Below are 225781 nucleotides of genomic sequence, written 5' to 3'. Positions count from 1 at the left end.
CCAAGTTCTGCCCAACAGGTAGGAGGCCATTCTGTGAATAATTCTTACAAAATTCCAGGTGTAGTACTTCACTAGTAGGGTTTGTTCCAAGATTTATGATTTCAGTTGCGTAGTGGGCCACACTTTGCTGCCATTGAACATTTTTCAGGTACATTTGAATTGGTGGGTATGTTTATAATGTCCTAACAGCTCTGCATGTGTTATCTGTTGGAGACTTCAGGCCATGTCAATGCCCAGATGAAATTAGACCAAGGTAAGTGGTCTATGACCATTGGAAGTATACAGGGTTCTTTCTCCTTGTGTGAATCTGTGCATATACTTCCCCTTTATTTCCATAATTTATCATGTCTGTACAATGTCGTAGGCGAGACTGGTAATGTTGTATGCAGTGTTGGCGACTAAGTCATTAGCATATAAGAAACGTCCTCTTGGGGGAGCACTGAAGATCGTCACAATTTGGTAAGCAGTTCATTTGTACTTTTTCTTTTTACAGTTGGAGTAAGATTTCTGCATTCTTTTCTCTATCCTAATTGAATGTTTTTGTTTCATACTTCAAACCCCTCTATACAGTGGCTTTAAAGTATTCGTACATTGTTCACTAAAGTTCGGGGGTCACAGAAATGTCCTTGTTTTCTATGAAAACATCCATGAAATTAGTTGTATTAGGAAATATAGCAAAATGAATCAGAAATAGTCATTGACAAGGTTAGAATTTTTTTTTTTTCTAAAATGTCCTTCAAAAGGATTCTTTGACAAAAGCAAAGAATCCTCCATTTTTGGCAATTACAACCTTGCAGACCTTTGGCATACTGATTGGCAAAAAACTAAATATTTTATTTTCATTGGCCAGTCTGAGATATACAGCTTTTTCTTTGCAAATCTGCCTAGAAGGCCTGCATCCCGGAGTCACCCCTTCACTGTTGAAGTTAAAACTGGTGTTTTGCGGGACCTGTTCAATGAAGCTGCCAGTTGAGGACCTGTGAGTGTCTGTTTCAAACTAAACACTGTGTCTGTCTCCTTGCTCAGGTGTAAACCAGGCCTCTGTACATCGATGTGAATGTTCCACTAAGAATCTGCCTTGTCCAGCTAACATTAACAATGTGTACACTGCATTTCCAATCAGTCTGATGTCATTTTAAAGGACATTTGCTTTTCTTTCAAAAACAAGGACATTTCTAAGTGACCCTTAACTTTTGAACAGTAGTGTTCAATAAATTGGCACAAATGTCAAAAATGTTTTTTTTATTTGCGTTTCCCTGTATGCCCTAATGGGGCCAGTCAGTTTTCATTGGGGGACCTATTTTTTTCTCATCTGAGTTTAGTTGAATTGAGCCATTTGTTTATGTACATTGACATTTTCGATCATTTGTATTTTAATGAACCACATCTAAAAAGTAACTAGCTCAAGCTAACAGCCAACCTATCCATTATAATGAGCAGTGGCAGGAATGGACCACAAGTGAAGTTAAATATAAAAAAAAAAGCTTGAAATAAACAGAAATTATGACAAATCAGATAAGCTACAAGCTGCCTTTTTCTTAATGCAAGTAAAATTTCACTAACGTTGAAATCGTCTACAACAAGAATTTTGCGTTTTAACCCCCCCCCCCAAAAAAAGCTGACCTGTTTTGAAAGATTTTTTTATTGAAGTTTTTTTCCTTTTTTTACATCACAGCATGTATAGGTATTCATGCTAAAATGACCTGCATTGAGTAAAGAGTATGTATGGCAAAGACATGTTATGTAAATGAATATCTCCCATCAGGTTAAATTTATTGTATTTTACACCTTGAGGGGACAAGCATGTCAGAACAAAATAAACATTGGAATATGGGAAAGGCAGGGTAACACTTTAATATTTTGAGGTTTAAGAGCAATTGCATGTAAAATGTTACCAGGCATTGTGAAGAACGTGTAATGCATGAAACAACACACCAGATATTATGGCAGTGTGAGAGTAACAACAATTGTATCCTGGTGACAGTTTCTGTTCTAAAGCCTGACATGATTGGCCTCAGTCATCTTAGTTTACATGAAAAACAGTTAAAGGCGTCTGAAGCCAGGGATATAAAAATATCAGTATTAAACATTTAACTTAACAATATATACATTAACATTTTGTACTATTAAATAATTATTTTGGTTAGTGTCTAGATGTCTATATGCTACTTTATTAACTGTTCCTTTCTGTCCTCGAAGGACATAACAATAGTGCATTAATTGCCACTTAATGCAGACAACGTTATTGCTGGAATACTTTGAATAGTTCATGTAATGTTGAGGAAAAAGAAAAGACATGCATTTTATTGGCAAATCTGGAACAATCTGGAAAAAAAAGTCAATCATGTTTTTTTGAGATTTTCTGGCACGGTTTGAGTGTCCCAACATGACCCGTGCTAACTTGTCTTGGTGTCCAACACCACGGGCAATGTTTTGTCTGCGTCCAGTATTTTTCTCACTTTTAAAATAAACATAGGCAGCGTCCCAATAAGTCAACAAATTATTAGTGCTGAAGTAAAACGCAGAACTTTGATCCAGATTATGAAATGATACAGTTCTTTCCTCTGTGGCCCTTCTTTCTGGATCTAGTCCGTGACTCATTGGGCGACATGGCTGTAACGCGTGTTGGGAAATCATCAGTGTAGTATTGATATCTGCTAGGAGCCCTGGGCTGGGGGATAGGCTGCCCTAAAAAGTAACCCTCCTCTTCCGAGTCCGAGGAGGAAGATGAGCAGGTAGAGCAGCAGTCGTCTTCATCTGTGTACAGCCCTCCTAGAAAGCGATCGCGGTCCCGAGCGGCGCTCTGGAGGGAGTAGTCCGAGGTGGCATGTGGGTAGGGAGGCGTCCTGCGAGCCCCAGACTGGTTGACGAGGGCCCGGTGGTGCTCCTGGAGGGAGCTGGAACCATTGCCCTGGCTCTCATAGGTCCTTGGCACCCGCTCTTTAGGCAGGAGGTTGAGGGCGTTGTCCGAGCGGGCTTTGCGGTTACGCCCGTGGTGGTGGTGACGACGAGGCCGGTCAGGGTCATCGTGCTGACGGTACGCCCGTCGGCGGGTCCTCTCGCTCTGGGGCGGCTGGCGCGCGTCCCCGTAACACCCGTTGTCTATCGTATCCTCTGAGAACTTGACCGTCTGCTGGCCCGGTGGCCGTGTGGACTGAGACCTGCTCCTCCTTAACACTGGCAGCTGGAGGTGAGGAGGTTGCCCCCCCTGTACAGGCGGGAGAGGGAGAGAAGCTGGCCCCTGTACCCTTTGCACCTCCCCCTCTTCGTCGTCCTCCAGTTCTGCTGACTCCTCCTGTCGGTCTAGAGAGTTGGTGCTGCGATGGAGCATGGAGGAGTTCAGGGTGCCCATGTTGGACATGGTGTCACAGTCCTCTGGGTCAGGGTCCTGCAGGCCGCGGAGGAGCTGACGTTCCTTACCGTCTCCATCCACAGAAGCACCTGACAGGAGGGTAAAACGGACATGACATTTCAGAATGTTAAAGAGAACACTCACTGTAGTTACATCATGACTAATACCAGTGTATACTGTCATTTCCTGTGTATCAAAACCGCTTAAGAATTGATCGCCAGAAACATTGACAGCTTGCAATAATGTTTGCCAAACACTGTTTTATTGTAATTGAAAGGCTTACCAGTGATGTTGGAGAGAGCTAAAGAGTCCATGGAATCTCTAACACTCTGCTCTGATGTCCTCAACTCGTCTGTGATACACTCCAGGGAGTCTTCGTACCACTGTCTGGGGTTTGTCATCCAGAACCCAGCTCCCCTGGCACCAACGCCTTGTTCCACCAGCCCCTGGTCCAGCTCAAGGTCCTGCATCTTCCTGGCACTAGCAGGTCCCGGGTGGCTCCCGTAGGCTGAATCTCCCAGTCCATCCTGGGACTGGGCCCAGTACATCTCAGGGAGTTGCTTCTTACTGACTAGACTGTGGTTCTGGTTGGTGGGACTGGTGGCGGTGGAGGCTGGTTTAGTGTCCAGCTTCAGCCAAGGTTCAACTGGCTTGCTGGGGCAGGGTTCCTCCAGCAGCTGAGTCTGGAAGATGCCGCCTCGCCCACCGAACTTCAGCAGCAGCTGGGTCATGTAGTCCTCGTGTTCGGCCCACTCCTCTGGGTCTTCTGGAGCTTCCTGCTCCTCGCGGTCCCTCCAGAAACGCTCCTCTGCAAAGCCCATGTGACTCAGCTTACGCCCCACGATATCCATATCCCTGTCTTCGTTATCCACATCGGCGCACAAACTAGGCGCTCTGTTGTAGTCAGCCATGGCTGTCGGACTGAAGAGTTGGGACTGCCTCCACTGTTCGGCCAATGGCCGGCTGTTCTTGCCCATGCGAACGCTTCGTCTGGATTCCCGGGAGCGGGCTGACTGGAAGGCAGAGTCGGAAGAGTCTGAGGCTTGGATGTCCTCTCCTGTGCTACAGGCCTTGGAGCAGTAGATGCGTCCCTGTTTGGGTAGGAAGGGACAGCCCAGCAGGGAGCTCTTACACTGGGCACAGCAGAAACACTTCTCGGTGGCGTGCCAGTGGACACCCTCGTAGGTCATCTGGGCATGGTCGACTCCTGACAGAGGAAAGGGAATGTGGTGAATAAGACTGAGCTGGTTTGTGTAGGTTCTCTGTCACAGCAGAAAAAAAACAACCGCGATCAGCAAAGCAAACTGAATGAGAACATGTCTTAAAGGTGGAAAGGTTTGCTGAAAAGACTTGGGACTGCCCATCACTGATTGCGATACCTATGGCTCCACAGGGCTGTGACACTTCTCTTGTTAACATCCAGTATGTGAGTCTGGTTTGTGGTATACTGTATACCACTCCAACACATTGTGGTTAGGAAAAGCTCTTAGCCATGGAATATTGGCCATAAACCACACTACTCGTGCCTTATGTTCTTGGTAGAACCCTTTTGGAATCTCTTTCAAAATTAAATTAAATTGGCTTTATTGGCATGGAATGTGTTATTACATACATTGCCAACAAAACATAAATATATATTCAAATTAACAGAATGGTGAACAACAATTACAGCTACAAGTGAACAGTTTGAAGAATCCAGGTACAGGCATTACTGTCATTATTCAGATGATTGTCTCTGGGTGTGGCAGGAAGCTTTGTATTTTGCTGCTAATATGGCAAACTAGTTTTTTTCTGTTTTTATTCCTAGAAATACTTTTGTTTTTGTGGTGTCTATTAGGTGAAGAGAATTTTATGGTAATTTGGTTGGGTCAGATGGTCTGTTTGGATGGCTGGATGATATTGGATTAACCCAGTACTAAAGAAAAGTGAGTAGACCTGGTCCTGACAGGGGTAATGGTTTGACCTCTGGATGACCTGATGTCTCGGAAGGTGGGTAGCGCAGAAGGCCCTCTGATGAGATACTGTGCGGTTTATTAGGGAGACTGATAAAATGATGCCCATTTTCTCCCCTAGAGCTGACGTTTAGATTGATTGCAAACAAACCAATATATTGCAATATTTGGAAGTATGTTTGACAAAATATTGATGTCAAAACATGTTCCCACACTCAAATTGCTGGTACATCACAGTAGAAAAAAATCTCTCCAGAACCAACATCAGACCAGCCGAGATCTCCCAGTGGACCAATCACAGAGTGATGGAGGTTTTTCGGATTTAGCCGAGCACGCTCCTCGTCTGAGGGGTAGTGGTGTTCACAGGGGGTCTTATAGTAAGCCGTAGTTTCAATTGGCTTGTCCAATTCGGTTTATGCTGAATACTGGGTCAACCGCTTGCCTGTCTGTTTCTGACTCATAGTTTCCATCTGTCTCCAGGTGCTGGAGCATCCCTTCCCCGTGGAGAAGCTGGCCACCCACACTGCTCTGAGGCCCAGCGCAGCAAACCAGTACCGGGAGAATTTTTACTACTCTTTTCTTACCTGCGTGGCAGAGGTAAGGTCCACTAGCGTATCCAGGGTTGGTCTCTTATTTCATTTCGTGACTGTTGATTAAGTGCCTATCCTGTTCACTAGCTCCACTCCAACACACAAAAAAAATAAAAAGTCTGGCACTAGGAGTGGGTAGGCACAACCCAGTACATTTTATTCAGAGCTGTCATGGTATTGTACAGGGAACGCCATGCTTTTTGTATCCCCTTCGTCTATGAGGCTAAATATAATTCAGGAGTTGGCGCTCGCCAGTGAGATGATTGGAAGGTGAAGTTCCCTTGAACACTGTCTATATTCCAAGATGGGGATATCTTCTGAGGTAATCAACAACTGTCTTCCAGTGAATTGTTCAACTCAATCATCTTGTGTCCATTGTCTTTCAGAGTGTGCTGAAGGAGTTGTTCAGAAAGGACTTCTGAGCCCCTGAACATGTACCAGCATTTTTGGAACATAGAAGACCAAAAACAACATTTCACCACAACACAAATGACATTAAAGAACAAAATATGCATTGGAACAGTACAGTCATGTGATATGGTTAAGGCTTGCATAATAAAGAATTATCAATAAATGTCAATTATGGGCCTCTACTTACTTGTGCTCTTTGTCAATTTATTGTTGGAACAGGTAACTAGGCTGAATCTGTGTGTATATATCCTGATCAATTACAATGAACAGGTGATCTTGGGAGGTTGGGGCTGCCATACATCCCTGTTGGGGATGGGAGACAGGTGATCTGTGCCTGTCCCCAATCCCCAACAGGGTGGGGGGGTGGGGGTTGGGGATGGCATACATCCCCTACCCCCCCCTCCCCCGTTGGGGATGGGAGACGGGTGTTCTGTGACCGTGCCCATCCCCAATGGGGCGGGGGGGGGGGTTGGGGATGGCATACATCCCCTACCCCCCCCTCCCCCGTTGGGGATGGGAGACGGGTGTTCTGAGACCGTGCCCATCCCCAATGGGGCGGGGGGGGGGGGTGGGGATGGCATACATCCCCTACCCCCCCCTCCCCCGTTGGGGATGGGAGACGGGTGTTCTGAGACCGTGCCCATCCCCAATGGGGCGGGGGGGGGTTGGGGATGGCATACATCCACTACCCCCCCCTCGCCCGTTGGGGATGGGAGACGGGTGACCTGCACCCATCTCTAATCCCCAACGGGGGTGGGGTGGGGTTGGGGATGGGCGGCGGGAGACACCCCCCCGTGCCTGTCCCCCATCCCCAACAAGGGAGGGGGGCGGGGGGAGGGGGGAGGGTAGGGGGGGGTTGGGGACAGGGGATGGGCAACATGTGCCCATCCCCCGTCCCCAACGGGAAGAGGGAGGAGGGGGTTGGAGATGGTAGACATCCCCAACCCCCCCCTCCCTTGTTGGGGATGGGGGATGGGCTATATGGGCCTGTCCCCCATCCTCAACGGGGGGGGGGGGGGGGGGGGGGGGGGGGGGGGGGGGGGGGGGGGGGGGGGGGGTTGCCCGTCCCCAACAAAGGGGTTGAGGACGGGCTACCCCCCCGCCTGCGGTGGGGGTGGGGGGGAGTTCTTTTAAATATCCACCACCTCTTACAGACTTCACACAAACACCTCAATGCATTTGTATATTTTATTGGTCTCAATACCACCATAGCCCTCACCTACCCTCACCTACCCCCCCCCCCCCCCCCCTCACCTACCCTTAACTACCCCCCCCCCCACCTACCCTTAACTACCCCCCCCCACCTACCCTTAACTACCCCCCCCCACCCCCACCTACCCTTAACTACCCCCCCCCACCCCCACCTACCCTTAATTACCACCCCACCTCCACCTACCCTAACTACCCCCCTCACTACCACCCCATACCATTTAATATGCAAATAAATCAGAAGGACCCACCAATATTCTCGCCACACGCTTCGCAGTACTCCGCATACAGTGACTCAAAGCACCCGCAGCAGAAGGGGCGTCCATCTTTCATGATGTAGCGCTGCCCGCCCAGCACCGTCTCACACTCGAAACAGGCAAAGTGCTTCATGTGCCAGTGCCGGCCCTCCGCCTCAGTACATTCATCAGCCAGTATAATCTGAGGAAACACACACATGGGGGAGACATCCACATTACTCTCCCTTCTGTCGCTGAGTTTGCACATCCCAGGATTCACGGCTGCACACGTCACATTCCCTGGCAAGGGACTGACGCGCTCGCTGCACCCTTACTTCCCACAGCCGAAACGGGCCCACCAGTGTTGAGACGGCAGCCGGAAACATTCAGGCCAAATGTTTCTTTCTGTTTCAAAATGGGCTCACCTCATCGCAGGCGGAGCAGCGGGGTTTCAGGAGCTCGGCGTGATGACGTCCGCAGAGGATCTTTCCTTCCTGGTAGAAGTAGATCAGGTCCACCAGCAGCTCATTACACGTGGCGCAAGCAAAGCATGCTGGGTGCCAGCACGGCCCAGGACCGGCCCGTGATGCAAATATGGCCATCTCTCCACCGTTGATGCCCTGACCACACTGAGGATAAAGAAGAAACTGTCAAAATAGGGAAAACTGGAAGATGGCTGAAACATCAGAGGTACAAAGTCAGGTCTTACATTTGGCCAATGGTGCCAAATGCCATGCACATAGCAACTGGCAAGAGAGCTTAGGCAAATCTGGCAACACATCTCAGGGAAAAAAGTTTTGTCTATAAACAATATTTGATACAACGAAAGACGTTTTTTTTCAATAAAGTGGTCGTCAAAAAAAAATAGTTTTGCAACGAGGTGTGAAGCAGAGGCATTTGAGTTTCCGCAGATCACAATAAAATACGAGGTGGTCATTACGCTTTCCTTGTGTGCTTGGGTGTGTTGTTTCATATGTCACAACAGAACACTATAGACTCATCTGTCCAGATCGGATGACTCCCGAAAGCCAAAGCCCACCAGAGCATATCTGAGCACTTAGTCATCAGTCTTTATATAACTACTACCAGACTTGTGTCCAAATACTATTAAACAGCATTGCATTGTTAGCCTTCGCCTTCCTAGAGTGCTACACGGCAAAGTAGGCAGTTCATAGCTATGGCAGCTCTTGTATTGATTTACACACACTAGGCAAGCGCAATCATACCCAGACTGAGAGCTGAAAGCATTTTTTTTCAAATACGACTTGACCCCAGGTCCAACTGACTGGGGCCGCAGGACAGTGCTCACAGCTGTTATCCATTATCACCGAGCAGGCCGCTGTCGGCCTTGGAAACCGGGGTGTCGTGTGTCTTCGCCCGCCCACCCCCCACCGAAGTTACGGCACTCGGAAACCAGAGCCGTGGGCAAAGCCGCGCCGCTCCGCTCGGCGGTGCGTGTGTTCGGGCGGTGACAGCCCACATCTGCTGTCCGGAGGAATCACCGACACCCTCGGCGGTATTAACCTGGTCACTGCGTGCCGGTACTCAAACAAGCCAGCTTGTCGTTGGTCCGTGGCCTCACGTAGGATGCGGTCACTGTTCCGCACTGCTCAGGGAGACTAAAGGGGCCCTCACGACGGCACGTCCTTCTAACAGGCCACACGTGTGACGAACACAATTCACGAGCTGCGACCCGGTCTATTGTACGACTGCAAGGCTTTTCGGCGGCCCAAACTATGGCCGTTGCAAGCTGGAATACTGGCGCACAGTCCCGTCTGTAAAGGAGGAAATGACATCACTGGTTTCAGTAGGCGATCACTGTAGCGGTGGACTTCATCCAAACGCAACGCGTTTTTTGACGGCAGGAAATCGGGGCGCCTTCTCTTTACTAGGGCAACTTCCACAGTTGGGTTGAGCAAGATCTCCTAATTTCCACACTTCCTCCTGAGCGGGTCAGTTGGTAATGGCACAGGCTCTGCCCTTGATTAAATCCTCACAGTGGGGCTTTAAACGGAATCCCAAAGGACATCCTATCCCAGACACTAGGGCACTACCTGCCTGAAGGCCCTGGCCAAAACTAGTGTACCATGTAGAGAATAGGGTGCTGTCAGGGACAGAGATTTAGTCTACAACAGAGGAAAAAGCCGAAGGGAGTCAGTAATTCCTTAAATAAACAACTAACGTTCTTGGGTCGTTTTCCTTTTCTCTGCCTAGCAGCAGTTGACATGATGGAAAAATGGAAGCCGCGGCACTGTGTAGGACTGAAATGCAAGGAAGAGATGAATCCTCATTGCCATCTACATAAAACCAAGACGTTGCCTCGCAGGCTTATTGCACATAGACAGGTCTACTAAGAGGGTTATGCCTCTGGTATCTGATGTGTGCGCGTGTGGGCAGTGGGGGGGGTGTTTGTGTACATACATGATCACATCGGGTATGTTGTAGTGCTCGGGGAAGCATTCTGGGAGTCCCTCTCCCTAGAGCCTCCCTCTTTCTCTGGACACTGAACATTTGGAGCTCCTTCTTTTCCTCCTCACTGAGAGATTGACAATACCGAACCTGGTGCACGGGGAGAAAGTAGAAAAAGAGTACGGAATAAGGAAAAAATAAGTTTCTTAACAAGCACCAGGAACAGATGAAATAGACGCACATCGAAAGCTGCTCTCAGCACGGTGGGGTTTTATGGAACAGACCCCTACGTACTCCTTCAGGGGTCCAGAGAGTGGCACGAACCTACACAAATCAGCTCTGCTGTTTAGAGCAGGCAATCATGACAGATAAATAAAAACACGAAAACTAACAAACATGCCTGTGGTTTCCCAAACAGCAGTAAACAATGATCTTTACATAATGTGTGTGTTGTTTGCTTGCTCGTGTGCGTCTGTGAGTGTGTGTCTCTGTCTCAGTGGGTGTGTGTGTGTGTGTGTGTGTGTGTGCACTTTAAGGAGCCCTCGTAAACCACATCTATGCCTGGAATCTCCAACTCGTTCCCCGGTGCAGTGGCCAGCTCTGTGCTGGGTCTGGCAGCAAACACCATAAAAATCACCCGGTCAGACGTTTCATTGTCTAGGCGAACAAACGTGTGCCCACCTCTGGGCCGGTGGAGGTCAACGACGCGCCCACTGATAGCCCCCCCCCCCATAGACACAACCACATACCTGCGTGTAAACTGTGCTGACAAAAGGGGACACGTCACAAGGTTGGCTGAGGGAGGGGCGCTTTACCGGCTATAAAACACATTACAAGCACCCAGTTGTGTTTAAATGCCCCATGTGTTTTTATGGTCAGCATAGTGGAGGAATGTGTTTTTACTGGAATACCTACTGGTCTTGTAATGGTTGAGTCTGGTAATGGTCTGCAGTCAGTGTTATACTTAAGCGGGGACTGTTGTGCTCCACTGGTGTCGGGAGTGTGAGGTTAAAGCCGAATCACGGAGTGACATGATGGAGGGCTATCATCACGTCCGACAACGCCGTCCGTTGGGGGCGTTGTCGGCGCCTGTTCATGACGACCATTACAACTTCTCTGTGACCAATCATGTGGTCTTGGGCAGTGCTGTCCTAAGATGGCCAGTTGCCTATAAAACCAAGCTACCTGGTAGGAAGCTATTGCCCAGGTCGTTGATTTCTGGGTTAGGGCCAATTCCTCTTAAATCCCGGTCATATCGCGATAAATCATGGAAAAGCATCGGAGATACCCTTTTTTCTTTGAACTGGGTTTACTTAATGAGTTACTTGTGCTCTTACCTCATTGTCGTGTGGAGGCAGCTGGTAGAGGAGCTGTCTGATCCGGTGTTTCTCTCCAGGGCTGTTGACGTACGGAACCTTGTTCTCCGGAAGGCAAGAGAAATACAGCTGCACCTTGAGGGGGGACGAAGGGCAGGGGGGGTGAGGCTTGTGACCTTTAAAGTAAATCAAAGACCCATACTGTAGGCCCCCAGGTTGACTTTAACTGCCCCGGTTTAGTAGCTCAGTTGGAGGGTGATGCTCACAGTAAAAGGCCCAGGTGGAGCTCTAGTATCCATGTTGACCTGAATCATAAATACCCCGCTGGGCTCAATGACAAAAGCACAATCACAGCAATTTAAACAGCTTTGTCCTGTACGGATCTACCATGATACGCCAACAATGGCCAGCAGTCAGCCAGCCAGTTAGGACTCAGAGGTCAGAGTTCATTCAAATACCGCCGCTTCCTTTGAGTCAATGACACCCAACTACATGTCCAGGATTAAACTGGGGATCTGGCCATGACCACGTTTGCATGTTAAGATCTGGTTTCCTCGCTCCACTCATTAAGGATGAGGTGAATACAAAGCTACGATGCAGAGGGTTTGTGAGGGGAGTTAAGTTACAAAACAAGGTATTTGGCGGAGATGGGGGGGGGGGGTGAGAAATAAACTGGAAAGCACCACATAGCCTCGAGACAGAGTTCATCCCTGTTTGCAGACGGAGCAGAAATGAAAAGAAAGAGGCCAGTCAGTCTCACTAGGAGGAGGGAGGAGTTTTTTTTTAAAAGCACTCCAGCCTTACGGGCTAATAGGTGATGAGCTGGCATGTCAGGGGACTACAACGGCTGTACATGGGAAACAGACACAGATAGAGAGATGTATAATAGCTGGTACAATTTAGGCCACTAAAAGTACTTATTTAACAGTACGAGGGCCTGGGCAACTTCGCCAACAAGATGTACCAACGTTAACATAATTTCCCTTTTTGAATAATATGGATCGGGGTAAGCTTCACTCCACTCCCCCCCGAGTCCAACAGAGGACATTTCCAGGAGATCACATGCCCTCTGCAGGAGGGCGAAACCACATGTCACGACGACCATTTATATGGACTCAGACATTAAAGCCTTTCGTTTCGCTGCAGTTCACTTAATGATCTGCCTGGCAGCGTGAACTACGCCTTTGGGAAGTTGGCGGAATATCCACCGGGGGAAAAGAGAACAGAGGGATTACAGGCACATTGAATCTGACAGGAATCATCAATAAGGACGATGGATCACCCTGTTCTAGTCAACTTGCGGTGAGTCCCCATTTAATGACACTGGCGGACAAATAATGTCTCTGTATTCCAGAACTAAGGGGAGCTTTACCACACAGAACTGCACTCTCAGCAGTGATGGCTGGGAGGGGTTGACATTTGGCGTGGACTGATTAGTCTTGGCAGAGAGGAGTCTGGCAGCGTGGTGTCTCCATGCCGATGGACTGCTGTGTTCTGTAACGTGTTAAGGTCAAAACCGACGATGGCCATGGTGTGAGCCCCGCCTCGAGCCAGGAGACGTCGTGTACGACACGACCTCCAGAGGGACGCCGGCTAATCCGTCCCCCGCCTGAAACATTCACGTGTCCGCGCCTCCGGACGGAACAAGACCGACACTTGTGTGATGACCCTGCGACCAAACACCTCCTGACGGGGCCTCGGCCAGGGGGTGCGGATGAGCGGCGACACCCTCCGCCTCGCTGACCCCGAACACGAGGACCTCCTCCTGTGCGCCCCATTTACCCATGACTGAGTGCGACACCGTCACTGAGTTAACTGACGACACACACACACACACACACACACACACACACACACACACACAGGAGGCTGAAAATATTTGGAATGGGGAGACGTTTCACTGCTCACCTGTTCAGGTCTAAGTCCGGGCGGGACCCAGGCATACTCTTCCAGGGCACAGCCTGAGTCGTCGTCAGACGTGGAGCTCCTCTGGAACCCGAGGGCCAGTTTCCCCAGCCTCCCTGCCGTACGGTGCTCCGTGTCCAGGCCCCGGACCCGCACCATCCCTGCCGGACGCTCCAGGTTCATCACACAGGGGCGCTGCCAGGGGAAGACAAAGTACGCGTGGTTAGAAACGTACCAATTCAGCCTTTCACGTACAGTAGTGATTGGCCGCCGGCGGCTTCTTAGGGGTAAATGTCAACATAGCCAGACCAAAACATTTCTGGTTGGTTTCCGGTCAAGAAAACCCCCCATTTCAAACATGGTCATAAAAACATTAAAGACATTGGAACTGTATAGTGTAGCCTCAGTAGGCCACTGGCTTGTGTCATTCATTGGGTGCTAATATGATCCTGCAGTAAAATCTCTGGATTCTGTACCGGTAACATATCACTACCTTTCAGCATCACATCTGGAAAACCTGGATTTGGGATCAGAATGGGTCGGTGGGATTTAGCAGTGGGATGGATAGTCAGAACTCTTATTTCCGAGTATTAAATACTATACAATATAAAATGGGGCAGCGGCGTACATAATATAAAAATGGCTTGGGCCTCGACCAAACACTCTTACATCATTGGCCAGATGGGGACTAACACCAATTGGTTGTCAGAGACGTTTTGTACAGGGCATGTCGTGAGGGGACCAACTCAGAGCAGATCTTCTGGATGCGTGACATAGAACCAGGTGAAAACGCTCTTCCATAGCTCTATGACCGTTTCATCAAGGTTGATTTGGGACAAGGGGATGTAGAGAACCACAGACAAAAACAGTGTGTTATCTGCTCATCTACCTTGCCTTTGTGTCTGGGATTGTCTACAGGGTATATGTATCACACACACACACACACACACTCTTTGGGGAAAAAACAGCAATTCTAGGTCCTTTTAAACTGGGCCATTTCAAATTATCTGATAAGGAGGCAGCGGTTAACATCAATAGACTTTCTTCACTTGAGTCTTTCTTATCACTGTGTTCATGTACTTCAGAGCCTCTCTCTGGGTTAGTCACAAATGGGTCCCTATTCCCATTAAAGTACCCTTTTCTTGTGTCCTAAATAGGGAATAGGATGCCATTTTGGGATGCATGAAGCCTATGTCAGATGAAGTGGCTTTAGTCTAGAGGTGTTGAAAACTCACTTCTGTTCCGTTTGAGCTCCTTTGACATGCAAATACAGAAAGCAATAAAAGAGAGCCCTTGTTTGGGGGGAAAAGTTTAAATTTCACAGACCCATTGAAACCCAATGCAAGTTCACTCGAGTCACAAGGTGGGACCTCTTCAGAAGGATTAGGAACTTCACAATTGACAATTTACCATGTCTATGATCAGTAATAAATAGGACATCACTGTTACATTAACAAAAGGTTTTAACCAACCTTAAAATTTTTACATACACTTCGTTATTTATACCTATTTAAAAATGTTTACAGAATCAGATAGTCGTGTATTCTGATGGAGATATCATTTGAATGCCACAACTCAATCTCAAGACATGTCTGACTTGAAAATCAATATTACCAAAAACAAATACATGTTACAAATACAAAGTTCTGCTTCAGTTAAAATACAGTTATATCCTGAGGCTTCTCATCAACACATGCATAAAGGGTTTAAAAGCTCAAGCTGTAAAAATAGACCTCTGCTTGTTTAGTAAACAAACACACACACGCACACACACACACACACTTTACAAGTGAGAACTTTTCTCTACACAAAATAACTATATCCATTGTAATATCTAACCTTAAACCACACTAAAACCCCATTCTAACCTTAACCCTTATTTTGACCCCAAGCATATAAAAGCAATTTATGAAAGTGAGGATGGGCAAAATGTCCTCTGTAGTCATTATTTTTCATGGTTTACTAAACTAGTTAAGACATTGGGACCTCACGAGTAGAACACATGCACACTTCAACCAATACACACATGCACAAAAACACAACTCAATATGTAATGGCTATATGATTTTGTAGTGACTGACAGCCATTATCAAGTAAGACAGAATTAAAATGTTCATAAACAGTTCTGGTCTAACAGAACCAGAAGAGCGTGGTACATCAACAGAGCTCAGTGTTACCACTAACACTGTAATTGAATAGCCATATAATTACATGGTTGCCAAATTCTGTTTAAACTTTTCAGGCTAATCAGACACAAAATCTGTTCCAATCCACTAAAAGTACCTTCAGTGCTACAGTATGTGCTCAGTGCTTTTACTTGTGTGATGAAGACGAAACTTTTCCAGTTACCCCCGAGACATAATCCAACAGCAAACCAACGTAGTCAGACGAAGGTTAGCAGTTTGCTAACGACGTCATTACGGTGATCTTTCAGAACATGTCTTCAAGAGAAATCAGGGATGGATTTCTGGGAATAGCCTGGTCGTCTGCCACTCAGACAAGTACAGCGTCTGGACATTAAATATATTGCCGTGAAAATACGTAATCATAAGGGGAAAACTAATCTGGCTTAGCTCCACAGATCTCACCGCCCAAAAATTACCCTTTGAAAAATTCTCTGAATGTACCTCTGAAAAATTCTCTGAATGTACCCCCGAGCCGACCCAACCAAACCCAGCCCAACCCAACAGCGCGTTCTCCCCACCGTCTAGTGAAACCTCTGCCTTGCAGTTTAATAAGGAAAAAGACCCGGTAGATTCCTGAGCCAACACACACAGACACTCACGTTACACCTTGTCACTATTTGGCATCAACACAGTGTGTCATTGTCAAAAAAAAACACGTACTCCTGCCCGCGGTCGCCCTGATCTGCACCTTTAAAAACCCTTCTGAGAGCGCAAACCCGAGGGTAAAAAAAAAAAGTTTGCAAAGGCCATTTAAAAATTCACAACATGGGTTCAATGTAAACACTCCCTGTGCAGGGGATGGCTCTTTGGCTCCTATACAGACACAACCAAATGGCACCTCATTTCCTACGTAGTGCGCTACTTTTGACCAGAGCCCTATAAGGCACTTGAAAGGAAATAGGGTAAGATTTGGGAGACATGTGAAGGTCTGCCCCTTTGCTTCGCAAGCAGGGAAAGGAATTACCTGTTCAAATATATAGCAGTTTCAGATGAATGTAGACTAGGGGCTAAGATAACCTCCACTTAGAAATGCTCAGTGGGGAAAAAACAACATAGTAAAATGAATGGCTTCAGCAGATCTCATACGATTTCAATTTTCCCAGAATATTGTAAATACTGTATGTCTGTGGATATTTTGGCTGTCATTACTTAAAAAAAAAAAACTGCAATCCCAGAAATCACTATCAATCCCTAGATATCTAGGGATATTGTAAAATCCTGATAACCTAAAACCTTAAAACAACAGCAAAGCAGTAAAGCCGATAGCAGTCATTAACTCTAAACTACGGATATCCTAAATGGTGTTTAGTGGGTTCCCTTGGCAGATCATTAGGCTTGGAGGGGAGTCAAAGGGCAGAAGGCGTCAGTCAGGGCCTGTACTGATGCAGTGTGTTACTCCAGGCCCAAACGGGCGTCACCAGGACTGACACAGTTGGACTGATACCACCTGCACACACACTCCTGACCCGCTGGCGAATTCACACACAAGCGACATCAAGCGGAACCTGTCAGAACGGTGATGCTGTCACGGCACCGCCCATACCTGTCCAACCCCTCTTGCTCAATGCATCATCCATTTCACCAGAACAGCGAGCTCAACCCACAACAATACAGGAGTATCCCAGCAGCACGGGCTCTGCGTCCACAGGCTTCGCCTCCACGACATTTCCCAGTCGCAAGACCACCTCGAAAAGATCGTGGTCACTGCTCAGTATTGACATAGTGAGGACCTTAAGATGGCGCCTGGCAGAAGACTCACCTCTACGAAAAGCATCGCTCGGCTCCTCTCTTCCAAAGTCGCACTGTAAGTCAAAAGCCACCTCTTCCAGGTACCAGCTGAAGTGCTAAAGGTTGGGACGCATGTCCACACCACCGCTCCCAAAGACACAGGCCTGTCCACAGATTCCTCCGCTTCACAGAGGTGGTCTCTCCAAGCCCTCAGTGTCGCACAAAGGACAATGAACTGATCCGGCTCCAAAACACAGAGCCTCCTCAGCTAGTCCCAGAGTGCCTGCCTGTATCGCTAAGCTCTGCGAGGTGATGTGTCTCTATCTCCACTGTCTGACTGAGGGACCTCTGCGAGGGGGAGGGTACGTTTGACTTTGCCCCTCCCAACTACCTCCCTCCCTTCAGGCCGCCCACTGCACTTCAAACACACTTGAAGAATCCACAGCTGGAGGAGCCTGCTCTAACCACCCCACCCCATCATCCACCACTCATCCACTTCCCTCACCCCTCCTCCGTTTCACTCATCCCTACTCACGCGCTTTGGAATTCCTCTGGCCAGATGATTCTCCTGTACTCTATTCTACACTTGTGTTTGTTTCCACACACACACACACACACACCTCCCAATGATTGCATGGTCACTCTCTCAGTATCGAACTATACATTCCACTTGTAACATACACTATACCTAATAGTTGTCCATTTACCGCCCTCTTCTATTTCACTTCTGGTTAGATGCTCTCTCCGGGTGAATCTGTTCCATCTGACTCAGTGGTGTCTGACTCAGTGGGGTTCCAGATTTCAACCTCAAGTACAACAGGAAACCATTTCTAACCATTAGATAAAAGTGGAATAAGCCATTTTGCCCTCAAGTGTTTTGGTGTCCACCGCTGAATAAATGGATGACCACAGTGGTTTTGCAGCAACCGAAATCTTTTTAAGTTGTTTTATTGCAACACTTGTACTTGCAGAAGTGGGCATATAAAAGTCTACCTAATGTATGTTGCCACATATCTTTTGTTAGAAAAAAATATATACTCAGGATTTAAAATATGGCAGCATAGACAGAGTTCTCACGGTTGGAGAATGATGTGCCTGGTTCTGTGGATGTCAACACCTATACAGGCCCAAAGTTACCCTCCCCTGGCCTGAATGAATGTCACTGAAGAGTCATCTCTCTCACTTCAGATGATCACAATGATGTCATTGTGGAAGAACACTTCATGTCAACCTTTTTCATTATCCTTAGGAGTTCAGTTTATCTGTAGTCCTTACCCTCAATAACATTTGACCAAGGAACAATTTGAACAATTTATTTCTCCCTCTCATTCTAGGCAATCAACATTTTGACCACGGAATTCATAAAAATACGAAAAGTGCTGTCATGATTTATTTGCACGAGGTCTGCACAATTATTCATTGTGATGGGCTGAAAGACACCCAGGCTTCATTTAGGAGCCCCAATGACAAATGTGTTTTTATCTTTGTGTGAGGGACAAAGGAACCCCCCACCCCAGCCAACATCTATGGTGAACAGAGCAACAACAGTTTGTCACATGCCACGTTATCAACAAGTATGTACACCTCCTGGAAAGTAGCTTTGTTATTATCATTTTTACATATTTGGACATGTGGATATGTAATCTTCTCTTCAACACTACTGACAGATTAAGGTAACCTAATTAGCTTTAAGATCTGGTGTTGCCTCTTTGATCTGAAATAACTTATATATTTGTAAGTGTTTCTTGTAACTTTCTATCAATCTCTTACACAGACTTGGAGGGACTTTTGTCTACTCTTCTTTACAAGACTGCTTCAACTGAGACATGTTCAAGGGCTTTCTTGCATACATGGCGCGCTCCAAGTCCCCCCACAGCACTTTAATAGGAATGAGATCTGGGCTTTGACTGATATTCCATTACCCTCAATTTTTTTGGAGCCATTCTGTTATAGCTTTGCTTGTGTGTTTTGGATCATTGTCCTGTGACAAGATCCATGTTTGGCTCAGCTACAGCTTTTTGACAGAAGGCCTCACATTCTCCCTTAAACATTCTCTGGTACAATGCATGACTCAATGCAAGTTGGCCAGGCCCTGAAGCAGCAAAGCAGTCCCAAACCATAATGTCAAGGGTTCTGCTGTCCTTGTCCAAAATCCTCCTGGTTGTGTTGCAGATCAAGACGATACCAATTTCAGCTGCCACTGTGCTGACCCCCCCACTGTTAATATGTTCACCCGGCACAGCCAGAAGAGGACTGGTCACCCCTCTGAGCCTGGGTCCTCTCTAGGTTTTAAACTTCAGCCTCCTTAGGGAGTTTTTTCTAGCCACTGAAATTCAACACTACTGTTGTTTGCTCCTTGGGGTTTAAGGCCAGGTGTTTTGTAAAAGCACTTGGTGAATAAGGGCTTTATAAATACATTTGATTGATTGATTGATTAATGCTTTTCGGTTGGTATGAGGTCCGTCGGTTCAAAGGCATTATTCTGTTTTTGCCAAACATGAGTCAACACCCACACAACTCCACCTTGGACTCAACTGTACACAGCACATTGCAAACCTTCTGAGAGCAGAGCCTCCTTCTTTCTCGACCTCTGATGTAGGCCAAGTATGTCAGGCTTTCGAAAACTTGACTCATGCACTTTGACACTGATTCTTGCGAGGGAGGCCTGTGGATCCCTTGATTATACCCTGGGGTTCTTGGAGACATTTAAGAGCGTATTTGGAAAATAGACCTTACGTAAATGGTTTCACAGTTATTTGTTATACTGGGTTACCCTTATCGATGAATGTGGTTGCAATGTAGGTACAATATCCATGTATGTAAATATCTACAAAAAAAAAGTTCAACTGTGCATAAGAATAGACATGATTTAGGCTTATACCTCTGAAATAGAGATTGAGACCGCACATAGCAGTTTGGCAGCCCTTTCAGAGGGAGGCAAACAGACCTTCAGAAAATCTCAAATATTCAGGGTCTTCTAAATTAAATGTCACTTTCATTAGCTTAGAGCAGAGGTCTCAAACCGGTTCCATGGATGGCCGTGTGTCTGCAGGTTTTCGCTCTCACCTTGTACTTAATTGACTAATTAGGTCACTAATTGGTTCGTTTCTACCCCCACCTGGTTGTTTAGGTCTGAACTGGGAACCAATTTAAAGGAAAACCCAAAAACCTGCAGACACATGGCCCTCCGTGGAACCGGTTTGAGACCTCTGGCTTAGAGAATACCAAGCATTAAGTTTCCCTCCAAAAGATGTTTATCTAAATCCAAATGTAAAACCCACACGGAAATGTAATTTCAGGTAAAGGTGAGATACGAGAGAGCGTCTCCAAATCTGCCGTAAAATGAAGTGGCTTGACCAGAAAACCACAAAAAGTCAAGACTCAATTTCTGACCTACACAAAGCCACTTTTACTCTCACAACATAGACAATGAGAGGGTGACAAAATAGCCAAAGATGAATGACAAAAAGACACTTCCCTGGAAGAGGCCATTTCTCTCAGATATTAGCCATTGAAATATCAACTGGGCATGTGTCCAGAAGCCACTCTGGGGTCATTCAGAGAAAGCCGTCCAAACACAGAAGGAGCAGTTGACCTTGTCGACTCCTCTGCTTCCTGGGAAAGGGTGTGTGTATGTGTGTCTGTGTGTCTGTTTGTGTCCATCCAACCCAGCCTTTCCTGCTTCCTCGAGTCCAGAACACCAGAACACACTGAGTCATACCTCACTGCCCACTCTCTCTGTCAGACTAGGAATTTATGTAGCAAAATACCTAGGGTGCATTTCCTTCCAGTTTCCTTCCTTCCCATTGTAAACTTCCCCCTGGGCTGCCATTGTGGGGATAATGGAGATATTTCAGAACTGTCCCAGCCACTCGGACAGGCCTTGAATGGATGATGACTTGGCTGGTATTCAGATGTCTGCAGCCTGATGAGTCAAAGTAACTAATGAAGGGTTTATGCAGCAACCTTTGGTACTACCACACACACACACAACCTATCCATCCAACATGTTGCCTCCACATCCATAAGCCAAGTCAATTAACCCAGTAACGAGCAAATCTAAACCACAGAAAATAACTGCAGATACATTACGCTGTGTACATTTACTGTAGTTTGGTCCCAGACCACACTAGATGTGACCAGTGCCATATTTCCTCAGCGTACCTCTCAGGACTTATTAACGAACACTGTAGGAAACTAAACTGAGAAGTCTTAGATGTTGTATTTTAAGGAGGTCTGACCTGTCGGGTTTACCTAGCCACGCATGTGTTCAGATGTTTGGCACGAAAGAGTTAGTACATTAATGGGACATTCAGGTACTGGGAGCACGTGGCGTGACATTTTAATTCAGTTCAACAATCATATTCCATGTGAATATCAAACTACAGCTTGAAGTACTAAACCACCCCCCACCCCCCAGAAAAACCCACATCTGGTTCGTCTATTCCAAAACCCAGGGGCTCCAACTTAACATGTCCCGACAACCACAGCACAACCAAAGTCAACCTGACAAACACCCAGACCAGGTACAGAGATCCCCTAACTCCTCCTACACCAGCAGGCCTAACCCCGACCCGGTCAGGACCACACGGTACCCCTCAACATTGTCTAGATCCTTCACTGCAATCGACTCATTTTCCCTGCACTGTCACGTCCCATCTAGGTTCAGACGGGTTGTGCACATACATAGGCTTGTAACACACACCCACACACACACACACACACACACAAACAGGATTCTCATCCCAATTCACGTCCATTATCATCCTCTATTCAAGCCCCATTCACATCTCCCAGGCACATCACTCCTGGGTGTAACCTTCCACCACACCATTAACACCTGGGAACAGATCTGTGCTCGACATATCCAATTTGAAAAGGTGTGTGTGTGTGTGTGCGCTTGTTCTCTAAGGACCCAATCACATCCCCCTCCTATAGAGGTGTTTCTCTGCGCCCTTCCAGGTCAGTGTTGACACTTAGTACCCCCTGGAGCTGTCACAAGCAGGAGGTTGTGAAACAGCACTGAGCTGTTATCAACACCCCTAGGACAATGGAAACAGCAGAGAGACTCAATAAAACGTCATAAAATCCAACGCTGACTGTGAGCTGCAGGGCCAGAGACTCTTGACACCGAAAATAACCCAAATGCCCCAAATGGTCCCCTAGTCCCATGGTGCACTACAGGTTCTTTCAGGGTCCCTGTCAAAGTGCACTATCAGTGTTCTACCGAGGGAATAGGGTGTAATTGTAGACAAAAACCAAGGACGACTCCTGCAGTCCATCCGCCATCAACCGACCGCCTCTGGCCGATTAGCCAACACAGAGACAGAGTCAGATCGACCACTGGCCCTCGTATCACAGTCCGTTTAGTGAGGGGTTACCGCCTCACGTTGTATGACCAGGACACGTCAAGGTGGGCCGTTCCATCAACGAAGACTGAACTGCGCGTTGACCACATTGCCTAACCGCACTTCCCTTTGCTGGAAGCCTTGGTGTGACCTCAGAGACATTTCCTAACCACAGTATTTCGTATGCAGTTGGTCTCTGCTTAACATCCAACTGTTTAAGAGCTGCGGGTCTTTCTACCGGGGAGTTCACTTCAAGCAAGGCTGTGTGCGCAGGTCGCTTGTAATGGATAACCATGGAAACCTCAGCATCATAAGTACGTTTACACTAAGCTGGAGGCTGAACCTTGACCAAAATCATCACAAGGTCGGTCGCCGAAAAACACACATGAGCTTAATGGCCGAAATATTTTATAAGGGGCTATTACTTTGCCCCTCTGAGAGCCTGTGAAGTACTCATTTGTAGCTTATAGAAAATTAGGAGAGTGTGAAGTCAGCATGTTCACATAGAGCTACTAGTTCACTAAGGAACTCGTGAAAAAAACGAGACTTCTGTCAAGAAATTGGCCTTGGCTGAGCTCTTGTGTGTGAAGGTGCCCTCTCAACAGAAAAAGGAAACCCTTATCTTCTCAAGAGATCAATTCCAAAATGTGCCTGCACCATTTACTAACTAGGTGACTGGTTACCTATGACAGCCTGTAAACGTCAGCGTGTTACAGCTACAGAGGACAGCATGGACTGAAGACGCCAGGTTCACTCTGCCTGGGAGTGAGAAAGGGGTTTCGGCTGTATATCAGAGAGCTACCTTCACGTGTTCAGCAGAGGCAGCTCACCTTGCATTCAGGGAGGTCACCGTGACCCCTGGACTCCGTTGAAGTGGAATGTATCAGTTAACAATATCAAATTAGATTGGGAAATGGAGGGAGCTGGCACAGGTCTAAGACACAACTAATAAAACCTGGTCTGGAAGAGGGAGAGAGAGAGAGAGAGACACAGAGATGAACAGATTAGAGAGGACGCAACCACCAACCTGTCTACAGCTTCCGATGAAAAGCTAGAGGCCTTGTCATGTCCACTCTGGGAGACTTCAGTTCAGATCCAAATATTCCCGGTGAATATTACGGCAGTTTGTTGAGTGACATTTTGGGTCACCGGTTATACATCTACCCATGTGTACACCAGCAGGTCTTGTCAAAATCCAGCGAGTTAGTTAGCGATTAGCCAGAACGGAACCGTGAACGGCCCCCCCACTCAGCTCCCTCCTCTTGGCATAATTTAAGACATTATTTTGAGATGAGCTTTGTTCATATGGAGTTCACAGCAGACCACCCAGCCGAGCAGGACCCAACCCAGAGTTTAGCTCAGTACAGTGAAGCTCCATAGGGAACTCCACTCAGAGGAAGGAAAGAAACATCTACCTAATTATTATCATTTAATCTACTTCCAAACAAGCAACAAAACATCTGCTTCTTATAACGAGATGGGCGACTGTGATTATATTAAGTGCACACACACACACATACATACTCACCCCCCACAAACACTCACCCCCCACACACACACACCCACCCACCCCCCACAAACACTCACCACACCACACACAAAACACACTCACCACACACAGACTCAGTGTTGTTGCCGGGTCTGCACTTGACTAATAGGTGAACTGTGAGAAATGTTCATTTACTGAGTTCACATTGCGTGGTGTGGCTTTCATGACCCGCTTACTAGAAAGAAATGACACCGGATTTCTTTCTCGTGTTTCAGCTAAGAAAACAGAAACGCAACAGCACATTAAAATGTTTTGTCATTCACAGTCCATTTAGAAAACAAATGACAACAGAACAAAATCGAAACTGGAATGTGTGGGAACTCCTGTACAAGCCAAAACAACAGATGACATATCGTGCCCAGAGATGTGTGCGTGCGTTTGTGCGTGTGCGCGTGGTGTGTTGCATCACTCTAGTTGTGCACCATAATTGCGCCCTCCATAATTGGCTCTCATGAATCCCCTGTCTAGATGAATGCAGGCCAGGAAACAAGCCTTGTGCACACCGCCTCATAATGACATGCCTCCAAGGGGGAGAGAGCAGAGCTGAGTCACTCTGAAACAGACCCACGCGGACCTTTCACACAACACCTTCACTTTCCCATAATTCAGTAGGAATGGGAGTCTGTTGATCAACGTACACGTGAAGCTCTACTGGCTCCTTGGCATGGTGTTCTGAGTTTACAGTTTGCCCTGCAGTCACTTACTGTTGTAAACACAGTTAGGGAGTTTGGTTGGTATGGCGTCTAAATGGACACAATACAAACCATCACAACTGAAAGATGTACTGAGGGAATAAGGCGCCACAGCTCTTGTACCACAGCTAAGGGCTGTGCTTAGGATACGGTACAAAACCTGTGCCATAACTGTGGCATAATGGGCGTAATACCACAAGCCCTGAGGTATTTTATTGCGTAACTGGTTGCCAATGTTATTATTATAGTAAATAGTGCTGTTTTGTCCTACCTGTGGTATATGGTCAGAAATACCACAGGTTTCAGCCAATCGGGACCCAAATAAAATTCAGTACAACGATTTGCGTATTATGGAGTCTGATTTATCTTATCCTGTAAATTACACAAATTAGAGAGAGAAATAGTGCTGAGTAATTAAGTGTCTGAGTGAGAAGCACAAGCTTTTTCTTCTCTGTACACATCCTGACCAGTCTGGTTTTAGCGCGTCGCTGTCACAGCTGCATTCCACGCCAACTCACTAGAATCTGGCCACGGTTCATGAGCGAACAGGGAGACTTTGGTGAACGGGCTCCAGCCATACCACAACTGCCATTTTAGGCCTGGAAAGAGAACTTTCCCTCTCTCTCTCTTTTTCAATTTACATTGTTAAATTTAAAGGGGTTTTAATGCCATGGGAAACATTGGTTTATACCGCCAAATCAAGTGGAAAATAAGTATAACAAATATGAAGGTAAAAGAAATGTAAACATTACCAGCAACTTTCAAATGGCATCCACAACGTTACACAGTGTCATAGAAATGTGCTAATAGAGTATGAATGACTATCTTTCTCTCAGCTATTCCAACACCTGTGACAGTAGCCTTCATTTACTCTAACCTGTAAGTTCTCATTCCCTGAAACATTGAGTTCATCATTCAGAAGCCTCCACTTTTACAAACATTCAGCAAACACATTCAGAAATTCACCAGAGGATAACGACCACTTTTAACGGGGAGGAGAAGAGTAGGACAGAAAGAAGCCTTCACCAGGTAGAGAAGAGACAGCAGTTTCCAATCTGAAGCGAACAATATGACTTCATCCAAAACCCCAGCATAATGGGGGGGGGGTTGGGGGGGGCTTTCCCTGGAGGAAATACACAAATATATTCACAAGTATACACAAGTATGGGGCGACAAACACACTCATATGTGCGCACAACAATGCACACACACAAGGCCTCACATGGAGAATTTCATGGATGACTGGCTTTAGATAACGATGTTTGGCCTGGTGTAGTTTCGATCCAAGTGTAGTGTCTGGTTTCTGTGGTTTATTAGTAGAAACCCACAAGACGTTTGTTTACTACCTTATTAATGCAATTAAAGAGGTCGTTAGAGTGCCAACTAACAGGCTCATATCACTGTATCGTTTTCAGAAAAGACTCGGAAAGGCCCACACTTTCATCCACTACCTTATCCAATGTGGCACCAGTATACACATTCTAATACATATATACTTTCATCTCTCTCTAAAATAAAATACTAGTAGGTAAGGAGGATATGCTGGACCAGGGGGGTTAAAAAAACAGAGTGAACCAATGTTGACAGATATTTCAGTAAATAGATAGCTTAACTTCTTCGCTTTTTGGTCAACTCAGCTCCACAGAACCAAAACACGTTCACCAAAATAAGTGGGCCTGATTTCTGAATTGCTTTTCCATCCACAGTGCAAATATTGAATGCTGTGTTAGAAAAAACGGCTCGTAATTCCATGATTCCTGATTGGTTAATGAGCATAATTGGCATCATCATCTGATGAAATCAGACCGTTTCACTTCTGGGCAATCGGAGGGAGTTGCTGGTCCCGTGGGAAATGCTTCAAGACAGACCGGAGATCCGCGGATGATACAGCATCCAAATTCTCTCTGCGGACCGCTCATGAGACTAATGGTGTTGGTGAGAGTGATTAATGGAGGAAGAGGGGGAGAGGGAGGAGGAGGAGATGAATAAGAGCTCCTTGTGCTGGAGTCAGCTGAGGACTTTAAAAGGGGAGGAGAGACATGGAGAAGAGGAGAGACAGAAACACAGACAGAGAGCAGGGGTTCTGATTAGACTTCAACAAGGACCTTCAGCCCGTGAGCTTTTCTAAGGTTTTAGATGACAGCCACGAGAGATACATCAGGAAAGGCTAAAACAGTCCTTTTTAAATCAACCCCGCGTCCACAAAGACCCTCTTTCTCCTTCTGAACACATTATCCAATTCATAAATACTACCTATCAACAAGCCATAGGAAGAATCTATCAGTACAAAAGAAACCTCACTCCAAAAGCCATATCTTATGAGCTGCCTCGTTTTACTCCCAGTAATCAATGTGGTGGACATAAATGCTGCCATGGTTCTGCATTCAGTCTGCAGATCTGCCTACACGGTTTATATCAGGCGTCATCTTTAAAGTCTGCTTTAATTACCGTCTAATAACAATCCTCTTTAATGTCCTTAATAACTAGTGTGCGTGCGTGGGTGTTTACGTACATTTGTGTGCGCATCTGTGATGCCTTTGTGTGTTAAAATCACGTATGTCCTTTAATCATCTTCAAATGTTGCATATAGGTAGTTAACATGGTGCCAAATTGACTCCCGAGGCAGGAATTATGCATTAACACGTCATATTTCATTTCACAAGTGTTGGCACCTAAAAGACAGGCAGGAAACCCAACAACACTTTTACAGGTTTTGACAAAGACCATTAGTGGCATTGAAGTGGATTATTTAAGAGGGGGTAGATATCCTGGTGTTTTAAGCACCTGACCAGTAACCTAAAAGTTTTTAGATAAAATGGCTGAGCCGGCAAGGTGAATAAAACTTTTTCATGAGGAGATTACTTAAATGTAAATCATATAAAATGTTTAAGACATTTTCTTACTTTTGTAACCTTTGTTTAAACTTCCACTTTTGGATATATGCATGAATGTGTATTTGATACCTCCTTAAACTACAAAACGTCTAAATAATAAACTACTGTTTTCTGGAAACTCTGTGGCACCATTTTGAGAATGGCAAGCTTGGCTGATGTGGGCAAGCCCACTAGCAACTCAAATTCCAGCCAATGAGCTTCAGCCCTGGGTGTTTGAGTGACATTTAGAATGTTTAAGATTAAATTGAAATAAGAAGCCCTGTCCAGCATTATCCAATAAGGTAGAAGGATGTGTCCAAAGTCTCAACGGCATACGGTCTGCAAATATGTGGCACAATCATTTCTCGTGGATCCACTTTGTCTCTGGAGTGCTACTTTCAAACTACTGGCAAAAGAAAAAAAATTCCGTAAAGCCTCTTTAAATGGAATAACGCTCTTTGTCAAGCTCTCCAGTCCTTTTTGTTGCCGTGACGCAGCCAGACCATAATATGAGGCTTGGAGAGCCAATGCGGCCATTTTGGGTTAGGTTACTGACCACGGACAAGCAGAGCCCTGGTTCGCAGTGATTAGAAACAAGCCACAGCTCAAAGACTCTGGTTCCCCTTCATCACCCATGGTTTATAACCCTGCTACCGATCTGCCGCACTTTACTGTACCACACACACACACACACACACACACACACACACACACACCTGATCAAGTGACACTTTTCACTCCTGCTTTCCCCAAGCACTGTTTGGCGAACCATTACACCAGCAATACAGAGTCAATCTGCTGCCGGCACTAACCCCATTTGGCTCTGTTGCTAGTGGTTCATACTAACTGCACCTCTGCTCGAATACCTACAGACAACATCGTTCCAAAAGCTCAACAACCCAGAGCTTGTCTGCCCTACAAACTCTGGCCTTGCCTCAGCCTGACCACCTGAAGGGGAGAAATGTTTTTGAGGGCAGGAGTGATTTACATAGCTCTACATGCATACATATGAATTCCTCCAGTACAAACACTGTTCTGTGTACCTCGAATGGTTTGAGGCCTTACTGTAAAGAGATGACACACAAGGGCGTACACAGAGAAACAAGGACACACACATGCACACGCACGCATTCCCACGCACGCGCATACAGAAGCAAGGACACGCACAAGGATACGTGCACACAGGGCACACACACACACTCACAGGACATACACACACACAGGACACACACACACACACACTCACAGGACACACACACACAGGACACACACACACACTCATACTGAATGCATGAAAGTTGACCTGCTCAGTAAAAATCCATTGTTTAAAGCTCATATTTTGTTTAATTATCCAAATAATGTTGTTGACTTATAATCGTATTTGCAGCAAAAGCTTAGACTGGAAAAAAGGCATGATAGCAACGAGCATTTGAAAGATGCTCTGGTTTCTGTTTTTGGGGAACACCCAAAACACTCCTACTTTGAAAGAGAAAAGCATGTTTTTAATATAATTAAAACTATTTGGAAAGATAACAATCGCATTCATAATATACTGAATTATATCTCATACGTAGTAGAAATCTGGAAAGTATGGGCAGTTTCTTTGATCTAAAACCAATTCCTTCACCAAGCCAAACATTGAAATGCAAGATCTCAAAGCCCACTGTGATAACATACAGTAAGGAACTCGAAATTCCCAAAACAAAACACCTCATAGGAACACAAAGGGAACAAAAATATCCCCTAAGGGAATACCAACATTTTCCAAAAAGAATTAACTACATGTTCCTGAAAGGAATACTGGTTATACATATATGCTTCTTAACGATTAGATGCACTGTATTGACTAACAACTAACAAAGAACTCAAAAACGAACACAGCACCCCTAACAAACCCGTCAGACATCCAACTGTAAAAGCAGACGATATGTTTTAACTGGAAGCAGCGGTCCAACTATATGGAGCGCGCGGCTAAGAGCCGGGAGTCACTCAGTAAAAGGTTTTCCGGGAGGAAGGCCAAGAACATCAAAACAATCTCCAGGTTGGATTCAGTCTCTGGCTTTTAGCAGCGCATTTTGGAGAATGTGGTTCTTCCAGGTTAAAGACTTCAGGATAAAGTTCAGTCGTTGTAGGCGGTGGGCTATTAATCTCACAACACAATCTAGACATTACACTGGTGTTGCTTCATAAACAGTTGATGTAAAAAAACATGTCTCGAGTTTCCAGGAAGTTGGAGCTGGCCCGACAAACTTTTATTCAATAAAGAGGACTTTCAGAAATATATCATATGCACTTACTCAAAAATAAGCCAAATAAGCCTGTTATATTGCAATTACACAGTGATCGTGGAAATCACCAAAGCTGTATGGTGCTATCCTGCAGTAGTACCTTGCACAATTTCTGCTAGGCCAGGTCTAACAATCTGCTACACAACGAAAGAAAACACAAACCTTCACCTGCAAATCTGGCTAGTTGGACACATTTCCTACTGGCCTACTTTGACAAGCACTAGCCCTGGGTACAACAAACTCCATCTCTGTCATTCAACACCTCCAAGGAACCCCTCGACATTACACAACATCGCTGGAGGTCGAACACTTCAGTACATCGCCTGATTCATCCACTGAAGGGCTTGATAATTTGTTGACAGGTCGAATCCGGTGTGCTAGCTGGAACAGACCCAATAGATGGACATGCAGGGGGTCCCAAAGGAGAGGCTTGAGAATGACTGGTCTAGCTCAAACATTCCAATCACCTGAGGTACATTATGACCTTCCATGTGGTCTTTATGGCTGATCTATTAACAGAAGGAAGGAGGCTTGGCATGACACTCAGGTCTATACCTACCCCCTCAGCTCCGTGTCCCCCTCGGCTCCTTCTGCATCCCAAATGGCACCCTAGTCCCCCTGTGGTTGACTACCTCAGATCCCCTGGTCAGATGCGGACCACTACAGAGGAAGCCATTTTGGACATGCTCCTCTCTGGTTGGCTGGATGCCATTTGGCTTCGTGATGAAGACACTCCGTTGATCACAAGCCTACCCCCCTGGGTCCGCTTCCCTTGTTTTTCAATCCCAGCAGAGGGGGGAGGGACAGAACTATAAAAAAAATGGGACTGTGACATACTTAGGTTTGTAAGTTGAGAGCACTTCATTGTGTGAAACTATGAAGAACAACTAAACTGTAGATATTTTAATTACTGTAGATAAATAATTACAATGCAATATAAGACGATACATTCAAACCGTTTGATGATCATTTACAATTTCATTAAAGTTATTTTATTGCAGCTTGGCTTCTCTTAGAGCAGTAATGGCCACTAGGGGACACCACTGCCTTCAACACAGGAGAACCAAATGGTCATCTACTCCGCAGTAGACGAGACACTAGTTATCAAGATGGTTTTCAAAAATGTTTCCTTGAATTATTGTTATTCTGGTGTACACGAAAACTGTCATTTAACAATGTCGTACCGCTTCCCTTGCTCATCACTGGTTTATGTTGGTCCGGAAAAAAAAAGTGTATTTCAAGAGGTTTAGTGGACAGGTTTGCTATTTTAAGGGATTTAGTGGAAACATTATTTGGGGAAAACGGTTAACAGCATTCCTTCAGGTGCAGCTTTAAAAAAAAAGGCTGCTTGGAATCCTAATCGTGATGTTCACTGGAAGCGCATGGCCATACCGGGTTGAACGGAAGAGCATGAGAAGAGAGAGAGAGAAAAGAGAGAAAGGTCTTGTCGCCACCTGAGTGACAAGCAACAGCTGAGTCCACACATCTGGGAATCATAGGCGTCGCGCGGCGTGTCAAAAAGCAATATGCCACCCCGCTTTAGTACGCCTTTACGCAAACGCTTTAACAAGACTTTCTGGCTTCAGAGTTCAGTTTATGTATCACAGGAATGAGCAACGCGGAAGGATGCATACGAAAGACTTATAAATGCTTTTTTATTATTGTTCATTATTAAAAGTGTCACCCATTCATGGGGAAAGCATGGATGACAGATAGCCCAGTAAATGCTCCTGCTTCTTGGGCAAATTACTAGATACGGCATCCGATCTAGCCGACAACTTTATACTAAACAGACCTAAAATACATTTGTTAATGACATTTAAAGATTGATCTGGAAGACAACAAATTATAATAGAAAGCCCAAAACATAAATGCTCAGCATGCTCAGAGTATTAGACTCGATTCTTAACTCGTATTTAAAACAATTAAATACTGGCACAGTGTCAAACATCTCCAACTCGCGGGAGTTAAAATAATAAAAATCGAATTCTCTATTAAAGGGGTAAAACGAAATCCATTCGAACATCATTCAAAGCATAGTATAGATACAAAGCAAGTTCGCTTCTTCAGTTGCAGAAAGAAAAATAAATTCGAAACTCACCAGTAAAACCAATTGCGCGGAGAAAAAAAAAAAGAGTCCAGAGGATATTCCGTTAATTGAGTAGAGTAATCACGATTGGTGTCATCCGCGCAACTTCAAATAACTGTTTAGCAAATGACGTTCCTCGTGGAATATTTTGAAGTCCGAATGAACAGAATGGAAAGTCTTTTCAGAACATCATTGTCAGAGTCGAGATGAGACGGGCAGCAGCTGCGTTGAGTAAACAGCTCGGTTTGGGCTTCAGACTTCGTACACAGCCCCGCAAGTTAAAGCGCAGAGACTCACAGGCTACGAGATGACATTAACGCTATACTCGCTGCCTATTGGCTTAAACAAGCGGCCCCACCAATCCCTCGACAGACTGGCATTCTTGGCAGTCTAGAAACACAGCTCGTCTCTCTCCGTCACCTTGTAGCAAGACCAGGTAGCCTATTACACCGCACACAAAAGCATGTAAACTCCGCATTTTGGTACTTTAAAACGACGAATATATATTTTTTGATTCTGTAAATGTTTACGTGTTCGGACATTTATTATATACGGGGTGAAATGCGTGACGTAATTTAATAGACATATTTTGTCGTTAACTTTGTTTTACCAGGTTAGTTAACTAAGTACACATCTTATTACAGCACAGACCTGGGAGCAGTTAGAGGTAACTGGAAGACAGAAGAAAGACTTTTACCTTGAAGCCTAGGAATTCAATGTTGCAAACGTTTGGTTTAAAGTTCAGATGTTCTTTGGCGCCACTTGCAGCCTCAATTAAACAAATGTAACACCTTCTTTTGCCGTCGAGATGAAGGACCTTACTAAGAAATAATCTGTATTGATTTATCTTCCATGTAAACCGTATAGTGGGTGTGTTAAAAATCGACCCAATACTGTGAAAGTCTGCCGGAGCAGGTTTCACAGCATTGTGCGCACACACACACACACACACACAACCGAGGAGGTGAGGGGCCCCTGACCTAATTCACAGGGGTTGCCTGCCCTGCTGTCTGTTTCTCTATGGGCCACGGCTGGCTCCCATATAAATGTATCCACACCGGTGTCTTTTGTTATTGTGTAAGCAGAGAGAAGTGAAACCTCCATCCCTCCTCTTTAATCTGAGAGGCTAATCTTTCTATTCACCCCCCCTGCTGTGGACCCCCGCCTTCATCCATTGCCCCCTGCCTCATCCACCGCCCCCCGCCTTCATCCACTGTCCCCCGCCTAGCCCTTGGAAACCCGGAGACGGCGACGGAACCCGATCGGCTTCAGTGTCCGGATTGCTCTCTTTATTTCCACCTGTTCTGTTGCCTCGTTCACTGTTCTGTGCCCGCACTGGGCCTTCGTCCTAATTACCGCCCTATTCCCTATGGGGCGCACAGCTTTTTGACCAGAGCCCAATGGGAAACTGTGTGACTGGGCGCCGTTTGGGACGCAGACACAAAATAGGGCCCGGTTCTGTGCTGTGTTAAAGGGTCTGTGTGGTGCGGAGTACTAGAGACAGTGGAAACGTTAATCCCATTTACAGACCACTGGAAACATATAAAAGTTAAGTCTATAGAAGGGAGCCAAGCGTTGGCACACACTCAGAAAGGAAGCGAGGATTAGCAGCATGGGGACAGCACAATAGGACTCGGTGTCAAATAATTCTACTTTTGTCACACACACCATGTCACTTGATGTCCTAGATAATGGTTTGACAGTGTTAGAAGCCAAACTGGTGATGCTGTCAGTCACACAAACCAGTGTCAAGGTTGATTTCGTGTTAACTCCTCTCTTTTCACCGCAAACTTGACTTTGAGGGAGCTCCTTTGAAAGTGATCCATTGGCTTTTCTCTCCGTCTATTCCCCTGGTCAGCTAGATTGATGTGGAATTGTTTGCTTTGTGTTTGTAAGAGCATCATATAGAAAAGGCAGGAAGCCAGGAGAAGTCACACTGGGGATATCTGATCAGACAGCCTCTGTAGCGAAAGAGAGCGGGGAGAGGGAGAAAGAGAGATGTGAAAGAAAATAAAAGAAAGGGTGTCTAGCGAGAGACAGAGGGAGGTAAAGAGGAAAATAGAAGAGTGTAGAGTAACGGAGTTTGTGTGTGTGAGAAGGAGCGTAATGTGGCATCTTATTTCATATGCACTTCTCACTGCTGTGCAATGGGATCCATTCTGTTCATTAAATCAACACAGATCATAAACATGACTAATGCATTACGGGGGTTCGGGTGATACTTAACCCCTTGAACCTTAACCCCAAACCGACGTTGGTTGTCTGAACCCACACTGACCCGGGTCGTGACACACTAACCAACATTTCTCCTCCGTTTCGTTAACTCGCCCACTTCGCTGGTCCCTGTGAAAGCCATGATAAGTGGCTCCAGGTTTGGTCAAAAGGAAAGCTGTCAATCAAATTCCGAGATTCTGAGACTGTGTGCTGGAATGCTCCCAGTTCCTCTGTGAAAACACACGATGAGCATATTGGGGACTGCAATCAACACTAGATTAGATGACAGGCATCCATCTGTCATCTTTTTTCTTTCGAAGGACTTCATGGGTTTCTCACACGCCTTCTCTTGATCTGTGATTTTATCAAAGACACCCAGATTGGATGAGCTGATTGGTTTCCACCACGCTGACATCAGAATCATTTTTTGGACCAATTTAACTCGAGTTACACCGACTTCGGTCTCAACAGAATCAGTCAAATGTCAAAGAGTGATCGTTCTTCAAGTCCCACCCAACCACCGACATCTACAACAAACTCTCTATGTTCATTAGAGGAAGTTGATGCATTTTGAACGACTCCACTCAAAGTTTTGTTTCCAGATTATTATAAGTAAATAATTATGCCTAGTTATGTACAATATATGACGTTCCTCGGAAAGTAACTAAGCCAGCATTTTGGTGTGGCCAAATTCTGACTTTATCTTACCTCCAACTCCCAGGTGACTGTTGCCATGATGCCGCAGAACAAGTTAGGCTAGTTCCGTTACGCGGATGATGGCAAAACAGTAATATTGGCCTCAGTCGATATTCTTAGTCATAATGCCTTATCTGCTACATACATACACAGCTAAAGCCAGCTATAGTAACAGGGAACATTAGCTTGTTATTCCTGTGTTGGTTGCTATGCCAGCTGACTACTTTTTTGTCCCTCTTGACTTGCTAGATAGCTAGTCAAACAGAGACTTGAGAGCTGGAATGGGAACTCTCCATTTCCATTTGCCCAGCTGGCAATTTGATTACTGCTATACCTATGTTTCTGGCTGGGCCATGGTATTAGAGCAACATTCGTCTGCAATTTGGGTAGTGCTTTTTGGGCTTATCGTGCATTCATATTGAGCTGGCTCACTTAATGAGAGCTGGCAAGCATGCTATCTCAATAGCCAGGTATAATGGCAGCCTACTTGCTACAAAATTACACACAACTAAACCAATAACCTATTGCAACTAAAAACCCTTCAGTTATCAGCCTGTACTGATTTCATTTAATTTCAACCAGAATTCTATAAATTAAAATTAGGGTCAAATTTAAACCAGACTTAAAGTTTGTTACATTAATCTATTTTCAACATAATCACACTGGGAACTACTTCAAGTATTTTGCGATGACAGTTTTAGGGGGGGGACTTACATAATTTTTATGTGAGGTAAAACACAATGGTTTGTACTTAATTAAATGTTCCTCATTTCTGGAATGCCAGACAGCTTCCAGTAACGGCTGAACATGGTGAATCAACAGTGGATATGTACCCCCTACGGATTCACAAACCCATACCCACCCACCCACACACACACAGACACAGACACACACACACACACACACACACACGGTTTTACTGACAGGCTCGGGACAAGAGCAAATGCTGTGGTTAAATGTTAATCCTTTTAGGGAGATTGGTTCCTCAAACCCCACCCCACCCCCCCCCGCTGAGTCAGCTCTCAAATAAACCTAGCCTAATTAGAGCAAGACACACTACATCCGGAACACACACACACACACACACACACACTTCCTTACCTCCTACCTTTAACCGGACCTGACCCATTACATTTCAGACATACCTGAGCACTTTGTTTGCCACTTGAACCCCAGCTTGACGCACTGTGCTTGACTTCAGAGTTCTCTGGCCCCATTAGTGGAACTCTGGAGCTTCCTTAGTGGAACTCATGGAGCTTTGTGAGTTCTAACCGACTTGACGGAAGTCTCATGCTGCTGGCAAAGAACTGGAATTACAATTAATCTATTTCTATAGCTGTTGACCCTGTGGCTGGGGTTTGGGCTGTCACTCCCCTGCTGGAAGACATTAGCTGGCCATGTCACTCAGGAACCTGGGAGAAACACCACAAACTCTGTTACGAAGATGTCCCTTCACATGCCAGACAACCCAATAAGCAAGATGGACTGCAAGTGCACTGTTTTTGCCACATTAATTAAGGTGGTATCACTGTAAACGGATCGTCTTAACCATTACGTTGCTTCCAGTCCATGGTTTATCCCGTATTAAGACCACAGAGTATGGGTACTATTGGAGCGCTATCAAACTGTCATGTGTAGATACAGGCCCAGCTGTTGGTTATCTGCGGTCACAAGTTGAGCACGGCGAAACTGGAAAAGCACACCATGTCTAATGAGCCCAAGTGTTTACTTTTGAAAGGAATAACACGCATCCCGTGTCCACGCACACGCACAAGCATGAACACGCACAAGCAAACCACATCATCCGCAGACGGTGTTTGTCATGGTGTTTTAAAGCTCTACAGGCCGCGTTTGTGCATATTTTCCTGTCTTTAATTTCAGCCGACCCGTTTGCCATGTTTGTCTTTCTTTCAGTATTCGGGGGGGGTGGGGGGGGGGGGTGCTTTGAGCTGTCACTCGGCAATGAGTACCTGTAAACTATTGGTTTGTCTCCAGAATCAGCTTACCCTACTGCCAAGCTTTACCTTACCTCAACCAATGGGATCGAGACGGGGGAGCCGATCTCGGCCTGGTGTCGAAGTGGACCGTCGTCGCCCTCATCGCTCTGTTACACCCACTTCCTGTGCCTGCAGCGTTGACCTCAACCCTTTCTTTACCTCTCTCAACGCAATGTGTAATCTTTAAGCCCCACACTAACCTGAAGAGCTCTGTGTTGGCTTTTTGCCGTTTCCTTCAAGCAGTATAATAAAGGTAATGACAGTTGGTTTTGGCATACCTAAGCCCCACAGTCAGCACACTTGACTTGCCAACCACAGGTATGTGAGGTATTTTGAGTGAGGTAGTAAAAGTTAAAAACTAAATGAATGCCATTAAGTCATAGTGCGTGAAGGTTTTAGTAATTCCTTGGAGTAATTCCTTGTCTTTCCTTGGAGGAATCAGCCGTTCAAGAATGAGTTAAGTGGAGTATGGAAGGAAAAGGAAATAGACAGGTCCATATGACTCCTTGCCTTTAGGCCCTGGTCTTAATAGGAGAGATTGTCCAGAGATTTTTGGACCTCCAGCGGTCTCGGGCAGAGTGTAGACTCCCTGGGGAGTCAGCCCCCTTCAAGCCATTGGATGCCAAAGGTTTGTACATTACAACTGTTAATTATTAATAACATTAATATGTTTGAAGTGACTCACAGGTATAGGTATTTTCGTATATAAAGAGACTGACTGTACATTCTCTTGTTTTCATCAAGCTAACTGCACCTCCCTGACATGACGCATTTTTCCACAGAAGTTATACATTTCCCAGATAAAAAAGATGCTTGCATTGTTTGTTCACTGGGTAGAGGTTACTGTGATATTTACGTACATTTTAGTTAATGGTACTATAGGTGCCATTAAGGTGCCAAGCCCCCGAACTCCCAGTCGTCACATTAGAACCGTTATCAATGTAAACAAAACAAGTCACGTCCATTATGTAAATTTTCATTTCGTTTCTTTAGTCTGAACACAAATTACGTTGGAGGAAAATCTGAAGGACAAACATTTAAAGAAAATAAAAAAACACAGAACAGCTGTCAGTTCGTTTGTCCTTCTTGGTAAGCCTGGATTTTCTCCATAGGCACCACAGGACTAATTTACTAGGTCCAAAGACTCCATATGTACCAGCATTATTAAAAGGAAAGAGATTTGCTCTTCATCACTTCTCAGTTGTTGACCAATGGCCATCCCTCTTGATTTGCCTTGCTTAATGTTTTATATAACCTGAAACTCATCGTTTCTTCTAACTGGTCACTGTGATAAAAGTGATACAACTTTTAGATTTGACCCGACGAGTGAACTGAAGAACAACAGTAATTGTTCAGGGTTAGAACAAACTGTTCTACGTCCTGCTCAGGCAGTTTAAGGGTCTATCCAGGCTTCAAGAGAGAATGAGTATGCATCATTTCCACACACGTTAACATCCGAATGAGTGCCTGTTACATTCCCGACTAACCACAAAGGAAATCATGCCCGCTGCTCCAACAGAATACCTTAGCTAGATGTAAAAAAAGTCCCGTATGACATCATCAGAACTGGCTTGCTGTGATTTTGGGGAGAGCGGGAAGACAAATTCTGATATCCATTTAAAGGTCATATTTTGGAAATGCTCAGAAGAAGAGCGGATCTAGAAATGATATGAATGTTATTTATATTAAACGGTGTGCTATTGTATTGATGTGAACCGCCCCCATCTGGCAAGACATGGAATTGGAAGAAGCCCCTGTCTGTGTAGGACCATCTCACTTCACTTGGTGGGTGACTGGCTGGGGGGGGGAGGGAGAGAGGGGCAACTGGGTGGAATGGAGGGGTGCTTCGCCTCTCGGTGGGGAGCTAGCAGCAGTGGCTGATGGGAGGAAGTTTCTGACAGCACGTAGCTCCTGGGTCACACTGAGGAATGCCACAGACACCCAAGGGCTAAGTAAGCCAAGGGCAAGGCACGAGGAGGGAGGGAGGGAGGGAGGGACAGAGGGAAAGTACGGGAAGGAGGGATCTAGGCGGAGAACGAGACAGTGAAGGAGGAGAGGGAAGAAAAATAGGTGAGCAAGAGAGAGCGTGAGAGAAAGAAAGAGTAATGATGTGGGGGGGAAAGGAGAGGCACAAAGCAGGAAAAAAGAAACAGCAAGGCCAGGGGTTTGCTTTCTCTCCCCACCCCAGACTCTCACTCCCACCCGTCTCCCCCGTCTCTCTTGCTCTTCCTTCTCCCGCTCTCCCTCCCTTTCTCACAGACGGAGAGCGAATCGTTTTGACAGTGAACAGAAATTCATTTCCCAGATAAAAGCTGGGATCTGAGGTTTGCAAGTTTTTTTGCAAACCACTTTTTCATACTGTTTAAATATTTTTCGGGGGGGACACACAAATAATGCATACAGTAATTCTTACATTGTTTTCATTAAAACTTTCACCCCCCCGCCATATGTCCTTCTATATTCCACTGTCCATTCATTCCCACTTCTCACTGCACAGGCGAAAGGGCAGGAACATAAGTCCTCAGATTGCACACAAATAGATAAGAGCATCAGAGGTTCAATCCAGGATGACATACTACTTCCGAATGGTCCAAACAGTAGAGGAAAGTCTATAAGATCCCATCAAACTAAGCTGTCTAGCGTATACTGAAATTTACACTGAATGCATGGCATTTGACAGTTCGCCAACCCATGATTTTGTTGAGGTAACCTAATTATTTTTCCAAAACTGGCCTAATTACGATTGTAACAAATGACTTGTTTTTGTGGCTTGGCTACTCTGTTCAAAGCCTCCGAAACCCCAAGGATAATCAACAGCGTGGCGGGGTCAAACGGTCTCCAAGATGTCTGAGAGGATTCCAAAGATTCCACACCAGTAGCCATGCAGGTTAAAACACAAGGCAAAGCAGTGGAGTAAAGTGCCCCTTGCTGTTTGTCATTTTTCACAAAGCAGAGAGGTACCGTGGAAGACAGTATGTTTGGTTGTTGACTGTTGTAATCTGTCTTGAATTGTCAATCTCATGCAACAAAAGCAAGAAACAGCCTTTATACAAGAGGTGGGACTAAGAAAACCATCTAGCAATAAAATCGCTAAATTATCTAATATCCCATTCATACAAAGACTGAATGCCAGCAAATCGACCATGCAGTGAATTATATTTAGACTTTTAGAGATGAAAGTTACGCTAAAGAAATGGGGGGCACTCAAGACAATGCATTTGTGTTCTTCATTTGAGCTAGTGATAACTATGGTAAAGTTGTGGCTCCGGATTAGTACAAATAGGGCAGTAATCCTCCATCTGAATTTCTCAGGCCATACGTTCTTATGCACTGTGACTGTGCAGTACTGATGTAGTACGCTTAATTAGTTGAACCAATCACTACGTTTTGGTGAGATGATGCACTTTCGCCTAGCTTGTTGACATCTTAAAGAAGGAGAATCAACTTTGTTGATTATGTAAATTATTGTTACAAATATTTTAAGCAGAACTTCAAACTTTTACGCACTTTGTTTTACTTCAGATGAATGGCAGTTGAATATACTACATCCACAACAAGATAACTGGTCAGATGCTGGTATTTAATGGCCAGGTGAACATGGGCTAGCCACATCAACACCACAATGGGGACTAGCCCACACTTAGCGCAACAGGGACTAGTCCACACTTAGCCCAAACAGGGACAGGCATTCTCCAGTCAAAATCACAGGTTAGTGTGCTCTAATTTGTGATGAAGCAAAGATGCATTGACCCAATTTGACTGGTGAGGAACCATCCATCATCAAGTTGTAAAGAAAAGTGAAATAGTCCTTTTAAGCCATCATCACGCTCACATTCAGCCAGAGTGGACATGTTCTATCTAGTGCCTGTTGACAGACATTAGTATTTGATATGAACATATTACATTAATGTATGACATTAGGAGAGCTAATGGCTTGTGGGGGATAACCCGAGCTTAACACTTAAAATGGGCCGAACCTCTCACATGGCAGATAAGCCTGGCCCGAGGGATACCTTGTTGACCCCTTCTGACTGAGCTTGGACTTATTCATCCCCTTCAACCTCACTGAGCTCAGTTTCTCCCTCCCAGACTGAGCTCCCAGGGGTTGGTCCTAACCACTGATCTAGGGTCAGATATTCCACATCCTCCCAACAGCTAAGGTTTTGGGTGTGGCTACATCTGCGCCTGATCGTGGACCTGTTTTTAACAGCAACTTCAACTTGTAACTTGCGGAGGCTGTTGGTTTCGAGACAGTCCAGCCAGACAGTGCAGCCAGACGGTCCAGCCAGACGGTCCAGCCATACTGCCCTCTGACCTCTCTGTGACCCCGCCCACACAGGACGCGGCAGTCCGGGGGGAGGTTTTGAGAGGTGTTGTGTTTCCGAGTCACAGTGTGTAGTCAGGAAATGGCTCTTCCTCTGACGACCCCTCCAGTGTTAACCCGGTATGTCCCCCCGCCCCCCCCCCCGTTCTCCACTGGCCACCCAGGTTTAGGTTTAAAAAAGCTTATTAGAGGATCCCCTAACCAAAACTAACCTATTCACTTAATAAATAGTGAATGCTCCCCTCCCACCCCTCTCTGTGGCTTTCTGTCCCTACTTCTCTTGTGTCTCTGTCTCTCTCTCTGAGTACCACTCTCACATACTCGCATTCACTCAATACCTCACGTTCTCTCTCTATTTATCCTTTATTACCTTATGTACTCTCCATTTTTCTCACTCTCTCTCTCTGATTAATTTGGAAAACCCAACAAGAAAACAGATAGATAGTGTGGTCTCCTGTTTTAGTAACTATAATGTATTTACCATCTTAAACACGTAAGGCACACTTTCCTGAGAACTTTTTAGACAACTTTTTGGTTTGGGGAGGTGAGAAATCTAATTCAGTGGACAAGCTAAACCCAATTAAAAGCAAATGAGAACCACATGTCAGACACCATGTGCACAACTGAACTGATTTGAACACCTCTGGCTTCAGCCCAAAGACTCTGGTCAAGGGGAGGGCACTGCACAAGGCATGGGGGCTAAAACCTCCATAGATCACCAGGGATTAATCAGTGGTTCTGCTATAACACATCACAATCATTACCATCCATTTAACAACAATGCAAGACTATGTTTCGTTTAGTAAAGTATGCCCAAGTCAAAATATATCTTCAGCGCTAATCTCCCATGGGCAGATTCTCAGTATAGCTGAATAATTACATAAGATTTTGCTTCTTTTTTTCAGAGATGACATTAAGGTAAAATCCCAAAATTAATTTACATGTTTGAAAACTATCATTTCCAGGGTTGCAGAAGCAGGGTAACTTTCACCAAACGTCCAGTGAATCCTCTAAATACAATTTCTAAAGACCCTGGACATTTTGTGACTTTTGCAACTGTAGAAACAGACTGCTCACTCCTTTTTAATTTTCATTTAACGAGCGTAACATGCTGCAGTATTCTTCTAGATCGCACGGCTCAGGCAACAGCCTTTTCCTCTGACACAGGAAAATGAAAAGCTCCACTCTGGGCAGGCCATCTCTTCATGAAGTCTCCATGAGCCAAAGGACCATGGACTCCCTTCATATAGGGACTAGGGTGCGGTTTGGAGCGACTCGCCAGACTTACAGCCGACCAATGGCTACAGAAACACATGAATGCATTTAAGTTTTTCAACTGTGGACGGCTTACACACTGAGGTTGGTGTTTTTCCATCACCTTGGCTTTGGCAGCAGTCCCTGTGTAATGCAGATGATAGAAAGAGAGAGAGTGAGAGTCTATTTCCTTATAAGCCTGGACCATTGGTCCATCTGCAGAACACGTGCCACAGAGGCTCTGTCGGCACCTCCCGGGGAGGCGAAGGAGGAAAGCAGAAGGGGGTGGGGGGGGGCTGAAAAGTCATGGCAAGAAGAAACTGAGCACCTCTCCCTGAAATCTGCTGCCCACCACTCCCGGCATTCCTGGCCCTGATCCAGCCCCTCATGTGTTCCATAATAAAACATGTTCCCACTCTCTTTATCATCTCCTCTTCTTCCATACCGTCTTCACACTCCCCCTCCACCTTTCTCTCGCTCTCGTATTCCTCCCCTCATCCATCTCTCTCAGGCACTGAAAGCTCAGAGACACTCTCCTTCTCCCTCCAGATCTCCAAGCTCTCTCGGATTCCTCTAAAGCCCACACAACTTAAGTGGATCTTTATCAGCAATACCCCAGTTCTGCTCTGTTCAGACCTGTGCTGCCTCCCTATCTCTCCTCCATCTTCTCCTCTCGCCTCCTCGTCTGTTCTGCAGTACTGGCCAGCTAATCCGACTCCTATCTCAGTTTTCATTCCTCCCCAACGTGAGACTAATAAGAGTCTTTTGACTCTTTTGTGTGGCCCCATGAAGCCAGGTAGATATCGCTGTGTACATCAGTGACCAATTAGCACCACAGAGTAGAAAGGGAAATCTACCATTTGATTTGTACTAACTTAATCTGACAGAGAAAAAATAGAGAGAGAGAGAGACACACACACACGCACACACACACACACACACACACGAGTGTGCACTCTTTAGTGAATATAGTGCCATTCAGGATTCAGCCAGGGTGCAGACTTACTGGTAACTCTGTGTAAGGTCATGTGGGCGGGGCTGTACGCGGAGATGGGTGGTTGACAGACACTGAGCTAGCACCCAAAAGGCAGCCTCTTGCCTTTGGTCCCTGGTCAAATGTTGTGCACTATATGGGGGACAGGTTGCGATTCGGGACACATACGACATACGGAGGAATTCTCCCATGCTGTACTGTAACTCAGAGAGAACCGTACTTCCCACAGGGAGCCAAGGCAATGTTAAATCTGGCCCCTGCTAACCGGAAGCAGATCGCAACAACGCCTCTTTATGTTTGGCTAACGCGGCGCCACCTTCCTCTGGTCGTTCATTTATTTCTTTCATAGATAGGCCCATGAGTTCCTGAGCAGGACTACAGCTCTGGGATGTTGGCGAACACCAGTTGAACACAGCTACGTGCACCTGCTCTCTCTGGCTGTAGTTGAACACGGCACGTTCGTTTTAAATGAAGCATGCCGCCGACACAGCCGGCTGAGCCTTGTAACCACCCACCAGCTGTGCTCAGTTCCAGCAGGCTGGGCTGTGATGAACAGTGAGACTGAATGTGGCGGCTGGTAAACTGGGCCCAGGGAAATAGAACATCCAGCCCATATAGTTCTTCAACCAGCTGTACATGTATGATGTGTGTGTGTGTCTGTGCGCACCTGTATCGACTCTATTGAATATCCGTTCTTGCCCATCACAGCTGGAGCCGACCGCACGAAAAACCCGTGAGTGATGACATGAGGGGGATGTGTCTCCAGACCCGAAGTCCATCTTTATGGCCCATCATGATCTGACTCAACGGGCATGAAAGATCACGAGTGACGATGGTACATGAAAGCGAGGACATGCCTGTTCATTCACGTCTTCTTTAGATGACTGCTTGGCCTTGGACGTGCTCTCGGAGCAGCTGTGGTGGGAGTCTGTTGGTCCTTCCGGGTTGGACCACATAGTTGCCCACACTGCACCTGTCCAGCTGTCCTCAGTCTCGGGGACCTTTGTGATTAATCACCAAGGAACCGGTCTTTCATTCTCTCGCTCTTCCTTTCCCCACCTCCCTCCAAGCCAAAAGTCTGTTTTACATCAACTTGTTTTCTGTCCCTAATTTCACAGCGGATGAGTTTTATGTAGACTCCAAGCAAGCTACGCTACCCGGCTAGTTAGCGAGTGTGCATCCTATTTTTGTCGTTTCTACATTTACTACAGTACATTCGTTTCTTAAGGCGTTTTCCAAAGTTTATCAAGGGGCTTTCATCACTGGCCACTTTTATGCTGACAATATAATTATCTATACTGTCCCGCCACTGTCCCGTCACTGAACACGATCTACAACACAGCTTTGGTAACCAACAACATGTGCCTTCTTCGACCACCATCAATGCCTCAATGCGACAGAAATGCCCTCTTCCTCTGTGTCCTCATCGTGCTTGCTTCCCCTGACTAAGAGTATACAAATGTCATGGTATATTGTGGGACTCTTATAGGCCACCTCCTGTCTGAGGTTTTTATCCAGAATGGGTTTCTTGTTTGGCAAAAAGGTGACCCCAACCCACGCTGCCGTGTTCACCAGTAAAAAAGGATAATTCTGCCAATGCCTGACTATGGCTACCTGGTTCCATAATTATATGAAATTATAATTTGTCGTTTACCACACTGCCAATCGATTTTTTTTTACTCGCACCCCCTTCAACACTCATCCCTGTGACCTTTGCACTCTGGTCAACTGATTCAATGTACCTGGTTAAAGAATATCAGTGAACTAAAGTACACATTTTCCACAGTCATGGGAGAGCTGCGAAACAGGCTTAATCTTTATCTCAAAAACGAGTCAACAGCTACAGGACAGCCGTGTGCAGACGGCGGGCAGGGCAAGATGCCGGTGAGACACCTGAATAGTAAACTGTGCAGCCTGCCTGCCTCTGGAGGACTCATCTCCATTGGTTTACCTCATCCATTCTCCCTCTGGAGGACTCATCTCCCTGGTTTACCTCATCCATTCTCCCCCTGGAGGACCTGTTAATCTCTCAGGTTAAGCTCATCCATTCTCCCTCTAGAGGACCTGTTCATCTCCCTGGTTTACCTCATCCATTCTCCCTCTGGAGGACTCATCTCCCTGGTTAACCTCATCCATTCTCCCCCTGGAGGACCTGTTAATCTCTCTGGTTAAGCTCATCCATTCTCCCTCTAGAGCACCTGTTCATCTCCCTGGTTAACCTCATCCATTCTCCCTCTGGAGGACTCATCTCCCTGGTTAACCTCATACATTCTCCCCCTGGAGGGCCTGTTAATCTCTCTGGTTAAGCTCATCCATTCTCCCCCTGGAGGACCTGTTCTTCTCCCCGGTTCCCCATGCTCAAACCACCCTCTGCTCAAACCATGTAGGTCCCTCGTGACTATTGATCAATTGGATGCTTTGAAAACATTTAATTCTGGCTGAAGAATGCAGTCCCTAACTACTTTATACTGAATGCTTTATTTTATTTGTTTTTAAGTTATTTTATTTTATTAAAAGTGCTGTAGAAGTTGAATACATTTTAGTTATTATAATTATGATTCTTGATCATTATACATATTGCTAATAGTAGAAGTAGAAGTAGTAGTTGTATTAACTTTCATTTTATTATTATAATTTCATAATTGTCATATTGATATAGTTGGTGAAAAGCAGACTAAGCATCTCTGTAGATAACATCATGTTATTTAATATTTACTTTTCCCACTTGTAACATATACAATAAGGGTGGTTTGAGCACGGGGAACTGGGGAGATGAACAGGTCCTCCAGAGGGAGAATGGATGAGGGGAACCGGGGAGATGAACAGGTCCTCCAGAGGGAGAATGGATGAGGGGAACCGGGGAGATGAACAGGTCCTCCAGAGGGAGAATGGATGAGGGGAACCGGGGAGATGAACAGGTCCTCCAGAAGGAGAATGGATGAGGGGAACCGGGGAGATGAACAGGTCCTCCAGAGGGAGAATGGATGAGGGGAACCGGGGAGATGAACAGGTTCTCCAGAGGGAGAATGGATGAGGTGAACCGGGGAGATGAACAGGTCCTCCTGGTTTGAAATAAGCCTGAAGGAAGTCAAATCAATGATTACAGAAGAATGAAAAAAAACAAAATACAATAAGCAATTCATGATAGGCTGCTATATTTGGCTGTCTTTTAGGACCTCTAAAGAACCATTTGGGAGAGACAGAATAACGCAGCAGGTTCTTTCCCAGTGATAGTTTGGACCTCTCCATCATTACATATTTTGGCAAAGATGGAAAACCATTATGGGCTAGTGGACTAGTTGTCACCCCTAGCCCTGGGGCCATTGGAATGACTGAGTTTTCCACTTGGCTTCAGATTTCCACATCGGAGCACAGCATCTCTCACCATCTCCACAAGTATGTAAACAGTAAGGATTGCCAGTGGAAACAGCCAAATGTGTACCGTATGCCTCATCTATCTTCACCAGCACTCTCCCTCTGTTCCAAAAATCATAGGAGCACAACAAGGAACAACCAGTACTCACAAAGTCTTTCTAAACAAAATAATAAAGCATTGTAGACAGACTGCACAATTATTGTGTAAAATGTTTGAGGGCCTGAAACGATTGGATATATATATTTACACAATATCCCATAATGACAAAAACAAAATGATCTAATGTACATAAGTATAGACCCTTTATTCAGAACTTTGCCACTGGCTGCCATCAATGCTAAAATGGAACTTTAAATGCTTCAGCAAAAACCCAATCTATACCTCAACAGGTGTACAGAGAGATACTGGGACTTCATGAATTTGTGCTCTGACATGCACCATGAAATGTGGGACCCTCTATAGACACTATGCAATTCTAAATCATTAATTGAATATGCCAAAAGGGGGACACCAATCAAGTTCTGGAGACATCTCAAGGACGATGAAAGGATGCACCTAAGCTCCATTTGGAGTATCATGGCAAAGGGTCTAAAAACTTTTGTTTGAGATTTCAGGTTTTTCGTTTTCACTAACTGGCTCAGATTTTGAAAAAACATGTTTTCATGTTATTATGGGGTATTGCATGTATAGGCGAGGCATTTTTTTTATGTGTATTAAAATATCATCATCATTGAAGTCTAGAACACAAAGGAAATGTGAAAGGGTCTAAATACGTTTCCGAAGGCACAACGATGAATTGTGCCGTAGCACAACTGTTGAAGTCAAATGTGTTGTAGAGTCTTACAGTGCCAGCGTGCACACAGCCAAATACAAGGGCCTGTAAAGTAATCAAACGACAGAAGTCATCAACCCATCCTACTGCTGTCGACACCTCAGCGTCCTCGGATGCATCCCAAATGTCAGCCCACTCCCTAAGTACTCCCCTTAGGGCCGTGTACTGAAGGGGCGCTATTGGTTCTGATCCCTTGGTCCAGTGGTCTGTCAATCTAACCGATGTAACCAAAGGTAGTGGCCTACATAGGGGATAGGGTTACATTTGGGATGACCCTCCCACAGCCATTTACAGTGTTCTGATAGATTCTGCGTCGGGTAGAGTCGGTTTGTGAACCTTGAAGCCCCTACTTTTTTCCATTTTCCCAAGCGAGTCTTGTCTTGTAAGCCACTGCCACTGGTGGGGTGCTTAGCTGTATTAAAAGTTGTGGCCTGTTTAAAACTGAAAAAAAAATCTTCACAGGGGCGCAAAGAGGGAATAGTAGAGAGACAGAACTGTGATCAAGAGGCAAAACCCTAGGATCTGACATAATAGACAGACTTTGATATGGACTGACTTCAGACGCTGGAACTAAAGTGTTGAGCCTGCATCAGCAACCAGCGCTGACTCTTTGTCTGGGGCCACAGAACTTTGAAAAAGGCAGTTGAGGGTAAGTCTCCAAACTTGGTGCCATGGTAACTTGCTGTGTTCCTGCTAACCATGATTCATCACCTATCAGCAGGGCCGCTGGGTTGGCGCACGCACGTCGACTGTGTTGGCATCCAGCATTGGCATCACACACAGACATTGAGATTGAGCGCCAGCCAGGATTTCTATTGGTGAGCTGCAGGCTTACCCTGTTTTTTTTATTGAATTTTTACCTTTAACGTCTAGCGACACAGAAGGAAAAAACTAATCTAGCCGTGTCATGTTAAATCAGGGACGAAATTCTCCTACCAGGACATAAAAAAACAACTAAAAACAAAGGACACCTTCATAGTGCACAGCACTGATTCAACATGGCGTTGTTCTCTTGTCCGTGCAGCTGGCGGTGTTAATCATGAACTTGAACAGGTGTCTCTGAAAGGTGTCTCACCGGCGCCTTGCCGTTCCCCGTCTACTGAACCTCATCGATTGGACTGTATTTGGTCTGGTGGGTTTATAGTATAGTACTGCGTGTGTGCACAAGGAGCAGCATGACTCATATTCCAGTCCTGTAGATTAGCCCTGATCGATCGCTTCCAACCATATTATTTGACAAGAGACGATTGGAAAGGAGATTTTGCTCAAAGAACAGTGGGATGAATTCAAACACGTGCTGCGGCGTGTGCAGAGACATGGAGCGCCGTACGCCCCTTAAAACCTCACCAAGGAACAGCGATGACTCAGAATCAGGGCTGCACGATTTTCATAGGATACCGAATTGTGACTTTTTCGCCAAATATTGCAATTACAATCATGATTTCCAATTTTGAAACATGGGTGTACACAGTGTAGTGAATGTCACTTCAAAATATTGATCAGAGAGATCATAGGGTGGTATTCAACTTTTTTAATAAGGTGTTATTAAAAAAGTTAAAGTTTAGTGCTTTTGAAACATTTAACACTACCAATTTGAAGGTGCAGCCAGTGTCAAAACTTTTAAGTATATACTTATTTAAGGCAATGGCCTTTGTTATGTTTGCACTGTTATAGCTAATTACGCAAAGTTTCTCAACTCATTAGGGATAATATGGGAGAAATTAAGTAGGCACTGAGATTGAACCCAAAACTCGTAATAACCATGCTGTTGTGTATGTGGGACAATATCTTGGTGCCTCTCGTTAGCTTAAAGCAGACATCTTTGCTAGCATTTGCAGTGTGAACTCATTGGAAAACAAAATCAAAAGTATTTGAACAAAAATAGTTCAGGTTCTGTTTAAAAGTAATCTACAAAAACACAACACCGGAAAGAACAACTATTAACGACGGACAACGTGTGCCTGTCGGCTCGCATGATGCTCATCTCATTCACATTTTTTTTTCCAGCCCGTTGGTTTGATATTGCACATGTCAATAACGCAATTTCAATTTTAATTCGATCTATTAAGTCTGCATTCAATTTTGACTTAATAGAAGATATGAACCCAATACAATGACTCATACAGAGGACGGATGCCCCTATGAACCCCTATCTATCATGAACCATGTCAGATTACGAATCACTCCGCCAGTCCTGCATGTTGCTGGTAAAGAGGACACTGGCGCCTCACTGGCTCACTGCACAATCACTCACCTGAAACTGACCGTTGACAGGATGCGTCCCAAATGGAACCATATACAGCACAAAGCACTAGGCTGCAGGATTTGGCATGATTATCTGGATACCCATTAGATCTGACATCATTGTGACAGGTAGTCTTCCTGGAGACGGACGGTCGTGAGTCTTCCTGGAGACGGACGGTCGTGAGTCTTCCTGGAGACTGACAGTCATGAGTCTTCCAAGAGACTGACAGTAGTTAGCCCTCCTGGGTACTGACAGTAGTTAGACCCCATGGGTACTGACAGTAGTTAGCCCTCCAGGGTACTGACAGTAGTTAGCCCTCCTGGGTACTGACAGTAGTTAGCCCTCCTGGGTACTGACAGTAGTTAGACCCCATGGGTACTGACAGTAGTTAGACCCCATGGGTACTGACAGTAGTTAGCCCTCCTGGGTACTGACAGTAGTTAGCCCTCCTGGGTACTGACAGTAGTTAGCCCTCCTGGGTACTGACAGTAGTTAGCCCTCCTGGGTACTGACAGTAGTTAGCCCTCCTGGGTACTGACAGTAGTTAGCCCTCCTGGGTACTGACAGTAGTTAGTCCCCATGGGTACTGACAGTAGTTAGTCCCCATGGGTACTGACAGTAGTTAGTCTTCCTGGGTACTGACAGTAGTTAGCCCTCCTGGGTACTGACAGTAGTTAGCCCTCCTGGGTACTGACAGTAGTTAGTCCCCATGGGTACTGACAGTAGTTAGTCCCCATGGGTACTGACAGTAGTTAGTCTTCCTGGGTACTGACAGTAGTTAGTCTTCCTGGGTACTGACAGTTGGATAGGTTTGCATAGATGCCCAAGGTTATGATATCCTTTTCTGGACTGTTATTTCCACCATTTCGCATATGAAGAACGCAGGACGAGGACTCAGCTGCAAGCCAAGGCATAGAAGCTGTGTGTGTGTCTGTGTGTGTCTGTGTGTGTGTGTGTGTGTGGTGTGTAGGAAAGATCAGAAAGGTCAAGGTTTTTTCCATAAGACCAAATCTGATAAAATAATTAGACTGTATAGATTTATGTATTGCCCTGCTGCTTCACTCAATGTACATAAGCAACAACAATCAGACCTGCTTGGACAACCAAACCTTTCAAGATGGGATTTCATATTTGATCACCAGAAGGAAGAGTTTTTAGTACAACACAGCACCACCAGCAGTTACTGTTCATCATTGGCTACAGTAGGTACTGCCAAACAATGTCTTCTCTTACAGGAAATCACTTATTTTCTTCACATTTACAGAATTTGTTCATACTGACATGACCACGGTTTAGTCAAACACACGGTTCCAATAACCCCCCCCCCCCCACCCCCACCCCCCCGCCAAAATACAATACTTTAAAAGGTTCCGGGCCAATCTGTTTATATGTTGTAATCATCATTGCGTCATCTAGTCCTACATACTTCATTGTCTGAAGTAAACACACAAGCTGTTGATTAAGGTGGCTCAATCAGAAAATGAACAGACTGTATCGCGAACGGAACCATATTCACTCCAAAACAGGTTAATCAGCACCGTCCATTTCAATGGCACTGCATCCGGTCAAGAAAAGCTTGCCGTTTTGGAGTCAGACGTACACTGGGTGACCTTCCTGCCAAGTCGTAGAGACAGAAAGACCACACTGTGAGGACACACACTCACTATTAGAACAGGCTGTTGTTCGTACTTGGCACTGATGTGACTACAGACAACGAGAGCTGGAGAGAGGTGGATGAGGGAGAAAGCTTGAGGAGAGAGACAGGTTGCGGAGAGAGAGGGAGAGAGAGAGACAGGCTGAGGAGAGTGAGAGAGGGGTTGAGGAGAAAGGTGGAGGAGAGAGACAGGTTGCGGAGAGAGAGGGAGAGAGAGAGACAGGCTGAGGAGAGTGAGAGAGGGGTTGAGGAGAAAGGTGGAGGAGAGAGAGAGTGAGATAGAGGCTGAGGAGGGTGAGAGAGGGGTTGAGGAGAAAGGTGGAGGTGAAAGAGGGGTTGAGGAGAAAGGTGGAGGAGAGAGACAGGTTGCGGAGAGAGAGGGAGAGAGAGAGACAGGCTGAGGAGAGTGAGAGAGAGAGAGAGAGAGAGAGGCTGAGGAGAGTGAGAGAGGGGTGGAGGAGAAAGGTGGAGGAGAGAGAGAGTGAGATAGAGGCTGAGGAGGGTGAGAGAGGGGTTGAGGAGAAAGGTGGAGAAGAGAGATAGGTGGAGGTGAAAGAGAGGTGGAGGAGAGAGGTGGAGGAGTGACGGGAAAGGTTGAGAAGATAGAGAGAGGTCAAGGCGTATGAGAAATGGGAAATGGTTGAGGAAACAGGGAGAGAGTGAAAGAGAAAGGGGGAGATTAGATAGGGAAGAGGAAGGATCGGCACAACGACAGACATTGCAAAGGGACAGAAAGGTGGGGAAAGTCAGAAGAGGGGGATGGTTTGAAGAGGGAAGCCAGACAGGGAGTTGATAGTCCGTGTTGTTTAGTGCCAAGAAAAGCAGCATGGCTCAAGAGTGAATGAGATTCTATGAGGTTGAAGAATAAACAGGTCTGGAAAAGAACAAAATGGAATGTGTGTGTGTGGTTGTGTGTGTGGTGTTTGCGTGCATGCATATCCATGTCTGCGCGGGTGTGCGCGTGTAGCCTACCACCAATCTACATCTTCCATCCCGAGTCTTAATGAAAGAGCTCATTAAGTTTATACGACCAAGACTTAAGAGCAGACTCAGACTAATGATACCTATTTTCACTGCTCTAAACCCGACACCAAAGACTCACACCATGAATCACATGTTAGTCATTGGTTTAATTAATAATGTTTTGCCAGACTTCTTGACTCTAGGTACGGCTTAATAGTGACCTCACAAAACTTTAAAGTCAAACGTCATTATCAGAACAATAAGGTTGAATTTTTCTGCTGACTCATTATGGAAGCTCAGTTTTCTGTCAAAGTGAAAGGCTAAGCTACCTCATTTTTCAGAGACTGAATGTACATTGACAGTAAAAACAATTGGGCAATGTTTATGTGATCCCCTTCCAAACAGACCTATTTTTTTCCCTTTTTCTTCTCTGCATTCACTTTTTATACAGCCATTGCTTTATCTGGGAAACAGCAAGAGACATTCAACTTTGACCCTGTTGTTGCAACTGTTGTCCTGGTAACCTGACATGACTGTAGCACGATCCAAAGTCATGAATAAATTAAGGGAGTTTGGCCAGGCGTTGTAGTGGCTATCATTTTACCACATTTTATCTCAAAATGTGACAACGTTTTGACACCTACGATTACAGACAAAAAAGGAAACGGCAAACAAGGAAGGCAGAGCAGTGAAATGAACAGATATTGTTATTGTTCAGCATGGAGGATAATGACTAGCGTAGTCATATAGATGATTATGTTGTGGAAATCTTAAGAACAATGAGTGTGTGTGTGTGTGTGTGTGTGTGAGTGTGACTGTGGCCTTGAGGGTCTACCCCTGCTACTACTCAGTGAGGCCAAAACCCTGCATCCACAGGGTTCATCATAGAGACGACCTGTTGGCCTACAGGGGTTAGAGGTCAGGGGTCATCAATCCCAAGAGGTGCAGTGGCGACACCCAAAGCGGTAGGCAGTGGGCTTGAACAGGGCTTGTGTGTGTGTCTGTTGAGAGCTAGTCAGACGGGGCTTGAACAGATGGACAACAAATCCACAACTGAGAGAAGGAACATAAAAAGTTTAAATAAAAAAGACAATGAGAAGAAAGTCAACGTGTCCCTGACAGTTCATATGGCTCATCACATAAAAATCATACCGCTATACAAAAATAAAATTCTGGCAACAACTTTCCATTGGGTCCTAATGCCAGTGAAGTGGGCAATTTAGTCCTGAAGCTTAATCGGACTACAAACATCTAAGAAAAAGAGGATTAGGTTTGGTGGAAAAGCAACTGAGGGCAATACAAAAGACGACCAATGTGGAGGCATGTGAAGCCTCTCAGAGCCCTTTTCATAATGCCAGAGGAAGGCAAATAGAGTGGCTGTGCCTCAATATTGAACAACAACAACGCACAAACCGATGAGATGAATGCTCTCACATTTCACATTTGTTGGTGTGTTTCCTGTCAAAACAACTGGATAATGTTTGTATTGAAAACCCCTCACAAACAGGCCCCTATTTACCACCTATTTGCAGGTAGTGTACCCCTCACATACACAACGGTGGAAACTGACAAATGGCACTGGGGTGTTTACAGGGAACACCCCACCCGCCACCCCACTTTCAGATGAATGAAAAGCTGAGATAAAAACGAAGGCGTGATTAATTCAGTGTGACACAAAACGTGCATTACTTTCCTTGACAATTTAACGAAACAATGGCCATTCAAGGAGACATTGCCAAGGCGTTGTTTTGAAAGACTTTCTAAACACATCTAAACACATTATTTGGAAAGCTTTCACAAGCAGAATCGGCCCATGAGAGATCATCCAAACCCAATAGAAACATAAACATTAGGTGATTCAGTGGGTATCGGTACTCTTACCCTCCGACGCAGATCCAAAAGGCCACAGACAGAAAATAAATTAGAAACAGCACTTTACCCTTTAAAAGAGACGCCCCATTTTAACTTGTCCTTTGGTGTCGACCAATTGTATTAAGCGCTCCTTTAAGTGTCAGATCAGGAGCAAAACGAAAGGTTGTTTCTTTGATGGATGGGCATTTCCGGCCAATCAACTCTCAGCTTGACAGTAAGCCATACATCATGTCTTATAATGTCCCAGTAGGACGGTGACCCGGAACAATGACAATGCATTATAAAACCTAAACCAATTGCTCCGAAGATTTCTTAGTACAGGCTAATCTCATATAATTTGGTAAAAGACAAGGTTTTAGCACTGATCTAATTTATTTAGTGGTAACCAGTTTGGTTTTTCACGCAGTGAGTTTGCCGGACGCTGTAGACGACTGCTATGAGTAAAGCTTTGAATAAAGGCGCTATTCACACAGAGACACGCTCCCCGGGCGTCCTGTTGACCCAAGATTTTTAAAAGGAAATCATGAAATCATGAAAACATATGCTGATTTAAAGTGCCGTTAGCCTTGGCTCAGCCTGAATATGCACAGTGAGTACAGTATTTTGTGTGGTATCCAAACTGAGCCAGATGAACGTGGTTACCATTTTAATGTGACGTTTCTACCTAGCGTTACCGCAATTGCTAACTAGTGTTAGCACAATGACTCTATTCTATGGTATCTGCCAGTCTATGATATGACACTAGTTCAAACTGGTGCACAAATCCACAGTGCATATAACTGCCTTCTTACTGGATACAGAGACATGAAAATGGTATCCATGAGTCCATCTGACTGTAAGGGAGGTAGAATTACCTCAGAGACAAAATTCTCATATAGAAAAACTAGACAGGCGGTTGTGGTATAAACTTTGAAAAAAGTAACAATTAATACTATTATAGTTAATATTTAAATAATTGACAATGGCTATACAGTAAGATTAAAGAAAACATGCATTAATGCAAAATGTTTTTTTTATTAAGTCTTGAAATAGATCAAGACAAACTGTAGAACATTCTGTCGCTGGTGTCTCCTGCTTTCTCTTGGCGAGGGCCTTCAAAGCCGCCGACCTCTCGACCGCGCTGCCAGTGTTCGGTTGTGTACTTTCCCCCGTGGCAGAATCACCGTTTGTCCCCACAGATCACCAACCCAGCCCTGCCGGTGACCCGGAGAAGACCCCGGCACCCTCCAGGTCCTGTTACCCACGGCCCGTTGACTTTGAATGCAGCCCGATGCGGGCCAAGTGCCCCCGCATGACACAAAAAGCCCTCCCACACACCCTGCGTCTCCCCGATGACGCAACGCTGTTCCCGCCTGCCCAGACCCCCGTCTTCCTAGGTGGCACGACCCAAACCCTTGGGTTCGGGCAGGGGAATGCGTCATTATCTGGGGGAAAAAGGGTTGTGTGTCGGCGGTGACACAACAATGATTAAAGACTAAAGACTCCTGAAACAGTACTGTGATTTGGGACTGTGAGGCTCGATTAACCTCGTTTGCTTGATTGACCCTGATGAGTATAGCTGCGTAGCGGCTGGCTTCACTGTTGTCAGCAACGTAGAAATAGGGTAATTGGAACGAACGTCCACGACTTAAATCAATGGTTTGAGTAGGGTTGAACGAATTTGGGTAGCTTTCTCCAAAGTGCCCTATTTCTATGCTGAATCCACTGTTGGGGCTGTGTCATTAAGCATACACTAGTAGCAGCTTGGCCCCCTGTAGAGAAACCCCAGGGGTTCAATGTAAATATGAGGCCACGCAGGGACTTACACTGTACCTCTTCATTAACACTCTGCCTGCCTCTCAAATGGGACCATATTCCCTGTACTGTTCACTTCTTCTGACCGCTTAAACGTATGGAGCGGTATTCAGGTTCTGTCAGGAAACACAATTGAACCTTGATGGTTCTCTCTGGCCCGCGGGGATTACACCAGCTGACACCATTACGTCCATTATCCCGCCCAAAGGATTTTTTAATTAGAGCTACACAATGGTGATTAAGTACAAGAAGACAACAACAATTTGCTTTGTCATAATATTGTCCCATAATCTTGTCATGCTTAAGCTTGCGCTAAACCTTCCTGCTCCGAATCGCAGTGTTTTACCGTGGAAGACAATAGGCTTGAATCAACACGCATCCAGCATTGTTTGGTCTAGTTGGTGGTATTACACAGACACCTCTACATGGTGCCCCCTGACAGAGCAGTTAAATATAACGTATCCTCATACAGCATCACTTTGTTCACAGATCAATAGATTATGGAAAAATCGATCAAATAATTACTGTAATTGCCAGTAAGACCAAAGGAAACCCAACAAGCTAATACACAAAAACACATGCACACTCATAAACCCCCTATCTGCGTCTGGTTCTAAAACTCAGCCTTTGATGACAGCTGTTAGACAGCAGGTGTTGGAACAGTTAGATGCCATAAAACTCTTGCTCCCCTCATTGAAAACGTGTTCTATCACCTTGTCAAGCCCTATGGCAGACCAGGTGATGAATGACGGACAAACAGGTAAACAGCATTTGAATCGGAAGAGGAAGACGTCACCGCACCCATTCAAAGTTGGGATTCAACTATACATAGCACTGACACAAATGAACTGCCGCACGTCTTGGTCTTGGCTACTGAACAAAACAGTCGTACAGATATAAGGATGTCTACTTGAGATGACAGTTTTTGGAAACACTTTATTCTACATGACTGGTTTTCTCCACTGAAGCATAAAGGTGTTCTCGTCTTTTCCTGAATGGCTTGACAGATGGACGGACAGGTAGGCAGCACCTGTCGATGAATTAGCATTGACTCCTTTCTGCCTTTTTGCTGCAGGCAACAGTCATCCCAACCCTGCAGCGACTGTAATTGTTTTCTTTTTTTAAAGAAACTAACAAAAAAACTTTTATTTTGTCACTATATTTTTACTTGCCACCATATGTGAAAGTATTTCCAGTCAGGGAGGAGCACTCCAGTTTATCTGCATACATCTTTATCTGTATATCATTTTATGACAGGGATATGATTTGTATACATTCCTCTTTCACTTTGTATTTCCACATGATGGACGACCCAGTCATATATCTTCCTGTATACTTTATGTTCACAGGAAAGGACATGATAGGACATGGGCAGAAAAAGTAATCGTACCTACAATCCACGCTCAGAAGACTGATGACCTCCGTTAGCTTTTTTAGGTGCCCAAGTAGCCTGAGAGAGTCACTTGAGAGAAACAAGACAAGGGAAGCCCTTCTGATTATGCTAACCCCCGACCCTGGGCGACAGTCGGCCAATAAGCATCAACCCGTGGGGCTCCCGGCCACATATCAGCCAGCAGCACAAGCAAGGCTTGAATCTAGACAGTGGTGGACAGCTCGATACCACAAAAAAAGCACATTAAACATCTGGGGGCCAGTCTTCCATTCACCATAAATCACATAAACAAATTGTTTTCTATTATTGACTGACTTGAAACATTTTAAATGTTCCTATGCTTTATTAATAAGGTCACATTTGAAGCAATGCTCAATGGATAAAACCTTAAACAAAGTAGGCTACCCTCTGCTTACTGACTTACAGAATTTAATCAAGCTTGTCTTTCAAATACATCACTACCTCTGAGTTTAAACAACGTTAAGTACATATAAGATGTAAATGTATGAATCAAAGGCAATAATACTATGTAAAAATGATAAATTGTAGCAATATATAGTTGGACTAAACAGAAAGACATTCTTGTCAGAATACTTTGATGTAGTTCAAGGATATAATTCACCGACAAATTGGGTGGTAGTGAAATAAATAGGTATCAGGTTTGTAAATGAAATTCATTGTTTGTTGCCTCCAGCTATAGGAAATATGGAATATTTCTGTTGAAATTGGTTAATTAGCTGTCTAGAAAGTGGAATCACTTTACCATCTGCCTTCTTTACAGGCCTACTAAACATAATGTCACCAATAAGCAAACGTTTTGTGCCAATTCAATATATTGGCTATCTGCCAAGTTTTGATTGTTTAATCTGGATTGTGACCAGGTTTGTTGCTCGTGAATTTTGATGGCTGGTTTAAAAAGCTGAGTGTTTATCTGCTTTCCCCGGTACATTTTTAGCTCATAGCTCTGGATAATTGATGTTTTAACGTAGCCTAATGTGCAGTACTGAGGGAGAGACAGCCTACTTGAATAGTTGTTCGATTCAGAACTGTTGTGTTCCCCAAATGTAGTACATATTTCCCATAAACCATTCGTATGTTGCGCTTAAACATACCCTTATGCCTTGTTTACATTTGCGCTTTTGCTACTGCTGTAGCTCTGACTAGTTATGGCACGCAGGTCTGTGTAAGGTTCAAGATACATTTAGACTGACAAACTGGCAACAAAAAAAAGACTTGTAGCTTCAGAAAGTATTTATCCCCTTTGCTCTTTACCCCATTTAGTTTTACAAATGAAATCAAATCTAAAAGGCTGAAATGTCTTGATTCAGTAGATTTAACACTATTTTGAAATTACTACTTCATCTCTGTACTCAACTGTAAGGTTTCTTATTTCCAAGCAGGTAAAAGTTATTCAAGCTAAAAGAGGTTTTCCAATGTCTCTCAAAGGAAGGCACAAATGGAAAAAAAAGTATACACTGAATATCCCTTTGTGCATGGTAGTGTTAGTAATTCGGATTTTTGATAGAGTATCGGTAGCCCCAGTCACTACAAAGATAGAGGCCTTCATTCTAAATCAGTCGAAGCGAAGGAACAGGCCTTCCAGCCAAATCTAACCGAGGGCCTCCAAAAGGCTAGGAAGAGCCCATAGGAGGTTAAAGAGAAGTGGTCTGTGACGGTGATGATCATAGTGACTCAGATCGTCTGGGTCATTAAGCATCCAGTGTCTCTCTCTCTCTGTCATGTCTTCATTTAGCTGTCTTCATTAGGACGATTATCAGGACTCAGACTGAGGCTAGGTAACAGGCAGGAGAAGGGGCCCATGGGTGAACAGAAAGGGAACAGCGGAGCTGATCCTGTTCCTGCCGTAGTGGAGAAATCCCATCTGGAATCTATGTCAAAGCCATTACTAACGTCTGGAAGACCCGAGCCGACTCTAGCCCAAATGAAAGTGGATCATTGTATGCTATATGTTAAGCGAGAGTTTTTCCCGTTTTCTGGTGGAGAAAAAAGTCTCACAAGAGTCAAAAATCTGCTTAAACACGAGTTGTACCAGGACGACAACAGTGCTGTAGCACAGCAAACATCTTCCGAGACATTTTGGAACTGGCCCCTATATCCTAATTACGTTATGTTCTGTAAACATATACCAAAATTATAACACAGGGCGGGTATATCCCACAACCTCCCAGTTACAACATTACAGTTTCCTCAAACCGGCTCCCTTCAGATCGGCATCAACACCCTCCAGCAATGTCCTGTCCATAGCGTTCAAGTGTAACCAGGTTAGGACTGTGTACCTCAAACCAGCGCTGGTTGAATCATGTGTACAAAATACAATGTCATATGAAGTAAACTGCATTGTTTCAGACAGTAGCTCATCTCTGTTCATGTTATTAATTCATGGTGCTGCGATAGAGTGGTGTTTGCCCTAAGATTGATCTGTTTATCATTCTGTCACATTGATAACCCTGATATTGTATATGTTTGTATGGATATCGATTTCTTTGCTTAGGGTTATTGTTCAGTTACCATTGATTGGATACATTATATGTTGTTCCTTTATTATAATGTTATTTCTCTGTTAGTCTGTAAATCAGTTATCTGTCAACTGCTCAGCTATAGAGTCTGACAACATGTTTGATCTCTCTACTTATTCTATTTCTAAAATGCTAATAACTGCTAAGAAATAAGAATGAATAGCAAGGGTGTTAGAGAGCAATTCTTTCGCCTGAACTACTCCACGGCCAAAAGCACTCTAGAAATCGGCAAAATGCCCCTTGTTGCGACACTGAGAAATACCATGGAATCCATAATAAATACTTTTATAAGAAGGCCAAGGTTATTCCAGTAAATGAAAAGAGACCTTAACCAACTCTTGGCTCCGATAAAACCACACCGGATGTGATTGTCGCCTTGTTACTGCAGATTCTAGCTTTAAAATTGCAGACTTTCAAAGCTCCATGGCAAAATGTGTAGAATTGGAAAGCTGTAACATTGTAATAGTGCCTTATTCTTCAAGGTTTCAGAATTAGTCATGGCAGGAGACTGACCCCTCTGGGTGAGACGCTAGATCCAGGAGACTGTGTTCTGGCCCCCTGAGCCTCGCATATGCTGTAGGGGATCCCCTATTCAGGCCTCAGCCTATGCATATACACACACACACACACACAGACACAGACAGACACACACACACAAACTCTGTGCCTCCTCTGTGTAGCATATAAATATTTAATTGCAGGAGATAATCTCCCTCGCAGTTCTGCCAGACATGCAGACATATTTACAGACAGCTGGACAATGAATCACTTCAAGTCAAACATAGAGGAATGAAAGAAAATAAAAAGGCCAGCTTGTTTTCCAATTTTTCTTCCCTTCAGACGATGATTGTGATGAGTTGGAGTTGCTGCCAGAACTGCACCTGAAGATGGATCTGTCCCTTTGGCCATTTTTTTTGTTCGGCCCCATTGCAGAGGAAAGTGATACCGCGTTTCTCTCAAAGCATAACGAGAAGCTGGGTGTACTTGAGGGGACGCTGCGTGTGTGCACGTGTCTTAGCGCTCATGATATCTTGACAGAAAACAGTATTGTGTTGGCAATTTGTAGCGTAATCCCCGAATGATCTGCGTTGCAAATTCTGGGATGGTATAGAATTTCACTCTGAACCATGGTACAAACCCTTTCATTATGACCAACACTGGTTTATAACAGGGTGAGGTTATCTCTGTGTGGTCAGACACAGAATGGTCTTAGCAAATTGTTCCAAAGACTGTCACGATTCAGCATACAAATGAAACGATTACTGGACTCCCAGTGATTCCTCAACTTTACAGAATGAACAACGCTCTCAAGAGCATGTCTCTTAGCTTAGCACACACCACACACATGTCCCACACCAATTTTGGTATACCATTATGGTAGTTTCTGAGTATGCTTCTGAGTATTACCAACAACAATATCAGCTTTCAGGAGGGTTGTGCCTTTCTATATGGTTTTCTTAATGCAGAGGAAACACTAGAAGAGCTCTGATGTATGTGCTGTGTGGAGTGGATCGTTTTCTCAGGGGCTGTCCCTTCCTCTCCCCGACCCCCCCCCCCCACCCCCCCCCCCCCCCCCCACTACTCTTGGCATGTCCACATGTGTTTTATTATGAGTGCTGTTGAACTGTAAATTCCAAGGCCAGGCTTTCCTTAAGGAAAAGCTTGGATATACCGGAGGGAGCTGGGGCTTTGAGGGAAGAGACAGGGAGATGGAATAGAGAGAGAGGGGAAGTGTGAGAGGTGGGAGTAATACCTTCTTTTCCATTCCTCTCCCTCCTTCTCTCCCACTCTCTCCCTGTGCCACCCTCCCTTCTCTCCCTTTTTTTTACCCTGTCTTCAGTACTATATAGGGGTGTAGAAGGGAGAGGGCAGGAACACTGCGTCGAGCGTGGATTCTTTGTATGGAAGAAATGTTCTCTCGCACCTTGGAAGAGGTTTCACTCAGATAATTCCCTCACGAAACCACGGACACCGTTGTAACGTCGCCATGACGGCATCATGGCACTACAGCAGGTAACACTGTCACTTCTCAAAAGGCAGTTTATCATCCCTTATAGCATCGCCGTGTAATGATAGGGAACAGCCTAGTGTCACTGTACATAAACTTGACATTTCCTTGCATCTGTCCTCCTATTCACCAGATCCATAAGTGGTCAGGGTTGAAAACACAGCTCTTCATTAACACTGATGTTAGTTTGCCAATTTCCTCCTCCTCTTTCCCTCCATCAATGTGACAATCAGAATTAGAGCGTGACACAAGGGGTCACGACCTGGTCCCCTTCTCAGCTACACCCTTAACTCTGGGTCGCCCCTAGGGTAGGGTTACTGACTACAACCTAAGGGCACTTCTAGTCCGACCTGGGTTTAACTAGGGTTCGTTTTATTTCAAATGCCAGTTTTTTTATTATTTGTTTCTTTACCATTATAACAAATGTTTTTTGGCTTGTTTTTACTTCTCCCTTATTACTGTAGCTACTAACTGTCCTGTCGACAATCTTGAGTTTCATAATCATTATTTCAGTTATATATACAGCTCAGTGGTCTCTTAATTTGTTTCCGGAGCTTTACTTCCAATTAAATGTATGTTATCTCCAGGGTAGACTTGGGCAAAACGTTTTCTCCATTTTTATGTCACGCTAAGGAAGTACTTTGAATTGAATCGAAAATGCTTTGACGGAAGGATGGGCATGGGGCACGTTTTGCACCTTCAGAACTGTTCCATTGGTTCCCGTTCACCAGACAAGAAGTATTCACATACACGTCTGAGGGTGTGTTCAGGGATTAAGTTAAGGGGGAAAGAGATCGCGTGATGTCAATTACACACTCTGTATCAGTTTCAGCAGTTTATGCATCAACACAATTTCAATTATACCCCTAAAGTTTCCCTCCCCAAACCATGAAAGAAGTCTAGTGTCTTTTACCATAGGTCACATAGCAATTTAATCCTCCACTACAGAAGAGTTAAACCAAACAATGAAACTGTTACTAAGACGTTTTATGGCTGGTGACTTCATCCATCCCAATCTCTTATAATGTTGAGCAGAGCTTTTTAATTGCCCTCTCTACAGTCTGTTTCCCATTTGATCTGCTAACAGTAACACTGAAATCAGCCTGTTCCTGAGGGCACTATGCACTTCACCATGCCAGATAGTGTCCACTGCTCTGGTAGCGAGTAGGCGCCCATTAGGAAGACGGCCTCTCTGCTCAGCCCAGAGTGGTGCCATCACGTCCTCATCTGACATGTCTCTAGGAGGATAAAACCTGTGTTTAGAGACAGGAAGAGGCCATTACAAAAGTATGTGTTTACTTATTGAACTCTCAGTGTTAGAAGACAGAAGAGCCTGGATCGTTTCCTGATCGTGGGATCCGACTTGGAAGGAAACACAAAAACAGAAGGGCTCAAGTTGGAACTGGAAGTCTAGCACTAGCTTCAAATCCACATCCCGGTTCAACCCTAACCCAGGTCATAGACAATCCTCCAACAAAAAGCACGGTCTGTTATACAGCCCTTCCCTGATCCCCCTGTATAAGCGAGCTGATTCACTGGCCATCAAGTAAACATCAAATAATTAGATCTCCTCTGCTTTTCCCTCTCAGGATGTTGTCAGTCAGTGTAGAGTTGACGGATAGTGACAGTTTGGCGGTAAATAACACTGTGTGTGTCTGACAGCCGCGATAAACAGCCTGTAGCGCTGTCTCTGTGGGGTTGTGAGGCAGTTACATCTTCACTGCATCAGACGACAAAAATATTCACATGATTCACGTGAAATTGTATCAATGAACTAGCGGGACGTTTGAGATCAGTGATGCGTGGAGGACGCAGAAATTACGTCACACAAATGAATTGCTGTCTGCTGCTGTATTTCGGAATAATTCAACAGATCTTAAAGTTGCCAGAGGGGATCTTAAGCACTCCAAACCCATATGATATTTAACAAATTCAAACAATACCTATCTTGGTGGGGGACATTGTATGCAACAGAATGATTTAGTTTGTGAAAAGAAAAGGGGGCTCGTTTTTACTGGTGAGCACCAATGTTGCAAATACAGGCTGAAATCACACAAAATCCCTGCTGTGCACCTTTTCTGGGTCACAGCTACTGAGAAGAATTACGTTTTCAAAGGTGAGGAAAGCAAAGCCTTAGAGCTCCATCCCAAGTTCCTCTAGGACCAGATCTATGCCATATCCTCCCCCCCGCAACTTGTCTCAACGCCGGGCTCTACTGAGGAGAGAATGAGTGGACACGTTTTCTGCCCCAACAGCAGAGGAGAAGAGGGACGGAGATGAACGGAAGAGCGAGAGGACAAGGGGGAGGAGAGAGAGAGAAAGAGGGGAATGAAGGAGCGGCAGGGACAGAGAGAGATGGTACGTGCAGCCCTTTACTGACCTACATTCTCCTAAGAGATAGTCATTCTGTACAGTCGTACAATTTTCCTAACTAGTCAAAATTACTACTTGGTCTAAATGGATAATAGGTCAGGAAAAAAGTGCATTGTTTGGTACCACAATTATGATAAACTACTGTGTGAATTGCGTAAATTATCATAATTAAAATCAGGCTGTCCTACACTTAAAATCACCCGACTGAGATACTGTATGGTTTTTAAAAGACAACAGCCTTCTTTCAACCAGTCGCAGTACAACACTAACCATACAGATTTTGTCCCCCCATTTGGATTAACAAGACAATGTTCTGTTGGTTAATACAACCAGTTTCATTCATATCTAATACAAAGCTTGCAGTGCTCTGGGTAGAGCTGGTTTTATGCTCTACCTCACTTAGTTGATAGTCCATAATTGTAGGCTTAAATTATAAACTTCTCAACTGAAGACAACTACTGTACACAGCCTTTTTACACGCCATATCATTTCCGAACAGTATTGAAGAATATATGAACGGCTAGATCATTTTATAATGTGAATTTGCAGAGATCGCGACCTTGAGCCGACTCATTCTGAAGCCACATATGTAAGATTTTCATAGGAGCCCCCCAGGGAATGAACACAGCGCAAGATCAGAGAATTAAAAGACCAACTGTTTCAAACACACAGAGAACATTTGTAAATATTTATAAATAAATTATTATAAATTATATACCGGGTAAACCCTGGACCCGGTAAACACAGGACCCAATAAACCCTGGACCCGGTAAACACAGGACCCGATAAACCCTGGACCCGGTAAACACAGGACATGGCAAACCCTGGACCCGGTAATCACAGGACCTGATAAATCCTGGACCCGGTGAACACAGGACCCGGTAAACACAGGAGCCGGCAAACACAGGACCCGGTAAACCCTGGACCCGGCAAACACAGAACCTGGCAAACAGATGAACCCTGGACCCAGTAAACACAAGACCCGATAAACCCTGGACCCGGTAAACACAGGACCCAGCAAACACAAGACCTGGTAAACCCTGGACCCGGTAAACACAGGACCTGGTTGCTAAAAACAAATGCTGTTTCAATGACACAGGTGGATAATTCAAAATCACGCAATTCTTCACACCTGAGGCAATTACGCTTTCTGTTACCCCAGTAAGGATGGAAGCCGGTACCTGAGGGTTGCTAACATCATGTTAATACCGACTAGGCTACACAAGGCCACTGTTTTATACACGGTATCTGTAGACATACGGTGGGTGACTTTTGATTTGTGTATGTACAGTGTGAACATTGTGAGGTCTGGTCAGGTCAGCCAGTGTGTGTGGGCTAGCTGTGGGCAGGCCTGGTGGGGGGCCTTAAAACCAAGCCTGTAACTTACGTACCCACATAAATAGACAGTTTACTGTTAACAACAGTTTTACTATGAACAGGGACTTTTTTTTCTCAACACTTGGCAGAGGGAGAGAGAGAGAGACCAGAGACAGAAATATGATTTGCGATTTTTGGAGTTGGTTTCCTTTGTAACATGTCCAGGCCTCTGCATGCTGCCTTATCTGGAGCCTCTGCCACATTCCTGATCTAGACACCATTAGCCAGCTTTACCGTCGTTGAGCTGTATCTAGACATTATCTGCTCCTAATGGAGCTAATCATTATCTGTGTGATGTGTTGATGGGTTTTTCTCAGCAACCCCCAGCCAGGCTAATGACTCCCAGGTCCTGGGTGTTGGACCGTGACCAAGTTCTTTAAGGAAGAAACACATGCTGTTTGATTTTGACAAATCCAAAATGGCAACCGTATTACATGCTCTGTAAGTACAGGGAGGTATATACACCAAGAACTGACCTATACTTCTTCCTACATTCAAACAGCATTGGAGCCCCTCATTACTCGTTCTCCTGGAGCTGAAATGTGGCCAACCATTGGTAAATAGAACCAGTTTGAACCTCCGGCTGAGGCCGTCTGAATAATTGCCCGAGTGAAAAATGTTGGCCAGTGGAGAGGCCTGAGGTAGATTGGTCGAACTGGAGAATAACTGTGGACCTTTGTGGAGCTAACCTGCAACTAATGGAGAAAGATGATACCTAATAATGATGCCTTATCAGCATGCTAGAAGCATGAGAAATGGTTGGACTGATTTTAACTCCTGGGCCAGTCCTCCACGGCAGACGACTACATCACCCGGACTGTCACAAAACTTGTCACATTCACCCTCATATGTCGTTGCGAAATTGAGAGAGATCGAGAGAAAGAAAGGTATGTTTGTGCAGGGATCTATGTGTTTGTTTGTATATGTGCGTTTGTGCATGTGTGTTTCAAATGTCAGTTTGGAGCACTGGTCCTAGAACAGCTGTTTCCAATATGACTATGGCAGTGGATATGACTTTCCAGGACCCTTTGTGCCCCAGACTACAGATCCCAAGGTTTCTGCACAAGTATCATGTTTTACAAATAATCCTTTACCTTGATGTTAGGCACACATTTTTGTGGTCTCCTTCTCTTCACATTTCTTACTCATAAATGTAAATACATTTCTCAATCATAAATTTAAATTATTAAGTTGAATGTGTCGATAATGAAGAGTAATGATGAATGTGTCGATAATGATAATGACGAGAAATGAGGAATGTGCCGATAATGATAATGACAAGTAGCGAGGAATGTGTCGACAATGATAATGATGAGTAATGATAAATGTGTCGATAATGATAATGACATGTATTGAGGAATGTGCCGATAATGATAATGACAAGTAACAAGGACTGTGCCGATAATGACAATGACGAGTAATGATAGATGTGTCGATAATGATAATGATGAGTAATGATGAATGTGTCGATAATGTGGTTGCTGAGAGTCAGTGAAGTATACAGAGATAGCTAACTCAGTGTCAGTAGGTAGCCTAGCTGCTATAGCATCTGCCAGGTCAACGGATGGTTAAACAGTGAAAGATTCATCGTTCTGTCCAAGAACAAGGCAGTTGACAAGAATTGCTCATCATGTTGTTGCCGTAAATGAGAATGTGTTCGCAGTCAAATGACCTGGTAAAAGAAGTATATGACATGGCGCTACCTGCTATTATCAAATGCTAGCCGTTAAGTTACCGCAAGTGAGGTAGCACATTCATTATCAAGAGATTTGCAAGCCAAAGCAAAACACTTATCATTTATTACCAACATGAACTCTGTTATATAGAACTATCTTTCATGAAATGGCCCAGTAAAGATGGGAAAAGACGTGTGAAATTGTTCAATCCTTTAGAATGAATCTTTAGAATGAATTTTAAGTGCAATTATTGAAGTAAAAGGGTACTGAAAGTAGAAATGTTCTCAGGACCAGCTAACACTCCAGGACTCCTGCTGGTTTTCTTAGTAAGTGTTGAAAATCCTATTGCAAAACACTCCTGAGAAGCATTTCTTGCCTTTAACTGTCCGTGAACGTTTCACATCCTTCCAAAAAGTTTATCTTTCTGCGTTTGCACAGCCTTGCGAAATAGAATCATGTGAAGGATCGAAAGAAGGAGCACTTTATAGGTTTGATTTAGGAGGCGACTTCCCTTCCTAAAGGCAAGAAATGTGGTTTTATAGGGCAGCGGCAGTAAAGTGAATAGGAGACCTGAGGGCACTTTAAATCAATTAACAGATATTTGGTAGAAGGAGCACAGAGGATAGACCTATTTCAGCAAGAGACAAAGATGGACACATTCTGAAGAATTTTCACCTGGATCAACACAGACCAATGCAACACCGTCATGAGGTTCATGGACGTGTCTAAGAAGTAATTTTTGTAGTTTGACTTGGGGAAATTCCACCGGTGGAATTTGGAACACAAGTAATGACTACTTTAGAGTCTTGGCACACCTGCAGGTTATGCTAAACATTGGGACTGTAGCATGCTGGCATGTTCAACTTGTTCTGACACTGTTGCTTAAATAAGCTGAGAATCTCTGCAGGAGGATGTTTCCAGTGATGCACGCAGGCTTCTCGCTTCACATTTTGTTCAGCAAAGACTTACAGGCATTTCTGTTTCGTAGCTGAGCTGATGATCTGGTCAAAAATACAGATTCACGGAAAAGAACGTCTGAATGTCGAACCTGCTCGATAGTCACAAGTAGACCAAATTTGACATTTGTTTTTAAAATTTTTAGGGTCATTTACAAATGCAGCCTGATTATATTTTTAACAATCCTGAAAAAAGTGAGAGACCACTGCCCCTTTTTCTTTCCTTTCCAAAAAAGACGAAAAGGAAAGGTTTGAGTGAGGAACAGAAGCGTTACATTTACAGTAGGCTCTTAATTTTAACCCTTCTGTTCCTCACTCAAAACCTTCATTTTCGACTTTTTTGGAAAGGAAAGCGGAATCTGTCAAAGTTTACTTAAAATCAGGATGAGGCTTCCTTAGTAAACGCTACTATCAGTCTTTTTAAGATTTTTACTTTCACATGCATTTCCTGTAGCGTTTCTTTCACATGCACTTCCTGTGGAGTTTCTTTCACATGCACTTCCTTTGGTGTTTCTTTTACATGCACTTCCTGTGGAGTTTCTTTGGTTTGATTACATCAATCCTCTCACACAACTATGTACCACTGTTTGACACAATTTCAATGGAAAGTCACATGTCATACTTATGAATTACTATGATCTAGTATTTTATTCTTGGCTATACAGTCCAGAATGATTGCTGTTGCCAAATGGCATAATATGCCCATAATGCATCTCAAACAATGTAATACATTTTACCTGGGCCCCATAGGACTGAACTGGTTTAGCATAAGATGCCCACAGTGACAGAGTACAGGGAGAGAGAGAGAGGTGCTTAACACCAAGACCCTCCAAGGATCATAAAGCACTGCTTACCATTCCCACTTGGCTCAACACTTAAAGGACGTTCGGCCATTTTTACACGTGGTCTCATTTTCACTCTCTCTTTGCCAGTTGATCCCCCAAACCACACCCTGAAAGACTGTTTTATTTAGAAAGAAATGATGGTCACATTTCACCGGGAGCTCACCACTGACCATAGTGCGGCACGAAATGTGTCCAATGCATGTTAGGAAAACAGCTCAACCTAACACAAGAATTTGTAATTTTGTGGTGTATCTGGGTGTTTCGGAAAACTTTTATTTTTGTCAGAGGTTTTCTTGTGTAGTGGAACTAGGTGATGCTATGGACCTTCGATGTTTGGAAAAAGAAGCGTCAGACAAACGGCAAACTACCGGTAACCACAACTGAGTAACCACAACCCAAGGCTATCCAAAACCATACCAGTAACAACACCGACAGCCAGTATTCACCACTACAGGACAGTGATTCCACTCATGGTGCTGACAAGACCCGCGCATCACATGGTCGGTGGGAAAACACCAGCTGTAATCAAATCTTGGTTGAACCAAAGTGAATGTGCTGCATAATCGATCAGACGCTTGGTTAAGTTCTGGGCCCATAGCTGTAAACAGATGATAGGCATAGCAAGAGGATGGGAACCAGATCAAAGCTCCACACATCTCTGTTTGTTTACAGGCAAGGCAAGTTTAAGGGCCATGCCCCGCCCCCGACATTCAGAATATCAAACACTTGCGGAGTGTTTATTTGTCCAAGACAGCGGACCTGAAGGTGCTCATTATCTCGTTTCCCATTGTGACGTGGCCCATTGATGGTACCCGTCATGTTCCCCCTGACCCTGGTCATGAAGGATTAGGCAAGGTCTTACAGTACACACCTGCAGAGAGGCGGAGGATTTGATTTACAGTATCTCACAAAAGTGAGTACATTCCTCACATTTTTGCAAATATTTGATTAAAGGTGAGTACAACCATAAGTGAAATTGTCCAAATTGGGCCCAAATAGTCCTTTTCCCTACCGGGTGTCATGTGACTCGGTCTCAGGTGTGAACGGGGAGCAGGTGTGTTAAATTTGCTGTTATCACTCCCATTCACTCATACTGGTCACTGGATGTTCAACATGGCACCTCATGGCAAAGAACTCTCTGAGGATCTGAAAATAAGAATTGTTGCTCTACATAAAGATGGCATAGGCTATAAGAAGATTGCCAAGACCCTGAAACTGAGCTGCAGCATGGTGGTTCAGATGGTTTCAAGCGTATGTGGCGGCAACCAGGTGAGGAGTACAAAGACAAGTGTGTCTGGCCTACAGTCAAGCATGGTGGTGGGAGTGTCATGGTCTGGGGCTGCATGACTGCTGCCGGCACTGGGGAGCTACAGTTCATTGAGGGAACCATGAATGCCAACATGTACTGTGACATACTTAAGCAGAGCATGATCCCCTCCCTTTGGAGACTGGGCCGCAGGGCGGTATTCCAACATGATAATGACCCCAAACACACCTCCAAGATGACCACTGCCTTGCTAAAGAAGCTGAGGGTAAAGGTCATAGACTGGCCAATCATGTCTCCAGACCTAAACGCTATTGAGCATCTGTGGGGCAACCTCAAACGGAAGGTGGAGGAGCGCAAGGTCTCTAACATCCACCAGCTCCATGATGTCGTCATGGAGGAGTGGATAGGACTCCAGTGGTAACCTGTGAAGCTCTGGTGAACTCCATGCCCAAGAGGGTTAAGGCAGTGCTGGAAAATAATGGTGGCAACACAAAATATTGACACTTTGGACCCAATTTGGACGTTTTAACTTAGGGGTGTACTCACTTTTGTGGCCGTTTTAATGGCAGTGTGTTGTGTTATTTTGAGCAGACAGCAAATTTACAGCGGTACACGTCATTTCTTCAATGTCGTCACATGAAAAGATAGAATCAAATATTTACAAGAATGTGAGGGGTGTACTCACTTTTATGAGATACTGTATCAGCACATCAAACTGACATTGGGCATTAACTGGTGCCTTGAACAATGACGGCAGCTTATCCAGGGGTCACTACTGTAGGTATCAAAAAGAGCCATACAGAAATGATTGATTAACTTAAAGGGGCACTGTGGGGAATCCTGCCTCCAAACAATAACACAACTCGTCTCCTCCTCATCTTTCCTTGTGAATCACTCAGCGGCCTCTAGGCGTCTACTGCACATCTCAGTCGAGACAGACATGTAAATGGAGAAGTGTTTGAATCCCGGCCTCTCAATGGAGGGCATTAATACAATGCAGGCCGTGACCTCTAATGAGGGACGCACTTCTGAGCTAATATCATTCCAAGAGCTCTGTCAAGACGGTGAGGAGAAGACGGGGAGACTCATGTCCTGTCAGTTAATTTTTATGACACTCATTCTAACAGAGGGGGAGAGAGAGAGAGAGATAGAGGAGCAGCAGTCAGGGAAATGAGGGAGGTGAACGAGAGGAAATGCTGGGAAGAAGGGAAGAGTTCAGAAGAAGGACAGTGCCGTGAGTTAATATGACATGCCAAGATGATACACACACACAACCACACACACACACACAGTAATACATGCACACACACTGATAGGGAGGAACCAAGCGGTAATACACAAGGCCAAGATGAAACAGACATGGTGACATTTAAATTACAACGCGGTTTGAAAGGTTTCAGCCTGTTCAACAGTCGGCTTTCTAGAGCCTGTATTTTTAGACCTTTTCGCGTTCGCTCCTTTCCCTCGAAGAACAATCATGTGTGCGTGGACGTGTCTTAAATTCAGATGACTGACATCGAGTTGTCTGAGACACAGTGGTCCTGCTTTAGTATATGGCATGGCATAATGTGGCGTGTTATTGTGCCACTCTCGGTCACCCATAGGAAAGCTCAACACCTGTTTTGGTAGTGCGACAAATTGATTTTGGTGGTGTGTTTCATGTGTACAACCCCCCGGGCACCCTTACTTACCATGGCCGTGCCGTTGACCTGCCATTTTGAGTCTCAGTGTTCTCCCTTGCTTCTGAACGGGCCACCGGTCAATCTCAGCAGCACCTAAAAAACAACCGATCTGAATTAGGCCACAAGCAGCATTGTGTGGGCTGCGTATATTCATTTGGCTAAAGTCCTTTAACCATCACTTCTTTGTTAACAGACTTAACAATGGGTTTTCAGAGGGACTGTCTAGTCAGGATTGAAAACGTTTTCTCTGATTTGTACAGGGTGTACAGTCAGACTTCTGTTTGAAGGAAACAAAGCCAATATTGTCATAATTTGTTTGCTAAAAACGATTCGCGTTTCAGTTCCCGAACCAATATTGCAGACATAATTGCGGTAATTGATTGAAGTATAAAACATGTCCTATATATTTCATTGGTCTGTGATTTTGCGTGCCAGTGTAATATCCTTTACACTCTAACCATAAACAGAGTTAAACTAGGACACAACTGCCAGGTATTCTGTTTGTAGCGAAAATACACCTTTTTTTAGCTACTAAATTTATGACCGTAGAAAAAAAAAAATCATTCTGCGACTACCGGATTTAAGAAAATGGAAAAAACGGGGATCCTTATTTAATGCACACTCATGTTTCTACAGACACCAGCCTCCACCGTGTTGACATGTTCCCTGACTGTCACAGTGGTATGGGAGCAGATTTATGGTCAAGGCAAGGAAACGTGTATTATTAAACTAATCACTAGCAGACAAAGAGAGGAGAGATGGCCTTGGGCATTCCTGAAACTGTGTGTCACAGCCCACATGGAACATTCTGATGGACAGACAGAGCATTTGGGTTAACTCCTTTACAGACAGACAGACAGACAGACAGACCGACAGACGGAGCATTAGGGTTAACTCCTTTAGAGACAGACATTATGGTTAACTCCTTTAGAGACAGACAGGCATAAGGGTTAACTCCTTTAGAGACAGACAGGCATAAGGGTTAACTCCTTTAGAGACAGACATTATGGTTAACTCCTTTAGAGACAGACAGGCATAAGGGTTAACTCCTTTAGAGACAGACAGGCATAAGGATTAACTCCTTTAGAGACAGACAGGCATAAGGGTTGACTCCTTTAGAGACAGACAGGCATAAGGGTTGACTCCTTTAGAGACAGACAGGCATAAGGGTTGACTCCTTTAGAGACAGACAGGCATAAGGGTTAACTCCTTTAGAGTCAGACAGACATTAGGGTTAACTCCTTTAGAGAAAAACAGACAGACAGACATACTGAGGGTTAACTCCACTAATGCCAAACATTTGTCCCAAAATGTGTAAATAGTGCAAAATACATGAAGACTATTTACAGTATGCAGTTTCTTCTGCTTTGTCTCATTGGCCGACTGCTAAACGAGTAAACTGCCAGCCTTTCAGTGTACTCTGAAGTGACACTGAATAGCTTTGTCCAGGTTTTCCCTTCATTCTCACAAACCAAGACTCTCGCCCCCAATCTTCTTGTTTAGAGTAGTCAACATGTTTGGTAGAACAGTAAACAACCAATGCTAGCTGGCCTGTCCACAAGAATCTGAATAGTGGCAATAACTCTCTCAACCAAACATTTTACCCTGTATGAGAACGAAGAACAACAAAACCAGGCCAACTTTCTTTCTCTCTCAGCATCTCTATTGCACTCTCTCTCATTCCCCTTCTGTATCTCTCTCTCTCACTGCTGACATGGATTTCCAGTTATAGAAAGGAAGAGCGTGTCAAAAGAGCTCTGTAATTTGTTAAAGGGGGAGATTTCAGCCAGACCAGTAATGGCAACAATGTGTTCCTCCCTCTGCGCTCCATCTCATCCCTCACAGGCTCTGCCTCTGCTCGGGGCTGTGTGTGATATTTCCCTGAATGCAATTTGACTTGGATTTCTTTTATTGTCGTCAGTGTCATTTCCATATGAAGTTCAGACTCAAACGCTGGGGCATCATTTGAATGGAGTGGTGGAGGTGGTTCATTCAGAGTTCAGAAGAGGCAGAGGCGTCATTTTCCTTGATCAGATGTTCTGTTTCTATCAAGGACCCGTGGACCACCTGGTACTGAGGTTTTGTACCTTTCATCAGCCCTGGACTGATTCGTGCGGTCTTGTCAACTCTTGTTCATTGTCACACCGTTCTCCAGTTTAGGTGATCCATAACCTTTGACCCTGCAGTGACCTCTCCTAGCCAGTAAGCGAGGAGACTCAATCCCCATTGGCTGTTTTAATTTTTCAGTCCAAAAGAAAGGGAACTAATTAAAAGCATGTACAGCTGTGAGAATTCAGAGTGCTTGAAGGAAAATAGGGTTAGGTTCGGATCGTTGCTGCATATTATCCCAACGAGAGGAGAGCAGGAGTATAGATACACATATGTTTATACACGCCTATGTTTATACACACACACACACATACACACACACACAGTACGATAGGTCTGGAAATATTTTTACACAATTTTACCTCTGTATGCCACCACAATGGATCTGAAATGAAACAACTGAGATGTAATTGAAGTGCAAACTTCCAGCTTTAATTCACGGGGTTGAACAAAAATATCCAATGAAACGGTTAGGAATTGTAACCATTTTCACACACAGTCCCCTTATTTCAGGGGCTCAAATGTAATTGGATAAATTAACACGATCATACATAAAATGCTCATATTTAAGGCTTTGTCAATAATCCTTTGCAGGCAATGACTGTTTGAAGTCTGGAACGTATGAACACCACCAAACGCTGGGTTTCCTCCTTTGTGATGCTTTGCCAGGCTTGCTGCAGCTGTCTTCAGTTGTTGTTTGTTCGTGGGTCTTTCTGCCTTAAGTGAAATGGATGCTCGATCAGGTTGAGATCTGGCGATTGACTCAGCCATTGCAGAATATCCCACTTCTTAAAAACTCCTGGGTTGCTTTCACAGGACGTTTTGGGTCATTGTCCATCTGTCCAATCAACTTGGCTGAATTTGGCTCAATCTAAGCAGACAACATACAGTGGGGAGAGCAAGTATTTGATACACTGCCGATTTTGCAGGTTTTCCTACTTACAAAGCATGTAGAGGTCTGTAATTTCTATCCTAGGTACACTTCAACTGAGACGGAATCTAAAAAAATCACATTGTATGATTTTTAAATAATGAATTTGCCCAGAACTGGGCTGGCGTGGATGTCCTTTTGTGTTGCAGAGCCCATCGGTGTGTCCAGAATGTTCCGAACGGTTGATTTGGCCACTCCTAAATGCTGTTGCTATCACTCTGATGGAATTTTTTTTTGCAGCCTAAGGATATCCTGTTTCACTTGCATTGAGAGCTCCTTCGACCACATGTTGTAGGTTCACAGCAACAGCTTCCGAATGTGAATGCCACACCTGGAATCAACTCCAGACCTTTTACCTGCTTAATTAATGAAGAAACAACGGAGCAATAGCCCGCACCTGTCCACGACAAAGCGTTTGAGTCAATTGTTCAATTCCTTTGAAAAAGACAAAGTTTCATATTGAAGAGCTGCAATTCCTAAGTCCTCCAGTTTGGATGTGAATACCCTGAAATTGAAGCTAAGAGACTGCAATTTAAGAACATATTCATTATTTAACTGTAACTTGAATATATTTTAGTAAACGGACAAAATAAAAATAAAATGTCAATTATTTCTGGATTTCTTAACTGTCCTTGTCCCTGTCCTTGTCCACCTGGTCATACTTCTGACCTAGTCTAAAATCAAATAGACTCTGGATTTTGCCCAGAGAAATGTTTAAATTATTCCAATTGGACTCTTAATATCTCACCCGACTGGTCACCCCTCTGAGCCTGGGTCCTCTCTAGGTTTCTTCCTAAAATTTGGCCTTCTTAGGGAGTTTTTCCTAGCCACTGAATTCCAACACTACGGTTGTTTGCTCCTTAGGGTTTAAGGCCGGGTGTCTCTGTAAAGCACTGCTGTTGTAAAAAGGGCTTTATAAATACATTTGATTGATTGATTAACTGTGTATGTACATATATATTTGATTATATCTTTTCATGTGACAAAATTGAAGAAATGACACTTTGCTACAATGTAAAGTAGTGAGTGTACAACTTGTATAACAGTGTAAATTTGCTGTCCCCTCAAAATAACTCAACACACAGCCATTAATATCTAAATTGCTGGCAACAAACGTGAGTACACCCCTAAGCAAAATTGTCCAAATTGGGCCCAATTAGCCATTTTCCCTCCCCGGAATCATGTGACTCGTTAGTGTTACAAGGGAGCAGGTGTGTTAAATTGGGTTTTATCGCTCTCACACTCCCTCATACTGGTCACTGGAAGTTCAACATGGCACCTCATGGCAAAGAACTCTCTGAGGATCTGAAAAAAAGAATTGTTGCTCTACATAAAGATAGACCTAACAAGCCAATGAACACAGAAATATCCTGTGATCCAAACAACACCCTTTTCCCCACACAGTCCACTACCTCTGACCAGGACCCACAGTGCTAGTAGACCCCAGCACAAGGTCATTTGGTATACGGACATATAGAGAGGTGAATTCCCTAGGACTTTTCACACAAGTCTAACTGAACAGCAACGCCGTGATCGAGGGTTTGAGGGCATGCGGCCTGTAATCTCCAGGCTGTAAAAAGAGTAGCGGAAGAGGACCTTCAATTCATACCTGTGCCTTGACCACAGTGACCTTTAACACTTCCTGCTCATGGATGATGATGTCACAGAGCACACAATCAAATTCATACAATACAGCTCTTAGGACGTTGTATAGCCTTGCCCCCCTCCCTCCCTTTCGGTCCCCCCCCAGCCCCCCCCCCCCCCCCCCCCATTACAAAAGACATTCCTTCACTTCATTTAGCAGCATTTCTCTGTCTGTCTGTACAGTATTTATTGACATTCCACGCTCAACTGATGGATGTGACTAATACAGGCTGTCATTGTGGCGTCCTCCATCTGCAGTTATGTTAATCTATTCAGTGTGTAAGTAAGCGCGCGTGCAGGCGTGTGCGTGTGGTTTAATATATCCAGTCAGGAAATGTAGTGGTGTAGGCTGCAGATGCCAATCACATTTCAATAATTAGACTATTGAAAGAAGCACCTGCCCGTCGGAGAGGAGTGGAACAGCATACCATATCAGGGTCGCAGCCCAAACGGCACACTACTCAGCAGTAGTATCGACCCAAGCACTGTGGCCCCTGGCTCAATGCAGTGGCCTAAATTAGGCAATAGGGTGTCATTTGGGACATGGCCTAAGGGTATGCGTCCCATGACGCCCACTTTCAAGCGGAGTGTTTTGCATAATGAGCTGTGATTGGGTCTTATCTCTAACCTTGTCAAAGTGTGACACACCCGTAGGTACGCTCTGAGACGGATGACACGGCATTAGTTCAGCTGGCTCACATCGGCAGTTGCATTAGTTTAATCTGCTGTGCAGTGAAAGGCATGTCAAAATCCATCCACATATCAAATCATAGAATGGCGTGTTTGTTTAAATAACAAAGGCTGATGAAATGCCTGCTGGACCACACACACACTGGTGTAATGTACATTCATACACACACTGGTGTTATGTACACACATACACACACACACACAGGTGTAATGTACATTTATACACACACACTGGTGTAATGTACATTTAATGTACATCCCCAGAACCCCAGAACCATGCAACCTCATGTCCCCAGAACCCCTGAACCATGCAACCTCATGTCCCCAGAACCCCTGAACCATGCAACCTCATGTCCCCAGAACCCCTGAACCATGCAACCTCATGTCCCCAGAACCCCTGAATCATGCAACCTCATGTCCCCAGAACCCCTGAACCATGCAACCTCATGTATCCAGAACCCCTGAACCATGCAACCTCATGTACCCAGAACCCCAGAACCATGCAACCTCATGTACCCAGAACCCCTGAACCATGCAACCTCATGTACCCAGAACCATGCAACCTCATGTCCCCAGAACCATGCAACCTCATGTACCCAGAACCCTAGAACCATGCAACCTCATGAACCCAGAACCCCTGAACCATGTAACCTCATGTACCCAGAACCATGCAACCTCATGTCTCCAAAACCATGCAACCTCATGTCCCCAAAACCATGCAACCTCATGTCCCCAAAACCATGCAACCTCATGTCCCCAGAACCATGTAACCTCATGTCCCCAGAACCCCAAAACCATGCAACCTCATGTCCCCAGAACCCCTGAACCATGCAACCTCATGTACCCAGAACCATGCACCGTGGCCAATACAAAGACAAACCCTATCCAGGGGGCTCAGGGAAACCACAGCCATATGCCAGAGGGACCCCAGGTTTAAACCACCACTCAGAAACCCACCATTATCTGCAATTGACTGTGGACATTTGCTTTTCAAATTGGAGAGCACTTACAGTACATAGAGGATGGGGGGGAAGGGGAGGGGGTTCACAAAGTGAAAGAGAGAGACAAACAGAAAGAGAAAGTGAATCCCAAGAGAAAGAGATTAACAAAAAGAAAGCATGGGAGAAAGAAAGAGCATGTTAATTCAGACCAAATAGCTCAGCATTAAAATGCACAAAATGTGGCCCACCACAACCCTGGCTGCCGCAACCCTGTCAGTCTCTAACCACCAGTTGCCCTTGACCTACACCAGGGGAACAGTTTGATCGGGCGACTGTGTGCTCATGCCCCCTGCAGGCTCCATAATGGCTGGCAGGGGGGGGTGGGGGGGGTGATTGATTGCTCTCCCAGGATAATATGTCCCAGGCACTTCGAAGCACTCGGCCCCTCACTCTCCCTGACTCCTACCTTCTTCCAGCCATTCTCCGTCTCCCACAGCCGGGACAGCTGATATCACTGAAAGCCCACTCTACCCAGATAAAAAAAATAATCAATATAATTGGGGGGCCGCTGACCTTTTGAGTGTCACTCGCGCCATGATTGGCCTTCATGGATATTGATACGGGAAGAGACGGATGAGGAATGAAACTGATTAGCGGTTCCTGTTTGTGTGCATTCATGTGGAAAAGAGGTTGTGTTGGAAGGTTGTGTCATAGTAGATAATGTGGTGTGAATGTTGTAGGACATGTTATTACGAATTTGTTGTGGGACTGACGCGGTCAATTTGGTAGATTTGTACTAAGACTTCCCCTAGATTCCAAGTAGCATGCATAGCTGCTAAAAAGCCAAGGTCTGCTGGAGGTATAAAGAAACCTCTCCATTCCCCAAAGGAAGAAGACATTCCCAAATCGTCCCCATCTCATGGGCCACGACGGCAGAATGAAAGCGGGCCTTCCTTTTCAATATGCGCTGCAGCCTTTCGAATGAAATGAAACATCCCTGGCTTCACTCAAGGCTCGGAGCGTGTGTTTTGTCTTTTGTTTTCTCACCACCGCTCCCCTGCTGCAGAGTGAAATCCTGCCCTGTGCAATCAGTCTTTCGGTCTGCACGGCTGCCAAGTGGCCTGGATCTACAGATCTCTATCGCGTTTAGCAGCAAGGCCCCGCTGAGAGCAATCTCCCAGTTCAACTTTGTGTGCGTGGGTGCGCGCGCGCACGCGCATGGGAACGCAAATCCATTTGTGTTTGCCTGCGCAATTTTGTGTGTGCGCACGTTCATTCCACGAATGACACACTGAGCCACAGCTTGTTTGCATTTCTCTGTTCTCGTCCTCAAGACGAATGGCTGGCTATATATTCTGAACCCATCAGAAACATGCAACGTAGTCTGCCAGGCTTGATTGATAAGATGTCTGTGGGGAGCTCTATCTCTGGGTCTATCTGTTAATCTCACAATGGGCCTTCAAAGTAAGTCTTCACTCCTCAGTTACCAGGTGTTGAGATCTGGTCCACATGATACTTCAGAGTAGATTTGACTGAAGCTCAATATCACTCTAAAAGTGCAGTTCTAAAAGCCTGAGATTTTAAACTCCCCCACATTGTACAAATTAACTTCACATTGGAAAACATTTTGGTTCAAAGCTGTAAAATCAACTTCACCAGAACAATCACAGCTGGCCAACCAAAAAGAATTAAGATCTGATTGGTCGGTTTGTCATTTCACACGGCCAAACTATTGAAATAAGTCAGAAGCATTAATCCTCTATCACATGCATTTATACAGCTGATCCTGCTGTGGTGTCTGATCCGGATCATTATTTAACAGCCTTTAAAGTTGCTGGAGGATGATGCTAGTTGACACTAATACACCACTCTCTGTTCACCCACCCTGGGTAGAGCCCTCAGACATCAAGTGACACCCACCCTGGGTAGAGCCCTCAGACATCAAGTGACACCCACCCTGGGTAGAGCCCTCAGACATCAAGTGACACCCACCCTGGGTAGAGCCCTCAGACATCAAGTGACACCCACCCTGGGTAGAGCCCTCAGACATCAAGTGACACCCACCCTGGGTAGAGCCCTCAGACATCTATTGACACCCACCCTGGGTAGAGCCCTCAGACATCTATTGACACCCGCCCAGGATAGAGCCCTCAGACATCTATTGACACCCGCCCAGGATAGAGCCCTCAGACATCTATTGACACCCGCCCAGGATAGAGCCCTCAGACATCTATTGACACTCACCCTGGGTAGAGCCATCAGACATCTATTGACACCCACCCTGGGTAGAGCCCTTAGTCATCAATGTATGCCCAACCTGGGTAGAGCTCGGTATCATCTATGGACACCCATGAGATAGAGCTCTCAGTTATCTATAGACACCCACCCTGGGTAGAGCTCTCAGTCATCTATGGACACCTTGGAGAACGTGGTAGGTGCCATATATACTCAAGGTAGATAAGACACTAGGTTTGGGTTGGAGGGAGCTGGGTCTAGGTTGGACAACCACAGGCCGAAAACTGACCAGAGCAGAGCCCTACTGCCAGGATCCTGAGGTCGGACTATAATTTATAGAAAGGCTGGTGTAGAGAACCAGGCAGGTCCACCGTTTGGTCCCAGCATACTAGACAATACTGCATATATCCAAACAACAACCACCCACAGTGATGTGCAGAATAAAATAATTGACTTACTCATGTGCACTAAAGCACATGGCTGAGTGTCATTACCAGAATCAATACACTGATCAACTGTTTTCTGATGTTTAAAAAAAACAAAACATCTGCCATTAATTAGTGCAATCTTGCCATGAGAGTGTTTGCCTTCCAATGCATGAATTCCACTGTGCTCTTTGTACGTGTGATGTAATTGCCTACACAGAGGAGGAAAAACGAAGCCAGAAACAATAAACACACGAAAATGGGCTTGTTTATTCACTAGCCTTGTTAAAACCAAACATGTGGAAGAGGTTGTGTTGTAAACTAATGGAAATCAAGGAACGACACATTGTGCATCTATGTGATGTGGAATTAGTGCCAGATCTCATTGGCTACAAACTATAGCCTCCATTCAAGAAGAAAAAACTAAACAGGTCTCACCCACTCACCCCCCACAAACACACTCAGAAAGTCTTCTTCAAAGGACTGTATCAAACCCCTTCGTTCCAATGGCTAAACGCTGGGTGTCTCTACATTCATGTGACTGAATTGACCTCTAAACTTTGACCCTGGCCCCTTACCCTTTTATTATATAGTCTGTCTGGTAATGTCTGGCCCGGGGCCATAGTAAAAGGAAGAAAAGCGTTTTACAATGGAGACAACCGCAATGGGAAAATGCACATCACAGACAGAAAATACCCTATTAAACACAGGGACCTCATGACTGAACAACGACTTCAGGGGTTAACGCTACAAATTCTGAAACATGTACCACTGTAGTCACAAATAATTTAACAAAAGTCAATAATGTAACAACGTACCAAAAAAGATATGACATTGATCTGCCGGTAACCTAAAGGAGCATCGTCATTTCCTTTCCTCCCACCTCTCTCCTCCATTTCTTCCTCCTCGCAGAGATCTGATAAATGTCTCAACCTGGTTGGAGGTCTGAGGTCTCACCTTGTCTCCTTGCCGGTCATCCTTTCCCAGATGCCAGACTGATAGAGTGGGCCAGAAATGTCGAGGGTGGAGCAGAGAAACGCAACCAGAGTCATGCAGTCTTCCTAACACACCCGACTGAAACTGTGGGAATGCGTCATATGATATGATCCACAGACCACAACAACTACACGGCCCGTGCGTGTGCATGTTTGTTTGTATGTTCCAGGACAGGAGTAAAGGGCTGAGCTGCTGATAAGATCTCTTCTTGCAACATAAACTGTGAGAGGCATTGAATGCCCAGTGAGTCACGGTTAGTTATTTTCTTCTGTAACAGTTGTTTTACCCGAGTTTAATAAACTAAACTATTGCCAATCTCTGTTTATTTGTTGTCGTCCAACTCCAACGGTAGCGTATGGCGAGGGAGCAGTCGTCATAAGCTTATTGCCTCTGTATGACTCTGGGTGTTTTAATCCCTTCTAGCCCAGTACAGACGGGCTGATCCAAGACCCCACACTGCCAGCCAGCACCTCTGGAACGGGCCTGGGATGAGGGCCCCAGCCTTAGCATGACCACCACTATCCCCCACGGGTCCCACAACTGCCCTAATAGCACCACCTGACAGTCACATGGCGCCTGATCCAGGAGGGAAAACAGTTCCTCTCAACCACACATTCATGTCAATGAAGTCAGAAAGGCAGAAAGGGAAGAGAGAGAGAGAGAGAGAGAGAGAGGGAGGGTTGAGAAGAGAGAGTCTGGTGTTCATTTAGATAGGTACCGGAGTTCATCAACATGAGACAGCATGTACAGTACTGGTATAATCCCAAATGGGGAAGTTCTCAAAATGCCATTACATAATACTCTACATAATAAATAAATATCCTTTTCTGACCTTATCTGGGTTCATGTGGATAATGTTAACTTTATAATCCATCACAGTGAGCAAAATATAACCACGTATGGCAATATTCCATTTCAATTTATCTTTCACCTTTGTTTTTGAAGTAATATCTGCTAGAAAAAATGTCAAGCTAAATGTGAGACTCTCACAGCCTCGGTCTGAGACCAGAACAGATCCAATTATTTTTGACACCATTGGTGTAAAAAATATTTCACAGATGCAATACATAAATCATATTCAGATCCCGGGGCAACATTACTGCTCACTGCCCACCATCCATGTCATCTGCTCACCACTTAAAATATTATACATAAATGTTATATTTTTGTGTAGGCTGCCCCTATGTTCTCTACAGATTGCAGCACCTTTACACCAAGTTATATTATGGGTATGTATAAATACACTTGGCAAATAAAGACAAGTCCATAAATGCGCTATGACAGGTCTTTGCAGAACACCAAATGTCCCTCTGTTGAGGAAATAAACCATAGCCTTCAGGGCACTCCCCCAAAAGAAAAAAAATGCTTGACTGAACAGAAAAAATGACATGGAACCATAGACCTCCCTAAAACTCCACACAGTCGGTTACAAAACTAATTTCGTCAGCAATGACAGCTTTTGTTAAAGAGGTGCCGGCTGGCTCATACCGAGTTTCACGTAAAACATTTCTGGAGTCCATTCAACACTATATATATCACAAAGTACAAGTCAGCTCATAAATGTCAGGATTCTAACACAGATTAGTTCTGAATGGACTTTCAAGACTAGAGATATAGATGCTGGGTTCAACACTACTGGACAAACCCTAACCACTCGGCCCTTCAGACAAAAAAAATGCATAAAAAGAAACCTTTTGAGGTCAACAATTCAGGATTTGTCATTTTGCCAGAAATATTAGGCACTTCAATTGAAAGTGTCGGAGAACATGAAATCCGTCAAGCCCCTCTCCATCAGCATTAGACAAGATATACATCACAGCAATAAATTCCAGTCACAGAGAAAATTAGAATACTTATTTTTTGTATCCTAAGGCATACATTGCACATGAAACCTCACTTCACTACTCTGTGATTTTGCACTTCATGCTACATGCTTGACAACGCACAGTGAAACAGTAAAGCTTAGCTAAAAAACAAAACTATGGGAATCATTTTCCCTAGACATTGACAATGTTGTAGTAAAAAAATAAACGAAGACATGTTTGGAATAAATTACCTCCTAGATAGATACTGGTTAGGTCTCAACCCAGGGGAACACCCAGCCAGACCAACTTAGTTCAAATAATGTTTTTGATATCTTTTGAATGCCTTATCTATGGTTCATTGAGATTGACAGTGACAATAGAACCAAAGAAACAGTCCCAAATGTTGTAAAGCCCACTCATCTGGCACTTCAAACAGGCTTAAGAAACTATTTGAACCCGGGTCTGCTTTCAGCAGAACCAGTGGATGTTGGACGCTTAGTGAATCTCCAAAGAGTCATCTCTCTGGAAAAAGACAAAGAAGAAAGCTTGGTTCAATGACTCCAATGATTCAAAGGAATCATAGCATAGTGCTGATAAGACGAGTTTAACAATGATTGTTAAATGAGCAAGGTGTTTGGGTATAAACTCTCAAAGGGCTATCAGGCATTATATTGCTATGGCTTTAACACTTATCTGACCTGTCATCTATTTGATAGTAGGACATACTTTTCCCTTTCTCCTTCTACATCTGTTCATCCCTCTTTTTCACCCCCCATCTCTCGCTCCCTTTATATCCCCCCCCCCCCCCCCCCACACCCTGTGTGGCCGATAGGGGTTCTACCTGTGTGTCCTCTGAACTAAAAACAAACCAAAAAAGTTGCTTCACCTTTAAGCAGGGCTTTTTCTACACAAACATTTCTTGCTTTATGTTTCTAAACAAACAGCGGACCTCGTGCCCACCTCTGTTCCTCTCTGTCACTAGGATGGCCAGCGTTAACAGCAAGGTTGAACGAGTGAGAATTTGTTGGCAACTAGGCCAACATTTTAGGATGGACTTACAAACATAAGAGCAAAATCTTGTAAAGGGATTAAAATCTCAACGTGATCTTGAAGTACAGAAAGGCTTAGTAAAATAAAAATATATATTCAGTGTAGCCACCCATCAAAAGTACAAGCACGGTAGCTTAGCTCCGCTTTCATATTTCAAAACCTCAGATGAAGTGATGTGGATGATTGTGGGATTAGACTACTAGAGAACCCCTCCCCCCACCCACCCCCCAACACACAAACGACATCCACCACTCTACTGTGGGGCGAAATAATAACTTAATTCTAGACTAAACATACAGTGCATTAACTCTCCAAATCTTTTAGAATATAATATATTCAGACAAATCATTTCTTTTGGGATTTTCCAGGCTGTTGAAAATAATGGAACCCTGTTCTTAACTATTGTCTCACCACAGAATAATCAAATCTGATGTTTGGCTTGACGTTGACTCATCACTTCCTGGGTTCCGGACCTGTGTGTGTGTGTGTGTGTGTGAATAATTAATTAGTCAGGCTGTGGCTTCTCTAGGGTTTAGTTTTAATCGCACGACTATATGAATACAGGCAGAGGAATTATGTTGTTGAATGAACAGAACGATGTGTTGGAGTTAAATGCAATGTTTTTACAGCAAGTCAACTACTGAAGGTGAATGGAGAAGTTCTCTCATATGTCAGCCTAAGCATGGTCAGAAATAAGATGTCGCTCTGGAGCATAAATGTCCTCCAGCTACATGAACTGGCGCAAGAGATTTATTTTTCTTCACTTTTTTAGTAATTTTACCATTGTTTAACAAGGTTGTTTAAGAACCAATGTTGATTAAGAACCAATGCTGATTAAGAACCACTGCTGATTTATGAACCAATGCTGATTAAGAACCAGTGTTGCATTAAGAACCTGTGTTGCATTAAGAACCCGTGTTGCATTAAGAACCCGTGTTGATTTAAGAACCCGTGTTGCATTAAGAACCCGTGTTGATTTAAGAACCCGTGTTGATTTAAGAACCAATGTTGATTTAAGAACCAGTGTCGCATTAAGAACCAGTGTCGCATTAAGAACCAGTGTCGCATTAAGAACCAGTGTCGCATTAAGAACCAGTGTTGATTTAAGAACCAGTGTTGCATTAAGAACCAGTGTTGCATTAAGAACCAGTGTCGCATTAAGAACCAGTGTCGCATTAAGAACCATTGTCGCATTAAGAACCAGTGTTGCATTAAGAACCCGTGTTGATTTAAGAACCAGTGTTGCATTAAGAACCAGTGTCGCATTAAGAACCAGTGTTGATTTAAGAACCAGTGTTGATTAATAACCAATGTTTACATATACAGCATTAACCCGGGGGGAACGTTACAGGAAAGAAGTGGAGCATTTACGGTTAACTGGTTGCTCAGAGACAGAATGACATGGATGGATAAAGGTTGACAGACCGAGTCGGTAGAGAGTGAGAGTTGGAGAGTCTGTAGAGAAGAAGAGACTTGATAAAGAGGGAGGGCGTTGGTAGAGAGAGGAAAGGGGTAAAGCAAGATAGAGATTTGTATGGAAGGTGAGAAGATGGGGAAAGAGAAGATGGGGAAAAAAGGTTAGAAGAGAGGTTGAGAGTAAGGATGAGTGATGAATCATTAAAGCGTGCAGAAAACGCAGAGACAGGCTTACAGAGAGACAGGCTTACAGAGAGACAGGCTTACAGAGAGACAGGCTTACAGAGAGACAGGCTTACAGAGAGACAGGCTTACAGAGAGACAGGCAGAAAGACGGGGGACCAGTAGCGGGTCGAGAGGGCTTGGCGTTTGTCTCCAAAGTGATTGATGGGGCTGCTTCCTGTCCGAGTCAGTGTCATGGAGTGCTAGGGGACTTTCCGTTATTTCCTGATTATTTTAAAGCACTCCTCTCAGGGAGCTCACAGAGTGGGGCATCCAATTTCCAACACAGCGCACTTTGTCCAACGGTGAGGGCCCGACGGCGCCGTTTGGGAATCAAAGTGACTTCTCGGCACAGCTGCTGCCTTACTCTGGCCGCCTCCCATTGTCATTCCTATCTGTCTATTAGTCTCCTGGCCAGACAGATGCAGGGCCACAGCACGGACGGAACAAACAAGCCAATTACAGGGCTCACATTTAAAACCATGGCAACGCCCCCCCCCCCCCCCCCCAACCAATCCATGATGATATCGGTGCGTGCGCCTGCTAGCCCCAAACACTCACGCGAGGGTCTGCATTACACACGTGCGTTGCGAAGGGCGAAGGGTGTTTGAAGGCCCCTTCCCGTGCTGTGCGGTTTCAATGTTTTAACGACAGGAGTCAGCCCGCTAGCATCCTGGCAGCGTGTGGCGGCCTGGGATAGTGCCAAGGCTGCTCACACACATGGCTAACATTGGTAGCGTTGAGGAGGGGGATTCGGTCCCAAGCGGCTTCCTGTTCACTCGAAAGTCCACTGGCTTTGAACAGGCCCTATGAGGGAATACGGTATCATTTTGGATGTTGGCCTGGACCATTAAATATAATGAGCTTCACTTCACCTATTTCCCCTCATCTCTCTCTTACTAACAAGCAATGTCTCTCTCTCTCTCTCTCTCTCTCTGTCTTTCACTCTCTCTGTCTTTCTCTCTCTTTTGGTCTCCCTCTTTCTGACAGGCAATTTCTCTCTTTCTGTCTGCATGCAGAACTTGCCAAAAGATTCACTGTTCCTCTTAATTTGTTACAGTAGCTCACTGTGAAAAATGTGCAAAGGCTCTCTCTCTCTCTGTGATGATAGGCCCAGTTTAGAATCCCAATACAAGTTCACACATACAGAAACCTTAACGCCAGGATTTCAGCCTGCTTTTAACTCCGACAATGTGGTTGACCTTCAGGACACAAACACATACTGAAGTACACACAGATGTGATCCTCAATGTCTCCTCACTGTATGCTGGATTCATAGTCACAACCAGAGCCAAGTATTCAGATAGGGACTTTTCACATTACAGCGGCTTTGATCAGCATATTTCAATGATGATTAGGCCTGTGCTTGAAATCAACTCATCCATCAACTTATCAACAAGTCGCTCTGAATAAGAGAATCCGCTAAATCACTTAAATCACAGAAGGACAATTGCCAGAAATTTTTGTTGCAACAATAATTTAATTGGAAAGCTGCAGTGCCATTAATCTCAGCTCCACAGAAAGATTTTTTGAATTGGAGGAAATTTGCTTTAAAATTACAAACATTTCTATTAGCTTTTTGGAGAAATTTGTACAATTTCAAAAAATCATCTTAAACATTATCTAGATTGAGATGGGCCCGTTGAACATTCTGTGCGGTCGCCTATCGCCACTCCCCTGGCCACGCCCACAACCTAATCCCCTTTTTAATCCATAAATACCCCAAAGAAATCTCTCTATGAATGGTGATTTAACACGAGATCCCCCCCTGAGCACTCCCTAAGAAATGGGAGGTATCCTATGTAAACCATGTCCTTACTGTGTTGCGCTGTCAACAAATCACTTTAACAGGACATCTTCACAGGTGAAAAAGCCCAACCAGGAAGGCATGAATGGCCACTTAGCAACAGTTATAGAGGAGCAAGTGTCACTCTCAAAAAAATTACGTCACACAGACAACAGAAACAGAACTCACAGGCTCAAACCTTCTCCATACTGTATGCCACTGGGCACGGCGAGTCACCCGCCCATGACCACAAGCTATTTTTGGATCTGTATATAGATCTGTTAGACCAGGCAACTCAGAAACAAATTATAGTGTCAGAGCATTGCATTGTTGCGCTGACATGCTAATCAATTAGTTAATTCCACAAAGGTCTTATTTTCCACAGCTCAATATCCAGCCGGATCTCAAGCGGAGCGTGGGGTCAACCAAGGCTGTGGGCTCCGCAGGCTTTGAACCGAGGTTCAACCAGTGACTATGAAGTGTTGTTTTTCTGTCACTTCGCTCTGCACACTAAAGATAGATCAACAACTTAGAATAAGCAAACTGTACGTGACAAAGTCTGCCCTGCAGGAAGTCAAATGTGGCATATATTTTTGAAATGGGAAAACATGAGTGAATTATTTCTATAAATTCTCGGCTGCTTTCAGTTTTTTCAGGCGGTAGTCATAGTTATGAAAACATTTATATCCCCAGGCTGGGAATTAACGGTGATCATTCATACTGAAAAAACACACAATTGCAACACTGATAAAAATAACACCTACACTAAATATAACAAGATTGCTTTTTTTCCTACAGTAACCAAAACAGTGCCTGTGCTTATCCATCCTCTCTTGACCACAGTTGACAACATTGTGTACACAGCCTGTCACATCTTGAGAATATTCAGCGTTGACCACTGCAACAACACATTTGACAGGGCATTTAAAATATACTCTGGTCTGTACCGACGAAAAACACCCTAACCAGCCATGACAGTCCCACGATACTGCCTGTAAAATCACTGCCTCCATCCAGGAGGGCATGGGTCGCTTTGGAGCAAGGAACCCTATTGGCTTACACTTAGACACATTTATTACCCATATACAGTGGGGAGAACAAGTATTTGATACACTGCCGACTTTGCGGGTTTTCCCACTTACAAAGCACGTAGAGGTCTGTAATTTTTATCATTGGTACACTTCAACTGTGAGAGACGGAATCTAAAAGAAAAATCCAGACAATCACATTTTATCATTTTTAAATAATTAATTTGCATTTTATTGCATGACATAAGTATTTGATCACCTACCAACCAGTAAGAATTCCGGCTCTCACAGACCTGTTTGTTTTTCTTTAAGAAGCCCTCCTGTTCTCCACTCATTACCTGTATTTACTGAAACTGTTTGAAATTGTTACCTGTACTCGTTACCACACACTCAATCAAACAGACTCCAACCTCTCCACAATGGCCAAGACCAGAGAGCTATGTAAGGACATCAGGGATCAAATTGTAGACCTGCACAAGGCTGGGATGGGCTACAGGACAATAGGCAAGCAGCTTGGTGAGAAGGCAACAACTGTTGGCGCAATTATTAGAAAATGGAAGAAGTTCAAGATGACGGTCAATCTCCCTCGATCTGGGGCTCCATGCAAGATCTCACCTCGTGGGGCATCAATGATCATGAGGAAGGTGAGGGATCAGCCCAAAACTACACGGCAGGACCTGGTCAATGACCTGAAGAGAGCTGGGACCATAGTCTCAAAGAAAACCATTAGTAACACACTACGCCGTCATGGATTAAAATCCTGCAGCTCACGCAAGGTCCCCCTGCTCAAGCCAGCACATGTCCAGGCCCATCTGAAGTTTGCCAATGACCATCTGGATGATCCAGAGGAGGAATGGGAGAAGGTCATGTGGTCTGATGAGACAATAATAGAGCTTTGTGGTCTAAACTCCACTCGCAGTGTTTGGAGGAAGAAGAAGGATGAGTACAACCCCAAGAACACCATCCCAACCGTGAAGCATGGAGCTGAAAACATCATTCTTTGGGGATGCTTTTGTGCAAAGGGGACAGGACAACTGCACCTTATTGAGGGGAGGATGGATGGGGCCATGTATCGCGAGATCTTGGCCAACAACCTCCTTCCCTCAGTAAGAGCATTGAAGATGGGTCGTGGCTGTGTCTTCCAGCATGACAACGACCTGAAACACACAGCCAGGGCAACTAAGAAGTGGCTCCGTAAGAAGCATCTCAAGGTCCTGGAGTGGCCTAGCCAGACCTGAAGCCAATAGAAAATCTTTGGAGGGAGCTGAAAGTCTGTATTGCCCAGCGACACCTGAAGGATCTGGAGAAGGTCTGTATGGAGGAGTGGGCCAAAATCCCTGCTGCAGTGTGTGCAAACCTGGTCAAGAACTACAGGAAACGTATGATCTCTGTAATTGCAAACAAAGGTTTCTGTACCAAATATTAAGTTCTGCTTTTCTGATGTACCAAATACTTATGTCATGCAATAAAATGCTAATATTTTTTTTTCAGTTGAAGAGTAAATGTGATAAACATTACAGACTTCTACATGCTTTGTAAGTGGGAAAACCTGCAAAATCGGCAGTGTATCAAATACTTGTTCTCCCCACTGTACATATACAGTGTACAAACTAACATTGGGCATCCCTAATCTGCTTGGTCTACATCACATGACTGAAACACAAATCAGATTAAATTCCACAGTCTACCGTCGTCACATGACGACACTGTTATTGCACTTGTTTGTATTAATTGCGAAATTAACAGTAATATTCAGTCTATAAACTCAAAATCGGCATTACAGAATGATTCGTACTGAATGAAAATGTTAATCAGCTGACTGCATCCACTATAAACGCTGCACATCTCGTCAGCTCATTTGGAAATTACCTGACATTTTTAATCGCACAGCAATCAGTAACACTTCAGCAGTGATGATTTAGAAATGCCCAAAGTCTGTCTTGTTTCGCCAATCAACACTCAACGCTTTACTGACAGAGGTGAAAAGGCAGACAATTTAGACAGGGTCGTAGTGGGTCAGTATAGTGTTTACATCTCCGATGAATGAGAGCCTCTGGTTTCATAAACTTCCCGTAGAGTAGGATGGGGGACGAAACACACAGTGGCCCAGAGGCCTGGCCACTTGTTTTTGTTGTGAATTGTCTTCAAATGAATTGCTCTTATCAAGAACAACTTACATTTTTATAGAGTACATTTACTTATAATATGAGCCTGTGGGCGTGCACGCCCAGCTAAACGTCACAAGCGTGATTAACCAAAATGGCCCATTTGGGTGGTGGGTTTGCCTCGGGGTGTTTGGCATCATGGGTTTAACATGAGTTTAATATGACAACTTGCATCTTGACCAGACTCACGTTGAAGTCTACTAAAAGTCACCATCGCCATCCTTCTATTTCTAGAGCTGGGTTGGCTTTATCACTTCTTACCAGTTAGGCGCGTTGTCAGCCAAGCTTCTCAACCCAGTAGGCCAGGCCTCTTACATGGAAGCGACATGGCTCCAGCGACATGGCTCCAGTGACATGGCTCCAACACCAGCTTAGTGTGTGTGTGTGTGTGGGGGGGGGGGTTGTAATATTTCAAGAGGAAATAGGTCACTGCATATAATATATGGACGGCTGAGATCTGTGGGTGTGAGTGGCTTCCTAAACAGTAATTCCTGCCTACATGTCTGCATAGAGATCCTGACAGGACCCACCCTGGACAGCAGAACTAGGCTGAGATTCAGACTGAGACTCTGGGTCAAAATCACTACCCGCTGGTTTGTTCTATTTACTTTCTGGAAATGTGTTCAAGATTTTCCCAAACCCTGAAAAGAATCCGAAAACCTCATCCTAACCTAAACCCTCATCCTTAATCAGAACTTAACCTTGACAAATAACCCTAAAAATAATCCTAAACCTCACCCGGCACAGCCAGAAGAGGACTGGTCACCCCACTGAGCCTGTGTCCTCTCTAAGTTTCTTCCTAAAATTCAGCCTTCTTAGGGAGTTTTTCCTAGCCACTGAAATCCAACACTGCTGTTGTTTGCTCCTTGGGGTTTAAGGCCGGGTGTCTCTGTAAAGTACTTTGTGACAACTGCTGTTGTTAAAAGGGCTTTATAAATACATTTGATTGATTGATTGACCCTAACCTAAACCCTCATCCTTAATCAGAACCTAACCTTGAAGAAATTCCCTAAAAATAATCTTAAAACTCACCCTAACCTAAATCCTCATCCTTAATCAGAACCTAACCTTGAAAAAGAACCTTAAAAATAATCCTAAACCTCACCCCAACCTAAACACTAATCTGAATCTAACCTTAAAATGTTACCCCCAAACAAAATCCTAAACCTCAACTCTAACCTTAGCTTGACTAAACTGCTTTTTTATGTGGACAGGGCAAGTATCCCCATTCATCAAATGTTCCTGGTTTAACCACAGTTTGGGGACGTTTTTGTCTGTATTTATATTCTCTCTCTCACACACACACACACACACACACACACACACACACGGCTCTGACAGCATCAAAGTAGTTCACAGACACTCAGAGCAGTTCAGGCACATATTTGAGGTTAAGGAGACGCTATGAAGTTAGCTGAGAACAGGACCAGCGCTGACATAACATCCAGTTGTTAAAACACATTAAAGTTGAGGAATTAGAAGTGGCAGAGGCCCAGAGACGTAGACTAGATGCTTGCTGTGTTTAGTTCTGGACATAAAGACACATTAACATTTCACTGTGACACAGGATATAGACTGAAACAGAACCATCCAAGGTCAAACTCTGGACCCAAATAAAAACTAAACCACTTCCATGTATGCTAGTTCCTTTTGGAAAACCTCCGGTCAGGAAGGAGGAGGCTACTCCAGTCTACTTGCCTGTAGGCGGATAATGTGGTAGATACAACACTCCCAACATGTGATTCCTATTAAGACGTCATTACCCATCATGCAGCCTTACGTCACCCAGTCATATGGTCAACATTTGAAGATCATCCAATACAAGACTTTTCACATCTGTCTATTCCGTGGCCTCGACTAGAAACATGCCAGAGGTATAAGCTATTGGAAAGGGAAATAGATCTCATTGTTTGGGGGGAGGGAGTCAAGCTGAAATTAAATGCCTTGAGTTTTGCAGCACTCGTTTGAGGGGAAAAGTACGAGTTTATCATGCAGAAATATATTCCAAAGACACATGAGTTTCAGGTGGGAAGACCAGACTTAATACATTCTGATGTGCCCTGCTTCTGTTCCGGCACTCGACACCCTGTCCCCTGACTTCAGATACAGGTACTTCACCACACAGCGCGTGGAAACCACGTTAAAAGAAATGCAGCTGGTTCGCACTCAAGAAAAAAGTACATAGTATGATCGGAGAGATCGTATTTCTTAATTAATTTTTTTCCCAGGATGCATTAGAAATGGAGAGACATACAAGTTTCAGATGTATGACTTTTTCAGAGTGTATAAAGCAGAAACTTTTGTATCCCTTTGTTTCCAATGCAAACTTGGAAAAAGAAAATGAATGAATTAAGCAATAAGCTCTTTCTGATCTAACAGTAATATGTACTATCTTTGTGAGGAATAAGCTATTTACCACTTCTTTTTGAGTGTAAAACAACTGAATTATGATTTCATCCCTTGCGATTTACGCACCAACAGAACCTCTTTGGATTGCTCATGTTTCTCTTCTTATGATATTGTTATTATTATAAATCAAAAGCCACATCTCCAAACTTTAAGTATACCATATATCTCATTAAGAGACTACAAATAACGAGAAATCCAGTACCATTATAAATTACAGGACTTTGTTTTACAAAGGACTGACAATATCAAAGTCAAAAATCCACACTTACCCACAGAAAAAACCCTGATCGTGTACAAAATGGCACCTCATTCCCTATCTAGTGTGCTTCATTTTAATGTGCCTTTTGAGATGCAGCCAAGCCGTCTGAACTTTATTCAAATTAAACAGGGCCACCCAGAAGGAATGAGAGTTGGGGGGGTAATTATATTGTTTTCATGAGTTCACTTGGTGTTGCAATATGTCTTCATGTTTTTTTTTTTGGCTGAATGAGATATATTAATGACAAGTTAATCAGCAGTTAGACTCGATTCTAATTTCCCGCCTGCTTGCTTGGAGTTAATCCAATGGTTACAGTTAACAGTGATGACAAATGTTCCTTGGTTGGAGTGTATGACAAACTTATGCTTTACTGCCATCTAGTGGTCAACATTGCAGTTTCTTCACATTTATTCAAATCACTTGCAGTGATTGTGGTGCATCTCGATTAACCTAACGTTAGAAACCTTAAAACAGAGAACAGTCTTTATAAGCAGACATTTTTAATGACACACTTTAGAACATTAAAGCACCTATAACTATAATCTCTAGGCTACGGGTCACATTTCATGACCTCTTTAAGGCAAACAGTGGCGTAGCAGGAAGTATCCAGGTCAAAGTTCAACAACATGTTGGGTGTGTCTGCATCCAGATTTCCAAGTGGTGACTTACTGTTGGTCTCTTGGTGACTCCCCCCACCCCCCTGCCTCTCTAGTCTGTAGCTCAGGTTCCGGGGGAGTGCCAGGAGGGGGCGGTAGCAGCCAGGGAGGTTCAGTTTGAGAGAAGAGACTCTGAAACGACAGCTCTGCAGCCCGTCCCGGGTCAGTCTCTCCTGGTACCATGTTCCCACAGCGTTCTCTGGGTACTTCACGCTGTTCCCGGGTATGGGAAGAACCACCTGATGGAAAAACAACACAGAGGTTGACAATGGATTCCTTGGCATAAGCAGGAGTCACATAGATGCAATGATACGAACACGTGATGCGTGTAGTGAGTTGTTTCACAGATAGACGTTTTGTGTGGCCTTCGTATATTTAAAGCCAGTGACTCACTCAGGGCTAATACACCGCTGTTTAGTTTAGTCAGTCAGGGAGCCAGTCAGTCAGTCAGTCAGGGAGCCAGTCAGTCAGTCAGTCAGGGAGTCAGTCAGTCAGTCAGTCAGGGAGTCAGTCAGTCAGTCAGTCAGGGAGCCAGTCAGTCAGTCAGGGAGCCAGTCAGTCAGTCAGTCAGGGAGTCAGTCAGTCAGGGAGTCAGTCAGTCAGGGAGTCAGTCAGTCAGGGAGCCAGTCAGTCAGGGAGCCAGTCAGTTAGTCAGTCAGGGAGTGTCCACTCAGCATACCTCCGCTAATGAGAAGGCTCCCTCCTCCTCTTCTGCGGCTGTAACAGCGTGAATCTAGGACGGCAGAGAGGGCAAAGGTACATTTCTGCCAGGTCTTTATCAATGTTTACATATCACCTAAAAGGCACACAGAGCTGCAATGATTTTAAAAGGGAGAATCAACTGGCATCGAACTCCGAATAAAAAAAAAAAAGAGATTCTCACAAGCAAATTTCTTTCTATCCGATTCACTTGTTGCAAGTTTCACTGTTAACATGGGCATACCTGAGGTGGGCTGGGTTCCCCTGCCTCTGCTCGTCCTCCGTTCTTCCCCCGGACCAGGTCTCCCTGCCGGACCTTGTGGCCCAGCGTGGTCAGTCGGTGTGTAACTGCCTCATTCCAGACCCGACTGCAAGTCACAGGACAACCTCTCTGTAAACGCCCAGATCATTTTCCAAAACAGAGTCCAAGGACTCGAGGATTTTCTGCGAGACGACTCTGAAGATTTTCCAACCAGGATAACTCAGGCCGGGATTTCTTGGACCACAGCGTTTGCATGCAATCAAACAAATAAGGATTCTCATTCATTTAAAACCATGAAAACACAAGACGATACCTGCAGTATGCATGCAGGTAGAAAACCCTCATGCCGTGGGGAAGGCTGAGCCAGGCTCGGGTGCAGCCGTCTGGGCCTGTGCCGTATCGGTGGAGGGCTCTCAGCATCAGTCTCTCCCTGGCCTTGGACGCGGGCATCAATGCCAGGGCCTCCTTGGCGTTACCTGACAGGAAAACAAGAGCGGGTGTACAGGCGTCCAAATAGAGCGGAAACAGTAGACGTGTATTATTCATCGGACAAAGGTTGGGCCCAGACAGACAGGAAATAGCAACTGGCGTGACGAGAAACTACCAACCTGTCTGGATGAAGTGCCTCTTGGCAACACTCTGAGGGCCATCGCCCTCCTCCGGCGTGAGGAACAGTCGAATCGCTGTCACCTAAAACCCATTTAACACCATGGAACAAACATGCAACAACAGACACGGGCTGTTCCAGGTTCTTGTGTGATTGGATTCAGAACAAAAAATGTGTACCATGTCCTCTCGGAGCAGGGCGAGTCCAACACAGTCCGACTGAACACTCTGTCCAGTCCCGAACCTTTGCGGTCCATAGTAATTCACAAACCCCCTGACCTGAAGGGGTTGAGATTTAACATCAAATCAAATACAGATCAGAGGACAATCTGAGGTCAATTTACCCACAATTCAGCACAAATGACCATCACATGCATAAGTGCACCAAGAGACTCAATCCACCTCAGTAAGAAAAACCTTGGTTTGACTAATCACAATCTTGGCGTTTTGTTCACTAGCTCAATTATACATTTTAGTGTTAGTTTGGACAAACCCATGCACAAGCATGTAAACACACATACACACACACACACACACACACACACACACACACATAAAGGGTAAAGGCAGTGAACTGTCCTGTAGTCACTAACCTTAACATTCTCCACTGCTTCCTCCACCAGTGAGTCCAAGCCGGTCCGATCCTGGCCGTGCGGTCTCAGGTCCCGAACCAGCAGGTCAAAGTGGTTCCCCTGGAGTCTGCCCAGATGGAGGGGTTCGGAGACGGAGCGAAACGAGGAGAGGACCATGCCTCTCTTCTCAAACTCACCGGCCTTCTCCTTCAGCCTGACAGCACACAACGTCCTCATAATGACTGGTTTTTACATGAACTCACTGCTTTAACATCTTACAAATGCGTGAACGTGCCGGTGGGATATTCATTCAGTGGAACCTAAACAGAATGTGGACCAATGAAAACAACTACATTAAATAGCCAACATCACCATCATCATCATCGTTGTCGGAGCATAGCCGAGGTTAGCCCAGGTGTTTAGTCTTTGCAGTCATCGGGTAACTGAGCAAACGACTTACAGTAAAAAAAACTAATAAAAACAAAATAATAATATGTACTGTTGTGGTGTTATCTTCTTGACCACCATGGACTGGTAGGTGATGGCTCTCTTGTCCTTGATGCCAGCGTAGGTAAAGTCAGAGGGCAGGACCCCCAGGATGGCAGCCAAGTAGCTGATAGCCTCCAGAGTCTCCAGATTCTCCTTCTTCAGGATGAACGCTGCAAGGAAAGAAATGCAACATTATCCACTCCAGCTTACAATTTAAAACACAGCGCCAGTACGCGGTATCAGGTAGCACGCAAGTATGAAACAGTGTTATGAGTGAGACGAGGTTGGCACTAGATGCTGATTTAAGGTCAACTTCATGGTGGATGGGCACTAGATCAGGTTCTGAGGCCAACTTCTACCCAGAGCTATAGTTTACGATAAATACATGTATCATAAGAGTAAAACATATAAAATAATAGAAAACAGGATGGAGAGAGAGAAAAAGAAATGGCGTTGGTAGACATCTCTCTGCCACTCTCACCTGTATAAACCTCTTTGCTACACTCATCAGCGGTCCTCTTCTTTGGTTTTTCTCTCAACCTCACCGTTATTGCGGTCTTGTTTTCTTGGTCACTGAAGCTCTTGGTCTCCACCAGTTTCCCAAACCTCTTACTGAGGAAGTGATGAACGGCTGTCCTGTGCACCTTTTGGTCATCACTCTTGAAGGTGTACACAGAGTTGGGAATCTTGGCGTCTATGAACCTGAAAAAGTCTTCAGCCTCTTCCTCTGAGACCAAACCTGAAAGGTGCTTAAAGTCAGGGTCCTCCCTCACCCTGATCTCTGACTGGTTGGTAACCGTCAACAGGAAGGGAAAGTTGTGTCGGACAGCACGGTGGACATTGGCTCTTTGGTGTTTGTCTGGGAAAGAACCCAGAGACAACTCTTCATAGGCCAACTTCTCCCCACAGCTGTCACTGGGATTCCATGATGTTTCTCTCAGCTTGACAGTGAATCGCTCAATTTCTTCATTGACATCCTGACCCAGTATCAAGCTTAAGTCAAAAGAGTCCCCATTCTGACAAGGTTCTGTATCCCTACGATCCGGAGTATATTCCTCTGGTTTAAGGCTACATTTTGGGTTTACAATCTTCCCGCTATCAGACTTGTTGACACTGGGGCATGCCTCAGTAACGTTAGATGACTGACCATCAGACGTACTGGGATTAGTGACCATCTGTCCATGGATGTCGATCTCTGTAACTATAAAGTCTTTGGTGTAGTTCTTGATGGTTCCATAGAAGCCTTCATGTTCTGAGATGTAGCGCCAAAGGCCATTTGCATCCTCTTCCATTTTCATTTCATCTGATAAGGTCCTGTTGCAACAGAAGGCAAAAACACAATATAACGTCAGCTCGCAGGTATTTCTTAATAAATCTTTTATACAAATAACACGAAAATCACAGGAGAGGTCACCAGTTATGCAATGTGTAACACACGTTTTAGTCGTTCAATTAACCCATTTAACAACAGCATTCAGGCTTACACCATAGCTGGCATATTACGCTGTTTAACAAGCTCAACCAACAGCGGGAAACATCTTTCAACTATTTTTTCAATGACAATTACGGCATAAAGTGGTTTACTGCTAAAGAAATGTCTAATAAACATACACATATAAAGAACGGTTTGCATAGCATTGTAATTCTTCCGCATTACGTCATGTGACTACAAATATTTAAAGGGCAAGTGACCTCTATCTCAAGCTTACCAAACTGTTGTGTTCTGCTAAAGACAAAATATCAGTCGAACGTTATATTTATTACACAGTATAAAGATCATAGTTCAGCAAATCAGTAGCAGATTTTAACAAACAATTCGCATTTAAAATGTATTTTCCTGTATGTCAAAACTCTATATAAATAATTTATTAAAATGGGTCACAATAAAAATAATTCACATTATTATGATTTTATTACAGAGTAGGAATGTAGAAAACGATGTTTCCAGTTTGGATTGACTATCATCAATTGATGGCTGACCAGCCAGCCAACATTAATTTTAATCTTTTATGTGCCAAGGCCAAGGGTTTATCTTAATGCTTGTGCCAAAGAGATTACAACGCAATGCAGATTTGGGATACAATTTCCGCTTACACTGCTAGCCTCATTCAGAGAGCAATGCTCCATTCAACGAGCTCACACCTGTCAGTGGTTAGAAGGCTTGTATATCAACAACCACTACTACTACTACTACTACTACTACTACTACTACTACTACTACTACTACTACTACTACTACTACAAGAGTACTAGTAAAACATCTGAAATTAACACAAGGGAAGTGTGATTTTTTATATTTTTATTTACTTCACTTCTTTAGACAATTTGATTCATTGAAAGACAAAAACATTTGAGACATTACATAACATGGTAATTTCAACTATCTACTTCTATGGTTCCTTCTGAATTTATTCCTTCTGAAAAGTAGCTTCACAAACTGCTACAGGAAAAACACGTAATAGTGGTCTGCCTTTATATTCAATCAGTAGATGGATCTTCAATAACAATTTACCTGGGAGTCTCAGCCCCCTCCCTTCATCGTGTATTAAACAAACATGCGCGCGCGCACACAAACACACACACACACCATTGTCTCATGGGGGAAAACTTGCCGCAGTGGTTTGCATTGCATATTATGTGGGGTTACATCAATAGCGTGAAATGCACAAGAAACCAACCCTGATTGACAAACAGATCTGAGTATGAAATGGCACAAATAGTGCATTATATTGGGGATAGGGTGTGTTCTGGGATTGGCCCTGGTGAAAATTGGTGCACTATACTGAGAATGGGTTTCCATTCCGGACGCACCCAGGCACTTTCTCTCTCAGACAGATCGACAAACAGATTGCTTTAGAAACGGTCGACGCTCAGGTCGATTCAGGTATTAAGACCTCTCAGTTTCAGGACATCGCACAAAAATACAGTACGTCAGAGACATAGAAAAATAGTTTCTCTACGATTTCCTTCTTCAGTAGAAGTCACTAAACGCTTGCTACAGTAGCGCCCATACAACTACATCGCGGTCTGATTCTTAAATGTACGCTTGAGACTGTACAAATTAATTTTGTAATATTCATTATTCCTCTTAAATCTCACTGGTCCAACACACTTGGTGCGTACAGTACATTGTTAAATGAATAAAAAAAAATCCTCAGGCTTTCTTAAGACATCCACAGATCCTCACTTTGCCTCTCTTCACTCCCAATTCTTCATAAGCATGGTCATATGCCCACCACTGCAAATTAATAATAAAAAAACATATTGATCTAAATCAATTTTTTTAAAAGACGATCTTCTTGGAACACTAGGTGGTCCATTGTGTTTTCTGCTTACATTTAGGGCGACAAGAAAATGATGAAGTCCTCAACTCTGATCCTGAAGGGTTAACGGTCCAGTAACCGATTGATGTGAAGCAATTCATTAATGAACTGCTAAAACATAGTCGGCATTGAATTACCACAAGATGAAGTTGTCAGATCAATATCACACATTGAAAAAAACGAAATGTGTTCATAAATCAAAGCTCTCCAGAACCACGATCAGGAACCATATGCGTTTCTTAGTGTTTTGCAAATAATCTGAAAAAGAAAACATTGGCTAGAGCTCTAAAGGAAAACGTTCTCTCTCCTGCCCTCGCGATTCTCCCGTGTGTTTTGTCAATACATGCCACCTAACTATCTAACAAGCTACATTTGTAAGTACTAGGTTCACAGGTTTGTGTGTCATGGCTTATATTAGTGTTGTCATCTGCGTGTGCATAGTTCGTACAGTCTACAGGCTGGTTTTCTATGAGGTTAAAGGTTATTAGGAGGGAGTCATTTCAATACGGCTGTGTCCCAATCGGCATCCACACCTTATAGAGTGCACCGCCTTTGACACAGGTGGCTCTGATCAAACGCAGTGCACGACAGAGTGGTGGATTGGGTGCCAATGAAGGGACCTTATATTCTACGTGGAATGTTCCATTGAAGACTAAAACCGAGGGGTGTTTCGTTAGTCTTCCTCCCCATCCCCTGGAGGTCGTGTGATCCTGCGGCCCCCTTTCTTCCCCGCGGGGCCCTTGGGTTTGGCAAAGGCCTGCCTGTGGGCATGCTGCTTAGGGTGGACCTCCTCATACAGGAATTCCGCGGTGAGCTCGTCGCCGTTGTCGATCTCCAGCTGCGGAGGGAGTTCATAATCAATCGGCTAGCAGGGATACTTTGATGCTCTTTCGTAGATTGCATGACAGGGGTGCTAAAAATATTTCCTATTTTCATGCTTAAGTCAGCATATTCGCCGCACCACAGGACAAATGTGTCCCAACAGTTGAATGTCGACTTGATCGTTTTTTTTCCCTTCACTTTTTTACTTTGTGATGCAAAACACGTTGGTTCAGTGTGGTGTCATGAACGTGACCCGGTTCTTACCTTTTTGGCTATTTGGATGCCCAGGTTGCCTTCCACTGTATCAATGAGAGGGTTCTTACAGCTAGAATATAGCATTCTCTCCCTGATGCTGCATTTATACCCCGGCATGGAATAAATGAACACTGGAAGTGGAATAGGAAAATGCTTTGAATATCAGGTTACAACGTGGAATAGATTAATACTGGAAGTGGAATAGGAAAATGGTTTGAATATCAGGCTATAACGTGGAATAGATGAATACTGGAAGTGGAATAGGAAAATGCTTTGAATATCAGGCTACAACGTGGAATAGATTAATACTGGAAGTGGAAAAGGAAAATGCTTTGAATATCAGGCTACAACGTGGAATAGATGAATACTGGAAGTGGAATAGGAAAATGGTTTGAATATCAGGCTACAACGTGGAATAGATGAATACTGGAAGAGGAATAGGAAAATGCTTTGAATATCAGGCTACAACATGGATTAGATGAAAACTGGAAGTGGAACAGGAAAATGCTTTGAATATCAGGCTACAACGTGGAATAGATGAATACTGCAACACACGTAACAAAACACTTTTGTTGTAATAACATATTACAATTAAGCTATGGATAGTATGAGTACGAAGCAAATTTTTTTCATCTAATCTTTTCCCCTCACAGTGTGTATAAGACATTGTTGTATCTACCTGTGGACTCAAGGTAGTCTCCTTCATGTGAATGCTTGTACAGGAAGAAGTGGTATCGGGGTGCATCCCTGGGGATCCGTTTGGGAAGATCCTTCAGTTCTGTAGGACTGGTGCCAGAGAGCTTTATGGACTCATTCCGAAAATCGATTTCCTGGTGATGCCGGTAGACACAAAAACATGGACACTGAGGAAGAGTCGGGTTGTGACAAGGACAGTGGCGCATTCTATCATAATGGATCCACAATAAGCTTAGTATTATACCCTAGCCATGAATCCCATAAAACCCATAAATAAAGAGTGTGTGTCTAGTGTTCTAGTTACATCTCCTCTGGCAAATGCTGAATGCAGACGCGTGCCAGTGGACATACCTACAGGCAAGGGAGGAGCACACAAAAACTGCCGATCGTTGTGCTCAAATAAGGATATGTGAGGGTTCCAGGCAGAGCGGAGACTCACCAGCTGCACATAGCTGGTCCTCTTCTCTCGAAACTGCTCCAGAGCCTGAATGGCATCCCTCTGCATGGGGAAGGCCACGCCCGCCAGGGTCTGCTGCTTAGTGTCCACGCTGATGTCCGTCTGGACCTGGGCACGGAGACACAACATCAATGGTCAAGGGGGGCGACGGTCTAAATCACTGAGGTTTAGGTTGAGGGAAAACTGGCCCGGTGGCCCAAAAACTAAATGTGCAGCCCCTGGCCTTTTGGGTGTCCCGCTCTCTTGCCATAACAGTTAGTGACTAGGAGTCACATAAATCCCTTCCAGATTGGAATTTCAGTGGTTTTCAGGAACGAAATGCGGGAATGTTTATATGATCCCCTTTTATACACATAAAGCCATTGATGTAGATGGAATTCTGAGAGGTGGAAAGCGTTAACCAGTCTATGTTCCTGAACACAAACAGGAATATAATGTGAGTGTCAGAGGCAAGTGTTGCCTGTGTGATTGGTCAGTCAGTTAATAGGGACAGTCTCCTAGTGTTGGCTTAACTGTACTTACTACTTGCTAATAGCATGTGTTATTACAATATTATATTATCTTAAGCAGATATACAAGCATGGGGAACATAAAGCTGTGTTACAGACTGACTGCCTTGTAGGTTATTTAATGCTTTTAGCTAATTACTGCTGACTAATAACATTGGTTGGCTCGCTAAGAACTAGATGTATTACATCTGGGCTTGAATTGAGCATGCATAATTACACGGTTTGTACTATGCTTTTTTGGCAGTATGCATGATGAAGTTGGAGTTCTGCTGGTACATACGGTATTACAGTTCATTTTCGAGTCCAAAAACATAAACAGTCTAGTCAGATGTGCATCTTTAGTGAAACTTTATAACTGGTTCACCCAAGTATCTCAAAGTCACAGCGCAGAAGACCAAAATGCCTGCAAATCCTGCCTCAGCAATACAGCTTGGTTTATACAAATCCAACAAAATTGGACTGGTCGGTTGGCCCCGCCAAAAATGATTTCTATCAGCTTTGTTGCCTCCATGCCTTTCAAATAGAAAAAAACATTTCATGGCATGGTTAAATGTATGGTATTTAGCTCTGCACTCGGATATATCATCAGTAATTGGATGTGAAAAACACTCAAAATCACCAGGCTGTATTTTGAGGTCTAGACTTGCCTAAACTCTCAAAAAAACAAACAAAGGCTAAGTCTGTGCTAGCCCCAATTGGGTATTTGTGTATCCTTTAAATCAGCAAAAAGATGCCTAATGAATACTGTAATTGCATCTTCAGTTACGGATATCAACAACATCCATAAAAATGAACATAAAATGAATAGATGATAATTGAACAATTTAATGCACATACTACGTTCGCTATGCTCTTTTGAGAGATTCCCTCACATGTTGAGCTTAACGGGATGACACTGCCAACGACATACGCTCTCTTGTACGTTAAAGATTGGGCGGCATTCTTTTTCCATCCATCAACTTATTACAAACAGCGGGGTTCTCAGCAAATGGATAGTAAATATCTGAAAGCCTCTTTACTCACAGGCCCCACATGTAGATTAGTGGGGAATTATCTTGCCCAATACGGCTGGTGCCTGAGAATGGGAATCCTACTCAACACTCTAGTGAATGCCATTGTGTGTGTGTGTGTGTGTGTGCTAGGGCCGGCTCTTTGAACTGGGCCTTTAGGCAGCTTAGGAAGGAGCCCCTCATGTTTTGGAGAGTTAGACACTCATGGGTCTATATCTTTACGAACAGCCAACCACCAGTACACTCCACAGATGGGTATGAAACCCCCACGGAGGCCCACGATGGTGCTTTGTTTGCGTTAACGGCGAGATGGTTAACCTTGAAACTTCGGTGTGTCCTGACATCAGATGGGTTTAAAAGAGGTGAAACAGACCGGTAGAGGCCAGAGGCATTTGGAGGTGTTTAAAACCTGGGAGCCTGGGCCTGGTGTGACTTCGCACTTGGCTGATACAGTTTGCTTTCCCAACGGGGAGAAGGTGTGGCTGTATCCATGATCACACCGTGTTGCTACAAAAATACATTTTGTTATCACAGATGCATGAAGCAAAGGAATCTGGGTCAACGGATGGTCTAGTGAGCAATACAAAGAATTGACTATATTGATCCGGAACGGACTTCCAGCTGTATTGTATATCGGTCCCTTTCCACCACATGCATCGCAGTCACCTAAACTTGTTGTGAAAATGTATTTGTGTTTCTACCTCATTCAGTTTGATTTGCCTCAGTTCCTCCTCAGCAGCTGTCAATGGTTGTGGGGCAGCCTGGGCGATCAGGTACTTTCTGTACCCACTCAGAGACATATCATCCTGGGGAGAGAGGGGACAGTGAGATGGGTGGACTGGAGCTTAGCGTCTGTATTTGGAGGGCTGACCTTGGATCAGTTTAGCATATGAGCCCTGGTTTGGCATGCCCACCCAGGCCATTAAGTCAACATTATCCTGACGCTCTTTATTTTCTGCAATTTACCTCGACTGTGCCAAATATCTCATCTTTAATATGTCCACCACCAAACTCTTTTTTTAGTGTAGCTCTTGTAGCAGCATATAACATCTTCTGGCGAACCTATAGATGTAGGAGAGATACATATTTAGTAATTTGCACCCAACGCTAAAAATGACAGTACATTGCAATCTGAACTAAAACAATTTGTTGATATTGGCATGGTAGGCAGCACTTCCATAACTTTTTGACTTATGGTGCATTCAGGTTTAGGATGAAAGCCATGTTATTCTTAATTCTATTGCAAACTGATAATCAGTGGTTCCCAACTCTGGTCCTCGAGTACCCCCAACAGTACACATTTTTGTTGTAGCCCTGGACAAGCACACCCAATTCAACTCAATGAGAGCCTGATAATTAGTTGACAAGTTGAATCAGCTGTGCTTGGCTGGGGCTACAATGAAAATGTGTACTGTTGGGGGTACTTGAGGACCGTAGTTGGGAACCACTGTGATAGATAGTATTGGTTGCTTTTAGAAATTATAACAGGAAATATTAGAATTGCAAATATACTTGTTTAATACCACAACAGGACCTTCTGCTTGACAGCCACTTTAGACTTGGCTTAAAAGCTAAACATGAATTTACACTTTTCAATGCGATGTAGGTAGAGATACATTGACCATAAAGGGATTTACTTTCATGTGAAAATGTGTTTGAAGTAAAGGGTTCTCTCACTCTATGAATAGGAAACCACAGACCAGATGTGTGTTAGAGCCAGCACTGTGGGAGGCCTGGTTACATTCTCCAGTTAACCAACCCCTACTTTGTAGAAGGCTGTTGGGCACTAGCCTCTTAGCCACAGTGCTACCTGGACACTGTGTTGGGAATTCTGTAAACAGGGCACTAGGATAGATATTCTGTATCTTCCATTCCTTGAAACTCAGGGCAGTATCGCTCATTACAGTGCTATCACACAAAAAATACTTTTATAAATGTCCCATAACAAAAAAAGGGCCCGCACTCTCAACTAAAACCAGTGGATATCCAGCATAACCACGCAAAAAGGCCAGCAACATCACACACTCCGAGATCACCATGGCATTTGGACAGCGTAGGAAGACGCGCTGTTACCGGTACTTAAACACACACAGCCGCACAAGCAAACGGTCAAAGGCAAGCGAACATACGGGCGAGCGGTCCGGCGACCAGGCCAGGAAGAGCCACTCGTATCCCTGGTTGTTGGTGGAGTCCAGCCGGTACAGCAGGTAGGAGGGCATATCCTCCTGCAGGAGAGGCAGCACGAAGGCATCGTACTCCTGGTCCCACTTCCTAGATGCCATCTTGGCACCGCCGAGCACCAGGGTCTCTGAAATACAGAGGAAAGGACATCGACGGGTTTAACAGCAGCTGGAAAAAGTCTGGCCCGTCATTTTAGGCCAGGGATTTTTCCAGATTAACACTAATAGCAGTCAGCTAACAGATATCCAAAGTTACATGGGAGTGCAAAGGGAAACAACGTTATAACTGCTGTCATGTAGGTGCCGACACCATATGTTTTGGGATTCTCACGATTCTTGGGATTCTGTGTTTATTGCAATTTGAAACTGTTGATATTCTTTTTAATTAGACAGACTAAACCGTCCACTTGAATTCTAAAGGCACATTTAAACTAAATATATACTCTGTCACGACCACGTAGAAGGATGGATATTCACTGGACACATACAGCCATAATATCTAATGTCTGATTTGACAAATATCCCCTTTTACCGTTTTAAATTCACTCACAACAAATACAACCCTAATTGTAACAAATCAAGTTTCACAAGCTTTGTAGTGGCCCGGCATAAACCACCACACTATTCACATTTTGACTGCATTGTACAGTGGTTTGGGCCCCTCTCTGATCAACTGCTGTGACTGGTTAGGCTACATACTCACCCTTCTCAATGACAAGCTTTAGCAAGCGATAGGCTCCGTTCCTCGCCTTAGCAAAGATTTCTTTCACTTCCGCCGCAGCTGCGAATTTAAAACCAATTAGTCACTTGTCCATACACAGTTTGACTCAAAGAGAGACATTGTTCATACAACAGAGACTACTCAACTAGAGTATAAAGCCTGTTAGCCTACTTGACAGTCAAGTGTAGAATATACTGGTCATATATGGTAACGATTGTTAATCAACGTCAACAAGAATGTTTTTAGGACAGATAAACAAAGGCAACTAATCCGACTCTGTTATTGCCTGCAAAAACTGAGAATAACCATAAAGAATTTAAAGATGTTTGTTGTGGGGGGTGGCCTGAATAATAAGGATCAAAATTCTGATTATTAGGTGTGGTTTTAATGTTAAGGACAGTCCTACAAAAATCTCAAAAAACAATCTAGTGCTTATGGAATATAGAATAACACTGTAGTAAATAATGTTAACAAAGAGGCTGAAAAAAAAGCAATACAGATTCCAAAAACATACGGGAATGATTCTTTCCTGAAAGGAACATAAGTAAAATGTTATTCAAAACTCCCCGATGTGTTTAAAGAAACTGACCACTGACAAAAGAAATTTCTCTTTGTTAATGTTTCTTTCCCTTTTTTATATTTTCCTTTGTGTTGTGGCACATCTTGTTTGTAAAAACAAGATTTCTGAATAAAACCCAAGTCTTCTTCCGGCACTTAACGTAATTGTAAAGCCTTTCACATGCTATGATAAACATAGCTCTGATAACCTACTGGCCAAAGTAGGTGACCCACATGTTTTCCAGCCAGTCAGTAGTTACATAAACATCGACACAGTTGTATCTCATCCTAGCAACACAAACAAACAAAAGAGCAACATACAGTATTCATCTTGATCTTGTCACCCAGATTTATTTACTGTAAGGCATTTGATGAGGGCGATCAATGTTACCTAGAAAAAAACGTTGAAACTGCAGATCAGAGACATTGCAGCTGCAGCATAATTTTTTTTTTTATGACAAACTGCAGTGTCGGTATGCGGCGCAACAATCTCAGTTTAATCACAGCAGGATGGCCATAGTTCAACGCATTGGTGAAATCACTTGTCATTGACTATTTTCAATCGCACTGTGCGCGGCGATGCCAGTAGCTAATTCAACATTGCAGATATGCACTGCTTTTTCTCGCTGCTTATGCAGAACACACAACAGGTTTTCTAAGGCTTTATTCATTCTAATGTCATGGACGACAATCACACCATATATTCCGTTGTAGTTAGGACTCCTCGTAACAAAAAGCAAAATGTGTGTCATTACCTTGTATGCCTGTTTGATGCGACATTATGCCTGTCTCCTTTCCTTTAGGTCGCCCGGGCCGTTGGATTAGATGGAAAAGAACAAGGAAGAAACCAAACTACAGTAATTTGATTGACCTGCCTCTGCTGTGATGTCATCACGCATGTGATGATGGAGCGGTAACGCGCGCGTATTACAACGTTCTAGAGTCGTTTGTCGTGTTGTTCATTGTTACTACAGTATTAGCATGTACATGATGAAATGTTTTTCAATAAAGCAATGAATTTGTAGTTATGATGAGAATAATTTGTAACATGAAACTTAAACTGACTGTTATTGTACACAATTCCAGTCCCTGATTACTACGGAATGGATTAATAATTGACTTTCAACAAATAGGTCACAACAATGTATGTTATCTCATTCAAACGACTGAATTATTTCCTATCTATCATGTGCAATTGCAAAGCTGTCTAATAACAACTCATCACACATACTAATAGGTCAAATAACACAACTCGGACAGGCTACATCTCCCAAAAGAGCTTCTACTACATATTCCGCCCAGAGCTTTGGGCGTTGCCACGTTTTTCTCAACAGCTACTAATCAAGTAAGTCTGCTCAGATTCTACCATGTCATTTCCTCCTTACATCCAGTGCCGACTGTATGGTTTGAGTTGTACCTCCACCCACTCTCTCCTACAGTCCTGGATCAACACAGTCAGAACCGGGTAATTTCATGCCAAGTAAGGGGGAATTTGGGTGGGGCAGCTCCACCACACGCCCTGCCCGAGACATTGACCAGCTATTACTACTCCTCCACAGGGCTTCCTCTGAAAGTGTCCTGTACACTGGTGGTCATGTTTATAGGCCACACAAACAGGTACAAATATATTCAAACTAAACGGCACAGGAGTGTTTGCATCTGTTTGACTCTGTAGACTCATATGCTACAGTTGTTGTTTGTGTGTTCATTTGGATTGTTGTGTCATACCTTCTCATATAGTAACAAAATCCTTCCAAATAGTTATTATGCTGTTATCCCCCATGGCCTTCCACTAAAACTGTGCAATACAGTAATGTAAGACTCCAGTCCCACCTGAATCAGGGTAAAAGTGTCCAGCCTTATGGGGCACTACGCATCAATCACTTTATATATATCCTGTGAACCTGTTCTGCGACTCTACAGACCTGTTTAAATACAGAAACCTGCCCTTTGTTCTGTTTGTCAGTAATTAGCCACTTCTATAATAGAAAGTGAAACCGGTCTGTGCCTCTGTAAGTGAGGGCAAGCCAGAGTTCTACGGTGGTCATGTAAATGGGGTAGACACACAGGTAAATATATTCAAAACAGATACGATAGAAGGGTTTGTATTTGTTTGACTGTCTGGATTAATATTACAGGCACCTCATAGGTTGTTCACTGATTTACAACCCCCAGTGTGCAGATCATCTGAACACTATATTCAATAGAAAATAGTACAAAGACAACGTATCAAATGTTCAAACGGAGACATTTCATTGTTTCTTGCTTGAAAAATAAATGCCCACTTTGAATTTGATGCCAGCAATGGGTTTCAAAAAAGTTAGGCTGAGGCAACAAAAGACTGGAAAAGTTGTGTAATGCTAAAAAAAATATACCTGGTGGAATATCACACACATTTTTTTATTTTTTTATTTACTTTTTATGCAGCGTCCTAACTTTTTGGAAAATGGGGCTGTAAATATAGGAACACATTATTTGCTCATCGTTGAATTCTGTTTTTATTTGCATTTTATGCAGCATCCCAACTTTTTTGGAAATGGGGTTGTAGTTGTTAGAAGTGATGCCCTAAAAACAAAACACTTTCAGTACAAATATATGGCCTGTATCAAATAAAAAGGTTACAAGAGACAGTTTCAACATGCCTTATGCTTCACTACTACAACACCCGTTTGTTCTGTTCACGTCATATGTTTAGAGGTTTGAACTACTGCGGCACGGAAATCCAACATCGCCTTCGCCGACCGTGTATAGTTCTGAACCAAATCCAAACCTACATGGTTTGACTGGGACCAAATCCATCCCACAGACATGTCGATTTGACCAGTGTCCACTGGCCACAGTGGGTGTAGTAGACAATGCCTCTCACACTGGATGTACAGAATCTGCCTGTCCACAGTGCATGTGCCATATGAACCGTTCCCTTCAGAGTGCACTATTTCCCACTGTGGCGAGTATAGAGTGTAAGAAACAGGGTGCCATTTGGGACGCATCCTACGGGTACTATTGTACTAGTATGTTTCCATTTACTGCGCAGGAATAAATACGTTTTGAGTCAGTCTGAGTGTTCTTCCTCTAAATCTATTACCGCTGATACCCTGTTTATCCCTCCATGTACTGTCCTCCGCCTGGCAAAAAGCTTTTAAGCTTCAGTATACAATTGTAATGGGTTAAGGGGTTGCAGCCAAGGCACGACAGCAATGACATTCCTCAGCCACTCAGAGGGGAATGAATGGTTTCAGCCTGTTCAGGTTGCCTGGATACTCGAACGTCTTGCTCAGGCCAAACACTTCAACATGCCCACAGACTGTAGTTTATCCTCCACAAAGACAGTGGAACTGAACAAGCAGGCCAGTTGCATTCATGACCGAATCGTAAAAAAAAAACAGGGTCATTACGGTTTTTCGTCCTCCCTTTTTATAATAAGGGACTGATTCAGATCCGGGACACCAGGTGAGTGTGATTCACTAATGTAAAAGGAAAAATCTGAATTGTTTTGGACCTCCACGACTGGTGTTGCAAAGCCCTGATCTAAATAGTACCAGAAACGGATGGATTCCATCCCATTGGTCCGTTGGTTGAGCCTGAGCCAGAATCCACGTGGGCAAAGCATCGTTTCTAAAACGTTTCTGTGCCTCTGGCACTTTGATTGGCATACAGATGATCCAATAGGGGATGACAGTGTATGGTACAACAACCTCCACCCTGAAATCATCTAAACAGGTCCATCTGGAACAGGGTTTGCGACTGAAGTAGTGAACTGTAGTGCAGTAGAACATTTCAGTTTGACTCATAATTTACATATTCCACAAAGCGGTGTAACAAAATTAGTGGAATCTATTTTGGCTGTGTGGTTTTGCACCAGGTATTCATTTCTTTGTTAGATATAAAGGGGCCCTACTTGTGAATAGTATAAATATTACATTTAAGCATCATCCAATAAAAAATATTGTAAGTAGTGTCAGGTGATTTCAAGAACGAGCCTGGTCTCATCAGATATTCTAGCACACGTTAGACCTGTGTTAACAGCACCAAAAGTGCAGATACTTTTCCATCAGCTCTTAGGAAACCAAAAACATTTTCACCACCAAGCAACGTTTACTGAAACAGGTGAACTCGGTCAGCAGAGGGTTAAAGTGTCTAGCCTTATGGGGCACTACGCATCAAGCACTCGGTCAGCAGAGGGTTAAAGTGTCTAGCCTTATGGGGCACTACGCATCAAGCACTCGGTCAGCAGAGGGTTAAAGTGTCTAGCCTTATGGGGCACTACGCATCAAGCACTCGGTCAGCAGAGGGTTAAAGTGTCTAGCCTTATGGGGCACTACGCATCAAGCACTCGGTCAGCAGAGGGTTAAAGTGTCTAGCCTTATGGGGCACTACGCATCAAGCACTCGGTCAGCAGAGGACTTCAGCAGTGAACTCGGTCAGCAGAGGACTACATGTTAACCTCAAAATTCAAGGTTTAATGGATCTGCTGGCTGAGTCAACCTATTTAAAAACAAGAAAAGGAACCAGGCAAGCCGAGTTCTGCTGACACGCAATTAGAAGGAATGAATGTTGTTACGGCGGCTGGACTTGATCTGCGGTTTCCTATGTGGCACATTGTCTTTAACCACTAGACTATTTTAACACCAAGTGTTGTTGAACATGATTCCTGTGTAGAGATGTAGTGTCAACGCTACACTACATTCAATCCATTAAATTTGAAAAAGATTACAGTAGATTAATAGGTAATACCTACACAGTACCTACAATGAAAACAATGACTCCAATCACTCCATGGCTGGTTTGTTTCTTTAGAAAACAATGACAGTTGAATAGCTAAACACTATGCTATGTGAACTACGCTATGTAAATTGAAATCATTCAAAATCGAGAGCGATATGTTTGTTGTTGGTGCAGTTCGTCCATCACAATATAACCATAAACAGTTTTACTTTAGGCTTACTATAATGTAGCTACTCAAGCTTGTAGCCAGCAACATTTTAGTCTAGCTATACAGTACCAATAATAAAAACAATGACTCCAGTAATTCCAGTTTGTTTCTTTAGAAAACAATGAGAGTTGAACAACCAACCACTACGCTATGTGAATAGAAATCGAGAGCAGTTTGTCCATCGCAACATAACCGTAAACAGTTTTACTTTAGGCTTACTATAATGTAGCAACTAAATAATGTAGCCATGGAAGTTTTACTCTATTCTGAACAAATCCTAATGCCTGATTTGTTTTGTCCGTGGCGAGGATCAAACACTGGTCACCCACATGGCAGTCTGTGTCTCTAACCAGTACGCTATTTAACAATGGTCAGTCACTCACTCACTAAGAGACATTCGCTCTTCTTGGCTGGCTCCGCTTACGCGATCCGTCCAAAAAAAATGTTTGCACATTGATCTGATGAGTCAGATGTTACTTCACTTTGCCGTGACGCAGAATCAGAAATATTTTTTTTTATTTCACAACAAACAAGGAATTAGTTCTGGCCCATTGATGCAACAATTTATACAAAAGGAATTAGGGAAATAAAAACAAATAAAAACAGTGGACTGAGCATTAACAAATTACTAAAAATATGTTAGGTGCAAGATTCGTCCAGTTGAGGGTTGTGTGTACATGTGGGGAGGGGTAATAGATTTGTCCCGTTGAGGGTTGTGTGTACATGTGGGGAGGGGTAATAGATTTGTCCAGTTGAGGGTTGTGTGTACATGTGGGGAGGGGTTATAGATTTGTCCAGGTGAGGGTTGTATCTGTGTGTATGTGGGGAGCGGGCTATGGTCAGTTTTGTTTCGGGAGCATGTTAATGAGGCCTACTGCTGTAGGAAAGAAACTGTTCTTGTGGCGAGAGGTTTTGGTGCTGATAGACTCAACCTCCTGCCAGAAGGGAGAGCACTGAATATTCAATTTCCATGCATTAAGTCCATTTGTGTGTTCAACCTCAAAGAAAAGTCGCAGTCTAGCCCATAATCTTAATTCGATATTCATTCGTTTTTTCTTAAGAGTGCCTGAAGTAGCTTGTCTGCTTGTCTTCAGGCTTCCTCTCTAACACAAGAATACCCTGGTCTGTTTGTCAGTGGCCCCATCAGCCCTAGTAAGTCCATTAATCAATCAATCAAATTTATTTATAAAGCCCTTTTTACATCAGCAGTTGTCACAAAGTGCTTTTACAAAACACTTGGCCTTAAACAGTAGTGTTGAATTTCAGTGGCTAGGAAAAACTCCCTAAGAAGGCTGAAATTTAGGAAGAAACCTAGAGAGGACCCAGGCTCAGAGGGGTGACCAGTCCTCTTCTGGCCGTGCCGGGTGAACATATTAAAAGTTACATTTGAATAATTAATAAATGCATGTGGGCTGAGTCCAGAGTCTATTGAAACTTAGTCCAGGTCGGAGGGGGAGGTGTCAGCACAGTGGCGGCTGAAATCGTCAGATATCCTATTGATCTGCAACACAACCAGGTGGACTTTGGACAGGGACAGCAACTGGTCTTTCAAACCAGGTACTCCGCAGGTGTGGGCCAGAACCTCATGTCCTCCTAAGTTCAAAACGGGAGGAGACTGGGAAAATTCAGAAAATGCAAGGATTTATAGTGGAGAAGGAGAACTTAGTGGTGAAGGAGAACTGACCCTACTCCCCCAGCACAATAATACAGCAGTGTAAGATCTTGGGACTGAGACAGGGGGGGGGGGTCCGGCAACACCGTGGCCCTATCTGGGGGAGGCCCCGGACAAGGCCCAACAGGCAGGAAGTCAATCCACCCTCATTGCCAAGCATCAACCAAAGGGACACCCGCCAACTGCAACCACCCTGAATGAGGGCCGAGTATTGCCAGCAGAGTACAGCCCAATGGCACAAGGGCACAACAGAGAGACAACAACTAGCCAGTGACTCCGCCCTCGAAAGGCTTTGGAGGGAGGGCATCCCAGTGGCGACGAGAGCCCACCTGGCAAGACAACAAGGGTGGACAGTAATCAAAGGAAGTGCATAATAAAGGAAACGTAGGGTACCATTTGGGTCACAACCCTTGAATTTAAAAACAACCCAGAGTGTTATTATTTTAACTGAGGGGCAGTAAAACATTATTTTTTATTAGAATTACTTTTTGTGTTGCAATGACTGTTTTCCAATGTTCCTGTTGTGTGGATTCCTCAGCCACTAGGTGGCGACAACGTCATATATTTCTATTGTTGCCGGACACTTTTTTTTTTTTATAATCCTAAACAATGGCACTGCTGAGATTGAGAATCGATTTACGTCTCAGTGTCCATATTCTAACCACAAAAAATAAAAAGATGTGTTTTATCAGTCACGTTGTAAAACACCACTCAGGACTTCAGGTAAGGTCGAAAACCTGAATAAACGTGTGTTTTTCTATGTGGGTGGGGGCTATGTATGAGGTGTAGAATACACGGTGCCAACTCCCAACACCACCTACAGCCATTCCGGTCTACTGTCATCCTTCCCTTAATAGGAAAATAAATGCACCAATTCCATGGTGCCAAAGGGTGTTTGTAGCTGCAAATTCACAGAGGCCATAACCCATAACTCAACCTGGACAGTTAGTTCTCTGAGGACAAGGGAAGGGGGGCGTCCGGGAGAGAAGGTTGACTGGACTGCACTGTGATTTACTCCACACAGGCAGAAAAGGAATATGGAGAGAAACACAGAGACAGAGGAGACAGGTGAGGAGATACAGAGAGGGAGATAGAGACAGGTAGGGAGATACAGAGAAGGAGATAGAGACAGGTAGGGAGATACAGAGAAGGAGAGAGAGACAGGTGGGGAGATACAGAGAGGGAGAGAGAGACAGGTGGGGAGATACAGAGAGGGAGAGAGAGACAGGTAGGGAGATACAGAGAGGGAGAGAGAGACAGGTGGGGAGATACAGAGAGGGAGAGAGAGACAGGTAGGGAGATACAGAGAGGGAGAGAGAGACAGGTAGGGAGATACAGAGAGGGAGAGAGAGACAGGTAGGGAGATACAGAAAGGGAGAGAGAGACAGATAGGGAGATACAGAGTGGGAGAGAGGGAAAGGTGCAGCAAAAACGTAAGTGATGAGAGAGAGAGAGAGAGAGAGAGACAGAGACAGAGATAAGAAGTGGAGTAAAGCAAGGGAGACATTGTGACACAATTATTCGGGAACATCTGGCACATCAATTGATGGCGATGATAATAATTACACTAACTGCCTCTGAAGATGGATAACGTTAAACTGCACTCAGTGTTGTTTAAGGTCATTCAGTTTTCACCAGCCCAGAGTGTTCGTAATACAGCCTCCAGTACTGTTTACCCGACTGTTGTAAATGTACGACGGTATTTGGGTATGAACCAACAATGTGCTGTCTAGCAGTCACCTACGAAGACTAGAAAAATATAAATGTGGGATTGATGCGCACTCAGATGCTAGACACATGCACGCAAAACTGGACTGGCGTTTCTCTCTTTTATCACTGTGGGGAGATTGAAGGAAGAAAAAAAAACGCCTGTGATTGTGTGTCCATCTGTTGCAACACTTTCCCTGGAACGGGTTTAGAGAGAAAGCAGTCTGTCCGCGTCGTGTCGATCCGCTTATTTCCACATTAACAGATGGAGGGACGGACTAGCTGACTGTCCGCTAAACACATTTTATGACCTTTCAAGCAATTGAGGGGACAGAGTCGACAATCGGACAATCTGTGAAGCAAATTGTTACTTTTGTAATTAGTTCTGGTCAACTAAACAAGACACCAAATCATGCAGAATTGGGTAATTATTGTACTGTATTTAGCATCAATTATCATATCGTCAGACAGACATCATACACACAGTGGACACAGAACTTGATTGTTTCTCTGAGAAAGCAAACTGGGGTAAAACGCATGCATGCTTGAACCAAAACATAAAGACACACACACACACACACACTCCAAAATGCTCAAACATTTTCTCAAAAAATTATTTCACACGCCTAGGGAGCCTGTTATGTATTCAGATGGGTTCACATTGTGGCCGAATACATCTCCTGCTCCATCAGAGAAGATATTTCCTTTCCTAATTTGATTCTCCAACTCAAAACCACAGGTCGCGAATGTCTCCCGGATACAGCTGACAGATCAAACTTCCCTGGGAGAATAGAGCAGAGCTTGCCCTGAATAGCAATTACGGTGGCTCTGCCCAACAGTGATTCTGGAGACACTAATCCCCTGTACAAATGAGTGTGAAAAGGACAAAGGGGAGGTAGTTGGGTGCTGTGCTCGCCATGCTTTTGTTAAAGACGTGTTTGATCCCACTCAACAGACAGAGGAAGGGGAAAAGTATTTACCTCGATTAATAGTTGGAGAAAATGATTTTCCTTCACACCTCCTTCCGTCAATTGATGATCTTTTTCCGTCACACCTCATTCTATTGATTCATATTTCCCGAGGACCTAGCGGTGCAATATTTAAACTGTGCGTCTCAATTCAAAGAGAACCAATGGATCCATTACAGTGGTGGATTGGGTTTCTCATCATCCTCCTTCATCCTCCATCATCCTCCGTCATCCTCCTCCCACTATCCTTCATTTCATCCCATTTCATTTTTCCAAATCCCTTCCCTTTTTGTCATTCAACACTATGTTCCGAATCCATACTTTCCCCATTCCTCGGGAAAGTGTTCCTTCGCCAGCTTAGATTGATTGAGGCCTTCCAGGTTGAGTGGAGCAACGGTCTCATTCAGATCAATTGCCAGTTGTCAGGGAGAACTCGCTACCACTATGACACCAATCAGTCTTTCCTGTGACCTTTCGGTGACTGAAGATGTCAATACAGAGACCGCAATTCTGTTTCATATGTGGCTTTAATATGAGCGACCTTATCATGACCCCGGATTCATTATGTTTTCAGATGCACCGCTGTGCTGTAGGTCCCTCTCGACGGTTTCGTCTGTTTTACTCTCTCTCGCAGTTTCGTGTACTCTCGCAGGACGGGCGTAACGTCCTTCAGATATGTATATGAGACTGAGAACCTGACAGACTGTAGTTGTGCTCCACTGACCCTGTTGTAAATCAAAATATAAGGTGTGTAATGTCAGGAAGTGGGCCTTGCCTGCATACCCTCCGTCACACAACCGGAGTGTAATTAAATTCACAATTCACGTGAATGAGATCCGCTGCTCCTCAGGCAGATCTTCTCCTGTAGGCTATGTGTGATGATAGTATGTATGGGCATACAGAAGGCTGCCATGAGGAAAAGAAATTATGATGTTTTTCCTTTGTTCTGGAGAGGGGGCTATGATACTGTAATCACCTCATTCGTCACTGTGGTCAGTGGACAGGCAGCAGCATCCATCACGAGAGAGAGAGAGAGAGAGGGAGAGAGAGAGGGGGAGAGAGAGGGGGAGAGAGAGAGAGAGAGGGAGAGAGGAGGAGAGGGCGATTCTCTCTAGTGTCTGCAGAGTAATGGCAAAACAGCCAGGCACCAAGCACTGGTATCACAAACCATCCTTCTTTTCTAAGGAGGGAAAATAGATAGATTTATAAATGACAGAGGGAGGCAGGAGGGCAGAAGGGAGAAGACTGGGGGTTGAAAGAGGCTGGTGTCTCTCTCTAGGGTCTACAAGCCAGATACTGTACCACAAATCATCAGTCTCAACTACAGAGAGAGAGAAAGAGAAAAAGAGAGAGCAGAAAGGAGGGAGGAGGAGTGGAAAGATAGAAGGAGAAGGAGGCCTTTCGGTGTCTGAGAAGACAAACTACAGCAGCGAGCGTCTGTAGGGTCCGGAGTCTTTAAGGCCTGGAGTCTTTACAGCCTGGAGTCTTTACAGCCTGGAGTCTTTACAGCCTGGGGTCTTTACAGCCTGGAGTCTTTACAGCCTGGGGTCTTTACAGCCTGGTTACATTGTCGGGGAAAAACCAATTGCTCCGGTTGTGCAACACGGTGTAGATGTAAAAACCCCTGAATACAACCTAAATGACTATTTATTAGTATTATTTCACACGGTTACACTGCCTACTGGCTCTTAGCGAAGCCCATGTCGCCCTGCAAACACCCGATAATCCTCAATGTTAATGACCCTGAGAGCTGAGCAGGATCTGGACTCAATCAGTATTCAATCTGCCTAATGCCTGTTTGCTTATTCAGGGACCATGGGAGTGTGACATGTCTGGGGAACGACTGTGACATATCTATGTGTGTGTGTGTGTGTGTGTGTATGCAAATCCTTGCATGTGTGTGCGTGTGTGTGTGTGTCTGGGATCTTTCTCCAGCTGACTGTGATGGTGTGTAATATCCCCATTGAAGAGGCTCGTGGTGCTGTCATCAGCATAAACCCCATGCTAATCCAGCTCTTATTTAATTAAGACCGCCTAGTTTCTTCTCATCTCATCAATCAGCCTATCAGGGGAGTATCCGATGGGGGTGGGGCTTTGGGACCGGGGGAGGGTGAGAGGAACCGGGGGGAGGTCCCAGCTGAGATGCAATTTGGTGGAAATGTGAGATGGAGGCAGGTGTGTGTCTGTGTGAGGGTGGGTTTGTTGGGGGTGGGTTGCGTACCAGTGTGTGTGTGTTTGTGTGTGTGTGTTGTTGAGAAAAGGACTGTAATCACATAAACAGGATGGTTGGGCGCGTATATTTCCAGGGAAAGGACTGAGGACATTATAGCACCTTAGTGGTATTACAGCCCTCTAACAGTGTCACACCCATTCAATATGAGCTCTCTATTCTTCTGCTTAGACCAGTTCCTTCCCTGGTGGTATTCCCTGAACAATCACTGAGATGGAGCTAGTCAATTGGAAGCAAATAAAAATACCCAGCTTTACAGTGCAATACTTCTGGCCATTCCCTAAGATTTAGTGGATTTCCTTGCAAATATTCTGCATTTTAATAATACGTATTAGATCACTTAGGGAAGCTATTTAACAATAATAAGGGACTGATCATTATTCATGACATAGGGTATCCAGAGGGTAAAGCCCCCCGAAAACATAAAAATGGTTGACGCCCTCCCCCCCCCAAGAAACATGTTTACATCACCCTCCCTAGCCTTCGGGGGAAAAAACATGACCCTCCCCATTCAAAACGAAGATTAAAATGTAAATTGAGCGCATTTGGTCTCAAAGACAAACTTTGTTCATGACTGCGACCCTTCTGGAGTTCTGCGATGCCATGAAGGTTGTTTTAATTCATCATTTTTGTAGCTTTTTCAAGGCTTTTTTCCACTATGTATTGCGCTATATCAACGATCTGGATATGCCCAGCACAAAGACTAATCGAATAGCCAATAGAAAGGTGATATAGAAATAAGGCATGTTCCGCCAGTCAGTGCGTAAATTCCAAAAGACTGACAGATTATAAAATAAAACGACCCTCCCTCGGACTGTAAACTGTAAACCCTACCCAAGACTGAAATTATAAAGCATGACCATCCCCCATTTCCCTCTGTCTCATCATGTAAAACACGATTTCTCCCTAAAAACTACGGATCTGATGCCCCAAAATGTGATCCTGTTACCAAATGTTTTGTTACGATGATACATTTTCGCTCTCAAATCAAAGAAACTTGAAATACTGCTGCCTCCTATCGGGGCGTGCCCCCTATGTTGAGAACCACTGCTATGGTGAGTAGGGGGTCTGTTGTGGAGGAAGATGCCATGCTGTGCTCCCAGTAAGGATGGATGGAAAACTGATGAAATATTGTGAATTTATTGTGGTCTCCTCAACGGCTCGATCCTGCAATGTCCATCTGCTGTTGCTTCAACAGACGGAGACCATCACAGTTTTGTGCAAGTGTTGTTTTTCTCACGTTTTTTCATCTGTCCATTTCACTCAGTCTGCCTTTCTCTCTCTCTTTCCCTCTATATTTTCTCTTTCTATGTATTTTCTCCTCTCCATTTCTCTTTCCTCTCCCCCTCTGTCCCATGTGTTGCTTGCTGATGCCTTTGGAGAGCCAGGCTAAGCCAATCCCAGCCAATCTGTCAGGAAGTGGCTATTCAGATGAGCAAGTATAGGGGTGACACCGGAATGATGCATGACATCATTTTAGATTCAGTATTCTTTTCCCCATGGGCTGGTGAAAAGGACCCAAAATCGCCTGTGGGGGAACGATTAGGACTCAAAAACCACAATAGTGCATCATTTTGATAATGAGCAGGCAGGCTGACAGTGAGTCCATGGCTGGGGATTCTCCTTACTGGACGAGATGATGGTCCCCTATTACAGTTGCATGCACTCCAATGAGATATATGGTGATTTTCTATTCTACATTCTAGTGAAAGCTGTGTGTGTGTGTGTGTGTGTGTACATGGCTTCATTTCCATATGGACAAGATGGGAGACAATAAGCGTATATGTTCCAGGGCTCACTCAGCCAACGTTCCTGTCTCTGCTATTTAAACTACCAGGCAGATTATTGTCGGAAGGCTATGGACTGCATGTTGACTGAACATGCTCCATGCATTTCGAACAGTCACAGTATAATACCGTTGTTCTGAATGAAGCCATTGAAACACGGGAGGAATGGTGAAACCCACAGAGACAATACACATCCTATCTTCAGTGCCTGTTCACTGAACACAGCTTATCTTCCTAAACAGTCAACGATTTACATTTACAGTGTGTTGTTTTGAGGTAGGAGGGTTAAAGAAGAGCAGAGTCAATGTTCAGCATATGGAACATGTATATTTATAAACCGGGTGCTTCAAATTCTGAATGTTGATTGGTTGATCGCTGTGGTATTGGAGACTACATACAACAGGTTTGACATCATAACACTTTTTACTGCTCTAATTGCCTTGGTAACCAGTTCATAAAAGCAACAATGCATCTTGGGGGTTTGTTTTATATTGCCAATATATCATGGCCAAGTGCTGCGTCCAGGAACTCTGCTGTGTGTGCTGTGTGCATAAGAACGGATCGTAGCCATAACAACACCCCCTTGTGCCTTATTGAATATATTATAGTGTATAATATATAATATATTATACTGTATAATATATTATACTACATTCTAATTCTAACATTCATATTCAACTGTGATTAAACATTTAGAACACACACATGGATCACCAATATGGAACGTTTCAGGAACATTTGATATCTGAATGTGGTTTAGGTGATCATTTGAGGTAAAAGCCAAACCTACAGATAGTTATCTCTACAGAAGCCGGGTTGGAGAGCACTGCATGCAGTAACTGGGCCACAAATCGGAGAATAATAATTTCACGAGAAAAACAACATTCACAAAAACCTGTCCACTTGCACTCTCTCTGTATTTGTCTCAGCAGCCAAGGCCCGAAATCCTGTGACTTCCGCCTGCCGTGTAAATGACCTCACTCTCCAGGTGTGTGTGATTTGTCCACCAAACAAGCTACCATCTGTCCCGGTGCTGGGAGTTATGAATCCATGTGGAATTGTAATGTGTGTTACTTGAGGGATGGATGTTTCTTGAATGATTGTGCGTGTGTGTGTGTGTGTGAGAGAGAGGTGGGAGTGATGAATGTGCACTAGCGAGCATAGAGTTTATGTAATCAATCAGACTATTTTCATTGACAGACCCTGATAACTGGCCTGGCCCTCTGTCCCCACCCGCCACCCCTCTTCTCTCCCTCTCTCGTTACTCCCTGTTCACTTTTTTCAACAACCCTTTACCTTTTCTTAATTGTACATTTTTCTCATTCTCTTTTTTCTAGTTTTTCTTTGTTTCCTTTCTCAGCATGCTGTACTCCCGCCCACTTTCTGGTTGTCTGAATGCGTTGTGAGGCCCCCTTCACTACACTACCTGACTATATGTTAATGAATCTCTGCTTGCGTTCTGCTAGCCTAGCGTGCCTTTCTGCCGCTGCACTTAGTTGATCAGGCAGCTCCACCTGAGTCCATTTAAAAGACTGGAGATGAAAGGAACAGAGTGGCGAGGGAAGAATAATTGGGAAGAAATGAATATCTCCACGGATTATGTCTGTGGAGACTGAAGATGTGACAGGACCATGAAAGGGCCATGTTAAGTCAGGAAAAAGCAGAGTGAAAAGGAAAAGACACAATCTAAACTTGTCCAAAAAAAACACTGATTTATTTTCTATTTTCTTGTCAAAGTTGTTTTGTTAGTGCGCCTTGCTGAACACTTTTCTAGTTTTGTCTGGTTTTAGCGTGATTGACAGCAGTTATCAAAAGGCAAAAGGGCACAGGAAGCTCTCACATCTGCCAGCTGTACAATGATCTGAGAACGACGTTCACTGCACAGTGTATCAAACAGTGAATGAACTAAACCTCCACCAGATCGCTCGCAGACACACACACACACGCACAAACACGCACTGGTGGTGTGTTGCAGCAGGAACCCTGCTGGGTGAAGTGTGAGAGATAGAGACACAGATTTTGTGTGGGAGAGGTGAGGAGGGAAGAGGGAATAAAGAGAGGCAGGGAGAGACAGAGGGGGGAGGGGCAGAGGGGGGAGGGGCAGAGGGGGAGGGGCAGAGGGGGGGTGGATAAATGGAGGGAGGAAAGGATAGGGGTTATCAAGATGTGTGTCATACCACAGATGCTCACCGCAGGTGGCCTATGGCTGAGGGCCTGAGCAGAGACAGAGGCGACCGGAGGAGGAAGACATGGCGTTCCTTCCGCAGTGGCCCTGTAGGTAGTTTGTCATGCCAGACGTAAACACTTCATTAACAACGCACTGGCTAATTAGTCACAGGTAGGGCCCATCTGCAGTACGAGGAACGGAGACAGAAAGACACCTGAATCAACAGAGATTAAATAGAGGGTTTGAGGAACGGAGACAGAAAGACACCTGAATCAAAAGAGATTGAAAAGAGGGTTTGAGGAACAGAGACAGAAAGACATCTGAATCAACAGAGATTGAACAGAGGGTTTGAGGAACGGAGACAGAAAGACATCTGAATCAACCGAGATTGAACAGAGGGTATGAGGAACGAAGACAGAAAGACACCTGAATCAACAGAGATTGAACAGAGGGTTTGAGGAACGGAGACAGAAAGACACCTGAATCTCAACGGCCTTGGTAATTATGGTGCCTCAGTTAAACGTTGGGAAGGAGGCAGATGAGCAAGGCAGGACTCGATTCAATGGAAATGGAGAGACCATAATCACCACCTCAGCATTCTGTTAGACTCCCACCAACAGATTGTGGCTAATCAATATCTGACAACGTAAAGCAAATCATTTGGCTTCAGTTCTGACTGTTTGAATACACAGACCGTCAACCAGCAAGGCAGCCAATAACTTGACTTGAACGGATGCACTCAGAAAAGCTGAGAAGGTCCGTTTGATATCAACACCCTTCAATATCTAAACTCCACTGGGAAATGTTTACAGAGCAGACTTTGAGAAACAAGCCCCGGTCTGTGGAGAAATACATTCTGGTCCACAACATAATGTACCGCACATACATAAAAGACACCTACTGATTTCATGCACCTTACGTAGTTCATAGAGCCATGGTCACATTGGCTGGAACTGACGACGGAATCCATCCGGATGGACCTCTATTATCTGTCGGCTGTCACCCCCCTGGCCAGTCCCGGGGCCCGGTAACGTTTGAAAAGACCGGTCCACATAGTGCAGGGGTGTCAAACCGGGTTCCACAGAGGGCCGAGTGTCTGCAGGTTTTTTGGTTTTTCCAATTAATTGGTTCCCAGATCAGACCTAAACAACCAGGTGAGGGTAGAAACTAACCAATTAGCGACCTACTTAATCAATCAAGTACCAGGTGAGAGTGAAAACCAGCAGACACTCGGCCCTCCACGGAACCGGTTTGACACCTGTGACGTGGTGGGTCAGCAGGGGTTACACCGTAGCATCTGGCCAGTAACAGAAAGGTCAAAAACCAGAACCAGGAAGCCGGAAAATGTGCACTTCTGTCCCTAATCAAGGCAGTTAAACCTAACCACTCTAGGGGAGCTCGCCACGGCATCTCCTCTCTGATTCTGAGGGGTAGGATCAAATGTGGCGGCCAGACGCTTGGGGCCTGCACGCCGCGAACAAGGCTGGTCGGGCCACGTTGATAAACTCTGAGGTGAAATATACCACACAGCTCAAAAGTGAAGCAACCGCTGACCTTCATTTTATTTCACACTCCTCTTAGTTTGTCTCTAATGTTCTCATTTACCACCCCCCCCCACCCCACCGTCCTGTCCTACATTTCCCCCCCTCAGTTAATATTCCATTTCAGCTGATCGTGTGAAAAGACAACACTGAATGTTTCATGAGTGACTGCTGGACAGCTCAGTATGTGGTGTAAATGTGTGTGTGTGCAGAAACATAAGAATCCTTCTTCTCTCTCTCTTCTGTGTGAGGGAGAAAATGGGAAAATGGCCCATCTCAATTGTTTTGCTACACTGGCTGCATAGCACATCTTGCTACCACTGAAAATGAAGGGAATGTATTTTATTCAGAGCACTACCTGGGAATGTATGTTTACCAGAGACTATGCAGCATATCTACTGTATACTCACATATACACACATTGTTGTTTATGCATTTGTTGCAATCAGGCCTAACAGGGAATCTTTAAAAGATGAAAGGAACACTGAGCAGTAAATTGCTACATAATAGAGGACCATTAAATACCCTATGAAACACTGACATTAAGGAAGAGAAAAGAGATGGAGACAGATCAATATTATGAGAGGACACGTTCCTCAAGTACTGACAGGGGTTAATGGCAGAGGTGTCTGGTTTTGGTATAACAGAAGCCCATGAATGCTGCTCCACTCTCCTTTCAACACAGGCTGTAAGACCCCGGAAAATGCCTGTTCCTTCAAACCCTGCTGCTCTCCACTTCTCCTGCTGTACGAGACAGTATGTTAATTCAAATGCCACTTATCTCCACTTCTCCTGCTGTATGAGACAGTGAATATGAAGGTTAGCAAGAGTGGATCACAGCAGACAATGGAAGAACTTGATGCTCTCACAGCATTCGTTAGCCAAGCAAGCGAGACCTTTTTATTCAGAGCGATCTACTGAAATGCTGTTGGTTGACAACTCCAGTCTAGGATTTCAACTAAAATAAACACATAACCCACTGTGTGTTCAATGTTAAGGATGGAAAGGGACATATAATCCTTTCACTTGTTCAGCAGGCCAGAATTAGAACCAGAGGCATAGTTCTTTATAGCAGAACAAAACATGTTCATGTACTTCGGGGTTCAGAGAGAGACAAAACACCAAAATGTGCTATCTAGAACTCAAAATGGTTGTCTGAATCCATTTTGAGCCCTTTCAAATAGGGTTTAAAATGGAACCCAAAATGATTTCACCTAATGTTATTTGAAGGGTTCTCCCAGAGACCACAAAAGGATGTCATTGCTGGGAAATAATTTATTTGGTTCTTAGGGGAACCATTTTGGCACCAGGTAGAACCCGTTTTGTTCTCATCCAGAGCCTGAAAACAGAAGGGTAAACAAGGATCCAAAGAGTTCTCCACGGATGTGTTTTTCCTTCCACAGGACAGAGAACCCTTTTGTTTTACACTGTAAGAAGACACCTGAAAATGTCAATGTGAACATTTTAATTTCCCTGCACTGAACAATTTGTTTTCTACATTTTCCTCCCACTCAGGTCATCCCTGTCAAGATTAACTGGGGAGGGGACATTTTAATCAACCGTTTCAATCGCTCATTTGACCGACGATTGTCTTCATTTAGCAGGATGATCTTATCCACATAAAGATCAACCAACCACATCTGAACCCCATTTGCATAAAGCCGTCTCATCTGTCATTAGAGCTGAACAGGACATTTCACTCCTAACTAACGATACATATTACATGCTAATGGCTGTACGCATCGCATCCAGGTCAGTGTGCAAGAACCTGGAGTGTGTGTGTTGTGCATGGCTGTGTGTGTGTGTGTGTGTGTGTGTCCTCTCAAGCTATATTCAGAAGCACTAGTAATGGCACGCATCCATTGTCCTTAATGAAATATAAATCACCAAGAACACATTAAATCACCTTCTCTATTCAGCAATGTGGGCCAATGGCTTCATCTGGATCACACCACTGTTGGGCAACTCCGTAACACAGGTTTCTGACACCTCCTATTCCATTTGGCTTGACGAGCGGACTCTTCTTCCAAGGCACTCCTCTACAGGCCACCTCTTGTTTTGGTCTGCGGTGAAGTCTCTCGATTGCTTGAATCGGGGCAATGCTGTGTAATGTCCTTTTTTTTTTTTTTTATTTCAACAAAAATGCGTCCACTACATGTGTATCATGTCCATATATTTGTTCTACCACCGAAGCGGACCTGACACCCAGTATGGATAGGCTAGACGCTAAGTAACTGAAAACCTAGTTTTGAACGAAATACATATTTTGAAACTGTAAACCGTACATACAACTACCACACTTTGAAATCAACCACAGTGTTTAACATGTTATTTATTTTTTTGACCAATCACAAGTGGGGCACCACAACCGATGTCCCTCATACCCCCCCCCCCGCCCACCCCCCGGTTATCTAAAATGAGCCAATCACCCGCTGCCTTTGAGGAGATAGGCCACTGCTTCTTTAAAACTGTCGGAAATGTTGTATTACAGTGATCAGTATTCCAACGACTGGGTGAAGTGTCCACACTCAATTTGGTCAATATGATCTTGCTTAGCCGGCGTTCTCACGGCAGCCCAGGTTCGCTGTACCATGAACAGCACTCGCAGGTTAGTTTACGATCTGAAGTCTTCATTCCCGCTTGGTGAGCCCAGAGTCCCACCAGTTAATAACTGTTCTTTATGCTTTCATTTAGCCCACTGCTTTATTAGCCCAGGACATGCTCTATCTATCATGACCGCAATTTCCTTTCTGTTCTCCCTTCCAGTACATTTTATTTCTCTCTTTCAACCCTCCCCCCCTACCCCAACAGAGAGAGTTAGGAGCGCCATCTCTTTGCCTCTTTCAGGAAGGCACACGAAGAGATAGATAAATAAAAAAGATGAAGGGTACGAAGGGGAGAACGAGCGAGAAATTACAAGGAGAGATGGAAGGCGAGAGAGGAGACAGAGATTGAACAAGGAGAGGGACTGAAACACGTGGAAGACAAGAGATAAAGAGAGAAGAGAAAAATGGAGATAGGCAAAAAGGGAGAGAGAAAGAGATGGAGAGATAGAGGGAGAGATACCAGTTTCATTCCGGGGAGACCTTGACTCAGTCGGCCAGGCAGTGGCATGTTGCCGTGGTATTTTCTCATTCTCTTAGTGTGCAGCTGGGTTATTGAAATCCGTGAAAGCAAATAGATTTTCCTGCTCTTTACATTTACACAATATTTCCTCATGAATGCCAACACGCACACGCACACTCGTGCACTCTCCATGTAAGGGAGAAACCCTTTGAATTCCCCAAATGTCAAGCGTGCTTGTTTTGTGCTGCTGACCTATACTGTGGTATCAGTCCAGACGAGACTGTAGAGGAGTCTGAGGTGACCTCAACGTAGATCTGTCTTAGATGTACTTTGGTGGGGGTTTTCTCTGAAGCGCTGTTCTTCTATGAAGCACGTGTTTTCTTCCTTCCTTTCATTTCCGTTCCACGTATTCGTCTGTCAGAACTGGGATCTATGTAGGTCAAGCTCTTGTATTCCGTGCAGTGGTAATTACCTCAAAAGGTGTGCATGGGGAAAACAGGCTCTCATTGTGTGCCTCTGCCGGGGTGCCTCTGTCAACCTGTGGTGGTTCTGTTCTCTGTCCATCTTAAAAAACCCTGAATTAAATTCATATCAGGCCAGTAAAAAATTTACTGGAGATACGGTTTTTGAGTAAATATGGTTAGAATACCAAAATAAATATGTTAAGGCACTGAAAAAGAATGCGACTAATCACTTCCAAAACGTAATCTTTCAGAGCCAACATTATTATTCTGATGATGCCAAGACACTGAAGAATAATTTCATTAGAAGATGTCTGGGTCCTTGAGGCTCCATATTATTGAGGGAAAGCACATGCAACAGAGAGCAGAACAATAACTTCAGACACTCTGGACTGAGCTGTTTAAATGCCAAAACAAAGGCCTCACTTCGGAGCCGGTTCTCTCCCCCATTCACCCAGCCTCTTCTCTAATCATCCAGCTCCTACATATACAAGATTACAGGACATGATATCGGTTTGAAACATAGAGATCACAGCCGCCCCTCTGTCTCCATGTGTATCTCTCACACTCTCTCTCTCTGTCTGTCTGATGACCCGATTGGTTGTATCCCCGAGGAAAGACAAAGCTCTGAGAGAAGAACGCAAAAACTATCTGTCCTCCACAGGGAATCATTCAGTACATATCAGAGAGCGAGCAAGAGGGAAAGAGAGAGGAAGAGAGGAACAGATAAAAAGAGATGAAGTGAGAGGGAGAAACTCTGTGACACATAGTGAGGGAGTTAGGGAGAGGGATGGGGGACAGGGGCGGGCAGGGGGGGGGTGCACATTTGGAAAGCTTTTTTGATCTAATCTGTGAGGATAAAAGAATAATCTGCTGTGACACACTATAGAAGAAACTTGTTTTAAATGTCTGTGTGTGGCCTGGCTAACCAAACTCCCAAAATATCTTCTGGCCAAACCCAATGAATGGGACCTGAGATAAAACACAGGGGCAAAGCAACATTTAGAAGATGAGTCATTGGCTTTGATAACCTGATTGGTCAGAGATGATCCAATCACTGATCACATCGTTTTGTACGACACCCCTTACTCTGAACTGACCTACTGTGAACAACTAGGAGTCAAAGACCGCAATGTGACGCGAATGACAGGACAGCGTAACACCTCAGCTCAAAGGACCGTGTCAGCCAGTCCGTCCGTGTCTCTGACTGGTCGACATTAGGCTCGACTACTCCTTCAAACTTTACATTATACCGAAAAAAGTTTGCACTGTTGCTTTATATGACACTTAGTCACATAAGAAAATAGCACAGACTACACCGGGCCAACATGGTCATTAATATTAACAACACTACCGGACATGAAAAGGAGTAAGTTCAAAACACAACCTTTTCAGAGGATACAGTAATCACACACGAACGCCAAATAGGGTGGTGGAATCAATGCCATCTAATCTTCTTTGACATTTAAGGAAACATCTGACGGTCTTTTAAAGGGACTGTTCTCCTGACGTATCCCCTCTACCTCCTTCCCTACACGGTCCCCATCCCGCCTGCTCTCGCGCTCTCTGCGGTGCCCAAGGACAGCATCAGCACAACAAACCCAACGGGCGATCAATAAACCCCAGGCATCTACACACCACCCGTGCTGCCTGACGTAGACAGAGGTCTGCTAGATGGGATGTGTCCCCACGTCTCTCTGTGTGTGTGTGTGTGTGTGGTGCTTCCCATCTCATCCACGGCCACACTGAACACTGGGACCCTGAGGGACTAGCTGCTGGAACCCTGTCATGGAGGCACTCGCTTTGGCGAGGAGGGCAACGAACTATTAATCCACCATACCAGCCAGTCTACAAAGCCAGCCCGGTTCCCGAGCCTGCACCTTTATACAGCGGCTTGCCTGTCAGGGTCAGAGCTTCAGCCGGGCTGGCGGTACTGTGAGGAGGGAACAACAACACACTATACAGAAACTGAAACAACTCAATGAGGGCATAACAAATGTGTCCTGACAAAAAAGACGGCACAGCAATTCGCAGGAACCAGATCCTCCTTCCCCTGGTCCGGGACCGCCTCCTTCCCCTGGTCCGGGACCGCCTCCTTCCTCTGGTCCGGGACCGCCTCCTTCCTCTGGTTCGGGACCGCCTCCTTCCCCTGGTCCGGGGGCGGTTCCGGCGGTCTATGTCACTGATTGTCTAGCCGCCACCGTCCCCCTGGTTCCATTTCAGCCTGGCTTCCCAACACCTCACAACACTGTTTTGTCTTGAACACACCACTGAGTGTCCTGTCACCAACGACAGCCAGCTGATCCCAACTTCCTATCATTACTAAGCATAAATCTGTTCCCCCTGCTCCCCTAGTCCTTGCGCATTATTGTTGAATGCACACATTGCTACGTTACGAATCAAACATATTGAAAGCTAGTTCAACTATTCTGGGACTATACCCATGTTTGTTTTTGTTATCCATATAATAGATACGGTTTCTACTTGTTCGGCGCCTACATTAAAAAGACCAAACTCTCAGTATCCTTCGCCTGACTCCTTCCTTATCTACACCACATGTTAGTGTTATTGTGTATAAAAGCAGATTCTCCAAAATCTATCAGGTTGAGTTTCATTATTTACTGCCGCTTTTTATCCAAATGACAAGAAAAGTATTTGTTTTAATTTTATTGTTTGGGAAAATATAAAAAAAATGTTTACCCTCATTGTCTATTTTTCCCATAGCGTACTGTGCTTACCCTTACCATCATAAATCAGCTATTTGAATACTAGGACAGTGCAGAAAACAATATTTACTGTCGGGGTACCCCTCCCCCATGCTACAGCCAAATGCTCCGCCACGCCCTGGGGAGTCTGTTAAGAGTCTGGACCCGACCACATTCCTGAGAACTTCCTAACGGCCAAAACGATCAAACCATCTGATTGGTTTTAAAAACCGGGTTAGCCCAGAGCCAGAATCCATATCAGTAAAGTGACATTTAATAAACGTGTAATTGGCTCTTATATCCGTTTTGAACAACAACCCTCTAGACGGTCTCAGTCCTAAACACACAGCTAAGGTTGCAGGCTAACATGTCAGGCAGCTTGTTTAAGTCATACTGGTTACTATAACGTAATTGTTAAACGCAGACCATATTTCCAGTGTCAGAAGGTTGTCCATTTCATACTCACGTGATTGGTCTCCAAAAGCAGCTTTAGACCTAATGGGTTGTATTATGGTAAAAATGCTGTGATTCAGGAAATAACAATATAAATAAGACAAAGCCGTAGCAGCTGCTATGCCAGAGGTTAGTCAGAATTAGTAATCTGATGAGAAGCTATCGCTACAGTACAGCGCGCTAATGCCCTCAGAGAAGTAATGTCGGGAGGATGGAAAGCTAACGCGTTATTAAGGCAAGCCTAGAGACAGTGCAGGATTTGAGGTTTCTGGACATTTCTGAGATTGTTCCACAAAAAACAGTGTTGTGGATTAGTGGATAAAACCAACAAATTGTTTGTTGGTCGGCTGGTCACCTGGGAAGAGTGGATGGGAAACAGAAGTAGGCCAGCCAAGACTGCCAGTTGTCAGCCGTGCTACTGAGAGATTTCCGACAAACGGAAATGTATTCCAGGATGAGTCTGAGCCTCTGTATTGAAAGGGGGGGGGGGGGGGGGCTGAAAGAGAGAGATAAAGAGAGAGAATGTCTGATGGAGAGAGAGTGAGTACAGTAGATATTACAAAGATAAATGGCATGGGGATCAGTTCACGACACGCATATTTATCATATTACAAACACAGAGCTTTTTATGCCAGCCTTCCTCTCAGCTCTTAAAAAACACAAACTGACATCACATACAGACGCAGAGAAAAAGTCCTTTATTTTATTAGCACACAATACCAAGCCATCAAATTAATTTTATCAAACCCTGAACGGATAAACAAAAGTCAAAGCTACAATACCCAACCACAAATAGTTACACTGAAAAGAAGTCAAGAAAGTAGAGAACTGATCTTTTCACAAATAACAAGGTCCTTCTATACAAAATGAAAAGTCAGCAGAATGGGTCAATACTGAGTACAGTCATGCCAGCACAGCTACTTATTTAAGTTTATTTACAGAATTAAAAAAAAGAAACATTATATTTTACATTTTGCCATCCAATAATCTGCCGATGGGTACCAAGATTAGATTGGGCTGACAGTCCATCCACGGTCTTGGTCGGGTTTTAGGTGGTATTTGGTATAAAGATGTTGATCAGAGAGGGATTCCATATTAAAGGTGAGAATGTACATAGATGCCTGTTAAACTCTTCATCAGAGACACTAAAGGCACAGCGGGTCCACTGAACAACAGACATGTCCATTCTGAAGAGACAGAGGAAAGATAAAGATATATATATATATATATATATATATATATATATATATATAAAAGGGAGAGAGTTAGAGATACAGAGAGATAGTGAGAGATAGATATATATAGAGAGAGATAACAATAGACAGATATAGAGAAATACAGATAGATAGAGATATATATAGAGAGATAGAAAGATATATATACATATACATATATACATACACACACATATATATATATATACATATATACATACACACACATATATATATATATATATATATATAGGGAGTTACAGAGATAGAAAAACAAGGTGTTAGGGAAAAAGGAGTTGTTATTCAAAGCTCCATTAAATTGTGTCTGACATTGACTTTCTTACACATTTAGCATCGTCTAAAAGGAAAACTGAATCTATTATTCAACTAACTGGGGTTTTTGTTCCAGTCAGAAAAGCTGTTTATACACTGCACCTAAGCACCTCTTTAGCCCTGGGCTGAGGGAGATTTAGGTCCTTTGCTAAGGGAGATTTAAGCCCTTGGCTAAATGATTGTTCACAGTTGCCGGTTCGAAAGTGGGCTAGGCCATTACCAACCTTAGCCCACGGCTTGCTGGCCACATCCCAAGCAGGGTTAGCCCCAGCTTTTTGGGAAGATATTTCACCTGCTGGGAAGTAGGCTACTACCATCATTGTATACTGTGTACACTGCAAAAAATTTCTTATCAAATATATTTATCTTGTTCTCAGGTAAATCTAACCATCCTTAAAATAAGGTAATTCTTTCTTAACAAGCTAAAGTTGTATTAGATAATACTGCTTGGTTTTAGAAAATATGCCTTGTAAATCAAGTAATTTGTCTTGCTCCATTTCACTTATTTCAAGGAAATATCTCCTCAAATATAGTTAAATTCTCTTGTATTTTGAAAGATTTTTTGGCAGTGCATTCACAGGGTTTGTGTCGGGTTCGGGCTTTAGATAATCCCTTAATCACATACAGCACACCGGCCGGTAAGGTAATTAGCACGGGTGACCATTCACCTGACCTGCCCGCCCCACATCTGTCTGTGTATCTGCGTGACCCTTGACCTCCGACCCACCTTGCACTGGCAGAGGGTGCACTCAGTGCCATGTTTGGTCCATGCAGCTCCGCTGAAGCGCGTCAGACCGCTCTCGTCCGTGCATGTCTTGGTGATGTCATTGTGGACGGTGTCGGCCAGGCATGGGTCAGTGACACAGCGCGGGCAGCATTCCCCCTCGGGCACCTGGGTAAATTCACAGCCTGCCAGGGGAGAGCAGGGCAGGGGCCAGCAGTCCACCTCTCCACTCTGGGACAGGTGAGAGATGAACATCAGCAGGCGCCTTCCTCTCAATGACCAAAAACACTCAGTCACTATGTACCAAAATATGGTCCATATTCTATTGAGATCATGGAAAAGCAACATAAGAACGTTTCCTTTGACCTGAGAAAGGTTAAATGACAAAAACAAAGGAGACAAAAACAGTCTCCCTGAGTGCCGCTCTTCCATGATCCTCCTGCTGTTACTGTAGATCCTTCCAGATTCCTCCTCACAGAATGTCACACGCCTTTTGTCAGTAACCTCTGCAGTGCCTTCAAATCTCCCTGTCCCCCATCCTCCTCCTCACATCACCCGCAGTTTTCCCTCAGCTACTTCCATGGCAGCACACCTGTCTCATCTTGACAGGCCAGCCTAAAGGCCAGAGACACTCCCTGGAATAGTAATGAGCTGAAGCTCCGCTCGACCTGCTACCACACCAGCTTGACAACTCTAGGCAATGATAGAGTTAGTTTCTGCCACCCTCTGTCTTTCCTCTCCCTTTCAATCCTTTCTCTTTGCCGTTCTCTCTTTTAAATCTCTAATCCCTCAGTCTCAATCTCAGTGTAAATGTAAAAGGCTTTTTTTGGCATGGGAAACATTTGTTTATTGCTGAAGCCAGTGGTTATAATAAATAACTACAGTGAAAACAGAAATAAGAGTAAAATGGAAGTGCCACGTAAATACTATGTAAATACTAAGTAAACATTACAGAAAAGGGATCAAAGTGTTATACCGTAAGCTATGTGCAAATAGATGCAATACATCTATTTATTGGAAAAACCAATAAATAGATGATTACTGGACAGGTTTTTGTATTTGTACCTCTCTCTCAGATTTGCATCTTTTTACACAGATTTTAACATGAATCACATGGCATGGCGAAATTCTCTGCCGATTTCACACTGAATTCACTTTAATGGACAACTCAAACAAATGTACCTGCTCAGGGTCGTTATGGCTTAAAGGCCTTAGTTGGATTTATCTCACACCCTCTTTCAGACTGTCTCAGTCAACACAACAAGTGGATGGAAATCATAGCTAACCCACCGTGGACAGAGTGCTGACCCACAGTGTGCGTGCGTGACCTCGGCTAAGTTGTGTCTCTGTTAGCGGCATGACCCATTTTGATCACTGAGCGTTTATCAAACAGAGTGAGCTTAGTTGTGCCGTAATCACATTATTCCGATGAACCCGGAAAGCCATTGGCCGCACACCTCTAAATCTCTGTACTTTCCAACAGAATATGACAGACAAAATGCTACACTGACAGGACTTCCCTGGGTTACCTGTTGCTTCCCACAGTACCACACACCCACACCCACATCTTCCCACCCACACCCACCCACATGTTGCAAGGTAACCACCCCTCGCCCCCGTGTTTCGGCTAGCTAGCCCATAAGACCGGTCGGAACTGATGAGTTAGCTGACCCTCTCAACTCAAGAGCCACCAGGCTTTGGAGGAGTACATTTCCTCCCAATCGGAGATGTACCCCAGGGAGATGTACAGGTGTATGCAAACTTTATAATCCAAACCATTTGGACAAAGACCTTTCTCATCACAGGCCCATAACTGGGTTCAGAATATGATGTGATCTCCAAAAAAAGCCAACTGACCAAGAGAGGAAACCTGTTAATGTCATCTGAGCCCTCAGGGCATGGATGAGTTTTATTTCTGTCTTTTATAAAAGGTGAAGCAAACAGGTATTTTCAGAATCAGAATAGTTTTTGCAGGCAGGGGAGAGAATCTCAAGGAGACTCCGGATCCAGCTTCTCTTTCGTCAAACTATCAGGAATAATCTCCCTCCTTCTCGCTACATATCTGTTTTTCAGCTCATTACGAAGCGCTTCCTTTTTCTCTCCCCTGTTTATTCATCTCTCTCTCTCGCTCTTTCTATACCTCAGGCTGCACTGTACGTCTCTCCAGGAGGTCGCTATTTCAAGTTCCTTGTTTACATCCCTTCAGGGGGATGACGGGGGGGTGAGGAAGGGAAAAGAGAGTGAGACCAGCCGCCTGGAGAGAGAGAGTGGGACCAGAAAGAACAATAGTTTTGCTAGCTGTGTCATTCTTACTACATTATTATATTACTAATTCATTCATTCAAACCTGACGAGATTAGCTGCTACTCCTGCTTCATCCGTCTGCTCCAGTGCCACTCCATCTGGGTTGACAACCGCCAATGTTACTCCCACTGCTGCTGCCTCCACTATTGTAAGTGTTGACCGTTACCACTCTTCACTGTGTCACAGAGGTTCTCCACACTGAGAAGATCTCTTTCCTCTGTTCTTATCCTCCTTGATCTGTCCACCACCTTTAAAACTGTGAACCACCAGATCCTCCTCTCCACCCTCTCAGAGCTGGGGGTCTCAGGTTCAGCCAACTCTTGGTTTGCATCCTACCTGGCAATCTGCTCCTACCAGGTTGCGTGGAGCGGGTCTGTGTCTGCACCAAGCCCTCTCACTACTAGTGTACCCCAGGGATCAGTCCTTGGCCTACTCCTCTTTTCTCTCTACACAAGGTCTGGGAACTGTCATATCCAGACATGGCCTGTCCTATCAATGTCCCTTCTGATTCCCAGGCTGCAACACCAGTGCTTAATTTCAGGTCCGGGACCTCTGGATCCAGATTTGGGATTTGGCGACTCTTATCCGGTACCTATTGGGACATGCACATCATTTGAAAGAAAAGGTTTTTTGTCTGAACAAGAATAAAACATGAGAGTTTGACCAACGAAGTGGTCAAAAATAACTAATGAAAATAACATCATTGTAACACTGTGTTCTTTTTCTACTTGTTTTTCAGCATGTGCACAAAGCTTTTCCTTAGTTATTTTAGCACCGTGATCCTGCTATACCTTGTTCGATCTAGCACCTCCTTCCTTCCGAAGAAGTACAGGATCTGCATTCACTTTGTAATCCGGGACCAGTAAATATACAAATTAAGCACTGTGCAACACGCATATCTGCATGCCTGGCAGACATTTCAGCTTGGATGTCAGCCCACCACCTCAAGCTTAACATTGATTAGACAGAGCTGCTCTTCCTCCCAGGGAAATCCTGCCTGCTCCAAGATCTGTCCATCACGGTTGAAAAATCCATGGTTGTCCCCTAACAGAGCGCAAAGAACCTTTGACATGACTCTCGACAAGAACTTTTTATTCTCTGCAAACATCAAAGCAGTGACTCGCACTGATATGAACCTACTTGACTCAGGAAGCAGCTCAGGTTCTGATGCAGTCACTTGTAATCTCCCATCTGGACTATTGCAACGCACGGTTGGCTGGGCTTCCCGTTTGTGCAATCAAGCCCCTGCAACTTATCCAGAACGCTGCAGCCCGTCTTATGTTCAACCCCTCCCAAATCCATCCATGTCACCCCTCATTGGCTTCCGGTAGAAGCTTGCACCCGTTACAGGACCATGATGCTTGACTATGGAGCATCAAAGGACACTGCATCTCCCTACCTGCAGGCTATGCTTAAACCCTACAACCAAAGCTGTGCTCTCCGATCTGCCACTTCATTTCTTTTGGCCACCCAGCCCTCACGGGTGGGCAGCTCCCACTCAGCCAAGAAAAAACTCTTCTGTCTTGGCACAAAGTTCCCCTTGAAGCCAGGACAGCAGAGTCCCTGCCAATCTTCCAAAAGCGCCTGAAAACCTACCTCTTTGATGAGTATCTTAATTAACTTGTTTACCCCACCCCAAAAAACAAAAAATAAATCACTTAACTTTGATTTCTCTGGCAATGACTTTGCCAACTTATGGCTTTGGTTAAGGAAAGTGTACTTTGTTGGATGTTGTTTTTCCAAAACACCTTAAGAAGAATGCAGTTATTGTAAGTTTCTCTGGATAAGAGTGTCTGCTAAATGACTAAAATGTAAAATGTATAAATGCTGAGGCTTCAGTGAGGCTTGTCATTTTTATTGCATGCTTCCCAAATGCAACAGTGTGAATTTATTCTGACTTTAGTTCCTTCCTCTTGGTAAAGCCATATGTTGCTACTTCCAGCTCATTGCCACCTACTGTCCCAGAGTAATATTGACGCTTCCCCTTGCTTTAGTTTTCTGAGGGAATGTTGAATGAGGGATTATGACAGAAAAGACTAATTTAAACACATTCTAAACCAGGTTATCAACCAAAACAAAGAAGGATAAGGTCTGCTTTAATGTTGCTGCTAGTACTACTTCTTATGGGGTCAAAATAATTTCTCTCAAACCAAATGCATAAAGAAGTGACCAAGATGGTGTCAGGTGTCAGTGTGCCTGCAAGGAATTATGTGTGTGTGTGTGTGTGTGTGTGTCTGTGTGCTCGTAGATATGTCTGAGGGTGTGTGTGTGTGTGTGTGTGTATTATCACAATGCTCAGGCAGTTTAAATCCCTGTCAACCCCAGAGAAGGAATACTGATGAGCTGGGATCAGACAAGCAGCAGTGATGCACACTGAAAAAAAAAGAGAGAGACTTGGAGAGACAGGGAGAAAGGCACAGAGACAGGCTTGGCACCAGCCAACAGCAAGGGGGAGATTTACTGCCATGTGTTTGCAAGTCTTTAGGATTCAATTGGGCTTCATGGGCACTGAACAAAAAAGGGCAGAGCAGAACAAAAGGGCAGAGACAGCAATGGAATCTACCGATAAAACAAACCTAGCACTATCCCCCACTATCCCCTCCCTAACCCCAGTAACTCACCACAGACCCACTGTCCCTCCCTAACCCCAGTAACTCATCACGGACCCACTGTCCCTCCCTAACCCCAGTAACTCACCACGGACCCACTGTCCCTCCCTAACCCCCGTAACTCACCACGGACCCACTGTCCCTCCCTAACCCCAGTAACTCACCACGGACCCACTGTCCCTCCCTAACCCCAGTAACTCACCACGGACCCACTGTCCCTCCCTAACCCCAGTAACTCACCACGGACCCACTGTCCCTCCCTAACCCCAGTAACTCACCACGGACCCACTGTCCCTCCCTAACCCCAGTAACTCACCACGGACCCACTGTCCCTCCCTAACCCCAGTAACTCACCACAGACCCACTGTCCCACCCTAAACCTAGTGACTCACTATGCACTGGCACTGCTGGCATTTCTCCACCCAGGTGTCTCCGCTGCTATAAGTGATGAGTCCGTTCTGGTGGAGACACTGGCTGCTGAGTCGAGGGTCACATTCAGGACAACAGAACAGGTCCGCTGTGCTGGTCTCACAATCACACACCATCCTACGGCACATCACCAGGCCCGACTGTAGGATGGAGGGATGGAGAGGAGGAGAAGGAGAGGTGTCAGGAGGGAGACAGAAGTGAAGAGACAATAGGATATTCGGAGAGTTTCACATAACCAGCTCCAGCAGAAAAGAAACTGAATTTGGCGTGTGATCAGGTGTTAGACAGAGATTTGGTCAGTGGCAATATTGAAATGCAATGTCAAAAGGCTGCATCCCCCATCATTCCCTGGGCTCACCTGGCAGGAGCAGACGGAGCAACGGTCGTTGTCCAGGACCCAGATCTGCCCGTTGTGTTTGTGCTTGTTGTCGTGGTTACAGTCGCCAGTGCAGTTCTGGCCATGGGGGCACCTGCAGTCGTAGCCCCCGTCCACGTTGAAACACACCGTGTCGTTGGCGCAGCAGTGTCTGCCTGTTTCACACTCGTCTATGTCTGATTCCGGCACAAGACAGAAACACAGCACAGGATGTCAACCTCAAGCCTAGTCCTGGACTACAAGATCAAGCTCAAAGGAGATATTTAGTTCAGGACTGGGTTTAACCTGTGTCCCTGACTATTAAAACACTTGAACGTTATCCAGGAGGTAAATCCCTGAACTTCACTAATACAGGAGGAGAGAACAGACAGAATGGCTGAGATAGAACAATGTTTAGATAAAGCAATATTAGGTACAATTCCCTGATCCTGAGCTTCCTGAATGAACTGATGCTGTGCTAATGCAGTTGTCCGGATTGTCTGTACCAGCGTTTCTCAAACCTAGGGCCACGGATCGGTGTTGTGGAATATCCTTCATGAAAAATCCCCACTGATTGCTTTGACACTTCCTTAATTGAACCAGAGGTAGGAAAGTAAAAGCCAGTGTCCCCTATGTTGCGGTTGGCTCACTGAGACTGCTTTCCATTTCAGTCCTATGAATTGGGCTCTAGATTTTAAACCGTTTGAGCAATTATGACTCCTTCAATTGAAGGTATGACTCAGGAACACGTATCGGCCATCCGTTTTCCTCTGTGACACAAACACAAACGCTGCCGGCACTGAGACAAAATTGATATTCAAAGCAATGATCCTTTCATAAACTCCCCAAAACCATTCAGATGCATGTGTGTCACCAGGGATGTCACTAGAAATTCATTGGATGGGGGGGCTAAGCCTCGGTTTGGGGGGTCTGGGCATACTCCCCTAAACATATATTCATCATGTATTTTGAGAGTACCGACGGGTGTAAAATTTATCAAAATAAAGTTGTTTTTGGTCAAGGTTGACTAAAAGTACACCTGTCTCATAGTTTGTGTTAAACACTGATCTAATGGCTTACATTTTATCCAAGTGAAGATATGAAAGGCCACACCAATCAAAGGCACAAAAACAGCCAAAGTTCCAAAATACTTTTGCCAACTAGGTCTATAGTTTATAATAAGTGAACATCTACATACATATTCTGTTTCTAAACACAGATTTAGTCATTAGCCTATTCATATCGGAATTATTTCATAAATGAAATAAAAAAGATACATTTAATAATCGAATCTCCCTTCCTCTGAACAGAATAAGTTGAAATATGTTAACTTCAAACCCAAACAAACAAACAAACAAACATCTGTGTATGTTTTTATACAATTTGTAAGAAGTTTAAGATGCGATGGAACTTGTGTGACGAAAAAAATGTATCAATGAGACAATATATTAACTGATATATTGATTTATTAAGGGGGGGCTAATTAATCATTTAAGGGGTGTTAAAGCCCCCCTAAAATAGGCCTAACGACATCCCTGTCTGCCAAAAAAAAGTTGGTTTACCTATTTTTACATATTTGCATTTGTTTATTAAGATTACGGGAGTAGCTTAAAGCCCTTTTTTTTCTTTACATAACTGTTTCCATTTGCCCCCAATGTTTCGCAAATAGAAAATGAATTGCTTGATGGACTATGTTTTGGCCACATTAAAACAATTACAGCTCTGCTATACCTAACACAGGTGAGATGGATCCTATCTAGATCCTCTATACCTAACACAGGTGAGATGGATCCTATCTAGATCCTCTATACCTAACACAGGTGAGATGGATCCTATCTAGATCTGCTATACCTAACACAGGTGAGATGGATCCTATCTAGATCCTCTATACCTAATACAGGTGAGATGGATCCTATCTAGATCCTCAATACCTAATACAGGTGAGATGGATCCTATCTAGATCCTCAATACCTAATACAGGTGAAATGGATCCTATCGAGATCCTCAATACCTAATACAGGTGAGATGGATCCTATCTAGATCCTCAATACCTAATACAGGTGAGATGGATCCTATCTAGATCATCTATACCTTCACAGGACTCCCCATTGGCGGAGAACATCCCGTTGTCATGGTAACCGTCCCGACATTCACAGTGGAACCATCCAGGAAGGTTGACACAGGTGGCTCTGCTGTCACACTCCACAAAGCCATCTGCACACTCATCAATGTCTGCAAGGACACACACAAACACACACACACACACACAGTGGAGTTGCATGTTTGTGTGTGAGCCTCTTGCATAATGCATTCATATTAGCAAGTGATTTATGCTAATGTCAAATCCAGAAATATATCATGGTTGAATATAACAGGCATTTGATGTATTTAATACAGGACCGTCAGACGTTAATGCTGTAACTAACACTCAGAGGACCTGTGAGGAAATTAACATCCAACCACAGAACAGGGCAAACAGGAAGTCCATGTAAGTCATATGCCACGTTCTCTAAAGTCCCCTGAAAACTCAGTAGTGGTATCACACTCCCATCATCCATAACCCACCCCAGCTCTGTCTGAGTTTGACTAACATTTAGTGAAAAAACATTTCTCTTCTTTCGCTGTTCTCACTTTCTCTGTTCTTACTCTCCTAAGCACTTTCCTTTCTTCCTCTCTGGTCTCTCTGTCTCTTCTCGCTCTATCTCTCTGTCCATTCATGAATCCTCTCTTCTGAGGAAACACACGTCTCCAGTCTGACCTTGGCAGATAGCTAGCTTGTGAGGGGAGCGCGGGGTTAAACACGTATGTAAATGCTCTAGCTGCAGGGAACACGGAGCATCCACAACAAGACCTGACCTCGCCAGCCTTCCTGGGCCAACCTGCTGTCAGTCACACAGCCAAGGACACAACTCCTTCCTCCCCGTTCCCATCAATTCAATTCAGTCTAAATGTTTCACTGGCATTAGGATTCTTTTTTGCATTTCCAAAGCAAGTGGAAAATAAACAAGATACAACAGAAAGCAGACGTGATAAACAACTACTAAATTACCTTCCAGTCTCTTAGTCACCCATCTTAGCACCTTTATCTCTGTTTGATGCGGATAAACAAACATGGCAGCCCCCCGTAAACTGTAGCTAGCTTTGTGTTTTTTATTTTGCCTTAAAATGACCGGAGTTGTTGGTTGCAGTCAGAGCCAGGATGAACAAAAAGTAATTTTTTCTGCACAGGTCCATATGCATCGCATGTACGGTCTGTTATAGTGTTCTGCAATGGAGGCTAAAGAGGGTGTGGGAAATATTGTGTTGCAATATGTAGTACACCATTCTACATGATTAGACAGGTTTGTCTTACTCTATACATTCACCTAAACATTTTCTATTTAATGCTTTCACTGTGGCACACACAACAGTTTCTGAGCTATGAGGCCATTTGCATTCCATATTGAGTTATTCGCATTGTCTGAATTATGACCTTGGAACATGTTTTAATACCCACTTTATATTAAAATGACTCTTACATATGAACAAATATTAATTGTGGTCAATATTTTGAGGGGTGTATTTTATTAAACAATTAATAAATTAAATTTATGCCAGTTTTGAACTAATACGTTGGCCTCTTATTTTTAAATGTTCAAAACGTTCATGAAAGTGCTTTTTCCAAATGTTGTTCACAAGATGCTCATCCAACCTGAGTGTCTTGGCCACTGGTTGAAAGTATGGCGCAGCCCCGATGTTCCATATAAATACGAGGAGGACTTCAGCTGTGACTGAGCAAGCTTATGCTAACTACTTGGCAAACAAAACCCATCGATCAAAATGCAAACAAAGCATTGGAATCAAACAACGGGGGCTAGGTGAGCATCCAAATAGCCCCCAACGTTTCAACCTTTCAACTGTTTCAAGTTGGCCACATGAAAAGTAAAACCATAGATCTCATATTTTTTGCAGCTATGAATATAAGTTGAAAGAAATTTGCAGTCTGGCTAGTAGTAGCTTCAATGCTAAAATCTGCTAAAAACTGCTTGCAGTTACTGATGTTAATGTTAGGTTACTTTTAGGGTAATGGTTAAGGTTAAGGGGGAAAAAAATGTTGGTACCAAATTGCCAGTCCTCACTGACAGTAAGACCAACATGTGTGTGTGTGTGTGTGTGTGTGTGTGTGTGTATGGAGAAGATTATTAAACAGGGTTGAATGAAATCCCTATTTGGTTTAAGGACATTGGCCATTTTCATGTAACAAAGCCACCGTGGATTTGACAGAGCTCCATCATGGCTGATATTGTACGATCCAAACCTTCATTACTCAAACAGCTTGGCTAACGGTGATGATCCTCTGTCTTCTCTGCATGTACTCTCTCATCTCTGCTTCCATGAAGGGGATTATGGCAGTTTTCCAACTGGCAACCTGTTCCCTTATAATGCACTACGTCTGACCAACAGTAGAGGGCACCGATAACAAGTAGCGCACATTTAACCAACCCTCAGTCAAATACCAAAACAGACGGAGGTGGGAAGTAGAGAAAGAGGGATGGAGAGACTGAAGGAGAGAGGGATAGAGAGACTGATGGAGAGAGGGATAGAGAGACTGATGGAGAGAGGGATAGAGAGACTGAAGGTGCGAGGGGTGGAGAGACTGATGGAGAGAGGGATAGAGAGACTGATGGAGAGAGGGATAGAGAGACTGATGGAGAGAGGTATAGAGAGACTGATGGAGAGAGGGGTGGAGAGACTGATGGAGAGAGGGATAGAGAGACTGATGGAGAGAGGGATAGAGAGACTGAAGGTGCGAGGGGGATGGAGAGACTGATGGAGAGAGGGATGGAGAGACTGATGGAGAGAGGGGTGGAGAGACCTAAGGAGAGTGGGGTGGAGTGACTGATGGAGGATGAAGTACACTTTATTCCCCATACAGTGCACTATATTCCCCATACAGTGCACCATATTCCCCATACAGTGCACTACAGTGTAAAGGGAATTCATGTTAGCATAGGTGGGTAGATAGGTGTGTTTCTGTAAAATACCATATGTTTTGATGTGTCTTGGAGCTTCTGTATTCCATTTGATAGCTAATCCTACATCTGACTTTTACTTTGAAACCAAACCCTCCTGGAATGTCAGCACTCTGTCTAGGAACAAAGTTAAACAGGCAAAGCAATTTACACCACAACCTCCTGAACGCAGCCTCGGTGAAAAGGTGAAACGCAATTAACGTTTATAATATTTGGGTTGACTTCTATCTAGGATCATAAATATGTATGACCCATTACTTTCTAGAAGAACAATCTCTACATTTTAATACTTGATGTATGATGGTCTATACATAATATATGTGCATAGAAGGACAGATTGGATACAGAGATGAAATAATTTGGGGTCAAGGAATAAAATAAATTAGAGTTAATGCATTCATTATTCATTATTATATTAACCATGTACCCCAGGAACATGTTTTCAAAAGGAATAGAGAGTTGGCAAAACCTTTTACGGGGTCAGAGCAAATAGTCTGCTATCTTCTAATCTCTGCTCGCTACTCTTCTTGTCTCATTTCCTCTCTCCTCCTTTCCTCCGGTCTCCTCCTTTCCTCCTCTCTCCTCCTAATTGACTAAATCACATCCCCACAACTGCCTCTCCAGCAACAAACACTATCCCTGTTGCCGGCGGCAACTGAACATTGTTACGTTTGAAGTCAGAGGCATCTTTGTTGTTTCGACAACCCGTTGCTCTGGAAACTCGAGGGTTTTGCCCACTGCGTCATTAGCAACGCTGCTCTCACAGGATTGTGGCCAAGGCTTAAAACAAACAGTTGAAGTAAAAACAGATATAGGAAGGTCGAGATGAAGAGAGAACGCTTTTTTAGAGTGATCAGGGACTACTTATAAGCAGTCCACAGAGGATTACATTTGCATATTCGACCGTCCCAGTCAGGAAGTATCTTGGGTCCAATACTGGTGCTGTATCAGTCCCGTCCCAACTCAGCTCACAAAGCGAAGACATGTCCTTTGATTACCGGAGTAACACGAACATGGAACAGAATTTCGCATGAGGAGAATATTGGTGTACCAATGCAAAAACACCATAGTGTCCGTCACAATGAAACCAATTCATGGCTTCAGTTACAGCGGGGACACACTGCAGCAATTGTTGACCTTGTCCATTTTCCCTCAGATCGCTAACTCACCTCGTGCTGTGTTCGTCGACCAACCACGGCTAGCGCTTAGCCTTTAGAGATTGGCTTGGCTCAGTGAGAAGCCAATGAGAACGCCGCTAGTAAATGTCAACGAGGAAGGGGGACTTTTTTTTCTTCTGCATGCGCCTAACCTAACTTCCCAATGAGAACCCAATGAGAACGGCCATTGGGTATCACTAATTGGGACTCATTTGAGAGAGGTGTTAACTGCTCTAGTGCCTATATGCGCAGGGCCTATTTAAGATCCAATTCATGCATTAATATCTGAAATGAAGAAAGTGTCAACTTTTGATTACCTGGTTTCCCCATCTGAACTTGTGGGCAAAGTCAAAGAAAATATACATATTCAAGATCAGAGAAAGCAGTCCCACACACAGTGTTTCAGAGAGTGGTGGCCGAAGCAACCATAAGAAGAACAGAAGGTTCTGGAACTGCAGTACAGGATAGCACACAGCAGGATTCATTCAGCATTTTCAGCACACAACCTCAATGACAAAACACCCACAAAACCCTTGAATGACCCAAACTAAGAACTAAAAACTGCCTCTCACATTCCCTGGGCCCACTTTTGGTCCAGACCCACAGATTAAGAAACCTTGGCTTACAGAGCCAAACCATAGAAGCTTCCAGAACTGTAGTGTGGGCTATAGTACATCAATTCCACACACAACTAGGTCCTGTAAAAAGGTTCTGGTTCCTAAGATTTCACACCTCTCTCAGCATATACCCCCCCCCCCACCCCCATTTCCACTCATTACCATCACTAATTGTTACAACTAATGAGGCATGGTGGAATATTCCTCCACAGACTGTACCATCGCTAATGCGTAAACAGCGAGGAAACCCACAGTGCTTTCGCTGCAAGATTTCTGTGTATTCTGCCGGCAAATTCTAGCCTTGGGAAGAGACATTTCCTAGATACCTCAGACATCTGTGTAGAAACCATGCCGAAGATGGATCGAACTGTAATGTACAGTGAGTCCACCTTTGATCCCTAATTCAATCACACGCAGTGTATATTCACACAGGTTATGTGACTGGAGATTCGGGTGGGTGAGACAGCTGCTAGACATTGTGATTGGCTATTCACATAGTGATTGGCTATTCAATGTCCAGGTCTTAGTGTTTTATGATTGTTCACATCCGGGCCAAACCCACAGAAGATCGACCCAATGTTTCCTCTAACTTTCAGCTAGTTATGGCTTCTGATTGGCTTTGTATTTGTAGGGCCGCGTCAAATAGTGATATACATTTTTAGACATTCATTGAGGTTCCCTTCAAACAGTCAATTATTGGTCAAAGAAACAAACCATTTTTCCTCCTTTTGTGCAGGCACATAATTCAGTTGGGTTTAGATCTGGTGACGGAGATGGCCATGCCATAATATGTTGAGGAGTCTTTGTCACTTTGCTATTTAAAAAGCAGCCTCACATCACAAGATAAGATTCAACGTCACTAACTTCAAATGTCCTTTTTGAAACGTCATATTTGGAGTTAATTTAACTGTTACTTCGGAAAACATCCACTAGATTGTGAGTTCGAAAAACTTGTAAAAGCATTTGGTGACAACTGCTGATGTAAAAAGTGCTTCATAAAATGAATTTGATTGGTTAATTGATTGAAAAGGGCTCTAAGTACTTTGGGGCTCATTCATTTTTTTAAATGTTTTATATATATATATAAAGGCATAAAGGTTTTCAAACCCTGAAGTAGCTATTTTTTAATGGCATAAAAAAATTACATGACTGAAAATCTTTATTTTACCTATAATAATAGAAACTACTATACAGGATAAATATATTGTGTGGCAGATAGCTTTAAGCATGGGTCAAATGTAGACATCATTATCTTATCTGAAAGGTCCTTTTAACCAGAAAATGTAGTATCTGATGAGACTAATGGATTATGGATTAACATTCCTATTATCATCGCATATCCAGGAGCGGAAGAGCTGAGAATAATAACATTGCAAAGTGAAACACATACACATTCACACACGATAGTGTTTAATAACCAAAACCCTTCGACGATGCTGAGAATAAGAGGTTGCAATGGAATAAACACTCAATCTTTCTTGTTAGTTTCTGTCTTTTTGATCAAACAGTTCCTCTCCTCATCTCGGTCTCTCTCTTCTGTTATGTTTTCTATGATCACTCTCTCTGATCACTCTCTCTGATCACTCTCTCTGATCACTCTCTCTGTGTGTCTCTCTGTGTGTCTCTCTCTCTCTCTTTCAAACTCTATTTTGTCTGTTTCTGTCCTTTTCATTCCTCCCTCTGTCTATCCTTATCCCTCTTTCTTTCTCTCTCATGACTGCAGTGACACTTCGTTTACAGAAACACAAAGATAGAGATCATTTTACATTTTCCCAAACAAAACAGAGGAAACAACACTTGACAGCCCACACACACACGCATGCACACACACACAAAGACGACGCATCAGAGAGTATGTTTTTCCAAGAACAGAACAGAAGCGTTTATCCAGCTCTACCTATCAGACCTATTTTTGACAGGTACATTGGAAAACAAAATGCATATATTTACTGGTTCAAACAAGGTTTGATTTTAAATAAATAAAAAGAATCACAATTTACCAGCCTCTAAAGCCGCTTGTGATTTCTACACCCAACATCATCCAGCTATGGAAGATTCAGGGTCCAGTTCTTTACTCGCAATGCTGGCAACGTTTCTCCTTCCTTGCTAGCGCAGTCACATCAAACTCAACGTTTCTCCTTCCTTGCTAGCGCAGTCACATCAAACTCAACGTTTCTCCTTCCTTGCTTGCGCAGTCACATCAAACTCAACGTTTCTCCTTCCTTGCTAGCGCAGTCACATCAAACTCAACGTTTCTCCTTCCTTGCTGGCGCAGTCACATCAAACTCAACGTTTCTCCTTCCTTGCTGGCGCAGTCACATCAAACTCAACGTTTCTCCTTCCTTGCTAGCGCAGTCACATCAAACTCAACGTTTCTCCTTCCTTGCTAGTGCAGTCACATCAAACTCAACGTTTCTCCTTCCTTGCTGGCGCAGTCAGATCAAACTCAAAGTTTTTCCTTCCTTGCTAGCGCAGTCACATCAAACTCAACGTTTCTCCTTCCTTGCTAGCGCAGTCACATCAAACTCAACGTCCACAATCTTAGCATTTTTTCCAGCTGTTTTCTAGAGACATTAATTTGAGGATGCATCTTTGAATTGTCCTTTTCGTCAGAACACTGTTCACTACAATAGAGAAGATACGCGAGACTAGAAACAAGGCTCAGTCACGCATTGCTTGCGTCTACCAATAACAACAGAATTCATCAAACCTTTGCAACATGGGGAGGGATGGACATGAGGGTGCCACCTTCCTTGTGACTAAATCATGGGTTAGCGGCAATGAATCCAAAGTCTGAGAGTTTGAACACATGTAGAAACACAACCCTCCCTGTAACCATAACACTTAACATGAATCCCAACCTTAACCTACAAACCAAACCATAACAATCATACCTAACCCTAACAACCAATCACAGTGTGTGGGCCGTTTTCTATCTTCACCTTCACTTATGCGCTTTCGCTTTTCCTGGACAAACGTCAAAAACCAAAATGGGACGGTGAGATCTTACTGCAGCATCCAAGAATGTTTCAGATTCATTGGCAGTCCTTATCCTCTCTAAGAATAAACCATCAAATTAATGAGTCACACACACACACACACACTCACACACAATCTGCTCACACATCCTTCTACAGTAACAGACCAGGGCTCCACAACCACCCCTCAATGCACACAGTCCCTACCACCCCCTGTCTTCATGTCACCCCTCCTCTCTCGCCTCCTTGTCTTCCAGTCTCCCCTCCCTCTCCTCCCGGTCTTCTCTCCTGGAGATGTAGTCGAGTCACAAAACCTTGATTCTGAGTCCAACCCAAAGTACCCTGAGCTCGAGTCCCAAATGCTGAATCTGATTCGACTCCTAGGCCACCAATTGTCAAGTCACGAGCCGAGTCATGAGTCTCTGTCTGAAGTCTGAATCCCCGAGTTCACATGAACTCAAAATCATCCTATTCATCCATTCGAATACAGTGGAATGACCATAGACACCGGTGAAACAACGCCCCCAGTGGTAGAGTTCAAGTTAAAATCGCGGCTCAAGTCTGTGTCCGGGACTCAAAATTGTTACAACACGGCTCTCTCCCCTCTCCCCTCTCCTCCCTCCCTCCCCTCTCCTCCCTCCCTCCCCTATCCTCTTCTCCCTTTCCTCTGTTCTCTCACTCACACAAGGATGCTGGTGAGTGTTTATGGCATCACTCTAAAGGGCTCCTAAATATGGCAGACACACCTGGCAGAAGTCACGCGGAGAGCTGCAGGGTGTGTGAGCGTGCACACCCTGCAGCTCTCTCAGCCCCTCCCCCTCCAAGGCACAATATAGCCCGAACGCCACTCGACACGGTTCCCTCCGTGGTCGCGCTCTGTGCGGAGGTACAGTTCTTACCGGTCTCACATCTCTTCCCGGTGAAGCCCTGTTGACAGACGCAGGTGTCTGGGTTCACGCAGGATCCCCCGTTCTGGCACCAACCCTCACACAGAGCTGGTGGAGGGAAGGGACGGGAGATGGGTCAGTCTCTACCGAGACGTTTGTGTCATGTGGATAAGCTGTGTTTGTTTGTGTTTGCCGTGAGCGCGCGCGTGTGTGTGTGTGTGTGTGTGTGTCTCACCTGTGCAGAAGGTTCCGTTGCCTGCGTAGCCTGGTTTACATGAACAGCTGTGGCCCTCCACCGTGTTGAAACAGATTGCATTCTGGTCACAGCTGTGAATACCCATCATGCACTCATCGTGGTCTAGGTGGAGACACAAATACAAGGATTACTTTAACGTAAAACACTGAACATGTGTGCGAGTGTGTGTGTGTGCGCGCACGCACACGTGCGTGTGTGCCTGTGTGTGTACGTGTGTGTGTGTGTGTCTGACAGTGGCTTTGTACAATCTTCAAATCCTTTAAAATGGCCCAGATTTGAAAAAAGAGACGGGAAAAGTAGAAAATCCTGTTCGGCTCAATTTAATGTTCTGAAAACATGTTGTGATTCCCAGATATCTGAGTAGGCACGTAAAACCACCTGATCCCGCAAGCCTAGATTTAACACTGCTGCATTCAGTGTAAGCTTGTAGGATGAGTTAGCTTTGCCAGGCTAATGACTAAGACGCTTAACGGAAATTACATGAACAGACTGAAAATGTACCTCAGGCAACCAGGTGAGTAACAAAATGCTTGTGAGAAAAGTGGATGATCACTGCTATTGAATGTGTACGTCTCCTACTGAATGTGTACGTCTCCTATTGAATGTGTACGTCTCCTATTGAATGTGTACGTCTCCTATTGAATGTGTACGTCTCCTACTGAATGTGTACGTCTCCTACTGAATGTGTACGTCTCCTATTGAATGTGTACGTCTCCTATTGAATGTGTACGTCTCCTATTGAATGTGTACGTCTCCTATTGAATGTGTACGTCTCCTATTGAATGTGTACGTCTCCTATTGAATGTGTAAGTCTCCTATTGAATGTGTAAGTCTCCTATTGAATGTGTACGTCTCCTATTGAATGTGTACGTCTCCTATTGAATGTGTAAGTTTCCTATTGAATGTGTAAGTTTCCTATTGAATGTGAAAGTCTCCTGTTGCAATGTTGCCTTTGAAAAAGAATGATGGGGGTTGAGAAAGGCAGAGATAGAAAGAGAGAGATAGAAAGAGAGAGGAGAAATAGAGAAATGAGAGATGGTAACAGTAAGAGAAAGACAGTATTGAGTAGGAGAAAGACAGAAAAAGGCAGAGAAGACAGCATATGTGAAAAATGCATTATCCCTCAATAAAGATGAAACAATATTTAGTTGATAATAAAAAACGAGCAGATTTATATTAGAACTAATGTGAATCAGAGACACTAGGGAACATCCCTCGTAAAACTAAGATGACAGAAATGGCTTTACATAACTGAGTTACTCTAGAGATAACACTGAATTACATTCAGAGCCAGGCTACAGCAGACTGAAAATGTGTAATATTAATGGAAAAACCTGACTGGCTGACAAAGTATACGCACCTGATAAAGCCATCTGTATATGCACCTGATAAAGCCATCTGTATACGCACCTGAGAAAGCCATCTGCATTACTGTACGTATGTCTTGAAAGATATTGTAAGCTGACTGCAGTTCAATGATTTTATATACCTGCTTGTTGCATAAAGTCACTCATCTTCCTGCTACAGCTGCAGATAACATTTCAAAATAAATTAAGGATGTGCGTGTAGGTGTGTGTGCAGGTGTGTGTGTGTGTACTGTATGTGTGTGTGGGCGTGTATATGTGTGTGTGTATGTGTGTGTATGCATGGATGTGTGTGTGGGGGTGTGTGCAGGCATGCGTGTGTGCTTGACACACAAGGCAGGGTTGTGGCAGCGTTCCTATCTACCATGATGACAGCCAGCCAGCCGTGACAGTGGGAATGACACCAATTACCCTCTGGAATTACACCTGTTAACCACTCGCTATTATAACATTGGTCCCAGACCTATGTTTTACACCTCCGAACAGCCATGTCCTAGTCCGAGCCATTACACCGGTCCCCGAACTGCCACGTTTTACACCTCAAAACAGCAATGTCCCAATCTAAGCCATAACTCAGACCTGCCACCTCATGGTGACTACGAATGGTCTAGAAATTAAGCAAAAGGCCCTCACGAAGAGGACATTTGCATCAAACAAGTAGCAGTAACAAAGGATTGATGACAGAGGGAAGCAATGCTAACAAGTGCTTGTCGACCTGGAAAGAAAATAGACTCAAAAATAATGCTCACTCAAGCTGGCCATTGGTTAGCAAAGCTAAAGCCAGCAATGCAATACATCTAGAAGAAGGCTACCATGCTAGTATTTATCAACAGAACCTAGATGTTGTCTATTCTGAATTTTGAGAAATCTTTGTTGCATCATATTATGGCGAGTAACAAACCTTTGTTTTAATGCAGTAACAATGCAAGATTGTTATTGGTAGACGTAAGCAATACATGACTTAGCCATTTTTCTCGTTTGATCGCCCGTTTTCAGTTACTTTCTAAATTTGGTGGTCTGAGGAGACATTAATTAGCCAGATAGACATTTGAGGTAATAGATTATTTGCCACGTTTTATTGCTTTAGTTAGGGTACACTACTTCATTGAGTGACTAAACCCAATTGGCAAAGTCATGGAACCCCAGGTACTAGGTGATGTCAAGTATTTCTGTTAAAACTTTAAATCTGCCACGTCCCAGCCAAATTAGTCCACAGCCAATTACGAGCAACCACTATTTCATAAGGAGTGCAGTGAGGTCAGTGGGTAAAATAGTATTGGCTGTTTGTAGATATGCACTGAAAATAACATTCTTGGCCAATACTGATAGCCGATTTTCATAAAACACAATCGACCAATGTTTCTACCAATGTTTTGTCACATCTGTGTACCCCAGCAATGAATACAATGTTTGCCATCTATATATGTTAATAACAAAAGACTCAAAATTAATAGTCTGATAATGAATGGAAAAGGTAAGAATTATATGATAGTAAATACATATTCTCTTTCTGTAATTGTACATTATATAATACCTGGATATGAATGTAGTAAATAGGGTATTACACCTAATCAATACTGCTACAGAGAAAAATAATGTGTAAAATAATAGGACACAAGACATAAAATTAATCATAATTAATTAATAAACAATTTATTAAATCCTGGAACATATTGGACACCTCTTCAGACAAAGGCACAACCTGTCTGAAATAATCAGCCAAATTTAAAGCATAAATAACAAATGCTGGCATCCCTGGTTGTTTGTAATTATTTGCTGTTGCTGTAATAAGGCAAAACAACATCACAGTCACAATTAAAGACTCCAGCTTTGAGGTTACCAGAGATAATTAAGATATGGAAGGCATAAGCTAATCTATTCAATCTATATTATCATACAGTATGATTAAATCACTATATTTCTAAGTTACATATGAGTGTCATGTCTCACTTATTTGTATGCAAATGCAATTCATTTGCAAACTAGTAACTACATACTATGTCAACATTTGTAATGAAAATTTCAGGAAAAAACTACATAATTAAAATTTTAGATGTTTCATAATATGGATCAAGATCATCAGTAAGTCCATACATAACATAAGGGCAGGTCTTAAACAAAAGCCATATGCAAACTGGTGTTCTGTCACTGCTGAAAACACTGGATGAATTAATCTTGGCCAAGCATAGCGGCTCTGGCTGAGATAAAATATTAATCATCTTGGGTGAGCCGTGATAACACAAATAAATAATTTCAATGCTAATGTTTTCACGGTTCTTGGACAATGTAATCTACCAGCCCCTACAACTTTGGCTGTCTTAATTACAAGCAAAGATAAGTTCTCACATTAAAACACTGCTGTTTATCATTTCGCTATGTGAAAAAAGAAAAAAAGGAGAGGAGCGAAGGTGGCCTGTTCCCAGATCAGGAAGCTATGTGCTTTGGCCAACTTCTCTGTAGCCTAGTTCAAAATTGTGCCAACTCTTCAGACTACATATGGCAAACCTGAAAACGATAGTCAAAGAACTTGACCATTTTACATGGAAAATGATCTGAGATCAGCAAAAGGCTTCCGGATGGCCTGTATCTACTCCAGACAAAAGTCTCATGTGTAAATCACTGTACCATGAGAAACAGCCACAAGCCTCTGTAAATCCCTATACAACCTCTATAAAGTGTAATAAATCCTTTGTAAAGCATAAGAAAGCCTACAGCATGTAAAGCCTAACAAAGCCTCTCTGAAGTCTAATAAAGCCTCGATAAAGTCTAATAAAGTCTCTGTAAAGTATAATAAAGCCTCTGTAAAGTCCAGTAAAGCCTCTTTAAAGCCTCTAAAAAAACATTGCTGTTTGAAACAAAATCCACTGAGAATAAAAGTGACATGTTTTGTTAGCATTCATTACATAACAGCACGCTAAACAGCTCATGGAAGCAATGCTATTTCCAGAGTTACACGTGGGCATATTTAACATCCCACACACCGAAAACTTCCCACAGCAACAACTGAACCAAATTATACGGAATGTGTTATATCCAAATAAGAACATTAGGTTTAGTGAGAATGAGAAAAACATTCTGTCCACACGATTTGAAAAAACTTTTTGCCTCGTCTTGCTTGTTGGCGCCTCTGCATGAGTTTGTAATTAAGTCACGATTAGTAATAAAGTCGTTCTGTACCATAAGCTTCATCGGTTTCCGGAAGAACAGAACAGATAGAGGCTGTGACTGAAGTACACGCCATCTGCTTCCAGAGTGAAATTAGTTAGCATTAGAGATATTATCTTTTTTTAATTACACATCTACAGCAAATCTGCTGCATCGACTCCACTGAGACATCATTCATGTCTTTCTCCCTCTCTTGTCGCTCCCCTTCTAACTAGTTATGTTTCCCTCACTTTTTTCCTCGTTTTTCAATCCTTCTTCAATCTTCCATCTATAATACTCCTCAATTCCCATCACTAAATCTTTACTCAGTTTTCTGAGGTTAGTTTATTTTAATTATTTTAAATTACTGCATGAGTTCAGGAACACTTCAGAAAACCATTGTCTGTGAACACAGTATGTCGCTGCATCCACAAATGCTAGATAAAACTCCACCATGCAAAGAAGAAACAAGGTATAAACAAGCCACCACGTTCTCTGGGCTCATTTAAGCAGTGGTAAACTGTCCTGTGGTCTGACAAGTCAATGTGAAGTCACATGGGAAATTACTTTTGGTAATCATGGACGTCACGTCCTCTGGGCTTGTAATTAGTGCACAGTTCAAAAGCCAGCATCCGTGATGGTATGGGGGTGCTTTAGCGCACATGGGCTCCTGTAATGTTGCACATCTGTGAAGGCACCATTTATGCTGAACAATATATACAGGTTTTTGAGAAACATATACTGCCTTCCAGACAACGTCTTTTTCAGTGAATGCCTTCCTAAATTCAGCAAGACAATGACAAACCACATTCCGCATAAATTACAACAGCATGTCTCTGTAGTAAAAGAGTCCGGGTGCTAAACTGGCCTGCCTGCAGTACAGACCTGTCACCCATTGAAAACATTTGGTGCATTATGAAATGAAAAATACAACAAAGGAGACCACGAACTGTTGAGCAGCTGAAATCCTATATCAAGCAAGAATGGAAAAACATTTTCAAAACTATAGCAATCCTCCTCAGTTCCCAAATATTTACGGAGGGTTGTTAAAAGAAGAGGAGATGCAACCCAGTAATAAACATGCCCCTGTCCCAACTTTTTTGAAACGTATTACTTCCGTCTAAAACAAAATGGGCATATATTTTTCCAACAAATAATAACATGCCCCAGTCCCCAACGTTTGATATGTTGTTTTTGTACTATTTTCAATTAAAAATAGGGATGAAATGATTTGCACATCATTGCATTCTGTTTTAATTTTATGCAGCATCCCAATTTTTTTGGAAACGGGGTTGTATTTAGTGTGTGTGTTTAAAGATATAGATTCTGCGCATTATCATTCAGTTTGAAATAAGCGGGCATCAGTTATACTGTAAAGGAAATGTGAATGGCCTAAGGCCAGAAAGCAGGGTCCTCGGTGTGAGCGTCTCACCTGTGCAGGAGTAGTCATCGATCCGGATGTATCCCGTACGGCAGATACACAGGAAGGAACCAGGGGTGTTGGCGCACACAGTGTTTTCCCTGCAGTAGTGCTTCCCCTCAGCACACTCGTCAATATCTGCCAAGCCAAGGGTCAAACACACTGTTAAAACATACTGTTAACTTAAAGGTCAAGAAGACAGACAAACCCCCCCCCCCCAGTCCCCCCCCCCCCCCCCCACTTTGCATGAAGTTAATCAGACTGGGTAGCTGGTCAGGGCAATGGCGACCCAACGTACAGTAGCAAGCGTTAAAGGAACGTGTGAGCAGGGTGCTGGTTTTCCAAAGAGGGTGGGGCCGCGGCGATCTATTCCTCCGTTATTAGAGCAGCTGACTGGTTTTCCTCAGACACTCCTAAGCTGCATTGTTCACAACGTTTTCTACAATTAACTGATAATCAAATCCCGCTGTGCTCTGCTGTATGCTTGCCCAAAGCTGTAAAAAACGAGATTGCATTTTAGCAACACTCTGATAAAGAGACGTCACTAATAAATTATTTCTCACCCAACCAGAATTGACGGGTTCGATGAAGACACAGTTGTAGATTCATTCAAAAGAACTGCGGCAGCTACTCTTCCTGGGTTCCACATAAAACATCAGCGTTTGTGGGTGTTGACATATATATGGGTGGAATCATCAGAATACATAGTCATGTCGGCTTGTAAGAAAAGTGACAAACCATTTGTAAGGAAAAGAGAAATGGCCCGAGGCGACTGCCCTGAGGAACACAGTACTGTACACACCCACTGTTAGAGATGGCCCCTTTAAAGAAAACTCTCAGGGTTCTATTTGACAAGAATCTCCTCAAACATATCATGACAACAAATGATGATAAATATTAGATGATAACCATTAGGCTACACTGAAATCTAATATTGCAGCTCAATTTTTAATTTCTTTTAACCAATAATCAGTCACCTGAGGAATTGAAGTACAAGTTGAGTGCCCTATCCAATGTGCATGCTTAAAGTTCACAGACAAACCTATTTTCTATTAAAGAGACATCTGATTTGTGATTCTCTAAACATGGGTTTTTCAAATATTTTCTTTGTTTCCAAACATGGGTCTCTTATTGTTCTATTAATCTCTCCTCTGTTTCTCTGTCTTCCTTTCTTTGTCTGACCCAGTAAAGCACTCGCCCTTTACTTGATCAGCCTTCCACAGATGCCTTCACAAGCTCTCGTTCTACACCTTTCCTTCCTCTTTTCATCTCTTTTATGTCTTTCCTTTCCTCTCACTTCCTCTTGAAATTATTGATATTATTTAAATTATTTCTGTATTATTAAAGTGTACAGTGGTTCTTCGTCAGCTGGAATATTAAACCCACGCTGTTCTGAAGTCACAACGTGAACTAATCCTATCCAATTCACCCCTGTGAACCAGCAAGTAATCCAGGTCACCAGAAAGGAGTTTAAATAAAGAATCTCGGAGGGAGGTCACAGTTAACCGCTGCTCTGTTATAGAACACAGGCAATTTTGAGAGAGGAATGACAGCCAATCCCGAAGTGCCACTGGCCTTGCTACGTATATATATCATACATCACATTTTACAGAGCTGCCCACAAACGCACACAAAAGCAGACGTGAAAATTTGTGGGTGCACACACAAACACACACGTGCAGGCACATTCTAAACGCTTAATTTATATCCACAAATACAATTTACATATCAAGGACCCCAATATCTCAAAAGGTCCCAGTATGCATGGAAGCTCAAGGGCAGGCACACAAGCACACAAACAAAAAAACACACACACACAAACACACACACACACACACACACACACAAACAGTGCTAAGTATTCAAGCAGCTTGTAGCCCATAATGGAATGGGATATTCAATCTCCATTATCTGTTTGGGTTTCATGATCAAGCTGTCGCTACAAGATGCACACCGCAGCACTGTAAATGGACAGCGAAATCGATGCCTGCCATCATCTACTGTACCAATAACATTACAGGAGCCCGGTTTAAACATGATGATGGATTAACCCAGATTGATGCCCTTTATTCTGCACAGTGCTAAATAAATCAATGGATTTCTTTCAACAGCAGTAAGCATTCTGCCGTATTTAAACAGTATGTTACAGCAAGAGGTTTCTGTAAGACTGTGATAAACTCACTCATTCCTTGGGCAAGATCCTTGCGTAAGATCATGTTTCAGGTACTTTTTGTGATGCCGAGTTAAGAATTTTGAAACAGTGAAGTATGATCCCGTTTTGAATACATTTGAAAAGAAAATTTTCAGGAGGAGAAAGTGCCAAGACAGCCTCTCTGGGGTTTCAAAGCCTGTACTGACATACTGCCAGGTTATTTAAAAAAAGCAGAGCAACAGCCTTTTTACTCATTCTGGTTAACAGCAGATACGTCAAGGACACAACAGTTCAAAAGCTCCTCATATACCAGGGTACAGACACATCCATTTAAATAGATTAATTCCTCAGTTGCTTGTGATGAATGTGGGAACAGAGCTTTACACCGAGCTGTACACAGAGCTGTACACAGAGATTTACACAGAGCTGCACACCGAGATGTACACAGAGCTGTACACAGAGCTGTACACAGAGCTTTACACAGAGCTGCACACCGAGATGTACACGGAGCTGTACACAGAGCTTTACACAGAGCTTTACACGGAGCTTTACAAAAGAACTTTACAAAGAGCTGTAAACAGAGCTTTACAAAGAGCTGCACACAGAGCTGCACACAGAGCTGCTCACAGAGCTGCACACCGAGAGAAGCAACAGTACAGATGGAAGCCCCCTCTCAATGTTTCTCTCTTTCTCTGTCTCACTCCCCTCTCTCTCTCTCTCTCTCTCTCTCTCATGTTCTTTCCACATCTGTTTTCATTCCACTTTCTGTTTAATTTGTAATTGCACTTTCTAGAGGGAGGATAGGGGATGACTTATCACTGCTCATTGTTGAGGAAAATAAAATATGTAATTTGTAAAAAAAAATGTGTTTATCTGCCATATGGTGCACTTTCCTTAAAGTAAATAAAAATGAAATAAATAATGCATTTCCCGGGAGTGGTCATTTAAAGTTGCGAAGCAGAAAATGCAGCAGTGTTAGCTTTGTTAAGCCTCCAGTTCTGAGCTCCTAAAAACAAACGGACACATACCTTACACTTACAGCCAACCAGACAGACTGCAGAACCCCAGAAGAACGTCCACCTCTGTCTATGATATTGTCCACACATCTAAAGGCCACAGCCGCGAGGTCATTGGAGCATTGCGGCGTGATAAGAAATCTTAAACGCGTAACACACAATAACGTACAGCATGTTTTTCTGGCCAGGGGAAAAGTCCTCACCGCTCATTTACCATTCTGCTGCTAGCTTCACGAAAAAGCAGTTTCTACATGAATTTTAAGAATTGACCTTCTGTTTTAATCACACCTGTAAGACCCTGAGTCACTATGACCTGCCATCGGCTACTGTAATGCAGGATGTTAACCAGAGCTTGGACCTCATCTGTAACCAGGTGTGTTCAGCAAACATGTTGTGTAGGTCTACCAGTACACACACATTACAAGTGAAGGCACGCCCACACAAACACTACACAAGTTACAGCTAGCCAACAATGATGCGGTCATGCTATGACTAACTACAGCGGAGAAAGTCACTCTAAAGTTTCTGTTTTTTTCCCTCCAAAAATACAACTAATGAAACCTCTCTCAGTTCTCTGTAGGAGGGGCTGTTTCATCCAGCATGCTGGCTGGAGGATGGAGGCTGGAGGATAGAGAGTGGAGGATGGAGGACGGCTGGTACATCAGGCTGAGTATCTGTCACTGGAAGCAGATCGATGGATCTCGTCTCCGGGACAGCTACCCTCCCTGTATCCGCCCTCTTTCTTTTCCTCTAACTCCAGCTCTTCCTCAGACGAAGGGTAGTCTTCAGAAGAGCATAATCCGTCCTTTCATGTCAGGTGTTTCTATTCAGACGGGCCACCAACGAACTCACTGGTTTGGTATCATTTATTTATTTTCTCTCTCAATTTCTTCTCCCATTTTTGGCGTCTGTCTCCCTGATCCAGGGTTTACAGTGAGAAAGATGAACCCAACAGGCTATCGGAAATCCAGTGGTCATGTCTGTTGCTTCTAGGTTGTCCCAGCAAAGACAACAGGAAATCTGCTATAAGGTGTGAGGAAAAGGTCAATTTAGGTCAGAAGTACAGTAAGTTACTTGTGTTTCAGGACATCTGTCTATTTTAGAGAGTAAATGATCAGTATTGACAGGACTTTGTCACTCTAAGTTCATGGATTAAGTAAAATGCATGACATTAAAGGAGAAGACTACATGCACCGCAAACAATCAAGACATCTCCGGGCTCTCTCCAAGGCTTCAGCCATCTCCGGGCTCTCTCCGAGGCTTCAGCCATCTCCGGGCTCTCTCCGAGGCTTCAGCCATCTCCGGGCTCTCTCCGAGGCTTCAGCCATCTCCGGGCTCTCTCCGAGGCTTCAGCCATCTCCGGGCTCTCTCCGAGGCTTCAGCCATCTCCGGGCTCTCTCCAAGGCTTCAGCCATCTCCGGGCTCTCTCCGAGGCTTCAGCCATCTCCGGGCTCTCTCCGAGGCTTCAGCCATCTCCGGGCTCTCTCCGAGGCTTCAGCCATCTACGGGCTCTCTCTGAAGCCTCATATTTCTTAGCATGTCACATGATCTCGGAGTATTACACACCTGTGCAACTGTACTCTTCAAAATAACAATAAACCCCCACTCTTTCTCATGTTCTCTGTTTTATTTCCCATTCCTTTCCCAGTCTTGCTATCTTTGCTGTCCTCTCTGTCTCCCTCTCTCCATGGTCCCCTCTCTCCGTGAATTGCACAGTCTTTAATCAAAGATTTAAAAAGCGACTTAACCTGCTACTCCCGGCACCCTGGAAGGTCCTTAAATAACCTCATCCGTTATTAAAGCTCCCAGCTTTAATAACAACACTCTCCCGGCTGAACAACTTTCACATTTCACATCAGTCACGAGGACGTTAAGTAGTGCCCATGTTACCAGCCGCGTATAATTTGGATTGAGCAGAATACAAAAACAAATCCCCATGCAGTGCAATCAACACTCCAGCGAGAACAATTAAGCTGCGAGGTCCGCACTTCAACTGAAAACTAAAGTAATTAGCTTTTGCCGGTACGGTCCTTTCTATGCATTCTCTCTCTTTCTTGCAAATAAAATGGTGGCTTCCCAAAGAGTGACAGAACAGATTATACTGCAATCACTGCACACACCGAAAGACAGAAAAACCAAAAAGTGACTGATGCCAAAACCTCTTGCCTCCATCCTCAGACAACATCACGGTCCGTTACCCCTGGTGACCACTGAGAGAGACCAGGCGGTGTCACAGAGGCCCCGGGTTACAGACGCAGGTAATTAACGATATGACTGCTGATAGCATCTTTAATTATGCACACACACACTCAGACAAATATGACTAATCACCCGACAGACTGTTCTCATTAGCAGCAGTGGGTGGTTGGTCGTAGACAGCGTGCGTCTGGCCTGTTCAACAGACCTGGGCTCTGCCGTGTGCGGCAGTGGGTTTTTACCAGCCCACGGCGGGAGAAAGACACGCGGTCACAGCAGGAGTGACCAGAGAGACTGTCCGCTGTGGTAAATGATCCCGGCCACACAGCACCATGGGTATTTTTAACCCACCAGGTCCTAAGACCGCAGGTCGTGTTTGATGAACTGAGCGGGCTTGCGGAGAGAGAACAGGTGATTCATGGCTAAAGCTGCTTCGGGTAATGAAAGCTCTCCTAGAAGCCATTAATACATGGGGGGTGGAGGGGGGGGGGGTGGAATTAGAAGAGCTGAATTATAATACCGGCGGACTTATCCAGTTGTAACGGTCATCCTCGTCATCCTTCGACTTAATTACACAAATTAAGCTCAACCTCAAAAACAATTATGTCTATGAAGGCCCAGACAATAGCTGTAAAGGATCCACTAAACGGTTGATGGGCTACCGCCGGGGCTCAGTGGATGAGCTTAGGCTAAGTGATGCCACAGTAGGTGTCTCGTACCTTGGCAGTACGCGCTGTCATCCCTCAGGGCTCGGTAGCCATCTTTACAGCGACAGCACGACCCGGCCTCCAAGTTCACACACTCTGAGTTCTCCATGCAGCTGAGACTGTGGCCCTCAGCGCAGAAATCATGACCTGGGATAGGCGGAAATGGTGAGAGAGAGAGAGAGTGAGAGAGTGAGAGAGAGAGAGAGAGAGAGAGAGAGAGAGTGAGGCAGAAGTGGAGAGAGACAGAGGGGGATGAACAGATGAGCGAGAGAAAGAAGGAGGAGAACGAGAAAGAAGGCGTAGGGAAGACACCAAAAAGAGAGGACAAAATGAGAGAAGGACAAAAAAAACGCAGAGCAGGAATACAAAGAGAGAAAAATGTCATACTATATCACATTTATTGAAAATACACCTTTCCCCTCAATGTAATCTCAGCCAACATAATACTTCAAGACTGCCACGACTCCAAGTACGTATTCATCAAATCCAGTCACAAAGCGTTCTCTTGATCGATCGAAATGCACAGGTTAAGCACTAGAGGAATGCAAGCTGGTGCTTGCCTTCAATAAAAGTTTTGATAAAAACTCTGAATTGTAGCCTCCCCCTGAAGGACCGTCCGGGACGAACTAGCACAGGTATGACATTTCCGAAGTAAACATGTTCAAAGTATCGACTGATAGTGACAATTTTGCCAGCCAGTCCCGAGGCCAATGATCACAGCGCCACAGCTAGATAAGAAAAAAATACTGGGGAAAAATGGGGCCTATACGTTATACAGTGGGGAGAACAAGTATTTGATACACTGCCGATTTTGCGGGTTTTCCCACTTACAAAGCATGTAGAAGTCTGTAATATTTATCATAGGTACTCTTCAACTGTATATAGAAATTCACATTGTATGATTTTTAAGTAATTAATTTGCATTTTATTGCATGACATAAGTATCTGATACATCAGAAAAGCAGAACTTAATATTTGGTACAGACACCTTTGCAATTACAGAGATCATACGTTTCCTGTAGTACTTGACCAGGTTTGCACACACTGCAGCAGGGATTTTGGCCCACTCATCCATACAGACCTTCTCCAGATCCTTCAGGTTTCGGGGCAGTTGCTGGGCAATACAGACTTTCAGCTCCCTCCAAAGATTTTCTATTGGGTTCAGGTCAGGAGACTGGCTAGGCCACTCCAGGACCTTGAGATGCTTCTTACGGAGCCACTCCTTAGTTGCCCTGGCTGTGTGTTTCGTGTCGTTGTCATGCTGGAAGACCCAATCACGACCCATCTTCAATGCTCTTACTGAGGGAAGGAGGTTGTTGGCCAAGATCTTGCGATACATGGTCCCATCCATCCTCCCCTCAATACAGTGCAGTCGTCCTGTCCCCTTTGCAGAAAAGCATCCTCAAAGAATGATGTTTCCACCTCCATGCTTCACGGTTGGGATGGTGTTTAGACCACGGCGAGTAGAGTTTAGCTCTCTGGTCTTAGCCATTGTGGAGAGGTTGGAGTCTGTTTGATTGAGTGTGTGGAGAGGTGTCTTTTATACAGGTAACGAGTTCAAACAGGTGCAGTTAATACAGGTAATGAGTGGAGAACAGGAGGGCTTCTTAAAGAAAAACTAACAGGTCTGTGAGAGCGGGAATTCTTACTGGTTGGTAGGTGATCAAATACTTATGTCATGCAATAAAATGCTAATTCATTATTTAAAAATCATACAAGGTAATTTTCAGGATTTTTGTTTTAGATTCCATCTCTCACAGTTGAAGTGTACCTATGATAAAAAATTACAGACCTCTACATTCTTTGTAAGTAGGAAAACCTGCGAAATATATATCAAAAGTTCTCCCCACTTCATCTCTTATATATTCATTATATACAAGAGAAAACCAAGTGAGACTGAGTTGAGATGCTACCTCCTGACTCTCAACTGTATCTGCAGCTAATGGAATCTACTGGTCATTCCACAGGAAATAATTCCCCTTCAGAGCTCTGTGAGACAGCACAGGACCAGGCGTGCTTGGACGCACGTTTCCCTTTGTACACATTTTATATTTGTCAACGACTGCTCTACTGACAGAGCTTGTTCCAGACCAGCCAGTGGCCATAGATTTATAAATGATAGATAGGCCTCGTTGAAGGATAAAGGGGTGTGTGTGTGCGCGATGAGCACCATGGTAAACAAAGTAATGCCCTAACTAGGGAATAGGATGAGAGTTTGGACAACACCCGTGGAGCAGTAAGGTGTTTTCCAGGCTGGTGGAGTGAAAATTGCAGTACAAAAATAGGGTGAGGCTGTCAGAGAGATGCATGGCTGTGTCACCAATGTATATTGTTTATGTAGGTAATGAGTGCACGGCTTGGGTCCCTAATCGCGCCCTATTCCCTTCACAGTGTTTTACTTGGACCTTGGGTCTTGGGTCTTAATTAGTGCACTACACAGGGACAGGGTCTAACGTTTGGGACACAGTTCAGGTAAAAGAAGCCTCATTACCAGCCAGCCTAGAGACGATGCATCATCTAAACACACATCAGCTCTTGTCTAAGAGACGCCGAGAGAGGAGGAGCGACCCACATTTATCCCTCATCCATCACAGGGAGCGTCTCCCAGACAATGGGTACGTGAGAATGTGTGTGTGCGGGTAGGTTAAGGTTAGGGTTTAAGTTAAGGTTAGTTTTAGGTTACGGTTAGGGAACATGAAATGTTTGTTTTTGCGTCCCCATTAGGTCAGTAATAAAGGACTGCGTGTGTGTGTACGCGCCACACCTACCTCGGCAGATCTTGCAGCACTGGTCAGTGAGCGCAATCTGCTCCGACTCAGGGCAGGTCAGTTCAGGACAGGGGGTGTTCTCAACCCTCCGCATGGTGCGCTCCTGTACACCAGGACATGAGACATGATAGACATGTAATCATCCGTCTACTCTGTTATAACCTCAGCTATAGACAACATGACAGACGTGAACTCATCCGTCTCCTCTATCCTCCTCATGCTGCGCTCCTGTACACCAGGACATGAGACATGATAGACATGTAATCAGTCTCCTCTGCTGTGGACCCAGTTTTAGAGAACATGACAGGCATGAACTCATCCGTCTACTCTGTTAAAAAGCTCAGCTTTAGAAAATGTGATAGACATGAAATCATCCGTCTACTCTGTTGTAGCCTCAGCTTAAGACAACATGACAGACGTGAACTCATCCGTCTCCTCTGCCGTGGACCCAGTTTTAGAGAACATGACGGACATGAAATCATCCATCTATTCTGTTATAACCTCAGCTTTAGACAACATGACAGACGTGAACTCATCCGTCTCCTCTCCCGTGGACCCAGTTTTAGAGAACATGACGGACATGAAATCATCCATCTATTCTGTTATAACCTCAGCTTTAGACAACATGACAGACGTGAACTCATCCGTCTCCTCTGCCGTGGACCCAGTTTTAGAGAACATGACGGACATGAAATCATCCGTCTACTCTGTCATAACCTCAGTTTTAGAGAACATGACAGACGTGAAATCATCCGTCTCCTCTGTTGTAGCCTCAGCTTTAGACAACAGGACAGGTGTAACATATGAAACCTGGGAATAGAGGGTCATTCTAAACCCAGGGGTGTCGCTGTGTGTTGGACTTACCCGACACTCAAACAGTATGCAGTTTCCAGCTGAATCCCTCACACTCTTCACGTCTCCTTCCACATACACTCTCCCTCTGAATAGACAAACCGCTGCGGGGACACACACATTTCACGCATTTCTAGAACTTTTGGAACTTTGGGAGCAGGGTCGCACGTTAAACACGTCCTTTGCAATTATTCAAACTCTCGCTCTGTTTGTAATACTGTATGGGAGTTTGCTCCCGATGGCAGCAATAACTCTGTAGACTGGCCTTGAATAATTCATGTATATGTGAAGGCATCGGCTGTTGTGTACAAGCTGTGTATCCTAGCAACGTAGAGATGTGGTCAGTTGTCAAGGCGAGGACTTGATTGTGTGCCTCACACTGTGTGTGTGTGAGTGTGTGTTGAAAAAGACGAGTAAGAGGGTAAAAGGTTACAATTAAGAGGGATAGCATGGTCACGCCTGGAAGCTGCGGAGCACATTGTGATGAAGGGAAGAGAAAAGCTATCAGTGTGAAACAGAAAAGTGAAAGAGAGAGAGGGGGAGGGCCAGAAAGGGAGATGGCGGTATTGTGCAGTTGTGCGAAGACCAGGGGAGGAGCAGGGGCTGTACCCACGCTGACACTCTTTACAGCACGCGCCCGGCACATAGTCAGGAGCCGAATCAGGGGGGCACTGAGGGGGGGGGCACGAGATGGTTTCACACTGGACGGTGCCATTCTGAAGAGAGAGGGAAAAAAACGTTACAACTCTATTGATCTCAGTGGGAAGATTGAGCCACACCTAATATTCCTTCAGGACCTCTGGCCCTTCTACAATGGACTGAATCAGGGGAGGTTTGACACGGTAAAGTCTGTCATGATCTCTGGGATCAAGATAAATACATAGATTTGATTGCACTATTGATTTTCAGAATCACATATGATGGTTTTTCATTCCAGCTGGCTTAGAGGAGCAGGACCCTGTTCATCCTATAGGAGTGTCCCCGGTAACACTGAACCAGTAATCACACACCATGCAGAAGCCTTAAAGGGACAGTTCATATGAATAGCAACCATATCAATCGTTCAGTAATCATACATGGATTTAGACAAATACACAGAGTCTGCTCTCAGATAAGTGAGAAGGAGGCATCATTTAATATATGACCGACTGTTAACATCCTTTTAACCCCAGATAACTCTGGAAATGAGGTCAACTGTCCCTTCAAACCCAGTTAACTCTGGAGATGAGGTGAACTTTACCCTTTAACCCCAGATAAATCTGAATATGAGGTAAACTGTCCCTTCAAGGCCAGATAACTTTGACGTGAAATCTCCCCTGAAACCTGTACACAGCAAAGGCAGTGTGTGTGTATGTATGTTCTAGACTTACACAACAGGAGCAGTGTGTGTGTGTGTGTGTGTGTGGGTATGGGTATGGGTTCTAGACGTACATAGCAGGAGCAGTTTCTACACCCATCTGTCCATCCCTCGTCCTCCCTGTACAGGACACCATTCATACTGCAGGTCTTCTCACAGTAACATCCATCCAGCCCGCTCATCTTCTCCTCCGCACGCGAAAGCTGCACGCACACACACACACACACCAAAACAAAGACACACATTATGAGAGTGCCTCCTAACTGACTGTCTGTGTGTACGACTTGACAAACTCCCTGTGACGGTACCTGATGACCTCACCACGTCTCCACCAATCCTACAGCACAGTGCAAGTACAGTGAACATCAACCACGTCGACCAATGAGAGAGACAACTCCGGGTGTATCTCAATAATTTCTCTCCTGTCCCTTCCGATCATCAGAGGCAAAGAGTCAAAGGGAGTCAACTATTGAGATACACCCGTTTTGTGATGTTCACGTTACCTTGCCGGAGGTCTTGGCCAGCACATCCTGTAGCTCCATGATCTTCTGGACCAGTCCATGAAAATCATTGCAGGTGGGGCAGGCTGAAGGGAAAACCCACCGAGTGTGAACGGAGCGGGACGAAGTACACGGCGGTTAAATAATGAAATGTCGACTGTTAAGGTGGAACTTTTCTCTTACTGCGATTGAGGTCTGGACACTGTGAGATGTAGCCCTGGGGCATGACAACCAGCTGAACATCCTGCATTATGCCCTGCAGAGGGAAAGGGGGGGGGGTGTAAAGAGAGAAAGAGAAAGAAGAAGAGAAGAGGGTTTTGAAAGAGACCAGGAAAGCATGAGACGGACCAAAATACTCAACAGACAGAGAGATCGGGAGACAGAGGGAGGCTGAGTTTGACATCAGCTGACAGTTAAACTCAGTAGAAACTGATCAGACCGTTATAGAAGCGGCCATCTAAACCAGTCCGGTGTCACGGGACGGCATGCCCACTGGGCCAGAACTGACGTCTAACAACAAGTGAATGTGAAGCTGAGGCTCGGCTCTGACAACTCGCACCAGCGCAGATGAGACGGCACAAATGTGCACACCCACACATTAAATTGTATGGCAGGTTAGCGGTTAGCGTAGCATCTCCACAGGACTTTACGCATCACGCCGTACCTTGAAGTACCCATGGGCCTTGTTCCTCTGTCCAAGCCAGACAGTGGTCTCAGCGGGGAGCTCCAGGTACAGAGGCTCAATCACCCTCTCATAGACCCTGCACAGGATTATAACATGTTATTCACAGCATTCACCTGTAGGCACACACAGAGCTATTGCTCACTAACCCATTTCCTGAGGACTGTGGTAAATTTTTTAATACAACATTATTATTGTAAAGAATTTGTCAGGCGGAAATTATGAAATTTTAACCGACCTTTTAATCTCCTTTTTGAGAACTAAAGTTTGTATAAGCAAATCCTTATCAGATTATGTGTCTCAGAAATAACTGGCCACTTTGAATGGGTGGGAAAAGGTGGGAATTGTTCTAGAGTCATGTACAATTATTATATTTACTTTCGACACAGCATAATATTTTCTTTTCCAAATGTCCCAAGTAGGCCAATGAAACAATTGCAATGTGCATATTGCATCACAACTGAGAAAACAAGTCAATATCGACTGACTTAAGATGTTTCAGGATTCTCTACAAACACCAGCTGTAAACCTGTAAGCACTAGTTGAATGGTTCCAGCTCCTCTCTCCCATCTGTCCTTCGGCCTTCCACTATAACATCTGCTTCAATAGATCATCACGATCTGAATGACTTGGTTAATTAGCGGATTTGGGTGTTATAGCGCTCTGGTGGCACAAAACCGCGCCTACACTTAAGTCTCCTTACGCACGGTTTCACCAAAGGTACTCTCTCCCCCACCAGTCTCGCCAGGCCTTCCTACCTTCTCTGAAGATCTCAGTCTGTCTGTCTGTCTGAACACTAGAAATTCCTTCCTCTCCACTCTCATCGTTCTGTCCCACCCTCCCTAACTTCCTCCCTCTGCTTTCCACTCTTCCTTTCTTCCTGACTCTCCTATCTTTCTCTCATTCCTTTTTTTTTTCCATCTTCTTCTTCCTCTCTTCATCCCTCTGTTGCCCGCCCTGCCTTCCTCTCGCTCTCAACCTCTCTCTCCCCCTCCCTACCTTCTTGTCTCCCTCCTCCCCCTTTATTCTCTCGCTCCAAACCTCTCCGTCCGACGGCCACGCCCTCTCTCACCTGTTGCAGTCGACATACAGAATCACGTGGGCGGAGCTGACGGTGACGGACAGCTTGTGCCAGCGGTCGTCTGCCAGGGAGTAGGGGAACACCTCCGTGTGCGCCCGCTGGGCCCTGGTGCGGTAGTGGAGGCGGATCTCGCTCCGCGGGCCACTGCTTTCCAGCTCCAGGTACCTGGAAGACATGGCGACCGTAACACCGCGGCTGGGATTCATTCCAACCTGCCACAGCGTGTCTAAAGAGCATTTACTAAATACTATTTTCCAACAGCATCACTTTTTTTTTTTGTATCACATTTCTCTGCTTCACTGGACAAAGGCAGTGTGCAAAGATCGGGTTTCTGCGCAAATAGATGTGGGCATGCCGCAAAACTATGTACTGGAGGCAGCAGCTTGGCTTGATGGACCACTCTAGGACTTCATTTTCACCATGTGTGTGTCTGTATTTTCATGGGAACACTGGGGACTAAAGAGCAGCAATGAAAAAGATGTAAACATCTTTTTTCTTTAACCTTCATTTATACACAGGGTCAAGAAAATAAATTAACAACCCTTTTTGTACTCTTAAAACGTCAGGGACTATGGCTGAAAACACCTCCTAGAAAAATATCCTCAATTACCAAGTAGCTTACAGAGTTGTGCTGCGGCCGTGGATTTCTATCTGAAGTTACACTAATGAGGCTGCTGCTGGGATCCACACAAATACTGTCTCTAACTGAAGATGGTAGAATGGAGGGAAAGAAAAATGGAGGGGGAAAAAGGGGAGTGACTGTGGCGAGGAGAACAGAGAGACATGGAGTAGAGGGGCAGGTGGAGGGAGACATGGAGTAGAGGGGCAGGTGGAGGGAGACATGGAGTAGAGGGGCAGGTGGAGGGAGACATGGAGTAGAGGGGCAGGTGGAGGGAGACATGGAGTAGAGGGGCAGGTGGAGGGAGACATGGAGTAGAGGGGCAGGTGGAGGGAGACATGGAGTAGAGGGGCAGGTGGAGGGAGACATGGAGTAGAGGGGCAGGTGGAGGGAGACATGGAGTAGAGGGGCAGGTGGAGGGAGACATGGAGTAGAGGGGCAGGTGGAGGGAGACAGAAGGGAAGGAGACAGAGAAGAATGACTACGGAGAAATGCTGAGGCACCAACAATCCTCATAGTCTGGAATGCTCCATCCCTGCTTCCCCTCTGCTGGTCTCCCCCTGGGCAGGGAGCTGGCTGCTACATGGCCAACAAATAACAGCTAGGAGCTGAGAGGAAATCAACAACACACTCCCACAATAGTCATCCTTAAAGATTCTCTCACACAATAATCATCCTTACCTCCTCTCAGACACTGTCATCCTCTGCTTTCCTCACGGCTTGTTTCAACTGCTTTAAACCACATCTTTGTGTGTGCGCGCGTGTGCGTGTGTTTGTGTGTGTGTACACGTTTCCTCATGGGTAGTTACATCAAACTAATTGCGCTGTAGTTAGACATCTTTACTAGGACTCATTTGTTTTGTCGAGTTGGTTGGCTGTCACGTCCATGAATACAGACTTGAGACCGGAGTAGGTTTATCACGTAAATATATGTCCTCATTACAGGAAAGAGTGAAAGAAAAGTAACAAAGTTAATGTTGAATGTGAATGCATGGTTGAAAAGGAAATGTTATAAAAAGAGATAAGATGTGACCATTGATGTGGACCAGTCTGTGTGTGTGTGTAAATGTCTGTGTTGATAAAGCTCTGATCCGTGAGAGACAGGAAGTTGACTGGTTTTATTTGACCTTTATAGGCCATGTCATCAAAACTGTGAGAAAATGTCACGGGTCTTTCTCCATCACTGACTCTACAGAGTCCTCTTATCATTAGCAACACAGCAATGTCCTGGGCTTATCCCTCAGCAGAAAGGACTGCCAAAATAGATGGATGAATTAAATGATTGGGAAACAGAGAAAGCAAGCAAGAGATGGAATGATATAGGGATGGATGGAAAAAAGAGGTGAAGTCCACTATGAAAAGAAGGGAGAATAAACCGTGGAAGGATGAATTGACTGAAGTGAAGACAGGCAGCTTTGTTTTGGCTCTCCCGAGGGATTTATTTTTCTCCGTTTAGGATTAAAGAAAACTAAAATAAATGAAAATAAAACAGTTCTTGATGGTAATAACAATGACTTGGTAAAATGATAATCTGGCCGCCTACAACGGTTTAACCGTTTAAAGATTAAAACAAAGCCTTGGCAGTGACCTTTCTAAAACGTCCTAACATGAATGCCAAGTTATTGGGGAACCAAAAATAACAAGGCTCCAGATTAAACTACGGCACACTGACACATGGGAAAACTTGACACAAACACCTGGCGAGTTTTACTGATACAATGAGGAGGGTATGAGTCAACGCACTGGGAGCATCCGCGAAATCATTAAAATGTAAATGTGTGGGCGATGTAGGGGCCTGTCCTGGTGTGTTGGACATCTCACGGCTTATTCCTTATTGGACAATTCCGTGAATAGGCTGAAAATCAGGGGTCCCACTGGCAAAATGGCAGTGAAACTTGAGAATGTACTGGAGACATCACTGATCCATGCGTTACCTGTGCCCTGTGTGATGAATGGACAGCAGGACACCAGAGTTGATCCGTTCCTGTTTTAGAGTGAGCAGCACGGTGAACTCTGTCCTGTCCCTCAGCCTCCCCAACATCCGCTCGGCAACATCCTCCTTCGCCCTCACATTCCTCCATGAGTCTGGCCAGAGAGGGAGGGACAGAGAGAGAGAGAGAGAGATACCATAACTCATATTTATTAATTTATTAATTTAGGAGCCACTTTGTTCACGAGACACATACAGTAGTCAGTGAATACTGGTCCCCTCTGAGAATAAAACATGCAACCCTTTGCATCGCAAACACCAGGCTCTAACAACTGAGGTACCAGACACAAAAACATTTAGCTAATAAAAGATGAAAAATAAAGATGGATTATTAACACATTACTTATTGTGAAACAAAACGCCCTGCAGTTGCATCAGGTGCCAATATTGGAGTACTGTAGCTCTGTAACATTCCTCCATCCTTTTTCTATATCTCACATCCCTTGTCTCCTTCCGTCGCTCCATTCTCTCCACCCTCGCCTAAGACTTCTAATGGAGTCATCAACAATTGATGACGTTTCACATCAAAGAGTTCATGTTTAGCTAAGGGGTTTACAGCACAGGACGTTGTCAGTCTTTGCCAGTGCACTTCACGCATTACATGCAATAGGGGTTATTTCACCAAAACAATTCATGTCTTTCACCATTTCAATAAAAATCACAGGACATCGGAAAATTCAACAACATGGAAATCTTATCACTCAGGCTGTTAATTTATTACTTGAAGATAAACAGATGAAAACGGGTTTTCAAGTCTCACGTCTTGGAGTTTTGGATATCTGCAGCAGTGTAAAAAGGCAGAGTTCCCCAGAACAGGCCTGTACATGCAAGTTAATTTTGTCTTCATCATGAATTTATGAGAACGTCAGTGTTCAGAAACAGATTTACTACTAGTCTATACTAGTAACCCACGTTCCTCCTCACACGCAGCAGATGATAAAAAGGAGACAAATAACCTTGAAATAAATATTTGAGTGTTTCAGGTCCTGGCTGGGGGCCTCTAGGCATCTCTGTTGTGATTCTCCCCAATTAGAGGCAGCTGCCCCACGTTGCCTCTAATTGGGGACCCTATTTAAGTTCAGCAGTTTCCATTCCCGGTGTGGTTCATTGTCTGCATTGCGTGTTTCAATCTCGGTGGTGCCTCTCCTTTTGTTGTTTTCATCAGTAAAGAATAAAAGGATGTATTAGAGCTCTGCACCTCGTGTCCTGCCTACCTACGACCGTGAACAAAGTGCACACAAACATTTTACACAAACACACACACACACAGAAGAAATTTGACATTTTTCTGAAAACATCTGAAATCTTACCTCTTCAATAGCATGTAAATTAAGATTTCTTTTTTTAAATAAATGAAATATGAAGGTCTAACAATGACTGCACTTCTCTGTCTCTACGAGCATCGACTTCGGTGAACTTACTATTGTATCTTTGTTTCGTTTTTCCTTGGGAAGTGCGGCTTGATTTTCACAAAAATATTTAGGGCAGTGTGCATTTGGCCTGTGTTTTTCAAAGTGTACCTTTATTTATTCAATGTCAACTTTATTTACGGCAACCGGGTAAGCCAATTAAGGACCGATTTTCATTTAGAACGATGGCCAGTCCAAAAGCCTAACAACTGCAATACAAATCAATCAGTGACACACGAAGACAATAAAAACAACTATTTTTCTAACTCCAGCGTGTGAACAGATCTGCATAATTAGTGCTGGACTGATTTAGCTTCCAATCTAAAAGTAACCTTGATTCTAAATCCGTGACCAACTCTACACCTAAGATGGCCATCTAAATTCTCCAAGTGGGGACCTGACAAAAACATTTTTGGGACCAATTTATCAGGTTTTACTATCTTCGTGGGTTCACCACAAACATATATTACTGGATTGCAAACACACACACACACACACACACACTGGTGCCGGTAGGCCACAGTCATCACAATGCTGGTTAGTCAGCTAGGTGAGCCAACTAATTAGCATAATACCACCATAAATAATAAGGTGGCAACAGAGTTTTTGCCCTCGCCCCGCACTGTTTTAAGCTACACTGACATATAGCTAGTGGTTGGAAAAATGACTTTGCCTCCTAATAGCCAATGTTTGCATATGAAGTTGCTATTCCCTGCCTGCCTGCTAAACCACTATTGACTGCCTGTCAGTGTATTTATGGTTGATACACTATGTTGCAAGCTAATTAGCTGCAAGGGGTCTAGCCAGCCTGCTGAAAAAGAACATGCAATTGCTAGAATGCCTGTGGCGTCGCACTCATGTTTACAATAGATTAAGCTTCTGTGACAAACAACCAATAACTCTTTTTCAAATTGTCTTTTGTGTACAAGCACTGGGGGAGTCGCCGTCTGAGTGAACGCTGAGCAACAGCTCAGAGACTCTGAGGGGCAAGCAACTTCTGGCACACAGAAATCTGAGTGTAAATGAGCGTCTGTCTACATGTTCAGTAATATAGTTTTGCAATGTCAGGTCAAGCGAGCAACACTACAGTCCACTAAGCTGCTGACTCAGGAGGGAGTTGCTAGAGGCAGAACAGCTGCTTCAGGAAATCTCATGTCTTTAAGTGCTACCACTTTTTGTGAAGTGGTAGCAACATTGCCCAGAACGGTCATTTCCAATGGGGCTCAAGTAAAGCAGAGCAGCCAGAACCTATGAAAGGAGTTGGGCAGACTCTACCACAAACTGTCAGCAACGGGCACAAAATGGGCAATATTGGCGAATTCAAGTGTGTTTTTGTTAGTTTTTTGTTAGGTTTACTCTGTAAAGTAATAATAAGTTAGAATTTAATTCTCTGTGCACCCCGCAAAAAGCTAAAGTCTTCTGCCAACGTTTGGCTAAAAAAAGAAAAAACACTCTCTGTGACATAATTTTTTTAAACAGAAAGTTTATATTGAAATCAGATGGTTTGTTAAATGAAACACTACCAGGCCACTGGGCTTCTCTTCATATGAGCAGTGGAAATGAACTGGTGGTTCAGATAAAGCTGGTGGGTCGTTGGGCTCCAGGTCCATTTGTGGCACAACTACAGGAATTTGCTAATTACATTTTTGGTGGAAGCATTCAATATAAAGCTGGTTGATATAAAGAAGCATCATTTCAATGATTTCCAAGCTGTTGGACACATCACCGATACTTTCCGTGACCATTGTCAGACTTAGGAAATACTGCACTGTGAAGCAGAAAAATCCCCAGCTCATCAAAAAGTGCTGAGACAAAGACTTGCTCTTAAAAAATAAAAACATTATTGACAGATTTATTGTTTGAGCTTGAATTTATTCAGACAGTTTGGATGCAGAAATTAAAGTTTAGCAAATACCTAGGTAATATTTCTGACAGTACCAAAGTTCTGTTTGATCTATCCCATAACCCTTTGCAAGATATGAGACGGATCATGGCAGATGGAATGTACATGCTTCATGTGAAGCAATGGCTCATGCACAGAAATCTCTTCATAATAAAAATCAGAAGCTGCCAGCCTCAAAGGTCAGTAATGTGTAGACAATAAGTGAGAAGATGCTGCATTGTGCTTTTATTTATTACATTTAATTTTTTTGTTATCGGTGCAGTCATTAAATTGCGTGTCATTAAAGGTCAAGCTAAATCCTAGATTCACGAGGTTTTGTCACGAGGATTGAACGTTTGTCTGCTTGCTCATCTGTGTGTAGGTGTGAAGTGTGTGTGAGTGCGGGTGTATTTTTGCGAATTTCATCCTATGAATAATTCACAACTAGTAGCCATAACAGAGGGAAAATGTCTTGACTCCAATTAGCTACAAATGAAAGCAGGGGAATTAACACGGCATGTTTCTGCCATCGCCTGGCAGAGAGACAGTGAGACAGAGAGCCTCCCCAGCTCCTCAGCTGTGTGCTTCAGCAGCCTGATGTACAGGCGTGGGTGGTAAGGTCACAGCCCAGCCCACTCAGCACAACACTCACCCTGTGGTTTTTCCCCCAAAATGACTAGATTTGATAATTGGAAAAATGTCATCCAGTAATCTCTAGGGGTCAGATAAAACCCGATCAATTCTCATTCCAGTAGGGCATCCGATCAAGTTACCACCTGCTTTTACAAGTCCAGTGCCCTCCATGGAGACAACAGAATCTCAGAACTCGCTGCAACACAAGCTCTCTGCTTCCTGTTGTGCAATGCATCATGGGTTGATGTGCCATGACTAATGTTGCATTCACTGTGAGGCCTCCTTCTGTCCGAGCTGGCACACAGAGCTTGGTGTAGGACAAACACATGCACAGATTAACACACACACCTCTAAATATGTGTGACTTCAAGTATGACCCGACTGTGCATGGAGAGGAAAAGGTTGTACAGAATAATGGTTAAAATCCTGAATACTAGCTGGCTGAAAGCCATCGTATACAAGACCGTAATGCACAGGCATGACATCACATTCATTTCAATGTTGTAATTGCATTGGAAAACCGATTTATGATAGCAATAAGGCATTTAGGAGGTCTTTGGTTTATTGCCAATAGGGCTAAGAGCTGTATCCAGGCACACCGCAATGCATCATGTGTAAGAACAGCTCTTAGCTGTGGTATATCAGCCATAGACCAGACCAACACATTTCTTATAGCTTTAATATAACCCAGCAGACACGCACGCACATGCACGTGCACACACACTCGCACGCAGGAGATAGTACACTACCCTATGGCTAATGTGGTGCAGTCTTCGACGGGATGATGAGTGAGCAAGAATTTCGGAGCATTTAGAGAAGAGGGTGCCTCCCTTTTAGTAAAGAGAAAAATCTGTACAGCCAGTGATTGTTCAGTCAGTCACTAAGCAGGGTTTGAGGGCACATTGACATTGTTTGTGCAATCTCAGGAGCACAACATGGCTTTGCCTTTACCTTCCCTTCACCTGCATTGTTTTTGGTTACAAGGAAGCAGGAAGTAGGGGAGCATGTGTTGTGGGGGAACATTTCTCCTGGCACAGATGTCATTGATGTCAGACACTACTGAATATGTATGTGGGGGGGAGGGACACCAATCTAATCATTTGGCATTTACAGCTCTGCCGTTCACTCACACCCTCTGACTTCATAAGTGAGAAACAGTCAATTCACACAGGTACAGGTGGGTTAATATGGTCCAAGAGGGGTGAATACATAGGCTAGGTTTAGAACATAAAGGGTTAGGTTTAGAACATAAAGGGTTAGGTTTAGAATACAAAGGGCTAGATTTAGAACATAAAGAGCTAGGTTTAGAACATAAAGGGTTAGGTTTAGAACATAAAGGGTTAGATTTAGAACATAAAGGGTTAGCTTTAGAAAATAAAGGGCTAAGTTTAGAACATAAAGGGTTAGATTTAGAATACAAAGGGCTAGATTTAGAACATAAAGGGTTAGATTTAGAACATAAAAGGTTTAGAAAATAAAGGGCTAGGTTTAGAACATAAAGGATTAGGTTTAGAACATAAAGGGTTAGGTTTAGAAAATAAAGGGCTTGGTTTAGAACATAAAGGGTTAGGTTTAGATCATACAGGGTTAGAACATAAAGGCTTAGAAAATAAAGGGCTTGGTTTAGAACATAAAGGGTTAGGTTTAGATCATACAGGGTTAGAACATAAAGGCTTAGAAAATAAAGGGTTAGGGTTAGAACATAAAGGTATCCAGGTCATTCTTGTGAACAAGAGAGAACAGGAGGGATCAGTGGCAGGTTCCCTTTATAGAAACACACACACCGACACACATGCATTTTTTACACACCCGGAAGCTAAATCCACCTGCTCTAATAAGGCTGACATACACAGGAACACTCCAGTTACATTCCACCGCTCCCTAGGGGCATGTGTGTGTGTGTTTGAGTATGTGTGCGTGCGTGTGTATGTGTGTGCGTGTGTTTGAGTATGTGTGCGTGTGTGTGTGTGTGTGTGTTTGAGTATGTGTGCGTGCATGTGTAAGTATGTGTGTGTTTGAGTATGTGTGCGTGTGTGTGTGTGTGTTTGAGTATGTGTGCGAGCGTGCATGCGTGTGTGTGTGCGTGTGTGCGTGTGTGTGAGATCTATCTGTACATGTGGGGACTTGGGGGTCTCAACAAAGGAAGTAAAACTGAGACAACTGAGGGTTCCGTGCCAAGCGGGGAAGCTATTGGTTAAACTATTAGGGTTCTGCCTAACAGTGGCCATGTTGCCTCGGATGGTATTGTAAGAAGCTAATAGGCTTCGGACCTGTTCACGAAAAAGAGAACGAAAGACAGAAAACGTTTCAAGTGTCTCACAGACACATCTCTCCGGGAAGTCTACCAAAAACCAACGACACAAGGGGTTCCCAAGCTGTGCGGCATTATCCCTGCACGACCCAGCTCTCAGCTGAGCGGTCCACCGACATCTAGATTCAAGTCTTTATTGCGCCACTTGACCCAGAGTCCAGTAGGCAGAGAACACGTTGCCTGGGACGGCCCACACCTGGAGACGCCTTTGTGAGGTAGAAATCCGATCCTGCCAGCTCTAGTTCAGTTAAATATTTGTTTATGTATAAAACAGAGACTTGGATGAGCACACAGACCCTATTCGGTATTAGGAATTGTACATGTGCTGTGCGTTTCATTACGTGCTTTTGCAATTGTGAACATGTGTATCACATAGGTCGCGACATAAGGTATGGCGTTTTGATTTAGGTTTGAACCCCAGGAACAGTGGCTGTTGTGTTGGCTGTGACTAACAGGAATTCCAATAAAACACCCCAAAAACATAATGAACTGAATCCGTGGGAAAAGACCAGAGGATGCATATCAAATGAATGACTCAACTACAGCACAGCCGCTTGTGGCCCTGTTAATTGACAGTGCAAGCACACCACACTATAGTATAGTGTGTGTTTGTGTGTGTGTGTGTGTATGTGGGTTCACACAGTTAGCCAAGGCTTAGCCACTGGAACTCTACATCAAACCTTCATACTGGAGACACCAGAACGAGTACATCACAGACACTCTGAATGAAAGCAATGAAGACTGTGGAAGAAGACTTTTTCATTTATTCTCTCTCAACTACAGTTTTGGTGCCCTTCATAGAAAATAATTAATATAAAACACATTTCCACACTCGACAGCTTCAGTCAACCATAGTCAGCCGAGAAAGAAGACAGACTGAGAGAGATGAAGAAACCAGGCAGTGAGATTGAGAGGGAAAGGGGGAAATTAGAGAAAGTATGGGAGTGTCTGTCGCACAAAAGACTGACCAAAACAGGGAAGGGCAAACCTGTTCCAGGAGACCCACAGGGTCAAGACTTTACGGGGAACACATGCCAATAAATATATTGAGGGTGGCAGAGAGCTGTCAGGATGACTGATTGAAAAGTAAGCTTGATCAATGTTAATGCAAATGTGTATTGGTGTTACCTCACTCCAAAGGCAGCATCCTTGTGGACAGAGACACAGCCATTTATATTTACTATGAATGGGCTTAGAGCTATAGAATACATGCTACCCCCACTGTATTTGTTTAACCTTTATTTTACCAGGTAAGTATGTTAAGACATTCTTATTTACAACAACAACAACCTGAGAGCAGTACGGGTAGATTGTCCCGCTCAGGGACGAAATGAAGTGTTTCACTTTGTTGACTGGGGGATTGAACTAGTGACCTTATGTTTGGTAAAAGCACTTTGTGACACCTGCTGATGTAAAAAGGGCTTTGTAAATAAATGTGATTGATTGATGTTTACTGGCCTGATGCTCTTGACCAACAGGCTACAGCGCTGCCCCAAAATGACACCAGCTGAACATTAACCTCCACAGAGGGAATTAGGAGTCAGATACGGGGGCTGCTGAATGGCCAAATTAAAGGCTTCAGTATGGATTGGACTGCTATTTGGAATATTTAATTTTTTTTGCTGATCCACTTTTTTTTAATGGAAGGGATTTATATACTGTAGCCAAAAACTTAGCGATTGAAGCAATAATGTTGATGCCAATAGATCACTGACTGACACAAACATAAACTAGTTTAAATCTATTACCGTCACACAGTTACTTCAGTGCATGACCAATCTGTGCGTGAGATGCTAAAGACGGACAGGAGTGATACATAGTCACGGGGGAAATATGCAGCTGTAGAGTCTTACCTTGGAAAAGAAAGGCTCTGCTCTCATTGTGGAAGCCCTGAACTTGGAAAACTCCAGCAAAGGATTCTCCCAGCTTCAATTCATCAAAAACGTTGATGCGGAGGGCAGGTTCGACACCAAAGCCTAGAGCTAGAGAAGATACCAGACAGGAGTCCGTCAGCCGCAGATTCAGCGTAAACCAGTAGTAAGTCCGTGGGACAGCGACCCGTAGCCGGGCACACATTGGTTCCCACACAGCGCAGCAGGTTACAGCTGCTATTATCGTGATGTAATGCTGCGAAACTTAGCCTAGATACAATACTCCATTTTGATAGTCTAAAAAAATCATACAAAGACATAATCGGAAACGGATTTTAATCCAAATCAAGAAACACAACAAATCAGTTGTAAACTTAAACCACGTCACAACGATCACAGCATAACATCAAAACAGAACAGGTATAAACCAGTGAAATTATGACTGGATGGTTACATTAAACGGACAGTAACTCACCTGGGCAGATGCCAAATATACAGTACAAAAAACAAAGTTGAAATAGTCCCATCATGAACGAAAACAACGAACGATTAGTCCATGCTTCGCTTATCAGTACACTTCCAAAAATCTGCTCGCTTTGAAATACCGGTGATAGGCGTCAATAAGAAAACCACACGCGCGCAAAATTACACATCACCCAACATTGACTGTGGACATTCTCAGAACTCATAAGACTAATTAGGGGAACAAAACTACGCAGACGTCAAAACATGTTCCATTCAGCATCCGTAATGATTCCGGAGACAGGGAGCTGATGACAGGTGAAACCTCATCACCGTAAGGGCTGCTAGCAAGTGAGTGAAAGGACAGTGGTGCGGAGAGCGCTGCGGAGACTAGTGGAAATCACAACGATGTGTTCCTGCCCCCTTCTGGTCGACCATGGAACACCATCCACGGGTAGGCTGGCGAGGCTGATAACGCTGCCTTCTGGCAGATTATGTCAACATGAACATATGAATTAGGGGAGTGACTCCCCGGGAGATACAACAGATACTAGATGAGCTAACCTAAACCTAGGGCTAAAATTCCCAATACGTAATTTTTGATTTACTTGCTTTCAATGTGGTTTAGATCCGTTAAAAAACACTTTTTGTAGAGGCTGTTTTTCCCCTCAGTGTTTGCAACCTGTAGGCTATACAGTATTCAGTCCAAAGCCCTTATTACTTCCACGCGATCCCAGGCCTCCGTTTCTGTCAGTAGCGATAAGAAGTCCCTTAGGATTTTAACACATTTACAGCGTCATTAGCCTAACATTAACATCCCCCTAGTGTCGATCCTTATCTGCTTTAATATTACGAGGAGGAAACCTGCCCAGTCTTCAGGCCGGTCGTTTAGACCAGAGAGTTCGGTTGAAACGGTGGACCATAAGTCACGCATTTCAACACAGCAGACACTCACTTTTTGATCAGCGGTGAATACACTTTCAAACTGGATCCTGCGGGAATCGAAAGCATGACGGTGACTTTGCAAGCGCCATTCCTTACCGACTGAGCGGAGTACCACACAGTGGTCTTAAATGTCAGCTTGGAAGGCATTACTCTTCTTTCTGCCTAGTCTTTCAGACATTATGAATATACATTGTGCATTGACCTTTTGACAATATTTAATTTAAGGTTAATCTTTTTGAAATTGCCACCACCCACGAATATTCACAGCCAAAGGAAGAATGCATGTTCCTTCTATGACAATCAGTGGAAATTGATTGAGAATTTCAAAACCAGGAAAGATGGGAGCGTTGCTGCAGTGCTGCCTGTACAGACTCCAAACACGTGCGTGCATGCACACACCACACACACCACACACACCATACACACACCAGATCTCCAGATGTCCTTGAGAATCTATTGAGGGGAGACAGGTTGCCATGGAACCCAGGCGCTAATTAGCATATGCTCGAGGGTCAGATGATGACACAAGGGGTCACACGGAACAACTATCCATGTTAATGAGAGAGTTTGACGGTACACAGCTAAAATGGGCGCTCCGTATTTTTTATGTTAATCTGAGTGTTTAATGGTAAGCAGCTGAAATAGGGGTTCTGTATGTGCCATAGTAATGTGAAGCTGGCATCTGTATGACAGGAGTGTTGTGTTGCAAGCCAGTTGAACAGTTAGATGAATGATCCACTCCATGTAACGGAGGCCATTTGTCTGATTCCATTATAACAGCATCTGTTAACTGATGATGAGTATTTATAAGGACACACACACGCATACATCGAAAACCAAGTTTTCTGGTCTCTCACATTTTTTGCAGACTTACCAGCTCCAACTTTGCTTGGAGCTGGGGAAAGAAATATTTAAACAAAACTATTTCTAAATAAAGAAGATTAAGAATAAGGTATCAGAAAAAGGGCTGCCACTGTAAATCATTTAAAATGTAATGAAATATGGAAGGTGTGTTGAGAATACACAGTGATTCTATTAAACAAGGGGAGGGGGGGATAAAACCTGGCAAATTGGTCCCCACATGGTGTTTTTGGCTGGGACCCATTAGAAGAAAAATGTGTGATGAACTTGCAAACACGTCCATTACCAACACGCTCAATGTCCCTGAGGATTTGACGCTAAGTTTAGTGTGAACTGCTAACTCTCATCTGTCTGACAGTCTCAAACCACCTAACAGCCAAGCAGAGGACCACTGACTAAAGCCCTCTGCTTCTCAGTTCATCCAACTACTCACAGCTAGCAGAGCAGAGAGCAGGCCAAAATAAATTATTGTCTCCAAGCCGAAATTACAACGGAGGTCTTAAGCCGGGCAAGGCCATAACATTTTAGTTATCTTGAAAGCTTTCTTTAGCAGAGGCTGACTGTACCTCACACACAACACAAAGAAAGAAATACACAAAACGCGTGACACACACAATCTCCTTTTGGTGTGTCAGGTAGGTTATTAAGCACCTGTTGCACCTTCAGGTCATTATGTTCATTCGGTGCTACGAACACATTCCATCTTGCCAAATAAGATACTGAATAAAGCAAGCCCAAATGAAAACTGAATGATAAATGGCAGCCCTGATCAGCATCCACTCATCCATCCCAAATGCCAAGCACATTTTAAACGCCTTCTGCTAGACCCCTGGGCACTGTGGGTACTGTAGGCCTGACAGAGATGGAACACCGAGCCACGTTGGTGCAGACATACTGCAAGGCTGAGGCTTACACAACTGCACCACTTCAGGGCCTATAGTTCCAATAATTTCCTGGAGGACTGGGGAGAGTTACCTAAAATACATACAGCAGGTCATCAAAATCTATTTAAAAATGCAAAATTCATCTTCAAAACCAGTTCCATGTTAGTTTAGTACAAATTGCAAATTAAGGATGAACGATAAACAGATCTGAGGGATGAATGCCTTCGCCAAAATGTACTTATCTTCAAATGTTGAATGTGTATTATACTGTCTTTTCCCTGTCACTTTGTTTTGTGTTAGTGGGCTGCATGTATGTGCAAAAATGTGAGAATGTGTTACACGCTAAATGTACTTTTTATGCCTCATCACTCTTAGTGGTCTGCAATATGGTAAAAAAACAAACATCAAAATGTATATTTGAATCATTGTGGCGTGAAAATTCGTAACACTGTTTTTCTAACTGTTGAATGAACATTTTTTAAAAGCTTTCTTGAACAACATGGTGTGCCATGATGGAACAGTTTCTGCACTGAACTTGTTAAATTCATGAACTACTTGTCTGCTTCTATTATGAATTTAAAAAAATGACAGCTTGTGTTTGTTTTTCCAATCCACACCACAAAACAGGACAGAAACCCACAGCTTGTTCGTCTTTTACGTCGCTTCAACGCTTCCGACACACACACACTATTGTATGGAATCCTGGGCTTCCTATAAATCTAATTTAGCAGCAGCAAAATGCATTATTTATTAAAGTGGCTTTTGGTTAGATTAGATTGTTAAACCAAACACCCATTGTGGGCGTGGGGCTTGAAGGCATCGTTCACTTTATACACTTGCAGTGGTGAGAAGAAGGTCCTGAAAACCAAGCCTTGGGCCCCAGTAAAAAAGAACAGGGAGAGTTTTCAGCTGGACAGATGGTACCAGAGACATGCCCAGGGGCTCCACAATGTACCTCTCAACCCAAAGGAGCCCTGTCAATACAACATATAGGTATTACAGTGGGTCAGTATGGTTTATGGCATGGGAATTCTATGAGGCTAAAAAAGAAGAAAAGGGGAAAGGGAATGAGGAATTAAGAGAGAACAAGAACGAGTGGGTCTGTTTGGAGTATGCAGCGATGTGATGGGTACTTTGTCCACAATCTCCTTTTATTTCCCTCTTCATCCTCCTCGTCTCAATCATACCCCAGTTATTTCCTTGCTCTCCTGTAACTCGCCTGACTGGGCATAGTATCACAACTGGGCTGCTTATTAGGTTGTACAGGATGGGCTTAGCATTAGGCATTAGAGCTAGGTTAAGTTTAGGTATAAAGGTTAGGGGTTAGGGTTGGAAATACATATAGGTTAGGAAATCAGATTTCAGGTCCTCAAAAAAAACTAAGTGTGTGTGTGTGTGTGTAGACTGACTGACAATGTAGACCATTGTCAGTCATTTAATATGCATAGACCCTCAGATTATTTTAGTTAATTAAATATAAATAATAGTATTCTTAATTAGGTTATACAGTTATGGAAACATTAAATATGTACAGTGGGGAGAACAAGTATTTAATACACTGCCGATTTTGCAGGTTTTCCTACTTCTTAATTTTTTACAAAAATCCAGAAAATCAAATTGTATGATTTTTAAATAATTAATTTGCATTTTATTGCAGTCAATTACATTTTGCATGATGAAAGTTCATGTACCATTAACATGTGTGTGTGTATTATATGGCAAGGTCAAATCAGGCAGTGGCCTCTAAATCAATACACCCCAGAAACTGCTCCACTGTTCCATAGCTGCAAGGTACAGTGTAGTATTGATCTCAAGGTTCAGACCCCAGTTCTGTGGCTAAGAAGAAAAAACAAATTGTTCAGAACAGATCAAACAGCTTCCAGGAATATGAGTGGGTTCGGTCAATGAAGCCACAGGCCTGGTATGACTGAAATATTGTATTATGCAATTAAATGTAATTCTCAATTCTCTCTGTTGTCCCCCCCCCCCAATTAACATGTCTGCACCCACCTATGTGTTCATCCCCTCTGCCCCCGTTCTCTCTCAATAAAGTAGACTTCATGGTTTATAACACTGCACTCTACTGTGGTAAGACAACAAAAGCAAACGTTCATATATACGGTTAAAGCACCACCTAGTGGCAGGTTTGTTGTAATGCATGCCAAAATAGTTAGGTTTACCTTGTGTGACACCTTCTTGGCCTAAACCTCAGGAGTTCACGGTTATGCTCTCCTTTTGTTATTTTAGCTCAGGTTAATAAAAGGATGTTCTACAGCTCTGCCCATCGTGTCCTGCCTCTCAACAATGTAGAAGTGTATCAATGTATGCTTGTTATGCTTAGATAACAAAAGAAACAGCAATCAGCCAATGGGCTTACAGTACTGTGTTGTGTATTCTGACCGGCGCTGTCTATAAAGTAGAGGATGACCAGAACATTCTTTGAGATTGAGGCTGTAAGATCGAGTTATAAGGCCGCGTTTGTAACATCGATTCTGTAACATCATGAACGATCAAATGTTGCTATAAATAATTGAATTCATCTCTCCCTTGACAACCGGGTATGCGATCATTATGTCACCACTATATGAACGACTGATTTATAACAGCTGTGATCATTTGTACCCCAGGGAAACAGGAACTAGTTCAAGTCCATATAGATAAGAAGACTGAGACCAACTAAAAAGCATCTAACAGATGCCACTTGGTTTGGTTTTATTCTAAATATTCTTTAGAGATGCCAATACATTTGAAACATGTTTTAATTTTAAAAAATCTTACTACTCCATAGAAGTAGTTTGAGCTCAATTTATCACTAATTGTTAATTTTTTGCATTCACTTTTTTTCAATTTCATGAAGGTTGTCAGTACAACGTCTTTTACAACATGCTTTTATCTCTAGTAGGGTTGACTACTGTAATGGCCTCTTAACTGGACTCCCGAAAAAGACTGTAAAACAACTGCAGCTCATTCAGAATGCTGCTGCTAGAATGTTAACCAGGACCAAGAGAACAGAGCACATCACTCCCGTTCTTAAATCTTCCAGCTTCCAATCAGTTACAGAATAGATTTTAAAGTAGTGCTTTCAGTTTATAAATCTCTAAATGTTTTAGAACCAGAATACATTTCTGATATGTTTGAAGAATATAAACCGAGCAGGGCTCTTAGATCCATGAACACAGGTCAGCTTGTAGAGCCCAGAGTCCAAACTAAACATGGAGAAGCTGCGTTTAGCACTTATGCTGTACACAACTGGAATAAACTTCCAGAAGATCCTAGAACAAACACAAACGTACACATTTTTAAATCCAGGTTAAAAACACTTCTCTTCTCACGTGCCTTTGACTGAGCATTTAAACTTAACCACACTGTTTAGCCTTATAGCTTCCTATGTTTTTATCCCATTTTTTATCTTTATATGTTTTCTTATTGTATTTTAATTATTATGATGTATTCATTTGTTTAGATTTTTTCATTTGAGTATTCGTTTTTTTGTTATTGTACTTTAATATATGTTTCTTTGTAAAGCACACTGAATTGCTACAATGTATGAATTGTGCTATATAAATACATTTGCTTGCTTGCTATTGATAAAGCTCATGCTGCAGAAACACATGAAAGCAGGTAGGCATTAGACCAGAGATCCAGGCCGACCCAGCCCACATAATAGAAACAATCTAGGCACATTTTCAAACGTGGAACCCTCTGCCCACCTTCAACCACACATAAACAACCAGCCTCAGTTTGTGTGATTGTGAGATTTCTATTATTTCAACAATTCTTTGTTATTATTCCACACATCAAGTTAAACAATCAGTTAAACATCTTCATTACTTTTACAATTATTATGTCACATGAGACCAAACAAGAATTATTCACCTCCAGAGTCATTTCTAAAGCATTGGCTGAAATGACGCAGTTACTGTCTTACAAAATACAAACGTTTGTAAAGGATTTTGACATAGATTATCAAAGCGTAGATATCAGACCAGTTACGAATTTGTTCTTATATACTAATGTCTTGATGTGTATTAAGTAATTCGATCTGTTAACATCAATTCACGTAAAACAAAGGCTAGTTGTCAAAATCAAGATTGTCTAAGGGAAGATCAGGAAGCCAGTAAAGGTGGTGTGGTGAGCGTAATCATCATAGACATGATGTTGGGCCTTCAGCTGTGTGTAGACCTCTTCTCCTTTCTCCAACTGCAGCGTGACTCCATTGGATCCACTGTCTTCTCCATCTTGGCCTGACTGGATGTCAGTCACAGTCACCACGAGTTGACCACCTTTGTACAGGGACACTCTTCTATGGTTGTTGGTGTATGAAAAGGCAGTGAATCTGAAGTAGTAGGTTCCGCTCACCGGAGCCTTAAAAATGCCAGTTGATGGACTATAAGCGTTGCCAATGTTGGTGATGACATGCTTGTAGACCAGGGTGGTATCAGTGTCAAATGGTCCTTTGGATTCTGACAGTGCAGCTGAGAAAGCCACCTTTGGTCTGGCTTGGTTCTCTTTCTTCAGTTCCTCCACAGTGGCTCTGAGCTCCTTGAGTGCAGAACAATGTTCCTCCACTGTAGTTTTCAGTGAACACAGACATTCTTGGTCTTCATGGCACATTCGGGAGGTCATCTTGGCTTCTATGACTGCTGTACACAGAGATCCACAGGAACAAGTTCACTTTGTTGAGAGGGCTCTGGTGACAAGTAGGGAATCTTCTAGGTTATATACTGTACATTGACTAATAATTAATGCATTATTATGTCAGTGTCATGATCAGGTGATTTTCCTCTGTCATAAAACATGAGTTCCTAGGAAAAAAAACCTAGTTGAAACATGTTATTACATCATTCCTTCTATTAGTGAAATTCTGAGGAATCTGTCATTCCTATAATCTGTCATGTTTCATAAAGGGAGACGGAGGCAGGCGCAGAATGTTGAGGCGATTCGTTTTCAATAAACAAAAGCAAAACGGGTTTTGCCGGGCACTACGAAACGTTCAGGAGTTCAGGAGTTCATAAAACATGACAAGCACAATGACCAACAGTGACAGAGAGAAAATAGCTGAACTAAATACACAGACTTACGAGGAGAACCAAAACTGGTGGGGGCTAAACACAGGTGAAATGAATATACTGATTAACCGAAACAAGAACAGGAAAGACAATACAAGGACAAGACAAGGACAAACAGAAAACGAGAAGTGGAACAGTCCCCTCAGGCTGGGGCGGTAGAGGCCACTCCTCCTCGGGCTCGGGCGGTAGAGGCCACTCCTCCTCGGGCTCGGGCGGTAGAGGCCACTCCTCCTCGGGCTCGGGCGGTAGAGGCCACTCCTCCTCGGGCGGTAGAGGCCACTCCTCCTCGGGCGGTAGAGGCCACTCCTCCTCGGGCGGTAGAGGCCACTCCTCCTCGGGCTCGGGCGTCGGTGGGCACTGGGCAGCAGGGGGCGCCCGGGCGGCTGCGGCGGACACTGGGCAGCAGGAGACTGGAACAGGGGCGGCGGAAGGCCGCGGAGTAGGTAGCGGGGTGCGCCTAATGGCCAGCCTACAGCCTGGCCAGCCTGCATGGGGTCGGGGAGGCTGAGGAACGGGGCCGGGAGCGGGGTAACCAGTGTTCTAAGGGGTGAGGGTAGGGGTCCTCCTCCTCGGAGTCTGAATCAGGCCATCCGAGGAGTTCCCCCACCGTCCACTTCTGCCTCCTCCTTTGGGTTAGGTTGGTCATTCTGTCACGTTTCATAAAGGGAGACGGAGCCAGGCGCAGAATGTTGAGGCGTTTCCTTTATAATAAACAAAAGCAAAATGGGAGTGCCAGGCACTACGAAACGTTCAGGAGTTCAGGAGTTCAGGAGTTCAGGAGTTCAGGAGTTCAGGAGTTCAGGAGTTCAGGAGTTCAGGAGTTCAGGAGTTCAGGAGTTCAGAAAACATGACAAGCACAATGACCAACAGTGACAGGGAGAAAACGGCTGAACTAAATACCCAGACTAACGAGGAGAACAGAAACAGGTGGGGGCTAAACACAGGTGAAATGAATATACTGATTAACTAAAACAAGAACAGGAAAGACCATACAAGAACAAGACAAGGACAAACAGAAAACACGAAGTGGAACAGTCCCCTCAGGCTGGGACTGTTACATAATCTCTGTCCAATTTGGCTTTAGGTGGTTTAAACCAGGTGACACAGCACAACAATTACATTAAAACATTTTTATTGGATTGTGAAATAGCCAAAAGAGTGAAGGTCATTTAAACCCTATTATTCAATGGAAAATAGTACAATGACAACATATCCAATGTAATTCCTAAATAATTCCTCCAATTTAGATTTGAATACCCTCAAATGAAAGCTGAGAGACTGCACTTTAAGCCCATATTCATTATTTAACTATAACTTGAATATATTTAGGTAAACAGACAAAATAATTAAACTTGTGTCAGAGACCAATTATTTCTGGACCTTACTGTAAATAAGGTAAGATAACAGCCTGATTGATTGACTTAAGAAGGACTTTGGTAAAAACAATGAAATAGATCATGGAATTATGGCAAACTATTCCTTCTAACAGCAAATAATTCTCCCTAGAAATGATAGCAGTAAGCAGGGATGTTGCTAGGTCTATTATTAATTAGCCCCCTCTTAATAAATCAATATATCAGTCACTATATTTTCTCAGTGATTTCTTTTTTTCGTCAAGTTCCATCGCATCTTAAACTTCTTACAAATTGAATAGAAATTGTATAGAATTGTGTTCATTTGGCAGCATGTTCGGTAGAGTGCGATACTTTGAACGTAACTCGCTCATCTGAAGCGCCTTCTCTTCCGTAAAAAACATCAAAATGTATATTTGAATCATTGTGGCGTGAAAATTCCTAACACTGTTTTTCTAACTGTTGAATGAACATTTTTTAAAAGCTTTCTTGAACAACATGGTGTGCCATGATGGAACAGTTTCTGCACTGAACTTGTTAAATTCATGAACTACTTGTCTGCTTCTATTATGAATTTAAAAAAATGACAGCTTGTGTTTGTTTTTCCAATCCACACCACAAAACAGGACAGAAACCCACAGCTTGTTCGTCTGTTACGTCGCTTCAACGCTTCCGACACACACACACACACACACTATTGTATGGAATGCTGGGCCTCCTATAAATCTAATTTAGCAGCAGCAAAATGCATATAGCATTATTATTGCTATTGATAAAGCTCATGCTGCAGAAACACATGAAAGCAGGTAGGCATTAGACCAGAGATCCAGGCTGACCCAGCCCACATAATAGAAACAATCTAGGCACATTTTCAAACGTGGAACCCTCTGCCCACCTTCAACCACACATAAACAACCAGCCTCAGTTTGTGTGATTGTGAGATTTCTATTATTTCAACAATTATTTGTTATTTTTCCACACATCAAGTTAAACAATCAGTTAAACATCTTCATTACTTTTACAATTATTATGTCACATGAGACCAAACAAGAATTATTCACCTCCAGAGTCATTCCTAAAGTATTGGTTGAAATGACACAGTTACTGTCTAACAAAATACAAACGTTTGTAAAGGATTTTGACATAGATTATCAAAGCGTAGATATCAGACCAGTTACGAATTTGTTCTTATATACTAATGTCTTGATGTGTATTAAGTAATTCGATCTGTTAACATCAATTCACGTAAAACAAAGGCTAGTTGTCAAAATCAAGATTGTCTAAGGGAAGATCAGGAAGCCAGTAAAGGTGGTGTGGTGAGCGTAATCATCATAGACATGATGTTGGGCCTTCAGCTGTGTGTAGACCTCTTCTCCTTCCTCCAACTGCAGCGTTGCTCCATTGGATCCACTGTCTTCTCCATCTTGGCCTGACTGGATGTCAGTCACAGTCACCACAAGTTGACCACCTTTGTACAGGGACACTCTTCTATGGTTGTTGGTGTATGAAAAGGCAGTGAATCTGAAGTAGTAGGTTCCGCTCACCGGAGCCTTAAAAATGCCAGTTGATGGACTATAAGCGTTGCCAATGTTGGTGATGACATGCTTGTAGACCAGGGTGGTATCAGTGTCAAATGGTCCTTTGGATTCTGACAGTGCAGCTGAGAAAGCCACCTTTGGTCTGGCTTGGTTCTCTTTCTTCAGTTCCTCCACAGTGGCTCTGAGCTCCTTGGGCCTCCTATAAATCTAATTTAGCAGCAGCAAAATGCATTATTTATTAAAGTGTCTTTTGGTTAGATTAGATTGTTAAACCAAGCACCCAGTGGGAGCGTGGGGCTTGAAGGCATCGTTCGCTTTATACACTTGCAGTGGTGAGAAGAAGGTCCTGAAAACCAAGCCTTGGGCCCCAGTAAAAAAGAACAGGAAGAGTTTTCAGCTGGACAGATGGTACCAGAGACATGCCCAGGGGCTCCACAATGTACCTCTCAACCCAAAGGAGCCCTGTCAATACAACATATAGGTATTACAGTGGGTCAGTATGGTTTATGGCATGGGAATTCTATGAGGCTAAAAAAGAAGAAAAGGGGAAAGGGAATGAGGAATTAAGAGAGAACCAGAACGAGTGGGTCTGTTCGGAGTATGCAGCTATGTGATGGGTACTTTGTCCACAATCTCCTTTTATTTCCCTCTTCATCCTCCTCAGCTCAATCATTCCCCAGTTATTTCCTTGCTCTCCTGTAACTCGCCTGACTGGGCATAGTATCACAATTGGGCTTCTTATTAGATGGTACAGGATGGGCTTAGCATTAGGCATTAGAGCTAGGTTAAGTTTAGGTATAAAGGTTAGGGGTTAGGGTTGGAAATACATATAGGTTAGGACATCAGATTTCAGGTCCTCAAAAAAAAACTAAGTGTGTGTGTGTGTGTAGACTGACTGACAATGTAGACCATTGTCAGTCATTTAATATGCATAGACCCTCAGATTATTTTAGTTAATTAAATATAAATAATAGTATTCTTAATTAGGTTATACAGTTATGGAAACATTAAATATGTACAGTGGGGAGAATAAGTATTTAATACACTGCCGATTTTGCAGGTTTTCCTACTTACAAAGCATTTTTAATTTTTTACAAAAATCCAGAAAATCAAATTGTATGATTTTTAAATAATTAATTTGCATTTTATTGCAGTCAATTACATTTTGCATGATGAAAGTTCATGTACCATTAACATGTATGTGTGTATTATATGGCAAGGTCAAATCAGGCAGTGGCCTCTAAATCAATACACCCCAGAAACTGCTCCACTGTTCTACAGCTGCAAGGTACAGTGTAGTATTGATCTCAAGGTTCAGACCCCAGTTCTGTGGCTAAGAAGAAAAAACAAATTGTTCAGAACAGATCAAACAGCTTCCAGGAATATGAGTGGGTTCTGTCAATGAAGCCACAGGCCTAGTATGACTGAAACCTTGTATTATGCAATTAAATGTAATTCTCAATTCTCTCTGTTGTCCCCCCCCCAATTAACATGTCTGCTTCCACCTATGTGTTCATCCTCTCTGCCCCCGTTCTCTCTCAATAAAGTAGACTTCATGGTTTATAACACTGCACTCTACTGTGGTAAGACAACAAAATCAAACGTTCATATATACGGTTAAAGCACCACCTAGTGGCAGGATTGTTGTAATGCATGCCAAAATAGTTAGGTTTACCTTGTGTGACACCTTCTTGGCCTAAACCTCAGGAGGCAAATCAGATAACTGTTGGGGAAAGGGGGACAAACGATTATTTTGGAAATGCCTACCTGTAAAACAGCACACCTGAGTCGCAGGTGTATGACACAGACGTATGATTGCAACAATAGTTTTTGTAAGATGCACACAATTAGAACATCACACAACTAGTTAGATCAATCATTTAAGTTACCCTGGCTTGCCTTATGGATTGGTTGGTCATTGTCTGGAGTTAGCTTTGTGCCTCAGTTCACGGTTATGCTCTCCTTTTGTTATTTTAGCTCAGGTTAATAAAAGGATGTTCTACAGCTCTGCCCATCGTGTCGTGTCTCTCAACAATGTAGAAGTGTATGAATGTATGCTTGTTATGCTTAGATAACAAAAGAAACAGCAATCAGCCAATGGGCTTACAGTACTGTGTTGTGTATTCTGACCGGTGCTGTCTATAAAGTAGAGGACGACCAGAACATTCTTTGAGATTGAGGCTGTAAGATCGAGTTATAAGGCCGCGTTTGTAACATCGATTCTGTAACATCATGAACGATCAAATGTTGCAATAAATAATTGAATTCATCTCTCCCTTGACAACCGGGTATGCGATCATTATGTCACCACTATATGAACGACTGATTTATAACAGCGGTGATCATTTGTACCCCAGGGAAACAGGAACTAGTTCAAGTCCATATAGATAAGAAGACTGAGACCAACTAAAAAGCATCTAACAGATGCCACTTGGTTTGGTTTTATTTTAAATATTCTTTAGAGATGCCAATACATTTGAAACATGTTTTAATGAAAAAAAATCTTACTACTCCATAGAAGTAATTTGAGCTCAATTTATTACTAATTGTTAATTTTTTGCATTCACTTTTTCTCAATTTTATGAAGGTTGTCAGTACAACGTCTTTTACAACATGCTTTTATCTCTAGTAGGGTTGACTACTGTAATGGCCTCTTAACTGGACTCCCGAAAAAGACTGTAAAACAACTGCAGCTCATTCAGAATGCTGCTGCTAGAATGTTAACCAGGACCAAGAGAACAGATTACATCACTCCGGTTCTTAAATCTTCCAGCTTCCAATCAGTTACAGAATAGATTTCAAAATGGTGCTTTCAGTTTATAAATCTCTGAATGTTTTAGGACCCGAATACATTTCTGATATGTTTGAAGAATATAAACCGAGCAGGGCTCTTAGATCCATTGAACACAGGTCAGCTTGTAGAGCCCAGAGTCCAAACTAAACATGGAGAAGCTGCATTTAGCACTTATGATGTACACAACTGGAATAAACTACCAGAAGATCTTAGACGTGCCCCAAACGTATACATTTTAAAATCCAGGTTAAAAACACTTCTCACGTGCCTATGACTGAGCACCTAAACTTAACCACACTGTTTAGCCTTATAGCTCCCTATGTTTTTATCCCATTTTTAATCTTTATATGTTTTCTTATTGTATTTTTTATTATTATGATGAATTCATTTGTTTAGATTTTTTCATTTGAGTATTCGTTTTTTTGTTATTGTACTTTCATATATGTTTCTTTGTAAAGCACACTGAATTGCTTCGATGTATGAATTGTGCTATATAAATACATTTGCTTGCTTGCTATTGATAAACAGCAGGGTAAACCAATAGTTTTTTGCTGAAAGAGCAGGATCTTCCAACTCATGCTGCAGAAACACATGAAAGCAGGCAGGCAGCAGCCTAGAGATCCAGGACGACCCAGCCCTCATAATAGAAACAATCTAGGCACATTTTCAAACGTGGAACCCTCTGCCCACCTTCAACCACACATAAACAACCAGTCTCAGTTTGTGTGATTGTGAGATTTCTATTATTTCAACAATTCTTTGTTATTTTTCCACACATCAAGTTAAACAATCAGTTAAACATCTTCATGACTTTTACAATTATTATGTCACAAGAATTATTGTCCTCCAGAATCATTTCTAAAGCATTGGCTGAAAGGACACAGTTACTGTTTTACAAAATACAAACGTTAGTAAAGGATTTTGACATAGTAATCAAAGCATAGATATCAGACCAGTTACGAATTTGTTCTTATATGCTAATGTCTTGATGTGTATTAAGTAATTCGATCTGTTAACATCAATTCACGTAAAACCAAGGCTAGTTGTCAAAATCAAGATTGTCTAAGGGAAGATCAGGAAGCCAGTAAAGGTGGTGTGGTGAGCGTAATCATCATAGACATGATGTTGGGCCTTCAGCTGTGTGTAGACCTCTTCTCCTTTCTCCAACTGCAGCGTTGCTCCATTGGATCCACTGTCTTCTCCATCTTGGCCTGACTGGATGTCAGTCACAGTCACCACGAGTTGACCACCTTTGTACAGGGACACTCTTCTATGGTTGTTGGTGTATGAAAAGGCAGTGAATCTGAAGTAGTAGGTTCCGCTCACCGGAGCCTTAAAAATGCCAGTTGATGGACTATAAGCGTTGCCAATGTTGGTGATGACATGCTTGTAGACCAGGATGATATCAGTGTCAAATGGTCCTTTGGATTCTGACAGTGCAGCTGAGAAAGCCACCTTTGGTCTGGCTTGGTTCTCTTTCTTCAGTTCCTCCACAGTGGCTCTGAGCTCCTTGAGTGCAGAACAATGTTCCTCCACTGTAGTTTTCAGTGAACACAGCAATACTTGGTCTTCATGGCACATTCGGGAGGTCATCTTGGCTTCTATGACTGCTGTACACAGAGATCTACAGGAACAAGTTCACTTTGTTGAGAGGGCTCTGATAACAAGTAGGGAATCTTCTAGGTTATATACTGTACATTGGCTAATTAGGTATGCATTATTATGTCAGTGTCATGATCAGGTGATTTTCCTCTGTCATAAAACATGAGTTCCTAGGAAAAATATCCTAGTTGAAACACGTTATTACATCATTCCTTCTATTAGTGAAATTCTGAGGAATCTGTCGACCTCAGGCTGGGACCGTTACAGTACTCCCCCAAAAATGTGCAGACACCCGGATGCGCCCAAACAAGCAAAGGGGAGGAATGGCAGGGCACCAAGGCGGAGGCTCAGCCCCGGGACGGGGACCAGGGACTCGTGGAGAACCAGGAGCCGGAGCAGGCAGAGGAGGGCCATGAGCAGGTGGAGCCGGCGGTGGGTCAGAAGACGGGGGAGCCGGCGGAGGGTCAGGATCCGGCGGAGGTGCAGGAGCCGGGAGAGGTGCAGGGACAGGCCGGGGAGGAGGAGCGGCCGGGACAGGAGAGGGTGCCGCCATGACCGGGACTGGAGAGGATGGTGGAGCGGCCGAGACAGGACAGGAGATTTTCCTACTTACAAAGCATGTAGAGGTCTGTAATTTTTATCATAGGTACACTTCAACTGCGAGAGACGGAATCTAAAACAAAAATCCAGAAAATCACATTGTATTATTTTTAAATAATGAATTTGCATTTTATTGCAGTCAATTACATTTTGCATGATGAAAGTTCATGTACCATTAACATGTGTGTGTGTATTATATGGTAAGGTCAAATCAGGCAGTGGCCTTGTTAGGTTCAGTTCACCAAACTTCTATATAGTCTATTTTGTCTAATGAGAAAGAACCACACCAAGAGTCAGAAAGACGTTTTAGAAGTCACTTCTGCAGAAGGGAGAGAGCCGTTAATCTCAACTGAGCCAGGAACGAGCCTGACAGTAGGATTCAACTCAGCAACTCAACACTTCTCCATGGGTGGACTGGTTTTTATTTAGAAGCACAGCGTTCAGTAGTCATAACACACATGTCCTTTTCCTCTTGGTTATCTCTAGTTGTTATTGCATACTGGAACATCTTGTTATTGCTCAAAGGTTGTACTGTCTCTGAGCGTTATAGGTAGGAAGCATGTGGTTTCATATTGACAGTAATGAAAACCACATAACTGTTTCAATTGGAACATGTTATTCTAGGCTTATACTGAACGTAATTTAGATAGACTGGCGAAAGCTTTCACAATGATTGCGACAGATCCTATATGAAACATTGACTTCTTACATTTCCCTCCTGTTGTTCCCATTGAAATCAGATGATGCACCTCTCCGGGTTAAGGTTTTCAGTGCAACCTTCATAAAAGGAAAACAGGATAGAAATGCACCAGACAGCACTCTGGGGGAGGCGAAAACCCGAAAGCATATGGGCAAAAATTCCTCCTCCGGCCCTCGGAAGGAGCGACCACCCTAATTTTGGTCAGGCACCGTCTGGTTATTTACATTTTTACACAGTCTGAACATCGTCATACGGTCTGTCATACATTTCTTGTCCATTGAGTTGTTGGTAATGTATCTCTGCATACTGGATCATAGCCCCAGTCATAGTGCGCTTAACCATAACTTGAATGATGGGAATACAGCAGCAGAAAACAAACATACAAACAACCAGCATAATCCCTAACGGGGCCAAACATTTTAACAATACCATAGCCCATGACCCTGACGTGAACCAGTCCAACCAACCCTCAGGAGGGTGGTTTTTCCCTGTGGCTGGTGAGTGAGTGTCTGTTGGTTTCTTCGGCGGACAAGGGTTTTGATACCGTCCGTCTTCCCACTTACTCAAGGGCAGCGTCTGGTGTCAACTTCTTGCACTGAGACTGATGTATCCAGGTGCTTCGTTCTGCGATTTTTACCGCAGTTGGGGTGGTAATGAGTACTCGGAACGGTCCTTCCCACTTGGGTGTCGCCCAGGACTTCCTTTTGATGACCTTTATCAGGATTTCGTCACCCGGTTTCAGGAGAGCCTGTGGAAGAGAAGACAAGGAGACTGGCAAGTTACTGGCATTTTGCACACTCTTTTCTCTAAACATTTTGCACATCCATTCTGTCAATGGGTCCAATTCCCCCTCATTCTCCTGCCATGGTTCCCCCTCCCACAAAGGTAATCTGAAAGGTCTCCCGTATACTATCTCGAAAGGTGTCAGGCCCATTGTGTTTGGTACTATTCTCATGTACATTTTGACTAACGGCAGACATTCCGGCCATGTTTTATTTTTTTGTTCCATGGTTTTCCTAAGCCTTAGCTTGATAGTCCCGTTCGTACGCTCGACTAGCCCTGCACTTTGGGGGTGGTATGAACATAGCATAGCATCATCTTCCGCTTATCCGGGGCCGGGTCGCGGGGGCAGCAGTCTAAGCAGGGATGCCCAGACTTCCCTCTCCCCAGACACTTCCTCCAGCTCTTCCGGGGGGACACCGAGGCGTTCCCAGGCCAGCCGGGAGACATAGTCCCTCCAGCGTGTCCTAGGTCTTCCCCGGGGTCTCTTCCCGGTGGGACGGGACCAGAACACCTTCCCAGGAAGGCGTTCCGGAGGCATCCGAAACAGATGCCCAAGCCACCTCAGCTGACCCCTCTCGATGTGGAGGAGCAGCGGCTCTACTCTGAGCTCCTCCCGGGTGACCGAGCTTCTCACCCTATCTCTAAGGGATCGCCCAGCCACCCTGCGGAGAAAGCTCATTTCGGCCGCCTGTATCCGGGATCTTGTCCTTTCGGTCATGACCCAAAGCTCATGACCATAGGTGAGAGTAGGAACGTAGATTGACCGGTAAATCGAGAGCTTCGCCTTGTGGCTCGGCTCTTTCTTCACCACGACTGACCGATACATCGACCGCATTACTGCAGAAGCTGCACCGATCCGTCTGTCAATCTCCCGTTCCATCCTTCCCTCACTCGTGAACAGGACCCCTAGATACTTAAACTCCTCCACTTGAGGCAGGCACTCTCCACCAACCTGAAGTGGGCAAGCCACCCTTTTCCGACTGAGGACCATGGCCTCGGATTTGGAGGTACTGATTTTCATCCCCACCGCTTCACACTCGGCTGCAAACCGTCCAAGTGCATGCTGAAGGTCCTGGCTTGAAGGGGCCAACACGACAACATCATCCGCAAAGAGCAGAGACGAAATCGTGTGGTCCCCAAACCTGACACCCTCCGGCCCCTGGCTGCGCCTAGAAATTCTGTCCATAAAAATTACGAACAGAACCGGTGACAAAGGGCAGCCCTGCCGGAGTCCAACATGCACAGGGAACAAGTCTGACTTACTGCCGGCAATGCAGACCAAGCTCCTGCTTCGGTCGTACAGGGACCTGACAGCCCTTAGCAAAGGACCCAGGACCCCATATTCCCGAAGCACTCTCCACAGGATGCCGCGTGGGACACAGTCGAATGCCTTCTCCAAATCCACAAAACACATGTGGACTGGTTGGGCAAACTCCCATGAACCCTCCATCACCCTGTAGAGGGTATAGAGCTGGTCCAGTCTTCCACGGCCTGGACGAAAACCACACTGTTCCTCCTGAATCCGAGGTTCTACTATCGGCCGTATTCTCCTCTCCAGAACCCTGGCATAGACTTTCCCGGGGAGGCTGAGAAGTGTGATCCCCCTATAGTTGGAACACACCCTCCGGTCCCCCTTCTTAAAAAGAGGGACCACCACCCCGGTCTGCCATCCCAGAGGCACTGTCCCCGACTGCCACGCGATAGGCGCAGGGAAACGACCCTCTCGTTCACCGGGGTAAACTCCAACACATGGCGGCAGAGCTGGGGAGCTATAAGCAAACCCACACCAGCCCGCCGCCTCTCACCATGGGCAACTCCAGAGTGGTGAAGAGTCCATCCTCTCTCAAGGAGTGTGGTTCCAGAGCCCAAGCCGTGCGTAGAGGTGATCCCGACTACCTCTAGTCGGAACTTCTCAACCTCACGCACTAACTCAGGCTCCTTCCCCGCCAGCGAGGTGACATTCCACATCCCTAGAGTTAGTTTCCGTGTCCGGTGATCAGGTTGTCTAGGCCCCCGCCTTCGACTTCCGCCCGATCCTCTCTGCACCGGCCCCTTATGGTCCCTCCTGTGGGTGGTGAGCCCACGGGAGGGCGGCCCCATGTCGCTCGTTCGGGCTGGGCCCGGCCGGGCCCCATGGGGAAAGGCCCGGCCACCAGGCGCTCGCGAACGAGCCCCAACCCCGGGCCTGGCTCCAGGGTGGGGCCCCGGCTGCGCCATGCCGGGCGACGTCACAGAACACATGATTTTTTTCTTCATTAAGGGGTTTTTGAACCGCTCTTAGTCTGACCCGTCGCCTAGGACCTGTTTGCCTTGGGAGACCCTACCAGGGGCATATAGCCCCAGACAACATAGCTCCTAGGGTCACTCGGGTACTCAAACCCCTCCACCACGTTAAGGTGGCAGTTCAAGGAGAGGTGGTATGGTATGAACAGTGATTTTTTAATGTAATTCCTAAATGTTGACTCATGTTCTGTATGATTTCGTTTACAAAATGAGTCCCATTATCACTCCAGATTACTCTCGGGATACCATGATTTGGAACAATTTCTTTACAGATGGCTTTGGCTACTGTCAATGCGTCTGCTTTTTTAGCTGGTACTATCTCTACCCATTTGGAGAATGTATCTATTAACACTAGACAGTATTTGTATTTATTTGTGCTACTTGTTAATTCTATGAAGTCCATGTGTATGATTTCAAAAGGGTAAGTACCGCTAGGACATCTGCCCCGTTATGGCCTTATGTTACCTTGAGGGTTGTGCTTACAGCAAATCAAACACTGTCTACACATTTTTTTTAAATAAGAGTTTAGTCCTGGAGATGCGTGAAACGCATTCCTTATTAATAGTTCCATCCCTTCTGTTGAGACATGGCAGGGACCATGGCCCAAACTTGCAGCCAGAGTGAACAGGTTTCTTGGCAGTCAGGGTTTGTCCCCTACAGTGTATATCCCTCCATCGTTCTTTGCGGCACCATCCCGTTCCCATCGTTCTTTTTCCACTGTTGATGCGTGCTGTTGCATATCCTTCAATACCTCAAAAAAAAACTTCGCCTAATGAACTGCAGTTCTTCTAATTTAAAGTTGCCTGAAAAAAAAAAAAATGTTTCCATTCTCCTATGTACGTTATGGCACCCGGGTGATTATTTCGCATGTATTTTTCATCTGTTGTTAACGTTTTCTCATTACATTGCCCCATTTTATAATACTATATTTGCATTTACTTATCTGGGACGTCCCTTCTAATTTTAACTTTAATTCAATAAAAGGTTCTTATCTTGTTTATAGTGAATCCTATCGAATCCACCATTTACTGTCTCTCCACGAAAATCCCTGATTTCAGCGTTTAGGTTGGTTGGAAATCCCCGATTCCCCACCAGGTCCCAGACCTAGACAACGTATCCCTGACACGTTTTTAATCTAACCCACGACCGTAGAGAGCGTTTAGGTTGGTTAGAAATCCCTGATTTCCCCACCAGGTCCCAGACCTAGACAACGTATCCCTGACACGTTTTTAATCTAACCCACGACCGTAGAGAGCGTTTAGGTTGGTTAGAAATCCCTGATTTCCCCACCAGGTCCCAGACCTAGACAACGTATCCCTGACATGTTTTTTATCTAACCCACGACTACAGTTTCTTAGTGGTTTCCACACGACTTTTTTCTAAAAGATAACGAAAACTTTTACCGTTTTTCTGGCTCCCGGTGAGGTCCTGGTTCGACGGGATCCTTCACTGTCCCTCGGGACGGCCGCGGATCAACACCTAGTTGGTCTCCCTCCGTGAAGGTCGGCGGGGCTGCCGGCAGGTTTAATGACCTGTTGTTCCTCCGTCGCGCCGACTGGCAGGTATCGGATCCCGGGTTTCGGCACCAGTTAATGTTAGGTTCAGTTCACCAAACTTCTATATAGTCTATTTTGTCTAATGAGAAAGAACCACACCAAGAGTCAGAAAGACGTTTTAGAAGTCACTTCTGCAGAAGGGAGAGAGCCGTTAATCTCAACTGAGCCAGGAACGAGCCTGACAGTAGGATTCAACTCAGCAACTCAACACTTCTCCATGGGTGGACTGGTTTTTATTTAGAAGCACAGCGTTCAGTAGTCATAACACACATGTCCTTTTCCTCTTGGTTATCTCTAGTTGTTATTGCATACTGGAACATCTTGTTATTGCTCAAAGGTTGTACTGTCTCTGAGCGTTATAGGTAGGAAGCATGTGGTTTCATATCTGACAGTAATGAAAACCACATAACTGTTTCAATTGGAACATGTTATTCTAGGCTTATACTGAACGTAATTAAGATAGACTGGCGAAAGCTTTCACAATGATTGCGACAGATCCTACATGAAACATTAACTTCTTACAGGCCTCTAAATCAATACACCCCAGAAACTGCTCCACTGTTCCACAGCTGCAAGGTACAGTGTAGTATTGATCTCAAGGTTCAGACCATAGACTGTATAAATAATGGACGACGCCCTTTCGCTCTTTTCCATTGGTGAAAAATGAAGCCACCAGTGTCCTGATACGGCGCTGACATCTTGGACTTGCGTCTGCGCAGATAGCGATCTTGGGACCAGTTCTGCGCAGTAGTTCTGCGCAGTAGTTATGCGCAGTAGCGAGAAGGAAGTAAAGACGTAAAGCCGCGAAATCAACGGCCCCACCCCTGTGCCCCGCCCTCACTCTCCCTCGCAGAATGCGCATACCGTAATCAATCGCAAGTCCAAGTACAGTACAACCTTTGCTTGTTAAACCTAGACGATATGTTATAGCCTAACTTACATCATGTTTAACCTTAATTTAGAATAGGCCTAATACAAAAATAATTGGTAACTTCTAGCTAACGATCACCTGCTAGCTATTAACATGGCTATTAACGAGGCTTGTTGTCTTTTAGCTAACGTTAGCTAGCCCATTACATTTATTTACTAATTAAATAGCTTATAAATTTAACTTACCGAAAAAATTTCTAAGATCGATTGGAAATGCCAGATCGGTTAGCACAATGTACTGCAGAACAACCCATTATGTCCGTGTGAAATTATATCAATTATAGAAATTTAGAGATTAAATGTAAAGTTCCAATCTCCTCAGTCCTCCGAAGATTCAGTGGCTCCTCGGCTCAGATAGCTGTCAATCACAGCTGTGAATCACGACGTCACACCACCGTTTTTAGAGCATTAAATAACTAACTAAAAACAAACTTATTTTAAAAACAAACTCTTGAATTTACATTAGCGTGATACAAACTACAGTAAATGACAGAAACCAGCTTCGGAAAAAATATATTTGAAGGGTAATTTAATTGTTTAGTTGGTCTCGCGTCCCATTGAATAACATGGGGAGGGCGGGGTTTATGACCTATACTGGGACCACTCACCAGGGGGCGATCGAGACGTTTTGGCTTCACTTTTCAGGGCTTGTGCGGCACGCTTGGTTCAGACCCCAGTTCTGTGGCTAAGAAGAAAAAACAAATTGTTCAGAACAGATCAAACAGCTTCCAGAAATATGAGTGGGTTTTGTCAATGAAGCCACAGGCCTAGTATGACTGAAATATTGTATTATGCAATTAAAAGTAATTCTCAATTCTCTCTTTTTTAACCCCCCCCCCCCCCCCCCCAATTAACATGTCTGCATCCACCTATGTGTTCATCCCCTCTGCCCCCGTTCTCTCTCAATAAAGTAGACTTCATGGTTTATAACACTGCACTCTACTGTGGTAAGACAACGAAAGCAAACGTTCATATATACCTAGTGGCAGGTTTGTTGTAATGCATGCCAAAATAGTTAGTCACCTTCTTGGCCTAAACCTCAGGAGGCCAATCAGATAACTGTTGGGAAAAGGGGGACAAACGATTATTTTGGAAATGCCTACCCTGGCAAGTGCATGCTGGCTTGCCTTATGGATTGGTTGGTCATTGTCTGGAGTTAGCTTTGTGCCTCAGTTCACGGTTATGCTCTCCTTTTGTTATTTTTGCGCAGGTTAATAAAAGGATGTTCTACAGCTCTGCCCATCATGTCCTGTCTCTCAACAATGTAGAAGTGTATGAATGTATGCTTGTTATGCTTAGATAACAAAAGAAACAGCAATCAGCCAATGGGCTTACAGTACTGTGTTTTGTATTCTGACCGGCGCTGTCTATAAAGTCGAGGACGACCAGAACATTCTTTGAGATTGAGGCTGTAAGATCGAGTTATAAGGCCGCGTTTGTAACATCGATTCTGTAACATCATGAACGATCAAATGTTGCTATAAATAATTGAATTCATCTCTCCCTTGACAACCGGGTATGCGATCATTATGTCACCACTATATGAACGACTGATTTCTAACAGCTGTGATAATTTGTACCCCAGGGAAACAGGAACTAGTTCAAGTCCATATAGATAAGAAGACTGAGACCAACTAAAAAGCATCTAACAGATGCCACATGTTTTGGTTTTATTTTAAATATTCTTTAGAGATGCCAATACATTTGAAACATGTTTTAATGAAAAAAAATCTTACTACTCCATAGAAGTAATTTGAGCTCAATTTATTACTAATTGTTAATTTTTTGCATTCACTTTTTCTCAATTTCATGAAGGTTGTCAGTACAACGTCTTTTACAACATGCTTTTATCTCTAGTAGGGTTGACTACTGTAATGGCCTCTTAACTGGACTCCCGAAAAAGACTGTAAAACAACTGCAGCTCATTCAGAATGCTGCTGCTAGAATGTTAACCAGGACCAAGAGAACAGATTACATCACTCCGGTTCTTAAATCTTCCAGCTTCCAATCAGTTACAGAATAGATTTCAAAATGGTGCTTTCAGTTTATAAATCTCTGAATGTTTTAGGACCCGAATACATTTCTGATATGTTTGAAGAATATAAACCGAGCAGGGCTCTTAGATCCATTGAACACAGGTCAGCTTGTAGAGCCCAGAGTCCAAACTAAACATGGAGAAGCTGCATTTAGCACTTATGATGTACACAACTGGAATAAACTACCAGAAGATCTTAGACGTGCCCCAAACGTATACATTTTAAAATCCAGGTTAAAAACACTTCTCACGTGCCTATGACTGAGCACCTAAACTTAACCACACTGTTTAGCCTTATAGCTCCCTATGTTTTTATCCCATTTTTAATCTTTATATGTTTTCTTATTGTATTTTTATTATTATGATGTATTCATTTATTTAGATTTTTTCATTTGAGTATTAGTTTTTTTGTTATTGTGCTTTCATATATGTGTTTTTGTAAAACACACTGAAATGCTTTGATGTATGAATTGTGCTATATAAATAAATTTGCTTGCTTGCTATTGATAAACAGCAGGGTAAACCAATAGTTTTTTGCTGAAAGAGCAGGATCTTCCAACTCATGCTGCAGAAACACATGAAAGCAGGCAGGCAGCAGCCCAGAGATCCAGGACGACCCAGCCCTCATAATAGAAACAATCTAGGCACATTTTCAAACGTGGAACCCTCTGCCCACCTTCAACCACACATAAACAACCAGTCTCAGTTTGTGTGATTGTGAGATTTCTATTATTTCAACAATTCTTTGTTATTATTCCACACATCAAGTTAAACAATCAGTTAAACATCTTCATGACTTTTACAATTATTATGTCACATGAGACCAAACAAGAATTATTCTCCTCCAGAATCATTTCTAAAGCATTGGCTGAAATGACACAGTTACTGTTTTACAAAATACAAACGTTAGTAAAGGATTTTGACATAGTTATCAAAGCATAGATATCAGACCAGTTACGAATTTGTTCTTATATGCTAATGTCTTGATGTGTATTAAGTAATTCGATCTGTTAACATCAATTCACGTAAAACCAAGGCTAGTTGTCAAAATCAAGATTGTCTAAAGGAAGATCAGGAAGCCAGTAAAGGTGGTGTGGTGAGCGTAATCATCATAGACATGATGTTGGGCCTTCAGCTGTGTGTAGACCTCTTCTCCTTTCTCCAACTGCAGCGTTGCTCCATTGGATCCACTGTCTTCTCCATCTTGGCCTGACTGGACGTCAGTCACAGTCACCACGAGTTGACCACCTTTGTACAGGGACACTCTTCTATGGTTGTTGGTGTATGAAAAGGCAGTGAATCTGAAGTAGTAGGTTCCGCTCACCGGAGCCTTAAAAATGCCAGTTGATGGACTATAAGCGTTGCCAATGTTGGTGATGACATGCTTGTAGACCAGGATGATATCAGTGTCAAATGGTCCTTTGGATTCTGACAGCGCAGCTGAGAAAGCCACCTTTGGTCTGGCTTGGTTCTCTTTCTTCAGTTCCTCCACAGTGGCTCTGAGCTCCTTGAGGGCAGAACTATGTTCCTCCACTGTAGTTTTCAGTGAACACAGACATTCTTGGTCTTCATGGCACATTCGGGAGGTCATCTTGGCTTCTATGACCGCTGTACACAGGGATCCACAGGAACAAGTTCGCTTTGTTGAGAGGGCTCTGGTGACAAGTAAGACATCTTCTAGGTTATATACTGTACATTGACTAATAATTAATGCATTATTATGTCAGTGTCATGATCAGGTGATTTTCCTCTGTCATAACCGAAACTGGTGGGGGCTAAACACAGGTGAAATGAATATACTGATTAACCGAAACAAGAACAGGAAAGACCAAACAAGGACAAGACAAGGACAAACAGAAAACACGAAGTGGAACAGTCCCCTCAGGCTGGGACCGTTACAGTACCCCCCCAAAAAGGCGCAGACACCCGGACGCGCCCAAACAAACAAAGGGGAGGAAGGGCAGGGCACCAAGGTGGAGGCTCAGCCCCGGGACGGGGACCAGGGACTCGTGGAGAACCAGGAGCCGGCGGTGGGTCAGGAGCTGGGAGAGGTGCAGGAGCCGGGAGAGGTGCAGGAGCCGGGAGCGGCCGGGACAGGAGAAGTTGCCGCCGAGACCCGGACTGGAGAGGATGGTGGAGAGGCTGATACAGGAAAGGAGGGCGCCGCCGAGCCTGGGACAGGGGAGGGCGGAGGAGTAGGCCACTCCTCCTCGGGCTCGGGCGGTAGAGGCCAGTCCTCCTCGGGCTCGGGCGGTAGAGGCCAGTCCTCCTCGGGCTCGGGCGGTAGAGGCCACTCCTCCTCGGGCTCGGGCGGTAGAGGCCACTCCTCCTCGGGCTCGGGCGGTAGAGGCCACTCCTCCTCGGGCTCGGGCGGTAGAGGCCACTCCTCCTCGGGCTCGGGCGGTAGAGGCCACTCCTCCTCGGGCTCGGGCGGTAGAGGCCACTCCTGCTCGGGCGGTAGAGGCCACTCCTCCTCGGGCGGTAGAGGCCACTCCTCCTCGGGCGGTAGAGGCCACTCCTCCTCGGGCTCGGGCGGTAGAGGCCACTCCTCCTCGGGCTCGGGCGGTAGAGGCCACTCCTCCTCGGGCTCGGGCGGTAGAGGCCACTCCTCCTCGGGCTCGGGCGGTAGAGGCCACTCCTCCTCGGGCTCGGGCGGCAGGGGGCGCTGGCAGCTGCGGCGGACACTGGGCAGCAGGAGACTGGAACAGGGGCGGCGGAAGGCCGCGGAGTAGGTAGCGGGGTGCGCCTAATGGGACCAGGGACTCGTGGAGAACCAGGAGCCGGCGGTGGGTCAGGAGCTGGGAGAGGTGCAGGAGCCGGGAGAGGTGCAGGAGCCGGGAGCGGCCGGGACAGGAGAAGTTGCCGCTGAGACCCGGACTGGAGAGGATGGTGGAGAGGCTGATACAGGAAAGGAGGGCGCCGCCGAGCCTGGGACAGGGGAGGGCGGAGGAGTAGGCCACTCCTCCTCGGGCTCGGGCGGTAGAGGCCAGTCCTCCTCGGGCTCGGGCGGTAGAGGCCAGTCCTCCTCGGGCTCGGGCGGTAGAGGCCACTCCTCCTCGGGCTCGGGCGGTAGAGGCCACTCCTCCTCGGGCTCGGGCGGTAGAGGCCACTCCTGCTCGGGCGGTAGAGGCCACTCCTCCTCGGGCGGTAGAGGCCACTCCTCCTCGGGCTCGGGCGGTAGAGGCCACTCCTCCTCGGGCTCGGGCGGTAGAGGCCACTCCTCCTCGGGCTCGGGCGGTAGAGGCCACTCCTCCTCGGGCTCGGGCGGTAGAGGCCACTCCTCCTCGGGCTCGGGCGGCAGGGGGCGCTGGCAGCTGCGGCGGACACTGGGCAGCAGGAGACTGGAACAGGGGCGGCGGAAGGCCGCGGAGTAGGTAGCGGGGTGCGCCTAATGGCCAGCCTACAGCCTGGCCAGCCTGCATGGGGTCGGGGAGGCTGAGGAACGGGACCGGGAGCGGGGTAACCAGTGTTCTAAGGGGTGACGGTAGGGGTCCTCCTCCTCGGAGTCTGAATCAGGCCATCCAAGGAGTTCCCCCACCGTCCACTTCTGCCGCCTCCTTTGGGTTAGGTTGGTCATTCTGTCACGTTTCATAAAGGGAGACGGAGCCAGGCGCAGAATGTTGAGGCGTTTCCTTTATAATAAACAAAAGCAAAACGGGAGTGCCAGGCACTACGAAACGTAGTTCAGGAGTTCAGGAGTTCAGGAGTTCAGAAAACATGACAAGCACAATGACCAACAGTGACAGGGAGAAAACGGCTGAACTAAATACACAGACTAACGAGGAAAACAGAAACAGGTGGGGGCTAAACACAGGTGAAATGAATATACTGATTAACTAAAACAAGAACAGGAAAGACCATACAAGAACAAGACAATGACAAACAGAAAACACGAAGTGGAACAGTCCCCTCAGCCTGGGACTGTTACATAATCTCTGTCCAATTTGGCTTTAGGTGGTTTAAACCAGGAGACACAGCACAACAATTACATTAAAACATTTTTATTGGATTGTGAAATAGCCAAAAGAGTGAAGGTCATTTAAACCCTATTATTCAATGGAAAATAGTACAATGACAACATATCAAATGTAATTCCTAAATAATTCCTCCAATTTAGATTTGAATACCCTCAAATGAAAGCTGAGAGACTGCACTTTAAGCCCATATTCATTATTTAACTATAACTTGAATATATTTAGGTAAACAGACAAAATAATTAAACTTGTGTCAGAGACCAATTATTTCTGGACCTTACTGTAAATAAGGTAAGATAACAGCCTGATTGATTGACCTAAGAAGGACTTTGGTAAAAACAATGAAATAGATAATGGAATTATGGCAAACAATTCCTTCTAACAGCAAATCATTCTCCCTAGAAATGATAGCAGTAAGCAGGGATGTTGCTAGGTCTATTATTAATTAGCCCCCTCTTAATAAATCAATATATCAGTCAATATATTTTCTCAGTGATATATTTTTTTCGTCACAAGTTCCATCCCATCATAAACTTCTTACAAATTGAATAGAAATTGTATAGAATTGTGTTCATTTGGCAGCATGTTCGGTAGAGTGCGATACTTTGAATGTAACTCGCTCATCTGAAGCGCCTTCTCTTCCGTAAAAAAACCCATTATCGTCTGTTTCTAGTGGTCCTAGTGGAAGTAAATCCTCTCAAGTTTAAAATGTAAATGCACTGGAAAGCAATGGTACCTTTTGCTAATCAATATTACCTTTCAGCTAGCCCACTACCATTTTTTAGAGTAATGTATGGAGGTTAAATCATTTGAGATTTTAAAAATGTCATGCATGGAAATTGTTTTACACAAGATGCAATTCGTGAAATTTGACTTGCACGACAGACCAGACATCATGTAATATCAAAGTGATCAGTCTTTTTTCAATACCGGATGGCAAGAAAGCTTTCTAGTAGACACTTCATTGATTACTTGATCAAATGATTTCTCGGTACAAGAAGATGTTTTTTAAAATTATGCTGATAATAGGGGTTCTACGAGATTAGTTTAGTTCAATTCTTCGATTTCTACAGAACACAGAAGCAAAACTGTGCTTGTTTCAAAGATGTATGTTTGTTCGGGTTTGAAGTTAACATTTCAATGTATTCTGTTCAGTTTGAAGTTAACATTTCAATGTATTCTGTTCAGCGAAAGAGAGATCCGGATTGATTTGGAAGCACTCACTCTTCTGGAGATTCAGATTGTAACCCGAAAAAGTCGAAAGTCCTCCAGAATAGAGAGGATGGAAGGTAAGCCGGTTCCCGTGATGAAATTCACTCAAGCTGGAACAGCCAATGATTTCAATTGTTTACTTAGATTTTCGGTATGAGTTTGAATCCAGCGTTCAATTGGTTGGTGATTTGTGTCCATTGACTGTTGTTACGTCATTTTGATCTTACAATATATTATTGTATATTACACAATATACAATAAAGATTTAGATCTTTAACATATTTTGTTCATCATGACCCGAATGTTTTTGAGCAGTGTATATTAACATTGACACTTTCACTCCTTAAATTGACAGATACCAATAACAGACTCCAGGCAAAATCAAAGTCTTGTATCAAGACTTCACATCAACAGCTCTCTTTTGCCTTGTCAAAATGATTGGACAGAACACAACTGACTAACCAGAAACACTTGTCAAACCAAACTGTATCGTTGGTTTCACATATGAACACAAATACTATTTTTGCATATCACCAACAAAGACATCCAAAGCATGCCTATGCGGTTAGCCGATACGTGGCTGATATGTGGTTGATAAATGGTTAGCATCTTCCATTTCTGGGCAATGGAAAATGGCCAGCATCACCAGGTAGGTGGAAGCGTCATCGGCAGAGATTTCCTGATCTCATCTCACTCCAGCGATTCTCTCCAAGACTTGCTCTGGTACCTACAAAAGTTAACTATGGTCCTCTGGTGGTTGAACATGCCACTCAGGGCTCGACGATAACGATGGCACAATGGCCCACGGGCCAGTGAAAAGTCAAGTCGAGACTCAATAAAACTAGCAAATCACTTTCCCGATTGGGCCATTGCAAAAACATTTTAGTTTGTACTATAAACGCGACATCCTCCAGTTGTTTTGTAATCTGGCACACTCACAAATCACTACCTTGCAGCTCTTTGCACATGCTGTTGGCCAATCAAGAGTTGAGCAGTGATGTGACGTCTGGTATTATCTTTCAATAAAACAATTAAAAACTCAAGTGAGGAAGGCAGCCAAGCAAATAGCAAAATAACTGTTAGCGAAAATGAAAGCGAAAATGTTTACCCCAGTGCAAAAAAAATATTATTTACCTGTTTCGACTTTGATGGAACTCAGATGCACTGTGTCATCTGTCATAAGCTCCCGGATAGAGCGGACAAATGTGGATTTAGTGTTTTGTTTAAAAGTCAATTTTTTTGGTGACTTAACTTTTAATTTTTATAAATAGAAATGTGATAAAAGAAACAAAAATATTTTTATGTTTATATGTCCAGACCGCATTTCATAAAGGATTAAACATGCTAAGTAACGAAAGTATTTGGTTTTATGTTGTAACGCTAATAAATAACAACCTTTGGAAGGTAAAAATGTGCCTGCCATCTTCAACCCTCCTGTATCAAGAAGGGTGTTGTTGACACTCCCAGACCTTTGTTATTATGGGGTATGGTGTCTGTATATTGATGGCAAAAGAAATTTAATCAATTATCAATTATTTCTTTAAAACATAAAATTGTGGAGAATGTGGAGGTGTTCAGGACTTTCTGAAGGCACTGTAAATCTGATGCTGGGGCCAAAGCCATGACGAAGCATTCGTGACACCACAGATTAAAAATCCCAGATGAAGGAGAAAGAATAATGGGTCAATAATACATTTTCTCTTTTTAAATGTGCTACTAGTTGTACAGCAAAATGCCAAAGATGGAATGTACAACATATGGGCTCATTAAATGTCCTGAGTAAGTACAGGAACAGTGATGCCCTGACATTTCACTGTGATGCTAGATTAGAAGAGGGGAAAAAAAATCCTTTCAGATGGTGCAAAAAATCCCCTGCACCCTAAGGCATTAGTACACAAATACTTTGTGCTCTGACCTGGTTTAGGCTTTTGGTATTTCCCTGTGCCCAAACAAACATTTCTTGCCTCATGTCCCTACTGTAGCTCCTGACATGACCCAACAGTCATCAGCCCAGATCAAACAGTGGCGTGTATTTGTGGTGGCCGAGGGAAGCCAGGCTTCCCCAAAAAGAAATGACTAATAACAATTTTCCTTTATAAAACCAACTACCCCTAAACTCTCTGTGTTTGTTGAATTGTTTTTCAATATGCAAATGGGACTGCTGGAGAAACAATGAAAGGGAAGTGCCCCCGGGTAGAGGTCAGCCATGTCTGGTCAAAAAGATTAACCCAGAGCCCCAATCCAACCCCTACCCACTGCACACTTGCTTGGAGTGTCCTCCATGGTGTTGGAAATCGGCCGTTTCGTATAGTGGTTGAAATAATTATCGCATGCCCGGTTGTCTAGGGAGAGAGTGATTCAATTGTTTATTGCAGCATTAGACAGTCTTGTTCATGAGGTTAAGGACCTGTTCTTCCTTACACAACCTCAATCTCATCTCAGTCAATCTCTTCTCACTCTAATGTTGGTTACAAGCTGATATATACATTGAAGGCTGTGTCTACCTAGCAAAGATCAGGTTTCCAAGATATTTCCCCAGCGGGCATTTCATGTATTCCATTGCTGATGCTGAACATCTGAGCAAAAATACTGTATGCCATGCAGTTAGCAAGTTTGTACTTGCTCTCGCTATACTACGGGCTCCCTTTTTGGTGTCCTCTTTTAGCATTCTAAAGACCAGAGACTCTCCAAAAGCGACCGCAGGTAATTCGCAATATAACAATATTTTTCCATAGGAATCACAAGGGTGATTGGTGCAATTGAATGTACACATATGGCATACCCCCATTGGAGCGCCCTTGGGAGAGCATGAGGGGAATATTGTGAATAAGATGTCATTTCAGCATCAATGTTCAGGTATTTCGTCATATCGTATTTGATCTGATTCTGACATGTTGGCTAGCCTTCAGTAAGGTATTTGGCCTTAAAACCTCTACTTACATTCAAGAAAACTAAAGATACATTAGGTGGTGGTAGTATAGTATGTTAAAATGGCCTGAAATCCTTTGTTGATCACATGTGATCACCATCTACTGGTGACCAGTCTGGAGGCTAGGTTGCCTGGGTCAGAGAATGATTCACAAATGTTTCAATAGTATCCCCTTCAACTGTACATACGACAGGCATGTGAACTGCATAATATTTTTATTTTAACTGGGCTATAAAAACCATTGATATGACATTACCCTGTACATAAAGAGTGGACATTGAGCAGCCATCTGGGTCAGAACTGGCCGCCCCATCGACCCAATCCTACATGGGCCTCTATTGTTCGCAAGTGCCAACTCCTCTGCCTGTAAAATTTGTAGCGGGAGGTGGCCCTCCAGTTTTCACCATTGCTGCTTTTTCTGTTTACTTTGGACACATGAATAAGTTATTTTAAGTCTACACACAGCATCTGTACTGTATGTATTACTGATGAGAACTATTAATACACACTACTTGATAAAATATAATTTATTTTTCATCCTGACTTGTTGCTGGGTGCGCTTTCCACTGGTTTTGCAGCTGAAATTATTGTTAATAATACTAATGTCTGAGTTCCTCACTCAACCTTTCTTTTCATCTTTTTAAGAAAGGAAAGAAAAAGGTGCAGTGGTTTTTGAATTTTTTCCGGGGCTGTATGTTTGTAATTCATTAGTAATGTGGGCCTATCTACAATACAATTCAGCATTAGCATTTCAAACAACAGCCATGAGAAATCTGCCAAAAGCCACAGATACTGAAGTTGCTGTCAATCACTACATAAATTAGCTAGTCGAAATATGAGGGCAGGAATCTTAAGAATCTGAGGGCCCTTGAACAATCCCCAAACCAGGCACAAGACGACTCACCAAGTGTTTCAGTTACTGAAGGGATCGGATTATAACGAGGGATAAGAGAGGTACAGTATGAATGGCAGATTGGGAGACATCATTTATAATATTGTTTTCTTGTAATTGAAATGTGTTTTTTTTTGCCAGTTTTAGTTACTTTAAATAGCCAACATGGACACATGTTTGCTCTGCCAACAAAAAGCCCCTTATAATAACTGGGTGGGTGGGTATAATTGTTCACACACGTCTGAGGTTTCCATGTGTTGATTGGAAATCATCCCGCTCTGGAGAGACTGTGGTCATAACCTTGAGAATTTATAATTCATGGAGCATGGCCTAAGTCACTTAGTCTCGAGAGAAGGCAGTCTGTGAACACTGCCTACAAAATGAGGTGGAAGTGGAGCTGCACTTCCTTACCTTCTGCCAAATTCATGACCTCATTAGAGGTCATGGCAACTCAATGTGAAACAGTAGTGTGTATGGTCCCAATGTGCCTGTATGCCCTCCCAACAATGGTTGGAAATGCTCCTGATGAGACAATGGATGGTGTCCTGGGGGATCTCCTCCAAGACCTGGATCAGGGCATCAGTGAGCTCCTGGAAAGTTTGTGGTGTTGGATGCACCGATACATAACTTCCCAGAGGTTCTCAATTGGATTAAGGTCTGGGGAACGTGAGGGCCATTCAATGCCATCAGTGCCTCCATCACCCTGGCCACATGAGGCCGGGCATTGTCCTGCACCAGGAGGAACCCAGGGCCCACTACACCGGTGTAAAGTCTGACGATGGGTCTGATGATTTCAACCCGGTACCTAACAGCAATCAGGTTATCGTTGACCAAACCGGTCATACTAGATGATGTTGAAGGCAGCATAACGTTCACCACGGCACCTCCAAACTCTTTCACATCTGTCACGTGCTCAGTGCGAACCTGCTCTCATCTGTGAAGAGAACGGGGCACCAATGGCGCACCTGCCAATTTTGCTGTTCTCTGGCGAATACCAATCGAGCTGCATGATGCTGAGCTGTGAGCAAAGGTTACACTAGAGGACGTCGGGCCCTCATGCCACCCTCATGGAGTCTGTTTCTGACAGTTTGGTCAGAAACATACCCACCAGTAGCCTGCTGGAGGTCGTTTTGTAGGGCTCTGGGCAGTGCTCCTCCTGTTCCTCCTCACACAAAGGAGCGGATACTGGTCCTGCTGCTAGATTGATGCACTTCTACGGCCCTGTCCAGCTCTCTTCGTGTAACGGCCCGTCTCCTGGTATCTCCTCCATGCTCTTTGGACTGTGCTGTGAGACAGAGCAAACTTTCCTGCGACGGCACATATGGGTTTGCAATCCTGGAGGAGCTGGACTACCTGTGCAACCTGAATGGGCTGCAGGTACCGCCTCATGCTGCTAGTAGTGACAAGGACACTAGCAAAACGCAAAACTAGAGAAGAATCAGTCAGGAAGGATTAAGAAGAGAGCAATTGTCTTTGGCTAACACCTACAAAAACCATTCCCTTTTCGGGGGTTGTCTTGTTGTTGCCTCTCCAGTGCTCCTGTTGTCACTTTCATTTGCACCCAAACAGTTTAAACTAATTCACAATCGCTTATGCTTCCTAATTGGAAAGATTGATATCCCTGGAGTTTAATTGACTTGGTGTTATATTGTGATTACGTGTTCCCTTAATTCTTTTGAGCAGTGCACGTTTCAAATTACCTTTATCCTTCTGAAAATTGTGTGGTTCAGTTATTGTTTAACATTTCTTATGCCTTTCCATCTTTCTTATTTTGTACTTGCTATGGTATCAAACAGGCTTCCAAAGCCAATAAAGCTCTTTGAATTGAATTTAAAAAGGGAGATGTAGAGAGCGACAGACACAGACATTTTGAGTGCTAAAGATAGACATTGTGGACCTGGTGAGAGGCCTGTTGTCATCCCAACTTGAAATAAATACTGTTAGAGTGAATCAAACCTCAGGCCGTTCTGACTGGATCATCCTCCCAAGTTGTCATCTTGAGGGTGACGTTTTAGTGACGTCGCGTGACATCACATCGCGCAGTGGTCATCATCGCTACACCCTGCAGACTTATAATTGTAAGTCACTCTGGATGATTGTGTCCGCTAAATCACTTTTTATTTTTACTCTGCAGACCAAGATTATTTTTAGTCTTTAAATAAGTCAAGTTTGGTCCAGCACACTGGGTTTAAAGCTGGAGTGACATTCTTATGTTCTGTTGAAATTCGTTGGGTACGGGACATTTTGTGGTGATATGATTTTATGTTAATTGTAGTCTATTCTGTGGTGGTTTGGGTTAGGACTTCCATTCTTCCTGTCTGTGTGGGTTTGTAGTGAGTTTCCTTTCCCTTTCTTGCCAGGTCCCTGTCTACTCTGCAGGTGCCCTTTGTGGAGGTGGGGAGTAGCATGCAGAGGACTCCAATCCCCCGGGGAAACAGACAAGGGATGGTGCCGTGCTCGGTTAGCCCAGGGAATCTTTAATATCTGAACAATTCATTCCCGATAATAAACAGTTTTTGTCAGTCTAAAACTGCTTTCCATTTTCAACTGATCTATTTTGAACTGTGTAAAGAACAATGGGTCGTGCTTAAAGGACAAAGACCTTGGCGGCATCATCCTCTTAGGGGACCTATAAAGTTGGAATGTACAACAGAATGCACATCTGACTCAACAGCAACAGTAGAGAAGAGCATAAATCATGAGCGCACGCTTTACCAGCACAGCTGAGACGTCAATATGCCAAGTCAAGCCGATGCCACCCAGTTAAATCCAGCAAAGAAGTGGACTCACTAATCATCATTACAAACAACAGCCACCATCAAACACAACAAAATTTACTGAATTGGTGAAATGTGGTGTTGAAGGTCAGCTGCCAATACCGTGCTGCTCACGACCCAGTCAGGAGTAGCATCATATTGTCTATTTACCCTCAGCATCAGCAGCTGAAGACGGTCATTTCCACTACACTAAAGTTGCAGGAATGGGCTGTCTTGTGTTGATTGATTGCATAAGTATTCACCCCCTTTGCTTTGTCACACCTGGATGAGCTGTGGTGGATGCGCCAATTTTCATTAGAATGTACTTATGCAGTCCACATGTGGATCATTTTGATTTCATGCATATGTGGAGTCCAAGGGGGTGAATACCTTTGAGAGCCACTTACAATGTATCTTGTCTTTTTAATCCCATGCGTAGCATTATGAAGAGAATAGCATCAGTTGGTAGAACACATGTATATACACACGCACACACACTACAATGCAGACATTGTGTCTATACACACACACAAACACACACACTATGACAAACGTGAAATCGTTATTGTCAGGGGCATGTACTACAGGGCTCCAATGACGCTGGTGGCTGATGTCATAAAGCAGTAGTCCCAGATTTAGACTGGACCCAAAAGCCCTTTACCTGAAGCTATGAGCCCTTCACTTGGCCTTCTCCCCCATCACTGTCCTCCTGCTTCTGACCAGAGGACCGACACTTCCTTGTGATAACATGTCATGTGACACATTGGGTCTTTACCCTCTAGGATACTAGATGTTTCACCATTCTCAGGTATATTCACTATTCTTCAGATGGGTGAACCAGCAAGCTCTTCCACACACAGTGTCCATCCTTTATTATAATACCTTTATATTTGCCTGATTTGTCCCCTGGTCACTGTGTAGTGAAAATCCAAGGTACATCCTGACCTCATAAAAAAAAAAAAAAAAAGAAAGAAGAATGACGAATGAAAACACGCAAAGCCCTCTCTGTCTGTCTGTCTCCCCCTATCTCTCTTCCGTTTGGATCTAAAATGACTGTGGTCATCACAGGATTCAAGAGAGGGAGAGAGACAGAGAGAGAGAGACAGTTAGGGAGAGAGAAAGAAAGAGAGAGACCCTCGCCTTAATTCCCTGGGTTCCTTTAAATAGCCGAGTGTCACTTGGCATTCTCCAGCTGACAAACTTCCACCAAGCAACACAGAATGTCCAGGAACAACATCAAACAAGGTGAGAAGAGCCAACCTGTAAGAACATGACCAGGTATATGAGAAGAGAAGAGCTATGCGGGCATGCCTTTGCTTCTCTCCATCCATCAAGTGGACTGGATTCTATCTGGTCCTCCGTCACTGCCTCACCTCACCTTTCTTTTCAGTAGCATTTCTGCTCCCGGACGATGGAACCGGACACCCCGTCTCTTTTCCTCCTGCTGTCCCTCCCTCGTGCCTCCTCCCACTCCCATCTACCAGTACCAGTACTGCTGCAGCCGCTGGCGTGAGCCTCCTATCACTCCTCATCCCACTCTCCCTTCCATCTTCTCGTTACCTTCTTTCAGTAGGCGGTCAACTGACACGCTCTCCTTCCCCCATCACCTGTCTTTGTCCGGTTCTCATCCTAACCTCTTGTTCTCTTTCCCCTCTGGCTCTGATAAGACTCGGCTATCTCTGCGCTTCCCAGCTTTGCTCTCTCTCATCCTCATCTCACTCTGTACGTCGACAGGAAAGTTCTGCTGCGGGTCTTCTGTGGCGTGTGTCTCTCTCTCTACCTAGTCCACCCCCTCACGGTCTCTCTCTCTCTCTCCGTGTCAGTGTGGGCTCTGCTCCTGGTCTTGTTGTGTGTTGAACTGCACGGCGGTGGCACGTTGAGCGCGGCGCCGATCTGTTCCCAAGGCCAGGCAGGGTGCCACGTCCCCTCCCTGGCGGACCTCTTTGACCGGGTCATTCAACACAGTGCCAGGATGCACAGCATCTCCAGTGACCTGCACTCTGAATTCGTGAGTCTCTCCATCTTTTGTCATTTTTCACGACGTCGCCGTTTTTCTGTCCCGTAGCGCACAAGCCAATTAGCTCAAACAAATCATTCTGGAAAGCTATAATTGTCAAATGTAATGTGTGTATCACACAGTAAATCCACTAGGAAATGCACAGTATTTTAGCATAATACGTGAGTAGTTTAATAAGGGGATATTGCATGTGTGTAGCATCGGTTTCCACATCATGTAAGCAAGTCTAAGACAGCAATCCTTGTGATTTTTGTGAACACAAAGGGTTTAAACAACAGACATTTTTCTTTATTTTGCAAAAGCTTTGCTCTTTAGAGACCAAGCTCCTTTGACTCCAGGACCGTTGCTCACCTCCTGTCTGCGTCTCAACTGTCAAATCAATTCTCTCTTCACTCATTTCCTCCTCCTCCTCCAGGAGCAATACTTTGTGCCCAACAAAAACCACATTGGCAGGATAAACCACAACTGCCACACATCCACCATATTAACCCCAAATGGGAAACAGAATGCACAGAGACTGGCGGTGAGTTTCACCGCTCTCTTTAATTGTTTCACCGCTCTCTTTAAAAGTACAGAACATGCTTCCTGTGTGACATTCCCTGTGTGTAAATCTCCCAGACATGGATTGTTACAGATTGCTATGCTTGTCATTCTCATCTTGTGCATCTTGTTCTGCCTGCCTTCTCTCTTAAAACTCCACCAAGACCATACATTTTCATTGCCACTGTCACTGTATCTCCTCAGAGGGAGGAGCTGACAGAGGTGATTCTGAAGCTGCTGGTGGCGTGGAGGGACCCCCTTTGGCACTTCCACCAGAGCATGGCCCACCAGGATGACTTCAACAACTTCAGCTCCAACAAAGCCCTGGAGATGAGCGACATGGTGCTCGACCTCCACAGGGGAGTGGAGAAGGTGGCCGATAGGGTAAGAGGGCGACACACACGGGGGGCGTGGCAGGGGTCGCACGGAGTGCCGGTTAGGCGGACGGCAATCTCTCTGTCGGTTTATATAGAGAAAAGTTACATTTCAGTCTTGCCTCCGCTGAAGAAATTCCCCCGTGATTACGTTTGGGTTAAGATGATGAGGTTAAATGTCACCCAGGGTTTTATTTGTAAAAAAAGAAAAAGTGAGTGAGTGAGTGAGTGAGTGAGAAAGTGGGAGCAAGAAAAGAGAACCAGACCGTTATAGCCTAAGGGGTACCACGGTGAATTGAGAGCGGTGTTGTGTAGCGGCGTAACCCCTTATGACATTGTACAGAACGATGCCCGCGCGATCGGTGAGTCTGTGACAGATGGAGACACACTCAGCACTTCAAAGTGTTTGGTGCATTGTGTAGAAAAAGGTAAAACCCACACGTCTCTACAAATCCACTGTCTGTGTGCACCCCCCCCCTCAGCTGCAGAATCTGGGCATGATCAGTAACTCCCTGAACGGCAGGTCCTCTCCCGAGGCCATGGTGCCGTGGTCAGACACCAGCGGAGAGTCCAGGGCCATTAGCGACCACAACCTTCTCTACTGCTTCAAAAGGGACTCCAACAAGGTCCAGAACTACTTGAAGATTTTGAAGTGCAGGATCGTACCGGAGAATGGATGCTAACTGGCCGAGACAAGACGAGAGTGTGGTGTGGTAGATGATGATAGTTGGGCCGATCAAAGATATGGGACACAGCGTGAATGGACTGCCAATAAGATGGATAATTTAACTGAGAATGCAGGACTTTACTCCAGCCGGTCTTGAAGAGTTTTGCCTGACAACTGACCTTAACTTCCACCAATGACAATTTCCTTATGTCATCTTTATTTTTTCATAGTATGTAGGTTCTTGATAATGAAACTTGAATTTGCTCTCAGAGTTCAGGGGTCAAAACCTGTGTAGAATATCACCTTTATGTTTATAGCCGATATACATATTTTTTGCTAGAATTATACATTTTTAAGGAGAAGGGCTGTACTAAGTTATTGTTTTGTTTTTCAAGTATGAGACCAACATGCCAACATGCTTTAAAATAAACTAATAGTGACAGCAAAACTCAGAACTACAAATTTCTATTGTGTGTTCTTGTTTGCATCTGTGCATGTATGGATGAAATGCTTGTCCGTAACTCATTCTGAATAAGAGCATCCGCTAAATCTTTTACATTGTAGGGTGAGGATCTATTCCAGGATATGTCAGCTCATGTCTGACACATGAGGGGAAAATGATGCTTGTATAACATCAACATGCCCTGCCCTCCAAAACTATTGGTCCCTATGGTAAGAATTCGCAAATAAAGGCTATGAAAAAATGTCATCCTTTTTCATGAACTTGACCTTACTCTCAGGGGCTCATATAGCGTGGCCCACCTCTTCAGTCTTTTGTTGTCTGTGTTTGCTGTACACATTCATCCAAGAGCAACATTTTTGTGAAAGGAGGTTCCACCAGGCATTTAAAATCACGGCTAAAATACCTTTTTCAGCCAATCCTGTTTGTTTGACCGATATATCTGACAAATACATGAAAGTACACTTGTGTTTTCTTTGTTTAATCACTTTGTGTTAAAGTATTGTTATGACTTGAATGAGGATCAGACTGTATTTTAGGAATGTTGATAATTTACGAAGGTTTGCAAAGTTTTTCTCACAAATGTTAATTATTAAGAAGTCTTAAGTGGTCACTCAAGACTTACTGCGGTATAAACTCAATCATCTATCAGCACGGAGAAGGTCAAATAATGCAAATTATGAGACAATTACTTGTACAGCTGGAAATATCTCCACTCCACTATTAGGCCAGTCAAAAGGGGGAGTTAACCTGGTGGCTGATTTCTAACAGCATGGTGCCGTAACCCGGATTCAAACTGGGGATTCTAACAGCAGTATACCCAAGGTTGCTGGTTCCAATCCCTGAGCCTACAAGGTTAATAAGACAGCTGTAAATAGGAAATCAGCACTTACCAGGAAAAATGAATAATGTAAGATTAAATCAACTGGAGTGATGACCCTGGCGCTCAATCTACGGGAGTCACCAATTCTCCAAACCTGCAATTAGATGCCTCCTTCATGCCAATAAACTACTTGGACATCTTGCCTGAAGAAAGGCCGGACTCTAATCAAGACAACCATCAGCCCCGCCCCCAGTGTGCTCAACGATAATTGGATCAACTCAACCTCTAACCGCCTGGCTTTCAACCTCCCCGCTGAGTTGTAATACGTTTGCCAGCATAGGTTCTATGCTGGCAAACGCACAGGCTGTAAATGTAGTGCATTGTGCTCTTTGAGAGGACTGTGATAAAACGACATGTCCTTTTGTGAATAAATAGCAATGATGCGCACAAAAAAACTATTCTATAACAATATTAATAGCTGGCTCCACTCTGACTGCATGAGACATCTAGACTAGCCTGGGGGCTCCAGTGGGTGCTACGCAGATGGGGGGGCGGGGCCCGTCCTGGCTGCCCACTGACAGCCAGCCCAGTCGATCGGAGGTGACATCTCATTCGCTCGGGCTGCCGGGCTCATACTACACCACCACATGGTTTCCAAGCTGCCAGTGGTAGTCTGGGTAGATCGGGGAGGACATGGCACAGACACTCCGCCAAGGGGACTGGAGGGGAGGGGGAGCACAATGATCTGTGTGTGTTTGCGTGTGTGGGAGGGGGGGTGACAGAGGAGAACAGCCCCACACGTTTCAACCACACCCAGGCACTTCCTCTGTGACGTCAGGCCGATCTGGGTCACACGTGAGCTTAGCTGTGGGCTCAATGTAAAGCAATGACAGAAGCAATACGGTATGAACTGTTACATACTCCAGACTAAGGGGTATTATTCACCCCTCTGACGTGGGCTTGTGCATGATCTCGGATGAACAATGCATGTGGAACCAGAAGTCCCCACAAAAGTAAAACCTGATTGGTGCCCACAAGAGAAAAGACTTAGGATACTGTATAGGATAAAATATACAAGGCTTTAGTATTAGAATTGGGGTACATTTTTGGTTTAGGTATTACGGGTGAGGTCCATCTTCATGGCTATGTTAAGTTCATGCATAAATGTTAGGCAATTGTGGTTACGTTAAGGTTAGATTTCTGTATAGAACAAAGGTGTTTGTGTGTATTTTTTTGGACCCCTGACAGAACAAACCCTGGACTAGGATTTACACACCTGTACTGTGGATTCAACAGGCCATTGTCCATCCAGAGAACCAGAAACTGGAATCCCACAGGTTCAATCAAGCCACACCTAGCCAAGCTTGTTGTGAATTTAAGATTAATTTCACTCATGTTATTTTATGGATTAAGCTGTCATGTTTAGATTACATTTATCACAAAGAATGTTCCAAAATGCTTTATGGCACAGGATTATTTGTATCTTGATCAGTAAGGTGAAGTTGCAACCTAACCCAACCAATGTCACTGAGGACTCAATATAAATCAGTGACAGACGCAATACATTACGAGCCATTATAATCTAATGAAAGAACTGAAATTGGGTCTGCTACTCAACAGGTTCAACAGGTTCCCCCTGGCACGTGTTTGAGTGTTTTAGGGACATACAACCCCTTGGGAAAAGGACAGTTAAATGTGTTGTAATGTCATGTAATGAGCTTGAATCAGAGAGGCCTAAGCTTACGACATGAACAAACCCTGAGCCCTGTTCCTACTACTCCTCATCTAGATGACTAACCGGTACATGTTTAGGAATGCTGAACCTAGATTTCTGAAATCTTTTTTATCGCTAGAAGTGTGCATACTGTATTTTTTTTTTTTATATATAGAATTTCCTGACAGGGTATCAGAGCACTGATAACCTAGCACTGAGCATAAAGCTCCCCCAAAAAGGATTAGTTGTACAATTCCTTAACCGTAACTGAATAAATTGTGGGTGTTGGATTGGTCCCCAAAAGGTTTTTATTTGTCAGGTTCCTACAAGGTAACATTTTATTTCTTGCTGTGGGGTAATATTAAAGGAAAAATTACACATTTGGCATAGTGGGGAATTGTGGTTTCTTTTAGGTTTAGGGTTAGGCATTAGGGCTAGGTTAAGTATAGGCATAAATGTTAGGTTTTGAAGTTATGTTTAGGGTTAGGTCATGGTTGGGTGATAGGGAACAAAGTATTGGTTTTCTGGCTCCCAATAAGTACAGAAAAACAAGTGTGTGTGTATGCGTACTAGTGTCTCAGCAAGGCCAACCAGAAATGAGTCATGACATGATTTTTTGTCATACCCCCCCCCCCCCCCCAAGCATTACATTTTTTCCCCTGGTCCTAAGTACAATAATTAAAAGACATGACAGCTGTCTCATTGATTCCAGCTAGCTTCATCACACGTGTGTTGCACAAGTTGTTCTCAGTTTACTTTCTAAAACATGCGGGTTGTAGCTGTGTCAGCTGTGACCTTTTGGTGCACCATAAAACATACTAAGTCCTTATTCTGATTGCACATTATGACGTGCGCTGTATAGAAAATGCAGCAATTTCATAACCCAGGGATTCTTGAAACTGCTTGTCTATAGTTGGAGAAAATATGATTTTGTTGCATTTATTCATCTTAAACATTACGTGTAAATTCATAAAGAAATGTACGTATTAACTGTAATAAAAAAATAAAAATACAAGTTAATAGTTCAGAACAATCTGCGCCTGGCAAATCACTCTCCTTTCTTCATTCTAGATTGGCGTTTTCGAAGAATCTTTGAGTTTGTTTTTGTCACAATTACTATGTACTTTCAAGCTAGTGTAACGGGTACCGTAGCAACTGCACCGTAGAAAACAGATTGATTCCTTTAAACCAGGAGAGAAATGAGGAGACAGTGTATCAGGTTCGAGCTCTCTGCAGTAATGTGCGCGTTGTCGGTCGACCGTTACTCTGCCGGACGTAGCCGTCTCGTTTCACTAAAACAATCCACGCACATCCCACATACATTTCAGCATGGCTACATTCTACCTCTGATGTGTTTTTGTACATTTACCCACCTGTAAACCAGGAGAGAAACGAGGAGACAGTGTATCAGGTTCGAGCTCTCTGCAGTAATGAGAAACTCACAACTCACGCAGCTACAGTAAACCCGTCACCCGACCAAGCCCCTGCTGGCACGGAGCAATCACTACACAATTAACTTTGAAGCAGACAAACACATAAAAATAAAACCCTTGGGATACTTATTTCTTTCAATTTTTTAAAAGAAATACTATAACTCGTGCTCAAATAAAAGACAATAATTGTGAATATTCTTAAAACACAAATACGACACTTTTGTGGTCGTCACACTAGCTAGATATAAAAATTAGAGAGTGAGAGAAAGTGAGTGAGTGTGTGGGTGTGAGAAAGTGAGAGAAACAGGAGAGGACAACTGTATGTTGCAGGGTTTAAGGGAGCACTATTGTAACTCCCTCTTATTTATCCTGTGCTGCTTTGTTCTGTGGCCCAACTGTCTGACCACAATGTCGACGAGGCTCAACCATTAAACTAAACGAAAGACCCAGATTGTAGATGTCAGTGAGTTCTCTCTTCTTGTGCTTTCAGAGAACTGATGCAAATTCCAGGTGTGTCACTAGATGGCATCACTTCACTATCATCCATTTAGAATGTACGGACAAATGCGACGTAAATGCAGCTCCGGGAAAAATTAAGAGACCACTGCAACTTTTTCTTTCCTTTCCCAAAAAGTTGGTAAGGAAAGTTTTGAGCGAGGAACAGAAGCGTTCAATTTGCAGTGGTCTCT

General features: G+C 44.1%; 8 protein-coding genes across 19 annotated transcripts; 1 reads left to right on the top strand and 7 right to left on the bottom strand.

Annotated features, from left to right (window-relative positions):
- Positions 1-1835: 1835 nt before the first annotated feature.
- On the bottom strand, positions 1836-72490 carry prickle1b (prickle homolog 1b). Of its 6 annotated transcripts, XM_020043049.3 has the most exons (9): positions 32146-32424; positions 30604-30853; positions 13384-13575; positions 11497-11610; positions 10172-10309; positions 8176-8379; positions 7766-7952; positions 3636-4559; positions 1836-3441 (listed from the first exon to the last, which is right to left on the bottom strand). In XM_020043049.3, the coding sequence occupies exons 3-9, from the start codon at positions 13561-13563 to the stop codon at positions 2540-2542; spliced, it is 2649 nt and encodes an 882-aa protein (XP_019898608.1). In that variant the 5' UTR covers positions 13564-13575; positions 30604-30853; positions 32146-32424; the 3' UTR covers positions 1836-2539. The 6 variants fall into 6 exon arrangements, with proteins under 6 accessions (XP_019898608.1, XP_019898607.1, XP_010885758.1 ...); XM_020043048.2 differs by lacking the exons at positions 30604-30853; positions 32146-32424 and adding an exon at positions 72472-72490; XM_010887456.3 differs by lacking the exon at positions 30604-30853.
- A 22566-nt stretch (positions 72491-95056) lies between these two features.
- Positions 95057-99559, bottom strand: pus7l (pseudouridine synthase 7 like). 3 transcript variants are annotated; one of them, XM_010887454.3, is made up of 10 exons: positions 99469-99559; positions 98339-99171; positions 97868-98027; positions 97390-97582; positions 96977-97075; positions 96799-96880; positions 96504-96666; positions 96173-96296; positions 95909-95962; positions 95057-95468 (listed from the first exon to the last, which is right to left on the bottom strand). In XM_010887454.3, the coding sequence occupies exons 2-10, from the start codon at positions 99153-99155 to the stop codon at positions 95124-95126; spliced, it is 2037 nt and encodes a 678-aa protein (XP_010885756.2). In that variant the 5' UTR covers positions 99156-99171; positions 99469-99559; the 3' UTR covers positions 95057-95123. The 3 variants fall into 3 exon arrangements, with proteins under 3 accessions (XP_010885756.2, XP_010885755.2, XP_010885754.2); XM_010887453.3 differs by having other exon boundaries at positions 99295-99510; XM_010887452.3 differs by having other exon boundaries at positions 99342-99510.
- A 580-nt stretch (positions 99560-100139) lies between these two features.
- Positions 100140-109276, bottom strand: twf1b (twinfilin actin-binding protein 1b). Of its 2 annotated transcripts, XM_010887451.4 has the most exons (10): positions 109144-109273; positions 108710-108779; positions 107813-107890; positions 107059-107237; positions 105896-105991; positions 105631-105735; positions 103393-103518; positions 102937-103087; positions 102267-102388; positions 100140-102018 (listed from the first exon to the last, which is right to left on the bottom strand). In XM_010887451.4, exons 4-10 carry the CDS (start codon positions 107209-107211, stop codon positions 101854-101856), a joined length of 918 nt encoding a protein of 305 aa, XP_010885753.1. In that variant the 5' UTR covers positions 107212-107237; positions 107813-107890; positions 108710-108779; positions 109144-109273; the 3' UTR covers positions 100140-101853. The 2 variants fall into 2 exon arrangements, with proteins under 2 accessions (XP_010885753.1, XP_010885752.1); XM_010887450.4 differs by lacking the exon at positions 108710-108779 and having other exon boundaries at positions 109144-109276.
- Positions 109277-132755: 23479 nt separating this feature from the next.
- nell2b (neural EGFL like 2b) lies at positions 132756-181739 on the bottom strand. Of its 4 annotated transcripts, none has more exons than XM_010887446.5 (20): positions 181383-181739; positions 180890-181018; positions 172746-172896; positions 170184-170357; positions 169094-169190; positions 168613-168685; positions 168433-168515; positions 168004-168132; positions 167186-167288; positions 166585-166676; positions 165721-165823; positions 162965-163099; positions 156894-157019; positions 150933-151055; positions 150710-150805; positions 142138-142278; positions 140050-140243; positions 139655-139831; positions 134353-134580; positions 132756-133265 (listed from the first exon to the last, which is right to left on the bottom strand). In XM_010887446.5, the coding sequence occupies exons 1-20, from the start codon at positions 181435-181437 to the stop codon at positions 133224-133226; spliced, it is 2451 nt and encodes an 816-aa protein (XP_010885748.1). In that variant the 5' UTR covers positions 181438-181739; the 3' UTR covers positions 132756-133223. The 4 variants fall into 4 exon arrangements, 3 of the variants coding, with proteins under 3 accessions (XP_010885748.1, XP_010885749.1, XP_010885750.1); XR_002195950.3 differs by lacking the exons at positions 132756-133265; positions 134353-134580 and adding exons at positions 135960-136603; positions 136697-139026; XM_010887447.5 differs by lacking the exon at positions 142138-142278.
- Positions 181740-188154: 6415 nt separating this feature from the next.
- Positions 188155-188737, bottom strand: LOC117593765 (complement C1q subcomponent subunit B-like). The gene has a single exon (XM_034289940.1). It carries the CDS (start codon positions 188683-188685, stop codon positions 188155-188157), a length of 531 nt encoding a protein of 176 aa, XP_034145831.1. The 5' UTR covers positions 188686-188737.
- Positions 188738-191760: 3023 nt separating this feature from the next.
- Positions 191761-192439, bottom strand: LOC114830153 (complement C1q subcomponent subunit B-like). The gene is made up of 2 exons (XM_029117201.2): positions 192431-192439; positions 191761-192225 (listed from the first exon to the last, which is right to left on the bottom strand). The coding sequence occupies exons 1-2, from the start codon at positions 192437-192439 to the stop codon at positions 191761-191763; spliced, it is 474 nt and encodes a 157-aa protein (XP_028973034.1).
- Positions 192440-206007: 13568 nt separating this feature from the next.
- On the bottom strand, positions 206008-206978 carry LOC105031020 (complement C1q-like protein 2). Its single transcript, XM_010905200.4, has one exon. It carries the CDS (start codon positions 206890-206892, stop codon positions 206362-206364), a length of 531 nt encoding a protein of 176 aa, XP_010903502.3. The 5' UTR covers positions 206893-206978; the 3' UTR covers positions 206008-206361.
- Positions 206979-218268: 11290 nt separating this feature from the next.
- Positions 218269-221124, top strand: prl2 (prolactin 2). Its single transcript, XM_010905199.2, has 5 exons — positions 218269-218309; positions 218888-219072; positions 219497-219604; positions 219826-220005; positions 220478-221124. Exons 1-5 carry the CDS (start codon positions 218285-218287, stop codon positions 220676-220678), a joined length of 699 nt encoding a protein of 232 aa, XP_010903501.1. The 5' UTR covers positions 218269-218284; the 3' UTR covers positions 220679-221124.
- The last annotated feature ends 4657 nt before the right edge of the window (positions 221125-225781 follow it).

The sequence above is a fragment of the Esox lucius genome, chromosome 23 (genome assembly GCF_011004845.1).
Source record: "Esox lucius isolate fEsoLuc1 chromosome 23, fEsoLuc1.pri, whole genome shotgun sequence".
Classification (NCBI taxonomy): Eukaryota; Metazoa; Chordata; class Actinopteri; order Esociformes; family Esocidae; genus Esox; species Esox lucius.
Note: the sequence above shows the minus strand (reverse complement) of the source record. Positions and strands in the feature narration are given on the sequence as shown.

What these genes read in the sequence shown, in the direction of transcription:
- prickle1b (XM_010887455.5), bottom strand. An exon ending in CCGGACTTAGACCTGAACAG is followed by an intron (nt 11,611 to 13,383) that starts GTGAGCAGTGAA and finishes TCCCCCCTCAAG; the next exon opens with GTGCAGCTGTATTTCTCTTG. An exon ending in TGCCTCCACACGACAATGAG is followed by an intron (nt 10,310 to 11,496) that starts GTAAGAGCACAA and finishes CCCGTGCACCAG; the next exon opens with GTTCGGTATTGTCAATCTCT.
- pus7l (XM_010887452.3), bottom strand. Translation starts at nt 99,490, where the DNA reads ATGCAAACCGTTCTTTATATGTGTATGTTTATTAGACATTTCTTTAGC. An exon ending in GAGGCACTTCATCCAGACAG is followed by an intron (nt 96,667 to 96,798) that starts GTTGGTAGTTTC and finishes TTTTCCTGTCAG; the next exon opens with GTAACGCCAAGGAGGCCCTG. An exon ending in GAGCCTTCTCATTAGCGGAG is followed by an intron (nt 95,469 to 95,908) that starts GTATGCTGAGTG and finishes TTTTTCCATCAG; the next exon opens with GTGGTTCTTCCCATACCCGG.
- twf1b (XM_010887450.4), bottom strand. Translation starts at nt 109,168, where the DNA reads ATGTCGCATCAAACAGGCATACAAG. An exon ending in GCATCAAACAGGCATACAAG is followed by an intron (nt 107,891 to 109,143) that starts GTAATGACACAC and finishes TTAAATTCGCAG; the next exon opens with CTGCGGCGGAAGTGAAAGAA. An exon ending in GGTCGCCGGACCGCTCGCCC is followed by an intron (nt 105,992 to 107,058) that starts GTATGTTCGCTT and finishes CTACATCTATAG; the next exon opens with GTTCGCCAGAAGATGTTATA.
- nell2b (XM_010887446.5), bottom strand. Translation starts at nt 181,437, where the DNA reads ATGATGGGACTATTTCAACTTTGTTTTTTGTACTGTATATTTGGCATC. An exon ending in GTAGAAACTGCTCCTGCTAT is followed by an intron (nt 167,289 to 168,003) that starts GTACGTCTAGAA and finishes CTCTCTCTTCAG; the next exon opens with AATGGCACCGTCCAGTGTGA. An exon ending in CGATGACTACTCCTGCACAG is followed by an intron (nt 151,056 to 156,893) that starts GTGAGACGCTCA and finishes GTCTCCACCTAG; the next exon opens with ACCACGATGAGTGCATGATG.
- LOC117593765 (XM_034289940.1), bottom strand. Translation starts at nt 188,685, where the DNA reads ATGACCTCCCGAATGTGCCATGAAGACCAAGAATGTCTGTGTTCACTG.
- LOC105031020 (XM_010905200.4), bottom strand. Translation starts at nt 206,892, where the DNA reads ATGACCTCCCGAATGTGCCATGAAGACCAAGAATGTCTGTGTTCACTG.
- prl2 (XM_010905199.2), top strand. Translation starts at nt 218,285, where the DNA reads ATGTCCAGGAACAACATCAAACAAG. An exon ending in CAGGAACAACATCAAACAAG is followed by an intron (nt 218,310 to 218,887) that starts GTGAGAAGAGCC and finishes TCTCCGTGTCAG; the next exon opens with TGTGGGCTCTGCTCCTGGTC. An exon ending in TGGAGAAGGTGGCCGATAGG is followed by an intron (nt 220,006 to 220,477) that starts GTAAGAGGGCGA and finishes CCCCCCCCTCAG; the next exon opens with CTGCAGAATCTGGGCATGAT.